This window comes from Mauremys mutica, chromosome 4 (genome assembly GCF_020497125.1).
Source record: "Mauremys mutica isolate MM-2020 ecotype Southern chromosome 4, ASM2049712v1, whole genome shotgun sequence".
Lineage (NCBI taxonomy): Eukaryota > Metazoa > Chordata > Testudines > Geoemydidae > Mauremys > Mauremys mutica.
Genome location: NC_059075.1, coordinates 143,470,328 through 143,724,317, shown reverse-complemented (window position 1 = coordinate 143,724,317; position 253,990 = coordinate 143,470,328). Strand labels below are relative to the sequence as shown.

General features: G+C 49.6%; 7 protein-coding genes and 4 long non-coding RNA genes across 16 annotated transcripts; 6 read left to right on the top strand and 5 right to left on the bottom strand.

Moving 5' to 3' along the window:
• The first annotated feature begins 3,416 nt into the window (after positions 1–3,416).
• LOC123369080 (maestro heat-like repeat-containing protein family member 7) lies at positions 3,417–28,204 on the top strand. Its single transcript, XM_045014446.1, has 13 exons — positions 3,417–3,650; positions 4,659–4,756; positions 8,509–8,604; positions 9,841–9,920; positions 11,317–11,440; positions 12,071–12,157; positions 14,363–14,467; positions 15,628–15,763; positions 19,351–19,451; positions 20,509–20,658; positions 21,282–21,436; positions 21,816–21,960; positions 27,908–28,204. Exons 1-13 carry the CDS (start codon positions 3,515–3,517, stop codon positions 28,202–28,204), a joined length of 1,710 nt encoding a protein of 569 aa, XP_044870381.1. The 5' UTR covers positions 3,417–3,514.
• A 39-nt stretch (positions 28,205–28,243) lies between these two features.
• On the top strand, positions 28,244–38,764 carry LOC123368588 (maestro heat-like repeat-containing protein family member 7). 2 transcript variants are annotated; one of them, XM_045013481.1, is made up of 9 exons: positions 28,244–28,331; positions 29,066–29,180; positions 30,469–30,609; positions 32,393–32,614; positions 34,881–35,036; positions 35,874–35,975; positions 36,246–36,348; positions 36,797–36,856; positions 37,864–38,538. In XM_045013481.1, exons 1-9 carry the CDS (start codon positions 28,258–28,260, stop codon positions 37,980–37,982), a joined length of 1,092 nt encoding a protein of 363 aa, XP_044869416.1. In that variant the 5' UTR covers positions 28,244–28,257; the 3' UTR covers positions 37,983–38,538. The 2 variants fall into 2 exon arrangements, with proteins under 2 accessions (XP_044869416.1, XP_044869418.1); XM_045013483.1 differs by lacking the exon at positions 35,874–35,975 and having other exon boundaries at positions 37,864–38,764.
• LOC123368589 lies at positions 38,304–40,359 on the bottom strand. The gene is made up of 2 exons (XR_006578830.1): positions 39,842–40,359; positions 38,304–39,192 (listed from the first exon to the last, which is right to left on the bottom strand). It is a non-coding gene; the product is annotated as an uncharacterized LOC123368589 (long non-coding RNA).
• Positions 40,360–41,421: 1,062 nt separating this feature from the next.
• LOC123370542 lies at positions 41,422–43,601 on the bottom strand. The gene is made up of 2 exons (XR_006579449.1): positions 43,524–43,601; positions 41,422–42,017 (listed from the first exon to the last, which is right to left on the bottom strand). It is a non-coding gene; the product is annotated as an uncharacterized LOC123370542 (long non-coding RNA).
• A 25,230-nt stretch (positions 43,602–68,831) lies between these two features.
• On the top strand, positions 68,832–100,627 carry RHOC (ras homolog family member C). Of its 2 annotated transcripts, none has more exons than XM_045013570.1 (5): positions 68,832–68,942; positions 95,713–95,870; positions 96,788–96,908; positions 98,928–99,058; positions 99,660–100,627. In XM_045013570.1, exons 2-5 carry the CDS (start codon positions 95,715–95,717, stop codon positions 99,831–99,833), a joined length of 582 nt encoding a protein of 193 aa, XP_044869505.1. In that variant the 5' UTR covers positions 68,832–68,942; positions 95,713–95,714; the 3' UTR covers positions 99,834–100,627. The 2 variants fall into 2 exon arrangements, with proteins under 2 accessions (XP_044869505.1, XP_044869506.1); XM_045013571.1 differs by having other exon boundaries at positions 68,859–68,969.
• A 1,022-nt stretch (positions 100,628–101,649) lies between these two features.
• MOV10 (Mov10 RISC complex RNA helicase) lies at positions 101,650–120,686 on the bottom strand. Its single transcript, XM_045013569.1, has 22 exons — positions 120,303–120,686; positions 117,224–117,320; positions 116,661–116,779; positions 115,973–116,211; positions 115,212–115,452; positions 113,495–113,593; positions 112,963–113,125; positions 112,642–112,796; positions 112,122–112,298; positions 111,853–112,000; positions 111,527–111,688; positions 110,880–110,983; positions 110,299–110,396; positions 109,888–110,007; positions 109,453–109,555; positions 108,926–109,043; positions 108,632–108,823; positions 108,068–108,142; positions 107,449–107,574; positions 105,981–106,069; positions 104,965–105,086; positions 101,650–104,705 (listed from the first exon to the last, which is right to left on the bottom strand). Exons 1-22 carry the CDS (start codon positions 120,434–120,436, stop codon positions 104,641–104,643), a joined length of 2,946 nt encoding a protein of 981 aa, XP_044869504.1. The 5' UTR covers positions 120,437–120,686; the 3' UTR covers positions 101,650–104,640.
• Positions 120,687–127,318: 6,632 nt separating this feature from the next.
• On the bottom strand, positions 127,319–146,567 carry CAPZA1 (capping actin protein of muscle Z-line subunit alpha 1). Its single transcript, XM_045014102.1, has 10 exons — positions 146,454–146,567; positions 137,523–137,586; positions 136,158–136,209; positions 135,078–135,141; positions 133,391–133,597; positions 132,833–132,912; positions 131,355–131,433; positions 130,701–130,772; positions 129,823–129,885; positions 127,319–129,057 (listed from the first exon to the last, which is right to left on the bottom strand). The coding sequence occupies exons 1-10, from the start codon at positions 146,490–146,492 to the stop codon at positions 128,917–128,919; spliced, it is 861 nt and encodes a 286-aa protein (XP_044870037.1). The 5' UTR covers positions 146,493–146,567; the 3' UTR covers positions 127,319–128,916.
• Positions 131,959–135,136, top strand: LOC123368887. Its single transcript, XR_006578924.1, has 4 exons — positions 131,959–132,066; positions 132,112–132,660; positions 133,268–133,377; positions 134,978–135,136. It is a non-coding gene; the product is annotated as an uncharacterized LOC123368887 (long non-coding RNA).
• LOC123368886 lies at positions 143,613–145,921 on the top strand. Its single transcript, XR_006578923.1, has 3 exons — positions 143,613–144,165; positions 144,329–144,465; positions 145,264–145,921. It is a non-coding gene; the product is annotated as an uncharacterized LOC123368886 (long non-coding RNA).
• Positions 146,568–148,157: 1,590 nt separating the features above from the next.
• Positions 148,158–189,817, top strand: ST7L (suppression of tumorigenicity 7 like). 2 transcript variants are annotated; one of them, XM_045014098.1, is made up of 15 exons: positions 148,160–148,396; positions 153,516–153,598; positions 155,585–155,747; positions 156,430–156,484; positions 157,268–157,383; positions 160,572–160,650; positions 161,799–161,953; positions 162,950–163,047; positions 164,112–164,226; positions 165,956–166,028; positions 167,141–167,243; positions 174,790–174,940; positions 176,327–176,419; positions 180,825–180,964; positions 189,404–189,817. In XM_045014098.1, the coding sequence occupies exons 1-15, from the start codon at positions 148,192–148,194 to the stop codon at positions 189,497–189,499; spliced, it is 1,725 nt and encodes a 574-aa protein (XP_044870033.1). In that variant the 5' UTR covers positions 148,160–148,191; the 3' UTR covers positions 189,500–189,817. The 2 variants fall into 2 exon arrangements, 1 of the variants encoding a protein (XP_044870033.1); XR_006578922.1 differs by lacking the exons at positions 174,790–174,940; positions 189,404–189,817 and having other exon boundaries at positions 148,158–148,396.
• A 10,559-nt stretch (positions 189,818–200,376) lies between these two features.
• WNT2B (Wnt family member 2B) lies at positions 200,377–245,081 on the bottom strand. Of its 3 annotated transcripts, none has more exons than XM_045014099.1 (5): positions 244,628–245,081; positions 220,533–220,753; positions 212,493–212,770; positions 209,239–209,503; positions 200,377–201,417 (listed from the first exon to the last, which is right to left on the bottom strand). In XM_045014099.1, exons 1-5 carry the CDS (start codon positions 244,807–244,809, stop codon positions 201,188–201,190), a joined length of 1,176 nt encoding a protein of 391 aa, XP_044870034.1. In that variant the 5' UTR covers positions 244,810–245,081; the 3' UTR covers positions 200,377–201,187. The 3 variants fall into 3 exon arrangements, with proteins under 3 accessions (XP_044870034.1, XP_044870036.1, XP_044870035.1); XM_045014101.1 differs by lacking the exon at positions 244,628–245,081 and adding an exon at positions 233,119–233,133; XM_045014100.1 differs by lacking the exon at positions 244,628–245,081 and adding an exon at positions 222,842–222,983.
• Positions 245,082–253,990: the final 8,909 nt, after the last annotated feature.

The following is a 253,990-nucleotide window of genomic DNA, read 5'->3' as shown; positions in this document are numbered from 1 at the left end:
CGCGGGGCCCTGATCCCGACTGAGCCCTCTGGGCACTACAGAAATACAAAGGTGAGAACAGCAGGGCTGGAGGATTTAACAGGCTCCTAGTGAGGAGGGCTGGTTGGGTTGAGCCCCGCAGTGAGTCCCACAGTAACACAGAGCTGTGCTAGTGATGGAAGATCTATTTCGTACTTCCCTAACCTAGCACAGTTCATAACTTAGCACTGACCAGCTGCAAGGATCCTGTGTTGCTGGGGGCCCTGGTATGGCTGGTGAGTCAGCAGATTCAATGTTCTGGGAAAAGCAAGATCTGATGCAATAGGCAACATTGTTCCATCTGGGCAACCAGCCAGCTCCTGTGACCCCAGAGAGCCATCCCACAGCTCACAACTGAACCAGGGACAAAGGGGGCAGGGAGGTTGGAAGAGAATGTGCCAGCCTGGTGACCCAGGAGACCCCATGGTCATTTCCCAGCTCTGCCAGAGATACTCTGCGTGGCCTCGGACAAGTCCCTTACTCCCTCTGTGCCACAGTTCCCTGTCTGTTCAGTGGGGGGTAGCAGCCAGGCCCTGCCCTGCAGGGGGTGGTTAGATTAAATGCAATCGAGGTTGGGCAGTGCTCTGATGCCACGGGGATGAGGGCCAGGATGGTGCCTAAGACAGACCAAAAGCAAGGGGGAGCTACAGAGCCGTGGGTGAGGAGGGTTTTGGCCTTTGACAATCTGCTCTGGTGCCTGGGCTGTCAGACCCCAGCCAGCCATGGCATTGCCAGACCTCCCTGAGCTATGGTGCTGCTGCGCTCCCTGCTTCTAGGAGTCACTGCCTTCCCGGGCTGAGACCCCCGCAACAATCATCTCCTGGGGGCTGCTGTGGCACTGAGTGGCTAGGCAAGGCCTGAGACTCAGTTGGGCGGGGGGGGGGGGGCTGCTCTTAAAGCATGGGCTGGGAGCTGGAGAGGAGAGAGTTCGGGACCCCCCGTTCTGTCCTGTCACGAGGAGGAGGAGCCGGGATGGAACTGATTCTCCCACTCAGGGATCCATCCGGCAACCTCCTGGCTTCAGCTGCATGGACGCAGGGAGGGGCTCTGGCCTGGGGTCTGCAGGAGCTGGGGCTAGACAAGTCCAGCGGTCCCTTCCAGCCGAACGTCTGTGACTGTGGGGAGTGGAAGGTCCCTCCCATGACCCCGGTGAGGAAGGACAGGCTCTTAAACCCTGCGAGGCCAGAACTAGTCTGGGCTGGGGCATCCCATGGCTGGGGAGTCACACACTGGCTGGCTTGTGACTCGCCTGCCCATTGTGACATGCCCCCTGCTGGCTGGCACAGCCTCATCCCCTCACTGCCAGGCTTGGCTCTGACAGAGCGAGAGCCGGCACGTGCTGCTGAGGACCACTGAGCCAGCCGTTTCAGCTCTGCCACCGGCAGTCAGAAAGTGGGTGGACCATTTAAAACGCAGTCTTCTGCCCACTCCTGACTCCAGGTAGGAGAATCTTCTATTGGCCACCTCTGCTCAGCCACTGCCATGATGGGGCCCAGGTAAGTGTCCAGACAGGGAGGCAGCTGGTGGCCAACTTGGTCCATGTGGCAGTGATGAAAGGCAAATGGGAAGAAGCATGAGAGGTGAGGGAGCTGGAGAGTCTGTGGGAAGCTCCCTCTCTGGTGAAATCACCCACCCCCAGACGGTGCGGGTCCCTCGCAGGCCTGGGGGTGCTGATCCGGGCTTTGTGCGCTATCCGAAGCTCTGATCCTGGCTCATTCCCAGGCAGCTGGGAGCGTGAGTGGTGGAGCTGCCGGCTCTGGGCATCTCCCTTCCCAGCACGAGATTGTCTCTGGGGGAAGCCCACCCCAGGATTTGGCGTTTGTTGGTCTCTTCCACAGAGCGCTGGAGTCTCAGCCGCTCCAGATCAGGGGCAGGGGCCAGCTGTGAATTTGGAGCCTGATCTAGGTTTGGATCTGAATCCGCCAGTGTTGCGGAGCGTTCAGCTGTGGGGAGCTAGTTCCCGCCCGCGCCACATCACAATGTGCCACTCCTGCCTCCCCAATCTCCTCCCTGGCTCTGCACCTCGCCCCCTGCACCTGGCATGTCAATAGTGAGGCTAGGCCTGACCACCTCCATCACCTTTGCTGACCCCATCACTTCCATAGGGAATGGCACTGAGGATGCCAGGGGAACAGGCATTCTCAGGTTGCCAGGAGCCATTGTTCTATTTACCAAGACAGTCCGATGCCAGGACAGTGCCCCTGAGCTCTGGAGAGGGCTAGGGCTGCATTAGGACACCTGCCGTGCAGCTGCTGGAGAGTCAGCAGGAGACATTGAGTAAGGAATGGAGCCCCCCAGAGCAGGGGCCATTTAGGAGACCCATCATGGGGGGAATCAGGCCTGGGATGCTTTCCAGCGGCTGCTGCCACACAGGCCTTGGAGAGATGAGCCGTGAAACCCCCAGAAAGCGTGGCCCCTGGCACACAGCTTTGTAGCACTGGGACCCCATACACATGAGCCGCCATCCAGCAGGGCCTTGGGCCAGCCCTACCCTCTCCCACTGCCCCACTCTGGGAGGCCAGGGAACAGTTCACAACTTTGCAATGACCAGCTGCAGGGGTCCTGGCGGGCCCTGGTATGGTTTTAGCAGCATTTTCAATGTTCGGGAAAAGTGAGATCTGTGCAATAGGCAACGTTGTTCCATCTGGGCACAAGCCAGCTCCTGTGTCCCAGAGAGCTCTCACAGCTCACACTGAACCAGGGACAAAGGGGGCAGGAGGTTGGAAGAGAAGGTGCCAGCCTGGGACCCAGGAGACCCATGGCCATTTCCCAGCTCTGCCAGAGATAGTCTGAGTAGCCTTGGGCAAGTCCCTTATTCCCTCTGTGCCACAGTTCCCTGTCTGTTCAGTGCGGGTAGCAGCCAGGCCCTGCCCTGCAGGGGGTGGTCAGGATAAATGCAATTGAGGTTGGGCACGTTGGAAGAGAAGGTACCAGCCTCTCTGCTGCTCTCCCACCTTCTGCTCCTGCCCTTTCACGGGGGGGTGTGAGCAACTCCTGCTGCTCACGAGCCCGCCCCAGCTGCCCCACCCCCCTGGCCTCGCCCACCTGGGAACTGCCATGGCCCCAATATTCCTGGGGGAAGGGATTAGGGTAATTTCCCTGGGCAGGAAGAATCCTGAGTGGCTGGATCCAGCCTGTCTGCTGTGCAGCTTGTGAACCAGCAGAAGGAGAGGTGGGAGTGACCCAGGGAGGCCGTTTGGCCTGCGGGATGGGGTGCTGGCTGGGCATAAGGAGACCTGGGTTCTAATCCTGCCTGTCCTGCTGGGTGACTTTGAGCACATCCCTTCACTTGTTTCTCTGCTGGCTGCCTTGGCTAGTTAGAGTCTGAGCCCTACAGCCCAGCGATTGTCTGCAGCACCTGGTGCAACAGGGCCCTGATCTCAGCTGGCATCTGTAGGCGCTGGTGGAACAGAAATAATTGGGCTGGCCCTGATGCTGAACGGGGCAGTCACCTCTCGTCACTCACAAGCAATGCCTTGTCCTGGCTTCTTGCAGGATGGCTGAAGAAGCCCCCAAGGACCTCTCAATGCCCATCGGTGCCTGGGTGGAGATGAAACCTGCCCCATGGGAGAGTTGGCAAAAGATCCCACAGCAGAAGCAGGAGCTGTGTGAGCCTCAGCCCTTCCATGCCAGTGAGTGGGTACCTCCTGGGTGGGCGGAGGGGGCTGCAGAAATGGCCGGGGCCATGGCCCTGCATTGCGGTGGGGCTTGGCCCCTCTGGGGGTTGGGTGGCAGGACTAGGGTGTCACTGGGGGGAGAAGACTCCATAGACCTTGTATTGCTCTGAGCTGCCATGAGATGGAGAGACAGGAAAACCCCGGCAGGGAGGAATGGCCCCTCCTGCTGGCAGCAGCTGCAGCCTCTAGAGCTGATTGGGGCATTAGAAACGGCAGCCGAAGCATGGGGTGGAGACTGACTGAATCGCCCACCCTGATCTGTCACGCTGCAGGGTTGGAAGATATTTTCCACCCGTCGAAGGGGCTGCTTGGTGCAGGGTGGGTTGTTAAAGCCTAGGATTGCAGGGCACCGGCCAGAGCATAAGATGCCCCCTGGTGTTGCAGCCCCATCTGCTGGCTCCTTTGTTGCATGTCCCAGCACAGGGCATTTGGGGGGGAGTGTTGACGATGGGAGCCCAGTGCCTGCCCAGGTTACACCCGATGGCTCTGGCTGGCTGTTGTTGGCGGCAGGAGAGGCAGTCAGAACAAGCAGAACGGGCAGGCTCTGGGTACCCATATCTCACACAGACTGGGCAACTGTTCCCTCTCCTACACGAGGACCAGAGCAATTCACTGCCAGTCCCTCTGCCCCCTCCAGCAATGGCCTGGAGAGTTGGGACACCACTCATGGCCTGACATCATCCCTCCTTCCAGATGTGACGCTCTCCAAATCCCCAGACTGAGCCTGCATGCTGGGCGGGGAAGTGGGGTGGCTGTTGGGAACCAGGGCTCTGACTGGATCTTTGCTGGGCTGGGCAGCAAAGAGGTGAGGAATCCAGGAATCGCTGTTCCAGACCCTGCTGTGCATCGGGGCTGCTCCCCTGCTGGGGCGGGAGTGAGGGGTAAGGGTTTTCTCTAAGATCTCTGTCACCCAGCCTGCAGCTTGGCAGACCCAGGTATTACCACCGCTCTGTCTTTGATCAGATTCACCATCCTATTGTAAGGCCTGCTTAAGGAGGCTAGACTGGGAGGAGAAAGAGGCCTGGGAGTACATCGACGCCTTTCTCAAGAGCAATGAACAGGTACTAAGAGCCCTCCTCTGACCTGTCAGCTAGTGCCCTGTCCACATGCACCATCCGCCCTTCTCCGGGAGATGCATGGATTCTAAGGCCAGATGGGACCACTGTGACCTCCTGTATAACACAGGCCAGAGACCAGCCCCCGAATAATTCCTGTTTAAACTAAAGCATCTTAAAAATGTCCTGCCTTGAGTTACAAAAGGTCACCCACCATGCCACTTGCTCAGTTGTTCCAATGGTCTATTACTTTCTCAGTTAAAAACGTAAATTTCCAGTTTGAATTTGTCTACTTTCAATTTCCAGCCCCTTTGAGGTGCCACCTGATGTATCGGGATACCACTGAGCCCGCCTGTTCTGCCAGCCTGGGCCCCCTTTACCTTGTCTTGCTGGGCTTGCGCAGGGCCACCCAGAGGGGGGGTAAAGTGGGGCAATTTGCACCAGGCCCCGGGCCACGCAGAGGCCCCCACGAGAATGCCAGAGGCTCCCTCCACCTGCCCCCATCCCCCGGCGCCTCAGCGCACCGCCTCCAGGAGTGGCCCTGGACAGAACTAAAGCAACGTGGCTTGGGCGGGGCCTGAGCTCCTCCCACTTGCAGCCACGTGGTAAGGGGGTGGGGCCAGAGCGCCTCCTGCTTGAGCTGCATGGTAAGGAGGCATGGCCTGAGCACCTCCTGCTTGAGCCGCATGGTAAGGGGGCATGGCCTGAGCACCTCCTGCTCAGAGCCGCATGGTAAGGGGGCATGGCCTGAGCACCTCCTGCTTGAGCCGCATGGTAAGGGGGCATGGCCTGAGCACCTCCTGCTCAGAGCTGCGTGGTAAGGAGGCATGGTCTGAGCACCTCCTGCTTGAGCCGCATGGTAAGGGGGCATGGCCTGAGCACCTCCTGCTTGAGCCGCATGGTAAGAGGGCGGGGCTGAGCTCCTCCCACTCAGAGCTGCATGGTAAGGAGGCATGGCCTGAGCACCTCCTGCTCAGAACCACATGGTAAGGGGGCGGGGTTGTGAGCTCAGGTCCCGATGGAGCCAGGCTGCTGCAGTGCTGTCCAGGGGCCAGGAAAGCTCCTGGACGCGGCACGCTCTGAGGCTCTGGGAGAGGGGGGAGGTGGGAGTAAGCAGCATGGTAAGCCCCTCTGAGCTGGACACCCTCCTGACAGGCCCCCCAGCCCTGAGCCCAGCTCCCCACCCAGCCCTGGGCAACAGCAGCGCCACCCCCAGGCAGCGCCGGCCCATTGGCACCAACCATCACCATCACCCAGCGACAGCCCATTATGTAATTGCAAATGTATATATACTGTCAAGGTTCCTTCCCCACTCTGAACTTTAGGGTACAGATGTGGGGACCTGCATGAACACCTCTAAGCTTAACTACCAGCTTAGATCTGGTTTTGCTGCCACCACTCCTAAATACTAACTCCCTTCCCTAGATAGTCTTGAGAAACTTCTTCACCAAGTCCCTGGTGAACACTGATCCAACCCCTTGGATCTTAACACAAGGAGAATTTAACCATCCCCCCTCCTTTCCCCCACCAATTCCTGGTGAGTCCAGATCCAATCCCCTTGGATCTTAAAACAAGGAAAAATCAATAAGGTTCTTAAAAAGAAGGCTTTTAATTAAAGAAAGAAAGGTAAAACTCATCTCTGTAAAATCAGGATGGAAAATAACTTTACAGATTCATAGAGCCCAGAGGAACCCCCTCTAGCCTTAGGTTCAAAGTTACAGCAAACAGAGGTAAATCCTCTTAGCAAAAAGGAACATTTACAAGTTGAGAAAGCAAAGTTAAATCTAACACGCCTTGCCTGGCTGTTACTTACAAGTTTGAAATATGAGAGACTTGTTCAGAAAGATTTGGAGAGCATGGATTGATGTCCGGTCCCTCTTAGTCCAAAGAGCGAGCACCACCAAAACAAAGGGCACAAACAAAAGCCTCCTCCCCGCCGCCAAGATTTGAAAGTATCTTGTCTCCTTATTGGTCCTTTGGGTCAGGTGTCAGCCAGGTTACCTGAGCTTCTTAACCCTTTACAGGTAAAAGGATTTTAGTGTCTCTGCCCAGGAGGGATTTTATAGTATTGTACACAGGAGGGCAGTTCCCTTCCCTTTATAGTTATGACACACACATTAAAGCATTGAATGTTTTAAAATCATGTATTTTGTGTATACCTCTACCCCGATATAACACTACCCAATAGAACACGAATTCGGATGTAACGCGGTAAAGCAGTGCTCTGCGGGGGGTGGGGGGGGCTGCGCACTCCAGTGGATCAAAGCAAGTTCGATATAATGCGGTTTCACTTATAATGCGGTAAGACTTTTTGGCTCCACAGGACAGCGTTATATCGAGGTAGAGGTGTATTTTCAAATTATTAAAATTTAATTTTTGAATGTATTTCACTGGTTATTTTTTACATTTCCAAATACATGACACTATAGTATTGCAACTATTTTTTTATGGAAGGGGTCCCTGAAATTGCTTTGCCCCAGCCCCCCGAATCCTCTGGGCGGCCCTGGGCTCGGCTCACAAGCCACTTTCAGCCATACACTCAGGCAGGGCCACGCCCAGCTGCAGAAAGACACAGACCCTGAGATCAGCTCTGGGAAGACTCAGCTGAAGGGGCTTGTCCCAGTACTCTGGTGCCCAGCTCCTTTGGAGTACAGACCCAAAGGTTTTATGAAATTTGCCTCCTCCCTTGATGTGGAGAGAGGCATGCACAACTCTTTGCCCCTCCCCCCAGTTACTAATTGTACAAACTGGGTTATGGGATAAACAAGAAATAAGATTCTTAACTACAAGAGGTAGATTTTAAGTGGTTCTAAGAGATAGCAAACAGAACAAGGCAGATTACCTTAGTAAATAAACACAACATACAAACTAAGCTTTCCACACTAGATAGATAGGATCTACACTAGCAAATTCTCAGGCTGGCAGATTCTTAAGATTCTTTGCTGTGCAGCTTGGATTTCCCAGGTTTTCTTACACAGGTTAGGAATCTCTCTCCAGCCTGAGACCATCACTTCTCATAGTTCAATCTTTGTCCCTCAGGTGTTTCCAGGTGTCTTATTGCAGGGAGCGTGAGGTCCCCCCGATGTCATTGTTCCCCTTTTATTTCCTCTTCCCACCTGCTGGAAAACTCTTTTGCTGCGACCTGGGTCCAACAGTTCCCACTGTGTAGCGTTATCTCAAAGAGGTTTCTATGTTGTTTGTGTGCATTTCCTCAATAAGCCATTGTTTGGCATTTTTACTGTTGTATCTGATAGGCTGTTTTGAACCTCACAACGTGTTTCAGGAACACATACATAGCTGAACTTCATAACTGCACATACAGCGATAGCACATACAATCCAACGAGACATTAATGTCTAGCAGATAAAGACTTTTACAATACCTTACAATATGTACTTTGTACAAAACATATCCTAATGACATGACAGTGGCGACTATTGGGGTGTCAGGGTGTCCCACCCAGATGTTCCTCCCACTCTGTCAAGCCCCTACTAACACTGTCTGGCTGCTTAGCTGCCATGTTGCAGTTCCTCTCTGGACACCTACCCCGTGAGATCTGCTCCCTCTCTGGTCCGGTTTCATACAGAGCTGCCCTGCCCTCCCCAGATAGTCACTCCTGTTGCCAGATGAATGGCCTTCTGCCATTTGGGATATCAAAGCCTGAGCAGCACTGGGGGGAAGCTTTCTGACATCTCTTCCACTAGCAGCTCCTTTCCACGCTAACCTTCCTGTTTGTGTCTAATCTCTGCGGGGCGTAGGACGAGGCCAAGAAACTCAAGTTCTTGGATTCCATCAGCACCCTCAGAAGCCTGCCTGCTTTTATAGACAAAGGCCTGCTAGTGGAGAAGATAAAGGTGAGTAAAACACACACTGGGGCTGTGTTACTTGGCGGGTTTAGTGACTGGCCTGGAGATCTTTGCAGATTTGTCAAACTTCAGCTGCCAATCATTGGATCGAGTCAGACTGAAGAGCCCATTATCCAGTATTTGCTTCCCCTGTAGGTACTTACAGACTGTCATCAAGTCACCCTGTAACTTTCTCTTCGTTAAGCTGAACTGATTGAGCTCCTTGAGTCTCTCACTATCAGGCATGTTTCCCAGTCCTTCAGTCACTCTTGGGGCTGTTCTCTGACCCCCCTCCAATTTATCAACATTCTCCTTGAATTGTGGGCACCGGACCTGGACACAGGATCCCAGCAGCGGTCGCACCAGTGCCAAATGCAGAGGGAAAATAACCTCTCTAACAACTGGAGATTGCCCTGTTTGTACATCCCGGGATGGCATTAGCCCTTTTGGCCCCAACTTCGCACTGGGCGCTCATGGGCAGCTGATTACCATGACTGCCAAGTCTTTTCCAGAGTCACCGCTTCCCAGGTTAGAGCCCCCCATGCTGTGGGTGTGGCCTGCCGTCTTTGTTCCTAAACATATAACTGTATTGAAATGTAGATTGTTCCCTTGCACCCAGCTTCCCAAGTCACCGGGTCGCTCTGTGTACGCCAGTCTCCCTGCCCAGAGCCCCAACACTCCGCAGTCAGTGCCCACTAGGGAACTAGCAACAAATCTGCTCCGTAGATTTGGAAAGTCTTTGCTCTCCAGCGCTGCAGAAAGCTTTCCAGAGCTAACCTCCCTTCCCTGAACGTGGGACAGCGTGGGCTGGTGGGTGGTCCAGTGGGCTGGGCTCAGCACACCGGGGTTCTACTCCCAGTTCTGCAGTAAGACCTTGGGCAAGTCACTTCCCCCTCTGTGCCTCAATTTCCCTCCCATGCCTTGTCTCGTCTAGTTAGCTCGTGAGCTCTCTGGGGCAGGGACTGGCTCTCACTGTGTGTGTGCAGCACCGGGCACAAGGGGGCCTGATCTCAGGTGGAGTCCTTGGGTGCTAATGCTGATGGAGCCTTTGCAGAGCACTGGCACGGGACACTGAGCACAGGCCCTGCACTGCGCTCCCTGGCTGGAGCCCTGCACACCATCAAGCCTGCAGTAGGACGACCTGGCTGCTGAGCCCACGTGTTGCAGGCCCTGAGCTTTGCTCCCCTGTCGGAGCCTTGCAGGAGCTTGGAGCCCAGCTGGCATTTCCCCACATTGTCTCCTCAGGAGCTGATTGATCACGAGTCCGTCGACTCCCTGACCGGCGTGATGCGTCAGCAAGCAATGCTCGCCATCATGAAGCTGAGGTACCCAGCCTGCCCGGCCCAGCCCCAGCCAGTGCTACATGCAGCCAGACATGCCAGCCACTTGGCATGGCCAGTTTTCCAGGGCATTCCCCCCTCTGCTCCTCCCCCATTTTCTGATTCCCCCAGGAAATGTGGCACCAGATGATGGTGCTGGTGCATGTGGACTGGCACCAGTGGGTAGGTGGTGGAGGATCCTTCGGTGCCTGGTGACCTCTCCACGTGGCCTTATGAAGATATGGGGGAGGGGGCGTGGGAGGCAGGACCAGTCCCCTCTGAGGGGAGAGGGGCAGTTAGGTGCTGCTGGAGCGGAGCGATTGGAGTCAGTGCCAGCTGCGTCACACTGGCAGCTCAGCGACTCCCAGTGGCTGAGAGGCTGGGCAGGCTGAGCCCTGGCACTTGGCACTGCCTGTGCCATGGGGGGCTCTCTCTCAGTGCCGCTAGTGCCCTGCTCTGAGCTTCCCAGAAGCCTGCCCATCAGGCGTCTGGAAGGTGATGGATGCTGCGGGCTGGAGCTGGGCTCTCGCTGTTGGCTCAATTCGTTCCCCAGGAATGGGAAGGGGAGGTGGGGCAGGAGCTGAAGCAACTCTCCCCACTGAGCACTGGCTTCCTGACAACGGGGCAGGCGACGGCATTGGCCATGATCGCGTCTCTGCCGGGGTGAGAGGGGGCGGGATTTGCGTCAGCACTGGGCGTAGCTGTTCCTCACTGGCTGCCGCCTGCCACGAGGGGCATGGCTCTGTCCTGCAGGGGCAGCTCAAGTAGTCACCTGGCACCTCATTGCATGTGCTGGGGCCATGCTCTGGCAGTGGGGGTGAAGAGGTTAATGCTGTCTGGGCTGTCCCCACCTTCCTGCCCCCCTGCACACAGCTGTGTGCCCTGTCCAGCAGGCTGAGAGCAATGGGCAGGGGCAGGGCTTAGATCCCTGCTTCGGTTCTGCCCGGCTGCGGGCTGATGCAGCATCTCTCTGCTGGCCCGGACTGTGCAGCCGCAGTGCAGACGGCTGTGGTGGGAGGGTCTCCTGCCCCCAGCGGGGCAGGACTGGCAGGCTCCTCTGCACTGTGGCCGCTGGGTTCAGAGGCGCTTTGGTGCCAGCAGGCTCTAGTCTCCCGTCCATGCCATTTGCAGGATGTTGTTTCTCGGTGAAGCGCAGCGATCTCTGCCCCAGCCGGTGAGTGCTGGTGGGGTCACAGCAGACAGCTGCAGGCTACACTAAGTCCCTGCCTGCTGGTATGAGAGAAGGCAGCACCAACTCCTTCCACCACCCCCTGGCCTGTTCTCATCTGCCACCTGCCAGCTGGAGCCCCCGCAGGTGTTTCCATGTCCTGGGAGCCTGAGGGCAATATTAGCACATCAGTCCCGCCTCAGACCCCAAATCCGCATGTGTCTCTTCTCTTAGCAAAATGAAGCTACCGCTGCTGGTCCTGACACGACCCAGCCTGCTCGCCACCTGCTTCTCCCGCATCTTCTCCCTGCCTCCAGCACACACCATGGAAGAGGTGGAGGCTGCTCTCTGCACCAAAGTAAGCCCCAAACCGGCCATGTTGAGCCGTCCCAAACCGAGTGGGAATCCTGCCACTCGCTCGTGTACTGTCCCCTAGGTTACCTGGCACTGGCATAAGAGTGTAATGATCACAGCTCCCCGACAGGACTTCAGCGCAGGACCTGCAGCATCAAAGCACAGGCCGCAAAGCACAGGCCCAGATAAAGGAGTAACTCCCTCCTAGGGTAGCAGTAGTAGGCATTTATCCTTCACATGCACCGACAATTAGTGGGGAACAGACATTCTCTTCACAAGCACATTCATCCCCCATGCGTGGCTGGGGGCACAGGCCTGAGATCGGCTGCTTCAGGTGCACATAGGCCAGGGGAGCCGAAGCTTGGCTGGAAATTTGCCCTCCAAATGTGGAGTCCTGTCTGACTCTCCCAGTGGGATAGACTGTGTGCAGTGGGCTTTCTGGGGAGAGCAAAGACAGGTGGGGCCCTGTTGCCAGGAGGAGTTTGTAGTAGGTCCCCTGCGGGTACAAGTGAGTGGGTGAGCTGTAATACCAGGGGCTGCTATGACCTGGGGGGGTGTCACACGCCAGGGCATTGGTTCATCACCTGGCTGGGTAACTCCACTTGCTCTGGTTTCTCCTCTGCTCTGCACGCAGACTCTGAAAACCATGGATGAGATGCTGAAGGCCTTGGTGTGCAAGGATCAGGAGCCCAACCTTCTGGCGCTGCAAATCATCTTGAAGGTCTGGAGGCGTGGGGGCAGGAAGGGGACTAGTCCTGTAGCTGGGGTGGGGCTCAGGGACCAAGGCTCTGTTTAATCCCAAGCATGGGACACCCCCGTGCCTTCGGCTCCTCAGAGTACGTTCTCTACAAAGGTTCTTGGGCTGGAGGGCCAAGTGCCCCCACTATATCTGAAAAACGTCTGTATGGGGTGGGGGTAGAGGAGCGCGGGCGGGATCTGCTGTGTTCTCCACTGAGCCCCAATGTGAACCTGGCATTCCTTTGTGTTCACCATGGGCCCCACCAACCTGGCCAGAGCCCGGAGCTAGATTCCCCCAACATTCTAGTTCTGGGGCCACAGGAAGTAGATTCTGTGGGTGGTTTGTGCTCCCAAAAGAGGGAAATGTCCTTGACAGAGATTCGGTCTCCTCGATCCCAGAACCTGGGAAGAGGGAATCACAGAAGTGCAGGGCTGGAAGGGATCTCAAGAGGTCATCTACTCCACCCCCTGCACTGAGGCAGGGCCAAGCATTCCTAGACTGTCCCTGTTGAGTGTTTGTCCAGCCTGTTTTTTAAAACCTCCATGATGGGGAGTCCACCACTTCCCTAGGTCACCTGTCCCAGTGCTTAGCCACCCTTAGACTTTTTCCTAATATTTAACTTAAATCTCCCTTGCTGCAGATTAAGCTCATTACTTCTTGTCCTACCTCCAGGGGACATGGAGAACAATTTGTCACCATCCTCTGTATAACAGCCCTTAACGTATTTGAAGACTGTTACAGGTGCCCCCTCCGTCTTCTCAAGATGAAACATGCCCAATTCCTTCAACCTTTCTTCACAGGTCAGGTTTTCTAAACTGCTGATCATTTTTGTCGCTGTCCTCTGGACTGGTCCCAGTTTGTTCACATCTTTCTTAAAGCATGGTGCCTGCAACTGGACACAGAGCTCCAAGCTAACACAATTCAGAATGGCATTTCCCTTTTTCACAACAGCATCACACTGTTGATTCATATTCAGTGTGAGATCCATGATAAGCCCCAGATCCTTTTCTGCAGTACTGCCCCTCACCGGTTATCCCCCACTTTGTTTTTATGCATTTTTCCTTCCTAAGTGTGTTACGTCACATTTGTTTTGACTGAATTTTATCTTGTTGACTTCAGACCAACTCTCCAATTTAGCAAGCTGATTTTGAATTCTAATCTGTCCTCCAAAGTGCTTGCAACCCCTCCCAGCTTGGTGTCATCCGCAAACTTTACAAGCATCCTCTCTTTTCCGTTAACCAAGTTCTTAATGAAAATATTGATTAGTACTGGACCAGGCACACCCCTGGGGGACCTCACTTGAGACACCCTCCCAGTTTGCCAGCGAGTCAGTGATAACTCCTCTTTGAGTACGATCTTTCCATCAGTTGGGCGCCCACCTTATAGTAATCTCATCTGGATCAGACTGGCTTAGTTTGCTTAGGAGAATGTCTTGTGGGACTGTGTCAAAAGCCTTACTAAACTTCATTTACATCATCATATTCTGCCTGCCTCCATCCACTAGGCAAGTAACCCTGTCAAAGAAGGAAATTAGATTGGTTTGGCATGGTGCTATTTGTTATTACCCTATTATCTCCTCTAGATTCTTACAAACTGTTTAATAACTTGTTCAGTATCTTTCTGGGTACCAAAGTTAGGCTGACAGGTCTATAATTCCTTGGGGCCTCCTTGTTCCCCTTTCTGAAGACAGGTTCTGTGTCTGCCCTTCTCCAGTCCTTTGGGACCTCAGCCCTCCTAAAGGTTCAGCGATTGCTTTGCCTAGCTCCATCTAGGGTGAATATCATGAGGCTCTGCCAACTTGAATACATCTAACTGACCTCAATTGTCTTTTACCTGTTCTCTCCCTAGTCTAGCCTGTATTCCTGCCCCCTTCTTGTTAATATTGTGTTAAGCATCTAGTCGTCATTAACCTTTTTAGTGAAAACTAAAGCAAAAAAGGCATTAAACACCTTGGCTTTGTCTGTGTCATCCATTCTTTGCTCTCCTTCCCTGCTGAGTAGTGGCCCCACACTTTCCTTTGTCTTTCTCTTGCTCCTAATGCATTTATAGAGCTGCTTCTGATTGTCTTTTATGTCCCTTGACAGTTAGAACTCATTTTTGCCTTTGCCTTGCTGATTTTCTCCCTATGTGCTTGGACTATTTTTTGGTACTTCTCCTTAGCAATTTGTCCCAATTTGTTTCTCTCAGGTCCTGCTCCCCTGGACCACATCCAAGGAGGTACATGAGCGGCTGAGGGCAGTGGGAAGGATCAGGTGGCTGATGGAATTCATGGGGTCTCAGTGCAAATTCCAGGTGAGCAGCCTGTGACCCTGGCCACCTCCTAACTACACTGAACAGCCTCACGGTGCAGCACGCCCTGGCATGGAAAATGCAGGCCTAGAATAGTGACTCAGCAAGATCCTCAGTAGGAGTCCAATCTAACGAGCCCTGATGTCGATGGGTCTTTCCTCTGACTCCAGTGGGCTTTGGGTCGAGTTCCATCATTCTGTCTCCAAGGACTCTCCCCGCTGTTCCCCTAGCACCAAAGTCTGCTCTGCAGGGTCAATGCATTTACACAGGATTGCCCTGACAGCAGCCTCCGAACCCAGGTGTCTGTTCACCCCCTTTGTCAGACGCCTGTGGGATGCCTTGGCATCAGCTTCTGCCAGGCTGCCAGATGAACGCCCCTTGCTCTGCATGCTCAGGGCCATTGAGCTGCTCCAGCTGCTCCATCCCCCCTATGGAAGGGCCTCCCCTCCGGCAGCTGGAGGGGGTCGCTCGGATGATGTGCCCCCAGAGGCTGGGGCAGCAGAACAGAATGAGGGAGGTGGGAGGGGACACAGTGAAAGGGATGGGCGGGGCCAAAGGCACCAGAGAACCGGGGAGTGGGAGTGGGGAGGCTGTGCAGACCCCGGGAGAGGAGGGCAAGGGGCTTGGTGCCAGGTGGGGAAGAGCAGGGAGCCAGTGCAGGGGCTGCAGGAGGGGGAGACGAGAGGACAAGGCTGCAGGAGAGAGCCGGCAGGAGAGAGCAGGCAGGTTGGGGGCGGCGCGGAAAGGGAGGGCTCTGGGGAGCTCCAGGATGGAGTGAGAGAGGCAGGAGGCAGAGCAGAGGAGTCCAAGGTGACCCCAAGCTCCTGGACCTGAGGTCAAAGAAGGGAGGGGGATGGCAGAAGGGGCTGGGATTAGGAACTTGCCCTTGAGATGGAGACTGGACGTTAGTTCATTCGTTACCTGGGTGCCCACTCGGGGGTAACGTTTGCTGACTTTGCTGCCCAGATTTCTCCGTCCCTGCTGAGCTTTCCTCAGCCCCTGGTGATGGGCCCCACAGCTCCTCCTGCTCTCATTGTCCCCAGTCTCTCTGCGGTGGCCTCTGCCTCCCCCTGTTCTAACCCATTGCTAGGGCAATGCCAGGGGGACTCGCTGCGCTAGGTCTGCAGGGGCGAGTGACTCCCTTTGCTCCCTCTCTCCGTCAGGAAGTGGAGGAGTTCAGCGTCCTGGGCCAGCTGGTGGGGTGTCTCACTCTGTGCTGTGTGGAGCAGGAGCAGGAGATCTGGCAATCGGCTGTGGAGGGACTTCACCACCTCTTCTCCTTCGTGCAGCAGCTAAAATGTAAGAGCACTGGAGATCCTTGTCCTTCCTAAATACACTGACATGGGGTTTCCAACACGAAAAACATATTTATTGAACACTTCCACCTTTTCTGCAACCTTTTAAACAGTCTCCATCCAGTAATGAGCCTACACCACTGCTACGATTTCTTTTGTTCCTAATACACTTTTTTTAAAGAAACCCTCCTTAGTCCTGCACGCCATGGAGTTTCCCCCGATGTCTTTAGCTTCCTCTATCCATATTCTACTCTTCATAACTCACATAAGAATGGACATACTGAGTCAGACCAATGGTTCATCTAGCCCAATATTGTGTCTTCAGATAGTGGCCAGTGCTTCATGTTTCAGAGGGAATGAACTGAACAGGGAAATTCTGAGTGATCCATCCCCTGACATGCAGTCCCAGCTTCTGGTAGTCAGAGGTTTAGGGACATGCAGAGTATGGGGTTACATGCCCTGATTATCTTGAATCCAATTATACTTTTAGCCTTCACAACATCCCATGGCAACAATTTCCACAGGTTGCCTGTGCATTGTGTGCACAGATACCTTCTTTTGTTTGTTTTTAACTTGCTGCCTATTCATTTTATAAAGTGACCCCTAGTTCTCCTGTTATGTGCAGGAGTAAATAACACTTCCCTAGTCACTTTCTTCATACCAGTCATGATTTTATAGACTTCTATCATATCCCCCCTTAGTCATCTCTTGTCTAAACGAAATAGTCCCAGGTCTCTACTACAGACCTATATTGTTATAACTATATTGCTCAGGGGTGTGAAAAATCCACACCCCTGTCGGCAGGAGCACCTCTCCCACTCACCTAGCCAGCGCCTCTTGGGGAGGTGGATTAAGAGCTTGTTTGCATAGGAGCATCTTCACTTAAACGCTACAGCGCCAGTGCAGCTACGGCGATACAGTGTTTGAAGTGTACCCTTGTCCCCCATCTTTTTTATCTCTTCTCATATGGAAGCTGTTCCATTCCCCTAATCATTTTTGTTGCCCTTCTCTGCACCTTTTACAATTCTGGTATATCTGTTTTGAGATGGGGCGACCAGAACTGCAGGCACTATTCAAGGTTTCGGCGCATCATAGATTTATATAGAACCAGTGATGAGCTGCCAAAATCTTAACAACCGGTTCCCTATAAAAAGTTCTGATTTAAGGGAGGGAAGCAGAGGAGAGTCTGGGGGCCCCTGCAGGGCCTGGGGCAAATTGCCCCACTTGCCCTCCCCCCCGCAGCCCTGGAGCTCGTAGTCTCCCCCGTACCTTACCTTGCCGGCATCTCAAAGCAGCAGGACAACTCAGGAGCTCAGCTGAGCTGCCCAGCTGCTGGCCACGCTGAAGCTCTGCAGGGGGGGAGGGGAAGGGGCCGGAAGGAGACATCCTCGTGGGGCCAGGGGGCCTTGGCAAATTGCCCCACTTGCCGCCCCGGAGCTCGCAGCCCCCCGCCCCCTTACCTTGCTGGCAGCCCAGAGCTCAGCTGAGCTGCACAGCTGCTGGCCATGCTGCGGCTCTGCGGGGTGGGGGAAGCGGGGGAGAGCCCGGGGGAGACATCCTCGTGGGGCTGGGGGACCCTGCAGGGCCTGGGCCAATTGCCCCACTTGTCCCTTCCCTCCCCTCTGGCCAGCCCTGGAGCTTGCAGCAGCCCCCTCTCCCACCCCACTTGCCGGGCTACTCAAAAAGCGGCAGCAGGACGACTCCCGAGCTCCGCTGAGCTGCCCAGCTGGTGCCGGCAGCTGGCCACGCTGCAGCTGGGGGGAAACGGGGGAGGGGCCAGGGGAACCTCAGCCTCCCCAGCTGGGAATCCTGGGAGCAACGGGATGGTCCCGCCCACGGACCGGAGTTCTTTGCCCACCTCCTGGCCCTTTAACAACCGGTTCTCCACGGAGGTCTAATTTTAGCAACCGGTTCTTGGGAACCTGTGGGAAACGGCTCCAGCTCACCACTGTATAGAACCGTTATGATATTTTTCTATTTTATTATCTATCCTTTTCCTAATGGTTCCCAACATTCTGTTTGCTTTTTTAACTGCCGCTGCACGTTGACTGGATGTTTTCAGAGAACTATTTACGATAACTCCAAAATCTCTTTCTTGAGTGGTCATTTAAACCCCATAATTTTGTATGTATAGTTGGGATTATGATTTCCAATGTGCATTACTTTGCATTTATCAATATTAAATTTCATCTGCCATTTTCTTGCCCAGTCCCTCATTTTTTTTAGATCCCTTTGTAGCTCTTCGCAGGCTGCTTTGGATTTAACTATCTTGAGTCATTTTGTATCATCTGCAAATTTTGCCACCTCACTGGTTACCCCTTTTTCTGGATCATTTATGACTATGTTGAACTACACTGGTCTCAACACAGATCCTTGGGGGACCACGTTATTTACCTCTCTCCACTGTGAAAACTGGCCATTTATTCCTCTCCTTTGCTTCCTATCTTTTAACCACTGACTCATGAGAGAACCTCCCCTCTTATCCCATGACAGCTTCCTTTGGTTAAGAGCCTTTGGTGAGGGACCCTGTCAAAGGCTTTCTGAAAGTCCAAGTACACTATATCCATTGGATCACCCTTCTCCACATCCTTGTTGACCCCTTCAAAGAATTCTAGTAGACTGGTGAGGCATGATTTCCCTTTATAAAAGGCATGTTGGCTCTGCCTCAACAAATTGTGTTCACCGACGTGTCTGATAATTCTGTTCTTTCCTATAGTTTCAACAATTTGCCTGGTACTGAAGTCAGGCTTACCAGGGATCACATCTGGAGACTTTTTTAAAATTCACTCTCACATTAGCTATCTCATACAGAGGCCGATTTAAACGCTAGGTTACATACCACAGCACTGCACATAAGTCTGTCTGGATGTCTCGTGATAGCTGCAACCTTTGCACCAGGCAGGCAATTTACCATGCGGTTCTCCCAGTCATCACAAACCCAACTGTTTATATGTCTATTGATTGAATCCCCCATTACTATTTCCTGGCTTCTCTTTGTAAGTGGGATTCCCGCCTCAGGAGGGGTAGCCTCAGTATGAGAGGACATCATGACTTCATCTGGAAGGTGGGTCCCAACTATGGGATCGTCTCCCTCTGCCCCAGCTCGATGTTCTCCTTCCCCGAAACTTTCACCCTCCTCAGCAGCACAGAGGCTGTCAGACTGGGGGTGGGACTACTCTACTGCATCCCTAAAAGTCTCCTCTATGTACCTCACTGTCTCCCTTGGCTCCACCAGTTCAGCCCCTCTGGTCTCCTGGTCTCCGAGGGCCAGTAGCTCCTTGGGCCAAATGCCCACATATGCTACATGCCCACAGGGCTGGTAATCGTACATGCTGCATTCAGTGCAATCAACTGGAGAGCCCCACGCTGCTGCTGCCCTTCTGCCTGGTTTATTTTTACTCTTCCAGGGGGGTTAGTTTGTTTAGTTTGGGGGAGGGATGGGGGAACAGGTTATTGGCCTGAGTTTACAGTATGTTTGTTAGATATACTTGTCTCTCACACACCCTCTCTAAACTTCCTTGCAAAACTCCCGTTTGCTAACCGAAGGTCTGATTTATATTGCCTGTTGTCTGTTTCCCCTCCCTGGGTCAGCCAAAATGCTGGTGAAGAACGATGCAGAGTATCAGCAGGTCCTCAAGGACAGTCAAACTGAGAGAGCCTTCTGGGTCACCAACATCAGCAATATCACATCGGTAACTACAGTCAGTGCTTCCTGGGATTGTTGTGCCCAGAGTTATCAGGAGTCAGAAATTATCACCCTAGGAGTCAGGGGGAAGGGACAGACCCAGGATGTGACTAACCCCATCCAGCTGGGACAGAGACCTGCCTATGGCCCACTCCACCTCATAGAATAATAGACCTCAGGAAATTATCTAGTCCAACCCCTTACTCAAAGCAGGACCAACCCAACTAAATCATCCCAGCCAGGGCTTTGTCAAGCCTGACCTTAAAAACCTCTAAGGATGGAGATTCCACCACCTTCCTAGGTAACCCATTCCAGTGCTTCACCACCCTCCTAGTGAAATAGTGTTTCCTAATATCCAACCTAAACCTCCCCCACTGCAACTTGAGACCATTGCTCCTTGTTCTCTCATCTGCCACCACTGAGAACAGCCGAGCTCCATCCTCTTTGGAACCCCCCTGCAGGTGGTGAAGGCTGCTATCAAGTCATGTGCCCCAGCCCCCGCATCATTTTCATTGCCCTCTGCTGGACTCTCTCTGATTTGTCCACATCCTTTCTCTTGTATGGGGCCCAAAACTGGACGCAATACTCCATGTGTGACCTCACCAGTGCCGAATAGAGGGGAATAATCACTTCCCTCCATCTGCAGGCAATGCTTCTACTAATGCAGCCCAATATACCTGCCTACATGACACACCGCAAGATGCACTGGGGCTCATCCAAACCTGATCCCAGCTTCTTGTCAGGTTTGCTGGGAGCTTCCTCAGAGATTAATGCAATAAAAGGCATCATTGCTTCTGCGCACGAGCACCAGCCCCTGCTGAGCACTAGACAGTGTATCCGTGCTGCGCAGTATTGTGCCCCCGTGCACTGCCACGCTGGCCTCTGCCATGCATGACAGCTTCCGATTGCTGGCTGGGTACTGTGCTGCCCAGGTGCAGTAAGCCAGGCCTGTCCCGGTAGAGTGGGGTTTGCCTGCACTCCTGGCCGGGCCAGTCCTGGCTGCTAGGCCACTGACCGGATCCGCGCTGGGCAGCAAAAGGGGTTTCACTAGCAGTTTGTTTCAGCTGTTTGGGAAGTACTTCGACCCGTCCGAGAGCATGGACTTCCTCCTCGTTGCTCTCAACGGCATGAGAGACTCCAGCGTCCATGACGCAGTGACGGCCGGGAACATGCTGCATACGATCCTGGAGGTTTCCGGCCTAGGCTTGGTGAGGGTAAGAGCTGCAGTGAGAACACCCTGCTGGGGGAGCCCATCCGTGGGAGACTCTGTCTCTGGATGCTAGGCATTATTGGGGGGCAGTTCTCTGGCCTGTGAAATGCAGGGGGTCAGTCTAGGTCAGGGGTCAGCAACCTTTCAGAAGTGGTGTGCCAAGTCTTCCTTTATTCACTCTAATTTAAGGTTTCACGTGTCAGTAATACATTTTAATGTTTGTAGAAAATCTCTTTCTATAAGTCTATATTAAATAACTAAATATTGTTGTAAATAAGTTTTTTTAAATTTTTAAGAAGCTTCATTTAAAATGAAATTAAAATGCAGATCTCCCTGGACCGGTGGCCAGGCCCCGGCAGTGTGAGTGCCACTGAAAATCAGCTCACGTGCCACCTTCAGCACACGTGCCATAGGTTGCCTACCCCTGGTCTAGGTGATCACCATGGCCGCTTGTGGCCTTGCAGTCTATGAATCGATAGGCTGGGAACTGGTGCTGTGTTCTAGGCCTGGGGCTGGTGAAGAGGTTCTGGGAGGGCAGATGGCTCTCAGGTGCAGCAGGTCCTTGGCACGCCAGATCAATAGCTGTGCGAGGAAGCCAAGGCCCCCACCTCCCCATTTTCCTTCCAGGTGTCAGAGGCTGTGAGGAGCATTCATAACCACCTGGACTCCATCAGCGAGCCACTCGCCCGGCAGGAGCTGCTCAGGGCCCTTCTCCTGCTGGGCTCCCAGTTCAGCGAGGAGGTGGTCGGAACCCTGCTGGGCTGCTCACTGTCATGTGACAGGTACGGGGCTGCGGCTACCACCACTTGCACTCTGGGTCCCCCGGACTGGTCCCGCTGCCAGAGACAGGGGAGTGCAGAACCCTCCAGAGATCTCCTGCTCCCTGCAGAGCTGCTGCTTCTCCTGGAGGGTTTTGCAGGCTGGCTTGCCCTGGACACAGGCCAATCTGCAAAACCCTGTACGGCATCCCTCGGCCTCTCCTGTGGCTGACACTCAGACCTGGCCCCATGTAGCCTGCACCAGCCAACGGGGTCCTTGCAGGAGCAGGAGGGCAACAAAGGGCCGGCCGGTGAGGGGAGACCCAGCAGGCGTGCCAGTGCCGAGGGGTGCAGGAGGCTGGCAGGGCTCTGATCAGGTGCCACTGGCTCTCTCCCTTTGCAGTGTTGCTGCGGAGATGTGGAAGATGCTGACATCCCAGCCCAAGAGCACAGAAAAGATCCTTAGGGAGCTGGTCAGCAGGCTGCAGGGGCCAGCTCCGCGACGGCATCAGCTCTCTCAGAGACCGGCCGGTGTCGTCTCCTTGGCCGTAAGTACCAGCCCCTGCAGCAAGGGAAGGAGTGCCGTGTGTCCCCATCATGGCCTGAGGGGGTCTCTCAGTCTCCCACGGGGTATAGTCATTGGGCCAAAGAGAGAGAGAGTGTGACTTTAGCCAGTGCTATATTCGAGCCGGAACACGCCGAAACGCTCTCCTGGTGCTATTCAGCAGCACTCATAGAATCACAGGGTGAGAAGGGATCGCAAAGTCAGCTCATCCAGCCCCCTGCAACAATGCAGGACTTCTTGTTTCTAACCCACCCTGGACAGATGGCTCCAGCCTCCTTCTGAAAACCTCCAGCGAAAGAGTTTCCACAAGCTCCCTAGGCATCTTTCCCATCGTCCTACTCTTCTTACAGTTAGGAAGTTTTTCCTGAGGCTTAATCTATATCTGCTGTGCTGTAGTTTGACCCCATCGCCTCTTGTCCTGCCCTCTGTGGCAAGAGAGAACAACTTTTCTCTATCTTTTTTTATAGCAGCCTTCCAAGTATCTGAAGACCATTATCTAGTCCCCCCTTAATCTCCTCCTTTCCAAACAAAACATAGCCAGTTCCTTCAGCCTTTTTTTCTTATGGCTTGTGTTCCATCCCTCTAATCACCTTTGTCACTCGCCTCTGGATCCTTTCCAGTTTCTCCACATCCTTTCTAGACATTGGTGACCAAAACTGGACACCGTACTCCAGCTGAGGCCTAACCAGCACTGAGTAGAGTGGTACTATCGCCTCCCATGACTTGCATGCTATACCCAGGGGTGGCTCTAGTAATTTCGCCGCCCCAAGCAGGGGCAGAGCACGCCACGGGGGGCGCTCTGGCGGTCGCTGGTCCGCGGCTCCAGTGGACCTGCTGCAGACGTGCCTGCGGAAGGTCCGCTGGTCCCGCGGCTCCAGTGGAGCATCCGCAGCCATGCCTGTGGGAGGTCCACCGGAGCTGCCTGCTGCCCTCCCGGCGACAGGCAGAGCGTCCCCTGCGGCTCTCATTGCCGCCCTAAGCGCGCGCTTGGCACACTGGCGTCTGGAGCCGGCCCTGGCTATACCTCTGTTAATGCAACCTAAAATTGCATTTGCTTTTTTTGCAACAGCATCGCATTGCTGACTCATGCTGAGGTTGTGATCCACCACAGCTCCCAGATCCTTCTCAGCTGGTTATCCTCCATTCTGTATCTGTGCATTTGCTTTTTCTTCTCTAAATGTAGCACCTCACATTTGTCTTTGGTGAATTTCATTTTGTTATCTATAGCCCTGTGACGCTGTAGGGAGAGGGATGGATTGATCTGGAAATGGTGTTTAGTTTTACTGGGACTGTCTGCATGGGGGATGGGAGAGCAGGGGATGACTTTAGGTGAGGGTCAGTACCTGAGGCTGTAACCTGAGCCAGAAAAGGGGGTGGGATGAGTCGATACTGCGTACTAAGGTTATTCCCTGTTTACACTGGTGCCCCAACGCAGCAGCCGCAGCAGTGCAATCCTCTTTATTCCTCTCGAGGAGGTGGAGTACAAGCAGCGCTGTAGCCAGGGAGATACAGCGCTGTATGTGCCTTGCCAGTGTGGACGGGGAGTGAGTTACAGCGCTGTTAGTGGCTTTATTGTGCCGTAACTCTCAAGTGTAGCCAAGGCCTAAATCCACGTTCACACTCAGCCATGCTGCATGAAATCACACGCGTGGAGCTGAGCAGTGGTTTCAGCTCAGCTGGCACTTCTGACCAGTATAATCAAGAAAGTCATGCTAGGCATTGACAATTCCTGTCAGTGACAGACCAGATTGGTTACACAGCTGCCCTACCTCCTTTTCACTTTATCTAAGGCCTTGGCTACACTTGAGAGTTACAGCACAATAAAGCCACCAACAGCGCTGTAACTCACTCCCCGTCCACACTGGCAAGGCACATACAGCGCTGTACCTCCCTGGCTACAGCGCTGCTTGTACTCCACCTCCCCGAGAGGAATAAAGAGTATTGTGCTGCTGCTGCTGCTGCTGCTGCTGCGCTGGGGCACCAGTGTAAACAGGGAATAACCTTAGTACTGTGATGGAGCAAGGCTGGATGGCTACAGGAAAGTATTCAGGAACAGGTATGTTAGCCCCAGGCTAAGCAAATCCCTAGTACCTTGGGAACCAAAATGGCAGTTGCTCCAGGATAATTAAGGCACCTGGGGCCAATTAAGAACTTTCTAGAAGGCACCAGAGAGAGCTACATTGATTGGAGCACCTGCAGCCAATCAGGACAGGCTAATCAGGGCACCTGATATAAAAAGGGGGAGCTCACTCCAGTCAGGGGTGGAGGAGCCAGAGGAAGGAAGTGCGTATGAGGAGCTGGGAGTCAGAGACACAAGGAACTAAGAACTGAGAGGGTGTACTACTGGAGGATTGAGGAAACACCATACAATCAAGCAGCATCAGACACCAGGAGGATCCTATGGTGAGGATAAAGAAGGTGTTTGAAGGAGGCTATGGGGAAGTAGCCCAGGGAGCTGTAGCAGTCAAGCAGCGGTTACAAGTAGCACTATAGAGACTGCTGCAATTCACAGGGCCCTGGGCTGGAACCCGGAGTAGAGGGTGGGACCGGGTTCCCCCCAAGTCTCGCTACTCCTAAACAGACATAGGAGGAGTTGATCCAGACTGTGGGCTTCATCCAAGGGGAAGACCACTGAGGGGAGGAAAATCCGCCAATAAGCGCAGGACCTACTAGGGGAGAGGAGGAACTTTGCCACAACACGCAGTGACTGATCTCCGGAAGCTTCCCATAATCCTTTTAAGTGAAGGTTCCGCTCTTTGTTTTGTTGCAAACTCTGGGCTCCGGGAGCTGCTTATCAAAAAAACAAACACAGCTCCTGTTTGCTGTAAATGAGCAGAGGCAGAGGGCTCCCTTTGGAAGGCCCATAGCTAGTGTTTGCTTGAATAGAGGGGGAGGGAGGAGGGTCCGTTTCGGTGAGCGGCTGCTTATCTGGTCTGTGAAGAAAAAAACAAAGAGGTGCTGTTCACTTTCAGTGAGTCAGAGAGGGCTAGGGGAGGGGGTTGGAACTTGCAAGGCAGCTGCTGAGACAGTGTTGGCTCCAAAAATCCACTCTCTCTCTCCCCCACGCTCCCTGTCACACTCCACGCCCCCCTTTTGAAAAGCACGTTGCAGCCACTTGGAATGCTGGGATAGCTGACCATAATGCACTGCTCCCAATGCCGCTGCAGATGCTGCAAATGTGGCCATGACAGCGCGCTGGCAACTGTCAGTGTGGCCAGACTGCAGCGCTTTCCCTACTCAGCTGTACGAAGACAGCTTTAACTCCCAGTGCTGTACAGCTGCAAGTGTAGCCATACCCTCAGCCACATGACTATGATTGTGAATGGAAATGTAGCAAGGGGCTTATTCCGCATACGTCATCACTCACGTTTAGCAAGCTACATGGCCCTTCATTTTCCATGTGGCATCCTCTCAGCTGTGCCAGAACTTGGCTCAGACATCCTTGTTCTCCCTCTGATTCACAGATACAGAAAATACAATATGGAGAAAGATGCTTTGTGGAAATACTTGTAAAAATTAGATCAATGCATTACAGCAGGCCTTTGCTACTCCAGCCCATTATGCCTTGATGTATTTTGTGTTACTTGTGTAGCCTACTAGCTACATTTAAAATAAACTTTTATTATTTCAGCCTGATACAGTAATGTCTGTAGTGCAGCAGCATGATTTATTTTCTATTTTCATTAGCCTATAGGCTAAAGTAAAAAGAAAACGTGCTATGCATTCATTGGGTTTTTACCACTGTACTGTACACTACTGTCTAGAGTTATATCTTTTACATATTCTATTGTAGACACAGTAATGGCATTTCTATTGTATTCTATTGCATACACAGTAATGGCATTTCAGCACAATGATTTCAACATTTAAAATAAATTGAATAGCTACTATGGGGGGGGGGTGTACAATTAAAAAAAAATCCAATACCTTGTTATTTTGGACAGCTGGCCTGTCTCCAGCCATGCCTGGTTTAGCCCAGGATTACTGTACCAGAAATTCAGTAGACAAATATAATGTGAATTTCTATAATTCATATTGAAGAAAATCAGTATTTTAGTGGCATTCCAGGACCTTCATATTTTCGACTACACCACTGTCTCTAGCCCAGTGGTTAGGGTACCCAACTGGGAGACTTGGGGTCAAAACTCTGCTCCAATGACTATTTAAGTGTTCCCAAGTAGAGATAGATACCAAATTCCCTTTAGGGGTGGGGCTTAGGCCACATCCCTCTCCGCCGCATTTCCTATTGGTTGGTTTAGGCAGCTCCTCACTCTTAGCTTCATAGAGTTCAAGGCCAGAAGGGACCTCTGCGATCATCTAGTCAGATCCCCTGCCTGACACAAGCCAGAGAACTGCCCCCAGATCATTCCTAGAGCAGGTCTTTGAAGAAAAACATCCCATCGTGGTTCAAAAACAGTCAGTGATGGAGAATCTATCACCACCCTGGGTAAATTCTTCCAATGATTAATTACTCTCACTGTGACATTTATGCCTTATTTCCAGTCTGAATGTCTACCTTCAACTTCCAGCCACTGGATCATGTTAGACCTTTCTCTGCAAGACTGAAAAGCCAATTACTAAATATTTGTTTCCCAGGGAGATACCTATAGACTGTAATCAAGTCACCCCTCAACCCTCTCTTTGTTAAGATGAATAGATCGAGCTTCTTGAGTCTCTCACTATATCTCTCACCAGAGGTCCTGATTTTTATAGGGACAGTCCTGATTTTAGGGTCTTTTCCTTATATAGGCTCCTATTACCCCAACCCCTGTCCTGTCTGGTCACCCTATCACTATAAGACATGGTTTCTAATCCTTTAATCATTCTCATGGCTCTTCTCTGAACCCTCTGCAATTCATTAACATTCTTTTTGCATTGGGGCACCGGAACTGGACCCAGGATCCCAGCAGTTGTCACACCAGTGCCAAATACTCCCACTCTAGATTCTTCTGTTTATTTATCCCAGGATCACATGAGCTGATTATCCACCAGGACTCCCAAGTCCTTTACAGAGTCTCTGCTTCCCAGGATAGAGTCCCTCGTCCTGTTCCTAGATGTATTCATTTACAATGAGCCATATTAAAACACATACTGTTTGATTGCTCCCCAGTTTACCAAGTGATTCAGATCGCTCTGTATCAGTGACTTATCCTCTTCATTATTTACCACTCACCCAATTCTTGTGTCATCTGCAAACTTTATCAGTGATGATTTGATGTTTTCTTCCAGATCATTGATGAAAATGTTAAATCACGTAGGGCCAAGACCCGATCCCTGCAAGGACCATCCTGGAAACACACCTGTGCAATGCTGATTCCCAGTTTACAATTACATTTTGAGACCTATCAGCCACTTTATAATCCAATTCAAGTGTGCCACGTTACTTTTGTATCTTCTAGGTTTCCGATCAAACTGGAGTGCAGCGCCAACTCAAGCGCCTTACAGAAGTCTACATACATTATGTCAATACCATTTCCTTTATCTACCAAACTTGTAATCTCATCAAAAAAATGTTGATTTGCATTAAATAAATTATCCTCTTTAATTCTTTATTAATTGAATCTTATACCAGCTGCTCCATTATCTTGCCTGGGATCGATGTCAGGCTGACAGGCCTGAAATTACCCAGGCCATCCCTTTCACCCGCTTTAACAATTGGCCCAGCTGACTCTCTCTCTGGAGCGTATATGGAGCCTGGGCACTTAACCCAGGGCTGTGAGTCCACTGGGCAGCAGGGCACATGAAGCTGGGCATGGCCACGCTGGGCCGAAGTCCCTTGTGTGGTTCTAGCCAAGGTCTCACAGGCTAGGAATTGAACCCAGCATCCCAGGTCTTAGCCCCCAGCCCACCCCACCCCTCTAGGTGCCCTGGGGGAGCGTGGGAAGGACGAAATCCCTGCAGCGATGTCTGTCTCCTGTTCTTATCTGCAGGCCACAAGAGCCCTGTATGTGATCCTGCAGGAGGAGGCCTGCAGGCAGGAGGTGAAGGAGCTCTTCCCTCAGCTCTACGTCGCGCTGCTCTTCCACGTCACCCACACAGTGCAGCACACTGCTTCGCAGGAGAGGGAGCATAACCAGGAGGACACGGCCGAACCCCTCAGCCCCGTCAGGTACCGCCAGCCCGACACCCAGCCTGGGTTCTGCAGCGTCGCCCGCAGGCACGCGGCAGGGCCTGGCCTGGGCTCACTCAGTAACAAGAGGCTCGCTCTGCACACAGGTTCGCGGTGAAGGCCATGGAAGCTTTGCTTCTATGCGCTGGCTACAAGCAGCAGGCCTCCTTCATGATGAGGCATGGCCGCTCGGACCTGCTCATGAGCTCCGACACGCACCACATAGGCGTCTGCCTGCTTGCTCGGTGAGTGCTGCCCAGAACCGATCACAGCAGCAGCTCCCCTCCCTGGCCCAGGACACGGCCACATTGCCTTCCCTGCTGGGTGAGACGCGGCTCCCAACCGCCTGCATGGAACAGGCCGCAGCCTCTGTGCTGTTGGCCAATGGGTCAGTCGGCTACTTCTCCACCCTGCGCTGCCTGGCATAAACCGCTTCCTGCGTGGCTCTGGCAGGCATGGCTGGGCAAAGACAGCCTCCGCCATGTCTTTCCGCAGCGTTGGTGTAGCCCTGTCAGGCCCAGCACATGAGAGAGACAAGGTGGGGGAGGGAATGTCTTTGGTTGGCCCAGTGACTGTGGGTGAGAGAGAAGCTAACACAGAAAGCTCCAGCGCTTGTCTTGGGTGAATCTAAGATATTCTCTCACCCACCCTTCTGTCTCTCATCACCCAATATCTGGGCACGTGAGGAAGACCACCGACCCCACCGACACCCTTCTTTGTCTGCAGTTCTCTTGCAGCCCCAGCACTACGTGCTCAGAGCTGGCCTCATGGAAGGGCTCCCTGTCGAGTGATTAAGGGTTTGGGTCTCTAGCACATAAGCCGCTGGGCATTTTAAGCCAGCAGGAACTAGTCCGTGCCAGCTGCGCGTGACTAGTCACCCGGGATCCCCTGTCCTGTGGCACTGGTCTGGTTAGATTCATAAATGGAGGACCAGTCCTTGCCCACCTTGATGATGTGGTGTTTGTGTTTCCTATGCCAGGGCCATGGTTTGGCTCAATTTCCAGGAGCGAAACTGGATTTTCCACCATCTCATGGCCATCCTCAAGTATCAGGACGATAGGCGGTACGTCCCAGCCATGGCGCTCTTCATTCAGGTGAGCCTCACCAGCGGGTGAGGGTCGTGAGAAGAGCCCCGGCCCAGCGGTGACTGGGGCATGGGGCTGACCTATGGCCAGGGACGGCAGATTTGTAGAAATTTTGGTGGTGCTCAGCAGAACCTGCCCCTCCAAACTCTGCCCCCCTAAACTCTGCCCCCCCACCTGCCTAAGTCTCTGGGAGGGAGTTTGGGTGGGGGAGGGGGCCTGGGGTGCAGGCTCTGGGATGGGTCAGAGGGTGGGAGTGCAGGAGAGGGTGGGGATGCAGGCTCTGGGAGGGAGTTTGGGGACAGGAGGGGGTGTGGAGGGAGGGGGTGCAGGCTCTGGGAAGGAGTTTGGGGGCCAGAGTGGGGTGCGGGAAAGGGGTGGGGAAGCAGGCTCTGGGAGGAGTTGGGAGGGTGCAGCGCTTATCTGGGGCTCCTAGGCAGGGCGGGCCGGGGGCCCTCCATGTGCTGCTACCCCGAGGCACTGCCCCCACAGCTTCCTACTGGCTGCAGGGGCGCGCCCACCCCACCCAGGGGCCACAGGGAGGGGCTGGCAGCCATGGGAGCAAGCAGGCAGGAGGCCGCTCAGCTCTGCTGTGCTGCCAGTGGTGGTGGGGGCCCCAGGCTGTTTTAAATGGCCTGGGAGACGTGGGGGGAAAGGTGGGGCTGAGGCCCATGGTGCCCAGGCACCATGGGCCAATGGAACTTGCCGCTCATGCCTATGGCCAGGAGAGGGGTGGCCCTGAAGGCCCTGGGGGTGGGTGGGTGAGCAGGGGCAGGGAAACCTCCTACAACCCTAGGGGCGGAGTCACTCAGTCAGGGCATTGTTACCTGTCCCAGCTGGTGTCACGGGGCTGGAGCAAGGCCCAGGGTCAGGTGTCTCTTGTTCCCCAAGGCTCAGTTCCATAGAATGGTCCCTTGTGTGACCTCGGCCCTCGAGCCCCCTCTGACATCCGTGTGCCATGCGCAGGCCGGGCAGCCGCCTGCCCATTCATGGCCAGTTCACCTGCCCCCCGCAGACCGGGCGACCCTTTGGAGCACAAGGCTGCAGACCCCCCCCCACACCACTGCTCCGTGTGCAGCTGAGCCTTAGTGAGGGAGCAGGGCAGGCCTTGATCTCAGCTGGAGCCTCGAGGGGCCGTCGCGCTAGCAGCGTTTCAGTGGGGCCCACACGGTGACCAATCGCGATGCCCTGCATGCAGCCCATGCCGGGCCTTGGCCAGTGGAGCTAAGGGCCCCGTGGCAGAGATGAGTCGCGAGAGGCCAGCCCCGTTCTCTAGCTTGATTTGCTGTTGGTGTGTTAGCTCCTCAAGTGCCCTGACCTTGACAACGAGCTGGAAGACGCCATCGTGGAGGAGATGAGCAGGCTGCTGAGAGACCCCAAGACCGTGGTGCGCTGGTTGGCGCTCAAAGGCCTCCTCAATCTGGCCCTTCGCCCAGAGAAGGTGAGAGGGGAGGAGGGCTGGGGGATAAACCCAGAACCGCAGGGAGCTGCTGCAGGGCTGGGGTCATTGAAACCTTCCCAGGGGGTATGACCCTGGCCTGGAGTCAGGAGCCCTGGCTTCTATTCCTGGCTCTGCCACTGACCTGTGGGGTGCCCTTGGGCAAGCCCCTGCCTGGCCTTTGTCTGCTGTTCTGCAGGGCAGGGCCTGGCTCCTGCAGGGTGCGTCTCTAGGTGTGTGGAACATCTGGCACAGCTGGGCCTGATTGTGTCTGGGGTCTCTGTGATCCAAAGAACCCTAGCACTAGAGTAGCAGCAGAGCTGCAAACTCTAGACCCCCAGGGAATGCTGGCGACCCCAGTGATCAGGGACGCTTAGAGCCATTTCACTACAATTAGGAATCATTTTTTCCTACAAATCCCCTTTTAAAGCCTCATAGGTTTTAACTGTTGACGTCACGGCTCTGTCCCGCAGCACTCGCTCCTCTGAAGAGCTCTGGAAGGGCCTTTTGCTGCTAAGATCTCATAACAAGTTTGATACCCACAATATAGTGAAGGCAGAGAAAGCCCTTGGGGCTTAAATACACAGATCTGACAGCCTGGTAAAGAGGAGACAATCTGAAGGCAACTCTCGTTAATGATAATTTACTTCGCCTGAGAATAGGGGGTCTGTCCAGTTTATTAAACCCGGACTATGACTAGATCAGACATGGAGAGGGTGTGACTGTAATTCTCTTTGTTATACACCATTCCCATCATTCCATGCACTTCAGCCTGGTTTTCACTTGCTTGTGGTTCATTTTCCTTTCCGGAACCGGTTAGCCTGTATATGACCTATTTTTTCCCTGATGCCGGTTTAGATTTTGTGGGGCTGTCTTTGAAAGGTTGAAAAACCAAACACAGAAATGACTGAATCTGGCTTTTAGTAACAGCCTAACCCTGGAACTAGTGTGCAAAATCGACTCCCTCCCCTAGGCTGGGCTGTAAGGACCAGGATTCAGGAGAACCCAGGTTCGGTTCCTGGCTCTGCCAGACTCCCTAAGTGACTGTGGGCGAGTCACGTAACCTCTCTGTGCCCGAGTTCCATGTCTGTACAATGGGGATAGAAATCCTGTCTTCGTGTGTCTAGCCTGTAAGCTCCAGGGCAGGGACCGTCTCTTCCTGTGCCTGGAAAGCCCCCAGCACAAGCCCTCATTGCAGACAGGCCCTCGAGGTGCTATTCGAACAATAATACACTTGATTTATTTGGGGTCAACGTGTTGTGTAGAGAACTTTCCACGGATGATATCTGCTAATAAAAACCATCCCCTGAGATCTGGAGTACAAGGAAGCAGCTGCTTATGTTGCAGGTTGCCGGACCCACTGCCCGTGATCTTAGCTGGCTGTGCAAAGGCTTTGAGGCTGTAATATGTCTCTGGAGGCATGGGCGCTGGAAGACTTTTTATAGTGGAGGTGCTGCACCCCCCCACTTACCCGTGTCCACACACCCCTCCACCACTAGAGCGTTGGTCAGGAGCAGGGCCATGGCTCCAGGAGGCGGGGGCGGGGGGTGGATGGGGCAAGGGGACCAAGGCTGGGGCCATAGCTGGGGGTTGGCACAGGGCCGGCAGCTGGGACCCTGTGTGTGGGGCCAGGAGCAGAGCCCTGCGTAAAACCTGGGAGTGCTGCAGCACCCCCAGCACCCCTAGCTCCCGTGCCTCTGTCTGCAGGGGAGGCAGACATTGTTTTGGAAATGGCTTGTTGGGTCACTGGAGGGTGTTTCGTAAAGCAGCTCCTTGTTTCGCACAGGTGGGGAAACTCCAGCATCTGCTGCCAGATGTCCTGGAGCGACTCCAGGAGGTAGACAGAGACCTCACCCACAAGGCCATCGCCGTGCTGAAACACCTCCTCCCCGGCATGGACAGACAGAGCGCTAGCCGCGTTGCTGTGCAAGTGGCTGCGCAACTCCTGCCGTTGTTTGATTATGTAAGGCCTGGCAGCTCACAGGAGATCCCATCAAACTGCAGACATGTGAGTGGGGGCTAGGGGGTGGGCTAGCAGGGCCTGTGCTTTGGTCCTAGCCAGAAAACGGATTGTCATAAATCATGAGCCCATTCCCGCCTTCCTCTCACTCTCCATGAGAGCACATGGCAGAAAGGATGGGAATCCTGGTGTCCCGCAGGCCTACTGACAAGGATGAGGGCAGCCTGGGGACGAGGCTCCCCTTGGGGAAGGACGTGCATTCCTGAGCCTGCATGCAGCGAGGGGGCCTCTGCAGCACAGGGTGCTGCAATGCTCTTGCTGGCTTCCAGGGTGACAAGTGATGGTACCTTGGTGAAAATCTGCCCCTCCTTTCCCTGGCCAGGAATCCTACAGCTGGCCTGTCAGCTCCATAAGGAAATGGCTCTGTCTGTAGGTTCTGCAGCTACCGCCCTTTCCTCTCCCCTTCGTTCTCATGGCAGGGCAGCGTCAAAGGAGGGGAAAGTTCTCCTCAGATCTTTTGTACCCACAAACTAGCCCCCGCCGGCGCATTCACCAGACTGATGTTCAGTCCCACGCTGGGTGGCGAGATCCAGCAAGCGGGCAGGAGAAAGGGGCCCATCCATTACTGGCTTCCAGGGGTAATGCCCCAGTGGGGGCTCCTGGAGGGACTCCCCAGCTCTCATAACGGTAAATCCTACTCTCAGCCCTCCCGAATTCTGCTGGGACCCTGCCGCTCTTTATTTAGTAGTGGCACAGGCCTGGCTAAAGCTGTTCCCAGGGTCTCCTGGATCCCCAGCTGGCCAAAGGGACAGGGCAGCCTGGACCAAGGATGCAGGATCTCGCCCTGGGGCGAGCCCTTTAAACCAAACCCCTCTCAGGCCCGGGGGGAACAGAACAGGTTCTTTATGGGGCAGGGGTTATATCCAAATAGTGTTAATGAACACAACGCCCATTGTTGTCAGAAGTGTGTTGTCAGAGTGCTACCGGTGTGGTGCTCTGCTTTCTCCTTGTTGATATCACTCGGCTGCGTGCGTGTGTTCCCTCTGTGTGCTACCCCAGCTCTGCAGATAGCTGACACAGCAGACCCGACGAGAACCCCCAATAACCACAGAGTCCAGTAAGATGCAAAGCCACGTCGGCTAGGTTTATTGCGACCTCGGACACAATTGCAGTTCCCTGTAGGTTTCTTAGCCTAATTCAGGGCATACTACGAGAAAGTGCCTCTTGGCAATGGACCCGGCTCAGTGGCGGGACTTTCCACTGCCCCCTCGGCCGGACAAAGGCACCGCCCCAGGGATGCATTCTTATACACAGACACAAACAAGTTACACATCACACCTGACGTATGAGGTACAACCCCTCCACGTAGCACGGTACAACCTTTCTACGTATTTAGGTGCCGCCTTCTACCTTGTACATGTTGGTTCGATCAAAACAACTCTATCCATCATTTTACCCTTTTGCCCCTGTCATTGGGATGGGCCAGCCTGTTCTTTGTTATCTGTGTGGAATGTGCAAGTATGTGAATGTTCAGTACCTTTTAGATACGTATCAGCCCTTTCCTTGCCAGCTTCTGTGAGCAGGGCCTGCCTCTGGCTCACAGCTTACCTTTGCTTTATGTTATGTACAGAGCCTGCCCAGCTGTTCTGAGCTGACCCCTCACCCCACCCCAAACCCCTGGAGGCTGGGTGGCTTCCAGTCATGGCTTCCAAGGCCCCCTATCTGGGAGCTCCTGCACATTTACCACCCCTTGGCCCTGGTTAAATTCACCCCAGGCCCCTGAGCATGGCCCAAACAAACACCAATGTAGGAATTTGCCCCCTATGCCTGGCCCCCTTGGCCCAGCTAGAGGGCCGCTGTGGGTCAACACCAGTGTGAGCTGGGCCTGCAAAGCGGGTGGACAAACTACACCCACCCTTCGCTCTTTGAATCTTTCCTCATCGCTCCCTCTCTGCCGCCCCTGTCCTGGCACTGCTCCACCCTGAATGTTTCCCCTTGGCTGACACAGGCGGGTGCTGATGTCAGTGCACCCAGAGCTGGCTGTGAGAGCCCAGGGGCAGTCTCACCCCAGCTTACTGCTCTCCCTGGCCAAGAAGTTACCAGGCCAGCCCCTCAGCTGGTGGAAATCTGCATCTCTATTGCCTTCAATGGCGCTATGCCCATGAGACTCTGGCCCCAGCTGTGGCTGTATGGCTGGGGGTGAGTTACCAATACCCTCTGCAGGGCAGACATCTCTGGCACAGTGTGCGCTTGCCCCGCTGGATGAGAATGACTGTCACAGTGTCTCCTCCCCTCCCTATATCATCTCTTGCAGGTGACCAGCAAGCTCCTGGTGCTCTCCATCACCCTTTTTAAAGACCTGCTGGAGCTTGTAAGGGGGCCCAACCGGAGCGAGATGAAGGAGCATGTGCTCCAGATCCTGGTCCCACTGCTCCTCCTCGTGCATGATGAGCGTCCCAGCATGTCCCAGGTGAGGCCACCAATTGGAGTCTGCGGCTGAGATAGTTACAGAGTGACCATTTGTTTGGGGGGGGCAACATGTGACACCCCCCTTTAAAGGGTCTGGCCGGTAGAGGGCAGGTGCTCAGTGCTGTGACAATCAGGCACTCAAAATCACTTGAATGTTGAGTCCAGTAGTGCCATGACCATGGCACCCCACCCAACTGCTGAGTCTTCTCTGCATCCTCTGAGCTCAACACCCCCCTGCAGCCAGGCTGAGAGATTGGGTGGGGCGAGTGGTTGCCTCACCACTCTTACAGCCACTGGCCTCCGCACACTCCCCTGGCTGTGCTGGTGGGAAGAGCACAACCCTGGCCATATCCCTACCAGGAGCAGGGCTACTCAGCCTCCAGATGGTGCACAGGACCCAATGTGCCCTTAGCCAAGCGGCCCGGACAGCCCGTACTAGCCATGACATGCCCAAGCCCCTCCCCCCCATGCCTCTGCACATGCTAGTGCTCATGGCCCCCATCACTTGGGACACAAATGCCACCAGCACTAATGAATTCACCCCATGAGGTGGGGAACTGAGGCACAGCCTCAAAAATATTGAACCCCCATGGGCATTAGGCACCTAAATCCCTTTGCAGCCCTGGGCCTAAGCAACTTGCCTGAGTTCCTGCAGGGAGAGCTGGGAATTGAGTCAGGTCTCCAGCCATTGCCTTAGCCACACCGCCGCCCTTCCGCGAGCAGCCAGGGCAGTGAAGCGTTCAGCACGCACGGCCTCCCTGGCCTCCGGGTAACTAGGCTAGTGGCTTCCAGCTCCCGTAACTGTGTCCGGCTCGCCCCGGCCCCTCTTGTTTTGCAGGTGTGTTGGGACACCCTCAGCAGTGCCGCCCAATTCCTGAGGTGGCACCAGCTCAGTGGCCTCATCCAGCACAAGGAAACCTGGCGAAGCTGTGACTGCCTGGTGAGGGAGCCCTCGGGCCATTCACTGCACAGCCCTCGCTGGCAGAAGTGGAGGAATCAGTGGATAGGGCACCCCCGATTGCCTGGCTCTGTGCCCACACTGAGCCCCAGCCCTGGGACCACACCTGGCCCTGGGTGTGGTCCCTCTGCGTGATCCTCCCAGCACAGGAAGGAGGGGCAAAAACAGGACGTGCGCTCCACACACCTGGAAGCTGGCCTGTGGGACAGAAAGGCCTTTAATAATCTTGTTCTCCCTTGTTCTGGCTCCTAGGTGACGCGCTACAACGGGAGAGCTGATGACTTCCTGGGCCAGACCATGGCCTTCCTGCAGCACCCACAGACTCCAGTTAGGGAAGCAGCCATCAGGTTCCTAGGTAACCACAGAGCAGAGGGGTCCCTTTAGCAGAGGGGCTGGATCTGGTCCCAGGCTCTCCTCAGTCCCTGCCAGCAGCGAGAAGTGACCCCTGGGCTCCTGATTCCCTAATGAAGGCGAAGGGGTGTCAGAAACCCACAGGAGCAAGCTCACCCCAAACTGCCCTGATTGGCTGATGGGACCCCTCTAAGCCCACTGCTCCTCATGCAGTCCCCATTCTCCGCCCCCACCCCACCATGGGCTCTTGGTAGTGGACCTTCAAGGCGCTGTGCTCTCCTTTGGCAACCAGCCCTGTAGCCATCTCTGGGGACTCGCCCTTTCCCCTGGGGATTCAGGAGCGTGTCCTGGCCAGTGAGGGGCGGGGGAAAGCCGCGGTGCTTGGAGGGTGACAGGCTCTTTAACACCCTCGCTGGGGACACGGGGATGTGATGAGCTGTTTGTGTGTGTAGGGCTCACTGCCCGGCAGCTGGACCAGGGGAGCCAGGACAAGCTGGACGCCATCTGCGACAGTGAGTGGTCCCACTTTGAGTACTGAGCACTAGGGGGATGAATGGCCCAGGGCTGCAGGGTGGGTTCAATCTCCAACGCCAGCAACGTGGTCACAGGCGAGAGCCACAAGGGGATGCAAAATGTAAATCCCCAACCCCCTGATCAGTTGCCCCCTCACCCTGTCATGTCTGCTGGTTGGCATGTGCCCAGGCACTTAGCCCTGACCTCAGAGCTGCGGCCTGGTAGATCCCCAAACTGGGCCTGAGCTGGCTGGCCTTCGCAGATGATTGCCCCCCCACAAACACAGCCAAAGTGGGGTGCTGCCTCCCCCCTTGCACTCACTAGCCCAGTGTTTGTTGCAGTCACCTCCACATGGGACACCTGGGGTCAAGCCACTGCTCCAAATGAGGCTGAAGTGACGTCCGGTCACCTACCTCCCTGCTGCGTGTCCAGACCCTTGGGCAGCACAGGGCAGAGCAGCATCTCCACCACATTTCTTCGGGAAAAGGGAAGGGTGGGTGACATAGCTCAGACTCCTCACTCCCAAAGCAGATTCACAGCTGGGCCTCCCAACTGGAGCTAGAGAATGGCTGAGCTCCCTCCTCGGCATTTCCTGGAGGGCAGCAGGGCACCTGAAGTTAGGCAGCGCCTAACAATGCCCAAGTCCCCTTTGTGACTCTCCCCCTCTCTAGGCCTAACTGCCCATCTGTGCATTGGGGGGGAAGGGGGAGGGTAAATACAGGCAGGGATGAGGATCTCAGATACTGCAGGGATGAGGCAGTCCTAGAAATAGTGAGTGAATGGGGTTCATTGGGACTTCTTGCCTGTGTCTGGAGGCTCCCCCAGCTGTGGAGGGCGGCGGGGATGTTTAGTGAGGGTTGCTGGTTGTTCCCGCTAGTCCCCTGCCTCCTGCCACCTGGCCTGCTGCCTCCTTGTCGTGGGCCGAGAGGTACAGAGCTGGCTTGGCCTGCTGGGGTTCTCCAGAGTGCCATGGCTCTGACCTCCATTTCCTTCCTTTCAATCTTAGACCTCAAAGGCTTGCAGCAGGACAGCATGTCCTCAGTCCAATGCCTGGCTTCTCAGACCATCTTCATCCTGGAGGCCTTCAAGAACCAGCCTCCAGCCTGCTGCGGCCTATGGACATAGCCAGCTCTGTACCTCTCGGCCTATGGACATTGGTCCATAGGATAACAAGAATGTGCACTGCGGAGAGCCAGCTCATTGAAGCTGCCCAGCTGCCCTAGCTCTGGGAACAGCCAGCCTCCCTTCTCTGGGGGCTTGGTGCATCAGAGCCCACCTGGAGCAAGGTGGAACACACGGCTTCTTCCCAATTGGCTGCCTGCCCTGCCCAGCCATGTGAGTAGTTAACTGCTCGATAGCTTTCATCATCATGTACTTTTTGACAGGTTTCCATGCACCGTGTTGCATTTACGTCCTGCCCTCCGTCCCCATTTCCAGTCGTGTACGTTTTTGATGCCGTCGGCCATTTTGAAAATTTATTTTGTATTATTTTTCTGTGTTTGGCTGGGGGAAGGTTGTGTGCTTGTGTTTTGACATATTTAGAGAAAAAGTACGAATGAGTAGAAAGAGAGGCTGTAAAGGGTTTGCAGTCCCCCCCCAGGCCCCACCGTCCGTCCATCTGGGTGGGAGACCACACCCCTTGCTATGATACTTCCGGGGGTACCTTGGTTCAGGGGAAAATTAGCTCAGTGTTAATGGCTCTAGCCTGCAGTCAGGCCAAGTAACGGTAGAGAGTCTGTTTGCCCGGGGCCCTCAATCAGGGCAGGGCGTCAGTCGAGAAGGGGATCTGGCCTACAGTCAGGCAGGCAGAGCAGCAGGAGGTCCATTTGCCTGGCCCTTGATCAGGGTAGGGCAGCAGTCAAGTAGGGGGGCTCTGGCCTACAGTCCGGCAAAGCTGTCGCAGTCTATGGGAGGTTAGCTCTCTGGTGAGAGAGTCAGCACAACCGTCTGGCATCTGGATTCAGGCGGGTGCCAGACCAATTCAGGCCTCCTGACAACCAGGGGGGAGGCTGCCACTCCTGACGTTGAGGTGGTAGGGGCAGAGGAACTCAGGTCCTCCCATTCCACTGCATCCCAGCCCAGGACCCTAACAGCGGTGGAGTTGTCCGCCACTGGGTCAGCGGGGAAAGTCCAGCCGCAACACGCTGGCTGGCTTGTAGTCAATAACACAGCCAAACCTAATTCTGCTTCCCTTGGCTCCATCCGACACACCCATTCCGTGTGTACATGGGTTCCAGGGTTGTTGTTCGCTTCGCTGGGATAGACAGCTAGTGGCAGCACCCCCAGCTCCTCGGAGATCCTGGCGTCTGGCAGCTTTGTCAGCACCTCTGGGTCTCTGTCAGGAGAGCGGTCTCCGTTAGGTCTGGGCTCACGCAACGGGGAAGAGATGTCCTGCTCCTCAGGCAGCCCTCCCCCGACTGAGCTGGAGGACCAGCCTTTTATAGTTCTGCTTCCTGTCCCACCCCTCTGCTTCCAGCGGGGAGGCCATGCAAGTCCCCGTTCTACCCACCAGGGGGGCGTTCACGGATCCCTCCCTGTCTGTCAGGGCAGGAGACTATGCCCTCTCGCTACAGAGGCCTTAAAGAAAAGGAGTTTTAAAAAAAGAAAGATTGCTTAGGCTTAGAGGAAAAAAGGAAAGAAAGGTTATCTTAAATAGAAGAAAGAGGGGAAACTAGAGAAAGCAACAAGAGAGAGGAGTTTGTAAGAACGTGGTAAAAGGTTATTTTTGTTGGGACAAAAAAATTATAAGAGTAAAAAAAATTGAACTCAATTTAAAAAACCAAAGGCTAATTAAATAGAATAGGAAATATAAAGGAAGGTTGAGAAGGTCGGGTGAAAGAACTCACATGGCAGAATAATTAGCGAGAGATTCTGTGTCAGTGACATAGGGCTGTGTAAAGTACAGAAAACAGCAAGAGAGAGAAAGATCCCTTTTTGTTAATAAGCAGAAAACAGAGCTGTGCAAAAGAGAGAAAGATCCTTACCATTTCCCGCCGTTGTTCAGCCATCGTCAACCGAGCAGCACAGCTTCCGCTGCAAACTCTGCTCTCCCATTCTTGCATCAGTAGCAAATTTCTCCATGTTGTTGGTGCTGGGCTCCAGTGAAAGCTACAGAAGGAAACCATTTCCCGCCTTTTATCAGCCATCTTGAACCGAACAGCTCTCCTACGTTTCATGCCATTTTTCCAGGATTACCCATGCAGGCACCATAGCGCGGCAAGTATGTAGCCCACTCAGATCTCTGCTGCAGTCTTGACCATTGTAAATACCTCATGCATTATCCAGCAGTATGTGAAGTTTCTGCAAAAATGGGCGAGGAAGCGACGACAGCGCGATTACTGTACTGATGAGGACATGGACACCTCTGTTCCTAGAAGCACAGCATGCAGCGATTGGGAGATCATGGTGGTGTTGGGCCAGGTTCATGCCGTGGAACGCCAATTTTGGGCCCAGGAAACAAGCACAGACTGGTGGGACCACATAGTTTTGCAGATCTGGGATGATTCCCAGTGGCTGCGAAACTTTCGTATGCGTAGGGCCACTTTCAGGGAACTTTGTGATTTGCTGTCCCCTGCCCTGAAGCACAAAGACAGCAAAATGAGAGCAGCCCTCACAGTTGAGAAGTGCGTGGCCATAGCACTGTGGAAGCTTGCAATGCCCAACAGCTACCAGTCAGTCAGGAATCAGTTTGGAGTGGGCAAATCTACCGTAGGGGCTGCTGTGCTGCAAGTAGCCAATGCAATCATTGACCAGCTGCTATCAAGGGTAGTGACTTTGGAAAATGTGCAGACCATTGTGGATGGCTTTAATGCGCTGGGGTTCCCTAACTGCAGTGGGGCGATAGACAGAACGCATATCCCTATCTTGGCCCCGGCACACCGGGGCGGCCAATATGTAAACTGTAAGGGGTACGTTTCCATGGTGCTGCAAGCACTGGTGGATCACAAAGGACATTTCACTGACATCAAGGTGGGATGGCCGGGAAAGTGCATGACGCTCGCATCTTCAGGAACTCTGGTCTGTTGGAACAGCTGCAGGAAGGGACTTACTTCCCAGACAAGAAAATTACTGTTGGGGATGTGGAAATGCCTATAGTTATCCTGGGGGACCCAGCCTACCCCTTAATGCCATGGCTCATGAAGTCGTACACAGGCACCCTGGACAGTAGTAAGGAGCAGTTCGACTATAGGCTAAGCAAATGCAGGATGGTGGTCGAATGTGCTTTTGGACATTTGAAAGAGCGCTGGCGCAGTTTACTGACTTGGTTAGATCTCAGCACAACCAATACTCCAATTGTAATTGCTGCTTGTTGTGTGCTCCACAATATCTGTGAGAGTAAGGGGGAGACGTTTATGGCGGAATGGGCGGTTGAGGCAACTCGCCTGGTGGCCAATTTCGCACAGCCAGAGAACAAGGCGATTAGAAGAGCGCAGCAGGGTGCGCTGTGCATCAGAGAAGCTTTGAAAGACAGTTTCATGATTGGCCAGGGTACAGTGTGACACTTGTGTTTGTTTATCTTGAAGTTACCCGCCCCCTATATATATGAAAGGAAATAAAGTCACAATTGTTTAAAAACCATTCTTTAGTATTCATTGCACAACACATGGAGAGAAATCAGAAGGTAAATGGGGGGAGGAGGGGTTGGGTTATGGGGGTGGAGAAGAAGGGAAGGAGAAGTCCAGAAACCAAATCAAAAGTTCACATATGCCAACTTTCTGCTGCTTGGGTGAGCCTCTGGGGTTGAGTGTGTGAGTCCCCTTAGCCTCCCCCGTCGTGTTCTTGGGCATCTGGGTGAGGAGGCTATGGAACTTGGGGAGGAGGGAGGGCAGTTATACAGGGGCAGCAGCGGCAATCTGTGATCTTTCTGCCTTTCCTGCATTAGATCCACCATACAGGGCAGCATGTCAGTTTGCTCCCCCATGAGCTCAACCATAGTGTCCTGCCTGCTCTCATCGCGCGCGTCCCTCCTCTCTTCGTGTTCCTGTAATGCATTACGTGACTGCGCAATTGTTTACCACCACGCATTCAGCGGGGCCCTATCAGCGCTGGAGGACTGCATGAGCTCGGCGAATATGTCGTCCCGAGTTCCTTTTTTCTGCCTTCTAATCTGGACCAGCCTCTTGGATGGAGTAGATTGGGGCTGCGTTGAAACATTTGCACCTGCAGGAGGAGAAAAAGGAAGAGTAGTATTTTAAAAGATACATTTCAGAGAACAAAGGACACACTGTTTCTCAGTGAACCAGGCAATTCATAGTACACAGCACATCACACACAGCTGGACAACAGAATTCAGCTTGCAGCCAGCCATGGTAAGCCCTAGGGGCACGCGGGGTTCTGTTTCTTCGGCATTCATTTCAATACTTTCAAACTGCTGGGCCCCCTTTCTCATAGCAAGCAATGCCTGGTAGGTTTGCAGTATAAAAGGAGGTCCTGCAGGCTCTCTGGGATGATTGCTTCACACAACACACACACACACACACACACACACAGACTCGCACCCACTGCGTGGCTCCAATGATGCTCTGAGCAGGGATGAGCCCTTTAAACTAAACGCAAACAGCCCAACGTGGCTGTGTTTTCCCCACCCCCCACCCCACCACCGCAAGGCTCCGATCAGGCTCACTCGCCAGAAGTACCTTCTCCAGGATCATGGAAGTGGGGGTGGGGGCTATTGGCTCCTGCATTAAGAATAGTTCCTGGCTAGGGATGAAAATGGATTCCCCACTTGCCGCCTGTGCACTGTCCTCCTCCTCCTCCTCTTCGTCCTCCAATAACTCATCCTCCTCGCTCCGTTCAACTTCCTCCTTGGAGATATCCACGGACAGTGGTGGGGTAGTGGTGTCGTCACCCCCATAACTGCATGCAGCTCACGGTAGAAGCGGCATGTATGCGGCTGTGACCCACAGCGCCCATTTGCCTCCCTGGCATTTTGGTACGCTTGCCTGAGCTCCCTGATTTTTGTACAACACTGCTCTGTGTCCCTGGAGTAGCCTCTTTCCGTCATGGCCCTGGAGACTTTAGCGTACGTATTTGCGTTCTTTTTTTTTTAACGTAGTTCTGCCATAACAGATTTTTCTCCCCAACATTCAATGAAATCCAGTACCTCCCATTCGGACCATTCTGGAGCTCATCTGCGAATCCGGGACTGCATGGTCTCTTGTGATGGTGCTCTCTGCATGATTGCCTATGATAGTGGACTGTGCTGCTGGTCACCTGTGCTGCTGGTGACCAAACAGGAAATGAAATTCAAAAGTTCCTGGGGCTTTTCCTGCCCACCTGGCTAGTGCATCAGAGTTGAGAGTGTTGTCCACAGCAGTCACAAGGAAACATTCTGGGATACTTCCCGGAAGCCAATAACTTTGAATTGCATCCACACTACTTTTAATCCGGGATTGCGATCTCGATTTAAGCGCTACTCTACTTGCCGAGGTGGAGTACAGAAATTGGATTAAAGAGCCCTTTAAATCGAAGAAACCAGTTTGGTCATGTGGAAGGAATGATTTTTTTTTCTCCAAATTAACTTGGCTAATTCCGAAATAAATGACTAGTGTAGACCAGGCTTGAGAGAGGGAGAGTATAGAAAACAGCAAGAGATCGTTTTTGGTTAGTGAGAGAAGGACAGTATAGAAAGCTGCAGGGAGGGGACACAGGGGAGAGAGAACTTACCCTTGTGGCTGCCTCTGGGAAAAGAGGCTCACAGCCTCCAGCATGGTTATCTCCGCCTCTTGGGATAGCTAGATAGATAGATGTGGTGTATGGAGATAGATAGATAGATAGATAGATAGATGTGGTGTATGGAGATAGATAGATAGATAGATAGATAACCCTATTGGCTTTACGCCCTTTTACATTTTATGTGATTTTTCTCTAATCTCAGCTCCTTGAACTTTTTCATGGTCCAAAGCGAACAACAACCCTGGAACCCATGCACACATGGAATTGGTGTGTAGGAAGGAGCCCAGGGAAGCTGAACTGGGTTCAGATGTGTTATTGACTACAAGCCAGCCAGCGTGTTATGGTTGGACTTTCCCTGCTGACCCAGTGGCGGACCACTCCACCGCTGTTAGGGCCCTGAGCTGGGACGCAGTGGAACGAGAGGGCCTGGGTTCCTCTGCCCCTACCACCCCAATGTCAGGAGTGGCAGCCTCCCCACCTGGTTGTCAGGAGGCCTGAATTGGTCTGGCACCCGCCTGAATCCGGATGCCAGACGGTTGTGCTGACTCTCCCACCAGAGAGCTAACCACCCCTAGACTGTGACAGCTCTGCTGGACTGTAGGCCAGAGCCCCGCTACTTGACTGCTGCCCTACCCTGATCAACGGCCAGGCAAATGAACCTCCTGCTGCTCTGCCTGCCTGACTGTAGGCCAGAGCCCTTTCTTGATTGACGCCCTGCCCTGATTGAGGGCCCCGGGCAAACAGACTCTCTACCGTTACTTGGCCTGACTGCAGGCTAGAGCCATTAACACTGAGCTAATTGTCCCCTGAACCAAGGTACCCCCGGAAGTATCGTAGCAAGGGGCATGGTCAAAGGGGCTGACGGCGCCGGAAATGGGGACGGGGTGTGGAAACCTGCCAAAAACTATATGGTGATGAAAGCTATCAAATGGTTAACTACTCTGTAACGGGCCGGTGTGGCTCCCCTCCTCCCCTGGGAGGGTTGAGCCCCGGACACCGGAAGGGGCGGGGCTAGAGAACAGTGAGCCCGCCCCTCAGAGGGTCAGGCGGCGACCCAGAAGTATAAACGCCGGCCATCCGAGCTCAGTCAGAGCCCAGCCACCGCCGGGAGCAGACCTGCCCGAGGGAGCTCGTGACTGGGAAGCCACTGGGGCCCAGAGCAGTTGCCCGGACTGGCCGGAGCTTCCCTTCGCTCGCTACCGGGAGGACCCGCGGGAGCTTCCCCGTGCCACCTACGACGAGGAGCCACCGGAGACTTCCCCTCTCCGCTGTTGTTACCCCGAGGAACCCCCGGAGCAGCACTGGCCGGACTTCCCCAAGGAACTGCCGGATCTACCCCCGACCTGGGCTGCGAGGAGCCCATGCTGTGGGACTTCCCGGGAGTGGACGCCGCGGACCAGGTAGGGCCAGAGGGGGAAATTGGAAGTGGCCCGGGGGCAGCCGACCCTAGTCAGGCTGCAGATCAACCCATACCCATGTCAGTGTGTTGCGGTGAGGATCCCCACTGACCGTCAGCCGTGGTAGCCGCTGCCTAGGGCCCCGGACCGGGACGCAGTGGAGTGAATGGGCCTGCGTCCCCTCTGCCACCCCACTCATGGGTGGCAGTTTTCCCCCTCACCCCAGTGCTCAGCCCCTGTCCCAAAGGGCCTGAGCCTCCTAGACTGTTTGCTGCTCAGCCCCTGCCCCAAAGGGCCTGGGCCTGCTAGACTGTTTGCTGCTCAGCCCCTGCCCCAAAGGGCCTGAGCCTCCTAGACTGTTTGCTGCCCATTCCCTGCCCCAAAGAGCCTGGGCCTGCTGAACTATTTGTACTGTTGCTCAGCCCCTGCAGCAAAGGGCCTGGGCCTTCTTGAACTCTTTGTGTCGCTGCCCCACCCCTGCACCAGAGGGCCTGGGCTTGCTTGAACTCTTTGTGTTGTGGCCCAGCCCCTGCAACAGAGGGCCTGGGCCTCCCCAAACTGTTTTATATTGTTGCTCAGCCTTGCAACAGAAGGCCTGAGCCCTAATTGACTCGTATATTGTTGCTCAGTGTAACGGGCCGGTGTGGCTCCCCTCCTCCCCTGGGAGGGTTGAGCCCCGGACACCCACGTTTACAGTTGGTACCAGAAGTGAGGAGTCGAACCCTTGCCTCTGTGAGAAGGGGCCGGTAGGTGGGTGGTGATTCACCCCCTTCCTAGCCAGGAACATGGATATGCAATGGCTGTTCCAGCTGCTGGTGGAGAGCCAGGAGCGGCAGCAGGCAGCCCAGCAGCAGCAGCAGCATGCCGCCCAGCTGGAGCAGCAGCAGCAAGGAGATGCCGCCCAGCTCCAGCAACAGCAGCAGCAGCACGCAGCTCAGCTGGAGCAGCAGCAGCAGCTAGTACAGCAGCTGGGGAACCAGCTGCAGCACCTCATGAGCCCCGCACCCCGCCCCGCCGACTGGCCAGCGGGGGAGGGCACTGGGGGGGGGGGGCCACGTTCGGCTGCCCCCCTGCGCCTGACCAAGATGGGCCCGGACGACGACCCCGAGGCCTTCTTGGTCATGTTTGAGCATGTGGCCCTTGTCACGGGGTGGGCCCGAGACCAATGGGCCACTCTTTTGGCCCCGTATTTGACTGGGACGGCCCAAGCGGCCTACTGCGGACTGGCGACAGAAGAGGCCAGAGACTACGACCGAGTAAAAGCTGCGATCCTGGACACTTTGGACGTCAGCCCAGAGACCTTCAGACAGCGGTTCTGGCGCCAGACCTACCCTGCGGGCGCCCGTCCCCGGATGGTGGTCCAGACCTTGAAGTAGGCCTGCCGCCGGTGGCTGCAACCAGAGGTCAGGACAGCGGAGGAGGTCACCGAGCAGGTTGTCTTGGAATAATTTGTCCATACCCTACCGGCCCGGGGAAGGGCCTGGGTACTCCGACACCGGCCGGCGACCCTGGCTGACGCCGTCTCACTGATGGAAGGCTTCCTGGCTGCGGAAGCCTCCATAGGACCCACCTTCCGGCCACCTACCTCCGGGCCCGAATGCCCCATAATGAGAAGAAGGCGACCAACCTGCGCAGCCAGTGAGGTCCAGGCCACGGATCAGAATCCCGGCCGGTGTCCCAGACCCAGTACTCAGACGCGGCTTCCCGGCTAGCAACCCCGGCCTTCAATCAGGGGGCCCCGAGGGCCCGTCGGAGCCCCCCCGAAGTACCCGAGTGGTCCTCCCTCGGAGCGGGTGTCCCGAGCTCAGTCCCTGCTTTGGATGCGGGAAGGCGGGGCACCTACAACGGGACTGCCCCGAAATGGACTGTAGCTTTGGGCAGGTCTACGCAAGGGCCGGCTGGACCCGATTACCACAGGTCCCCAAACTCACGGTCCCGGTGATGGTTGGGGACCAAGCCACGCAGGCTTTGATTGACTCTGGGTGCGGCCAGACGTTGGTGCGCCAGGCTCTGGGACCCCCGGACGACCCCCGTTTGAAGCCGATCCGTCTGCAGTGCATTCATGGAGACGTCCGGCCCTACCCGAGCGCTCGAGCCCGACTAACAGTGGGTGGTATCACCCAACAATTAGTAGTCAGCTTGGCGCCCCACCTGGCGTACCCTGTGATCCTGGGGCGGGACTGGCCCGCCTTCGAGGAGCTCCTCCGGTCAATGCCGGCGTTAGAGGCCGAGCCCCAGGAGGCTCCGACAGAGGCGGAGAAGGACGGTGAGGAGAACGAAGCAGGAGACCAAGAAGCCGGTGGACCACCGGGGGAGGCCCTAGCCGAATCCCGCTTCGACACCGATTTCTGCCGCGACCAACGCGCAGACCCTACTCTTAGCCGGGCCTATGAGCAACTCGCGGCCGTAGACGGGTCCGTGATCGATCCTCATTGGGCCACCCAGTGGCCCCATTTCGAACTACGCCAGGACAGACTCTATCGGGTCGACAGAGACCCCCGCACACGGGAACCGCAAACGCAGTTGCTGGTACCCCGCTGTCACCGGCGAGCCGTGATGAGGTTGGCCCACGATGTACCAGCCACCAGACATCTAGGGCATGAGAAGACCCTGGCCTGAATCCTGGCACGGTTCTTTTGGCCCGGACTCCACCAAGACGTGAAGCGGTATTGTGACTCCTGCCCAGAGTGTCAGCTGGCCGCGCCGCCTCGGGTACCCAAGGTGCCCTTAGTCCCCATGCTGTTGGTTGAGACCCCGTTCGAGCGGGTCGCCATGGACCTGGTGGGCCCACTCCCCAGAAGCGCGGCCAGCTTCCAATACGTCTTAGTCCTCATGGACTACGCCTCCCATTTCCCAGAGGCCATCCCCTTGCGGAGCATCACAGCCCGGACTATTGCTGGGGAGTTGGTAAAGATTTTTGCCCGCGTAGGGTTGCCCAAGGAAATACTAACCGACCAAGGTACTAATTTTACGTCCCGGCTACTCAAACTGGTCTGCAAGCTCCTAGGGGTGAAACAGCTCCACACCTCCATGTACCATCCACAAACCGACGGGCTGGTGGAGCCGTTTAACTGCACCCTCAAGGACATGCTGAAGAAATTTCCCCCGGGGGAGCTGCGCCACTGAGATCAGTTTCTTCCACCCCTGTTGCTGGCTGTCCGGGAGGTCCCCCAGGCATCAACAAAGTTCTCCCCATTTGAATTGTTATATGGACGGAGACCACGGCCCCTCTTGGATTTAATGCGGGAGAACTGGGAACAGTCGGCCTCCCCATCCCAGGGCCTCCTCCGGTACGTCCTCCAGTTGCGGGAGTACCTCACTCAAGCAGGTACCCTGGCATGGGAGAACTTGAGGATAGCCCAAGCGAGACAGGGGCGAAACTACAACCGGGATGCGCAGGCAAGGGAATTTGCTCCCGGGGACCGGGTCCTACTGCTCCTGCCCATAGGTGGCAGGTTTGTGTAATTTTTGGTGGGGCCCAAAATAGTGGTGCCCCCCCCCCGCTCCCGCCCTGTAATGATATAAAATGAAGCTACAACACGTCAGTGCCACAAGATTACAAGGGTCAATTACAAGTGGAAAGTCAGAAGCAGCACTTGCCTACTTCAATATACAGTATTATATTTTGTTGCACCTGTTGTGATGAAGTGGGAATGTTCTTAATATTTTCTCTGAATACTGTGTGGGTGCCTCAGTTTCCCCTGCAAGGTGCCAACTGAAGGTGTTGGGGACAAAGATCAGGTGGCCTCCTTGTCCGGAATCGAGACACAAAGGCCAGAGGAGGGAGTGTCAGTTTGGAGCTGGCTGGAGAAATGGGGAGAGGCCCAGAACTTGGGTCTGGGCTCCACACTCCCCAAGATGGACCTGACTTGAGGGGTCCTGTTTTCTGTATCCACACGGTCTGTTCTAGACTGTGATCCTGTCATCTAATAAACCTTCTGTTTTACTGGCTGGCTGAGAGTCACGTCTGACTGCAGAGTTGGGGTGCAGGGACCTCTGGCTGCCCCAGGACCCCGCCTGGGCGGACTCACTGCGGAAAGCGCATGGTGTGGAAGGGCATGCTGAATGCTCTGAGGTCAGACCCAGGAAGGTGTAAACTTCTTGCCCTGGAGACAGTCTGCTCAGAGAGGAGGCTCCCCCAGAGCTTTGAAGGAGTGGTTCCTCCAGAGCATCCCAGCATCCCCTTCCACACCTGGAAGTCCGCACAGGCACTAACACTCCCTCCTCTGGCCTTTGTCAAGAAGGCTAACAGCATTTTGGGCTGTATAAGTAGGGGCACTGCCAGCAGATCGAGAGACATGATCATTCTCCTCTATTCAACATTGGTGAGGCCTCATCTAGAGTACTATGTCCAGTTTTGGGCCCCACATTGCAAAGAAGGATGTGGAAAAATTGGAAAGTCCAGTGGAGGGCAACAAAAATGATTAGGGGGCTGGAGCACATGACTTCTGAGGAGAGGCTGAGGGAACTGGGATTGTTTAGTCTGCAGAAGAGAAGAATGAGGGGGGATTTGATAGCTGCTTTCAACTACCTGAAAGGGGGTTCCAAAGAGGATGGATCTAGACTGTTCTCAGTGGTAGAAGATGACAGAACAAGGAGCAATGGTCTCAAGTTGCAGTGGGGGAGGTTTAGGTTGGATATTAAGAAAAACTTTTTCACTAGCAGGGTGGTGAAGAACTGGAATGGGTTACCTAGGGAGGTGGTGGAATCTCCTTCCTTAGAGGTTTTTAAGGCCCGGCTTGACAAAGCCCTGGCGGGGATGATTTAGTTGGGGATTGGTCCTGCTTTCAGCAGGGGGTTGGACTAGCTGACCTCCTGAGGTCCCTTCAAACCCTGATATTCTATGATACTCTAAACTGACCACCAAATTTAAGTTGCGTGTTTTTCCCGTCAGGTGAGGACTCTGGGGCAGGGCTGGGGATAAGGAACTTGGGGTGCAGACAAGCTGCTCCAGGGCTAGGGCCAAAGAGGACTCCCCTCCACCCTCCCTGGCAGCAGCAAGCTCCAGGGGAGGGACCCCTTCTGCCCCCCCAGTCACTGCACATGCTCCTAGGGTCCCTCTCAGGTCCAGAAAGCCCACTCGCCTCCCCTATGGTGGGTACCGGGGGGAGGGGAAGTTGCCATCACGTGTGGCCTCCCCTGCTGCCACCCCTCACCATAGCCTCACTGGGGAGGGGGCTGCCCCTTGCCCAGCATGGTGCAGGAGTGGGGACTGCAGGGTGGTAGCTGGGGAGGGGCACAGTATCACAAAATTCACCTAAGCCCCAGCTGCACAGGTCTAGGAAGCTCCCCTCCCCAGTGGTGTAGCCAGGTTCTAACATCAGGGGGAGCGAACACGTAAAAAAAGGTGCCAGCCAACATATCCAATTACTAATCAGGCAGTGCTATAACAAGAGATTATGCTATTACCATTATCCAGTCAGCTCGCACACTACTATTTTGAATTAGTGATAATTCAGAGAGAGAGAAAGAAGAGAGCTGAATTTACAGAACAATTATTAACCAGATTCCTGGTTATCCACCAGCCACTTTGCTCCAGCCCATGGCACAAAGCACCATAAACGCAGTAGAATCTGGCCAAGAGACTATTCACCTCAAATTGGCATCTGCTACACTCCCCCCTCCCCCGCCCCCAGTCCCCACTATTCAGGATGTACTGAGTGAAAAGGTGGCGTTGTGGAAGCATTTAGCAGGCAACTGAGAACTCCTACAGAGCCCTGTGCAGCCCCTGAGATCACTGCTGAGTTCTGAGCACTGGGGCTGCAGCTAGTCAGCAGTGAGATGAGGAGACACAACTGGCACCTTAAAGCACCTTTACCCCCCCCCCTTCCTTCACAAGCTGCACTAAGCACCGTTTCACAGCCCTGGGCGCAGCACTGGGGGGGGGGGAATAACCCAAAGTCACTCCTTTGCCTCCTGGTCCTGCTGATCCCTCAGCCCCTCTGCTGAAGAGAGACCAGGAGAAAAAAACATCCCCCCCCTTCCCTCTCCACCAGCACCAGCTGGGCTTCAGAGCCCCCTTCCCTACCGCGTGGCTGCCTTGCTCTGCACCGGGCTGCCGGGACCAACGGGGCTGCAGCTCCTCAGTCCCCCGCCGCACTGGGGGGGGGGGTCTGCGCTGCCGCCCCTCCCCCTCCCGGCAGAGCCCACCCTGGCTCCGGGAGGGCAGCTGCGAGCTCCTCCTCCTCTCCCCGAGGGAGCCCGGCAACCAGCCCACGCTGCCTGCAGAGCCCAGAGCCAGCTGGCAGCCACACGCAAAACCCGGTCCGGATTCTAAGTCCGGAGCCCAGTGCTGGCTGCCTGGAAAGGTGCTGATTTTGTAAAATGTGCTCAAAGGGGAGCAGCTGCTTCCCCCCTTCCACCCCACTACGCTACTGGGTGGGCGGGGATGCTCCGGGGCTGGGGATGATGGTAGTGGCAGCCAGGGGCCAGTGCCTGCTCCAGGCAGGGCCAGGGGAGAAATCCAGCTCCAGATATTGGTGGAGCACAGCCCACAGCTCTGAATATTCCTGGGGCTGGGGCTCCTCCAGCCCATATAACCCGGCGCCCATCTACAGATGCTGGGGAGTACCACCCTTCCTCCATTACTGATCTCCTTCTCCTTAGCTGGTGCGTGGGCAGGGCAAGCAAAAGCAGCTGGATCCTCTCTGGGGCCCAGCTCTCCATTTACACCAGCTGAGGAGTTAACCCCCTGTCTGATGCAGCCTTGAGGCCTGCTCTTCCCCAGATTCTAATGGCAAGTACTTCAGGAAAGAGGGCACCCATCACGGCTCCTTGGAGGATGTTGTGAGACATCCCTGCTGAGTGGCAGCTGGGGCTGTTGTACCAGCTGCTGTTAAATGAGTGTGACTGGTGCCTGACTCAGGATCTGCAGTAAAATCTCCCCATCTTTCTGGAAAACCACTAAGAGGCTCAGAGCGGATGTCCAGGTTTGTCATGAGTGCTGAATGCACTCCCACAACCCCAGCCCCACCCCAGCAGATGATTTGGAGAGGTCAGCCAGTCCAGGAAGTTCTTGCTATGCTTTTCCTGTGGTACTAATGCCCCTGTCTGCAGAACTGGGAAGTCACCATTAGTAGGGTTACCACCTGGCTGGTATTTTTATGGATTTGCCAGCTGCCAGATAAATAATTTAATCTGTTGGGTTCTTTTTTTTTTTTACAAGGGTCTAAAGATTTGCATGATTATCACAATGCACTAGGATATCTAACGTTAAAAGTTTCTGTCTGCCCACCAACACGCAAATGCACCACGCGGGTGTGAGAGAGGGTTTGAGTCAGGCGAGCGCAAGGAGACGTGCGAGGCATATTAAATAATGGAAGATCAGTGCAGTGGTGCGAGTGATCCTATTACATCACTGGAAAAAAAAAACTTGCATCAGAAACTGCACATTCAGTGACACCTGGTGAAATGAAACATATTACAGAGAAAAACAATGAGGAGTCCTTGTGGCACCTTAGAGACTAAATACATTTATTTGGGAATAAGCTTTCGTGGGCTAGAACCTACTTCATCAGATGCATGGAGTGGAAAATATAGTAAGCACATTATTTAAATAGTGTTATTCAAAGACAGATAAATACAGTATTTATCTGGCACCTGTTTACTGTATTTTCCACTTCATGCATCTGATGAAGTGGGTTTTAGCCCACAAAAGATTATGCCCAAATAAATGTGTTAGTCTCTAAAGTGCCTCAAGGCCTCCTTGTTGTTTTTACTGATACAGATTAACCCGGTTACCCCTCTGAAACGGATTACAGAGTGGCTGGCAAAATGTGCTGATAAAACAAATACCTGATTGGTAACAATCTTATCTATATGTGTTCTCTCTCTAGATACTCTAGTGGCTGTTCAGGGGTGGGGGGTTGTGGCATTGCCTTGTGGTTGGGGTTGCAGTGGGCTTGCCTGGGAGAGGAGGGGGCAGGGCTGGTATTTTTGCATTTGGAGGGTGGTAACCCTCCACTAGGGGCAGGATTTTTCAGCACTGCTCAGCTCAAAGGTTGGCCAGAAAAGGAGGATTCCGCTGGGTGCAAAATTTGGGGGTTTCAAATTTTGTTTTTGTTCTGATGCAGAAGGAAAACGAGACCTTTCAAAGATGTTCCTGATAAAACATGAGAAAGCCGCTGCCCAGAAAAGCCAATAGCCCAGTGGTTAGGGCCCTCACTGAGCACATGGGTCATCCAAGTCAAATCCTTGCTCTGAATCTAGTGCAGAAGGGACTTAGATCTGGGTCCTGACATCAGTGTCCTAACCAACGATCTATTCTCAGGGTGGGTCTCTCTCTGCTTCTGCCCAGAAGTTCCATTGTGGACCTAGAAAAGTTCAAGAAAACTGACAACGCTGCTGTGAAAAGGTTTGGCTTCAACAAACGGACATTTTCCAACACAAAAACATCATGTCAACCAATTCCTGATTCGCTCAACCCAGCTGCCAGATTGTCAGGTTTGCTCCACACTTCGAGTGCTGCACCCTTTGGAAAATTTAGCCTTTGGTTGGATGCCTCAATGGGAGCAAAGCTCTGGTGAAAATCTGGGTTCAGTTGTGAATGGTGAGTGTTTAGATAGCTGGCCCCACATGAGAGACATTAATAGGACAGCTCAAATTAGAACTGGAAAAATATCTGGCAGCTCACAATTGTTTCCTACTGTGCATCTGGATAGCATTGTCTAGTGCAGAGTGCCCGGAGGCATGAATCTTTGATCCCTACTCTCAGTTCTGCCACATGTGAGACTTTGGTCAAATCACTTAGCCTCTATACTTCAGTTTCTCCCGTCTGTAAAGTAGGTATATAAAGACTTCCCTACTTCTTCATGCAATTTGCATCAATTAATGTATGTGAAGGGTCCTGAAGTGTGCTGACAGGGCGGCCACCTCCTAATCACCAGGGCGGCCACCTCCTAAGTAGCGGTGGCCCTACAAACAGCAGTGCCCTGCCTCAGTTTCCCCACTTGGTTCCTCAAATGAACTCCTGAAAGGGACTTTAACAAGTCCCTGACAAAAGCCCTCCTTCGGGACTGGTTTATTAACTTAAAGTTCAAAGTGAAACACAAAATTCTTCCCTCCTCCCTCCACAAAATTCTTAAGCTAGGCACAGCTCTGGCATCTCAGGGTCTTCCCTGCTTTAGCAGGTTATTCCCAGCCCTTTCTAGTTGGGGGAACTCCCCTGGTCTCAGGGTTTTCCCTGCAGGACCCTGTTCCACACACTGCAATTTCCCAGGCTTCCCCTTCACTCCACAGCTTCCTACTGCTTTATAGGGGAATCATCCGCACCCTCCCCCAACCCCCATACCCAGCTGTTTCTAATTAAACCCCATATCTCAGCCCAGATGTGGCAGACAGGGCTAACTGTATGGTTCAGGGTCCGGTGTAGTATCTTAGATTCCCTTGGCTAGCAAACAGAATACTGGGTAACAGCCGCCATCTGAGACACTATCTTACATGTGTGATCATAGGGAGATTGAGTCTGTGTTGCTCCATAGCGCGTTGCCTGGCGCTAAGTATATTTCTCTGGAAATTTAATCTTGTGGTTGTTCCCTTGGAAATCTCCAGCTTGGTTGCACCTTTCCCACTAAATTCTCAGCAGGCAGAGTCCAGAAAACTGCTCATGCCTCCTAAGGGAGTTGGGTTTTTTTTTCTGATTGATTTGTAAGTGGGCAAGGGCTTCCTTTTTTATTGTTTTGTGGAGTATTTGCAAAAAAACCCAAAGAGAACAGGAACTCTCTTGGTTAGTGTTCCATCTGCTACTCATGCCCCTCCTGGGCTGAGAAATGTCTTGGCAACTGCTTGCTGGGCTATCTCTGCCGATGACGACTCAGGTTAGAACGAAAGAGCAGGTGAATTCTAAAACAATCTGGGGCCTGGCTGGAAGAGGGAATTGGGACCCAGGGCCCGATCCAAAGCTCTTAAATCAATGGATAGCTTCTCTGACTTCAGTGGGCTTTGGATCAGGTCCTGAGAGCTTGCTGTGTTGGCATGCCTGGTTCCAATGCTGTCTAGGGTATTGGTGCCATACAGCCCTTCTCAGAGGGCAGTGTGGAGTGAGATTGGTGCCTCCTATCCCATGTCTAATGGGGCCACCGACAAGACGGGCAGTGCTGACCTCAAGTAATGAAAAATAGTAAAGTCTCTTTAAATGTGTGATAGTCGAGCCAACTAAGTTCTGTGCTGTCTCCCCTTTGATCATGTTGTTCCAGACATACAGATCTATCCATCGTGCTGTCCTGTCTTTAAAATGTACCTGCCTGTTCCTTGTTATGTCTATGGAGTGTCCTTGTATCAGGCTGTCCAGGTGCCATCTTGGCACAAGTTCCTCTGTGTGTGTGTGAACGCACCTGCTTCTAACAACCCTCTTCTCGCCAATTTCTGTGAGTGAGGCCTGCCTCTGGCTCACAGCCCAGCTTTTGCTTAGCAATGCCTGGAAGTACTTTGGTTCAGGCTTCAGGCCTCAGACTAGGCCTCTGACACAAGAGTATATATTTCAGGGCCTCCTCTTACTACACCCCCTGGCTACACTGCAGCTGAGAGCAGCCTCCGAGCCTGGGCAGGCAGATTCGTGCTAGCTCCACTCGAGCAAGCACGCTAAAGATAGCAGCGTGACGTTGCCGCTGCAGCTGGGGCTGGCCCCCTGAGTTTGGACCCACGTGTTCAGATGGGCTTGACTCAAGCAGCTCATCTGAGCCATAATGTCCACACTGCTATTGTTAGCTATGCTGGCTGGAGCAGATCTAGCCTGAGTCTGTGTGTCCCGGCTGCCGTGTAGACGTGCCCTCTGAGACTTGCCTCGGGCTTTAATGGGGTCTTCTCACTCTTCCTCAGACCTACCAGGGCTGTGCGTTTTCATCCCACATAGCTCCAGAGCGCCTCTGTGATGAACGTGTGGTCACGACTGCACAGTCAGCCTGGAGCTTTTCCCACTTTGTGTTAGCTAGAACAGACCGGGTAGGTGGTGCCTGGTAAGGTAACCAGAAGTGCAGCTCCGTGTGGCGTGCAGCGGGCACTAGAGGGCAGCAGCGGTGTTTAGTACAACGCCCTCACCAGCACTTCCTCTAAATCTGACTCAGAAGAACTTTCTGAACGAGAGCCCGGGGTCAAAATCAATGGCCTAGAGGAGTCCAGCCTTCAGGCAGGCTCTGATTGACAGCCTGGCTAATGGGCTATTCATTATGATCAGAAGAGTCTTTACAAGGAAAATGTACTCATCTCTCGGGGCACTCCCGAGCCTGCTTTCCCAGCCCAGGCTGTACACTTCAACTGCAGGAATGCGGCCCCTACCGTGTGCTAGCGCCCTGGCTCCCACGCAGTGCTCCGCACCCCCTTGCTGGCAGGCTGCTGAGTGCTGCCTGGTCACCCCATGTTGGCTTCATCTCCTTGGCCCCTCCCCTGGTCTAAAACCATTACAGTTGGGTTTGGGCCGCTTTATAACATGGATTTTAAAGTTTCTTTTTGAGGGGTGGGGGAAGTGGGTTTCAAAACCAGAAATCAATTGAAAATGTCCCCCCAAAAATCATCAAACAATTAGAATTGCATGGGCACCAGAGGGAGCTGAGCTCCATCTGCCTCCTGCCTTGTCTATACACAAACCTGCACTGATTTATTTGAAGCAGTTTGGTTAAATTGTTGCAAACCCTGTGTGGACCCTCTTATTAGGCTTGAGTGGCTTATTTTCTTTTATCTTAAGTCTGTCCCTAATGGATTTAAACTAAACCACAATAAGCCAAGCCTGCTTTAAACTGAAATAATAGAGTCCACACAGCCTTTGCATTGGTTTAATGAAACTGGTTTAAAATCACACCTTTAGGGTATGTCTACACTACGGGATTATTCAGATTTTACAGAAATCGATTTTTGGAAACAGATTATATAAAGTCAAGTGCACGCGGCCACACTAAGCACATTAATTCAGCGGTGTGCATCCATGTACCAAGGCTAGCGTCGACTTCCGGAGCGTTGCACTGTGGGTAGCTATCCCATAATTCCTGCAGTCTCCACCGCCCATTGGAATTCTGGGTTGAGATCCCAATGCCTGATGGGGCCAAAAATGTGTCGTGGGTGGTTATGGGTAAATGTTGTCAGTCAATCCTCCCTCCGTGAAAGCAACGGCAGACAATCATTTCACACCCTTTTCCCTGGATTGCCAGGGCAGACGCCATAGCATGGCAACCATGGAGCCCGTTCAGCCTTTTTTCACTGTCACTGTATGTCTACTGGGTGCTGCTGACAGACGCGGTACTGCAGCGCTACACAGCAGCATCTCCTTGCCTTTTGCAAGTTAGCAAAGATGGTTACCAGCCCTACTGTACCGTCTGCTGCTTTGCAAGTTGGCAATGATGGTTACCAGTCATACTGTACCATCTGCTGCTGTCATGGGTGCTCCTGGCCAGCCTTGGTGAGGTCGGTCGGGGGCGCCTTGACAAAAATGGGAATGACTCCCCAGGTCGTTCTCTTCTTTAAGTTTTGTCTAATGGAGAGTCAGTCCTGCCTAGAAAATCAGGCAAGCCTATTAAAGAACCAGAGAGGCAAATGGCCGCTCTGGGTCAGAGCCCCAGACATCCCACAGAAAAGATGAGCTGCATGCTATTCTAGGGAGTGCCCCTGCAACAACCCAACCCATTGCTTCTCTCCTCCCCCACCCCTCCTGGGCTACCGAGGCAGTTATCCTCCCATTTGTGTGATGAAGTAATAAAGAATGCAGGAATAAGAAACAACATTAACTTTATTGCAAGCAGAGCTCAAAGTGGGGAGAGGAGGGCGGTTGGCTTACAGTGAAGTAGAGTGAACCACCATTCTGCACTTGCTCAGCCTATAGCTGAAAATGGGAATCTATAACAAGCACTAGGATAGAAGCACAGGCAGGACTGAATCTCCATTTGTGCGTGTGCCTTTGGTTGACGCTGGTAAAATACAAAATGTCCCAGGATATATATGTTGGGGGACAGTTCTAAACGGCAGCTTAATTTTTTTATTTGCAGCAAAATGTAGAAGTCTAAGTATCTGATTGTGAGCCCTGGTAGCAAGGGGTAGGCTGGGGTAGGCGCGACTACACGGTGCTGCTGACTGGGAGAGCAGCCTTGAGGCAGAAGCATCCAGGTGGCATGATATTCCAGGCAGGACTGAATATCCATTAGACAAAACTTAAGGAAGAGAATGACCTGGAGTCATTCCCATTTTTGCCCCACGGGACGATGATGACGAATATCAGTCCTACTGTACCGTCTGCTGTCAGCAAGGCAAGGGGATGCTGCTACATAGCGCTGCAGCACCGCGTCTGCCAGCAGCATCCAGTAGACATACGGTGACAGTGAAAAAAGGCAAGAAACCTTTGCTTTTGGGGGGAGGCTGACAAAATATACCCTGAACCACCCGCGACAATGTTTTTAACCCTTCAGGCTTCGGGAGCTCAGCCCAGAATTCAAATGGTTTTCAGAGAGTATGGGAACTGTGGGATAGCTACAGTCGTCAGTCGCCCCTTCCTCCGTGAGCGTCCATTTGATTCTTTGGCTTTCTGGTACGCTTGTCTCAGCTCCTTAAGTTTCACACAGCACTGTGTTGAGCCCCTGTTGTGGCCTCTGTCCATCATGCCCTTGGAGATTTTTTCAAATGTTTTGGCATTTCGTCTTTTGGAACAGAGTTCTGATAGAACAGATTCATCCAGGGCCGCCCAGAGGATTCCAGGGGCCCGGGGTCTTCGGCGGCGGGGGGCCCTTCCATTCCGGGACCCGCCGCCGAAGTGCCCCGAAGACCCGCGGCAGGAGCCCCCCGCCACCAAATTACTGCCGAAGCGGGACCCGCTGCCGAAGTGCAGCCCGGTCTTTGGCGGTAATTCGGCGGCGGGGGGCCCCCCGCCGCGGGTCTTCGGGGCACTTCGGCGGCGGGTCCCGGAACGGAAGGGCCCCCCGCCGCCGAATTACCGCCGAAGACCGGGCTGCACATCGGCGGCGGGTCCCGCTTCGGCGGTAATTCACAGGTACAAAGGCCCACCCAAGGTGCAGAGCAGTGGAAAATCAGGCCTGCTGCCAATGGAAAGGTGCAGCTTCTTGTGGATTGATCTGCAGGGATTCACCTCTCCAAAGCCAGGGCAGGGGCAGATGCTATGCAGAGGAAGTGGGGACAGGCTCTGTTAGCAGCTGGCAGCAGGGTGGAACAGCACGAATTGTGTTGGCCCTGTTCAGACTCTTACAATGAATGAATGCATGGCTAAGGCAGGGCAGGGAAACACCCGCGAGTCAGGACATTCAGAAGTTAAAGGTTCCCAGAGCAATCTTAGTTCAGCTCCAGCACATGTATTGTCTACATTAAAGCACACCCTGAACTGCAGACACTGTCAACAAAACACTCCACCTAGGCAACGCAGTGGGAATGATGCATGGTGGGGGCACCAACCTGGCTTCTGTGTCTAAGGGCTTGGCTACACTTATAAATTTGCAGCGCTGCAGCAGGGTGTGAAAACACACCCTCTCCAGCGCTGCAAATTGCGGTGCTGCAAAGCGCCAGTGTGGTCAAAGCCCCAGCGCTGGGAGCGCGGCTCCCAGCGCTGTCCGTTATTCCCCACAGGGAGGTGGAGTACGGACCTCGCTGGGAGAGCTTTCTCCCAGCGCTGGCGCTTTGACTACACTTAGCGCTTCAAAGCGCTGCCGCGGCAGCGCTTTGAAGTGTAAGTGTAGCCAAAGCCTAATGCAACACTGAGGCCAAACGTTTAACGGATGCTGAGGGCGAAAGGCCTGGCTTGCACCCAGTTGTTGGATTGATATAACTCTTTCAGTAAGGGGGTGATTTTTTGCCAAAATAGTTAGTGGCACAAGACCTTGTGTGGATGCAGTTATTCTAGTATCAAGCTGCCTTATATTGGTATAGTTATTCCCCTTCCTGTACAGGATTAAGGTATACCAACATGAAGCACCTCTGTACCAGCTTAACTGCATCCACACTAGGGGCGTGGTGCCGTGTCAACTCTACAGATATAGTTAAAGCAGTTCAGCTTGTCTGTGTAGAGAAGCCCTTAGCTGAGATTGCTGCAGTGAATGTTGCAGACATTTGGATTTCGTTTTATTTTTACCCCCACTATAAATTGGACTCTCAGTTATTTAACAGAGTTTGAGCAAATCTCACAGCCCACAGCCTGAGATTTCTCATGCTGCCCCATTTGTCTGGGGAGCAGCACCATTCCAGGCAGTCGACTCTCATGAAAATGCAGAAGGATATCCCCCAGTGCTCAAGAAGTTCAGACGATGGAAGTGGAAAGGAAATGTCCTATCGTGTCATATTTCACTCTCTGCTCCCACCCTCGCCCTGCACTGTGCTGGACGCTGGAATTGATTCTGCTCTCTCTGCTTTCCAAAGGGGAGGAGATACCTCCTGGAGATATCTGCTAATTCCTGCCAGACTTTACATGCAACGGCATCCCCCTCAGAACAGGGTGGGGTCAATGACAGCCTGGGCTATTGGATGGCCAGCTGCAGCCTTTGGAAAGTGAGTTGCTGGACTTGAGCACCGTACCCTATGGCCAGGTGTCCACATTACAGCAGCCACCAGTGTGAGGGGCACTAGCTGCCTGGCCTACCCAGCAAAGTTCAAGACAGCTCTTTTCTCACCCAGGGCTGCGAGGCACAGTGCAGGGAGCAGTGTGAGGGAAGCTTGCCCCGCTCTGCCAGGGCTGTCTCAGTTCTGGAGACTAATAGACGCCTCCATTGATCCAGCACTTTTCAGCAGCACCAAGTTCACAGGCAACAGGTACAAGCTGACGTGTGGGTGTTAGCAGCACGTCTGTCCTGGGCTGCCACTGGAGAGCGAGCCAGAAGCATTGTGTACTATCAATGCTGCCTGGCAGATGGGCAGGATTAATGGCTGGCACAAACAACACTGCGTACTAGCAAGTAAACCTTGCCATTGGCATGAGCCTGTGGAAGCCACAGCCTTGGGATCACTGGTAGAGATGATCCCCTCCGAGGAAGAAAACTGCTGGGCACAGGTATCAGTATCAACAGGACAACAGCCCCTCCCCAGCCACGCCATGAAATGTTGTCACTTTGCAATGCATTTGGCAGTGATGTAACGCTGGCCCTCAGAAAATTCTTTGTGGCCTCAGTTCCTTTGTGTAAGCAGCTGCCTCTGCTCCTTCCTGGTCAGGGTGACAGGGTGAACAAAGCATAAATAGCCTAAATAGCAAGATTAGAGTAATCACAAGTGTGACTGTGCAGAAAGAAGCAAACACTTTAATTATGCAGTGACTAATCTGCAGAGTGCAAGACCCACTCAGCTGGTACAATGACATCAGCAGAACATTAAGCTCCATAGATCTCTGGTTGGTGGAAAGAATATGAGTACCTCTGGGAGCAAGGGACAATGGAAAGCAGCAGGGCAGCACATGCTTGATTTCTGCCTCCGGGACCCCATCTTTAGGAAAAAGACATTGTAGAGTGGAGAAGCTTGGGAGCCATCCCAGCCCACCTCCATCCCTCTTTTGTCTTGAAGATGAGATATTGGAGGCACAGACCATGTGTCAGCAGGAGCTGGAGGAGGTGGGAAGGAGAGGGGTTTAAATATTGACTCCCATCGTTCTGAAGACATCCTAGACGGGGAGAAGTGGATTTTCTGTTTGGTGGTATGTGGACATAGCACCTCGATGGGTGCATGGCACTTGGGCACCCAATTCCCAGGATCCACTCAATGGAAACAAGGCTTATGCATGGTGTCATTTTAACTGGAGATGCCAGGGCTTCTCTACCTGTTTGTAGGAGGCCCCAGGTGATCTTGGACCCCAGTTCTGGGAACAGGAGACTTCCTCTTCTCAGCAATGTTTGTACTTCCCAGGTGGCAGGAAGAAGCAGAAGTCACAAGCTGGAAATTATGAGCCATTCCAGGGAATTTGTATAGATCTGGGTGACTGCTGAAATCATCCCAGTTTAGTTCCTTTCCTGTGGCCCTCCTGTGTTCACTTTCTCCCTCTCCTGTATCCAAGTGTTACTTAGGCACATAAACGCTCTCTCTGGCACACAAACGCTCTCATTGTTTGCAGGGGAAAAGGCATGAGATTAGATGCTAGCTGCTGAAGAGAACAGGACACTTGTTTTTCTGGAGCCCAGGTTGGGGGCTGTGTAAAGGAAAGGAAACCCAGGAAGGAGTTGAAGTTAAAACTTCCTCCTTGGTTCCCTCTCTTTATATGGAAATGTTTCCTTTGGAGCCAACTCCAAATCTGAAGCCCAGTAAATTAAGAAAAATTGTCTCTGAAGCCAACCCCCTTTAAAATAGCAAATGTTTTATAGACTGCTGGGTCTGAGCCAGAGTCCGGGGCTGGCTTTCCCTCCTCACTGAGTCACAGCCTGCAGCTGGGACTTTCAAGCAGGATGATGGATACACTTTGCCTTACCCTTCCTTTCTTGACAAATCCCTGTGTGACGGGAAATCATAACTGAGCCCTGGAGTTAGATCCAATGTGCTGGATGCTGATGAAAATGCCTGGAGTGGTGGTGAGAAAAAAGAAATAATGAAAATGTCCCCATGTTGTTTTCCTTTGCTCGCCACGGATGGAAATGATCCGACCAGCTTTGCTCTCAGCAGGCTCTAGTTATCCTCAGCCCTGAAATCTGGTGTCACAAAACCATGGAAGCAGCCACAACTGAGTAAACCCAGAGCTTCGTGTTTGTAGAACGTTTTTACCCACCACGTGCAAAGTAGTTGACAAAGGTGTGTCAGCAGCATCGCCTCCAGTTTACAGATGAAGAAACTGAGGCACAGAGTGATGATTGCACATGGAGCAGAAGGCTGAGGTTGGAACAATGCCCAGTACTCTAGATTCCCAATTCAGTGCCTCGGTCACTGTACCGCCATTACAATGTCCCATTTCCTGTTGTGCTAGAAGAGACCAAAGGGCCAGCCAGTCTCGTAGCCTGACCCCAGCAATGACCAATATAGCTGATCGCTCCTGCAACACTATCCCGTGGTAGCTGCACGCCACCCAGGTGGAGATCAGCTTCTGCCCTGACAATTGATGACCCTAGTGACTGTGAGAGAGAACACTATTCTTAGGGCAGGTCTACACTAAGGGCGGGGGTCGAATTAGGGTACGCAAATTCAGCTATGTGAATAGTGTAGCTGAATTCGAAGTACCCTAATTCGAACAACTCACCCGTCCAGACGCGGCGGGGTCGAACTCCGCGGCTCCCCCGTCGACTCCGCCAACTCCTTTTGCCGAGGTGGAGTACCAGAGTCGACCGCGGCGCTTCCGGAGTTCGAACTATCGCGTCTAGATCAGACGCGATAGTTCGAACTCCGAAAAGTCGAACTCTCCGCGTCGAACCGGCAGGTAAGTGTAGACGTACCCTTATTTGCTTACGGTAAATGTCTAATCCTTGCTTTTAATCAATAAGAATTCTTCCTCTCCCTTGAGACGAAGCCCTTGCTGAAAGATGAAATGATTGCTAAGGAAGATCAGCCAGGTTCAGTCTGCACTGTATCCGCTTTGCGGAGGCTTACATCACCTTCTGCTCCCACTTCTTCCAGTCCCTTATCATTTGATGCAGCACAAAACTCCTACCCTCAGAAATAAATAAATAGCATAAAATCAGCTTTATAGTCGTCTTGCTGCTGTGGATGGCTATAAAGACAGGAAATGCCATAGCCAGCAGAGCCTGACATTGTCTGTTTCCTGATTCCTGCCTTGGGGTTCATATTTATGTTTATAAACGACACTCCTTGCCTGTTGCACAGCTGCAGGAATGCTTGTGTCTCCTGTGGCTAAGGATGGCGGTGTTAGCTTCATATGGGAGGGTTAGGGAGGGGTGTGTGCATGTGTGCACACGAGTGTGTGTGTGTGTGAGGTTCATATGGCTTTGTCTCTGTGTGTTTGCCTTTGTCCCATGAACGAAACGTGACTTGCTCAAGGTTTTCTCATCAAGGAATAAATTTGACAGTTATGGTTTTTGTGTTTCTATTTCACCAAAGCCTTAAATCTCAGGTCAACTGGCTAGTGGCCACAGCAGACTGGCTCCTAGACACAATATATTCTAGCTACTAGCCATACAGAAGGGAGCTCTTAGATGCACAGTGTCAGATAGCCTGGCTACTAGCAGCATGACACAGGCTGGCTAATAGACATGAGACAGACTACTAAGCACAACTGGCTACTAACCATACTACACAGACTGGCTACCGTAAGGCCTTTAGGGCAGGTGGTGTCATTTACTGTTTGTCTAGGACCTAACACAATGGCTGATAGATTAGATAGATGAGGAGGCTAAGGTAATATTTTTACTGGACCACTTCTGTTGGTGAGAGATGAGCTTTTGAGCCACACAGGCTCTGTCTACACTACACAGCTTTTAGCGATATGATTGTGTGGCCACAAAAATCTTCCACCCCTAATGAGTGGAGTTTCACTTGGCTACACTTGAGAGTTACAGCACTGGTGGTGGCTTTACAGCGCTGTAACTTACTCCCCGTCCACACTGGCAAGGCACACACAGCGCTGTATCTCCCTGGCTACAGTGCTGGCTGTACTCCACCTCTACGAGAGGAATAAAGAGAACAGCGCTGCTCTTGCAGCGCTGGGGTGCCAGTGTAAACAGTGATTAATCTTACTACGCTGTAACTGACCTCCGGAACCTTCCCATAATGCTTTTTAAGTAAAGATAACACTCTTTGTTTTGTTGTGATGCCTCTTTGTTTTGTTGTGAACTCGGGGGCTCCCGGAGCTGCTTATCTAAAAAACAAACAAAGCTACTGTTTGCTCGAGCAGAGGCAGACAGTGAATGTCCACAGCTAGTGTTTGCTTGAGGAGAGAAGCAACCCGGAGGGGGGGAAGGAGGGTCCGTTTTGGAGCAGCTGCTTATCTGGTCTGAAGGCTATTTGCATTTAGTGAATGAGAGAGGGGTGGGGGAAGGGGTCAAAACTTTTAAAATGATTGAAGGTTGGTGCTGTGTATCTTCAAGTCCTTAGAACTTGCAAGGCAGGGAGCTGACACTGTGTCAGCTCCAAAAATCCACACTCTCTGTCTCCCACACGCTCCCTGTCACACTCCACCCCACCACCCCTTTTGAAAAGCACGTTGCAGCCACTTGAATGCTGGGATAGCTGCCCATAATGCACCACTCCCAACACCGCTGCAAATGCTGCAAATGAGGCCACACTGCAGCGCTTTCCCTGCACAGCTGTACGAAGACAGCTTTAACTCCCAGCGCTGCTTTGGCGCAGGAAGGGTTAACACCTCTGAAAAGTTTTGTCGTTCAATTGCTAGTGTAGACATTGCCAGGGAGCTCTTCAGGCCTGGAAAAGATACTCCCAGCATCCCAGCTAAATGGGAGGTGGAACAGATTGTTTAGCACCAGTTGTTAGCATATATTGGACCATTCAAGGTAGAATGGCCCATTAACACCTCTGCAGTCCTGGGACAAAAAAAAGGGGTAGTGAGTTACAGATTGTTGTAATAAACAATCAAACCATTGTCTTTATTAAGACCATGATTTTCAGTGTCTAGCAAAGTTATGAATTTAAACTCCCAGCTCCTTTTTGACAGCGTTACACAGGTTTCCTTTGAGGATGAGGGCTGATAGGTCAGACATAGAGTGATCACATTGTGAAAAATGTTCACCCCCAGGGGATAGGCATGGGTGGCAAGTTTGTAGAAATTTTGGTGGTGCCCAGAACCCGCCCCCCAACTCTGCCCCCCCAAACTCCGCCCCCACCTGCCTAAGGCTCTGGGAGGGGACTCGGGGGGGGGGGGAGGTCTGGGTTGCAGGTCCTGGGCTAGGGATTAGAGTGCAGGAGGGATGCAGGGAGCAGGATTTGGGATGGAGTTTGGGTGCTGGGTGCAGGCTCCGGGCTGGGGCAGGGGGTGGGTGTGCAGGAGGGGGTGAAGGGTGCAGGCTTTGGGACGGAGTTTGGGTGCAGGCTCTGGGCTGGGGGTGGGGGCATAGGAAGGGGTGAAGGCCCTGGGAGGCAGTTTGGAGGTGGGAAGGGGTGTGTGGGAAGGGGGAGGAGGTGCACCCTCTGGGAGGGAGTTTGGGGATAGGAGGGTTCTGGCTGGGGTTGGGGGATGAGGGGTTCATGATGCAGGAGGGGGCTCAGGGCTAGGGCAGAGGGATGGGGTCAGGGCTGTGGGGCTGAGGATGAGGGGTTCATGCTGCAGGGGGGGCTCAGGGCTGGGGCTGAGGATTAGGGTGCAGGGGGATGAGGGCTCTGGCTGGGGCTGAGGATTAGGGTGCGGGGGGATGAGGGCTCTGGCTGGGGATGAGGGTTTGGGGCGTTGGAGAGACTCAGGGCTAGGGCAGGGTAAGGGCAGCCTGCCTTGCCATTAGTGCAGTGCAGGCACTAGGACCCTGCGGCAGCAGACAGCAGTTCTGCCGGGAGCCGATCTCCGACAGCACAGAGCAGGCAGGGGAGAGGCGCCGCGCTGCTTTTTGTCAGGCAGGGACACGGCGCGGCGTGGGGGACACGCACGGGGAGGGGTGGCAGGCGGGGGCTGGTACCTGCTCCAGGCAGGGACGCGGGGGGGCGGAGGGGGGAGGTCCGTGGGGGCTGGGGCCTAATCCAGGCAGGGCCGGGGGAAAGACCCAACTCCAAATATTGCTGGAGCAGGGCACCCGGCCCTGAATATTCCTGGAGCCTGGGCACCGCAAATGTATATAACCTGCCGCCTATGGGGATAGGGTGTTTTTGTCTTTTATCATTTTCCTGTGTGAGTTCATTCAAGAGTGTAGTGATTGTCTGGTTTCACCCGCATCGTGCACTAAATGCTCCAGTAACAATTCTGATTGTGAGTCCTGCTCAGCTACTTTGGCACAATTCTTACATACCAGACAATATGCCCATTTGCAGAGGGTGATAAGGTCACCGTGGAATTTCTGTCAGCCTAGAAAACAGGCATTGGCAATCCTGGCTTTGGGAAGTTGCTGCAGCTAATGTTGCCTACTTAGAAAAACCTTTTCCAAGATGGGCGTTGGGCACTGCGAATTGAAACTGGAGAACAGAGCAGCTGTTTGGGGCTGAGGAGTTGTCGCGATTTACACGAGCCACTACCAAACCCACATCCATCCCTGTGTCTTCCTCAGGGCCGGTGCTACCATTAAGGCGAACTAGGCGGTTGCCTAGGGTGCCAAGATTTGGGGGTGCCAAAAAGCGGTGCCCCCAATTTTTTTTTTACAGCAGCTCCTCCCCGAGCACGTGGTCGCTGCTCCACTTCTCCCACCTCCCAGGCTTGCAGCACCAATCAGCTGTTTGGCACCGCAAGCCAGGGAGGGGAGGAGAATTAGAGCGGGGGCAGCGTGCTGGGGCAGGAGGCAGAGCAGAGGTGAGCTGGGGTGGGGAGGTGCCGCGTGGCTCCCCGGGGGCAGGGAAGAGCTGCTGCCGGGGGGGGGAGGGGGGGGAGGGGGGGAGGCCGAGCGCAAGGCCCTGGTCTTCTTGTGTCTAGCCTGCTGCTATACCTTGCCAAAATACCAAGGCTTGAAAGTATTAATGAGGAGGTATGTGTGCCGGGGCGGGTGGGGGGTTAAGGAGAAAGGAACAGAGCTGCATCTTTCCCTCCTATTGAAAAGTGTTGGACCAGATATGCTTTTTGGAAGGCTTTTGATGTTCGGAGGCCTGTTATTAAGACTGGCAATTAAATAATAATTTAGGACATGGGAAAAGTTCACTTTGAAGGGAAGTAGCAGCAAGTGCAGTCCCTGGGAACAGAGGAAATAGCCAGCGAGATGCTAATCCCAACTCTGTCTCATTAAGTGAGCTCCTAGCTCTAATTTCTGAGTACCAAATTACACAGGAGGGGTATTTTTCCTGCTGGTGCAATCCACAGAAAGGGGAAATCCTCTGTCCTCCAGGAGCCGGGCGCAGCCAGAGCCTCTTATTGGAACTCTCCAGATGTGTAAGTGGGACAGGGATCCCAAACCCAGAGCGTTTGCAGAATGAAAACCCAACCCACGGGGTTTTACCAGTCTGGACCAGCGCTCCTCCAGTTCACCTGCCTCCAGTTCAAAGAGTATTTTAATGATTCTCCCCTAATGGTGCAGTCACTAACAGTTGGGTAAAGGGGCAGCAACACACTCCCAGATGAGCAGGGCAGCAGTGCACCACACAATGTGCCAGGCTCTGGGGTTGAAAGTGGGGAGTTAAAGCTTAATTGATAATTCCCCATGCACAGGTTGGTCCCCAGAGATCCCCTAGAGCTGCAGGGGTCTGGGGATGTGTCAGGAGTGAGCACCTGGGTGGGTGGGGGGGTCTTGTTCCTACAGCTGCTGCCCTTTCCTCTACCGCAGTTCCCTTTGCCCTTCCCCTCTGACCCTGTGCCAGATCCCAGTCTCTACCTCCAGCCCCTCTCCCCATTTCCAGGCCCCGCCAACACCCTGTGTCAGCCCACCCCTGCACCTCCTCCCCATCCCCAACCCTCCATATACCCCATGCCATTCCCCTCCGCCCTCCCTGTGCCATCCCCCACCCCCATACACCCTGTGCCACCCCTAGCCCCCATACACCCCATGCCATCCCCTTCCTGTGCCATCCCCCACACCCATACACCCCATGCTATCCACCTCCCTGTATCATCCCCTACCCCCATACACCCTGTGCCATCCCCCCTCCCCCTCCCTGTGCCATCCCCCACTCCCATACACCCTGTGCCATCCCCCCTCCCCATGCCACCCTACCCCCATACACTCTGTGCTATCCTCCCCTCCCTGTGCCATCCCCCACCCCCATACACCCCGTGCCACCCCCCATGCCACCCTACCCCCATACAATCTGTGCCATCCCCTCCCCTGTGCCATCCCCCACCCCCATACACCCTGTGCCATCCCCCCTCCCTATGCCACCCTACCCCCCATACACTCCGTGCCATCCCCCCACACACCCCGTGCCACCCCCAGCCCCGCCCCCGGCTCCCAGCTCCGCCCCCGGGGCGGTGGCGGCCGCAGCAGGCCCGGCGGGGTGGGCGGCCCGGCGCTGTCAGTCCCCGCGCGGCCCCGCCCTGCCCGGCTCAGTCCCGCTCGCCGCGGAGCCCGAGCAGCCGGAGCCAGCGAGACCCGCCGCCGAGGTACCGGGCGGGGTCACCAGGGAGGCAGTGAGTGGGGACTGTGGGGGGCTGGGGTCGGGGGGGGTATCTGGGTAGAGGCGGGGGGGGAGCAGTCAGGGTGGGGGCTGGGGTCGGGGAGTATATGGGTAGCGACTGATGGGGGCTGGGGTCAGAGGGAGGTTATGGGGGGCTGGGGTCAGGATGGGGTATCTGGGTAGAGGCTGGTGGGGGGGCTGGGGTCAGAGGGGGATTATGGGGGGCTGGGGTCAGGGTGGGGTATATGGGTAGAGGCGGTGGGGGGAGTAGTCAGGGTGGGGGCTGGGGGGTATATGGGTAGAAGCTGGTGGGGGGGCTGGGGTCGGGGGGGTATATGGGTAGAAGCTGGTGGGGGGGCTGGGGTGGGGGGGTATATGGGTAGAGGCGGTGGGGGGAGTAGTCAGGAGGGCTGTGTGAGGCCTGTTACAATGGGCATTGGGGTGTGAGGAGGTTGTGGGGACGTGTGTGGGTTGGGGGGCTAGGTGGGGACACTGGGGAGTTGGGGCATGACTTGGTTATGGGGGCTTCAGGGGTGAGATGGGGCCCTAGGGAGTTGGGAGTGGCAGGGCTGCTCTGGGGTGTGTGTGGGTCAGTGGGGTTGGCGGGGGGGTGGCTGTAGTGGGGTTCTAGCAGTGAGGTGTGGGGGAATGGCCTTCTCTCCTCTACCCTCTTTTGGGGGGAGGGGTTCTTTTTACCCCTTTGTCTCCCCTTCTCTTGGGAGTCCACCCCCCTGCCCTGCCGAAAAAGCCCCGCCTGGGTTGAGCTTTGTCTCAGCCCAGCAGCTGATGCAGGGAGGGTGGTTAGGAAACACTTCCGTGGCTGGTTCTTCCCTTCTTTTGGGAGTGTGCTGAGTAACTGGGGATGGGTGGGGGCCTGGGCTGCACTGGGGGGGGGGCAGGGGTGGAGAACAGCCAGCTGAGCTGAGCAAACATCCCAGCTAGCCTTTCCGTGACCATCTCTTACACATGTCCACCCACTTCCTGTGCAAAGGCCACTGCTTGTCTGAGTGTAGAAAGTGTGACTCTCTCCTTTGCCTTGTTACTCAGCGTAGGAGTGAGTGCTCACTGCTTGGTCTCCTGTGTCATTGTCAACTGGAGAACGCCTACAACTGACGCCATAGGAAGTTTGTTTGAACCAAGCTGACTGAAATGGTGGTGGTTCCCCCATGCACCCACTATTTGCCTTTCTGGGGGTGTGTGCATGCTCCTCTGGTCATTTTCATGTTAAAGGAGCAGTTTCCTGGTGCTAACAAACTGCATTTCCGTGTTATCTGAACAGCAACTCTGTGTTCTAAAAAGTGCTCCTGGCTTGCTACTGCGGTGGTTTTTAAACATTGAGATTAGGGGGTGGGGAGGAGGAATAGCTTTGTAGTGTCTTAGGAGTAAGTATGCATTCCAAAACCATGACTGAGCAGCTCTCTCCAGCACTAACAGTCTGGCAGCCAAGTCTTTTCAGCAACCGCCAAACCCCCTAAATCCAGCCTCAGCCTCGAGACAACCCGAGCATAAAACAGTAACTAAAAGTTGTCGAGTCAGTTTATAGTGTGCAATCCTGTGACTGGAAGACATGTTGTGTGCTGAGACCTCAAGCTGATTGAAACTAACTGGGTCATAGATAAAGGAAAATGTCACATTTTAAGCACATTGTGAAAAGGGTTTAAAATTGTGTTAAAACATAGGCAACAAACTATTTAAGGGCTTTACTTGTGCATTCCCATTTATATTCCACTTTCAGTCACATTTTACTTTCATTGTGCCGAGTGTCTTCTGACCTCCAAACAGCCGTAATTTATGGACGGTTTCCCTTCCTGAGCTAGGTGTGAGAGCATAGGGGCCTTAAACTGGAGTCATGTACCTAGTAGAAGATATTTGCTTAGACAGGTTGTATCTAAATGGAAAATGCTCAGAGCTACATGACCCACACCCAACAGGTTATCAGAAGTTTGTGTAAACAAAATATACATTGTAATCTTCTGTTTGTGTTTGTTAGAGCTATGAAATGTAAGGAATGTATTAGACAAATATTGATTGGCCCCAGAGCAATAGCAGCACAACACTACACCAGGTAGAAACACAGTTCCTGAGATTGTGGTATATTGTTGGAAGCTAATAACATGTCACTTATTCTTCAATATAAATGTTGGCAGAATCCCTTGTATTAATAAACATGTAATAAGAAACCTATGCTGCCTTAGAATGAAGATTCACTAGACAGCTTTGTGTGTGTGTGCGCGCGCGCGGAGAGATGGTGTCTCTAGATTCTACAGTGTGGTGGGTTGAACTGCATTTTACATAAAAAAAATTCTTACAAGTGACTCCTCTCCTTGAAAATTGAGATGTTGAGCCTTTGGATGTTGAGCCTTTGTTTCCCTACTTTGAAAAATTTTGTGGAACAGTAAACTTCCAAAAGTAGAGCCACATTCATCTGAATTCAGAGGTGATTTGCAGCAATAACTTCCTAAGGAAGTTAAGATCTTGCAGTGTTTCTCAGAACATGGAATAATCCTCACATCCTGCCCAGCATCCCTCCCAACACACTGTTATAAACAAATCCTTGTGTAGATGCCGTGTGAAATGGCAGCCACTTTAGCCAGCAGGAATCTGATGCACTACTGTGCAAGGCACACAGGGGATACACAAAGCAGGAAAGGTGGCATATAAACCCAAATTCTGTGCTTTCTAAAGGGGTCATGCATCAGATGAAATCAGGGTCAGTAGGCAACTGATTCCTGGATGCTGCTGAATGTTAACTTTTTTACAAGGTGCAATCTGCCATTTGTATAATGAATAGTCTTGTAACTGGCAAGCCCCTTATTAAATAAATCCATACAATAGGTGAAATACTTTGAGGTTATTGCCTTTGGGGAAAGGAATGAGTACGGGTGGTATCCTTTCTTGGATGAGAGGACAAAAATAATGTAGACTCCAGCTGGAATCAAAAAATGGAAGAAAGGCGGCTGTTTTTAGCACCTAGCAGTTTGCTTGTCGGTTGCCACACACTCCTTTAGTTCTAAAAGTTTTTCAGTCTGAGTTCTATTAAACTAAGATCCTGAACTCAAAGCAGTCTGACTGGTTTAGCAACTATAAAAAAGTTAGCTTTTGCACTTCAGTGTTGTGACATATAAAATATCAAAGTTAAAAGCTACAATTCTGAAGAAAGAGTATTGAGCTCAGCATTAGGTAAAGGATATGTTTAATGCATGTGAGATTTATTAATACCTATTGCCACAGGACTTTTCATTCCTGAGCTGAGACTTTATGAATGGGCCTAGCTCATTAGGCATTCTCCCATGCATATAATCTTGAAACTTTTTTAAAAGGGACTTTGGGTTAAAATTATTATAAATTTATGTTTGTTAATGTTTGCATGGTGTTTTGAATATCTGAAGAATTTCATATGTACCATTATTAAACAACAAATTCATAGATTCATAGACTCTAGGACTTGTAGGGACCTCGAGAGGTCATCGAGTCCAGTCCCCTACCCTCATGGCAGGACCAAATACTGTCTAGACCATCCCTGATATAAACAACAAGAGTGCCTAGAGGCCCCATTTAGGATTAAACACTGTTGATTAAACACTGTTGATTAATAAAACACTGTGCTCAGATTTGATGAACTAAGGAATGAAGTGATGGTTCCAACTCTCTGCCTTCTTCCATCTAGCTGCAGTGAGAAATAGGCTGTGTTGTCCCACAGCATGCAGGCATACATGCTTCAGGCACTGTTAGAACTGAAAGAATCTTTAAAATTCAAACTACCTCTCACCATTTATGCTGTTTGCTTTTTCATTTTTCTGAGCTTTGACAATGAAAACAGAGGCGTCAGTTTCACTTCCGTTTATGGTTGGTTTCTAGACAGTTTCACTTTCTCCTTTTCATGCACCATGCTGCAAACATTGCAAAGGAAATGTTTAAATCCAAGCTGTCTTTAATTTCACTAGGAGGGTAGCGATATTTCACTGGGAGGGTGGTGGAATGGGTTACCTAGGGAGGTGGTGGAATCTCCATCCTTAAAGGTTTTTAAGGCCCACCTTGACAAAGCCCTGGCTGGAATGATTTAGTTGGTGTTGGTCCTGCTTTGACCAGGGGATTGGACTAGATGATCTCCTGAGGTCTCTTCCAACCTAATCTATGATTATACACTTACATATGTAATGAAACTATTTCTAGTATGAGGATTTGTAAAATCTTTAAATTTAAACATAAATTTTGAGATTAACCCCCTCTAAGATACAGTCCTTAGTTTATTCTAATAAAATCCTGTAAGTGGCCATGGGAAGCTTGCAGGGGCGGCATAGAGGAGTTCACAGGTCATAAAGAAAGGGTAACTGCTTCTGTCTGACACCCAACAACCCCCCACTGAAAATACTCTAAACTGATATGATTAGATAAAGGAATAAAAACAAGTGCTTCTGGGGAGGGTTGTGGGAGCAGTGTAAGTTTATCTGGGAGTTGGATTGTTCATTTGTGAGGCTCATGCTTGTAGTCACAGGTCTAATTGTGTTAATTGTGAGTAATGATTATTTGCATGAATAAGGGCTGTAGACTTGGGCCCTTTGCTTTAAGTATAGTTACACAGACTGTGCTACCTACAAACTGTATGTATGTGAAATTGTGGTCTCTTGCTTTGCCAAAACATGTCACTTTGATCAGATAACTGAAAGCTGGGATCATTCCAGAAATTATGAAGGCAAAAAATAGTCTCTGGTCTCAGATTCTTTTTCCAAATTTTCATACCGGAGGCATTAGATAGAGTACAGTATGATATCCTGGCTCTTCTAATTTAGAGAGCTCAGTGGACATTGTTTCTCCCGATGGGGTACTTATTAAGCTTGATTGTGGAAATTTGATTTTCTTTTGACAGCCATAACTGGTCAGAGAGATGGGTTCGTTGCTAGGACCATTCTGCTTCCTCTTTGTTGAGAGTTTTATTTCATCTTGTGAAACAAGCAATTCTAAGGAATTATTTCTTTGGGCCTGTTCCTGTGTGTTTTGTGTGTGTACCTTTGCTTTTGCCATCCTGTCTGACCAAACAGTTTGAGTTCCCCCCAAGCTGAGTTGTCTTGTCTCATTCTTGATGTGTTCTGTCATTCCCATAAAGCATGGGCTTTCAGGTTGCAATGATGTGGTGTTTGTTTGTTTCTGATATTTCAGAGGAGTGATCAGTTTTGATTGGGGAGCCTGAGAAGGAGAGTTTCTTCATTTAAATTTCTTGGTGGGTTTCTCAAAGAGCTCTTGCTTATTTCCACTTGTCTGTTTCGGGTTCAGAGGTTGGCAGTTTGGGCATTGACTTTGTGGCTGGCCTGTGGCAAACTCATGTTAGTCCAGTTATGAGTTAATCACACCCCTGGTAGCTCCTGTCCTCTGTACTGCGGGGCTTGTGTGCTTTTGGGCTTTGTGGCATCAATCCTTTGTGCGCACACAACCATGCTTAGATGTGGAGTCAGTTTGTCCTTGGCTGTGCTGGTGAAAGGCATTTCCTTGTGCTCCCTTCTCCTGTTTGATTCTGTTTTCCACCAGTGTTTAAATGCTATGATCTCACTTATTCCATGTCTGTATGAAAAGTTGCATTGGTTTAAAGGAGGGGTGGGGACTTGGGCTTTTTAAAACTATTTAGTTAAAGCCCTGGGTGGATACCCTTACATTGATTTAAAACAGGCTTATATTGACTTGACTTAATTTGGTAATGAATTAACTTAAATTGCTCAAAACAAGCTAAGTCAATTGACTTAAACTAGTGCAATGTATAATGCAGTCAAGGCCTAAGGTGGCTTATGCTTTAATCTGTACAAAGTTTTTCCCTTCTGTTTCTGCACAGTAGTGGCTAGAGAGGAGGGGGACAGGTGAAAATGTTATCTACAGGGTAATCAACAGTGCTAAGAGCCTAGCCAGACAGTCTTCGCTAGACTTTTATAGGGAATCTCTGGCTCTCACTACCACTGGTGCAGTTCTGTCAGTGACAATGGTGAAAGGACTAGTGTAGACATAGACATGGCAACAGCATTTTGATCACACTGCTGAGAGTAGAAGGCACAGTGAAGACACTATTGAATGCCAGCGCACTGGCTATGCTAGCACTCCCCTGAGTGGTGGTGTCCAGCGTAGACAAGGCCAGAGGTTCTGATACCTTGCGACCGAAGGGGTGGCAAAGGATACACTGCTTTCTGTCCCTTGTGGAACAAGGGACAGCTGCTCCCTTCAAGTCCTCTTTTCCTCCTCTCCACTGGTGTAGGACAAGTGTAGACATGCCTTTTTAATGTATTTGGTTGTGGGGTGGAGAACCCCTGCAGGATAAGTGGTTGCGTTGCTGCTTGGATAGTGGTGCTTTTTAAAAAAGCTTATGCCCAAATAAATTTGTTAGTCTCTAAAGTGCCACAAGGACTCCTCGTTGAGTTTACAGATGCTAACAGATATATGCCACTGCCCATGGAAACTAGACACAGGAGACTGTTGTTTAGCAGTATATAGACTTGTTAGTTCCTGTGTAGACTCCTGTGTTATATTGTAGGAAGCAGATTTTTCAGCATTCACTTGACTTTTGCCACCTTTTGTGTTCAAACAACCCCATCTCTCCGTCCCTCACTGACCCCCCCAAACTGATCTCTATGAAATGGCTCTGGAGACATGCTTCACTTTTATTTGAAAAACAAACAAACAAAACAGTGGTGTTGAAGCACTTGTTCTTCATTTCTTAATCAATATCGAGGATGCAGAGAACTTCTAAATGTGCAACTCTTTTTAAATAACCCCTCAAGAAGCCCATGGTGGAACACTCCATAGCCTCCGTGCAAAACTGTCATGGAAATATATGAGTCCCGGTCCAAAATGTACTTGCCTGTCCTTGATGAAGGTGATTGCTAAGGAGACACTGGGGATCTTTACTTGGGTGTATAGAATTTTGCAAGGCTGTTTTCAGAGTGTGGAACCAGGTGGCCGAAGAAACAAGACAGTTTTATATCTACCCAGGGAGTTTCTGATGCTCCTATGAGCCTAGTATCAAGGCCTGATTTAAAAACATAGTTGCACCAGTTTAACTAAAGATGTGATGGTTGAAGTATTGCAGCCTTGTGTGTAGAGACTCATTAAACAGGTTTAAACTGATAAGTGCACCCAGGCAGGGGTAGGTATTGTCTTCCTAAATTGGTTTTAAATCAACTTAAATTGAACTGAAGCTGCTTTCTCTGTGTATGCAAGTGTTGGCTCATGTTGCCTGCTGTGGACCTAAAAGAGACAATCACACAGCAATTGAGAATCATGTAGATTTAAAAAAAAAATCTGCTGCAATCCAGACTAGGACCAATTGGCATAAAAGGAAATGAAATCTGACACCTTGCCCTTCCAGTGGTGCAGCATAAGTGAACAGTCTTCTGAAATCGCAGGGGGCATACTGGATGACTGCATCTCTTATGAGATAGGACTTGTCCATGCATGGAGGTGTTCCTCATTAACTCCATGAGTAGACGTTGTTTTGGAATAATCTGAACAGGACCACGGCACTCTTATTTCAGAGTAAGTTTTCACACATGGAATTAATCGGGTACAACTCCATGTGTAGACAAGCCCATAGGTTCTCTGTCTTGATGAAAGCCTGTTTAGTTATGTAAATTACTGGCCCATGACTTTATTTTAGCCAGGGCTTCTAATCTCAGGGAGTTTATCTAGGTAAACATTTTGAGGCCTGATTACGGATGGAAGAGCATCAAAGTCTTCATGCTTAACCTGTTCAACCATTGCAAAAATGTAGGGATTCAGACACCTCTCTGCTCCTGGAATCATGTGTTGGGAAGAGGGGATTGTAACCTAAGCTGTTGATGTATCTTCTTTACTCTTTTCCATCAGCCTTTATTGCAAGGGATCTTTGCAGGGAAACAAGCTCTTTACCAGCTCAGGAGTCTGGTTGCAGTTGGACTCAAGCAGTCTGTGACCACATAATTATTTCAGACAAAAGCAGCATGTTCTGTTAGTGGTCCCTGTATATGGTGAGCTGTGCTGAAACCAGAAAGGCTTAAAATGGGGAATGTGGCTGGTATTGTGGAGGCAAAGCCATGTGAATTATGACTTTAGCCAGCGCTCCATAGCACCAGCTTGCCTACCACCTCTTCCACCCGTGCTTCAGGAATGACCCTACATGGAACCACGTAGACTAGCGAGTACAGGACTTACACCCCTGGCAGCTGGTACCACGAGGATTTTAAAATAGTAAATATCAGTTCAAGTGGTTTGGAATTGGCTGCCACAGCAAATGGTGATTTGGTGAGGCCAGCTGGAGGGCGCCTAGGTTTTGTCTCCCTTGTGTAATCGTCTGTCTCTGGTTTCCAGATTGCCTCTTTGTGAAGAGTTCAGTTGTGTGCTGCACTACAACAGTTGTTCCCTCTCCTTTCCCAGCTCCCTTGTCTCCATGAGGTACAGTTCAGCTAAAAGGAGCTGGTTTCTTTCTCTTTTTTTGGAGGCGGGATAGAGTTACTGACCAAACTTACCTGAAGGGAACAATAAAAGCAGCACCTGGTCTGGCATATAAGTTTTGCCTGGTCTTGTTCCTTCAATCTCCTGACAAGAACAAGGTTTTTATTGCTGTTAGCCCTACAGAGCTGCCCCTGTTGTAGCAGAATAAACTAAATTGTTATTCAGCCTCTTACATAACTACCATCGAAAGCCTGACTCCAGGCTCCTTCCTGTTGGAGACAACAAACGCACCAACCAGGAGACATGATGGCAATATCAACCCAGTCTCTGAAAATGAAGCTAACAGCCTCATCAGTGTACCTGAGCAAAGAATGCTTCTGTAGGATTGGGCCGTCCAGAGCAGTGTCTCGCTGCCCCCGTCAGTGACCACCCCTTAGAACAGGGGTGGGCAAACTTTTTGGCTGGAGGGCCACATCGGGTTTTCTAAATTGTATGGAGGGCCGGTTGGGGAGGGGGTCATGGCCCGGCCCCCACCTCCTATCTGCCCCCTCCCCCCGGGACTCCAGCCTCATCCAACCCCCCCTGTTCCCTGACAACCCCTCTGGGACCCCTGCCCCATCCACACAACCCCCGCTCCCTGTCCCCTGCCGCCCCATCCAACCCCTCCTCTCATTCCTGATGGCCCCCCAGGGACCCCTGCCCCTTCCAACCACCCCTTCTCCCTGTCCACTGACTGCCCCCGGAACCCCTGACACCCCATCCAAACCCCCCTCTCATTCCTGACTGCCCCCCCGGACCTCTCCCCCCATTCAACTCCCTGTTCCTCCCCCGACCCCTATCCACACCCCCGAACTCCCCTGCCCTCTATCCAACCCTCCCTGCCCCCTTACCGCGCAGCCTGGAGCACCGGTGGCTGGCGGCGCTGGAGCTGGGCCGCGGCACTGGAGCTGGGCCATGCCGCCGCTGCCACTACCACGCAGCACAGAGCACTGGGTCAGGCCGGGCTCTGTAGCTGCGCTGCCCCAGGAGCTCACATCCCTGGCGGCGCCACCCAGAGCATTGCACCGGCGGCAGAGCGAGTGAGCTGAGGCAGTGGGGGAGGGGGAACAGGAGGGGAGGGGCTAGGGGCTAGCCTACTGGGCCAGGAGCGTGGGAGCCGGGCAGGACGGTCCCGCGGGCCATAATTTGCCCACCTCTGCCTTAAAAGAAAGTGAAATGCTCATCCCGAAATAATGCACCTGGTTCCCTTGTGCAGTGCTGAGGCAGCGCTGCTTAGCACTTCTGTAGCAGCTGTGTGTCCATATGTGTCAAACCACATTACAGCGGTAGGTCACCACTAGGTACAAGCAGGGGTTTCCCACTTGCTCAATCAGATGTTTGGCTTGTGCCTGAACTGATGCTTCTGACGTCTCTCTAGCTTAGTCAGTGACTTTGATATAAGCAGTTTAATCCTGTCTCTTTGGGCGTTTATTCTCTACTAATCACTGTGGTATTGGCCTCAGATTTTTCTGTTGCCGGATTTGCTGGGCTTGCAGCTTTCTTGCCAAAAGTAGTAGATTTGGACCCTCTCAACTTGCACCAGTCCCTGCTTTTCTGGACTGTTTGCAATGGCCAATAGCTCCTCAGTGCTGCCCGTTGAAGTGCAAAGGATGTTGGGGCATGTCAGTCCAGTGTGCGTGCTGGCTGTTTGGCACAGATGTGCTTAGGAGGCAGCCCTGAAACTAACATGACAGATCTCTAGTGGGGAAACTCACCCAGACTCTGGTAACTTCATTCTTAAAACAGTGAAGAAAAATGTGTGAATTTAGTTTTTTTTAAATTTAAAAATCCTCCCTAAAGCTCAGTGGCATTAGCCAGCCCGGCAAGATAGTGAAATGGGGAAGTAAATTGGTCTGGGATCCATGCTCGTCTCCTGGAGAAAAGTCAGCTCCTTGCATGCCAGAAACTATTGTAGGGAGTGTTCTAGTCACCGCATGGTCAGTTTAATGCTCAGCACACTAGATGGATAGACCATCTTATCATGACTGTGAATCAGCTACCTGAGTGTTGCATACTGGGAACTTTCTGACACACTAGAAAGGCTTCCACGATACCCAAGGTGGAGATGATGGGGAAAGGTGGATCAAGCACTGACAGGTGAAATGCAAACAAAGGCCATTTCATCTCAAGGAATCATCAAAGCGTTCAGACAGTCGTGTTCCATCTATAGCCAGTCTGTCAGCAGTGTCATTTCAGAAACAGTTTCTTGGGTTGCTTTACTTTGTTTTAGTTCTCCACCCCCCCCCCCGCCCTCTTCTCGAGTGTTTGTCCGTTGGGCTTGAGTAAAGCCGGTTGTGCTGCTCACAGAACTAGCTGAAATGGGATTGGGGCTTGCACAGTGGATATGTCTTTACTGCATAAAAATAGGTATGTTTGTTTTTGGTTTTACAATGCACTTCAGCTATCTGACTGCAAAATTCTAGTGGAGACCAGGCATTCTTTATTATGAGGTAACTAGATGAAGTCAGCCATGGGCGTGGGCATAATGTTCATCTTACCTAGCTAGCTAGCTACCTCACAATAAAAACTACAATGTCTGATGGCCACTAGGATTTTACAGTGGGGTAGCCGAACATGTGTTAGTTATCCCATGGTAAAAATTCATCTTTTTTTGGCAATGAAGACTAAGGCAGTAACTTTCTCTGCAATATTGTTAATTGCTTTGAACGTTACAAGCTAGCTAACCTTTCTTATATGACAAAGAGGTACGTGTGGCTGTATTTCCCATCTGTATGTAATAGGATTTGGGTAAGATGGTAACTAGCCGTGATTCAGGATGTTGCCCCTGCTTGGTGTCTGTGCTATTTTCTTTTAATAGTGCAACTTATTCTTGATTTGAAGATGTGAACCTCCCTACTGTAATCACTTATTCATATACTTGGATTTAAGTTCTATCTCCATAACAGTCATGAGTGCAGGATTATCCTGAACCTGCCAGAATCTGGGGCTTAGTTGGTACATTCGTAGTCAGGATGCAGGTACTTCAGAAATCTGTGCCCATTGAAACGGTCTGAACTTTAGAGTTTGATCATCCACACAACACGTTAGATCAAAGCTTTTATACTTCATTCGCTTGGGGAGGGGCCAGACAGAGAAAAGCTTTAATGGGTCTCTTCATCTCTAAATTCTGATGCTAAGATTCTAATTTTTTTTCCCTTGAAGGGTCAACACATTTCTCTACCATTTTCTCCAGCTCCCACAGTGGCAACTGGATGAAAAATGTATTCTTTTACCAAGTAAATTCCTCATTTCCGATCTGGTAAGAGTTTCAGTCCCGAGTCATTAAACCCAAGGGGGATTTATATTATAATAGCTATGAGAGAATTGTTGCTATTTTTTGCAGCGATGACTTCAGTTTGTTGTAGCTGCTTGGAGCCAGGGCCGGCTCCAGACCCCAGCGCGGCAAGCACGCGCGTGGGGCGGCCCTTTCCCGGGGGGGCGGCAGGCTGGGTCGGCGGACCTGCCGCAGTCATGCCTGCGGGAAGTCCACCGGAGCCCCGAGATGACCGGACCTGCCGCAGGCATGACCGCGGAGGGGGCGCTCCTCCCGCGGCTCCAGTGGACCTCCCGCAGGCATGACTGCGGACGGTTCGCTGGTCCCGCGGCTCGGCTGGACCTCCCGGAGGCATGCCTGCGGCAGCTCAAGCAGAGCCGCCGGACCTGCGAACCGTCCGCAGCTGCGGGAGGTCCAGCCGAGCTGCGCGACCAGCGGACCCTCCGCAGTCATGCCCGCGGGAGGTCCGCTGCTCCCGCGGCTCCGGGGCGCCTCCCGCGCATGACTGCTTGGGGCGGCCAAAAAGGTAGAGCCGCCCCTGCTTGGAGCATAGAACAGTGCTGCTGTGTTCCTAGTCCGCAATCTCTCATCAAACTGGGGGAGATGAGCAATCCTCCAGCACCAGTACTAGCAACAGTGGGAGCATTAGTGTAGATTAGACACCGATGTTCTTACCAACATGTTGGCTATACCTGCCCAGAACAGCATAGAGAAAACTGCACCAGGGAGAGAATGGCCTAAAATTCACTTTGTGGATAGTGACGATGATGAAAGTTGGCACCTGAGTCAGAGTTTGGGCACAACCCTTCAGAACAAAAATAATGTAGGATATAAGAAAGACCTTTCAAAAGCCTACTTAGACATTTCTGACTACTCGCCTCTTTTTGTGGGAGGGGAGGTATCTTCACAACCGAGACCTTTTCTTAAACCTGGCCTCCTTTCTTCTGTAGTTCAGTCCTCTTCGCTTAAATTCTCAGTTTGGAAAAGAGAAGAAGGGAGGGATAATTTGTGAAATGTTGAAATAGGTTGGCGTACCCGAGCCCACTTATCCACTGACACTTTAAAAACCCTTGCACCCCAATCTGGGTGTATGCCGGTTATGCAATATGTATGCATCTTTTCATCCTTGCAAACGATATCTGTAACCCCCCATAACCCAAGCCTGACCCCAGATGTACAGTACCTTCCCTCTCAACCTGTGTGTATTTCATTTCAAACATTTACTTTGATAAGGACAGCAATGTTGTCTTTCTTACTCCCCTCTAATGTTCATGGGAGTTGAATCTGAGATGACTGAGACCCCCATAAAGAAGACTCAGAAATCACCAGTCACAACTTGAAGCCTCTTAAAGGAGTCTGCTTTTCATAAAAAGCTGAATTACCCAGCTTCACACCCCTTTAAAGGATGTCAGGTTGGACACCCAAAATCTGCTAGTTCCTCTTGAAAACATTGGCTGTAGAGACTTCCCATGTCTGATGTTGATGCCCTTTAATCATTCAGATTCTCTGCTGGCAACTGTAAACTAACCTACTGAAATTTTCTCCATGATTTCATCTGTGAACTTCTTGTGATCTAGGGACTGTTATCTCAAACACAAACAAAGCCTTTTGCATTATGCATCTCGTACTCCCCAGGAAGGACATTGTAGTCTTGAGTGACACAAACACTGCCTGAAAAGATAAGCTAATCTCCTTATGAAAAGAATGCAGGCTGGTATTTTATGAATGTTGATGGCAGATCCTAAGGGATGTGTGTCTGTGACTTTAAAGTAAGCCTTCAAAAATAAGTTGGAAAAGAAGATGAATGCACTCAGGGTAAAGCTAAAGGGGGAAATATTGGAAGGCAAAATAAATGTTATTGTAGGTGTCTTCATTTGAATTATGCACTTGGGGAGACCTAAAGAGATGTAGCCTTTGCACAAGTGAATATCTCAAACTTATTTCACCAGAAATATTTAATCAGGTGTTAAGCATGCCTGCCTGTTTGAGTTAAAATAGATTCTAAGCTTTTGACTTGTTATGAGCAAAACTAGAGGGATATGGGTTGGTGGCTTTACAGAGATGAAGATGCATAAAAGCAAACATTGAGTTAGTGTCTGTCAATGGTCAGTGCCATTTTCCATTTGGATGACAGCAAAATATCTGCACTAACTGTGTGTATGATGTTGTTATAAAGAGTTGCAGGAGAAATGGACCCATGACATGTATTTCTTCTAATGGAATTGTAATGGCTGGGTGGGATCTCTATCCAGCTGGTCACAAGGTCTCTGACATTTAGTATCTTGGAATCTCTGCTTGAGGGACTATTTCTGGCTGCTACCCTTCCTTGATAATACTTGTGAGTCTCAACTCTGTGTTCAGGTTATGGGTGGGGTAGAGCAGTTTATTGGGTGGATGAGTCATGGATCTGTCTTGTGACTGCTCAACCTCAGGCAGGTTTCAGGCAGCTGCATGGAGAACATGGGACAGGAGATACTCTAGGTCAGGGAGAGGAAGTAGTGTCTTTCTCTGTAAGATCAAGGCTTCTGTGGTAGCATTTGGGGAGAGAGGAAGAAAGAATGGGACATGGGTGGGGTATGGAGAAGCTGCCTTTTGGCCTGATGACCCCCACGATTTTGGGAGTATCTTGAATTCCTCCACCTCTGAATATTGTAAGGGGCTGTTCATAAATTATGTAACACAGAATCGTGTTATGTAATTTATGGACAGTCTGTAAAGTGCAAGGCAACAATCTGTGAGCTCCTGACTATTCTGCAATGAGCCTGGCCACTTCTAAATACATCTGGTTAGAACACTGTCTTATTTTCAGCAGCATTAATGCTTAGCCAGGGGAGTAGGGAAGTGGCGGGGAAAAGGAGATGGAGTTGTATCATGGCTACAGATGAGCGAAGAAGAATTGATGGGAGGTTTTTGGTTCTTGTTTGGTTTGAACTGAAACTGAATTTTTCAAGTTTTTCTTGCTAAAATGAAAGAAAAAATCATTCGGGTCAAATGCAACATTTTGAATCTTAATTTCAAAACAACATTTTCTAAACAAAATGTCTAATTGAAATGTTTTGAAATGTCTGAATTTTTTAAAGGTGTGGGTTTGGTGCTTTTTTTGTTTGTTTGTTGCCAAAACTATTCATTGAACTTGACCTGATTCACAAATAGTTTTGGTGTCCCAAATAATATATTATTTGCCAAAAAGTCTTTGCCTTGCTCCAGTCATGGCTGGTATTGCTCTTCCGTGTTAGCTGCACACTGCTGGCTGGATTTGCTTCTACTGAATATGCGGATGCTAATATTTAAACTTTATTGTTAAATTTATTAACCTTAATTTGGGATATTGCAGAATATGTACCAGATTGGTTTAAAAAGTCATAAAGTACAAACTGTGTACTTTTGGATAATTTAAGCATTCTACCCAGGTGTATAGAAACCCTTTAACTTGTGTATTAGATAGTTTTAACATCAGCTTTAATAGAAATCCTGCTGGGTTCTGTGCTGGCTAATTTCGCGTTCCTTGCCTTTCTCTTCCTGTCTACTGGGAACATGCCATTTGTCTCCCTGAACTTCTTCCTTTCATCACCCTGCAGACTGGCCCTTCCCAAAAACATCAGGGCTCCCTCACAACCCCTGTCCCCTTCAGTTAAAGGCTTTCAGACACAGAATAACAGAGATAAGGCGGAAAGTGGGATTAGTGGTGGGCAAAGAACTCTTGTGTCCCAAGGCAAATACGGTAAGTGGCCCCAGGTTTACCTTGTCCTGTCTCATGAAGCTATGGCATGATGCCTGCATAGCGGAGCTGCTGCTTGTGGTAGATAAAGATGGACTAACATGTAGGTGACCGTATCCCAGCGGATGCAGGAATGAGTGTCCCCCACAAGCTTTCTGTAGAGATGTGGGCATTAGAGCTTATTGTACTCTTTATCTTTGTCTGTAGCGCCAACATCTTGCATTTTCATGAGTTGAACTTGGGACCCAGATCTATTGACCTTGTCTCTTGACCACACATTGCCCTGAAAGATGCCATCTGCAGGTCTGCCCAGCCTTAGGGTTGGTGTTCTGTAAGTCAGTAATATGCCTGCAGGGACAGAATCCTAAACAAGGAGAGTGTCTGCTGGGCATGAGTATCTTGTGGGGCAGGAATCACAGGTCATATGGGATCCCTGGTGTCTCTGGACCACAAATTAGGAATCTGTTCCCTCTGCTGTTGAAGGGTCACCCCAGTAGTGCAGGCAGGAGGGACTGGCAGCACAGTCAAGGAGCAGGCTGACCTGTAGCTGGGGCAGGGGGGAGGGCCCTCATTGGACTGTTGCATATGGTGCTAAGGGAGGGAGATGCTCCCAGACCAAGGAAGAGGGAGCCAGCCTAGGAGGACTTCCCCTTCAAACTCAAGGCCTAGGGTGACCAGATGTCCCAATTTTATAGGGACAATCCCGATTTTTGGGTCTTTTTTCTTATATAGGCTCCTACTTACCCCCCCACACACACCCACCCCTGTCCCAATTTTTCACATTTGCTGTCTGGTCACCCTACCAGGCCCTTAGAGTAACTCAGAAGCAATGGACCCTTTTTGGAGTTGACTAAGTAATGTTGCAGCCTCAAAACCTGGCAAGTAATCCTGCAAAGCTCTGGGCCCAGAAGTGGTGATGCTGCAGCTTTTAATGATGACTAGTGCTGTGATTTGAAGTGAGCTCAGCATACTGAAGCCTGAGTGGGTGGGGATTTGCCCTTGCAAGTTGCATCATTCAGCTGATAATTGCTTGCAGCTATTTTTAGTTCTTAAGCTTTCCTCATGGAATGTCACCTTGCACCTAATGTCAGCTTGTCGGGGGTTCATGTTAGCCACTGCCAGGTTAATGGCCCAGTGTGGCCACATAGTTTGGATATATGGGTCTAAAGTGTCTGTCTACTCACTGTCTTCCCCAAAAATATAAAATATTGCAACTCCTTTGCAAAATTCCTGATGCCTGATGAGGTTTCCCACTTGCTGTTCTAGCATGGGATGCCCTTAATATTCTAAATATCTCCATCTTAAATCTACCACACCACTTACAAAAAAGCCACTGTTCATGTAGAGCTGCACAAAAGCAAGCTTGTGCCAAAGATTTACTAGCTGAGTAGTGGTGATCCACTCATAAGAGCTATTTCCAGGTTTGGGCTGAAATCCTCTGGGATTCAGTCACCAAACAAAGAAACCCCCAGAATCCTGTGTGTGTGTGTGTGTGTGTGTGTGTGTGTGTGTAGTAAGGATCATGGAGTGCAATTTAAGTGTGTTAGTTGGGGAAACCAGGGCTTGTTGTTGATGTTGGGGAACGTTGTTGGGGTGGAAGGGGATGTCATTTCTGTGTGGAGTGGAAGCCGAGTCTTCATTGTTTTATTCCTGGCACTGCCATTGGACAAATCCATGCAGAATGCTAGATAGGTTCACCTGGGTATATCTCACCCAGTCAGTTGCAGGGGCCTCTGTCATTAGTGCACCTCTATCTCTGTTATCTACCTGTGGCACACAGTAATGCAGTGTCCTGGGGGTTGTCACACTTCAGTCTAATCCAGGTTACTGGGCTCAGTGCAGGGGTAACTGGCGGGGGTTTAGTGGCTTGTGATGTGCAGGAGGTCAGACAGATGATTTGGTTCTCTCTTCTGGCCTTAAACTCCTGATACTTCTCTACTTCCCATGTATGTATTTAAGGGGGATTAATGTAATGCTTAATGTGTTTAAGAGCTTCAGACCTTTTGATGAGAGGCAATGCATATGTGCAAAGGATTGTGGTCAATACAATTGCGGGGACTGTACTAACAATTGTTGACAAAAGGTATCAGGCGACTTGGGTTAAGGTCAGTCAAGTAAAATCTTAGTGTGTTGTGTAAAACTGGCCTCGTACTAAAAAGTTAACCAGTAACTACTGCAGAGTTACCTTCAGTTTTAATATTACTGTACCTCTTCTTTGCTTTTAATTGGATTTAAATTCATTTTAAAGTCCTGAATTTCTCCTGGGTTAGAGCTGTCAGGTCTTGTTAAATTGAGTCCTTCATTCTAATCCTACCCATCTGGTAAATTCCAGGTTAGCTTTTATTACTAGCTCTCTGGCAATCACAGGCATTGTGCGGGAAACCTCCGTATGTTATGCTAGGACTGCGGTGCCTACTGAGCTGTTAAGTTCTGGGGCTACTACAAGACATGGCCTTACCCTGATAAAAGGTCTCCACACTCCCCTTCACACCAGAAATGTTTGTAGACAGATTTTAGTGTGCTGTTCAGGGGCTATGAAAGCTGGACCACTGCTCCTGATTTATAGAGATGACTTGTAAAGTGAATGCAGGGCTGCCGTCTTTGTGAGTGGCGCGGCTTTGGGATAGCCTCCGCCATGGGATTCTTTCCCAGATGCTTTGTAGCAGGAGCTAGAGCAGAACTAAATATGCAGATAAGAAGCACACTCTTCAGCTTGCTTTTGAAATGCAAGTCAGCCTCTGAATTTCATTTCTTAATCCTTTGCTTCCAGCTAATTATGATGCAGCCTTAATCGTGTTTTGCTCCTTTATTTCCTTTAATGTAAGAGCTGGATGCATGTGTAATCATCCTGGGAGCAGACTGGGTTCTCTAACAGTAGCTTTTCATTCTGTTAACCCTCGCATACGAATGTGTTGTTTAAATAAAATACTTGTTACCAGCCAGGGATCCTGACTGTGAGCCAGTCTGCGCATTTGAGGTTTAGTGAGCTCATTTGGGAATGTGAATCCTTCCTAGGTGAGTTTCCTGGGTTAGTGCGACCCTGAATTTTCATATGTTCTGTTCTTGTTCTTCTTGCCCAAGGAACTGAGGGTCCAAAATGAGCAAGAACATTAACTTACTGCAGCAACTGTCTGACTTCTGTTTGCTGTACAGACTAAAAACAGCTGGGCAAACCTGACTTCACTTCCTGTTTTTCCTGCAGTCAGTTTTCTCTCTGGTCAGATATAGATTTTTTTTATTATTATTATTCTTTTAAATAATTGACACTGATGAATGGCTTGTGTGGATACCTTGCTGTGAGTCTTCTAGAATTGCAGGGCCTGATGGCCTGTCTATCCCGAGGATCAGTTGAGACCACTACCATAGACATAGTGCACCGATGTTGCACAAGGCTTGCACAAAGGTAAGCGGAAGTGGGGAAATGACTTTCTGCACCAGTGTAGCTTTGCCAAAGCAAGAATCCCTAGTATGGAGAGCCAGCCACTTTGTCCATCCTGCTGTGCATCATTGTCACAAAATTGCCTGAGATTAAGAAGCTTTATGGGGAGGGAAGGAGATTAGCAATGTTCTCTTCAGTGTGGGTGTCCGTGCCCACTCGGGAGAATGGGGGAACATCTTTGCTTTTTGTCTTTGCATGCTGCTCCTCTTGTCCTGTCCTGGAATTCAGTTTGATAACTTGACAAAAGTTTTGCTATTTGGGCACAATGCAACTGCACGTTCCGGCCCTGCTTGTACAGCTAGGCACTGGGAATGGGACTGTTCCCTACAAACACAGTTAGAGCTCGCACAATGCATTACTCGTTCACAGGGCCCAGTCTGTTTACAAAAGTTTGTCTGGAAAGTTACATTTTTGAAGATCTAAATTAGACTGCCTTAGGCCTTTGAGGGGAGGCCTGGGAGGGCTCTGAGCACTTTCAGCCTGTCATTGTCTGAAGAAGATTGGAGTTTTAGCAATTCCTGTTTTAATCTGTTTTGGCCCAATAACCTGTTAAGTGAGAGACAAATGAGTAGAGATCACACTGAGATGGAGATTTCCACTCATTTTTATCACTGATGACAGGCACGTAAAAGCTGACCTAATCAAAGGTGCTTTGTCCCCAATTCAGATTAAGCAGGTCAGTGTGAGAGCAAAGTCCTCCTGCATTAGTGCTAGAGAGCACAGTACCACTAACTTTTTCCTTTCTCTGCTTAAAAAGCTTCCTACTCCTAGGACTTGTCTACACTAGAAAGTTGCATCTCTTGATCTATACAGGTCTAGTTAAAGTGGTACACCCCCCGAGTGTGTTTGCAGTTATTCTGGTATAGATATTTCCCTTCCTGTGTGAAAATGGGAATAATGGTTTAAGACACCCTGGTGCTGGTATAACTGTATCCACACAACGGGTTAGTGCTGGTATAACTATTTAGGATTTTAAAAAAATCACACCCCTAACAGAAATGGTCTCACAGTGCAAAACCTGTGGAGAGTAGGCCTTGGACTCTTAAGGTATGTCCACACTGGAAACTTCAAAGCGCTGCCACGGGAACGCTCCCATGGCAGCGCTTTGAAGTGTGAGTGTAGTGGCCGTGAGCGCTGGGAGACAGCTCTCCCAGAGCTCCTGGTAATCCACCTCCACGAGGGGATTAGCTCCGAGCACTCGGAGCCTGTCTACACTAGCGCTTTAAAGCGCTCAGACTTGCTGCACCCCGTGAGCCAGCAAGTTAGAGCGCTATAAAATGTAAGTGTAGACAAGCCCTTATTTTTAAAGGGACTGGACAAGTTATTGCTCTTTCTTTTAGGTGATTTGTGTTTAAAGCCAACCCTGCAAAATTCTGGCTGAGCAACCAACTTGTTTGTGTTAGGGCATATCTATACTTGCCATTTAAAGTGGGAAAAGTCCCTTTTTTGCGAAAAAGCCGTGAGAGCGTCTACACTTGCCAATGACTTTTTGCAGTGAAACTCAGAAGTTTCACTGCAAAAAGAAAACCACCTCCACGAGAGGCGTACAGCTCTTACCGGTGATGCTTTTGCAGCGATGTGCAAGTGAAGACACGTTCTTCCTGTTTACACAGCTTTTAGCCTCTGCAAGATACCCCACAGTGCCTAGGTGACTGCTCTGGCCAGCAGCTCAGCTGCTCTGATGCCAGGTAAACAGACATCCACCCATCCTCTGCAAAACCCCGGGAATTTTGAAACTCCCCTTCCTGGTTTCTTGGCAAGTGCTCACTTATCTGGCCAGGTGACAATGGCTGCTCCACGGGATCCCCTGCTTGGCGCAATGCTGAGCTACTGGAGCTGATCAATGTTTGGGGAGAGGCGGGCTTCTGCAGGGACCCCGGATGCCCCATGATCACACCCCCCTCTTCCCAGAAGACCTATTCTCAAAATGCAGAGAGATGCACTGTGGGATAGCTGCCCTCAGTTCACTGCAAATGTGAACACTCTGACTCCTGTGGAAGTAAGTGAGAACACAGACCAGCGTTTTTCTTTCACTGGTTCCCTATCACCATTGAAACTGACAGCGCAAAAACTCTGCAAATGTAGAGAGATGAGAGAAATATTACTACTGTTTCTTCCCATGGCAAGGTGAAAGTCGGGGAAATCTTCATTTGCACCTATGTTGGTAAACTTTTGTGAACATTTTGCTACATGGTCTTAAATTATTCCTGTGAGTTGAAGGAATCTCAGCTTTCCTTTTAACTGGGCCATGAACCTGCATAAAGACAAATCCACATGCCTCTGTCCACGTCATACACTGTACTTCCCCTCCCTGTTTGCTTCCGGGAGAAGGATACAGTCTGAGCACAGCCTGGGAGCCAGGAACCTCAAGTTCTAATCCTGGCTCTGACAAAGATTTCCAGTATAGCTTTAGGTAAGCTACTCTCCGTTCCTGTTAACCTGTCTGTAAAATGAGCCTAAGACCTGGTCTAGACACACGTTCTTGTACTGGTAGAACTATTTCTGTAGCTATACCAGTATGACCCCATGGTGTGGACATAGTTATACTGCCTTATGTTGTTTACTATCTTACAAAGTGTTTACTTACAAAGTGCCTTACATTGTTTACTATCTATTGTGCCATGCCGCTTAAAAGGGGGGTGGGCACGTGTGTTGCTTCACCAAAGCAGGGAAAAATCATCTCTAAAAAGGAAAAATGGCTTGTAGTCTACACCACTGAACAAGGTGCAAAAATATGGAAGCACCTCTTTAAATGGGATTGTCCTTGAGAAACCTCATGCTATCTTACAATTAAAAGGTGCAGGAAATAGTCTGCCTTTACTCTTATTGAGCTGCAGAACACATCTTTGCGAGGGGAGGGAGAAAGAGCCCTATGCAGAGGGCAGGTGTTACTTGGTGAAGTAGAAACGCTGATAGAAAGCCCAGGAATGATGAATTGTCTCCAAGAGGGACTTTGATATTTTGAAAAATTGTCTTATTACCTTGCAGGGAAAAAATCAAATTAAGCTGTGAAGGTGGCGTGCCTGGCTTCATAGAAAAAAACCCCCAAAACCCTGCCTCCTGCAGGATCCGCACAGAAAGCTTGTGACTGTTGTGCTTACAAAATTTGTGTAGGTTAATCCCTTGGGGGCAGCCTTATCTCGGCAGGTATGCAGCAAGTCAGTGTTTGACTTCAGGCGACAGTGCTCAGAATGGTCAGGCTGGTGCGGCTTTGGAAGGCTTTGGCTCTGTCCTTTCCACCCTGTGTAGTGAATTGTAATTAATAAGGGATTAGACAGTGAGCTATCACTGAAGTCCTGACCCAAGCCTTTTATGGGCACAGGGAATTTGATATGTTATGCAGATTATAAAAGAATGGGTCAGACTCTTAGGATCAAAGAATCCTGTAAATCGGAGATGGTAAAGAACTGTTAGATCATAGTACGTTTCCCAGCCAAGGCATGTTCATTCCCTCCAGTATTTTTCTGTTGCTTTGTTCAACCTAGTTTTAAGCTACCTAGTTCTTGTTTCACAGGAGGCATTCAGTGCCTGATCACGAGCCCTCTGTGGCTCAGTTATGATTGCCATATTGTGAGACTCAAGGACATGAAGGCATAATTCCTTTTAAAAAACCCTGTCCCTTTTTTAAGTTGAGCCTGAAAATAGAAGCGCTATTTTATCGAGGGATTTCAGTGCTCTTCGCTGAGTGCAGTTTGGCAGCACTGCCTACTCTCCATACCAGGGCTAACTCAAACAGTGATTGTGTGGCAAAGGATGCGTTGTTATGGACACTGGGTAAAATGATGCCAGATGTGCTCTGAGTGGGGTGCCCTGTGCCAGGAGTGCAGCTGGCACTTACACACACACACAGACCTCTGTTTCCTTTTGTCTGAACACTTTTGCACATGGATCTTAAGTACTGACAAATATGCCAGGCAACAGGCCCAGAAATGCAGTCTCTGCTCCAAAGGCCTTACAGCCAAAGAACAAACCCAAGGGCTGTGTAACTTGGAGGGGATCGAGTTGTTTTTTTTCCATGGGTGGGTGTTGTGAAAGAATCCTGGAGGGATTTGAATGAAGAGGGTAGTGGCTGGTGAAATGGGTTTGTAAGGCCTTTTCCATGCACAAGGAAGCACAAAATGACAGAAACAGCCAGAGTGGGAGCAGTTTACATCCTAGTCTGGAAAGGCCCCAGAGATATTCAGGCGTGATGACAGCACAGTAACATGTTTGAAAAGTCTTAGTCTAGACACGGCTCCAGCCTTTAAAGTGGGCTAGATTGATTGAGCTAAAGCGTAGGTTCCTTGCTAGCATCGCAGTTGTTGTCCACAAATGGCCTGAAAGCAGCCCTGCGTAAGTAACACTCCTTTCACACTCTGCCGGTTTTCTACATCCTGCAGACTGTGAATACGGTGCAGGAAACACATCAACCGAGGCTGGGTGTCCTCTGAAAACTCTGCTCTAGGAGCTTATTAGACCCCTAAATGTGTCTGTATCTGGAGATTCTCAGCTAATTCTGGGAATATCAGCTGGTTTTTGTGTGAATTAACTCCTTCCCCCACCCTCCAGCAGCTTGTACAGCTGATTGGTGGGCATTCCTCAAGTGTAGATGCTTATTCGTGTTGCGTCCTGAGTTATTACATCATGGCACTGCAGGCTTATTTTGTGGTAACTGAAATAATTACTGCTTAGTGTAAGGATGGGGCTGTGATGTGGTGAGATTTATGTGATTAGCTAATCACGCATTTATTTTGAAAGGCAGCCCATTCATGTGTTCCAAGCAAGTTTTTAGTGGGAGGTGAGAAACACAATCTCATAGTGGAAGGCAATTAATTACCTTAATCGTTACTTTGTTTTTTCGTTGGGGGGGGGAGAATAATTTGCTCATCATATTAAAATGGATTCAGCTTGTTGAACCCTTTCTGCCACTATGCAACAGATAATAGGCGTTTTGTGTGACAAGTTCTCATGAGTGCAAAAAGATGCAAAACAGACAGGGTCTCTGAGTGATAGTGACTTGACATGACATGCATACACAGATGCCACAATATGAGCAGAACATACTGTTTCTACTCACTTCAGACCCTTTGGGTAGGTAACAAGGCACCAGGTCAAACCTCTATCCTCGAAATGTACAAAGGGTATGTCTACCCTTAAACTGCTGTAGCAGCACTTGTGTAATGTGCACCGGAGACGCTGGGGTTCTCCCATCTGCGTAGTCAGTCTGCCTTCCCGAGAGGCGGTAGCTAGGTCGGCAGAAGAATTCTGCTATTGATTTACACCGGGGGGTGAGGTCAGCGTACCTACACTTGGATTTTTCACACCGCTGAGAGAGGTAGCGATGTCAATGCAAGTTCTCGGTATAAACCAGCCCTTAGGTCTGAGACTGTGAGCTCTTGTGCGCAGGGATCTTGTTTTTTAATATGGTGGCACAGGATCTACTGCAATGGGGCCTGATCTTGAGTGGTATCTCTAGACAGACTGGAGTGAGAGATTGCCCTGGAATGTGCTTTGGATATTTCTGAATATCAAGGGTACTAGAGCAAGTGTTTTCAGCTTCCCGGGTTATTGCCGTTACAAGGGTAGGCACGAACAGTGTATAAATTCTTACGTAGCCTTATGTAACTGTGAAGCTTGTGGAAGGAACCGGAGCTGGGGATGGTGCTCATTGTCATTATACAAATCCAGATAAGGGTGTGCAAAATTGAGCCACAGACTGGGGCAGCTGGTGAAAATAGATGGCCTGGTGCAGTTTTGCTTTTCAAGGCAAACAGCAGTCACGCTTATGGGGTCTACCAATTGGAACCTCCTCTCCCTTGGAACTCCAGGAGGGGTTTCCTAGCCCCTGCAAGCCTCTCCTCTCCAGCTAATGCAAGGGTTGCTGTCTAGGCAGAGAGCAAAGTCACCTCCCAGGAACGTTGCACAGTATTTCCCTTCAGAATAGTGGTATTAGGGGCCCAGCTCTGCACTGTTGACTTGCTCTCTCGAGTAGCAGCAGCCACCTGTACATCTCTAACAGACTTCTCCAAGGTGCTCTGCTTTCCACCTAACTTTAATAATCCACCTGCTTTCATTGCCACTTGTGCCCATTACTGCTCAGGGCCCCGTGTCCAGTTCTTTGTGGGCCGCCATCGCAGGGGCAGAGCTGTCCCCCTTGCTAGCAAGCTGGGTAGACTCAACAAGAATTGAATGGAGATAAAGAATGAATTACCCAGTCACCTTTGGAAAACAGGAAGGGGGGAGGTGTGCTCCAGGCCAGCAAGGTGTGGTGTGGGGGGAGCTTTCAGTCTCACTGTCCAGGTTATTCCTATGCAAAGAAAAAGAGAGTTTGTCTCTTGAATTGTCGCTTTGGCACTTTTCTCATGCATTACTTTCACTCAGAGCTTATCTACACTTGAAATGCTACAGTGCGCGGGTAATACACCCCCTGAAGAGGTTCATGCCACTGTTAACTCAGCTTAACTTCACACCCCAAGCATGGGAGTTTTCACACCCCTGGGTTACCTAACTTTTAGTGTAGACCAGGTCTCAGTAGAGGACAATAAAACTGGAACTTTATCTCTGCCTCTTGCTTAGCTCTTCCTTGTCTCGAGTGGCTGTCTCTGGATTGCTAATTCTGGGTTTAAAGGTGAGGCTGGAAAACTGTTCCAGGAATAAAACCTCCCTTTATCACCCAGCGCTGACCTGTTTCCTCTGCCTGCACTGCTGATGTAGTCACTTGCCATTTCTTTGGCGCTCTGTTTGCTGCTGGGTAGGCACTGAACCTAATTTTAAGAGTTGGAATTCTTGGAGTCCTCAGTATTGAGCAGGAACCAGCTGTTTTGTATTGGAAGAGATATCGGAGACTCCATCTAAACTGGTCCAGTCCTGACCATGCCTCATGTTCCCTGCCTCTTGTGCACGGAGGAAATCTTTGTTCACGAATGGGGAGGCAGGTAGTTTACTGAGCAGTACCCAGCAGGTTCACTTACAGGAATTCAGAGCGATGCTGATGTTGATTTCAGTGGAGTTATACCAGCAGGGACTTAACCAATCGTATTCAGCTTTTGCTTTCTTACCCTGTAGAGCTCACGTTTGCTGCACCCTCCTGGCAAATGGAAGCAGTTCATAACTTCACTCTTTTACTTGAAGGTCTTTTAAATCAAGGCTAGTTTTAAAGGCTGGTCGGGTTTTATCTCTTTACTTCACTAATCCCTTTCTCTAATTATATTACTGACATTGCGAAAAGAGGCAGAAAGATTGTGTGCGCCGGAGTGTAGCCAGGAAGTTGCATTTTAAAAACCAGTACACTGTCTGCTCTTTTTTATTGACTGTTCAGATTTATAGAATGACCCAGACTCTGGGCTCTTTCATGTGAATTTCTATAAAATCCACGATGTACCCAGAATTCAAAATGGGACACTAGCAATAAGCTGCTTTGCCTAGCCTGATAATTTGTACCCTGAACATTTGAGACCCACCACTCTAACCCCTACTGATGCTCAGAAGGATCCAAACCACGTTTAAAAAGCAGCGACGTGGATACATGCAATGCTGGGAATGCTCAGGCTCGTGACAGGTGTCCTGTACAGTGCATTAACTTGCCTACCAGAATTTGGCTAGGCCCCTGGGCTCACTTCTGACTGGCAGTGACGTGTGCCATAAGGACTTCTGCAAGTGGTGGGGCAAAGTAACCTCTTACGTGTCATCGGGGAGAAGGGATCTGCAGTGCACCCTCCTCCCCCAAACCAGCCCCAACACTGAGTTCTGGCATTGATGTGGAGCCCAAGCCTTGGTGCTGCACTTATGGGCCTGTGGACGCTTGGCCCGTAAGAGGGCAGCACAAAATGAGCAAGATATGCAGTAGCATTGGCCTTCCTGTGGGCCGTGGCTCACCCGCAGCCTTGCTCTTGTCTCTGCAGCAATGGCAGCCATCAGAAAGAAGCTGGTGATTGTGGGAGATGGCGCCTGCGGGAAGACCTGCCTGCTGATCGTGTTCAGCAAGGACCAGTTCCCTGAGGTCTACGTGCCGACAGTCTTTGAGAACTACATCGCTGATATCGAAGTAGATGGAAAGCAGGTAACTTTCCTGGGGGGGGGCTCAGGCCACCTGCGCTTGTCTAGTGCCTGTACTCCCAAGCCATGGACAATCTCCGCATGAGGGACCGTGCGCTCTGCAGATCCGCTCACGTCCCCTCTGGAATGTTTGTTGTGTGCGCTCTTCCCCTCTATCCCCCGCTTCCTGCCAAGCCGTCTGTCGCGACTGAACTCCTCTCCCTGTCCTGATGCTTCGGCCATGGCAGCCTGGCTCCTCAATGGCGTTGTTGTTGAGACTATTCGAGGTCTTGGCTATTGACCATTTTTCTCCAGTACCTCCGAGAGGAGGAAAGGCCTTTCAGCGGGGGGAGGAAGAGAGACGCAAAGGCCGACAGGCTGCTTCCAGCAATGCTCTCCTCTGCTGTGAATTGCAACCCAGCATGCAGTGGCAAGCTCAGCAGGGTGCCTGTCCCTCTCAGGGATCGCTGGAGCCCCTGACCTGTAAGCAGAAGACTCAGTGACGCGCTCCCTGATTAGGAGAATCCTCCAAAGGAGACCATGCTCCCCACCTGCCCTAACCCAGACACCTGTAGCATCCCAGTCGGGCTGGCTATGGAGAAGCATTGCTTCCTTTGGAGTCGACTTGGCTTTCCAGGCTGTTTCGCAGCTGGTGATATAGCGCAGTGGGGTTCTTGAAGGTATTGCTGTACAGCAGCCCATAAAATATCCCGCATAGCTACACTATCAATTACTGGGCCCAGGGACATGGATTAGGGAAGGGGCATTGCCTGGTCACCTTTAAATCTACCAGAATTAGCAAAGCAACTTAATTGTCTTAACCGAGAAAAATGAATTGCTTCCCTGCCGGAGGGAATTGCCAACGTTACAGCATGAGGCAGTTTGGGAGGGTAGGGGGTCGTCTGTTACGCTGCTGACTTCTTTAAATCTCTCTCTCTCTAGGTGGAACTGGCCCTTTGGGACACGGCGGGGCAGGAAGACTATGACAGGCTGCGGCCCCTCAGCTACCCGGACACGGACGTTATCCTCATGTGCTTTTCCATCGACAGCCCAGACAGTCTAGGTAGGATCACTGGGGCCAGGGTGACACGCGTGGGGTTTAGGAGCTAGAGTGAATTTCACCCTTATGCACAAGGCAACTTGATAGGTGGGTGGGCCTTGTGCTGCTGGCCCTCTGCACAGGGGTGAAGTTCACTCTAAACAGGACTTTTAACGTGTTCTTCCAAAACCGTTAAGCACAGGCTTGGATTGAGAGCTCCCTGCTTGCAGTCTACAGAGATGAGTCTGGCCAAAAGCCTAGAATAGCCTTGAGAGGAACAGAAAAGCTCTTGTTAGCAAACAAACTGAGCACTCAATAGACTTAGATTGTCACAGCATCACTCCTGCCTGGCTTCTGTAAGTCAACTCCTTCCTCGTGCACTTCTCCAACAACCTCCTCAGCTGTGAAGTAAATAGAGCCCTGTCAGAATAGCTCCATGCCCTTTCTGCGTTCATTCCCTCTGCAGCTCCTGAATGCAAACCCGAGTGGGTAGAGAGGAGTTTTACACCCGACAACGTAGGTGTTGACGGATTCGGGTATTGTCTGGCAACGTCAGGGCAAATTCCAGCGGATACTCTGCCCTGGCTTTTGGGGATAGGGCCTGGTGGCCAAAGTGCTTTAGCCATTCTTGACAACGGTTGGGGCTCCTGAAGAGAGCAGTGTGTCGGAGCTAGCACTAGTTGCTTGCCAGGTCTTGATGTCAGTCTGGTCTCCCCTGTAGCCAAAGGGCGTATCATGCGCTCTCTGTCCTGCTCTGGGCATCAGCAAAAACCTACCCTGCTCTTACACATAGTGCGTTTGCTTACACTGCCAGAAAGTCAGCAACTGGTGTCACTGCATCATTGCTGAATCAGGGCTGTTCATGAGCGTGGATAAGGCCCAAATCTTCATGCTGCCGTCTCAGTGAGCTGATGTGCTCGGCAGGTTTAGGCGGAGGCTTTGAGAGAAGATAGTTATGAGGATGTTCCCCAGAGTGCTGTCTGCTTGGTACAGAGTCTCATCGGCTGCTTGGGGGGGAGGATGCCAGTGGGAGGAGGAATTTGCTGCCTTGGTGCCATTGGTCCCCTCCTCCATGCTCATGAGTGAACAATTGTCTGTCACAGCTGTGATTTACAGCTCTTGCTAAACCACCCAGTGTGGCTTTCAGGCCCGTGCATGTTCGTACCACATCCTCCTCAAGTGCCCTTCAGTACTGTCTGTCAGGGAGAAAGGGACGACAATGCTCTTTTTCACAAGGAAATGGTGGCTAATTGCAAATGATGCTGCCCCTCTACCAGCTGGAATCAACACCCTCGGCAATCAGACCTCATGGGTGTTTGTTCCCTTCCCCCAGCTCCTTGGTATGTTCTCACTCTTTGGCCTGGTCTACACTGGGGTGGGGGTGGGGGGTCGAACTAAGGTACGCGACTTCAGCTACGTGAATAGCGTAGCTGAAGTCGAACTACCTTAGTTCGACTGACTTACCCGTCCTGACGCCGTGGGATCGAAGTCCGCGGCTCCCCCGTCGACTCCGCCACCGCCGTTTGCGGTGGTGGAGTTCCGGAGTCGACGGGAGCGCGTCCGGAGTTCGAACTATCGCGTCTAGATTAGACGCGATAGTTCGAACTCCGAGAAGTCGAACTCTCCGCGTCGACCCGGCGGGTAAGTATGGACCTACACTTTGAAGGCCCTTCTGTTTGCCATGTTTGTAGGGGTGTCATCAGCAATGCTGCTGGGGTTTGGGGGGAGATTTTCCTTCATGCTTTTTTCAGTGGTGTGAAAAGCAGTGTCCACTTGAAGCCGTGGAGGAGTGTAGGACCCAGCCTCTCTGCCAATAGCACAGCGGTCAGGGCATGCAAATAAGGCTCTCCCTGTATCTCTGTCCTGTGCAGCTCAGCAGTATACAATTTCTCCAGGAAAGAACCTAAAACATTTGCCTCTTTTAATATCCGGGGAACATCGTAGGAAGGCAGCAGTGGTAGCCTGGCCTGCAAGGGGGCTGCTGTGTATTAAAAAACCCTGTCAGCTCAGTGCAAAGTCCTTAACCGTGCTTGGCTTTCCCAGAGAACATTCCTGAGAAGTGGACTCCGGAAGTGAAACACTTCTGCCCCAACGTGCCTATCATCCTGGTCGGAAACAAGAAGGACCTACGGAATGATGAGCACACCCGGAGGGAGCTAGCAAAGATGAAGCAGGTAAGGGGGCTACTTCACCTCTAGCTGCTATGCCAGCATCCCTTAAAGGAAAGCAACACATCTGTGCAGACACGTGTGCTCTTCCTGCTGTGCTGCGTATCCCCATGGCAACCGCAGTGCATGTGGGGCCAGGCATGTTCTGTGGGGATAAGTCAGGTCTGCAGCTACTTGTAACTTCCTCTTGCAGAGTGCCCTGGAGCCTCTCCTGCATTCAGGTGGTTGCCCATTGAGAGCAGCTTCCTCTGCATGAGGCAATGGAGATCCCTGCTACACAGTAACAGGGCAGTCCCTCGGCTCAGCCCAGACTGACCTGCTGATGCCTTTTCCTGCTGTGCAATTACTCCAGCAGAGGTTTACTGACGGCTGCTGCTGCCTCCAGTTCCTGTTAATGTTCCAGCAGAATCCCGGTCCCTGAGAGATGCAGGCTACTAAAGCATTTCCAGAGACAATCCTGGCTTCTCTTCTGAAGAGCGAGGCACTCAGATAGTAGTCATGGTTGTATCAGTACCTAGAGATGCTGAGCCTCCCCGACTGCACGTCTGGCCAGCTGCACTGGTGCTTAACTCAGCATTCTAAAAGCTTTTTCTTTAATGACTTTTAGGAGCCAGTGAAGCCAGAGGAAGGGAGGGACATGGCTAACAGAATCAACGCCTTTGGATACCTCGAGTGCTCTGCCAAGACGAAGGATGGCGTGCGGGAAGTCTTCGAGATGGCCACTCGGGCCGGCTTACAAGTCAGGAAAAACAAGAAGCGTAAAGGCTGCCCACTCCTGTAAAGCGGCAGTGCCCGTGAAGAACGTGACTGCCATCTGTACTGTATCTGTCTTTTCCTGCACCCCCCACGTGTGTGAGCGGGGTACGGGATGGGAAGAGCGCTGTTAGGTCTGATGTCTAGAGAATATAATGTGGCCTGCACCCTGCTGCCCAAAACCCACTACCTGAAGCACATATGGGGAAGTGTCTAGTGGTGCTTCTCTGTGCCATGTGTGGACTGTCCTCCTAAGCTGGTCCTGGGCTCTGAAGGGCCAAATGGCTTTGGACCATCTTTGGCAGACACTTCTGTTTTGTATACACCATACAGTGCATTTGAGTAGCTCTCGGTGTTGTTACTTCAGTCCCATTTTATACTAATCCCTGATGCTCTGTACAGATTCTCTGCAATATTTAATCTCTACTTTCATACTGTTCGATTAGACTCTCTGCAAAACAAGGAAGCTCTGACACAGTCTGCCTGTGGGTGTGTGTTCCTGTCCTGGCATCCTGGTTGTGTTTCCTTGAACTCTTGCTTTTGTCTCCAAGCCAAGATGTTCAGCTGCTCCAGCTCCAGGGGGGGTTGGATTCTCCCTCTGGTTAAGGTGTCCAGCACACCCACCAGCATTTTGCACACACATTCACCAAGGCAGTCTCGGTTCTGTCTGTAACTCAGGGCCTTGCCCTATTCCACCAGTGCTTTGCAAGGAGCTGTGCTCTGCTACTGTCAGAAATGCCCTCTGCTGCGCTTTCACCTTGGACCTGCACTGTGGTAGTGTCGTCTTATCCTCTTTCAATAAAGTAAGGCCTTGTAAAAGAACCCTTGGCTGGCTCTTTTTCTTACACACTGATGTTTGCCTTGACTTTTGAGTCCACCTGTAAATTAAAATGCACAGCTGGGAGAATAAATGCAAATTGGTATTTTAATAACTGTAACTTAGCGCCTGTGCACCATTATTCTGCCCCATGCATGCAGACCTCTCGGGTCTCCTCTTCGCTAGCTTCCTGGGGAGGTCCTTCATTTATCCTCCTGCCATGCAGCTGGGTTGAGGGGCAAGAGCTGGGAGTTGCCAGTCAGGACGTCTTGGTTCTTGTGGACAAAATTCCATGGTTTTGTCCATAACTTGCTGTGTGGCCCTTAGGCACTACGCCTCCTACACTTGCTTCACAGGATGGTGTGAAGCTTCATTAACACACTGAGCGCCTTGCAAAAGGCCTGGAGGGGGGCAAAGGCTGCCTGTTGCATCTTTCAGTTTCTTTCAAGCCCTGCTTGACTGACCGAGCAGGTTCCCCACCTCTGCCCTGTTGGGACAAGGAGAGGATGCCCAGCCATAACTAAGATGGGAGTGACACTTTCAGGGAGGGGCATGGGAGGATTATACATCCCCTGCCAGCACTTGGGGTTGAGCACTTTGGGAACGTTAAGGAAACTGAGCAGCTGAGCTGCTTTGGGGAGGTGAGTTCCACAATGATGAAATGCAAAAGGAAATGTCGAGTGGTTTGGTCAGAGTCCTTCTGTGAATGCTGTTCCAAGCTGGGCCATAGGAAATGAGGTGGCTCAACTTTCTTCCCTAAGGAGGGGGGGGTGTGTGTGGGTGTGTTCTGCACAGCTAACAGCAGTTCTCTTCTGCAAAACCTCATGCTGATTCTCTGCTGGGAACTCCCCTCAGTACTCCAGGGGTTTCTGCAGTGGGATTTCACCCAATGCTCACATGAGACATCTCTTCCCTTTTCTGCATTGGAACAAATGAAACACTTGGAAACTTTCTACAAAACCAAACCCGACTTTTGGACTGATAAAAACACTTTGATGAAGTCAAAACATTTTCTTATGATTTTGACTTGGTTTAAAAAAGTGATTTATTAAAAAATGAGCAGTTACATTTTGATGTCAGTTGGGACATTTTGGCACCATCACAACACTTCATTCTGACATTTTCTAAATACAATTTCACCAGCAGCTGCATTCCCGCAGCCAGTTTTGTTTTTGTAAAATGGCATTTTCTGATTGAAACCCGCTCTTGGAGTGTTCTGTACACTCTAGAAATGCCACTTTGCTCCCCCTCCTCGGTGTCAGGGAACTAATGCACAGGCTGTGCAAACAGCCCTGGAGCATCCTGATGCTGTCGCCTGCTTTCATCATGAGCCTGAATGGGTGGAAGAGGTCAGGTTTAGAGTAGGGGATCTTTGACGGGATTTTCGGGCAGCAGAGGGAGGAGAGAGGACAAACTCCTGATCAGAGAGAAGGGGGATGTTTGAAATGAAATACCACATGGCATCGTGCCCAAAAAACGGCTTGGGGAACAGTACAGCCCTTTCTGGTGCCCTGTCCTGTTTGTGGCCAGCAGGAGTGGAGATACACTAGGCATTTGTATTGCTTTCTAAGGCAAACCTGATTGATACCTTTGTGTGTCTGCTGCACTGGTGAATGCGGTCAGTGCTGGGTTACTCTCAAATAGCCTCCCCTGCCCATCTGGGGGCTAATTATTTGTGAACTGTCTGAGATGACCCTGACTGCCCATCCCCCTCTGGTTTGGGTGCCTGTTCCTACAGAGCAGCACTTGACAGGGTCTTAGCAGCACGTTTCTAGCCTTTGGTGAGCCAAGGAAAGACCATGTGCTCCATAACTGCTGCTCTCAACATAAACCTCCCATGAGCCAAAGCCTCTTACCAGCAAGGGTCTCCCCACACGGCTGAACTGGAGCTGTGAGAGCAGCGGTGACCAGACTGGAGCCAATTGCAGCAGACTGCAGTGGGGCTCGCTGCCAGTGGGACCCAAGGTGGGCTGGTATGGGCCATGCTGAAGTCCCTACTGTTGGTACCCTGCTAGCTCAGCTATGGCTACACGTGCTGCAGTTACACCCGACTGCAGCGTAGACAGGCCCTTCCCCTTTTAGGCGCCTTCTCCTTTTACAAGTCACTGGCCACATGGCACTAGCCATGAGTGACTGAATCGGAGGGCTAATGAGCCTTGATGCTTGACACCCGGTGCTGCAGTCAGCATGCTTGTCCTCTAACAAGTGGGACTGCTCCAGTTGCAGACAGGGAACTGCTGTGACCAGCCCATCATTACACACAAGCTGCTGGAAAACCAGTGCCCCTTCCCCTTACCACCACTTCAATTCCTTCTTCCTAACACGCCCCCAAGACAAAGGCTTTGGGTTCCAGCTGAGCCCCAGAAGAGCGTTGTAGCCAGGCTGTCTGGGAATCCCCGACCAGGCTCTGAACTCCCTCACACGAATAGCTCCAGCCGACGGACGGGACGGTATGTGTGTTCGGCCGAGAGCCAGGGCCTGGGCTAGAGAAAAGCCAGGGCCCAGCCCTGCGTAAGGAAAACACTTCCCCTTCCCGCTTTGTGTCTGCCTGGCAGGCAATCCACCAGCAAGGGAAGAGGCTGGGCTCAGCTGGTGGTGCCTCATGCAGCAGCCCGAGCTACCCCTGCACCAGCTGCTCCCATAATTCACTGGCTGAGTTATGGGGCTGTGAATGGCGCAAAGAGCAGCGGGCTCAGCCCCAGACAGAGCGCGAACTGCAGCTGAGCGGGAGGGAGGCGGAGAGATTCTCAGGCTGAGACAATGCCGGGAAGGGAACGTTGAACACACCCCGGTGACATGACTCCTGCTTACCTTAACTCTGCCCCTGCCATGAGCCCAGGTTTATCTCCTAAGCCTCTTTAGAGATTCGTGTGTGGCTCCAGGAAGGGGGAACATGCTTGCCCCTCCCCCAGCTTGGTATTATCCCTCCCCTGTAAACAATGCCCAGAGCTGCCCCCTGCCTTGGCTTCTGCCAGCAGCATTGTGCTCCGCATGCAAATCCGGCTCCCCCGGCCCCTGGGAGCAGTGCCCAGCCGCCCAGGGACAGCCGAGGCAGCTTTAGAGCTGTACAGACAAGCACCAGTGTTTTCCTCTCACCCTGTGTTTTGGAGCACCATGGAACAGCTCGCCTGCAGGGCGGTGCATGGGGCCTGCTGGCCAGGGAGCTACAGCCCAGCTGGTCCCCATGTGCTAACCAGCAGTTACTCAGCATCACAGCAACACCTGAGCGGGGCTGCAGCCAGCCACTCAGCAGCAGCTCCAGGCTCTGCAGCTGGGCTCTGGAAATGGCTCCAGCTCGGAGGAGAGCATTCGGTGGACCAGTAGCTGGGAATTTTATAACAATGATTTTATTTTCAAAAGCAGGTTTCCACGTGTGGAAAACGTGATCCAAGGTGGAGGTTGCGGCCCCGTCTCAGCGTCGCTGTGAGGGCTGGTTTCTGCAGTGCCGGTTCGGGCCAGTCAGGTTTGCACGCAGTGGGAATTTTTTTTTTTGAGTCTTTTCCCAAAAATTGGATGTAAAATCGTTGTTTAAACCATTGTGTGGCAATGCTGGCAAACAGGCAGGGCTTCCTGCTGCGGCTCCCCTTCCCTACAACGGGCAGAGAGGGGACGGGGAGAGAGGGTGCAAACCCCTCACACGGCCAGGCAGAGCAGTTTCCGTGTCAAGCTGCCCTTGTGCTTCCAAGAGTTACACAATCACACTGGCTCAGATTAGCGAGCAGGCCCCAGAGCTGGGACAGATCCTACAGAGAGGCGCCTACATAGACCAGACTAGGGCAGAGGTGACGGGGCTGGGTCCATGTGAGAGGTGGGCGTTGGGATAGTGGATAGAGTCGGGGCTACACCCCCAGTTCAGTCCCTGCACCGTTCCCCTCCGCTGCCCCGCCCTGGTGCGCTTGGAAAGCCCCTGGCAGCGAGCGAGGTGGCTGAGGGGACCAGACAGAGAGCGGTTGCTGAGTGTGGGAGGAAACGCCCTGCTGGTGCTGACATGGCAGTAGGATGAGCTGCAGGCGCTGCCTCAGTGCTCGTGTCTCCACGCTGGCTCCACTTGCTGCTGGATGTGGCTCTCCCCGAGCTGGTTCCCTGCAGAGAGACGCCGGCTGGCTGTGAGAGAGGGACCGGGGCAGGCTGGGGGTGGGGAGCAGGGCAGCGTCTGCATAGGGCACAGGAGGGGGAGAGCAGAGCCCCCCTCAGCTCCCGCCTTTCTCTGGAAGGAGGTCAGGGCTGGTGGCAGGGGCAGGAGTCTGCAGTCACCCCGAGAGATCCCCAAATGGTGCGGCAGCGGCATGGACACTCTCCCAAGGCTGCCCACAGGCTGGGTGCAAGCTGGTGCCGCTCTTACCTGCTGACTGCGTGCTCAAGCGAAGGGAGCTAAGCTCCTCCACAAGGGAATCCTCTTCCGTGCTCTCTTCAGCGTAGGGGCACCCCGTGTACCCCCCCTTCGCTATACAGTACCTGAGAAACCTGCAGGAACAACCAAAGGTGCCCATTAACCCTGGGCATGGCCCTCCCCCCCCAGCGCAGGGAGAGAGCGTGGGGCGGGGACTGCCTCGGAGCGGCCTGCTGGGCAGCTTGCAAACCTGTGTGAGAAATGCCAATGGCCCGATCCGCCCGCTCCTGAGAGCACCCGGCCGGAGCCAGCAGGCCCTCCCCAGAGCAAGCCTGGGCCCAGCGTGTGTCAGCTCACAGCGAGGGAGAATGCAGGGCCTGACCTGTCTCTGTGCTGCAGGTGGCGACCACTGCAATTCTGCTGCATCTTGCATTTCCACAGGTGCTGTTGTCCCAAAGTTCTGCCGCCACCTCTGGGGTGCAGCACTGCAGTGCCAGAGCCGTGCAGGGCAACGCTACCCTTTCTGTCCTAACGACAGGGGGCAGAAGGGTGACACCTTGGCTGGGATTTCACCAGGCCCCAGCACTCATCCCTAGCTTACAGAAAGTGCCCTGGGCTCTTTAACGACCACAAGTGGCAAGGGGCTTGGAACAGGGTTTAAATGTCTCATTCAAAAGATGGTACCACCCCCACCCACCCCCAGCCTGCTGCTGGGTCACTGGCTCCGGCCTGATCCCAAGAGAAGTGTGTCGCCCTGTCCAGATCTACCACCCTTCCCAGCCCAGTGCAGGCCCTAGTCTCTGCTTGTGAACTCAGAGCGGCTCCCACCGCCAGGGGCCTGGTTGCAGGCTGGCGTCCGAGCAGCCACCCAAAGGCCCCTGGCCTGGTATGGCAGGTGCCGTGCTAACCCCTGCGAACGGGGCGCTGCGTTGCAGGCCAGAGGAGGGGTCCACTTGCTTTGGGGGACCCCACTGGGCCCTGGGAGGAGGCAGAGGAAGGGAAGGAGGAGGCTGCAGGACGCAACTTACGTGTTCCAGTGAGGATCCTTGCTGAGCACGACCGGGTTGCCCACGATTATTAACAGAGCCTTGGCTCTGGTGATGGCCACATTGAACCTCTAAACAGAGAGAGCTGGATGAGGCCGCTCGCCCTGCAGGAAACAGCTCCCTCGCCCCGCAGGATGGGCAGGAGAGCCAGCCCAGCCTGCCCCGCCCCACAGCTCTAGTGCTGGTCCCCAGCCCCAGCACTTTCTGGCTCAGTGGGCTAATGGGGAGGGGTGGGGCAGTGTCCGGACTAGGATCTGTGATTCCCAGGGGTGCAGCTCCACGGCTGGCCGGCCTCGCGTGGGTTTCACTGTGGCCGTCTAGACTAGCTCTGAGCAGGGCTAGCTGATAGTCCGAGCCTCGTCTACCCCACTGGCACTGCCCCTGCAGGGAACGCTGTGTCCTGAGACGGGCCTGGCCCGCGTGCAGCTCGTCATGGGCTTTGCTTCCCGCTTGGCCAGACAACTGCACACCACCGTGTCAGGGGCAAAAGGGCTCTCCGCACGTGCCCAGCCTCCCCGCCTCCTGCCCAGACAGGAAGGGGTTAAAGGGCCTTCCTTTCCACAGGACTCCCCCCCCCCCCCACCCAGGAAGGGATGTGGGGAAGGGCTCTGCTGGGATCAGTGCTCGTCACAGCTGCTGAGGCTCAGGTGTGAGGGAGGGTTTGGAGTGAGTGAGTCTGATGAGCACAGGCTGCCTCAGTTGGCGCAAGTGCTCCAGGCTCTGCTGGATGTTCAGGCCCTTGGCCAAGCAGCTGCAGCTGCCCCAAGGTGAGCACAGAGCCTGGCGGGCTGGGAGGATTCCTGGCTCCCCGGTGCAGCGAGCTGGTTTGTCTGTGCGGGAGGCCAGGCCTGCAGGGCTGACCTGGGTGCTAGGCAGCCTGGCCCTGCAGGAGCTGGCTCGGCCCCGGGCTTTGGAAGCAGGGCGGGGAATGCCCGAGCCGTGGGGTTCTAGTGCCCCCGACCGCCGCACGGGAGCTGGGGAACGGGCCCCACTGCGAGCGCAGCCTCACTTCCCTCCTGTCGTGGGGCAAGGGCAGGGGTGTCTCCTGGGTGCTGCCCCCAGGGCAGGCTCTGCGCGCTGGGGGAAGGGCTGTGTGACTGGGGCCTTGGAGGGAGCGGGGGGCTTTGAGGTTACGGGGCTTGGATTTGCTACCTGAGGTCATGCAGCCGCTCACTAGCAGAGCCTGGAATGGGACCCAGAGTCCTGGCCCTGCTCTGCCCACTAGCCCACGCTTCCCGTCCCGGCTGCAAAGCAGCTCATAGCTCATTTTCTACCATGACTCAGCTGTGGCCTGTGAAACCGGGGGGAGCGGTGAGGGGGTGGGCAGTGAGGGAGATGAGGTGGGGATGGCTGGCAGTTCTGCACCCCGGCTGAGAGCCCACGACTGCCCTCAGGGCGCCAGTCTCCTCGGGGCTGGGAGGGGAAAGGGTGGGAGTGGGGGGGTTCCTACCTTGGGGTTCTTGAGGAAGCCCAGTTTGAAATCTTCATCCATGCTGAGGTACTCGGTGCAGCTGCGCACGGTGGAGATGAGGAGCACACGCCGCTCCTGGCCCTGGAACTCCTCTATGGAGCCCACCTAGCAGGGAGCAGAGGGCAGGGATCTCCATTCCCCGTCGGCAGCCTCCCTCACACCCCTCCGCCTCCCCCAGAGCCGGTCGCACGCCCAGCTGTGCAGGGACCCTGCGGGGCAGAGCGTCCCCCCAACCCCCTCTCCTGCTTTTGTGACTCTGGCCGATGCGGGAGCTGGACGGAGCCTGTCTCGCCCCAGCGCTCTGGCTGCAGGGCTCACAAAGGAGATGCAGAGCCCCTCTTCTCCCCAGGGGACACAGGCCACAGCTGCCCTCTCCGCATGGCCGGACCACTCTGCCCTCCAAGCCCAAGGGATGGGGGGCCCCAGGCTGGCATGGTGTCTCCTGGCGGAGAGCTGCCCCCCAGCCCAGCGCCAAGCGAGTCCTACTGCTGAGCCGGGACAGTCTGGCCCCAGGCTGGGTGTGGCTGTCGGCGTAGCTGCCGGGCCGTAGCCGTTACTCCAGGTGCGGCCAGAGGGATGGGGGGTGGGAGGGACTTACCTTCAGCTCCTTGATGTCTGGGAGGTTCATCAGGTCTCGGTCCTTTCTGGTGATGGCTTGTCTGATCTTCTCTACCTGGGGAGGGATGAGGGAGGAGTGGATGTGACTCCCACCACCCTCAGGAGCTCCTGGCTCCCAGCCCCGTGCTCGTTCCTCTCACAGCCCGTAGGCGCTTGCGATGGCCGCCGTGTCCTGCCCTAACCCTCCTGTTCGGTCTCCCCCATCTCAATGAGCTAATGCCCTTGACCCCTCAGCCAAGTGCCAGGCAGGCTCCTGCTCTGGGTCATTCCCATGTGACTGGCCAGAGAATACCGCTGGGGTTCCCCGGCCCCATCTGACAGGTCCCTCCGTCTGGGGCAATTCCCCAGGGCTCCTGGCCCCTGCCCCAAGGGGGCTCCCCCACACGGGGCACTGCGCACTCTGTCCAGATACTCAGCAGAGTGGGGCTTGATGGGGTGCAGCAGGGAGACAGTGTGTGGGGCTGAGGAGCCTGGGATGGGGAGCTCTCTGCAGGGTTCATGGTGCGTGGGGGAAGGCAGCCCTGGGGGCCGGGCTGCATCTCACCTGCTTCCTGTAGGGGGAGATGATACCGATCTCCTTGGGGGAGATCCTGGAGCGGCCTCGCTTGCCCTGACTCTGCAGCAGTTTCTTGAGGTAGGTGACCAGGGCTTCGATCTCCAACGCGTTGAAGAACGAGGGGCTGTTACCCTCTCGCTGGCCCTCCCCGGACACTCCGTGGAAGATGATCGGGAAGCCCTGGAGGGAGAGCACCATGGTCAGGGCTGCAGCTAGCCCCATGGCGCTGCCCCGCCCGGGATGGGGGCTAGGCTGAGCGCCTGCTCCCCGCCCCGCCCTCACCTGCGTAGGCAGCTCCTCCCAGGTGCAGTAGGAATAGCTGATGAGGTGGTCGGCGCACTCCTGCAGCTCCCCGTCGTAGAACTGCTGGTTGGGGATCTCGAGGAGGGCGGCGTGGGACCTGGGGAAGGAGCAGCGACAGCATTTCCAGGGGTGCTCGGTTGCTCCTCAGACTCACCCGCGCTGCAGCAGCCTGGCTTCCCTGAGGCCCCCTCCCACCTCAGCAGCAGCAGCAGGAAGGGCCCCAGAGACCTCTGCCCTGGCATAGAGCCGTCATGGCCAGGCTTCCAGGCAGGGAGGGCAGAACCCAGGAATCCGGGTTGCTCCGTCCAATGCCTCTTGCCCTGAGGTGACTATTAAATGAGCCCCACGCCAGGCAGGTGAGTATCAGACAGATGGACAGAAACGAGCATCCCAGGCTGAGCCAGCAGAACGGGGGCTGGAAGCCTTTGCCGCTGGCAGCCCAGCTCCAACAGCCCCCACGGCTCCCGCATGCCACAGCGACAGGCCCAGTGGGGCAGATACGGCACCTGTAGTTCCGCAGTAACTTGGTGACGAACTGCGGGTTGTAGCTCTCAGCTCCCTTTTGGTACAGGGAGTTGTGCAGCATAAGCCTCTCCAGCAGCGAGACCTCTGCAAGAGAGAGCGATGCCCCGGTTACCAGCGATCCCCCCCGGCCTGAGATCTTGCCCCCTATGAGCAGCCCGACGGGGTCAGGCCTTTCACAGCCTGGCCTGGGCCTCTCTGAGCATGAGGCAGGAGGAGACTTTCACCCGCCTATCAGGGAGCGAGCCTCTCCCTGCTCTCCAGGGGTGCCCAGGGTGACTAACATGCTATTGTGGTGGCTGTGCAAAGCTAGGTGACCCCAGAGCCCAGACGAGGGGGGCAGAGAGCTGGGAGACAAATCAGCGTGTCTGAGAACTCCCCACTCTCCACCTGGTGCCTTTGCCCTCTGTTCCACTCACCTAGCCCGTGATCGATGGCCAGTGGGGACCTCAGGACCGGACCCAGCTGCTTGGGGTCTCCCGCCAACACCAGCTGCCCCCCGTTGGTGTTGGTCTCCCGGTCCATCGTTGTCAGAATTCCTGGGGCAGAGAGACGGCTCAGGCGGCTGGCCGGGGTAGGAGATCCCTGCCAGGGCGGGGTAGGAGATCCCTGCCACGGCAGGTCACTGACTGATCCCTGCCGAAGAGCCCCATCACGGCTGTATCTGCTCTTACAGCGCAGAGAAGGGGCTGCATCCAGGGCCCGGACTCCGCTGGCCATCTCTCTGAGCAGGAGTGAGACAGCCGGGTCCGAGGCCCCGGGCGTGCGGGGCAGGGTGGATGAGGTGATACCTGGGGGTGCAGTGCTCCCACCCCCAGACTCCTACTCACCTGCGATGGCAACCAGGCACTCCGGCTCCACCGCGTGGCCGCTCTCGTCGACGAAGACATGGGAGAAATGGCCGTCAGGGAAGCGGGCCGTTACCAGCCTGCGGGGGAGAGGGAGAGGCAGGGAACAAGCCTGTACAATGCTGGCTCCCTGCCCTGCCACCTGCATAGCCAGAGGCCTTCTGCAGGACCTGCCCATGCCGCTGGCCCCATCCTGAGCAGGGCAATGCCCCCTCCCCTCCCCGAGCAGGGGCTGCCATGCCTAGGGCTGGGCAGGGGGAGAACTCCTCCCCCGGAGTCTGAGGGGCTGGCCCTCCGCTTTTACAAATGGAAACACCAGAAAGTGCCCAATACACTCAGCCCGATGATGTGCCCCCCTCCGGACAGCCCCCGCCCACACCTCTCTGTTACGCCCCATCCCCCGGTAAACCCTGCCCAAAGAATTCCCTTCTCTTCCCCCAGCACAGCCACGTGCCCCCCAATCACATCCCTACTGTGCTCCCCCAGCACAGCCGCATTCATCAGAAGTGATTCGCCCCCCCCCCAGCCCCACCCTGGTGCGGTTTGCCCCGGGCCCCTCCTACCGTCCTGCTGTCACCAGGGTGGTGATGATGACCCGGTAGTGCCGCAGCTTCTCCTTGCTTGGGTACACGTGGCACTGCTGGGCGTCGTCCCAGTTACAGCAGGGCTACGAACACCAAGAGCATTTAGACAAGGTCTGGGATCGGAGCCGTTTCTCCCCTGGGGGAAGTTGAGGGCAGACACCTCTCTCTCCATAAAGCCCTGAGACAACTGGCAATGGCACATGCGTCTTGGCGGGTGACCTGAGGGTCCTGCAGGGAGGGCAGGAACGCCCATGGACCGTGCAGCCTGGGGAGGTGACTATAGCCACTGGAACATGGAAGTCCCTTCCCATAAGGAAATGAGAGTTTTGAAAAAAAAACCACCTTTGTCCTAAATTGGCATTTTTCAGCTTGAGAGAGGTCTGCCTGGGACGCTGTCGTCAATTTCCCTCTGCGCCTATCTGCAGAAAGTGAAACTGACAGGAGCCTTCCAGGCAGGCTGTCCTATTTTTCCCAATGGGAAACTGATTTCCACCCCAATTTCAATTTTCCTATGGAAAATTTGAAGTGTGCTTAAGGGCATCTGCCCTCATAAAATCCTTCAGACAGGAAATTCCTGCCCGGCTCTACGGGCAATGCCTCTTGGGGTACCAGGGGTGCACATGTACCTTGATCTCCTCCGGCACCTGGCGATAGTCCCTGCTGATGGCGTTGATCCTATAGATGCTGCCCTTGTCCAGATGTTTCAGCAGGCGCTGGCAGAGCAGGTCCGAGGCGCTGTTGGACGGTGCACAGGCCAAGACATGGGAGTCCTTGATGCACGTGACCACCTGAGCGGGAGAGGAAGAGCGTAGCATCCCAGGCAGGAGGAAATGGATGCAGAGGGGAGAGACGGGCTGTGGGCCAGCTGCCCAGACCTGGGTGCCAGTGCTCGGCCCTCTGGCAATTGGACCAGGTGATTGCTCTGGACTGGGATGCCGGGGGACCCCCTCACCTGTTTGATGGCCTCCACCACAGTGACGGTCTTGCCGGTCCCTGGCGGCCCGAAAATGATGTATGGTGCTGGCCTGGACATCCCTGTCACGATCTGCTGCACAGCATCGTACTGCTCCTGGTTGGTCTCCAGGCTCCGGTCAAACAGCCTGAGGGGAAATGGAGCCGGGAAGGTGCTGAGGGGAAGGCAGGCCCTGCTGCGTGTGACCACCCTGCTCCCCACACAGCCAGCCCCCTCAGAGTGCCTCTCCTCTGAAGCCAGGCACTCACCTGAGCCGGCCTCCCTCGTGGAGGAGGGACTCTCTGTACGAGAAGGATGGGAAGAGGATGTCACCCAAGTTCCTCTTCTTGGCCAGCTCCACGGCCCGGTGCTGCACCTGCAGCGGCAGCCGGTTGAAGGTAAAGGTCACGTCGAACTTCAGGTTATTCACGAAGCTCGCCAGCAGGCTGAAAAAGGGCAAACAGGGCTGGACAGAGCGCTGGGTACCCTTCCCCGGGCACCATCCTGCCCAGTCCCACTCTTCCCCCTACTCTGCGTGGTTCCCACCTCCAGCCCTGCTCGGCCTGGCAATCCTGCACCCCACAGCACAGCGAGGTGCTGCACTCCCCCAGGCAGTCACCCATCAGCGCTAACAGGAGCTGCTTGGCTTGCATCAGGCAGCTGGCTTGGATCTGGCACGAGCCCCTCCAGTCTTGTTCCACACAGACCCCTCGGTGCCACCAGTCAGGACTCAGCTTTCCCCTCCCTGGGCACTGGCCCAAGCCCCCCAGGGACCCGGGTGCGACGCACTTGGGGGAGAAGCCCAGCTTGACCCTCTCGAGCTCCACGGCGTGCACGTAGCCCTTGTACTGGATGAGCTGGGGCAAGTCGCGCTGCTCACTCCGGGTGACAAACAGGTGATCGCCCTTCAGCACGGACGGGCGGTTCTCTGCCACGCCAGGGGCCTAGGGGACAGAGCAGAGAAGGGGCAGTTCAGTGGGGAGCGTGTCTGGCTGTGCTCCCCTGGCAGCCAACCGTCCCACGGGCCCCACCCTCCCTGCTGGCAGCCCAGACATGAGAGAAGGGGGCACGCTGCAGGGACAGGCACGGCCATCAGGCCTTGGCTCTCACCTCCAGGATGAGCAGCCTCTTGTTCTGAGTGTCCTTCACCATCGGGACGTCCCGCATATCATAGCGCCGGATGTCCACCTCCATCTGGAGCTCCTCCAGGTGCAGCAGCAGCCGGAACTTCTCCTGGTAGTTCTCAAACTGAAGCTCGGCCGCCAGGGACTTCCTGCAGGGCCAGTGCCAGCCAGAGGTTATCCTGACCTCGCCGGGCACCGCGGGGCTGGGCTAGCCGGCACAAGAGACGAGGCAGCAAGCTCCAGGCGCCCTGCGGTGTGTCTGAGCCTCAGAGGCAAGGGGCGGGCTGAGCAGTGGCCAGTCAAGGCTGTCGTGTGTCCCTGAGGCTTAGTGTCTGGGAGGAGAAACCCCTGCCGGGCCCCAGCACCAGGAACCCTGAGGCCCTGCTTTCTGGGCAGCTCAGCTAAGGGCTTTTGGCTAAGGGGGGCTGGGCCCCATGGCTGCGTGGGAGAAGGCGCCCTTCCTTGGGAGGTCAATGAGGCCACCAGTGCAGTGAACTCCCCCCCCACCCAGCACTCACCGCAGCCTGCTGCGTTCGGCGTGCACCATGTCCTGCAGGTCCTCCGGGTAGTTGTAGCGGCCCAGCGGGATCAGCTGCTCAAGCTCGAGGTGCTGGGAACTAGGCAGACGAGACGCAGGGTTTCTGCAGGGCTCTGCGGGAGTAAGAGCTCCTTGCCCTGCCCAGCCGGTGGGACGGACTCCAGCATGGGGGCTCAGGCAGAGGGACACTGGGTCTCAGGACCTGGGCAGCTGGGGTCTCCAGCCAGCTGCCCCCTCCCCCCGAACATGGAGAGGTGGCTGGGTCACCTCCCCGGGGTGGAACTACCAGGAACTAAAGGGCTCGTTCTTCTAGCACAGAAAGGCGGAACAAGAACCGATGGCTGGAAGCTGATGCCAAGCAAATTCCAACTGGAAACAAAGCACCAGTGGGTAACACAGCCAGTGATCAGCCACTGGACATGGTGAATTCTCCAGCTCTTGACTGGAAGATGCTTTAACCAAACACAAGTTACTGGGCTCAGCCTGGGGCAGAGGCAGGCCTGTGCTATCCAGGGGCTCAGACTAGATGAGCCAACGGTCCCTCTGGCTCTATGAAAGCCCAGTAGGTGCTTTCGCCCCGGCTAGGGAACAGGGTTGGATCCCAGCTGCACAAACAATCATAGGACTGGAAGGGACCTTGAGAGGTCATCTAGTCCGGTCCCCTGCACTCACGGCAGGACTAAGTATTACCTAGACCATCCCTGACTAACCTGCTCTTAAAAATCTCCAGTGACGGTGATTCCACAACCTCCCTAGGCAATTTATTCCAGGGCTTAACCACCCCGACAGTTAAGAAGTTTTTCCTAATGTCCAACCTAAACCTCCCTTGCTGCAATTTAAGCCCATTGCTTCTTGTCCTCTCCTCAGAGGTTAAGAAAAACAATTTTTCTCCCTCCTTGTAACAACCTTTTATGTACTTGAAAACGGTTATCATGTCCCCTCTCACTCTTCTCTTCTCCAGACTAAACAAACCCAATTTTTTCAATCTTCCCTCACAGATCATGTTTTCTAAACCTTTAATCATTTGTGTTGCTTTTCTCTGGCCTTTTTTCCAATTTGTCCACCTCTTTCCTGAAATGTGGCACCCAGAACTGGACACAATACTCCAGTTGAGGCCTAATCAGCGCAGAGTAGAGCAGAAGAATTACTTCTCCTGTCTTGCTTACAACACTCCTGCTAATGCAAAAAAAGTGAAGATCTTTCTGGGATGTAACAGTCTTACACTGTTGCCTCACATTTAGCTTGTGATCCACTATGACCCCCAGATCCCTTTTTGCCATACTCCTTCCTAGGCAGCCATTTCCCATTTTGTATGTGTGCAACTGATTGTTCCTTCCTAAGAGGAGTACTTTGCATTTGTCCTTATTGAATTTCATCCGATTTACTTCAGACCATTTCTCCAGTTCGTCCAGATCATTTTGAATGTTAAACATATCCTCCAAAGAACTTGCAACTCCTCCCAGCTTGGTATTGTCCGCAAACTTTATAAGTGTACTCTCTATGCCATTATCTAAATAATCGATGAAGATATTGAACAGAACCGGACCCAGAACCGATCCCTGCGGGACCCCACTCGTTATGCCCTTCCAGCATGACTGTGAACCACTGATAACTACTCTCTGGGAATGGTTTTCCAACCAGTTTTGCAACTGTATCCATCCCTTCAGCCAGCTCAGCCCAACTCTCCCCCTGCATACCTGTCGGGAGGGACGCCATCCTCTGTGGTGACTGTGACTGTCTTCCTCAGCTTGGTCTGGTAAGACCTGTATGGTGCAGTGGGCCCCAGCTCCTCAGCCAGCCGGCTGTTAGCTATGGCTGACACGAACCGCCCAATGCTGAAGGGCCCGTCCTGCTCCTTGGTGAACTCGAACAGCATGGTGACGGAGAAGTAACCATAGTGCTGAGTCAGGCACCGCGCCTCGATCAAGTAAGAGTCTCCTGCAGTCAAAGGGGATGTGTGAACAGGGAGCTCCCCCTTCCGGGATCCCCACATGCTTCCTCCGCCCTCCCAGGGGGCCCTCGGCATTTCACCCCATGGCAAGATTCTGCCAAGTCTCTGGCACTAACTCAGACGCCCAGGAAGGCGCCTGTCCATGAGTGTATGTGGGGGTGGATGGGAGAATAGCTGCTGTGTTCGCTGGCAGGGCAGAATGCAATCAGGGCCTGCAGTTCCTCCTTCTGTACCCCTATGCTCCACCCTCACCCACATACCCAGATGACTTGGCAACTACACCTGCTGTGATTGCTTCCCCAAAGCTGTGTGCACCAGATGGGGGAGCCAGGACAGTGCAGAGAAAGGGGTACAGAGGGTGGACCACACACTGCCCACTATTGTGATGCAGCCACCTCTGGGCTTGAATGTGGCAGCTGTTTCTCAGACATACAGCTTTGCTGAAGGTCAGTGTGGGACCAGATGTCAAGGAGAACCCTGCTCCTGGGGGAAGCTGGAGCCTCTTACCTGGCTGCAACACCCGGGGCTGCTGTCTGGTCACCTTGCTCTCATCGTGGAAGGTGATCTCGCGCTGCTTCCGAAGCGCCCTGTACCCTAGCAGCGTCACTTCCTCTGTGCCATTGTTCTGAACCCAAATGCTGGCTGTTGCGGGCTCGTTGGGCGTGACGGGGAAGCGGATGCGCCCCTTCCCCCGGTCGTGCTCGGAGAGAATCTTCACCCCGTGTTTCCCACCGATGAACTCCGCTCTGAGGGCAGAGGGTGCGGGTTGGATGTGCGCGTACAGTCCCAGCTGGCCAGTGTCTCTGCCGGCCAGGGCTGCCCTAGGAGCCGTTTCCCCCTTGTTACAACAGAGAATCTGGGCAGGAGTCCCTCAGGGTCCCCACCCTGCCGGGGCTCTGGGGCCGGGCCAATGTCCTCCAGGCAAAGACTCCTGTCGATTTCAGAGGCATTTGGCTCAGGCCCGCACAGCAGGCCGAGCACTGGCAGAGCAGGCGCTCCTTGGTCAGCCCTCCTGCTTCCTTCCTGCCCACCCAGCTGCCCCATCCCCCTGGGAGGGGAGCCCAGGAATAGCCTGTGAGCGGCCAATATTTAGCCTGCTCTGGGCTGCCCCTGCCCGGGAGCTCGTCGTCCCCTTGGTCTGTGCTGCTATTACAGCGGGGGGGGCTCCAGGCTGCACTCCGCTGGGCTTCGGTACCTCTCCTTGGCACGTCCTCTGGGGGGAGGCTGATCGGTGCCCTCCTGCTGGTTGTCTGTGCGGGGCTCCTCTGGCCTGGGTTTCCAGTACTGATCTCTAAACTTCACTTTCTTTTTCACCTGGGGAAGGAGAGCGGGTGGGTGGGAGCAGGCAGGGGAGCAGGGGCTTCTAGCCCCTGAGAAGCTGGGGCAGGGAGCAGGGGGGACTCACAAAGCCCGTGGGCTCAGTTGGGCCAGCCCCACTGGAGCACCCCCCCGGACCAGCTGATGGCGGTGGGCTCGGCAGCTCGCACCCCCATATTCACCTTGCAGCCAGGCCCGGCTCAGGGTGGGACGAAGTAGGGGACCACGGGCTGATCTGGAATAGAGTGCGTCTGGGACCCACCTTCGCAGCAGCGAGAGCTGTAGGTGCAGCGGCCTACCCAGGGACAGAGAGCACCACTGCTTGATCCCCTTCAAGCCAGTCCAGCCCTGGAACAATCCTACCCGTAGCGAGGGAGACACGGGCCCCAGGGATGTTGGAAACAGACCTTGGCAGCCAGGGGCTGCGTGGGCAGCACCTACCTTCCCGAAGCACACAAAGTCTCCCCGCACCTCGGCCCGGCCGCTCTGGCTCAGTGTGAACAGGACGGAGGAGAAGTTGGGCGTCTTCGTATCATTCCTGCAGAAATGACACAGCGGGAGAGTCTGTGACTGCGGGATGCCCAGAGCCTGGGTGCAGGGCTTGGGGCGCATCTCCAGGGAGTGGGATAGCTCAGTGGTTTGAGCATTGGCCTGCTAAAGCCAGGGTTGTGAGTTCAATCCTTGAGGAGGCCACTTAGGGTTCTGGGGCAAAAATTGGTCCTGCTAGTGAAGGCAGGGGGCTGGACTCAATGACCTTTCAAGGTCCCTTCCAGTTCTAGGAGATTGGTATATCTCCAATTATTACCTTTATTACTGAGCTGACAGGACGCAGCGGGGAGAGGAGCAGGGGGCAGGGCCATGCCAGTGTTTGGGGCTAGGGGCACTCCCCCTGCTCTTCTGTTAGGAGAGCGATGGGCTAGGGAGAGCCCTGGCTCTGTACCACTGCCACCCGGGAAGCAGCAGGGCGGTGCTCTGCTCCGGGGAGAGGGGCCCCGGCTGCAGCGAGTGTGTGTGGTGTGGGGTCTCTTGATCGTCTCCAACCAAATCCTGTGCCGGGCTCAGTGCACGGGCAACTCACCAGGAGCCCCAGGGCCTTGCTCGAATGCAGCATGGGCACCCCGAGCTCTGCCATTCCCTTGCGCTGGCATCTTCCCTGGGGGGCAACCGTCCCGAGCAATTGCAACCCAGGCTGGGCTCACAGTGCCGGGGGTCAGAGGTAGCTGCCAATCCAGTCCCCCCGCTCCTCCCCAGCGCAGGTCTAGCCTGGGAGCAGGGCTGGGCTCTTCCCTGCTCATGCAGCGATGGGCTGGCCAATGAAGCCAGCTGCACACAAGGGACTCCAGTAGGAAACAAGCCCAGGGCTGGGGGTCAGGGCTGGTGCTCCGGGACTGCGGTAGCCTCAGTGTGCTGTGGCCGGGTGAGCCCGGCAGGACGTGGGGCAGGATGTTAGAGCAAAGCCTGGGGGGTCTCTCACCAGCAATGACACCGATTCACTGTGTGACCGTGGGCAAAGGGCGGAATCCCTGCCCGGGGGACGGGGTCAGGCCGGATCAGCCAACGTGCACTAGGTGCATTTGCACAGGGGGGATCTCAGGGGGTCTCTGACCAGTGGGCGGGACACGTGTACACCTGCGTGTGTGCACACACCTTCCAGCCAGGATGGAGGCGGGGGCTGCAGGCGTAGGGCCCTGCCCACACGTTGTGGAGAGAGCCAATGGGCTGGAGCAGGGAGCTGGGCCAGCCCGGTTGGACAGGATCCCCTGTGGAGTGAACTCAGTCTCAACAGACCAACCCACCCCCACACCCAACCCCCAGGGGCAGGATCCCCGTCCCCAGAGTGGGGAGGTGAGGGCCCCCCATTGCCATAGTGCGCAGGCCGGGGCGGGGGATCAGGAGGCTGCTGGCCTGGCAGTTTTGCTCAGTGTTTGCAAAGTCAGGTCTGAAGGGCTGGAGCAAAGGCTGCCGGCCGGTATACGAGGGCCACGGAGACGCCCTGCTGCCCTGGGTGTGCTGGGGATGGTGCCTGAGGAGGGGGCAGGGGAGTGTTTGCCCAGGACAGCAACCACATTTCAACCCGCTCCTGCCTGAGCACCCTGGGGCCTGCCTCTGCCTGGCCTTGGTATGCACCAGACTTTGCTGCCCTGCCGCAGACACTCCTCTGCCCCAGACAGTGCAAGGCTGTCGCTGCACAACAGCCATGAGCTCTCCTGAGCCTGCTGCCCGCCCACGCTGCCCTGACGTCGGAGGCATCCCTTTGTCACTGCAAATGCTAGTGCTAGGCCCACGCTCACCCCAAAGCCCTGGGGGCTAGGAAGTGTTTGTGTGTCTGCCCCACCCCGTCCCGTTCCAAGGCCCATCTCTACTGCTGCGATGGGTCCAATCCGGTGCTGAATCCGAATGGAGCCAGCCCCCAGCGCTGCGTGTCTAGCCTGCTGGCTGCTGGCAGAGGAGAGCTGGCAGGGGCTCCTTTCATTCCCAGCCAAGGCTCAAGGACAGGGCCGTCCCACAGCGCTTAGCCCCAGGACCCGGAGTCCTAGATCCAAGGCCAGATGGGTGAGCATCTGTTCTGGCCCCTGTAGAACACCGGCCAAGGAACGGCTCTGAGTTCATTCCTTCTGGAACAGAGCCCATCTCTCAGGAAAACGTCCTCTCCCGGCTCCCCAAGTGCTCAGGATGGCATTTCATTTGGGGGTATGTATTTTTAGCTGCCTTCTGACTGTTTGGCAGACTGGTCCCTGCCAATGATTAACTGGGGCTGTCAGTGCCCAGGGCCAGTGCTGGCAGGGGAATGCTTCAAAGCAGGGTCCCCTCTTGGCCAGCCCTGTGAAAGGGGAAGCTGGCGGGTCAGCTGTGCCGCCCTGGGCCAGAGCCTCACCTGTGCCAATGGCTGAAGCTGTGCCGAAGCCAGCAGCACTCTGCTGATCTACTCCAGGTGAGGATATGGGAAACCCAGCCTGGAAGCCTGGCTCTCCAGGCCAACGCCGCTTCCTGCCACCCAGCCAGGATGGAGGCGCTGACCGCTCTGGCCTGACTTGGCGAGTGATTTGGGTCCGGGTCTGCGCCAGCACCCCAGCTGCACCCCATCAGCCAGGGGAGCGGCGGGCTGCCCTGGATTTGATCTTAACAGAATGGCAAGCCCCAGCGGGGTGAGGAAGGAATCCACCTACCATCTGGGTGAGTTTCCTTTCTGGTCTGGGGCGACACAGACTCTCGTTTCCCTGCTTGGGAGTTTGATGGCTTCCCGACAGCTACAGCCCTGAAGTTCAATTTCCTCCCGCTGCCCTGTGGGCCCCCATCCCATCCTGGCCATGCTCCATACATACAGAGGGGCTTGCAGCTGTCCCCAGCCCCTGTGCACGGGGTGCCAAGCAGAAATCGGGGCTTGCAGCTCCTCCCAGCCTCAGGTAATGTGGCAGAGGAAAGGCGCTCGGCTTAGCAACAGGCCTGGGCAATGGGGCGCTCTTGGGGCGAGGGATCAGCCGTCTGCACCCCGCTCCCTCCCTGCGGGGCTGCCTGTTACCTGGTCCTGAACTCCGTGTTGTAGATGGTCCTCAGTGCCTCCCGGCTGCTCACAGCTTCTCTGCCTGTGTCTTTTAGGAACTGCAGAAACTGATTCCCAAACTCCCTCCTCTCACAAAAGGTGAACGTGGGCATCTCCTCTGGCTCCGCTGCAGGCCCCCAGACCTTCTCCTGTCCTGTGCTGTGGGGCTGCCTGGCTCAGCAGCTCGGGGCCAGTGCCTCTGCTTGTGAAACCGGCCAGCAAAGTGCTTAGCAAAGAGGGAAGATGATAGCAAGCTCTCAGCAGGCGGAAACGAAAGTGAAAGAGGCTGCGTGCATCCTGGAGCCAGGCCCCTGCCTGGCCTGGGGGTGGGAACAGCACTGGGTCAGACCCGGCCTTCTCCCCCACGTCCTGGCAGCCAGCCCCTCTAGCAGCAGCAGCAAAGGGCGGGGGAGGGTTCAGGAGCCTCCTCTTCAAGGCAGATCCCAGCCTGGGGCCAGGGTGAGAGCAGGGGCTTGGCAGGGCTCAGCCCAGAGCCCAGGCTGGGGCGATGTTCTCTGCAGGGACTCACCCCGGCCCCAGTGCCTGGGTCACCCCTTTGTTCTCCGGCTGCCCGGGGGCCGAGGGCTGCGTGCAGGCCAGGGGCTTCTTTCAGATCCATGTTAGCCAGGTTACTGTGTTTATTCTGGAAAAGGCAGGTCAAAGCAACGGGCCTGCCCTTGGAGCGGCGGGTGATGGGCCTTGGTTCCTGGGGGAGTTCATGCCACAGTCTCTGGCAGACCCCCAGGGAAGTTTCTGTCCCCCCCCCCATGAGCTTTTCCCTTGCTGTTGAGGGCTCTGCTGTGCCAGAGGGGGGGATTTTCAACCAGGGCCTTCGTCCCAGAGCTTTCGGCTCTTTTAGCTACGCAGGGCGCAGGCCGCGGAGCTCCTTGCCGATTAGGACAAAGGTCTGGGCCCTAGCTTGGGAATTGTGTGGGAGTCAGAGCAGAGAGCAGGGCCGATGTGCGCAAGGCAGCTGGTGTTGCTGGGGGGATGGGCAGCAGTGCTCTGTGCTAGTGGAGTCTGAAGGCTTTGGGCCTGGGAATGTTGCACTGTGCAGTCCCGCCCAGAGGTGATGTGGCCTCAGTTGTGCTGTTTTAAAGCAGGGGGTGGGGGTAATGGGGAAGCTGAGTTCTCCTCCCAGCTCTGCTGCTGGCTGCGCCCTGGGCGACTTTGGGTGGGTTACTTCCCCCTTCTTTGGCTCCGCTCTCCCCTCACCTGAGCCACCTTTGCAAAATGCTTGAATGCTGAGGATGGTTCCCCTGGTATCTCAGGGAGAAAGCTCCTCTTTGGTGGCCACGGGATGCCAGGGCATATGGCTGCTAGTCACTCTGGCACAGTGTATTTGGGACCCGGCTAGCTTTCCTTTTCATAAATTATAGTCTGGAGATGCTGCTGTCTGGAGACATAGTCCCCGAAGGATGCTAGGGGACAGGCTGCTTTGACTCCGCAGAACTAGCGCCGTCTGTCATGTTAGTGCTAAGAATATCTGCATGGATCTTGCTGGCCATGAGTCAGTCCAAGAATGTTTGTAAATCTATTTCTATAACGTACCCAGTTTAACTAAACCAGTGCTTGATCCTGTGCACCTAAGTGTATCCCGAGCTGCTGTATTCCACTTTCCATCAGTGGCTCTCAGAACACTTCATGGAGGAGGGCAGTGCCATTATCCCTATTTTACAAATGGGGAAACTGAGGCACAAGGTGGGGACGTGACTAGCCCCAGGTGTCCCAGCAGGTGAGTGGTAGAGCCAGGATCAGAGCCCGGGTCTCCTGGCTTTCAGGCCAGTCTTCTAGCCATTAGACCACACTGCCTCCCCAAGGGTCCATTATGCACCTTTGTAATCACAGGTTCTGCTAGACACACTGGGCACTTGATACAGATTTGAAGTTTAAGCAGTTGGGCCTGGACCTTGCAAATACTTATTCAGGTGTTGACCTTAATGCATGTGAGTCATTCCATTCCATTCCTCATAGGGTGACCAGAGAGCAAGTATGAAAAATCGGGGCGGAGTGTGGTGGGTAATAGGCACGTATATAAGAAAAATCCCCAAATATCGGGACTGTTCCTATAAAATCGGGACATCTGGTCACCCTAATTCCGCATGAGTGTGTGCAGGATCAGAGCACAAAGGCTACACGCCACCCTGCTACCCCAGCGATTTCACTGCAATAGCTTTGGCTTGACAGGGCAGAACTTGGCCTGTGTTTGCCGTTCTGGGGCTCTCCGCAGAGCGAGCCCTAACTTTTGAGCGTCCCCCCATTGGTACTGTGCTCGTCTTACAGCTCTGCAGTTTTCACTCCCCAGCACAGAATGATCAGTGCCTTTTAAAAATGAAAACCCTCTACCACAGCCTGGTGCACCCTAATCAACAGGCTGGTGACTCAGTCACTGGATGTGAGTAAACTAGCTGATGGCTCCCTCCCTCAGAGAAACGAAAGTTAACCTGGCTCAGGAGAAGGGCGGGGAAAGAGGCAGCAGGGAAGAGACCAGCCAGCAAATCCCTTTGTGCCTAGGGAGAGGGCAGGGGCAGCAGGTTTGTAGAAATTTTGGTGGTGCCCAGAATGCCCAGAGCCTGCCCCCCCCACCTGCCTAAGGCCCTGGGAGGGGGTTTGGGTGGGGGGAGGTCTGGGGTGCAGGTCCTGGGCTGGGGCAGGGGATTGGGGTGCAGGAGGGGTGCAGGCTCTGGGAGGGAGTTTGGGTGGGGCAGAGGTTCTGGGGTTCAGGCTCTGGTCTGGAGCAGGGGGTGAGGGGTGCAGACTCTGGGATGGGATGGGTGGTGGTGGTAAGAGGGAGGAAGTGCAGGCTCTAGGAGTGAGTTTGGGGACAGGAGAGGGTGTTTGGGAAGGGGTGGGGTGCAGGCTCTGGGATGGAGTTTGGGTGCAGGCTGGGGGTCAGGGGTGCATGCTCTGGGAGGGAGTTTGGAGGCAGGAGGGTGCATGCTCTGGGAGGGAGTGTGGGGGCAGGAGGGGGTGCAGGTTCTGGGAGTTTGGGTGCAGGCTCTGGGAGGGGGCGTGACACTTACCTGGGGCTCCTAGGCAAGGTGGGTCAGGGGTCTTCACGCACTGCCCCCCCCCAGCACTGCCTTTGCAGCTTCCCATTGGCCACAGGGGCGCTTGGGGTGGGAGCAGCAGGGAGACCCTGCCCCAGGCCGGCAGCCAGGTGGAGCGAGCAGGCAGCAGCTGCTCCGCTCTGGGCCGGTGGTGGTGGTGGGTGAGGGTCCCGGGCCCTTTTAAGTTGCACGGGGGGAGAGACCCGGCTTCAGACAGTGCTGGAGCCAGGCTGGGCCAGGGATATTCCTGCTGCCAGGCACAGAGAACTCCCTGCCTATGGGAGAGGGGTGTGTAAAGAATGGGCCATTCTTCAGGGTGAAGTTATTACCTTGCTATTTTCTTCTGTGGAGTATTCTGGGAAAGGCAGCCAGGTTAGGGAGGCCAGAGGAGAGATTGATGGAGCCCACTGCGTACACCAGGGAAGGCTGGCCTTGTGGAGAAGGCATTTTTTCTGGGAGCTAACTCTGTCACTTGTTCACAGTGATATCTTGGGCGAGTCCCTTTGCCTTTCAGTGCCTCAGTTTCCTATTTGTACACCAGGGACATTGTACTTCCCTGCCCCAGAGGGAGTCAGGGGTGTGGATAAGGCTCAGATGTTACTGGAAGATGGTAAAATAGTCAGGTTTCTAGGCAAACTATTGTAGGTCCCCATGCAGTGGGTGTAATGCCATTTATTCCTTTGCAGGAGTCACTGGAGGAACAGTCTTTAGGGGAGCATTGTAAACTCCCAGTAAGTGGGAGAGGGCTGGTGGGCTCATGGGTCAGCCAAGGGGGTGATTTAGAGAGGCTCTGTTGCTGAAGGTTTGTTATAGACTCATAGATGACGTGTCTCTCCACAAACTGGCTTGTGTGTAATTGACTCGCTCTTGTAGGTGTGGTTTTGGGTTTAACTCAGGTTATGACTTGATTAGCACTAGGCTTTCCCCTCCCCCGCTGCCTCTGAGATTTCCCACTGGTGCAGCTCCCCCAGCAGTGGCAATGGTAAGACAGGGGTCCAGGTGGTTCCTAGCGCTGCCGCTGAAAGCTGGTCTGAGAAATTTTCTCACAACACGAGTCGGCTGTAACAGAACCTCACTGTACAGGAAGCAGGACTAACTTCTGAGGACAGCCCCAGAATGACCCAATCCAGGTTACTGTCATCAAAGTGCACAGCCCTGGCCTTCACCCACTCGATTAGAAAGGGAATACGTGGGCGGGGGTTTCTGGGACCCTCAGAGCAATGCAAGGAAGGAATGCTGAGTGTGAATGGGTTCATGGAGAACACTTTGTAGTTCAGCACCTTCCACCCAACGATCTCAAATGCTTTGCTAACATTGTGACAACAGAGATGCCGACCATTTATGCAAACATCTTTACCTTTGTCCTCCCGTCCGCATATGGTTTGCTCAATTACTGCATATTGTCTCCGTCTAAGGCGCTGTCTATTTTACAAGTGGCACCAGTTTAACTAACAATGGATTTTGAATTGATTTAGGACTTTTGTCTACCTAAGGAGCTGTTCCTGACTAACTCCATGTGTGGATACCTTTATTCTGGAACAAAAGTGCTTTTTGTTCCTGTTTAGCTTAACCCACTTATGCTTTCAAAGACTGTCCACACATGGAATTCTTCAGGAACAGCTATTGCACTTTAAATTCACACCCTACCTTACGCCTCATTAACTTTCAAGCGTAGACAAGCCTGTAGTTAAACTAGTGCAAACCTCCTCTACGAGGCTTTTACATCAATTTAAATATGGGTTATAATGAGTTAGAACAAGCAGATTCCTTACAATCCTTAATTAAATCAATTACACCAGTTTTTCTATTTTTTTTAAATCAATTTTAGTTAAGCTGGTAACACTGACAAGGCCCTAGATTGTGAGCTCACTAGTACAGGGAGTCTCTGTTGCTTATTTGAACAGGGCATTGTCCAGTGAGGTTTTGATCAGGTCCTTAGATGCTACTGCAATAAGATGATTGAGCATCAATATGCCCCTCTGAGATAGTTGGTAAGCTTCCCATTGTTTGTTTTAAAAATTGGGGAAATGGGGGCAGAACAAGGAAACAATTTACCCAACGTCACACAGGAGAGCAGTGGCAGAGCTAGGAACAACCCAGAACTCTTGCTCACAGCTCTGAGCACGCTCAAGTTACTGACAATCACATTTTGTTAGAGATGACAAGGTGAGTGAGGTAATAATATATTTTATTGTGGTGGTGCCCAACTTTATTACAAAGGTGGGCCACAGAAACCTAAGCACAACCTTATGTGGGTCAAACAGATTATCTATCAGGGGCTGACAGCCCAAGCCCTGCTGTGGGTCTTATGAAATGGTCTGGTGGGCCCTGTACGGCCCACAGGCTAGAGGTTGGGCACCCCCTATTTTATTGGACCAACTTTGCTTGATGAAAGAGACAAGCTTTCACAGCATCCTACTGTATATTTTGTTGGCATACATTCTTAAAGTGCAATACATTAAGGCTTATACTGAAAAGGGAAAGAGGATTAGAAAATACTGTGCACATATAGCCGGATTTGAGTTAGTGGCACAATTTTAACCTTTTGGAATTCCCTGACACAAATGTTTGATCTTGAAACTGTTACGTTAATGCTGGTGGATATCTTCACATGTAGTCTGACGGTTATTTAAAAGGGAAAATCTGGAGGTAACCGACTTACACAATTCACTTGCAATGGATATGCCAACAGACCTTAAAACAACCAATTATTGTGCAGATATGCACAATGTTTATTATTCCTATTTGTACCATAATGTATCTGACAGAACCCTGATTGCTCCCAGGAGTTAGCTGCAGCCGTAATACACTAGCACATGAGTTATTGAGAGTTTGGTGGATACCATAGAACATATCAAGGCACTACAGGGACAGACTGTACAAGCCCCATGTGCAATATTGGAATAGGTGAGGTTGTTTTGCAGTCCTCACAGGCACATGAATATTGTAGCTTTCAGTTCAGGACTCCAATTCTAATATGGTTTATATGAGATGCTGGAAAAATTGCTGGTAGCCTAGTGTATAGTAATGCTCTCACTGTTGCTACCCTAAACTACTCATATCAGGATATGCATCATTACAGCAAGATGCAGAGCTGAGTTCCTGTAGCAGTTAACTGTATTTTGATTAGGCACAAATATCAGCTCATAAAGGACAGACACGAGTAGCCCTAGAACAAAGACTGGTGTATTTCTACCGGAATAGATGACACACAGGATGCGTGAGGGATGAATGCCTGGATATTCCGAATGGCAAATACAAATATATTTTATTCTGACAAAACTTCTCACAAAGAATGGGACACTGACACTCTTATTTTGTGGTACTGCTGAGCAAAACTGATGTTTAATGCACAACCTGCCACTTTTTCTTTGCATTTTTAAAAATAGGAAGACCCCAGCCAGTTTAAAAAAGACCTTGGGAAAGGCGTAAGGACCACGAAGTGTAAACGAAGCAGAGTGAACTAGCTGGACAGATTTCATTTAGCAGTGCATCCACGGTCTGGCTTCTTAGGCCATGTCTACACTAGCTAGCGTACCGATTGAGCTGTGCCACTGTAAGATCACTTGTGTAGTCGCTCTATGCCGATGGGAGTGAGCTCTCCTGTCGACATAATTAAACTACCTCAAACAAGTGTCTCCAGCCAACGTAGTGTTATCCACACAGGCGCTTCTGTCGGGGTAACTTATGTTGCCCAGGGTGCGGTTTTATTCATACCCATGAGTGACATCGTTTATACTGATAAAAGTGCTAGTGTAGACATGGCCTTAGAGAGAGAAAATGTACTTCTCTCTTTCAGGGGAAGCTGCTTCTCAATCACTCAGCTGTTTTCTGTTCTATGAAAAATGGAATAATTTAGAACAAGTTTTCAAAAGCAGATATTAATCCCAGCGTTCCAAGCATAACAAGAAACTGGCCCCAACAGAAAGAGACAAAGATTGTGAGTGATTTTTCTCTCACTTGGGTGCAAATCTTTTATTTATCATTTAATACACCATCCATTCATACACCTGTGGTACAAACTCTAGGAACCTGCCACAAAGCATTAAAGCACAACATACCTACTATTCCTTAGACATTTGCATTTTTAACTCTAATATTTAATCTCCAACCAGACAAAATGTCTCAGCAGTCACAATACTAACAAATTTTAACAATAGTGGGGGAAAAAAAGAGAGAACTAACTGGATTAGCTGTTCTGTAAAAATGCAGATGTCTATTAACCACACTTCCAGGGAAAAGAAAAGCCAAAAAAAAAAAAAGGTTCACTTAGAGGGAACATGGAATCTTTGGGTTTAAAAAAATTACTTACACAGAAAATCTGGCCTTCTTGAGATTTCTGTAAGGGATCATGTAAACTCATTTCAGATATTAAAATCTAAGCCTATAGGCCCATTGCTATGTGGAGATCAACAGCAGGCATATATGGGAGATGCGTCTTCTCTGGCATTTGTTACAGTTTGCAGCACAGCAGCTTGAGCTGTTACCAGATCTGACAAACTTACTGAAGTATCTGGAGGGCTGTATAAGGGTGCAGGGAAAATACTCCCAACACCACCTGCCTGTATTTATAGAAGGGCTTTCAGGGCTAGGAAATTTTCCAGCCAGTAATTACAGTGACTCCCAAACAGAGCTATATCATCGAACCATGAATGTGGTTTAATTCAAATGACCTACCAGTAAATGCAGTAACAGGAAGTTTGCATGGCAGTGTGGAGGAAAAAAATTGCTGGCCCTAATGCTAGGCTTTCATTTGCTTGATCTAGGCCAAAACCTGAGCGAAGCCAAGTGTTGTGCTCCCTGAAAGCAGCGGTCAGGGGTTAAGACAAAAAGGGAGGGGCCAGAGGGAAGGCGGTGGAAAGCCCTTGAAACAAGAACAATTTGCAATATGAGTCTGCTGTTTTTAAAAATGCAATAACTGCTTGTATGAAGCAATTCAATCACCTATAGGTGTGAAGCAATTATAAATTAAACTCCTGCCCTCCCCCATTGTGTAACTGTACCCGGTAGACCATTGTGTAATTGCACACCTTAAAAGGCAAGATTGTAACAAAAGACTGGAAAATACCGAGGAGACCCTAACTCAATTACATCCATACAAGGCAAGGTCGCAAAAGGGTGCTGGAAAGTACCGAAAAGACCCTAACTCTTGCCCTGTATTGATTTTGCAATGTATTCCAAATAAGGTAATTATTACTCAAGTATGTGTAATTTGTTAGTGGTTTCAAGCTTTAAAAGCTCCTGTATGGGCTTTGCTTCGGGGGAGCAGTTCCAATAGCCGCTGCCCCCAGTGTGTTGGTGTGTAATCAATAAACGGGCCTCAGGCTGAGTCTGAGACTGTGAGTGAATTTTTCCACAACAGTAGGGGAACACAAAACACAAAGACAATGCTATTTGTTCAATAGTTCTCCTTGGGGCAAGAAAACTTGTTAGCTTTGAAAGCCCTAGCAAAATGCCACACTGGTTTGGAAACCACCTACTTGGCATACAACCACATTTAGTTTTTTGTACGCTACCATTTCATCAATCTCATCAGTTCTGCCTTAAGCATTTTGCATTTCTTTTCCAATCTTGTAGCTGAGGATTTTGTTCCAGTCAATCTTGGTGCGAGTGACGGGCAGCTGCCGACGCAAGGCTTTGAACGTGGTGTCGGACATAGTCTGATAGTTTTCACTGATTGCCGTCTGCAAAAACAACCACATTGAAAGTGTTTTTCTAAGCAGAACTACTACAGCAGGAGGATGGATGCTTTCAAAAAGCATTACTCCGTATTAAAGCCAGGCATGCTGCATACCAACTAACTGATAAAGCAAACTTAGCAGGGGAGTGTGCATATGTTGAGAAAGGGTCTCTTGCCTTCTCCTCCTTCTCAAGTGAATTTATTTGCAAAAGGCCTTCTGGAAAGGCCCCTTCTTACACACAGAACCAGCATTGCATGGGGAGCTGTAGCAGACCTTTCCTTAGCAAAGGCTCTTAGTCACAGGGAGGTGGAGAGGAGAGTTCAGGCTCCCTGACTCACCTGCTCCCTGGCCTTTCTGCTGAGTTTGCCAACAGCTGTACGCAGTGTGATCTTCTCAGGAATTGGAATCAGTGACTTTGCACCTTCCAGGACCCACTCCAGTTTCTTGTTAATATCCTTTAAAGGGACTTGCCATACTGCTGACTTTATTTCATTTGTTTTTAAACACTTAGATAGCCCCATAACTGTGCCTGGTGGCTTACAGATAAACTACTGTCCCTGCTCCAAAGAATTTACAATCGAAATCAGATAAATTGACTATGAAACTAGAAAAAGAAGGCAGAGAAGAAAGGACAAGGGGCAGAACAAAACTAGAGCATTAATCTTTCATGTTCTGATTGTTTGTAAATAGAGGGAAGTATCTTTTAAAATATTCATGAAAATAAACAAGCCTAATGGAATCACAGGGATCCCTGCTAAATTATCTTACCTGATACTCATTTTCCGCATGTTCTATGATTTTAATAAATTCCTTGGCTGTTTGGACATCATTCTACAGAGTCAGAGGAACAAAATTTACTTTCAGGTTCAATCAAAAGGCTGAATATAAAAATCTATTAAATGGGTTTCCTTCTAGAATGAAATTCTGTAACTACTTAGCTCATCAGCGATTAGGGAAAGACAAAGCTGACAGTTTCAGGCCTACATCGGGCCAGTACCCATTAGCAACTGTGCTGCTGCTCAGCAGGGAACAGAGGTAAGAGAAGCTGACATTAAACACACTATCCAGTGCAAAGTGAAAGACAGGGCTGCCCTCTAGTGAGCAAAAGAGAACTGGGTGTTCTTGATACAGAACAGACTTGTGAACAGACACCACTGCCTCCCTTTTCCTTCCGGCCTAATTGTCATTACAAGACTGTTACCTTCTCTTCAGCACCGGGGTGAGGACACCCAAGCACTTGTTGCAACTACATTTGCCTGGCCTTGGTGCTGAAGGATCAAGATTTTTCAGAAACATGCTGCTGTATTTTGGTTCAAATTCTCCCTTTTCCTCCCACAGAGAAGAGAAGGCGACTAGTTTCCTCCATGGCATATGTGACCCCTACTCTAAATGTGAAGAGCATACAACTAACACCCTGCAGCGTGCCTCTCACTACAGTCTTTAGTTTACAAGCAGTGTAAGAAGCTGGGTTTCCCACAGGCCACTGCATGTGTTGCTGCTGCATTGACTTGTCAGCCTATAATTTGATCAAAAGCCTTTACAGTAAGTGACACAAGAGTGGAGTCATATTTGAGAGCAAAGCTGCCCTTGGGGACATAAACCAACACAGAAGAGCTGCTGAAATGTTGTAAATTCTCCATACTCACTGAAACCGTTAGAGAGTCTTGGATGTCTTTATGGCTAACTAGCTGCACGTTGCCATCTTCATAGTAATGAACCTGCACAAAGAAAGAATAAGCCCAGTTTATAATTAACATTATATTGTGGTAATACCTAGAGGCCCCAACCGAGCCAGACCTCCATTATGCTAGGCACTGTCCACAGACACGGTCACAATGTTGTGACAGTTTTCTCAGCCTGCAATAGAAACTAATTAAGGCTGGCTGGATTTTCCAAGGGGTTTTATTCTCAGCCAGGACCTTTCAATATTACGCTAATATAGTAAACACTCATTACAGCTTGGATGAGAGCAGGCAATAAAGGGTTCACAGGACAGCTTGTAGGCTCACTCCTGGTTAGCAGGGACCAGTAGTGAAGTGCAGAGCTTGGATGCACATGGTAGTACAATCCACTAACACTAAACAATCAGGACAGATTTTAGCTATTATAACTTTCTTTATAACTTACATTCCTTTAGTATTTTAAACAGCCGATGCACAAGTCAGCAGTCATGAAGTGTCCTAGTTTAAAATGACATCTTTGTGGACCTCTAAGGATTTCTTTTCTGAGTCAAACCCATAAGAACTCCTTGAGAAGCAGCGATGCAACCGATGTGATTGTTGCTGAGCAGTGTAACTAACCTGGATCTTCAGCACTGCAACCACCTGAGCCGCAGGGGGCGTGATGGTAAATTTCCACTCTGATCTCCAACGGCCATTCCTAAAAAGAACCAAAGCACAAACTGACTGGGAAAGAGCCCAATGTGCGGCCTCTGCTCGTCTTCCAGCACCCTGTGACCACATTCAAAGGCCTCACCTGGCACCTCACTCCATTGGTGCAGAGCAGTTCAATGCATCAGTACAGCTTGGGCTCCGAAACAATGAGGGCTACAGCTCCGTGGCTTCACTAGTGCCTCTTTCCCTGGCTGGTTCATGGAGCAGCACAGGGGCCTCCCTCGGAGCAATTTCATCCAGCTTGCCATCAGGCAGGCCAGAAGCAGAAGCTATCGGGAAGTGGGCAAGGCCGGCAGCAGAGGACCTGTTCTGGATCAGCCTACTGCTTGGGAGCAGGCACGGAAAGGAAGAACTCATGCTCAAAGGGCTAGAAAAGGCAGGAGCACTGTAGGAGCAGGATTTTATAATTGTACTATGAGAATTAATGTATGATTTGAATTCATCCTGCCAGCCACCCTTTTTGAAAAGCAGAAAGGACTGACCCTCTGGGTCTATGGGATTCTGTTTCCCATATGCATTACAAATTGGGCCCTTTTAGTTCTTTGTTTTAAGGCTTAGTTAGTAAGAGACAGGATCCTGTATTGTGTCTTATGTTAAGTAGATTTGAGGAACATTGAAGGTCTGGGCCTCAATGTGAATTGTTTTGGTTATAAAATTTAGCAAGGTTTAATTTACAATGTATTTTTTGCTTGATATAAAAAACTGCTGTTTGTATCCTCAAAGGTCTCTGTAAAAGACTGTTTGTGTGAATGAGGAATGCATGCATCAGGAAAAGATAAGGTGTGAAGGCCACTGTTAACCAGATGGTCAAGAAAGGAGGAGTGAAGACACTTATAGAGACTTATTGACGCCAGAGAACCATCAACGCGCATCCATGATTGAGGAAGGGCAGATTGATGACCCTGAGGTGGAGGCTGGCACCCCTAAAGACAACTGATTAAATCAAATCCGGGACAGGATGACCCTCTCGGAGGTGTTTTGGAATGTTAACATCAAAAGAGAACACCAATTAAGGAGTAACCGGTCATAAACTGACACAGCAAAATCCATAGATTTCAACAGAGAAAAAGGACTTTAAAAACAGGGTGCTTTGCCATGGGGCTTTGGGTTCGTCTTGCCACCACTCCAGGAGCATCGGATCACGACCGACTGAGCCCGGCTCCCCTCTGCAACCAATCTGGCTGGCCACTAGATTGATCCAGACTCTGGACTGGTAATTATAAACATCAACTGGCAGGACTGTGTGCATGGTGTGTGTGTGTGACGGAAAAGCATATGCTAATTGCTGTATTCTCAATAAATGTGGTGTGTTGCCTTCTCTCCTATAAAAGATCTCATGTGCTTTGTTTAAGCATAACAGCACGAACACTTGAAAATATTCTTACCAGAAGTTTTTGGGCTGAAACTGGTGGCTCTCAATACAGGCAATAATTGTCTGCTGTCCATCTATAGTCTTGCCGTAAACCTGAATTCATAAAGAAATGAAAAATAAGCATCACAGTGCCAAGTTCTTGCTGCGTGTATTCCACCAGCTTTGTGTTCCTAATCCTGGGAACACTAGATGGAGCTTCAATATCCTGCTATACCACAGCGTTGAGCGAGAGCAGACAGTGCACATATACCATTAGCTACCTTGTCTATGCACACACACATTACTTCCCTTTCCTGGTCAGCTTAGCACTGGAGAGGGCTGCAAGGTGCATTCATGCAAATTTACCCACAGGTGATTGAGGTAATTAAGGGAAACATTTTGCCACTGGTTTACACATGATATGACTGTGCACACAAAATCTCTGCACCCTCTTGTCTTTGCTGTACAGGAATAAGGACCTACAAGACAGACACTCACGAAGATGCGAGCCCAAAATACAGTACAAAGTCTCCCTATGGGACTAACAGACATGGGGCAAAGAACCATCAATGAAATAAGGTAGGTACTTAACAGTACAAAAGCCACTGGGATAGTGATCTTTCACATATGCTCTCAGCGCACTGTCACAGGCATCTCTCCATGGCTTTAGAGCTGCTTCTGTGTCCTCAGGATGGGGATCACTCGCTTCTTTCCTTAAATGATCAAACTTAAAGGAAAGTTTGTTCCTTGGGTCCAAAAATCTGCCATTGCCCAGGTCGCCGTGTTCTGTAATTAAGACCTGAAAAATAAAGCGAAAGATTGAAGCGCTTCCTTATGCTGATTTAAATGTCACTTTGCTCTTCTGGGGCTCTTGAGTGCAAGTTTGCTAGATTTCACCACAAGGCGCTATTTGTTTCAGATGAAACCTTATGATCTGAAGTGCCCTCTCCTTTGCAAGGACATTAATGTTTCTATGGTTCACTTAATGATTTGGGGTTTGCTGTGAGGTCCTTGGACAAACTTTCCCTCTCAGCATGGTTATGTTGTAGCTATCCAGCCCAAAGATGGCTGCATTCAGTGATGCTGTGTATACAAAGCTTACAATGTTTTTTGGGATCCTTTGTACGAAATACAAACATCAATTATTCTGCTTCTGTAAACTATAATAGGATACCTCAAACCCCATTTCTTTCTCCTTCCTAGAGGGAAGGGTGGGTGTACCTCAGGGTTCCATCATTTTCCTCTCTCTTCTTCCTTCCATAAGCCTCTATGTTGCAGCAACTCCTCCTCTGATCAAGGAGGAAGAGTAGATGTGGCTACTTCACTATGTATCAGGTTTAGGCTGGGGTGAATGGTCTTGAACAGCACAACAGGGCATTCCCTGTCCCACCAGGAGATCAGTCATCTCAGGAGCCAGACCAAGCAGAAGAGCCAAACCTCCTTCTCACAGGTTATATAGCTTCTGTCAAATCTGCTTCTATCGGCAGCCTAGTACTGCTATAGTTCCCATGCCTGCACCACGGGAACCCTCTGGCACAAGGGGACACTGGGATGCAGTTCCTGTATCAGCATTGAGCTCAGAAACAAGAGGCAGCCAAGCCTGCTTTCAGTCTCCAACAGGGATCACTTTCTTCCTCCGAAAAACGGAAATTAATTATACCCGTTGTGAAACTTAAGTCTGTAACTATCAAGAGGCAAAAAAATCCCCAGACCATCTTTTGGAGGGAAACGGGAAGTTCTTTAGTTTGTGGTTTTATACAGGAGAAGGGAATGCAGAAAGGCTGAAATGATATAATGGGAGAGCCAATATATTTGGAATAATTGGATAAGGAGGGGGTTGGTATAGATGGATATGGAAAAAGAACATATGCTATGTTTTAAGAGCCTGATACTGAAACCAATGGGAGCTGGGAGTATGCAGCATCCGAGAGCTGCTAAACAGCCCTAAAAGAAAAGCATTCTTTGCTCACTCTGCCTCAGGCAAGACTTCCACTGGCTTTAGCAGGGAGTTGTGCCCAAGGAAGAAGTATGGAATTAGCCCCATTTGGTTAGTAACAGAGAGCATGGTCACAAGGAAACATTCAGTCTGAGGCTTTTCTGTAAGGAGAGAAGTTTGCTAAGTACTGAGTGCAAAGAAAAATGTCAGGTGATCAGAAGATCATATTTTCAACCTAACCAGAACTTCCCATCCCGATCGTTATGGAAGGACATTGTAATACCTGCCGTGATGGATACCAATCTGAAAACCTGCAAAGACAGACAGCAAAACTTTGTCTTACCTGATCATCATACCCCTCGATCTTCACGGGAGTGAACTGATCCATGTTATATTGGGCAAATGCACTGTTAATAATTGAAAAGAAAAAAGGTAAGCTTTAACTGTGCAATCTTTATTATTTATATTTCACTGAGGGATTAATGAATACAAATCCCAGTACAGAGAAAATGTCCATGTTTAATACTTTCATAGACAGTGCTCTTGGGGATATTTTTTGGTGTGATATCGAAGGTATGAATTGACCTGGGGTAAATGACTGGTTTCCTGTGATGGGAGCAATATGAATATTTTGAGACCTTTGGTATAGCGCAACCAACTATCACTAAGTCCAGGTTTACACTACAAACGCCCATCGGTGTAACCACGTCGCTCAGAGGTGTGAAAAATCCACACCCTGAGCAACGTAGTTATACCAACCTAGCCCCCGGTGTAGACAGCGCTAGGTTGACAGGAGAGCTTCTCCCATCAACACAGCTACCACGTCTTCACTAAAGCGCTACAGCGACACAGCTGCAGCACTGTACCTGTAGCAAGCCCTCCGTCCAGCTTGCCTGGGGGACAAGATAGACTGGCGTGCCCAAGGGGACTGTCTGTGACTCCGTGGTATGACTGTTTTTGTGCTTCAGGAGTTCACACTTGTTACTGGGTTGGTGGAAGCTAATTATAGAACATACAACTAGCTGGGGTCTTATCTCTGCTTCTTGACATCTGCCCGCCCTGAGGATGGCATTCACCATCATGAGCCACTCCAGACGGCATGACAGGTACCAGTCCTCTGATGATTTGAACAAAGATGAATCATTCCTTAGGATGCTAAAAGGTTACAATATATATATATATATGTTGGCTCTCCTCATGTGTTTAGATTCTATTATAACAAAGGTAGTTCTGCTTAGACTTTTGGGAGGTGACCCTCCACCTTTCCATGTGCTTTGGTTGGGAGAGGGAAATTACTGTACATCACCCCCTCCACCAACACTACAATTGATCGCAGTTCACATTGTTATGTCATTAGACTGAAAAAACACATGCTCACACACTTCCTTAAAATGTTCTGAAACCTGTTTTAAACAATACTTACTGTGCTGCCCCTTCCCTGAGAAGATTGTCATTGTTAAGCAGTAACCGGACATCTAGAGAAAAGAAAGTTCAGACAGAGTATCAAATGTCTGTCTTTGCACCCTAAAACTGAAATGGAAGCAGAGGCTCAACAAACATTACAGTGGCTGTAAATCATTTTACTAAACACTGTGTGGTTGTATAATGGAACTAAATTCTTCCCTCCTTGCTGTCTGTGTGATGGTTCTGATTAAAGGCTAGTAAAGCATAACCATGCTAGGCAGAGGGGCTATATCACTATAGTGGATCGAGCACTGGACTGGAACTCAGGAGACCTGAATTCTACTCCTGGCTCTTCTATTGGCCTGCTGTGAGACCTTGGGCAAACCATGCCTCAGTTTCCCCATCTGTAAAATGGGGATAATGATGCTTTATAAAGTTCTTTGAGATCTACTGATGAAACTCTACATAAGATTATTATTAGTAGTAGCAGAATAAGAATTAATCATTTTCCATTTTCCATTATACTCTCCATTTTCATACATTCACAGCTTTCTGAAACATGTACCTTTGGGGCTGTAATTTTCTTTCTTGGTCACTGTTCAAAACAACTTTTTTTTTTTCATTATTAAGTTAAAGAACTTCTTTAGCCACTTTTGAGTTATGGTAGAATGACAGTAAACCAAAAACTCTTCTGGCTCTAACAAAATTCCAGTCACACCATTGTTGAACAGTGAAAATGGCTCCTGTGGTGTTTTCTGATGATGGAGTCCAAAATATATGACATAAATGGAAAGCTAGTTACTATTATGTCTCCATAACATAAACTTCAGAGTACCTGATGATATCCATTTACAATTAGATTTTACATTTGTCTGGTAAAAGCCAGTTTAGAACATTTACTATTCATCACAATACCATCAAGTCGATGCTGTACCAAAGCAGCAAGGTGAAATGGCATCCAGACAAAGGATTTTGCATTGATATAAATGGCTTCAAACAGTTCAGATCAAGCCTGAAAGGTACTAAGGAAACAATAGAACAACACCCATGTGAGAAGCACACATAAACAAAGATCACAAAAAGATTTACATTAACCTAAGATCCTAGGCCATGACTCCAAAAATGGCTGATTTGGGTGCCTCAATTTTGAGGCGTTTAAGTTGGGACACTTTAACAGGGTCTGATTGTGCTGAGTATCCAGCCTCTTGTAAGATGTCATAAGGCCGTATTTAAAATCATTAGCCACTTCTGAAAAATCTTGGCCTTAAAAAGTATAGCCCCTCTGCCAATCATATTTTGTGAGGTACCTTAAATATTTTCTTTCTGATAATAGCTGAAACCTGGAAAATCCTATGAGCTATTTAATTTTCTGTTATTTACTCACCATTAAACACTTCATTAAATTCTCCTGGTGGTGCATGAGTGATGAATTTTGCAGCTATACGCACCTGCAGTAAAGCAGAATAGTTATTAGACTAAATTCCATAAACAGTGCAAGTCTTTTGTTTAGGTACCAACAAACTGCAACATATTTACACCAGCATAGCTCACTAGCAGAACGGAGTGTTACAGTTATAGATAGTGCTACTATTTATGGACAGATTTAGGCACAAATTTTCAAAAGCGTCCTTTAGTTAAGCTCCACAATCTGATTTTTATTTTTTAATAATTTGGATGGATAATATTGATGTTTATGTTTAAGTATTTTTAAAATTTTTATCAGTGTAAATTTTCACAGTTGCACAAAATTATGGGTTTTATGCATTCATTTTGATGGTCATAAATTTAGATTTTCACAATTTTAGGAAATTATGTGGGGGTCAGGCAATTATTATTTAGTGACAGATGTTGAAAGTCAAAAAGTTAAAGCTTTCTAACAGTTAAAATACAAACTGTCACTATCATATGCCAAAATACACAGTAAAGACCCTTAAATCAAACTCTAACGTTCCCAAATAGCATTTTTCTTACTTTGCCCATCTGTAAATTTTGATGATCAATGGAAATAGTGTGTGTGTGTGGGTGGGTGTGTGCGTGAAATGAAATTGAGGGTTACTGACATTTACAGATAAAAATCTAATCCTTCTAAGCCTAACATTAGTTTTGTGTGCTTCCAGTTCTGGGGACCCAACTTGAGACTTTGGGCCCGATTTTTCAGAGTATCTGAGCACCCACAACTCTAACTGAAGTCAACAGAAGCTGCAGCTGCTCAACACCTCTGACAAATCAATCTCTAGGACTCCCAAGATGGTCACCCAAAATTTGTGAACACTTGAAAACGTGGACTTTGCTTTGTAAACACCCTTTTTGATCACAAACATCACCTTAGACACCAAACTGCTCAGCCTGCACAAGTGCACACAAAATTAGCCAACATTCTCCCTTTTAAAAAAATCTAAGAATCTTCTTGTGACCTAACAAAACACCACTGAGTTCCACGGCTTGGAATTGCCTGGAGGTCCATATGTCAATTACGTACAGAGTGAGTTACCATTGTCCTGAGAGGGGTGGAGGGGTCTGCTACTAGATGACAGCCTACTGGATAACTGTGTAGCTAAGAGGTGTAATATACATGGAGAGAGCAGAGGGTTGCCTGTGATGTAATTGCATTGCTGCTGATGACTGGTAGGAGGAGATGCCACTGACCACCAGGAAACAAGCAGCATGTGATAGCTGAGAGAGGAGATGCCTTCCAAGAAGGAAGACAAATACCCTCTCCCCACCAAGTACCATGGGACTAGAAATTTGCATAAAGATGTAATCCTGCCTACTTTAAACACAATTAGTTATGCTTTACAGGCTTCAAAGGGAAAGTAATTGAAGTTATAAGAACTCATGGAAGAAAGTGTAAAGATACAAAGTGAGAAAGCAGGGAGCGATGGAAACCTACAAAGTGCAAAAGTGGACAGTGATGGAAAGTTACAAAATGAAATTGAGATGTCAGCAGAGGGAGACCCTTCCTCAGAAACAAGCCTCCATATTTCAACCAGTGATTTCTCTTGCATCTGCTGTTGTGCGATTCTAGTGAATCACACCACCCTGAGCTGGGGGCACACCTCCTGCCAACACTGCCTGGCTTTGTGATGGATGTCCTCCAGAGCAAACAAGTGTCTATAATGTAGAAAAAAATGGGAAGAGCTCACAGAGGTCAAAGTTATTCTCAAGCTAGCTACTGAAACATTATTTCCTGAGCACGTTGTAAAGAGACTCGGCCTGATTAAGCAGATCAGTGATACAACCCATGGCCTTAAGGCTTTTCACAAACACTGGAAGGATCAGAGAGTTAGTCAGCAGTGAGGCTGGGCACTTATCTCTAAGTTTTTGACCTGTTTAGCTACTGTGTCAGTCTGATCAGGACCCTCTTGTTCTTGCAATCTAGAGAGCAGGAGCCACAGTCTAGAAAAAAGTAGCCACAGTTAAACCTTTTTACTGGAGCTAAAGCATCTCAAAATACTTACGGTAAATAAAAGCAGCCACAAAACCTTTGGGAATACAAAGTAGCAAACCCTAAGCCAACATTATTTCTGCTGCATGCACTGAATACCTCTTCAAAACTCAGGATATTGAGTATGTATACTACTTTGATTACACAGGTACGTCTCTATCTTTCATCCACACAATATGACCTGTGCAAGAAGACCATAGAGTGAATATGATCAGGAAACTTTTAGACCTAAGACCTCCTATTTGGAAACAAGGGAGAAAATTTCTATTTAAGCTCATCTAAGCCTATCAATTAGTTGCTAAGTTTGCACAGAGTTGACTAGGGATTCATTATTGGACACCATGGTTTATCATTATCAGGGATCCTAGCAATCCGTTTGCCATGGAAAAATGTGGATTTTGCATTTTTACAATGAATCTTGAGTTTTTACATTTTGTGAAAAAATAAAAACGTATACAGTAAACCCCCGTTTATCCGGGCCTCCATAATCCAGCTCTCCGTATTAACCGAACCACCAGCTGCCCAACGCTGATAACTCTTGCGGTCAGCCCGTGGTGGCTGGGGCATGGGTGGTCAGTCCCTGGGCACCTGGTAGTTCGGTTAATATAGAAAGGCAGATAATGGAGGCTCGGATAAATGGGGTTCTACTGTACATCACTAAAACATTGATACCTATACATATTGTGGCTAGGGAACTAGTTCAGTGTTTCATTTTAACCATGGAAAAACATGGATTTTTGTGAGGTTTTTTTAATCGGATATTTTTTTTTTTTTCAGTCATGGAAAGCTAAGATCCCTGATCATTAGTAATGCCATGTTACACTCTCTTCTGGAATTACTGTTCATTTGGAGTCTCTGGTTAAGGAAAAAATTGAAAACAATTCCACACAGAATGTGGAACCATTTCTGGCATATGTCAATAAAGGGACTTGGTGCCATTCTGTGACACATAGTTAATTCATTTGTCTAGAAATGTGTACTTCACTGATCGTTGTACTGTGGGCCTATCATTAAAATTCACAATGTAGTGAAAAAATGAAGGCATCTGGAATCAGAAGCACTATGATAAAGATCTGAGCAGGCTGATGTCAGAAGAAAGTAATACCTGAGATTTCCTGAACTCTGAAGTAGGAAAGGAAAATCAAAACCACCAGTGAGTTCTAAAATGTATTGAATGCTAGTGTGTTGTATCATTTGAATTCACGAGGCTTTGGTACTAAGGCAAATTTGTTTCAGTCTAAACAACAGATTCCCTAATTCCAAGCTAGGCTTTATGGTTTGCACAGTACCTGAGGGAATGTAATGTTACTGGACAGGACTCTGGAGGCAAATAGACTCAGCCACACAATTACACTGCTCCCTTTGAGGCTTATATATAAAACATACCATTTTTTTCCACTTAGTTTTACAGTTATTCCTAGCTTTTGATTATGGCAAAAGCTGGCTAAGGCTTTCTTGCTGGATAAGGCATTACATTCATTGTCTTCAGCTGATACAGCAAGAATTGTTTTAAATTTGTCCTGTAAAGGACATTCTGAACAACAAACCAGAGTAGTACAAATATCAAATTAATCATTCAATTAATGAATCTGCAGGAGCAGAGTTGAGAGGCCAACCCCCTTTAAAAACATTTTTCTGGCGTCTAGCTTGTAATTCCACATCCTTCAAAGGGATTTAAAACACTTCACTGACAGGGGAGGCATTGTCATGCTTTCTGGGTGCTTTCCCATCCTACCAGCATCACCTCCATCTTAGCTGGACTGAGCCTGAGCAAGGTGCCAGTGTCACAGATACTTGAAAAGCAAAAACTATTTATACTTATTTATTTTAAAAATTATGATGTTTTTAATGCCCAAAATATTTACATTAGTTTGAGTGCAACTGACAAAAGAATAAAAAGGCATAAACACGGGTATGAAGTGGGATGGAACGTTTGCCCACCTTAACAGTCTAGGGGCATGTCTTTACTAGCAACGTTAAAATGCTGCCGCGGCCATGCTTTAACGTGGCCGTGTAGTTGCGGCACCAGCTTATAAAAACCCACCTCCACGAGAGGCGTAGCTCCTAGCACTGGTGCACTGTCTATACTGGTGATTTACAGCACTGAAACTTGCTGCACTCAGGGGGGTATTTTTTCACACCCCTGAGCAAGAAAGTTGCAGCGCTGTAAAGTGCCAGTGTAGACAAACCCTTAGTTTCTTTCTGCTTTTTGCTGAAACATGCCAGACATTTAGAATTGCTAAAATGTGGTTTTTTCTATTGTTTAATAAAATCCCACTAGCTAAATAACTCTCATTCTAGTTAGAGTATCTAATATCCATATAACTTCTGAAAATGTGTAACAGAAAGCGTTAGACTATCCTCAACTGTGATCAGGATTACTGGATAGTAACTAATATAGACATTGCTGTTCCCCAGTTTGCCCTGTAGACTTTACTGTGAGCCCTACCCTACATGGCTGATGTGTGTGCTTTTCTTAGAAAGTACAAGCATAAGCATAAACATAAGGTATGTCACTCTGGAAATGTTAAAGCATTACTACAACTGCTGTACTCAGAGGACACACACAACTTCATCTAACTGATGCCAAGATCCATTTAAATTGGAAGGATCAAAGCAGGGGATATAGTCCCCCTACTCCACTTCCCCAACTGGACACAGTCACTCTTCCAACTGAGCTCCTAAAATGGCAGCTGGATAAAAGGCCATTAAAAATAATTACACAGTGCCTATATTTATGCAACATCTTGGTAATTAGATAAATGATGTGGCTGGTCATTAATGCAGCTGCACAACTGCATTATACTTGGGGCCCTGATAAAGTAGGACCTTATTATAGTTAGGAAGACATAACCACCTCTCTTTTGGTATTATATCCCACTATAGACCCAAATTCTGCCCTGCACCTATAGTAATTTGCTTCCTAAAAGATTAAGTCCAGGACTCAAACCCTGAATAAACCACAACTCCTACGTACACTTCAATCCATAAGTAACTTCTCCCACTTTAGTAGGATTGGTGAAGTTAAATAGACAAGACAGTGATTGACAAATCTACATTTAGGACAAGTGCCATTAAAACAGCAGCCATGAGCAAAACACACACTGCAAAGACATGTAATCATTTTTATAAAGTGTAACTTTATCCTCTCCCTCCCCTCCCTTTGATCTGGAGCAATTAAAAAACAGGGAAGAAATCATTACTCTACACAACTGAAAACAGCAATGTCTACCCACGAAATGGAAGAAGCAGACTTTGTATGTGGTAAAGAATTTAATCCTCTATATCAAGCTTCCGCATTGTTGTCACTTTGGAGTCTCTTCGCCTTTGGGTGTCAGCACACTGATAGCATGTTCATCTGCAGAAGTATGAAACTAACACTATTTCTGCAAAACTGACCTACTTCCTGGCTCATCATTACCATTTCAGGTATCTCTGCAGAGTGCTAGCAGAAACTAACTTCCTCTTTCTAAAATGGGGAAAGCATCAAGTAGTGAAGTCACTTGACCACTATTTTTTTTTAAATGGAAGCAGAAAAAGAGGGTGACAGTACAAAGAATTCATAAAAAGCCAGAGCAATATACATTCAAAAAGTCTTGAATATGCAGCATACACTTCAATTATCCAACATTTACCTGTGACTATGAGGGACAACGAATAGATACTTATAGATGTGACAAACTAGATTAGTTCATTTTGCTTGGTCTCTCAGTGATGTGCACTGATTTTTTTTAAAGTCAGAGCAGTTAAAGCTAAGCATTTAAAAAGAGAAAGTATATGCAAGACAAACAACGCCCTAGATTTGTCAGCAAAATGATTGCAAGGTTGTCAATTGGTTAGAACAGAAGACTATGAGCTCTGACTTCTATTCCCAGCCCTGCCAATGTCAATGATGCCACAGGCAACTCATTTAATCTCTGTCCCAATTGGGGAAACGCCTACTGAAAGGGGTAAAAGATGGCTTAATTTATTTTGTTAAAATCTTCAGCTGAAATTCAATAATGAACTATAAAGTATAAATAGCTGAAAATGGTATAGAATTTACTCAAAAGAAGGAAATATACAATCTTATGGTTAGAATTTATACTATACAACATTGAGCAAACTACCCTAACTAAAGGACTATGAGTCCTGTGGCTACAGGGCAACTCTTTGTCGCTTTTTACAGATCCAGACTAACACAGTTACCCCTCTGATAAAGGACTATGGGTTATTCTGATGTAAGTCTCTCTCAATTTCTCTTGTTGAAGCTGTCCCATTTTGTATATCTAATTAAACATTCATTAACCCACAGACAGAATGAGTGACTCTATAAATCGGTAGGTAGGACACTCACCTGATAAGTGGGAAATCCTGGTTCAAATCCTCTCTCATCAGGCAGAGGCAGGATAACTGAACCAGGGTTTCCCCATCCCACCTGAAAACCCTAACCACTGGGCTAAAGGTATTAAAGGAGGTGATCACTCCTCCATTCATTTTGTGTAGAATTCAGCATGCTCTGAGGTTGCTTAGAGGGCCCAATCTAGTGAGCACAATAGACAGGGCAACACCTGACTCAGTTTTTGATCACACTGGGGCTTAGGTATGAGACAGTGGTGCAAGTGCCCAAAGGCTGAAACATAAGCATCTTAAAAACTTTTACAACAAAAATTTAAGTGCCTACAGGGTTAGGCAGCAGCTGAGTGGGGGCTCTGTGAAACACAGTAGAGCCTAATATTTTTTTATTTTTATTATTTTTTTTGTAGATAGGGGCCTCTATGTTCCTTTGCCTGGTTTGTTCCTTTCTTTTGTTGCAAAGGGTCACTAACCTCATTGATTTAGGAAGAGGCCTGGACTAAAGAAAGCTACAGAAACAGAAGACCAGAATCACCACAAACACCAGGTATCACTTATTGGGTGTTTAGCTTAAAAACTGCTGTTTGCAAATAGAGAAAACTGTTAGAAATTAGCCTTTGAATTGTTCAGAAGCATATTTTATCCCATACTACTAAGTAGACTAACATAGTACTTGCACTCAAAGTCATGAGAAGATAAATAATGCAAAGTACCAAAATATCAGAATTTAAAATACCAGTGTTTAGCTAAGTAAAGTAGGTCTCCATTTTTAGTATCAACATTCAGCAGGTAATTCTAGCTTCCAAGTGAAAGGAAAGCCAGGGTAGTACATAATAAGGATCTGCTTCATAGATTCATTTATGAGCTGAACCTGGTCAGAAAATTTCAAAAGAATATTGGAGGGTGGTGGTGGAGAGGAAATGAAGAAAAGTTTTAAAAAAAATTAACCTTCCCAATAGCAGTTTAAAACACTGAAAACAATTTGTTTTGAGTTTTATGAAGAGATCTGGTGATCTCATTCCATCTTTCTTGTATCTACTCTTTGTGCCACCTCTTGCATATGACACCAAAGTTTAATCAACGAGAACTCCTATTGCTAGCAGAAGCAGATTAAGGAACTGACACACCCTGACTGACCAGATCTGGAAAGAAAACTGAGAACAAGACAGCGTTTTTATACACTGTAGTAGCAAGTAGGCCATGTTCCGTCTGCCTACACAGTGTGCTGGCAAATTCATGTTCCTGAACATGTCCCAGACTACAGCCATATACTCCCAGGTTATGCAGCTAAATTATGGTTGTAATTTCTTACGTGTTCTGAATTTTCATTGTGTTCTTTTCATAGGGGGCTATCAGAAGAGGATTTAGAAAAATGTCAACTAAAGATGATAAAGGCAAAATGAAAACTTTAGACTAGTTAAGATTGACAATATAGATGTAGTCAGTGTATTTGCTTTGTAGGAGAGGCCCTGTCTGCTCTGTTGACACTAAATAGTCCAATGACTTTTCCTAAGAGATGAGGCTTGTCACAAGTCTTCTTCCAACTTGTGTGCTAGCTGACTTCCAACCTGAGGTTGGTTCATTCAGTGGTGGTGCAGGAGTTGAGACTTACTAGAAAAGGACAAGACAACAATAAGAAAATGGACATTTTACAGTTTTTTCCACAGTCACTGAAAAAGATACTTGAAAGAGCATTTACACAAAAACCTTAGAAGGAAACAATCATCACAAGGAACTGACTGCTCCTCTCCTGGCTCTCTACTAGTGACTGTCTAAGGTCTTCCTCCGAATGGCAACTGGAAACAGTCCAGATGAACTGTGCTATTCCCATAGCAAGCAGCAATTCCTATCCCATGTCTGTGAAGTAATAAAATGTGGAGAGAGACACCACCATCCCTCCCCCCACTATTAGACACACTAAAAGGGGAAGGAGGCACTACCACCCCCCCCCTGTGTGCCATCTCCTCTGAAATGAGCAAAGGGGGAGGGGGAATTCTAACAGGAAGGGGATATAGTTATGGGGAGGGGAGTGCACATGCCAGACTGAGTCAAAATTAGCATAAGAGGTTTTCTCCCTCTCATGGAGCTGTGACTATCTTCCTTTTTGGAGGAAAGATGATACAATAGGGGGCTCTCTTCCCTATGGGGTAACAGTTCACATAGGTCCTTGCCCCTCCTCTATGGAGCACCAGGGAGATATATTGTGTGTGTGTTTAGGGGTCTGTGCCCTCTCTTTGGGAGGGCAGCAGAAGGGGGTATTGGAGGGGTGTCTCGTCCCTAGCTAGAGAGGGATGTGGGGGCATTAGAGAGGGTCTCTCCAGGCGGGATGAGGGAGTAGGGGAATAGTGTCAGGGGGTCTCTTCCCTGGACGTGGGGGGTAGTGGGAGAAGTTTCTCCTTCTATAAGGGCAGGGGGCTGCTTGGGGGGTCTCCCCCTGCCGTAGCGCGGGGCCGAGGTCCTGTCCGCCTAGGGGATGGGGACAGCGGGGGGGCGCTACACCGTAAGCTCAGGGGAGGCAAGAAACCCTGCCCCTACCTTCTCCTCGTCCGACACCCGATCCTCGAAGTCGGCCATTTTGCGTGCTTTGGCTGGGCCCCGCCCCGCCGGCCACCCCGTGCAAAGCACGCCGGGAACTGACAGCGGGGGATGGGGTGGGGCGACCGCCTATCCGGAAGTGCCTGGCCGGAAGTGCTTCCGGCGCCATCTTGATTGTGGGCAATCGTGGGCCCCGGTAGTTCTCATTGACGCTGATAGGTGCCATCTCGGTCTTGGGCAGTGGCTCAGCCCCGCCCTCTACCCCTGGTGCAGTGACCTCGGTGCGTGGCGCGTCCGCACTGTTGGGCGCGGCGGCTCTTAAAGCCCCAGCTCCTGGAGGCAGGGGAAGGGCATTAGGGGAGGTTCTGCCCGCCTGACTGCAAAGGGGAAGGTGGGAACGTGACTGAATCACTGAATGCGTTGCCAGCCACGGGAAAGCAAATGAAAAGGCACCACAACTGCTTCCTAATCTCACGATTTTTGTTTGCTTGGGGTTGGCATGTACTGCGTGGAGAGGCCCCACGCACGCCAGAGGGGTGCTGACACTGGCACAGCCAAGCCTCATCCCCGGGCAGTAGGGGAATGCGGTCCCTAAGTATTGGGTAACCCTCAAATCTCACATCCGAAGAAGTGAGCTTTAGCTCACGAAAGCTCATGCTAAAATAAATTTGTTAGTCTTTAAGGTGCCACAAGTACTCGTGTTTTTTCCCCCTCAAATCTCTAGTCTGGGACATGCACCCCAAAATCCCCAGAGCAGGGTATGCACCCCCAGTACTGTGTGTACCCCCTAAATGGTTAGTGAGGGCTGTGTGCCTCAAATCTCCAGAGCAGGGCATGCACCCCCAGTACTGTGTGTACCCCGAAATGGTTAGTGAGGGCTGTGCGCCTCAAATCCCCAGAGCAGGGCATGCACCCCCAGTACTGTGTGTACCCCCAAATGGTTAGTGAGGGCTGTGTGCCTCAAATCTCCAGAGCAGGGTATGCATCCCCAGTACTGTGTGTACCCCCAAATGGTTAGTGAGGGCTGTGTGCCTCAAATCTCCAGAGCAGGGTATGCATCCCCAGTACTGTGTGTACCCCCAAATGGTTAGTGAGGGCTGTGTGCCTCAAATCTCCAGAGCAGGGTATGCATCCCCAGTACTGTGTGTACCCCCAAATGGTTAGTGAGGGCTGTGTGCCTCAAATCTCCAGAGCAGGGTATGCATCCCCAGTACTGTGTGTACCCCCAAATGGTTAGTGAGGGCTGTGTGCCTCAAATCTCCAGAGCAGGGTATGCATCCCCAGTACTGTGTGTACCCCCAAATGGTTAGTGTGGACGGTGTGCCTCAAATCTCCAGAGCAGGGCATGCACCCCCAGTACTGTGTGTACCCCCAAATGGTTAGTGTGGACGGTGTGCCTCAAATCTCCAGAGCAGGGCATGCACCCCCAGTACTGTGTGTACCCCCAAATGGTTAGTGTGGACGGTGTGCCTCAAATCTCCAGAGCAGGGCATGCACCCCCCAGTGCTGTGCATCCGAAATGAGCGTAGGACACGCACCCCCAATCCCAGAGCAGGGCATGCACCCCCCAGTACTGTGTGCACCCAAGTCCCCAGGACGTGCTAGGCAGCCGAACCCCCCCGCAGGCGTGGCGCGCGGATCCCCCAGCGCGCAGGGCGCGCGCAGCCTAGTCCGTTTGCGGCGGGGACGCCCCCGCGCGCGCGGCCGAGTGTGGCTCTCCGGCCCAGGCGGCGCGGCCATGGCGGACAGCGGCAGCGGGGAGGCGGCTCCGGCCGCGCAGCCTCAGGGCTCGCCCGGCGCCCCCGGGTGGTGGGAGCGGCTGAGGCGGCGGGGGGCCGGGCTGGCCGCCGTGCCCTGGGCTCGGGCGCTGGGGCTGCTGGCGGCGCTCGGGCTCCTCTACTGGCTGCGGGTCCCGCTCCGGCTCCGGGACAACCTGGCGGCCGGTGAGAGGCGAGGCGGGGCGGGGGTTCCCCGGGGCTGGGGGTGTGGGTGTGTGAGGGGGCTGGGCTGGGGGGGCACGTTGGGGGGAGGGGCGAGGGTTCCCCCGGGCGGGTCTGAGGGAATACGGGGGGGGGGCGAAGGTTCCCCCGGGCTGGGGGATGGGCTCCCTGGGGTGGGGTGGGGTGGGGGGTAGGCAGGAGGGTCTATTACCCGCAGCCAGGTACTTGCTTTTGGTTTCTGACCCCTTTGCCCAATTTCCCATGGGCCCAGCGGAGGTTTCTGATGCGTCACCAGTCATGAGAAATGTCATTAATTCCAAACAAAAGCACTGTAAGTTTTAAAGTCGTGTCAGCCCCAGATTCCTCTTGGCTTGCTCCTTCTGAGCCTGACAGCTGAGGCTCCCTGATAGTTGCCATGGTTTTACAGTCACATTGATGATTTTTTACCCCCCCCCTTGATATGTGAAAGATCCTCCCCTCCCCCCCAAAAAGTAGTGACACTGACTGTAGCATTTACAAAACTGTCAAATGCACATGGTAAACAAATAGGGTGGGTGGGGAAGAAATATTCTTTTCTTCTAATCTTGTCAAAATCTAGAAATAATTGGGATTTGTTCTTTGTTTTGTTGGTGCTCATTATAAATAAACCGGCTACAGCAGACTGTCAAGTGCAGCCCAGAAAAATGGATCAGGAAGATACCCTTGCTTTTCTGGATAGTCCTATCACTAAAGCACAGGATAGACAGTCAGTTCTTCAGGGTTTTAGGCCTGGTTGTTAATTACATGTGGGCACTACTGGAAATAAAAACATTGCTAGTTTCATGTGCTCTGTATGTTGGGTTGGGCATGATACTTGCGAGGACACCAACCCTTCTGTTTAAAAATGTCTTACCCCTTATTAAGGCCCTACCAAATTCACCCTCCATTTTGGTCAATTTCACAGTCATAGGATTTTTAAAATTGTAAATTTCATGATTTCAGCCATTTAATTCTGAAGTTTCACAGTGTTGTAATTGTAGGGGTCCTTACCCAAAAAGGAGTTGGGGGGGAGGTCACAAGGTTATTGTAGGGAGGGTTGTGCCACCCTTACTTCTGCACTGCTGCTGGCAAGATGCTGCCTTCAGAGCTGGGCGCCCGGCCAACAGCCACTGCTCTTCGGCCACCCAGCTCTGAAGGCAGCGCTGCCACCTGCAGCAGTGCAGAAGTAAGGGTGGCAATACCACAACCTCCCTAAAATAACTTTGCAACCCCCCCGAAGCTCCCTTTTGTGTCAGGACCCTCAGTTTGAGAAACGCTGGTCTACCCCATGAAATCTGTATAGTGTAGGGTAAAAGCACATAAAAGACCAGATTTCACGGACTGTGACTCAGAATCACAGAATATCAGGGTTCAAAGGGACCTCAGGAGGTCATCTAGTCCAACTAGGGTGACCAGACAGCAAGTGTGAAAAATCGGGATGGGGGTGGGGGGTAATAGCCTATATAAGAAAAAGACACCAAAATCGTGACTGTCCCTATAAAATCGGGACATCGGGTCACCCTAAGTCCAATCCCCTGCTCAAACTGCTCAAAAAAAAAATTGTTTCAAGTAACATTTATCATGCCCAGAATTGAAAGAGTCTAGAAGAAACAATGCTTTTCCTCTTGTTTTCTAGTGTGTTTACTTTGTGCATTTGGCAGCTTTTTGTGTACAGTTTTCTTTGTGTGGATCTTTCATACATCAGAATGGAAGATTTTTTTTTTAAGTTGTAATATGTGACTATAAAATGACAATTTTTAGGGAGACTCAGGGAGGTGGAGGAATTGTAACTGCTTTCATGCTTTTTTTTTCCCCTTCACATGAAAGCATTTCAAGTTGATGTCCAAACTGCGTGAAATTGACCCAATCTGAGTTTCATTTCAGCCCATAGGGTTCTGGACAGCATCTTACAGAGGATGCTGCAATTAGCAGTGGAGATAAGGGAGAAAGCTCTCCTGTCTTCCAGGAGCCAGGGGAAAATGGGAAAAGGCTTCACTCTTCAGGTTTATTAGTTAATTGTTAGCCAGAGGCTGATACCAAAGATGGAAGCTCCTGAGCGTATGAGCACTTGGAAAGAAGCTCCGCATGCTCTCCCGCTGCTGGAATGGGGTTGGTGCCCTAACGCCTCTTGTTGGGTGTCCTACAAGCCTCATCTTTTTGTATTAGCTCCTTCCTAGACAATTGGTGTCTTATAAACATTTCAAGTGCTGTATAACACTTGTAAAATACTTGGACATTCTTGGCTGGATTGAAGCTATCTATTTACAAGATATTAATTATTACTGTCACCCTTAATTTTGGGAACGAACTCAGCAAGCCTTGGCCTTTCCCTAATGAGCCCCTTAATAAATTTCACAAGGCACAATTGGGACCCTTCCTAAGGAACAGATATTCATTTGATGCAGTCACTCACACTTTTGTTAATATCTGCAGTCTCATAACATTAATTGTTATGAATTATAGCTTTCTGGTACTGACTTCCAATTTCTGCCCTGCCTAACAAAAATGCCCAATTTCAGTTTCCAAAATTGTCCTCAGTGTGGTTTGTTCTTGGTTGAACTTGCGGTTGAGTTGTGTTCAGTGCTGTTTCAACTGCAGTTGTTGCATAAATCCTTTAACAGTGGGTAACGTTTGTTAGTGTAGACAAGGTTTTTGTGTCCCTCCACTGCAGACTGCTTCCTGGCTCTTTTTTGTGGCTATCAGACAAGACACATTTACCTTAACATAGATTTTGAAAATGTTCTAATACTTTGTACAATGCTTATGTAAAGAGCAGTTCAAGAAATGAAAGTGAATATCTCCCACTGCCATGGTTTCCTCTTGGCTTGGGGAGAGTTGGGTTGATGGTTTAATTGGCATGTTTATTTCTTATGAACTATATCAATTAGAAGGATTTTACTGGGCCTTAGGTAATCATAGGCTATGGAATACTTGGTAGCATCTCAAGATCAGTGCTTTGAAATTCACTTAACAAATCCTAGAGATATTCAGGAATTAAAATTTCCTCTGCAGTTTGTCAATATTGTATGTTTTGTTTGATGCAACTGGAAATGTCCCCTATGGCCCTGGTTTTGAGTTATTTGGGAGATGGTGGATCACCATTTGGTAACAAAAATGTTCTTGTATTGGAATGGTGGCTGGTGACTGTTAAGCCATGTTCTTTGGTTTTGCCACAGTCAGTTTGAAGGTACTGGTTACCTTATATCCATCATTTCAGCTCAGTTTGGAATGTCACCTGTGGTTGGGCATCCTCTGGAATAACTCAACACTACACCCCAGCTGGTCCCACAAAGGGGTTCTTTAGTCTGCTTTATTGCATGTGGGCGAGAAGACTAGATGAAAATTGATATTTTTCTTGAGTCTGTAAGATTCTCTGAGCTGTGGGAGTTTAACAGAATTTTTGTCTAGTGTTCAAAGTGATCCTTTTGTCATGTTTCTGAGAACAAGATCTAGAAATAGGTAAAGATTTGGTGAAACTGCAGTGGTCACAAGTACTGTATCATTTAAAAATTGAAGCGACACTAGACCATGACATTTATTGCTGAACTACATAGGCTACAGACTTGCTGTCATCAGATGTTTCTTTCTTCCATCTCTCCTTTACTGAGGGTCAGTGGCTGATTAAATAGGTTTATGCTGTGAAGGTGGGGGGGCCTGCTCCTTAAAATTAACTCTTCCAGAGAAGTCTGCAATAGATGATTGCCTCAGTTTTCTTTAGCCTACAGCTAGGTAGTCAGTACATTTAGTGTCTCTCTCCACAGGTGTAAAAGATGGATTATTTGTGCAAAAAAAGTTTTGACATTATGTGCTCTGATTCTGGCTTGTGACTTTCCAGTGAAAGTTAAATATGTTCTTGCCTCTTCTCCCCCCATCCCTTTAAATACACTGATGATCGTATTGCTGCTTTTCTGTCTGTTGATCTATTTAAAAATCCAGCAAATGAATTCTTCTCTCCCTAGGAGCATGTTTACTTAGGAATTAGCATTTCAACATTTTGGTGTGAAGTTGAATTCAGGATTTTATTATAGTTAGAGAAATTACACTATGTTACTTAATAGCATCCTCATCTAAAAGAACATTCATTTTCTGCTTGCAACCCTTGCTGTGATTCCAACATGATGCTTGTCACTCTTCCTGCATGTGTACTAGTTTCTTTTCAAAGGTAAAACTGGATGTTTCTTGTGTCTGTTTTTCCAGTTAGCTGTTGGCCACTGTTTAAATTAGATTTTCAGGTTTTATCAGAAGTCCATTTTCAACCTGCAGTATTAAACTTAGCATATCGTTAGCCTGCAGAGATATTGGGCATTGGAAACAGAGGCTATCTCTGTTATGTAATACTCCAGTTGGTGGTGCTATATGATTCTAATTTTCTCTGTTACTGCTTCCCTGCAGTAGATTAGTAGAACAATCCAGACCAAACATGCCGTTCTTACCTGGAAATGTGAGATTCACTCAGAATGGTAACATTGAGGAGGTTTATTCTGTTCTGTAAATAGCAGGGAGTGGAAGTCTGTGTAAATCTACACCGTACGATGTATTTGAACATAATAACTTTTGATGCACTCTTTGTTTTGCTGTGCCTTTTTTAATATCTGGGAAATAGCAGCACCTATTTATTGTTAATTTATTATTGATTTTGTGTGGCTAAGGTAGTTTAGGATAGAACATATGTGCCTTTTTAAAACAGAACTTCTGATCAGTTTACTTGCTAAGACTTAATAGAAACTTGTATCAAAATAATATAGCTCACTTTTAAATTAAAATAAAGCATATGGACTGTCAAAATTACTCATTCAATAACCATGCAACTGTTAAGATCCTTTGGTGAGGTGAGAGTATTACAATTTTGATGTCTTTTAAAAGGATTTGTATAGAATTATTCTGATTGCAAAGACTAGCCGTGTTTGATACGGTAACTTCTTTTAAATCTCATCTTTCTGCTTGCTGTACTCTTCCATCTGTGAAATTACCAAGGCCCTTGCAAAACCTAAGCAATGTTGTTGTGTGTAGTGTGCTATATATGGTTGTTTATGTTGCTTTCAAACATATTGTTTGGAATTTTCTAGTTCTGCCTATTGACTGTGCTGTTCTTCCCTCTTAACAGTGACTGTGTTCTTAAGCACTTTGACTCCAAAATTCTACGTTGCACTTACAGGGACTTCATCTCTTATATCTGGACTGATATTTGTAAGTAGATTCCTCTTCTCACTAGAGCTTTTGCATGTCTCTTATTAAAGTGAGGATGCAAGAAACCCTCCTGTTCTCTGACCAGTCTCTAGGTGGTGTCCTTATACTGTAAAAGAAACTAAGACTCCTCAATAGTTTCCGATACACAGGACTCTATCCATTGTTACCTGAAGAGGGTATAGGTATGATTCCCACAACAACCTTAACTCTGAATTTCCTGAATCCTGTGCTAATTGAATCTCAGCCTTCAATATTGCATATAATTTCCTGTGTTTTAAAGAGGAAAAATTCAGTCCCTTTCCCAATGGATAGTTTGCATCACAAAGCCACTGCCACAACTGGCATTCTCTCATTGGCAGTCTCAGCAGCCAGACCATGAAGACTGACCACCTCTCTCACCGTTGGAAGCGGTCCCTTCAAGTCATGGGTGAGGTACTGGTGGTGTGCGCAGAGAAGGCTTGCACTGCTGCGACATTGCACGTGTTCTTTGGACAAATTGACTGCCTTGGAGGGTGAAAGCTGTTCTGGATGTTTCACCAGCACTAAGTTCACTAAAAAATTACATCTAAAGAGAGGCTGGTAGGAGAGACGGTTTGGTCTAAAAAAGAAATTATTCTTGCTGAACTCTGATAGGTCATTAGCCATCTGAGATTTCAGGCCCTGATCCTGAAGTCAGATCTGTATGGGCAGATCTGGTTGCAGGATAAGGGCCTTTTGGAACATTCTTTCACTGTCAGATATCACACACAGTTACCAGAATATGCTGAAGCTGTGTTTAGCAGACATTTTGTGTGGCTAAAGTTAAAAGAAAAATCTTTTTTTATGTGAAGGAAGCAATTTGTTTACCATAGCTGCAGGAAAAATGCAGTTTGTGAGTACTGAATGGGGGATTTGGGAAGAGCTGTTTAAGAAGGAAATGGATGATGTTGTTTGACCTAGTCATTTTACATAATTAAGATACAGAAAAATCCCCGCTTTAAAGAAAAAAGTGGATTTTTTGTTGACATTTAAAATGGATGAGTTATTGCAACTTTTCACAATAGGAATGCCGTGTATTTGAATGTGACTTATCTCTTCATGCTGATGGAAATACCCAGATGAATTGGTCTAGGGTGGTCCTCTACAGCAACTCCTGGAAATCATGATATATAAATGCCTCATAAGGCCTACAGGAGGAAAGAAGAAAAAAATAACACTCTTGCAGGGGCGGCTCCAGGCACCAGCGCTCCAAGTGCGTGCCTAGGGCAGCAAGCCACGGGGGGAGCTCTGCCGGTCGCTGCGAGGGCGGCAGGCAGGCTGCCTTCAGTGGCATGCCTGCAGAGGGTCCACTGGTCCCGCGGCTTCGGCGGACCTCCCGCCAAATCTGCCAAATCTGCGGGACCGGGGACCTCCTGCAGGCAAGCCGCCGAAGGCAGCCTTCCTGCCGTGCTTGGGGCGACAAAATACCTAGAGCCGCCCCTGCACTCTTGACCTTAAACATCTCATAAATGAACTAAATGACTTCCCTCCCTGGACTCTCCCATGCTATTAACAAAGCATATTGCAGGTGATACAAAATGGGCAAAAAAGGTGAATTTGGAAGAGTGAAACCCAAAGCTAGGCCCAGTCATGTAGTCCTTACTTCCAGGGGTAAGTCCCCTTGACTATGTGCTAAAGTAAGGGCTGCAGGATTCAGACACCTTATTTGTTAAAATTGCTTCAGAAGTTAGCATACTTTTGTGGATGCTAATCCATTATTTGGCTAAAATCTGATAAATTTCTTAATGTTTTTTCTTCCCACATTGTGTGGGGAGAGCCATGTCTCTCTTGTTTAGTGGAAGGAGATATAAAAATTAACAATATTTTATATAGATAAATAGTGTCTATAATCAGTTGCAAAGGGATGTCCACATGGCTCACATTTTTGTTTCATGTCTCTTGTGAATACTGGTAAGTTGTTGTCTAGTGAAACATTTGGGTGCAATTTTTCTCTTGTTCCCATTGCAGATATTCGAATGGTGGTACTTCCAAAAATATGGCACTTCTTTCATTGAGCAGGTGTCTGTGAGCCATTTGAGGCCACTCATTGGAGGAGTAGAGAATAGTCCTCCGGTGCCAGGTTTTTCAGCCAGCAACGGAGAAAACGAGACAAACAGGCAGAGTTTGTCAGGTAATTGCTTCTAACTTTTGGCTTTGCAGAGACATGTTAAGTGTCTCGCCTAAACCCAGAAAGATTTGTTCAGACTAGTTGGATTTCTGTCTTAGAATGATCTTGGCTTCCCGCTAGGGCCTATAGTAACAATCAGAGAAAGATGTTCTCTCGTTTGGGACCATCAGTACGAGATAGTTGCAGAAGTAAAGCAAAATGATGGAAATCAGTGAAGTAAAATCCAGTATTGCTTTGTGAATATCATTGCATTTGTTAGAACTGCTGAAAGAAAGAACCTATGTATTGCTTAGTATGTTACATAATTATTAGAAATAAGAGTTTAAGTCAAGAGATTAATGCACAGTTTGAATGCAAAAAATAGACTGAAACACACCACTGAATTGTCCCAGTAATACCAGGCTTTTGCAGACACCAACATTTTACAGTTTGCAGGCTCCAAAATTATACAATTTGAGCATTGCTCTGGTTATTCTCGTGCAATGTTTAACCCTTCTTCCAAGTGCTTTTGTATGACAGGAATGCTGGAAAACTCTGGCTTTGCACAAGTCATGTCCAGCAGGAAGTGATCAGGGAATGAATTGAAGTTATGTGGATTTTACAGAAAGTGCTGTAGCTGTTTAAAGACAAGGGATTAGTTTTGGAACTTTATTCAAACTTGAAGTAGTGCTCTTTCATTTTGCAGAGTGCAAAGTATGGAGAAACCCTCTTAATCTTTTCAGAGGAGCAGAATATAGCAGGTATTAATTTCATTTTATTTTCAGTGTAACAAGCAGCTGTGGAAATGAATTTAGAACCTGCACACACCTTTTAACTTGTTGCCAGAGCTCTCATCCTTGCTCTTCTTGGAAATAATAGTGAGATCCAAAGAGCATCATGGGTAATTGTTGGGATTTATACCAGTCCTACCCTTAAAAAAATATCCGTCCAGAGCTCTAGGCACTTTCATCCCATATTAGAAATACAAATATTCGTACAAACAAAGTAAACTCTGTAGCTTCCCCAAAGCAAAGAAACATCCGTTCCAGTGCTCATCACAACCCTCTTTCTCCAAAATTCTAAAATATCTGCAAACTCGAAAAGATCTGAGCTTTGCAGCATGCCCTGAAAGCTGATAGATTTGGGCTATTTCATTCCAAAGCTTGAGGAATGAGTTCTGAAGTAGAGTCTGTCATATAGAACGCCCTAGTGGAACCACACTCTCCCTTTATAGAATGGTGGTTTCAGCTCGAGCATTATCGTTGTCCGGAACTGTGACCCTGTTGCAAAGGGATAAAAGCATTTCTCAAACAGGCAGTTGCCAAGCCATTTTGGCTTTTAGGTTCAAAAATCATGCATTGCCTTATGGCCAGGAAGCCCTCTGGCAACCTGTACAGAACACTGATGTTGCAATCTAATGATTAGAAAATGCACATAACAAATGACCCTTCAGTGCTAACCTCAGTTTCTGAAGACATCAGATATCCCACTGTACCAGCTGTTATCAACACATGTTTTGAGACTATTCTTGTCTTTTGCTAAAGGTACACATGGGTGACTGGGAAGGAACCGCTTACATACTACGACATGAATTTGTCTGCTCAGGATCATCAGACTTTTTTCACGTGTGACACAGACTCTCTTCAGCCTTCAGATACAGGTACTAGCTATTTCTGCATGAAAACAAGGGTGTATGTGTGAAAGATGGAACAGTTGGACTATCTAAAGAATATTGGAAATATTCACCCTAAGGTGATCCCAACTACTGAGTGGAAACCTATAAAGTAATAACTGCATAATACTGCAGTTTAGGGAGTACAAAATATATGTTTAGTGATAGATACACTTCTGAGTTCTATAGGAAGTGCAGTCTAGAGGTTTAAAGCGATTCCTAAACTCTGCCATTAACTCACTTTGTAACTCTGAGCAAGCTACTTCTTGTCTTGTGGCTCAGTTCACCCATCTGTAAAATGGGAATAATGCTAATGTAACTTACAGGAGTATGATGAGGCTTCATGTTTGCCTAAACACTCAGATCCTTGGATGAAAGACACACTGAACACAGTGTGTTGTGTATATGAAATAGTAAATTGTGAAAATGTTCCTGCTTTTGCAAAAGATGCTGTAGACTCTACGACGTGCTTAGTATCATAGTTTGGTCTCCTGAAAAATGGTCCCCTTAGCAGTATTCTGCCCTCAGAACTGCGGTTGGTCATTAGTTCAATACTGACTCAGAAAGAAGAGCGCCAACCCTGCTTCCTGCATCACTTAGATCAGTGGTTCTCAAACTTTTTTTCACAGACTACTTGAAAATTGCTGAGTGTCTTGGTGGACCACTTAATGATCTTTCCAAATGTTGTTTGTACCATTAGCTAACTACTGTAAAGCACTTTGGATAAAAGCACTATATTAAAAAAACCTTCATAATAATTAACATTTTTTTGTTGTTCTACAAATAAAAGCACGCAACTCATATTTTAATATCAGTAACCTTACCTTTCTAATGCAATGGATGTGTCCTCTCCCCCCTACCATGGCAGCCCCTGAACTGGGGCTGGGAAGTAGGGAGGTCTCTCCCCCGCCACAGCAGCCACAGAGCTGAGGCTGGGAAGGAGGGCTGTCTCTCCCCGGCAGCCGCAGCCCTGGAGCTGGGGAAAGTCACCTCTTTCTCTGGCCGCCACAGCCCTGCACACCCCAAATTCCCCCCACCTCCTCTTCTCACTCCCCCTCCCACCTACCTCCTATTCCCCCCAAGGCCACCACCTCACCTTACATTTGCGTCTTCGCCAGGGTCCTGGCAGGCGTGGCTCCACTAATTAGGTGGGTGGCCCTTCCTTCTCTCTTCTTCATTCTGCCCAGTTGTGCACCTTAGCAAGAAGTATCTGTGGGCCACCTGAATGGAGCTCACTGACCACTGTTTGAGAACCTCTGACCTAGATATTCCTTGGAGTTCTCCCATTGAACAGGCTGTGTCCAACCCTGCTTAGCTTGAGATCTGATGAGTTTTCAGCTCAAGATGGTTTGACATCCAGAATACAAGACTAAACCTCTTGCCATATAATAGATCTATGGTTGCAACTTTGTTGGTATTTTAGTACAGATTACAGAATTACATTTGTTAAGGGATATGGTGAGAGACTCTTGTTTTTGTTTACTCCGTTGTTTGTAATACATTTCAGAAGTTAGAAAACAGCATCTTTCCTTGTTTGTCTTCAATCAGTTTCTTATTAAACTACCCCACAGGACTTTCCCTTTGATTACGTTTACATCTTCATGGAGGTAAACAGTGCTGCACAGTTTGGTGAAAAGAGAGATCTTGTGCTGTCTCTGCTTGCTGTGAGGTTCGCGGTGCATATAGAAAACCAAATATTTTAGGATGATGCATAAACTAGCTGTTACAGGGTTGTTGTTTTTTCTAATTATATATTTTTAAAACCTGGACTGTGTTCTCTAAAGAAGTTCACAGTTGGGGCCATAACTAATGAACAGGCATGTCTCTTTAAGTGTGTTGTAATGTTACAACATTTTTGTACAGTTAGTATGCCCTACCTGGCTATTGTCAGATGAGGTGCTAACTCTTATCAATTTGTCAAGTTCAGGAAGTGTTAGCTGTCAGCTAGCTGGTGACATGTTTGATATGAGGAATGTATTTTTGTTGCACAAATGGAGTATATTGTCTCGTCTTTTAAGCCAAGACTAATATTTTGTTTCCAAAGGAAAACTCAAATATTTTCCACATTATTCTTACTGGACAGTTGCAGTTTTTGTTCCAAAAGAAACATGTATAGATTCTCCAGTTTTTCTTATCAAACTTGAGCGAGGCCAGATATTCAGTTCCATGAACCAACAGTTTTGGAGTCTTTTCAGAAATGTTGTTGGGTGTGAAGACTCTAATTCTGCCTAGGAAATGGTAGTGGTAAGAACATTGCCCTTCTTTTGGTTAAAGTGGGCTCTTAAATTTGGATTCCATTTTTTCATAATGGGGGCTGATATTGTCCAGAGATGTGCTGTGTTGAACTGGTTCTCTTCCCACTCCTCCTCTTGCTGTAATTCTTTTGCAGAAAATTATAATTCAGACAAACCTCCTAGATTCAAACATAGTTTAGATAAAGAGCATGTTCTGATCTATGTGTATTTTTAGCTGCTTCGTAGCACCTTTCAACAAGATGATAAACAGTAACAGTATATTTTGAATTGGCTGTAACATGTTATGCCACTCGAATTTGCTCTTGCTGTCTAACCCAAACTTTAAAAGGAATTGCTTAACCATTTATAATCTGTTAAATAACAGCTTTGAGAAGGCACTTAAGGATTTAACACAACAAAACTGCACTAGAACAACAATAATTTTTTTTATCATGTCTTTCCTTAAAATAAAAGTATTGTCAATAAACAAAAATTAGGATTTCATGCAGGTCTATGCCAGGGCCACTGTCAATGCACGCAAAAAACAGTGTGCACCAATTGAGTAATTGTACACCAGTCTGTATGTGCACAGGAACTATGTGATTTGCATATCAAGTGAGGTTTTAAATGAACAATGAATAATCTCCTTACAGATATTCCTATTTTAAGTGGAATTTGTAATCTAATCAGATATGTCACAAGTGCCATCAGTTGGTGGTGGAAGAAACTTTCCTCAGGGTTTAAATCTCCTTTTGCTGCATGCATCTGAGGGAAGGATAAAGTCAAGCTCAGAGTACAAATGATTGTTGGTCAAGTGGAGCTGATGTATAAATTACCTAAGTGTTACTTCTTAAAAAGCTCTAGTTTTTGTGGATGGTTAACTATATATTTCATACATAAGCATTTCTATTCATTATCTGTTTTAAAACATTTTTCCCACAGTTATGCAGAAGGCATGGAGAGAGAGAAACCCTCAAGCCCGTATCAAAGCAGCATATCAAGCTTTAGAATTAAATAATGAGTAAGTTTGAAATTAACATAAACATAAATGTAAGTTCTGGCACAAAAAAACAAAGTGCTTTACCCAGGACACAGTGTCACTTTTTGTTTGAATTTAGAATTAGCAAGAAAGAATGGCTTCAAATAGTGTGAGGGTTTTCCTGTATGCATCAATTAGAAATAAACATGTGGCTATCAGAGTACATTGCATCACTTAGCTCTGGTTTAATTAAAAGATAGCTTTTGGCCTGCCTATCTTTTAATTTTAAAAAGAGAACATTATTTTGATTGTGCCATTTCTGTCAGTGGGTCAGCAGAAATAACATACACAAGAAGAAAAACCTTTTTTAGGTGAAACAAAGTAAATCTCCATATGGAGTCTTGTTATGCAATGCCATTACTGACCCCCAATAATACTGTATGCAGTGGTGTTGTTGTAATCAGACTTATAGATTTCATGGCCACAAGGGACCATTTTCATCATTGTCACACTACCTTTTCATTGTTTTTGATCAAATAATTTTCCTTGCTGCAACCAACTTATTTTTCCATTTGGAACATTTGCCTTATGTTCTTAAAACTGTAAAGCAGGGGTTGGCAACCTTTCAAAAGTGCTGTGCCGAGTCTTCATTTATTCACTCTAATTTAAGGTTTCGCGTGCCATTAATACATTTTAACATTTTTAGAAGGTCTCTTTCTAGAAGTCTATAATATATAACTAAACTATTGTTGTATGTAAAGTTAATAAGGTTTCAAAATGTTTAAGAAGCTTCATTTAAAATTAAATTAAAATGCAGACCCCCCCCGGACCGTTGGCCAGGACCCAGGCAGTCTGAGTGCCACTGAAATTCAGCTCGCGTGCTGCCTTCGGCACCTGTGCCGTAGGTTGCCTACCCCTGCTGTAAAGGCTTCTGTTGTCCTAGCTCTTGTCGCTTGACTGTAGTCCAGTGAATTCTCCTAGGTACCATATATTTCACAGGGTATTTGATAAGGATTCTTGCATGCTTAATTTTTATTCATTAGTAATGGGTTTTCATAAACTTTCAAGTACTACATACAAGACAAAACCCATAGATACTTTTGATGCCATTACTTTCTTGTGCAAAAAATCCTTACAACTGACTTCCATCTGAGTAGTTTGTGGCTTTCTTTTTTTTGTTTTCATTACAGTTGTGCCACTGCATATGTTCTCCTAGCTGAGGAAGAAGCAACAACTATTATAGATGCTGAGAAGTATTTTAAGCAGGCACTAAAAGCAGGCGAAACAGTTTACAGAAAATCTCAGCACTGCCATCCCCAAAACTCTCAACATGAAGCACAGCTTAGTAAGCACCTTTGCACTGAATAGTTACAGATTTTTCTGCTTGAGCACAAAAGCAAAATGAAAGAAATGTGATTGTTTTTAGGGTAGCCATTGAAACACCAAACCCTGATAAGGAGCATCACTGTTAGTACTTATTCTGTAATTCCACTTTAGCATAATATGCTGTATGAATTTTATATGGTCTGCATATGAGTAAATCTATAAAAAAGCAGATAGAGCTTGTAGTCATCACAGTAGCATATGTCACTCTGCCTTGGTGGGCCTGTGCATACACGTGGCAGTGTATCTTAATGTCTTGATATGATACCCTACTGTGGTGGTGGGGAATAATAGAAGGATTAGTAAGTGTTAATGGTGCAGTTCACCATTGGTCACTGGTTTTATCCCACTCAAAAGTTCTTGCCATATGATGACTGGGAACAGGGGCGACTCCAGACCCCAGCACGCCAAGCACGTGCTTGGGGCGGCATGCCGCGGGGGGCACTCTGACGGTCGCCGGGAGGGCGGCAGGCGGCTCCGGTGGACCTCTCGCAGGTGTGCCTGCGGAGGGTCCGCTGGTCCCGTGCGGCTTCAGTGGAGCCGCGGGACCAGCGGACCCTCCGCAGGCACGCCTGCGGGAGGTCCACCGGAGCCGTGGGACCGGCGACCGGCAGAGCGCCTCCTGCGGCATGCCGCCCTGCTTGGGGCGGCGAAATGTCTAGAGCCGCCCCTGACTGGGAACCTAGTTTAAATGAATTGCTGGGTTTGGTCTTTTTCTTGGTGGACCACTGACAGAATTTTGTTTGGGAAGGTATAGGTGATTATTCCATACTCTTACTTCTCTCTGCTGCTGGTTAGGGAAAGGGTGTTTTGCATTCTTTCTTGGGGAATAATGTCATCTCATGCTATTTTAGGCACTCTATTAGAGAGATGTCCACAACACATCCCGCAACCCTTTTTTATTACTCCCTTTCTACAACTAAACATATGGAAATTAATTTTTATTTTTTTTACTCAGGAAGAGACACCAATGTATTGGTTTACGTGAAAAGGAGACTAGCCATGTGTGCAAGAAAACTTGGAAGAATAAAAGAAGCAGTAAAAATGATGAGAGATGTAAGTCATTTTAAATAAAATGTAAACAACTTGTATAATTTGGACAATAGAGTTATTAGCTTAAAACCACCGTGGAGGCGATGGAACAATTAGGTTGTGAATGAGTTTCATAGTGATATACGAATGTTTTCAACAAAATATTAGTTTTTGATATATCAAGTATATATGTACATAATATGGCTAATGTGTTTAGTTTTACCTTCCATTTCCCCTTATGTTTGGCTTGATGATTAACTTGTTAAAGTAGCTATACTCTGTGCTTCGTACTATGGCACTTTATTTCTTTCACTTGCCCAAGGTGGATGCAACATTATTTTTACACAGGCATATATTATAGATCAAACCAACCACTTTGTGCAGCTAGCCAAGTCATAGGAGCACATTGTATGAACACCTGGGAAACAAGTGTACTGAGCAGATGAATGTAGAGAAAATTGTGGTGGTCTCTTTGGTGGTGGGGGGCAGAGAGAGGTGGGAAGAAGTAAAGGACGAAAAGGAACATCAGCCATTATATTAAGTTCTTGAAACCATTGCATTGAATATTTATGTACTCTATTTTATCTGAATGCCTTGCTGAATTTATTGAACAATGCGATTAGATTTATCATCTGGTTTAGTTTAGCAGCTCAGAGCTAATAATTTATTAAGGATGTAAAACAGTGACCTAAACAACACTGGAAAATGAATACAATTCTGATATTGTATTTTGGAGCAGTTTATGGATACTTGCTTTGATTAACAGATTGAATATAAGTAAGTGTGTCTATTGCATTGGCAGGAAGAATTACATTGGGTTATTTATCAACTTTTTTTCCCCTGGATTTCCACAGAAAAACTGGTTGAGGGCCTGATTTCTTTGGGCTTTTGTGACCTTGCATAATTTGAAGCATGAATACCAGACAAATCTTATTTGGCTAAATTAGATGATTGTTGGTCTTATATTTTGGGTTATTGTGCCCAAACTACCATTTTAATAAATAAAGGCAAAGGGTTTTCTGTGTTTTCAAATGCCGCTTATGGTAAGTGTGAATAAAATGGAGTTATTTCTCTTTTCTGATATGCAGTTAATGAAAGAGTTTCCACTTCTTAGTATGTTGAATATTCACGAAAACCTTCTGGAGGCGCTGCTGGAATTACAGGCGTATGCTGATGTCCAGGCAGTTTTAGCAAAGTATGATGGTGAGTGACATTTGTCATGAAGCATAAAAACATTCATGTTTGCCATTCTATATGTTAACACAGAGCATGTGACAGACATTATTCAAACCTCAGCTTTAATCTGTGAACAAATATAACTGCTCTGTGTAGTGGGGGCAAAACGAGCTCTAGGAGCACTCTTTTTGTACCTCTCTGAGTTCCTTCATTGCTAACGGATTTTTTCAGCCCTTCACAGTCAATACGCTGCCCCCCTCACCAGAGTAGTCAATGCGAGTGAGCAGAAAAGCGGCAGTCTTCCCTACTGCCTGGCCGGCGTCTTTCATACCACTCTTGGATCCTGTTTGCCAGAGAGATCAGGACTCAAGCATTTGATCCCTTATGTTGCAGAATTACTAGTTCTCCAGGCTGACCTGCTTCCAGTGTGCCATATGCTTAGATATTCTTCTGTGGAAGAGCCTAGCTATTTTGTTTGTGTCCCTAGAGTTATAACACACGTGTTCCCCAAAGCAGTTTTTCTTCTGGTAGGGGATCAGAATGTTACACCCAAGTCACTGTCAGAACTGTCCCTTAAATCAACTTCAGAGAGGAGGCCTATAGAAGCAATGTTTCTGGCAATCTTCCTCGCACCCAGGAGTCAGTGTGTTCCGTAATGCCTCTATTCACTATTGCTTCAGGGAATAAGTGGCATGAGATTCTTGCCAAATGTGTGGCCAGTGTGCTGATATTACTCAACCCATGCTGTGCTGTGTGGGTATTTGTCATTAACACGGAAAAAAACATTTACATGGTCATGGATTTTTTTCGTATTGACTTCAGAAAGTTTGACACTTATTTAATTTAGGGGGCACTGATTCCTTCTAAACATCTGGAACAGTTAGGATGAGCTTCAGAGGGCTGTAGGCTCAGAGAAACTTGCAAGAAATCCTTCCCATATGGTACTTGCCAGATGCTTGGCTGGCTTGTTACATGATGGACAAGCCTGAGAGAGGTTTTAAAAAACAGGAGGCGTTCAACTGGTACACATAGACTAGTATTCAGGAATTTATTTAGAAACAGAATCTTTTATCTATTTTTAAAATAACCTTCTACTGTAGAATTTTAACTCTCCTAGAGGCAGTCAGGTCAAATTTGGAACCAAATTTACGCTTTGTATAAATTTAGGTTTTACAGAAACTAAAACCAAAATAGTTATTTTTCCATAGAACTAAAAATAATTAAATGGTAAGATATTTTAGTTAAATTCCCCTGTAGTGTGTGTAATTCAGTGTTGAAAGGTGCTAATGTGTGAGAACTTGAAAATGAAATTTACTAGAAACTGACTAGTATATTTTAAAGTTAAGAAATGCAAAAAGTAAGTTGAAGGTTAAAAATTATTTATTTTAATACTGAGAGTGGTGTTTAACACAGCTGAAGGTGCTTTCTAAAAGTGTTTAACTCGCTAATGTACCTCTGTATGAATTCAGTTTTACAGCATCATATTTGATAACTGTGCTCAGAAATGAGTGGTGGGGAACAATTCCTGACCCTGCAACTGGGACTGTAAAACCAGGGGATTTTTCTGAAAGAGGATTTTGGGGACTGGTGCAAGGCAGTTAAGGAATTGAAAGTTTCTAGTCATAACTGAAATGTTCCAGATGTTGAATTTACTGTATGGGCCATCCCAAATGCAAATCATTCAGCTCAGAGGAGACAGATTTAAAATGTTTGTCTTACTTTAGAATCATAAAGTTAACTATTTATTGTACCGTAGATATCAGTCTTCCAAAATCAGCAGCAATATGTTACACAGCAGCACTGTTGAAGGCCAGAGCTGTTTCAGACAGGTAAGTGAACACAGAAACTTTTAAAATCAGTGTATTAAGCTAATCTTGGATTCTGGTGTAAAAAGATAGATCAATTATTAAAAACAAACAAAACCCTAAATCCCATATGTAGCATTCACATCTCTGAAGACAGATTCATTCTTTATTCATGAGCAAACGTTCAGCTTCTCTCTACTACTATTATTTTCCTGATTTCTTTAAAGTATAAATTACAGGGGTTGGCAACCTTTCAGAAGTGGTGTGCCGAGTCTTCATTTATTCACTCTAATTTAAGGTTTTGCGTGCCAGTAGTACATTTGAATGTTTTTAGAAGGTTTCTTTCTATAAGTATATAATATATAACTAAACTATTGTTGTATGTAAAGTAAATAAGGTTTTAAAAATGTTTAAGAGGCTTCATTTAAAACTAAATTAAAATGCAGAGCCCCCGGACCGGTGGCCAGGACCTGGGCAGTGTGAGTGCTACTGAAAATCATCTTGCTTGCTGCCTTCGGCACGCGTGCCATAGGTTGCCTACCCCTGAATTACATCCACAACTAGTCCATCCAAATATCTGATATCTTAGCTCTTCTGGATTTTAGATGGTTCACTCTTCCTGAGATGGAGAAGGGTGTGTGGGGAAGATGGATGCTTGACCATACATGGAGATTGTCTGGTGCTTCCCCTTCTCTGGTTGGTTGCTGACTGCATCCTCTGCTAATTTTAGCTTTGCCTCTTAGTGAACATCATCATAAAATCCTATAACACTAATTGAATGCTCAGCTTTAAGTCCAGTTTCCATCTGAAAACTCCAGATGGAAAAGTTTCTAGTATCTTAGTAGTCACTTCAGCTTCTTGTGTTTGCTATGCTCCAGAGAAAATCCTTCCATAGTGCTACTTGGTTTCCAAAAGCTTAAGATGCCTTTGGTACATAAATAAGTATGGTAGTCAAGATACCTGAGTTAGTTACCTGTGGTGGTTAGCTGCATAAAGAGCAAAGCAGGGCTGAGCCAAAAGGTGTTTTCTCATTCTCAAGAATCAGTCTTTCCCACAGTTTATGATGAGCTTCGATCTTAAAGTATCATTCTTATTTGGATTTTCTTTAGTAAATTCAGTTCAGGTTTTCTATGCAGGTTCTCTCCAGAAACAGCCTCCAGAAGAGGGCTCAGCACAGCAGAAATTAATGCTGTGGAAGCAATTCACAGAGCTGTGGAATTTAACCCTCATGTCCCAAAGGTAAGAACTGACTTTTTTTCTCCTTATGGGATCAGTTTAGCTTACTATCTGAAATATAGTCACCATTTGCAGTGGTCTTGGAGTCTTGCTACCCCTGTGAATCATGTGACTACTTCTCTGTGGTTGAAGTAGGCTGAGGATAGCTCATGTAGAACCTGAAACTACACCTCTGCCTCAATATAACGCGACCTGATATAACACGAATTTGGATATAACGCAGTAAAGCAGTGCTCCGGGGCGGCGGCGGCGCTGCACACTCTGGTGGATCAAAGCAAGTTCGATATAACACGGTTTCACCTATAACGCGGTAAGATTTTTTGGCTCCCGAGGACTGCGTTATATCGAGGTTGAGGTGTATTTGGAAATCCTGGGTGAATCGTAGCATGGATAGAAATAATAGCATCCACCACTAATGATTGCTATAGTTAAGGTTGCAAATCAGCTTCCTTTGTATCTTCTTGTTCTTGCACACTTGTAACTTTACTCCATCTCGCACATAGTCTATAAGAAGGAGGTTGTGCTTTGGGCAGTTCATAAAATGGTTGTAAAATAGAAGGTAAGAACATTTGAAAATACACTGTAGCACATGTTCAGTGGAAAACTTAAATTGGCATTTCTAAACATGGATTCAGTAGTCATGTGGCAGCAGCTGTTTGACTGCATGGTGACATGCCCATACAACTGAGCTGATTTAAACATACAAAGTGTATTTAAAAGTAATTGTCACTCTTCTGCTGCTGCTATCATCCTGAGAACCTATGGTCTAAAGGAATTAGCATAGGGCTGGAATGCTTGAGTTCTCAGGACAAATTTTTTGGTGGCCTCAGAGTGCGGCCACCAACTCTTGCTGGTGGCCGCTCTCACACTTTTTCCTAAAATACTTAATTAGTGTTAGGAAAACCAAATAAATATGCACATATAAACGTCCAAATCACTGTAATTTATTTATTGCTAGCTAGTAAGTCAGTTGTGAAAAGTGATATTAACAAACATACAAGGATCACTTTTCACAGGAGACTTGATCAGCCCTGGCAAGCCTGGGGGCAAATTAAGCCCTGGATGGAGGGTCGGGGGAAGCAGTGGGGGCCAGTGGGGCTGGGGGAGGCAGTGGGGGGCTGGAGCCTGAAGCCATGTGTTTAGAGCCCGAAGCCCCGTGGCGAGAGGATGGGGCCCAGGGAAAGAGCTCAAAGCTATGTGGATGGAGCCTGGGGCCTGCTGCTGCGCACCCAGAACCTGGGGCTGGAACCTGAAGCCCTGTGGCCAGAGCTGCTGCCCCACCACCCCAGGACTGAAGCCCAAAGCCTGAGCCTCACCACCCCTGAGAAGGTGGGGAACTCACTGGCTCCCTGCTCCTCCAGCGTTGTGCCCCAGGTAACTCCAGAGGGAGGCAGTGCCCAATCCGTACTGATGGCTCCAGCAACCAACACAAAGGCAGTGCATCCAGGAGCAACAGGGAGGGGAAAGGTGCATTACTCTCCTCCCCACCCCCCAAATCACAGCCCAGGAGACTGTGGCCACATTTGAAAAATGCTAGACTTCCTGATTTGTAGTCCAGCTTCTGCTGCTAACTTAGTATTTAGCACTTTCCAAACATTTAATTAAGTCTCTTAGCACATCAGTAGAGTAGGTAACAATATAATTGTCCCACTTCACAGATGGGGAAATAGGCACAAAGAGTGGAAATGACTTTCCTAAAGTTTTGTGTTAGAACTAGGATTAGAAACCACATGTCCTGATTGTTGTGCCTGTGCATAATCTGCCACTATCACACTTCTCAAACAAGGCACCTAACTTCTGTCAGTTTCCCCATCTGTAAAATGGGCACAATACTGATACTTGTCTAATGGGTAGGACCTTTGCCAGTATTCAACTTCTTGTTGGGGAAATTACAACCACTGACGTTAAGGGTGACCAGAAGCAGATATAGATGGAAGCTGTTCAGTTTGACGATTTTATGATAACTGCATCTTTGATGGAATACCCCCATTTAACCCAAGTTGAGTTGGGACTGTAATTATTATATGTTGCTGCAAACGGTTCTTTAATTAGAAATTTATGTGGGCATAAGTAGCAAAATTGCATGCTCTTAATAGTAGCTTCTCTGACAATTTCAAACAATGAACCTATTAGATGAAATTTCCTGTGTTTTAACTATAAGTAAACATTTTTTCTAAACATCTGAAATTTTGGAGTTTGAAACTGCAGCTAAAGACTGGACATTTAAAAGATCAAATAATTAACAATAGGGAACAGATGATTCCCAAAAGGATGGGTGAGTCATTATTTTAGTCCCTAGTTAATTTCTGTACCAATCTCTCTGAGAAATTTCTCCCACTTGTGATTAAACAAGTACTTGGAACAATATTCCCAAATTCCCCTCCAAGGCAAACCGCACAATATATCTAGTTTAGCACAGAGTGCCTACTCCTGTTGGAGCAGTAATTGCATACTAGAAGAAATCCTGCTGCTGCCACAAAGCTTAAGGGCCCAGAAGCCATGACACAACTTCTGGGAGAAAATGGTGAATTAGCTGCATTTTCATGCTGTCCTGGCTAGTAACGGCTCTGTGATCTAGTGATTACAGGACTAGAAGTCAGGATGGTACTGAGGTCTCATGTGACCGAAGATAGTAATTTGCTGGGCTATCTCGGGCAAGCTACTTCACCACCTTACACACCACTCGTTCAACCTGCAAACTTGGGGCAAAGGCAGAAGATTACTCTTCTGAACCTTTTGGCAACCGTCTACTTACCAGAGGACTTTCCAGGCTTATTTTCGTAAACATCTCCTGTGACTAGCAACTTTTCTATGTAGTAAAGCTGTCTTTTTAACTGTACTTGATAACATTGGCAAGAGTTAGCGTTATCTTTAAAGAACATAGCAGCAAAATGGCTACGGATAGAATTGTTTTATCAGGGATTCTTTGCCATTTCCCTCTGTGATTTTAAAGGGCCTGGCTATCTGTAGCATGCATTTTATTAAAGAGGGAAACTTAATGTGGTGGATTAATCTCCCTTAGCTGCAAATTTGCTTTTAAATATTTCATTAGCACTGATTGCCTATACAGGGCTTTGATTCATCTGAATAGATAATAGTTTGAATAATTCTGTGCTTAACTGCTATACATAAACATATGTAAGCTGCTACATCCTTGTGGTTACATAGGAAGTTCTTTTTAAAATCAGCAGCATATTTAAAATATTTATGCCTAGATGAGAAATCACTTATTTGGTTATCACTTGCAGACTGTGGCAGCATTAGCTTCGTTACTGTGAGAATGTCTGAAGCTGAAAAACAAGGGTTTCAGAACACACTTTTCATTCAGCTGCAGCCTTTAGCAGATCCGAATGAAATATAAAACTGAACAAATGGGCTAAATGTAACCATACCTGCAGCAGATGTCCTCGCTGTTTCACCAGGATTGTCACAATATGCTGTGATAACTGCATCCCCATGAACTGTTAAAACTGGCTTACAGCACGTGTCCCGTTCCCTGCCTGTCTAACCTCACTGCGCACTCTTTCCTGCTAAGACAAGGCCTATGTCTGCATGCTCCCCTTATCAGGGAAATTTTCTTGAGAACTGTGGTAATTCCAACCCATTATTGGTATTAGGCCATTTAATATTTATATTACAGCAGTACTTGGAGACCCAGACCAGATCTCTGTGCAAGGTGCTATACAAACCACAGTCACGGGTCCTGTCCCAAAAAGCTTACAGTCTGTGGTAAAATTTCCTGTCCTCCTCAGGACAGTCTGCTTGTGTGCTGCTGAAGACACTGTCAGGCAAGGGTAATGGCTAATTAAAATGTGTAGTCTTCAAAATCCCTGAAGCTGGACAGGCCTCTCCAAGGAGCAACTACTTATTTTATTTTTCTAGATTATTGGCAAGAGAGCCTTTAAAACCCTGATAATTGTATGAGATCTGAAATCTCTAATTCAAAACCACACACACACACACACACACACACTCACTCACTCACTCACTCACTCACTCACTCACTCACGTGCTGCAGTTCATGTCTGCTAATACCTGAAGTGGCCGGATATTAGACTCCCCAAGCAGGACATGTAACTAAAATCTAGAGCAGCGCTGGACTTTTTTGCCTAGGGAAAATTCCTTTTCAAAAAATTGACAACTTTTAATGGAAATATCAGTTTTGACAAAATCTTTGGGAAGAGGGAGCAAGAGACATCCCCTGCCAGAACGTCCCACAGCCTGATGGTTAGGGCACTCACCTGGGATATAGGAGACTCTGCTCCAAACCAGGCAGAGTAGGGGCTTGAACCCATCTCCCCCACATACCAGGCAAGTGCTCTCACCACTGGGATACTGGCTATTCCAGGGTGTGTCTCTTTCTTTCTCTCCTATATATTTTTTTCATGAAAAATTTCAAATGATCTAGATTTTTGTTCCAATGCACAGTGAAAATGTTGAAACCTCAGAATTTTTTGTGAAACAGAATTCTTGTTTTCCGGCTAACCTTACTGAACTCTCAGCAACCCCTTTACTAGCACTGTTGATACAGGCAAGTTGTAGTCTTGAAAGTGGAAAGATGGCTTAGCACTAATTCTCCTCAACTAATCATGGAGTCCAAATGAATCTAGCCATGAAGGTCTGAATTTATCTATCCACAGTGTTCTGTCTGCCTGTCCAGTTTAATAGAATGTGCATGGAGAAAGCTAATTGCTGAGAGAAATTGCTGCTTGTTCGCATGATTGATCAAGAGTGTAGCAAGTTCATTTCAGGCAGTCTCAGACAGATTTTTCTTCAGACTGTGCCTTTAGGGGAAGAAGATTATAACACATTGTCATTACCTAAAAATGCTTTTATTTTGTGTATCCTTCAGTTCCTTCAGAACCCTTATGTTCTTTGAAAGAGTTATATTAAACTACTTAATCAGTCTTTATGTGAGATGCATTCACTAGTTTTGTAGACAATCAAATAAATTAGTATCATGTTTCATTAACCGTATCTTCTCCTCTGATTATATGCCAATTCAGACTTTTATTATTTGTATTACAGTAGCACCTAAGAGCCCCAGCTGAGATTGGGAGCCCATTGTTTGTGCCCTGAAGAGTTTACAGTCTAAACAGACAAAAGGCGGGAGGGGAAATGGTCACAGAGGGGTGAAGTGCCTTGCCCAAGGTCACACAGAAGTCCAGTGCCAAAGCTGGGAATAGAATCAGGTCTTCTGAGTCTCAGTCCATTGTCCTATCTCCTGACCAAAAATGTACATACATAAGGTAGAAGTTCATCTTTCTTTGCATTTAATGAAAGTGGTTGGTTTGGGGGAATAACATCATGCTGTATTACACAGCATTCAAGATTAACTCTAAGAAAGGAGAAGGGAAGTGAACAACAGGCGTTTTCTTTTCCTTTCATTGCAGTGATACTTCTTTGAGATGGATCTTATTCTGAAAGGGTGTGGGGGGGGTCATCTTAGCATATTATTTTGTTTCCCCTTTTAGAGGTGAGGCACTGAGTCAGAGCTATAAATCCAGATCCCTGTCGTATATTATAATAGGAATGAAATACAGGCACTGAGATGTAACCAGGAGATGATTAGGAAGGGGTGTCTCAATATTGCAAACATAAGTTTGCTTTGAATTGGGTAAACTAGTGGCTTTTGGAAATAGACATTTTCAGCATTAGTACCTGGTTTGCTTTTTATTACCTAAAACTAAATGGTTAAATAGGGACTATAAGAAGTTAAGTTTGAAAATTTGCAACTGCATTTTTTATTTGGACAGCACCGTAAATGTGAATGGCATAACACACACAAGGCAAAATACATAATCCCTGCCCTCTAGAGCTGACAAACATGTTGAGGCACTAATAATTACATCAAGGCTTCACCATTGCTGCTACATTTTCCTTCCCTTACTGTTTAAGCACTTAATTCAACTGCCAGCTAGTCACTGCAGAGAGCATGAGGAGTCATGTCAAAGGTCAGATATTTGAGACCATTTTCCCACAGCAGCCCTGTGCGAGTGATCCTTTACCGTGTTAAAAAAAAAAAAATAGAAGGGATTAAAAAGGATTAGCAAGAATATTACCCTCCAGAGTGCAGGCCCAAGGCACTGAGAGAAGAACCCAGCCAGGCAGTAAATGTGCTTTATTTGGCCAGAGCACAACCTCTGCTACATTCCTTCAAGAATCTGAATGGGAAAAGTTAAGTCCCCAAACTGGATTAGTAAATAATCTCATAGTTTGTGGCATCTGCTGAAATAAATCGGTGAGTTGACTGCATTCTTATACTTTGGGAGGGAGTTAAAGGAATTACCAGCTACACTGATCAAAGATGAGGATTAACTTTGGCCATTATTGAGTGGGACACTGTATACTACGAAAGGACAACTCATAAGCATATACTAGAAAATTGGTAGAATCATTTTAAACTTGTAAAACTATTTAACATTTCTTAAAAATGAAGTTGAGAATTAAAACAAATTGGCTTATCTTCCTCTGCTGCATTTTAAAAAATAAAAATAAACTGAACATCCTGTAAGGTTTTAGAAAAATGTAAAATGTTTGTTTAGAAATTCTGCAATTTTCATAGTGCATATGCTAAGTTTTATGCTTGCCGCCTCCCGTTCTGAGCATCTAAAATTAGGAGTTCACTGCCTGGAAACAAGTCAGTGTGTTCTGCCTGTGTATGGGTGCACCATCACTTCTGCCTTCTCCCATCACCTTGTAACTGCAGCTATAGTTGTGCCAGCACAACCCAGCTGTGAATTAAGGATGGGATTTTCAAAAAAGTGCTCAGCATTGGTTTAACTGAGCTCCCATTGAAGTCAGTGGAATCAGAGTTAGATCCATGCTTGGTGCTTCTGAAAATACTGTTCTAAACTTTGCAATCAAGGATATAGCTGGTAGCCTGGCAGTTAGCATCAGTTTCTAATTTGCACCTGACACTTGGGAACTAACAGATATTAAACCCTTTAGATTGAAAGTTTTCAGAGGCAAAGGTCTCAAGGTGCGAATCAACCTAGACTTGCAGCAAGCACTTCAGTGTCATATCATTAGCATTGCTTTACAAGGAGCTCTTAACAGAGTTAAAGGATGACTTCTGGGATACCTTGCATGAAACACTTGTGCTTAATCAGTCCACTTTCCTTTGGCCTTCATGGAGCACGACCTGATGCAGCATAAAATGTGTGTATATGTGTGTGCGTTTCCCCAGATAAATTATCTTGTGTGTTATGATCCAGGAACTACACTCCAGCCATAGAAGTGTTTTATATCTCCACAGTGAAGTAAAATGCAGATCCATTTTGATAGCATATATACTTTTTAACATTCTGAGGGTAACATTCTGCTGAGTTTAGCAGCCCAAGCTTCCAATTTTTCCATGTAAATAAGATCTGGCAAGAATTTATCAGGACTGGGCCCTAAATTGCAGTATGTCCTTAATGCATGAAAGACCTCCATATGCTATGCTCTGATAATTTTGAAAAATTCAGAGAAATCCTTTGGCAGTAACAAGGATTTGGGCATGGCCCCATAACTAAGCATGCTTTCTCTTTCCATTTTCTACTTCTAGTACTTACTAGAAATGAAAAGCTTAATTCTACCTCCAGAGCATATTCTGAAACGAGGGGACAGTGAGGCAGTAGCATATGCTTTCTTCCATCTTCAGCACTGGAAGCGGATAGAAGGGGCCCTTAACCTGCTGCACTGTACATGGGAGGGCAGTAAGTATCTTTTTTTCCCAGTGCAGCTAGCTAATCTTTTTATTCAAATCATTCATAATAGGCCTACTTTAACCAGTGTCTGAACTTCCTTAAGGCAGCCTTGTTCAGTTCAGTTTCAAAGGGAACTCAGTGCTGCTGTTTGGCTTTTTGCTGGAGATGCTTAATTGATGCCACATTACAGGAAGGCAAAGGGATTTACCCAGGGGGATGTAGATAACTACAATCAATAGATACAACTATTTGTATTCATCAGCAGGGCTCCAACGATAGCGGTTCACTGCCATATACAGAACTAACACTTTTTGTGGCCTCCACCAACTTGTTTCCTCCCCCCACAAAAGCTCCCCAGTGTGTCTGTGTCACTGGGCAATGGGAGCCAGTGCCACCAAGCAGCCAGGGTATAAAAAGCCCCACTGAGGCTGCAGACACTCTTACCTAGAGAGGGACCTAGGGCTGAGAACAGCCAGCCCCTGACCTGGGATGGGGTTGAGGGGGAGTAGGTCCTGAACAGTCACCTAGGAAGAGGTCTGTGTTTGCTTAGCAGCTAGCCGGCAACTGCTCCTGTGCTTCTGCTGGCTGAATCCAGAAGCCAGGAGTGACCCTGGCAGGTCAGGATGAGGAGCAACAGCAGCCCCAACAAGAGCAGAGCAGAAGAGACCAATCCACCCCAGATCAAGACCAAGCTGGATTTGTTAATTGCTTGTTTTTCTTTCACTGTTTGATTAAAATGTGTTTATCTTAATATCTGTTAAGTCTCTGTTTGGAGCTAGACCCTACTGGAGACTGAAGTATCCTCTTTCTTCTCCCCAGAACTGGGGTACAGCACAAGCAGCAGCAGTGCAACTTGGCACACACACACCTGCCATCATGCCTTAACATGCAGTTGGCCACCTTATTGGCATTGTCAGCAAGGAGAAATGGAATATTCCTTGGAGATGAGCTCCCTTCTTACTCCTGGAGGGGCTTGCTCCACCATGGAAACACCTTGGTAGGAGAGTACAAGGGGCATGCGCTGCTGCTTATACTGGAACAGATCTGTAGAATAATAGGGCTCTTCCGTCTCAAATGTTGCTGTCAATCTTCTCTCTCATCTGTATTTGTACAGCACCCAGCACAATGGGGCCCCAATCCTAATGGTAAGAATTTATACTGTGGTAGGACCCCATCCAGACTGGGGCCTTTGAGTGTCAGCATGGTATGAATTCTTACTAGAGATATGACACCTTTCACCAAATTCACTTCTAAAAGGAAATACAAAATGCAGCTATTTCCAGTCTATTTTTAAATTTGCTTTCTTCGTGACTGAGATGTTCTTTGTGGTGGAATTTAGAGGGGTTGATTTGTACATAGGTCTAGCATAAGTCTAACTGACTGTCTTGTCCTCAGCATTTAGAATGATCCCGTATCCGTTAGAGAAAGGCCATCTTTTCTATCCTTATCCCAGTTGCACAGAGACAGCAGACAGAGAGCTCTTGCCAAGTAAGTGGTTATTTCGTTTCTAATTAATAACTAGAATAAAATATATGTAATAAAATTTCAGTTTGTACAGTACTGTATTGCTGTGTATTTACTCTCTTGTGTCCTTAGCTCATGAACTGCTTGTGACATGGAGGGCTGGTCTACATTGTGGGGGGGTGTCGGAGAAAAACGTAGTTCTCGCTTTTTGTTTGGGTGCAGCAAAATCAAATACTTTATTATTTCTTCAGTAATTACAATGGAGGGAGAGAGTGCCATAGGACACAGGGTCACCCCAGTCCCGGACAGGTCTCTCAACTGGTAAACAATTACATCAAGCCTTTATACCTTTGTTACAGGCAATTTCTAGCAATCATGGAGACAGTAAAGAGAAAACAATTGCATTTGTTTATACATAAATCTTTCTGCTATCTTATTTATCTCACTACTAAGAAAAGCAAGCCTGCATTATTGCAAGGTCGTAATAACTTTCACACAGTTCACTCTCTCTTACATTATCTTGCTTCTACAAATCTCACGTCATTAGGGTCACAGTTAGCCTAACTCATGCTAACTAACTAACATTCATTAAGATCTCTTCAAATCCTTGTTAATTATTAATTGGCTTCCACAGGGGGGATATCGATCTAAGATACACAACTTCAGCTACAAGAATAGCATAGCTGAAGTCGACATATCTTAGATTGAATTAAAATTACTTACTTCACATCCTCATGGCACTGGATCGACGGCCACGGTTCCCCCATTGATTTTCTTTCCGCCACTTGCACTGCTGGAGTTCAGCAGTTGATGGGAGAGTGATCAGGGATCAATTTATCGTGTCTATACTACACGCGATGAATCGATCCCCGATAGATAGATCTCTACCCGCCGATCCGGCGGGTAGTGTAGATGTACCCGGATTCTGCTGTTTGTCTGGTGTATTTGGCCAGATGGAATGCACTGTGCAAATGCAACCGCAGTATAAGTTGTAACCTTGCATCCGAAAGGATCCCAAGGCACTTCACAAATGCATGTGTGTGGGGGGGGGGGCGGGGGGGGGGAGGGGATAGAAATATATAATATTACATACTTGCCCACTGAAATGCAGCCATCTTTTGGATGAAATAAACTGTGTAACTGAATAGCAGCACTGCCCAACAGTTCAGTGGGGAGAGTGAGAAATGCCATACCAATTGCAACACCAAAGGGAATTTAAGCAGATGGACTATAACAACTCTTGGCATCCTTACCAAATTCCAGTTTAGTGTACACCTAGACTGAGTGCACGGGATCCTTAATGACCACTGGCTATCAGAAATTAAGTTTTCAATCTCACTTGGATGGAGTTCCCACCAACGGCAAAGCGCACCTCTCTGCTGTCACCTTAGATCAGGACCAAATTCTAGCAGAGGGTGCCACCAAGAGGTACTGAGTTGCCAGTGAGTGTTACCCTATGTCATGAGGATTTTGTAATAACATCATGTCTGGCGGAAAGAGACTTCCATACCTGGGGCTTCCACATTCTGTTTCTCAACTTAGAGGGCAAGAAAACTTGGCTAGTCCTCTGTGATCACTACTACTACTACTACTCCTCCTTCTCCTCCTCCTCCTTTCTTTAAATAATGGGTTCCCTAACTGTTGTAGTGGAGCTGCTTCCTTCATCATTATCTGCAAGTAGCAGGTAGATAGATAATCATTCCAGACTCTTGCATTAGAGTACCCAGCAGAACCTTTATATTTATTATCCTTGGTTAACCTGTACTTTGAGAGAATACTTTATTGTTCCATAATTGGATTTGATTGATTGTACATTCCATGGAATATTTATGATCATACATTGCTATACATTAGCAATGAGACCTAAGATTTGACACTGAGGAATGAGTCTTCTCCCCTACTTCGTTATCCAGGTATTAGCCCACATATATTCTGTCTGTAAAGCAACGTGAAAATAAACCACTCACTCTGTCGCTCATTCACTTAGATGATAATGGGGCTCTTGTTTCATCTTACCTGCTGGTGGGATTCTAAATGTGGGCTTCTAGATCTCTGGAAATCTCAGCTTCATGGAATTGCAGGGGCTACTGCTAAAGTGTCAGAGGGATACAGCTGCAGAAGAGCAAACTTACACATGTGTGTTTCTGTTACAAAAAGTGAAAAGTTAAATTTAAAATGTGTAATTGAAGTCTGCCCCCAGACTGCTTTAAATTATTCATTTCTCACTTATGCAGGATATTGCACAAGGAATTCCTTGGTTAGTGACTAACCCTAAGCTGTAGGCTTTCCAGCATAATTAAACACCAGCACATGCATGTATTTCAACACAATCATTCACGCATTCCTGCTACATTTTAAATATAAGGCTATTCATAAAATAAAGCCATCTTAACATTTTTTATTGTGCAACTTTCTCAAGAAGTCTTGGAATTTAAAAAAAATCAATTCTTTTAATATATTTAAAATAGAAAGTAAACCAAATTGAGGCTTAAATTGATAAACTTCAAACAGAAAGCTAATTGTCCTAATTGGTAAGGATGAACAGAGAGAGAGCTCTGACCATGCAGAAATCTGTTTCACTCTCTTTACATACTTTGGGCCTGATCCTGCATTCCTTGTGCAGTGGTAGTTCTGGGAGCATAAGGAATTTTGTATATTTTTGTTTGTTGCTCTCCCCAGTTTTTCCTGCCTTTCCTACTCTTGAGTTCTGGTTGCTTGCTAGTTTTCTACTATTTGCTCCTCTCTCTAGTTCCTTTTAAAAAAGCACCCCCTTCCAACCCGTATATGTCCTTAATACATGGTTACACACCATTCTGTGAGCTGACCATGTCCCAGTTAGGTTTTTATGAGGGTGGCTGATGGAAGATGGAGTGTACTGCATGTCAGCCTTCGTCATGGGCAGGCCACTGCTTTGTTTGCTCAGTAGAAGAACAGTATGGGTACCCTACTAGTCTGCTGAGTAGCAGGGATGACTAGATGTAAAGGAGGTGAAATGAGAGAGAATCCTGAGGGGAGCACCCTTAAGCATGTTTGATTAGGACTTACTTTCTTTTCCTTTGGCGTCTGGCCTCACAGAAAGCCTTAGCATTCCACACCATTGTACTTCAGAATCTCAGCTTTCATTCAGCATTTTTTTTCTAGCCTCCATGGGTTACAAAGGAAAGGTTGCATTGCATATCGGGTCACATTTGCAGTTATCACTTCCTGAATTTGAAGGCAACCTGAAACCTGGTGACATCTTGATTTAACTCTGTCTTCTTTAAATTTCCTTCTGCAGCCTACTGAAAGCTGAAAACGTGCACAGCCCAAAAGTGAATAACAATAAAAAAAATAAAAAAAGAGAACACTGGCTATTGCACTGACTATACCTATTGTCCATATTTAATTAAATCAAAAGTTACTTTTTGCTGGGTCTGCTCCAGAATTAAATCTAGTTTACTGAAGAATACACAGGACGTTCCATACTTAATTGCATGTACAGACCCTGCCTGTTCCTTTTATTTAAAAACATTGCAAAATTGTTGGATAAAAAAATCTGGAATTGTCACAGTCCCTAAATGGTGACTACTTTCAATGTCTTGAGCTGTCGAAGCTCCATATTCCACTCCCAAGAGCTGTCTAGTGAAATTATTTTGATTTCTTTGCCCTAAAGTGTAACTAATGGTTGTGTACAAAATTTGTAACCCAGTCTTGATGCTGCTTTCTTTGAGATCTGCTTTGTCAATTGCTCTGAAATTTACTGTAGTCTGCCAGCATGCAGTCTTTGGGAAATTTTAAGACTCTGACCATGTATATTATCTGATCGCTTTCAGAGTTATTTTACTTTTTAGACATGGGAACTCTTACGATAGAAAAACATTACATAAAAATTAGGAAAAAATAGGATGCTTGCTTTTTAAAACATTGGCATACACTAAAATAACAGGAGTTAGCATTTGTAACTGTTACCAATTCCTTGATTATTTAAATTGGGCCAAGTGTTTTCATTGGAACCTTTGTCTTGATGACATCTTGTGAATTTTATGTTACTTTCTTCTCTTCTGTCGCAACAGTTGATTCAAAAAATTAACCCTGCAATGTTCTTAAAAATAAAGGAGGGAATAAAAGTGGGGGGGGAAGGATTGCTTTAGTGACACCAATAAATAACTGAAGAGCAAAAAACATGTAGAATATGAGAAAATATATCAGGACTAAGCCACTTAAATCTGCTTTGAGCAAATGTCAGGGATTTAGTCTTGTGTTGCACTTAAGCTTTGGGGCCACGTAGATGTCCTTTGGAACTATAAATCTGAAGGTAAAACACTGACTGCTCTGCAATAATACTCGTTGACATCTTTGTATAATGTAAACTGGTGTGTAATTATGACCTCTTGTAAAACAATCAATGAATATTAAAATGTCAAATAACTTTTCAATATTTCCCTTTCAGCGTTTCACGATGTCTCCGTTTACCCACAGAAGGAGCTTCCTTTCTTCATCCACTTCACGGCAGGGTTGTGTTCCTTTTCGGCAATGCTTGCCGTTCTCACACACCAATTCCCTGAACTCATGGTCATTTTTGCTAAAGCTGTAAGTATTGTCTCCAGTCCAGGACTTGCTTAGAGTGTTTGTGAGATATTCAGAAGCTGAGGGCCCTGCCTGTGCAGATGTTTTGAGATGCAGTTAAAATGCGTTGTCATGTGCTTCTGAAGTTCCTTGTTATGCAACTATTAAACTTGATTCTTCACTTGGACTCAGAGTTCCTCATTTTGTAAAGAGTAATATTTTTATATGATAAAGCTGGTTTCTGCATATCAATCTTAGTAGATAATCAGTCCTGATTACCAACTTAGGAACAACCCAGCCCTCTCTTTCTCCCTTGGCCGGAAGGGCTGTGGAAAAGAATTTGGTTTGTGGATTAGACTTATGTGTCACAGACATAGCTTCTGATGTTTAGTTTAAATTGAATTATTGGAAGCAAAAGCTTCTGAATTTTGAGTTAAGGGCTCTTCAGTAGCTAATAGTTTAAAACCAAAGCCATGGGAACGTTTAGATTGTAAGCTCTGTGAGGCAAGGTCTCTGTTTATAGCTGCATCTTGTACCATGCCGAGGGCATTGTCTGTGCTTAACAGATAAAATTTTGCACACACCCTCTCAGCCTATTTAACCTCCTCCTCCTACCCCATTGCTGCTTGATGCTGCTTTTCATTCTGCAAAATGCTGGATAGTGACCATCCAAAGATGCTTCAGTAGTGACATTAAGTGCTGAAAAACATCTCCAAAACACTTTCATTGCATCAGATAAAGTTGGAAAGCAAATAAGTGAATCCCCAGAAAACCTGCTAATAAAATAGCCCTTTTTTTTCACATGCATCTCACTTCTCTCTTGTGCCTCTTCCCTCTTCTTTGCCTTTAAAGATCTGGGAGGCAAAACTGCACATGAAAGGTGTTAATTATGTTACTTAGTGTGCTTCTGGAAAGTGCTCAGATACTATGGTGATGAGCATGGTATAAAACCTATTTATAATAGAGGGAGAGTGGTCTAGTTAGGGTGACCAGACAGCAAAGTGTGAAAAATCGGGACAGGGAGTGGGAGGTAATAGGAGCCTATACAAGAAAAAGCCCCAAATATCAGGACTGTCCCTATAAAATCGGGACATCTGGTCACCCTAGGTCTAGTGGACAGGGCAGTGGCCTGGGACTCAGGAGACCTGGCTTCTGTTCCAGCTCTTCTACTGATCATCTGGGTGATTGTGGGCAAGTCCCTTTATCTCACTGTGCCTCTGTTTTCTCTGCTGCTGCTTTTTGTCAGTTTAGACTGGAAGGTCTTCAGGGTGGGGCTGTGTCTTCCGATGTGTTTGAACCCTGCTCAGTGTGGAGGCCCCCCAGTTTCAGTTGGGACCTGTACATGCACTACGAGCAGGCAGTATTAAAGTCACTCGGTAGTTAGTGGAGCTGGTCTCCCTGGAGCGCCTCTTCATCAATTGCATTGTGTTAAGCCGCTGCTACTGTGAGCCTGGGAGGCAGAGTCTACATCCAGCCAGAGCAGAGTTGTCTTCTTGCTCAGAGAGAGTTCTTTTTAAATGTGCAACAGACAGTGCAAGGGGATTTTACAGAAATACCCAATGGAGTATTACACTGTGCTATGACTTTCCTGATGGCCATGCAGGGGAGGGCTGGGAAACACCCCATAGCACTGTGCACCTTTTGGCTAATGTGGAAGGGTCACTGCTAGGCTCCATGAGGAGCTGCACAGAAGATTCCAGGGACAGGGTGGAGTGAAATGGGAGTACCCTACATAGATAACTTCCATACAGGCTTCCACTAGCCCCTCATGGAGAAATGAGCCATGAGCTGGGATTTGCATTTGTATGGTGCCCGCAGCAACCACTTGGATAGTTTGAAAAGAGCCTGTAAGGTATGTATGGTAAGTGTGGGGGGGAGAGGGGGCTGGAGAACAAAACCAATGTTCTCAGAGTCCTTTGAGACCAATGGAAAAGCTTCTTGGGCATGCACAGCGATGTCTAAATGCAGCAGTTTCATTTCCATAGTGGGAATGGCATACAGCATTTTCTAAGATGTTGGAGTGCAAAAGGCACCTTATACGTTCAGAGCTTCTTTTGTTAAACTCTTGTGACTTAAAACACGCAAATTGATTTTTCAAATTGTGTTAAGCAAAAACAATCGGAACTTTGCACATTGTTCAGTTAGGACCTTTCATACTAAATTTAAGGCAGAGATTTTTTTAAACGGCTGAGTTGTTAATGCATGAAATTAGGAGGGTTCTAATGGAAATTGCAGTGGAACAATTCTCCTATATAGAGCAGTGCAATTGCTGTCATAAAGCTAATGGTAAGTTCCTGAGCCAGGTATCCCAGTACATTCAAACGTTAGTAAGTCAGCTACTACAATAAATTGACTTCTTCTTTCCTGCTAAGCTCTGTTTGTTTTGTTACCTCATTTCCTTCCCTTACCCTGTTTGTCTCATCCACTTGTTGCATCTCATCTGACACTTACATTGTAAGCTCTTTGCAACAGGGACTGTTGTCTTTGCTTCTTGACTGCAATAAGTGTACTGCAGTGGGGCCCTGACCATTGATTGATTGGGTTTCCTAGGTGTTATATCATAGAAATCAATGAGATAAAGCCTAAAAATTGGTTCCTATGTAGTACTCTTTCTGTTGATTTAAAAATTATTTTAACACTTTTTCTGTGAACTTTGTTACTACGTGGTCTGAGTGCTAAGATACTGTGATGATACGTGGATAGATGTTAACCAAAGCTATGTAAACTTGGCACTTACACAGTTGTTGTCTTTTAACATGATGTTCATATTGCAGTGTAGTGCAAAACTTTTGGCTTGCATTGGTGAAAGTGAAGTTCTAAACCAGGGGTAGGCAACCCATGGCATGCGTGCCAAAGGCGGCACACAAGCTGATTTTCAGTGGTACTCGCACTGACTGGGTCCTGGCCACCGGTCGGGGGGGCTCTGCATTTTAATTTAATTTTAAATGAAGCTTCCTAAACTTTTTAAAAACCTTATTTACTTTACATACAACAATAGTTTAGTTATATATAATAGATTTATAGAAAGAGACCTTCTAAAAACATTTAAATATATTACTGGCATGTGAAATCTTAAATTAGAGTAAATAAATGAAGTCTCGGCACAGCACTTCTGAAAGGTTGCCGACCCCTATTCTAAACCCTTTCGCAGGAAGAGGCACTGGTCATGAGTCACCTTGTCCTGCTTTGTAAGGAACTAATTTGTGAAAAATGCTTTTTGAAGTTGGGTAAAACCAATAGTCAACTTGGACAAAGAAATTGAATGATTAAAACATACTGTTGTATTCACTTGTTCTCTTATTGGGGCAGTGGAGCATTTCAGCCCCAGGGAAACTTCCCCACCAAGCACTGCATTGAGGATAGATTTTATTTTCATAAAATTTTACAGTGTGAGCTGCAAAAAATAAATTGGAAACTCTGAAAAGTGAGAGTGAAAAGGCAGATTGGAAGCCAGAGCAAAAGAGTCTCAGAATGGGACTGACAAGGATGGAGAGGTGAAGTACTTGTTTGCTTCCAAGCCAGCTGTTAATTAATTGCCATTTGCATTTTAGAAACTAAAGCAATCGGATACAAGACATTCTGGTTCCAGTTACTAGGTGGGAAGTTTAATGAACCTTACAATATGGTTAACTCATTCTGATTCAAGGAAGCACCATGTTCTGCTAGTATGAGCTGCAGGATGGAAGTTGGATGTAGGCTTTGATCCTGATTTACTGTGCTCAGTCCCCTTACTTTTGAAATGGGGATTTTTGCCTATCTTCTGTAAAGTGCTGTGAGGCACTTAGAAATGTGTTACATAGAGAGAGAGTATCTTGCATGTCTCATGGAGAACTGATTCTTCCCACCCACACCTTTTGTTTCTCTTCATGGTTTCTCTCCCCTGCCAGCCCCATATAAGGTTGCACATAGTGGTAACCTTCCTTCTGGCTCTCAAAAATTGGTTATGCGCTCTAGAAAAGAAGGAAAGCTACAGAGTTATACAAGCTGCTTGCCACCCTGCTTATCCCTCAAATAAAAATAATCAGAAAACCAAAACCACATTGCAATATGTTTGCCCTCATGTCTTTCATGTGGTAGCCTGGAGCACTAACCACAGAGCCACTGACAACACATTCAGACATTATTCTGGAACTAAAAAAAACCTTGAATAACTTGAGAATGAGAGCGTGTTAGGCTTCCTGCTGTTGAGCAGGTCAGGTAATGAGACAGATGGAACAAAAATGCTAACTTATTTTAAAGTGCAAGGTTCTCATGAAATCCTTGTTTTGCTGACATTTCTGCTCGGTGGTGTCCAAGCCATGCAGGTCTGAGAGAGGGGCCCCATTTCCACACTGTTCTGTTAATCTTTATGTGGGAAAATGTAGTTGGACATGCCAATGACAAATTTCTCTGCTGCTCGTAATTGGCTGGCTTCATGGCAACCAGGGTCTAACTATTTGCTTGATTAATTCTTTAAGGACTGCATTAGCAAAGTTGTATGATTTCCAAAGAGATACAAGGTCAAATGTTATACTAACAAAGACTCGCTCGGGGAAGTTCTCTCGGCCGAGTTTCTTCAACCAAAAAAATATAATTTGTGTGCGTTACGTTCGCTTTGCATAACAGGCAATTTGCATGTCAAGTGGAATGCTGGTGAATGTGGGCAAAAGCACTAGCCTGGCTTGTTCATTGGGCAGTGCTTTAAATTGCACTTATTTTCCACGGGAAGGGATGGTTTTCTAGTCCCTGTTCAATTGAAAAGATGGATGAGAAGTGTGCATGCCTCTGTGCCTCTCCCAGCAGGATCCCAACGGATAACCTCCACAGAAATACAGAAATGGTTGTACTGACTTGCATTATCCCTGGATGTGTTCTTTTCCCTGACTGGGTGCAATAATAGTTCTGAAAGTGCCATTCAGAACAGGTGCTTCATATTGACTCCAACTAGTTATCCATATCCAGTATGTAGAAAGGCTTCCTTTTGAGGTAGAATGCCTAGTGGTTAGAGAGTAGCAGCCGTGTTAGTCTGTATCCACAAAAAGAACAGGAGTACTTGTGGCACCTTAGAGACTAACACATTTATTTGAGCATAAGCTTTTGTGGGCGTAAGTGTGTCACTATACTGTGAATATTACATGTCTTATTTTTATACCTTCTTAAAGGTATAAAGGCCTTAAATTTATCCCTTTGAAATGGAAAAATCCTAATTCCAGGTAAATCATAATACTTTTATGCATTTGTTTTTATTACATAGTTCAGGATTTTTTCTATAATGGAAATTTTGAATGGTTTGATCATAATGAAGTGTGATGCCAAGGATGGATTTATAGGAAATCCAAGACACACAAGTGCGCACTTGGTGGGTGCGGTAGAATGATATTTGTAATACCTGGATTTTTCACTATTAAACTCTAGGTGAATGTAAACCCTAATGTCGTTTCTTATATCGTAATTCATTGAGTAGATTATTTTAATCAAACCATTGTTTTCAGCTGTTTGACTCTGTATTGTTAATTATATGCTTCAGAAAAGCCCAAATGTTAATACTTTTTAAAATTGAGTTGAGTAGTCCTGGTTTACATATTTTCACAGTTTAGTGCTTGAATTTAGTGTCTTGCCAACATGCTCAGGATCTAACTGATCGCCATATTTGGGGCTGGGAAGGAATTTTCCCTGAGGTCAGATTGGCAGAGACTCTGGAGGGCTTTCACCTTCTTCTGCAGCATGAGGCATGGGTCACATGCTGCTATGAATGAAAGTAAAATGGTGGATTCTCTGTAACTTGAAGCCTTTACATTGCAATTGAAGACTTCAGTAAGTCAGCCAGAGCCTAAGGGCCTATTTCAGAAGCAGGGTTCTATGGCCTGCAGTCTGCAGGAGCTCAGACTAGATGATTATCATGATTCCTTCTGGCTTTAAAGTCTGAGTCTATGACAATTGGGCCTTCAAAAGTATGAATGCACTTGTAGAAGCAAAGTTTCCCAACTCTTTAATGTGTGCAGTCTTACATATACTTAGGCTTGGAATGGGATAAGATTTTTGTCAGTAAACATCAGTACACATCGATTTAATCGTACACACACAAACCAACAAAAAATATTTCTATCAATCAACATTTCAAGATAGGCAATGTAAGAAAAATGCTGCTTGAAAACTTCTGAGTTTGATTTAAGGGTATTTATTCGGTATATTTGGACATGATGTTGATAATTTGTGTTTTAATGGTTATAAACCTTTAACCTTTTGAATCTGTGTCTGCTGTCATTAAATAATTGTCTGACCTCCCATAATTTCCTGCAACTGTGAAATTGTAAATAGACAAAAACAGTGTTTTAAAATAAACATCAGTATTCTCCATTGAAATGATAAAAAAATTGAAATTGAATTCTGCCAAGCCAACACATACTCCAGAGTTCTACAATAGCTATCATCAATCTGTATCAGATAGTGATTTTATTCAAGGTAAATGATTTTGGTTTCAAGGTAAAGCATCTTATCTGGATGTCTGTCATTTTAATTAATCCCACTTTGTAAATCATATTAACTGTACTCCAGGATATCCTGCTTGAATTTGCCCTTATTAGTTTCTCATACGTGTTTAGCAATATAGCAGTAATGTCCAGAGTCTCCAGACAGAACACAGCCCCACTATGCTGAGTATGGCACAAACCCATTGTAAGGCAGCCCCTGCCTTGCAGATCTTGTAATAAAATAATTGCTCAATAATGTAAGAAAGAAAAAGACTTCCCCAAAACAAAGAAAGGGTCTTTGGGGATTTGTTTTAAATATATCACCTAGCCAGTCTCTGATGGGATTAGGAAGAAACTTTCTCTGTGGACAGGTTATTCCAGAGCTGCCTACTGGAGGGTTAATTGCTGCTGTCTCCGAAGCAGCTGGTACTTCCGCTGTTGGAAACAGGACACTGGACCATTGCTCTGATCCAGTGTGGCATGGCCTATGTTTTTGTGACAATCTGCTTTACTCTATGAACAAGTCCCCTACCATTTTCTGAAGGCTCATTAAGTGAAATTGGAGAATTAACTTTTTACCCAGCTGCTGAACTTTTCATATTTATAAACACTTGAGGCTTTTGCTTATCTAAGAGAAAATGTGCATAGTTTGGAGATGTGCAGTTCCCTGCCAATATGTAATGATAATAGTTCTACACTTCATATAAAAAAATCCTAATGTTTCCTGTCGCAAGCTGTGTGTGTCAATGCCAAGGACAAAGGTTTCTTGCCTTGCTAATCTATATCTTAATTCATGGCTTTAATGTGAAGGTGCTGCATTAAAGGGGGAAAAAAGTCTTGGTGGTTTATAAAATATGAACTATATCTGTGAGCACTGTCTGTTTGTTAGATTGTATTTATACTATTGAATCAATGGTCTAAGCATTTCTTGCCTGGAAAACTAAGGAAATGTGCCGCATTCCTCCTCGATCAACATCAAGGGGGTAGAACTTAATGAAGCAGCAGGAAGATTCTGAGCAAAGAGAAACTCCATCCTAACTCATCCTGTTGTGCCTAGGTGTTGTGGCTCTTTTGGGGTGCACGTTCCCCCAGAGTTCTGGCATCCAGATGATAGGCAACCTATGGCACAGGTGCCGAAGGCAGCACGCGAGCTGATTTTCAATGGCACTCACACTGCCTGGGTCCTGGCTATCGGTCCGGGGGGCTCTGCATTTTAATTTAATTTTAAATAAAGCTTCTTAAACATTTTGAAACCTTATTAACTTTACATACAACCATAGTTTAGTTCTATATTATAGACTTCTAGAAAGAGACCTTCTAAATATGTTAAAATGTATGACTGGCACGCAACACCTTAAATTAGAGTGAATAAATGAAGACTCAGCACAGCACTTCTGAAAGGTTGCCGACCCCTGATCTAAGCACCGTGGGGTGAGTTAAATTGAGTTTCAGCTCCTCCTCTGAGTTCTCTTGATTTTTGTAGATTTGTCAGACCCTCCAATATAGGATATATTTTTTTAAGTGATAGTTACTCTTGGATGAGTTTATATGCACACATGCTGTACAGTGTTATCACATTCCTTGTTGGGGCTATACTGTGGCTATGAGTGTCATACAAGTGAACATTAAGGTGCAATTAGAGCAAAGGACTGGAGGCTGGGATCTGCTGGGTTTTATCCCCAGCTCTGTCATTGTCCCATCAACTTCAGACAAGTCACTTAACCTCTGCCTCAGTTTGCCCGTCTCGAAAATGGGAATAAGACCTGTATCACAGAAGTGTTGAGGTTTAATGTTTTGTGACATGCACTGAGATTCTGAGATAAGTGTCTGTAAGTGTAAAGCAGTATTAGTATTAAATTTCTACTTCATAGTGGCAGTACAGCAGCAAGGATAATGTAGCCTGGGTTTGATCTGAAGAAAGATGTGGGATTTCTCCATTCATACTCCAGTGATGCAAGATATCTCACTGCTTTTTTAACTCAAGCACAAACTTTTTCTGTTTTGTTTCTTCTAGTTCTTTGGGATGCTTCTTTCACCCTTCAGTTTCATTATGGAAAAGATTAAGCGCTTCATGCCATCCAGTCTCTGGCATCAGCTGACCCAAATTTGACAGGAATGTGTTTTGCACAGTAATGAGTCCCGATGTTCTCAGGAACTTTATCACCAGCTCTCCTTGGGCAATGGAGCACTTACCTGGCAGCTAGAGCAGCGAAAGGAAGATAAGCTGCATTACTTAAACTGTTTTCTATTTTGTTAATGGTGCTTAAAGTAACCAAATTCCTTGTTTGGCCTTAGGATCTGTAATCATTTAAGAAAACATTTTTGTTGAACAATAACTTGTTTGCTCCCTGAACCAGATGTACAAGTCGAGGCTACTACTTTCTCTGTACTAAACTTCAGAACACAATAAATCAGGTAGATGTTTTCAGTGTTGGCATTTCATCCTGAACTGCAAATAGTGATCCTTCACTAGCCAACCTCCCTGGTTTAAGTATTCCTAAAGGACTGAGTACAGTTCCGCACTCTCTTTATTAGAAGGCCACTTTTGTAAGTAGCTGAATTTCTTGACCGTTTAAGTGGCAGTTTAAGACAGGTTACACTAGACAGTAAGCAGCATGAGCAGTCTGCTTATGTCATACCCCATAGGCTTACGTTGCACAAGGAAACTAAGTGCAAACTTAGAAAAAGCTTCTGGATTCAGTATTCAGATCGTTCTAGGTTAAATGCTAAACCTTCTGCCTTTGTTTTTGTTTTCAAAGTGAAAGGATTTAAGAATTGCCTTTTAAAGTCCCACCAAGATGCTTGAGGCACCTGAATATGAGTCATTTTGTGAGGCAGGGACTCCTAAAGGTAGGTCCAAGACACATATTAGCATCCACTGATTCGGAGGTATGAAAACTGAAAGTTGGTGCACTCCTGAGAGGGATAGCACACTTACATAGATGTCCATTGGTCAGTAATGTAAAGAATCTCCCAAAGGAGGTAGATGGCAGCAGCGTGGCTTGGGACAATTGAAATGAGACATCCAAGGGGCAAATTGCCTGTTTTGTGCTTACAGCGCTTGGGTTTCTGTTACTCCTTATTGAGGAAACAAAACCACACTCACCTTGGCCTCTTGAAGTATGGCAGTCGTAAAAATGTAACAGACGTAAATGTAAAGGTGTTTGCTTTTGGGTGGGGGAGGTGTCTATTCATAAATATCAGTGTTTATCTGCATTCACTTCTGGAGTCCCAGGAAGGCTGTACATGGCTGCTATCCTCACATTTCAACCATTTCACAGAGGTCTCAGGAGTGCGGCAACTCGCAATGCTTTTCACTGCACTCTGGGCACATAAATCAGATTGTGGTGGCCAATAGAGTCCTCTCACACCCTCTTTCTTGTTACTGCCAGCCAAATGCGGAACGACTAACTTCTGTGCCCCTAATGGAAGAAGTTGCTGGGTGCTGCATGTCCTCATATTACTGTTTGGCAACACAAATCAAGATCAGACACTTTTCTTTAAGCACGTCTGTGTTCATGGTGCTCGATGCAGTCAAGGCTCCTGAGGAGATTCTAACTGGTGCAAATAAAGTCCATGTTTAACCAAACCTTTGATCCTATGGAAGCAGCCCCACCCACCAGCCGCTCAGTCCAGTCTCAGGTCCCAGCCAAGGAACAGGTGGGCAAGGTCAGAGTCTGAAATCTGATCCCACACAGTGGCAATGCAGTCTCAATAAGCGACATAAGGAATTTGCCCCGTAATTCCCTCTTGATGCAGGAGAATGAGCATGGATTAGCCAACTCCTTCCTTAATTTGTCATTGAAGGACTGTGAAGCAGCCGGTCATTAGCACGTCCATCCTATTGTGGCTGAGAGAAAGACAACCCCTTAGGTAGAAGCCATGGCACAGCATTTTTATCTCTCACTGTACATTTGCATTAATGGGGCCTTTGCTGTAGGCAGTAGGTTAAATACTTGATTTGATTTAGGAGGAGTCAAGAGGGGAGATCTACAGAAAGATACTGACAAAGTTTTGGAGTTCTCCACCTACCGGTAGGTAATTTTCTCAACTTTTCCTTCCAGTTGAATATAAGCCAGTGGGGCTATTTCTCACTGTGGAATCATTGCAGTGATTAATAGACATGTTGTGCTCCTGTAATTTCACTTCATGGCCCACAGGGGCCCAGGAGGTAACCAACCTAATGCTTTTTAAAGTTGAACATTTTCCAGCCTTTGTGTGGGGTTATAAATGAAGCACTGCCTCCCATGTATCATCCCAAGAGCTGCTTTCTCTCACTGTCCTCCCCTGACATAACAGTAACAGAAAGGGGATGGGCTTGTGCCGAAAGTAGTGCTAGCAACTTTCTCTGTCATGAAAATCTGCTTGCCTTCCAACGCGCGGTCAGTGATTCTTAATGAGGGAGCCGCTCTGTTTCATTTCTTAGGGGAACCATGCATGCCCTACATAGCATTCCTTGGCCATTTGTGAGCAGTGTCCCAGCACCTGATCCATACATAGCAATGCCATTTCCCTGTATCCCCCAGTGATGTGCACAGGTACCTCTATAGAAGTGGGTAATGATGGCTGCTCAGGGGAGATAGAACAATCCACTATTGTTACCATATGTTCCATTTAAGAATATTTAAGCAAAGTGCAACACAATAACCTCGAACACACCTAGCTCCTCACAGCAACACACACCCCATCATTTACCGCCGGCACAAACCCACACAGCAACACAACTAGCACGCACAACAGCCACAAACATCATTCAAGCCTAGCAGTCTGCTGAGTCAGTGAGAAGTGATGGAAACAGCTGCAAGCAGGGCGGAGAGCTCTCTGTTTCGAATATCGCTAGGTTTGTTGTTCACCGGGTTTTGCAGTCCATTGTCCTCCAGTTCTTAAGTTCTCGGCCATTTTTGGCTTTTTACATGTGACTTTATGAATCACCAACATAGACTTTGGCCTGCTAGCTTATCTATAACTTTGTCATGACTGAGATTTCAACAGAACCTACAGGAGGTAAGGTCCCAAATTCCCCTGGAAGTCAGTGGGCTAGGATACCAATTCCCTTAGGCCTGGGTAACACACACTGCTAAGGAGCATAGTAGTATCCCTGTGTGTTGTACCCTTTTTTATGCTCTTAAACTGAGGCCTGGATAAATGAATGATTCAGAGAAAGAAACCTGTTTCTGCTAGAAATTCTCTCTATATCTTAGTCCCCTTTGCACAGGTCTGAGCATTTCCTGCTTCTGCAACATCTGTCAAATAAATCCTGTAATTAAAACGATTTCCACTCGCTGGCCTGCTGCGACTGATGTGGCATTTTGCGGGGTGCAATGTGTTTCGGTGTAGCAGGGTCTGTGTGAGACAACATCACCACTTCCCTCATGCTTATAAACCAAAGAGGGAAGGCCCTGGGTGCACTGGGATTCCTGGTGATTTATTTACAGCGCTGCAAACCTTTTGTATAGGGGAGAAGGGACAGGTGCATGTGCTGCTTGACTTCATTGTTATCCATCAGCGTGTGTGTAGTGACACTGCTAACCAAGGCCATTGTGGCAATCATAGTGCAAATGTCATGTCGGCACGATGAAAGCTGTGTCCTGGCCATGGCAGTTGAGTGGAAGAGGTTTCCGGGGCAGTTTTGCTGCAGCCTAATTCCCACTTATTGCATCCAATGTATTTATTCCCCACCCCCTCAGTTTGGAATTGTTGTGAAGGTGCCAAGGCTCGTAGATCCCTGACTCTCAGCAAGGCAGGGTTCAGGGGTCACAGGCAAAACCATTAATAACAAGGTGCAAACGGCTGGTTTATATGGAACGTGAAGCTTTTTACTTATTTCATTTTTGCACTTTGGGGGCTCTGTCTGGTTGCTTACGGAGCACTTGGTGTCTGGTACCTATTTTGGCTGAGAGCAGGCAATTGGGTTCCTACAGGGCTTCAGAGGAATGCAGCAAATTGCTCTCTGGTGTTGTAATTCTGCAGCAGTAGCTGGAGCTTATTTGTCTTCCAGTTATTAAATACATGCTCATTTTGAAGTCCTTTTTCTTTCTGGGAAGCAATGGGTGAAAACCTCCAGAAATACAAACTGGAGAGGGGTCAGTGGGTGGGGAGCGGTGCAGGGGCCTGCCTCTCTGCTTCAGCGGGATCCCAGGTCTCTAGTACCAGCAGACTGAAGAGGTTAAAACATGAGCTAGTTCCCCAGAAGGAGGTGGATGCTCTTATCAGATTCTTACAGGCATAAATTAACTGAGCCTATCATTTCTGGGCTGGGGGAGAGGAGTAGCACTCCCCAGTTTGCTAGGATCTGGTGCTGGGGTGTGGGAGCCAAGTTGAATAACTCCCAGGATTTCAGGATAGGAATGGCTGCAGAGACAGGGGCTTCCTCTCCCGAGGGAGCAGAGGACAGTGCATCTGCTGACGGTGCAGAGAGAGACGGGGGTGAGGAAGAGGTGCAGTATAAAATCCTGCCCAGCAGCCTATGAGCAGTGCCAGCTTTCCATGTATGTTGCACCTCAAAAGAATTAACTGGCATTTCATCTGCCTTTGGACAGCTGGCGTCCACTGTTCTTTATCCAGGTTGCAGTGTAGGGTGAGTGGCCTTCCTGCCCATTGGACAAAATCCCCTCTGTACCCTCCACTCTGGGGTTATATAGACAATGGCAGCAGAAACCCACTCCCACCTTGAATCCTCTACAGTCTCACTCCACCCGGCCTCCTGCCACTGATTCACTCTGTTTCCCTGTCCCCTTTTCGCCCCTCTGGCCACCAACCTCCCTCCCTCCCCTGTCAGGGCATCATGTGCACTGCTGCCTGTGGCTTTGCAGCTGGGCGTTGCTGTCTCTAGTGCTGCCCGTCTCTTCTGAGCTTTGCCTCTCCCTCGGAGGCACTTGCCCTTCAGTCTGGCCTTTAAATCTAAGGAACCCTGTCTGAGCCAGTGCACTGAGGGTGCTGTGTAACATACTGTCTCTACCATCATTCATTGTATCAATGGACTGTTTCCATGGGGTTAATGCCCCTCTCTGTAGGGGGTCTCTTCTCTTTCCTCTTTGGCTCCTTGTTTGTTTAGTGAATTCCTGGCCCTAGCCCTGGAGCTTTGTCCAGGGATGTGTTCCTCTGCTCTTGATAGCCTCTGAATTATGCAACCACAGCGTGGGCTCAGAAACACCCGGCTGTCTAGATTTTCCCTCTAATCCCGCTGCAGGCTATCATCAGTCATACCACGGGCTCTGTGACTAGTGCGTTCTCTTGTCCTGAGTCATCAGCTGAGATTCCAGGGCCGTAATCCGGCCCTTCCCCCTCCTCCATTGCTCTCTGGGGCAGCCGCCCGTGTCTCATGATCAGTAATAATGGACTTGGAGGCTGTAACAAAACAGTCCTCCCACGTGGGTCACGACAGGTTATGCAACTAATGTCCTAAGAAATCTGACCCTGGGGCTTGGCGCTGTGGGGGAGCATGGCGGCTTGGCTAGCACATGTGCGTACCCCCTCTCAAGGTGACAGCTAGTGGCTGCTGGCATGTGTATGTCAGCAGAGCTCCTTGTGTCCATGCACACACACAGGAGACAGCATGGGCTGTTGGCTAAGTGTACAAGTTGTTGATGGGTCCCTGGAAGCAAGGAGGCACTTTCAGGGCTGGGACACATTGGAGCAGACCCCTGGCTCTCCTTAAGTGCCTGTTTCTGACTTTAACCATGTCTTGTAACTAGCACCATGTTGTCCCTGAAAAGCAGGTCATTGTGTAGTCAGGGCCCCGTGCCGGCTCTCGCTCATGCACGGCTTCTGAGGAGGAAAATCCTGTACTCAATTTACGTCCATTTGGAAGTGTCAGATCCAACCGGTGCTTCATTTGTAATGAAAGCGGTGCCCAGGCTCAAGCAATTTTTTTACATTCAGAACTGATGCAGCAAGCCCAGCGGTGCCGGGGCTGTGACCTGCCAGGCCCAGAGGTGTTAGGACCCAGTCCTGGCAAGCCCCAGCACAAATTACGCACTGCATCCTACCTCTTACCCAGCCCCACTATGCGTCCTGTCCAAGATCTCAGCTTCACAGCCATCCGTTCAGAAACCCATAAAGCAATTAATTCTGCTCCTTGTCTTTTGGTTCAGACAGGCCTTCGTGAATTTCAGGATGATTAGCGCATGATCTTCCATGGAGGGCTTTCCATACACTTAGCACAGATCACTTAAGAGAGGTTAGTGAGTGGAATTGAGTATCCCCTGACAAGACTCCAGCCTTTGCAAGCTCTTACAGATAGAAAACATCTGCTTTCTAAGGAGGCTTGCGGTGAATGGAGGGGGAGTTTGTTGGTCCCGTTTGTATCGGAGCACAAGGGAGGTCTGAATTTCATTAGACCTGCAAACGGAAAGTCTCCACATTAAGCATGAGAAGGTAGTTCCATGTAACCAACTTATTTCTAATTGCTAGATATTTAATTACTAATTCTTTGCTGCTAGAACAAGGGGCAAACATTAGCTGTCTCACAGTTGGTCTCAGATGGGTGGAGAGGCAAAGGGAGTTCTCCAAGGCTGCAGAGCCAGCAGTGAGCCCTCTGCTAACTCCACTAGGCCACTGTCCTTGTCTGTGCTACTTTGGACACGTTTCAGTGTTGCTGATACAAGCTCCTTTGTTAATGCCGGCAACCCACTCAGACCCAGGGAAGTGTCAGGCATCACTGCCTGCCCTGTGCCTTATCCCATGCATGGCTGGAAAAAAAGAACACATTTCTACATTGCTAGGTGTGAGATGTGCATGCAGTCCTGCTTGGACTCCCTCTGAGGCCATGAGCAAGCCACGCAAGGGCCAGTTTTCAAAGGTGTTGAACACCTGCCGCTCCCACTGGCTTCAGCTGGGGTTGTGCTGCCTCAGCATTTCTGAAGATAGGGCCCTTAACTCATCTGCTTTGGTCTTGCTGTCTGTAAGACGGGGATAATCCTGCGCAGTGCTGTACGGGTTGATGAATGTCTGTCACATGCTAAGGATCCCCTTTGTAGGGAGAAGATAACTTTAATATTTCCTGCCTTATGTGCAAGTCACACAGACCCAACCTCCGTAATCTCCCTGATGTATTCCAGCACTGGTTCACACACCTGCCTGCTCAGTTTCTCTCTCCCCCAGTGAGCACCTCCCACAGAACCAGCACAGCTCATCTGAAATTATCTGGAACTTGTTATTGCCTTATTGGGAGTGTGTTAAAGCTCAGACTGACTTTTCCCAGTCCCTCAGAGGTCACACTCCTGCCGTGTTTAAACAGATGTAAGCACCGACAGAGGAGTGACACATCCCCTATCTGCCCCTTGTGCACACAAGTCACTCCCTAATTTTGCATAAAAATCCACCTCCCCCATCTCATGTCTAACATGCTTTGTAAGCTTATTGGAGCCAGAATTGAGACTTTTGTCTGTAATGTCCTATAGAAATAATGATTATTTTGCCTCTGGCTTCTTATTCCCCTTCATCTATCTCCAGTAATGCCCCTAGGAGAAGCACACATTGGTAGTGGTGGATTGTTTCATTTGCATTTATTTGGACTCTAGTGATTTTTCCTTCCTCTTCTACGGCGTGCCTAAAAAAACTAAACAAAAAGGCAGGGTGGTCTTGTGATGCACTGGAGTGGGACTCAGGAGATCTGGCTTCAGTTCCTAACTCTGACACAGACACCTCTCTGTGACCCTGGGCAAGTCACTTAGTCGCTGTATGCCTCAGTTCCTCACCTGTGAAGTGTGGAGAATATTTCCTTTTTCTCATCCTTGGTCTACGTGGTTTATTTAGGATTAGACATTCTTTGGGGCAGAGACTGTCTCACACTAGATATGTGCAGCTTTCAGCGCAATGGGGCCTCTAGCTGCTTCTTTAATAATTGCTAACAGGCGTCCTTAATCCACTGCCCTGTGTCATTCTAATGCCCCATCATGCAGGGGTGGGGAAGGCCACAATTACCAGCCCCTTCAGCTGCTGTCACACCGTGAAACGACGCTTTCCCAAGGTTAACCTTGTAGAGTTGGTGTGGTTTGCAGCTAGGAACGGAAAGCCAATAAACCCCAGTGGCTGAGGCAGCCTGCCAGCATTGGTGGATGGTGCTCAAGACTTTTTTCTCCGTTGCTTTAAAATATTGAACACCCACGTTCAGGGAGAAGGAATATCCCAAGGCTTTAATGGCAGTGAATGGTGAAGGTGCAGCACATGTCCCATCATTCATCAGGTGGGTCTGTAAACCTGCAACATCGTATTTCTACCAGAGGAGCATTCCTGAAAGGTCTGCAGGGAGAGAGAAACGTTTCTTCAGCTCTGAGGGCACTGGGGTCCTTTCTGGCCCATTCAGTGGGCATTACCCCGGGGGAGGGGAGGCAGATTTCTTGCAAAGATTCTTTTTTTCTTTTTTAGTTTGTCTTAAATTGATGGCAGGCGGGGCCGTTATGAAGATAAACGAGGGGAGCTCTTCCTGGTAGATTGGGCCTTGGACTGGTGAACGCATCTGCTATAGCAGGTTTGAAATGCCCTGGGTGGAGTACAAACCCTTCTTCTCCCTTTCACCTGCAGGAATTCCACCAACACCCTTTGGAGAGGAAACAAAATGGCTGTGAAAATTGCATAATGTTGGAAACCCAGAAGGGTTTGGAGAGCCCAAGGGGAGGCACCAAAACCTCTGAGATGAACAAACCTGACCTTGAGCCAAAGCCTTGCATCAGCAGAGAGAGGCTGGGAGCTGCTGGTGGGCCCTCTAACACCTAATATGAGCACCATTCAAAAGAGAAACCGCCTCTGCTCCCTCTCCACTGGCTGCGAGGCCCAGAGTTCAGTAAAAAGGCGATCCGGGGACAATGGCTCTGCCGAAGTGAATGCCTCTGCTCCAGTGCACAGTTTGTACGTTGTTGTGTGCCCCTGAATCTGCTGCTGCTGTGCGCCTGTCAGGTAGGGAACTGCTTCTGAAATGGCTTGTTAACTGGGATGAAACGCGTGAGTGAAGATCGCAAAACGAAGGTGTTCAGGCACCTCTGCCTGGCTTTTGGGAGAGGCAGGTTTAAAATCTGGACTTGATAAAGCAAGGGTGAGAGAAGACTTTGTCCTGTCTGTCTACAGGACACATCAGTGCCTGGAGGCACCAGCCTTGTGGGCAGTGGAAACCCAGCGCACACGGTGAAAGCAATTTCATCCATCACAGGAGTTCAGCAGGGGCTGGTAATGCGCTGCAGATACAGCCTGGATGTACTGTCTCATAGTGCTGATGAAACGCCCCCTCTCGTCCGTGTTCACACACAAACCCATCCAGTGCTGCACTGGCCCTGCTCTGGGCCTCTAGGCTGGCCGAGGGGCGAGTCCTTTGCCACTGCATTTCATGCCAGACTAGTTAAAGTTTCAGCTCATTACCTTGTCTATATGAAAAGGATTCAGCAAGAGCCAGATGCGGCGCCCCTTCCACAGCTGGGCAGCCCACACCAACCTGCCACGCGGAGGAAGGGATTCACAGCTCGGCTCACCAGCAAACGGTTTAGATTCCTGGGACGCATCTAGGTAAGCTGGTTCCCCCACTACTTCAGCCTAGTAACGCCCAAGGCAAAGGGGTAAAATTACAGTCCAGAGCAGGAGCTTCATTCCGAACAGTGAAACGGCACAGGCATGATTTAAAAGTAATCAAAATATCCCTTTGCTTTAATCCCTCCCTGCCCCCCTTCTGCTGGCTGCATCTCTAATTGCCTAGTGCTAGAGGAGGCTAATCAGAGAGTTTTCCCAGCTCTCTTAGGCGTGGTGGAAATACCAAGGGGTACAGAAAGCAGGAAGGACCCCCCCCCATTTTTTTTTCAGCTGAAAAAAATGTAAATGTTGAACTGTCCATTGCCATGGAACCCAGGGAGCCATGCTTCCAGGGAAGTTGGATATCATTCCAGTTGCTTTAGGTTGCAAACTTGCATGAAAATGTACAGGTTCAGGCACACCGTTTACTCACCTGCCCTTCAGCAGGATGATTGATCATGGAAAACCCAGTGACACTTTACTCAGCCATCAAACAAGCATGACTCGCCCTGGGCAAATAGGGAAGCAAACTTGGAGAGCAGAGTTTAGAGGCATCCTTAACAATTTGATTCAGTATCATGGCATTTCATATATTGCCTTTAAAGCACTTGTACAAAATGACACAAAAACTAACTCTGTATGTATCCCAGTAAATACACTACGGTAAACCCACCAGGCGGGAGGGGAATGTGCATCGGACACACTAAATTACAGTTAACTCCTAAGGCACAATACTGTCCAGGCAAGAGTGCATACTCTTGAGAGTTGGACACCACAAATGATGGGCCAGTCTAGACACACAAATTGCATTGGGGGTTAGCTAAATCTTTAGGTTTCTGAACCAGTTTAGTTACACCGGTGCAACCTGCTTGTTAGGAAAGTCTTAAACCAGCTCCGAGTGGCTAACAAATCAGTGTAAAGCCCCTTACACCAAATGAAGAGTCTGCACTCCAAGGCTGTGCCGATTGAACTATCCTCATTCAGAAACGTAGGTAGCTGGTGCAATTTCTGTGTGTAGACCAGGCCTAATTTAGGGCTTGCGGTGGTGGGGGGCAAGGGGTGGTGAGTGTGGGGTGGCAACAAGTCTTTTTTTCTATCAACTTCAATCTTGATCAATAATAAAGTTTTAGCAACTCAGCGAAGATCTGGAACTAACCTAGCGCTTGGTCTAGCAGTGTGCAGTCAGGTGGCTTACACAGAGAACTGCCTGCCTATGAGGCAGCCAGCGGTAGAGACAGGAGGCTCCACCTGAACTATTGTTCTGTTCTATTCTGGTGGGACATGTCTGGCATGCTGACCATCTTCATGGAAAGCCAAGAATGATCATTTCAGGGGGTTGTGGTGGAAATCTCACCGGGAGACTGCACCATCTGCCAGTCTACAGGCTTTAAGCAGAGTGGGAAGCAGGTTGGCTTCTGTATTGGAGACTGTGAAGAGAAGCTCTCGCTCCCAGTCCCACGTGTAGTAAGCACAAAGCAAAGAGCGTTGGTTTCTGATATAGGTTTATAATGAATTTCATCTTAAAATAATAAAAAGCAGTATACACAACATACAAATGAGTTTTACAAAGAGCCACTGTTATATTAGTTTACTTTACCAGTCTCTTCACAGATTCTTCGCTCTCTTTCCCTCTCTCTCTCTATGGATTTTTTTTTTTCCTTTTTGGGTGACAATTTTGGGTGACAATTTGCAACTCCGCCTGTCTTCATTGAGGAGTGGAAGAAAAGTCCACTTACAAAGAGTTGCTCTGGTCACCTCCTGTCTATAGTGCAGCTGTGCATTAACGTTCTGGGTCTGTTTGAGACCATCGAGCTTCCTTAGGGCTTTGCAACATCCTTCCTTGGGCCTCGCTAAAAACAAAGCAAAGAGAGAGCTTTCTGCAAGGATTTCATAGTTTGCTCTAGGTTGGTGACGGTTGTTTGGGGTTTTTTTTGGTTTTCCTGCTGAAATTTAATTTATAGCAACAAAATTCTTTAGGGACATGCAGGGATCAGTCACTCACATTCCAATGATCGGTCTCAAGTTCGTAAGCAGCTGCACTGACCTTTTGCAAGACGACAATGGGCAGAGGAAGCTTCACAGTTTAAGCAATGACTGCAGACTTCTTCTAGGGAAGGGGGTAGATTTGCTGAGCGGTTGGAAAGGTCCACGGTATCTCCTGGGAAATGTAGTCCTGTCATTAGTGCTTTGCAGAATTAATTAAATAAAAGCCATGCAGCTGAACTACAGCTCCCGGAATGCCATGGCCCATGGGGCACGGGTCGTGCGTGAGTTTGTTTTTCCCTCTTTGGTTCCTGTCTCCTCAGGTTTGGTCTAACCACTCGGCCCGCTTCGGTGCTTTACACGTGTGCACGTCAACAGTGTCCTCGCACTCCTTGCAGCGCACGGCGCAGCACCAGTGGAACTTGCACTCACACTTGGTGATACGCGTGACCCGGGTGGTGTCATAGCCCCGGCCACAGCACATGACCTCGCAGCCGTCGGTCCCACGGGACAGCTTATTGCACACACGACCCGCCGTCCCCAGGGAACCTGTGGAAGGAAGCAAGGGTTCATTACACTGTCCCTCTCAATCTCGCCGTGAACGAAAATGCATCATTATGACATAAGAACGGCAGTACTGGGTCAGACCCAAGGTCCATCTAGCCCAGTATCCTGTCCTCCAACAGTGGCCAATGCCAGGTGCCCCAGAGGGAGTGACCAGAACAGGGAATCACCAAGTGATCCATCGCCTGTCGCCCATTCCCAGCTTCTGGCAAACAGAGGCTAGGGACACCATCCCTGTCCATTCTGGCTAATAGCCATTGATGGACCTGTCCTCCATGAACTTATCTCGTTCTTTTTATCTAGTTCCCCTGATATAGTTTTTGGAGGGATGTCCCAGGCATTGCTATCAGGGGCTCTCTGCAACCAACTACTGGCTATCTAGACTGTAAGGTCTTTGGGCCAGGGCCTGCTTGTTTTGTTCTCTGTACAGCACCTCACATGATGCGACCGGGTCAGAATTGTGGGGCCACTAGGCCCTACTGCAATATACGTTGGAGAGACTGAGTTTAAACACATGCTGTTTTAGCAGTGCATGAACTCCTAATTTACTGTCTTTACATGGTAGGTTCTTGGGTGCAAGGATTGTACTGTGCCTTGTGGGTCAACAGCAGTAAGTTTATAGATCTATGGACCAATTGTCTTTCTGTCTTAGCATTCAGCTCCCTCGCCCAGAGAGGACGTGAATCCTTACACAACAGCCCTGGGTCTTTCTATGAAATGCAGAGCACAATTTTCTGTATGAATTTTCAACCAGGCCACATCTTTGAACCATTATTTCATTTGTGTCCTGTGGCTCAGAACTCCCAGGGCAGATGGGTTCAGAAATAGAGCCGCTTTGCCCCGAGCTGCTCTGAGAGCTGGCCCACATGGTGGAGCCTGGTCATACAAAGTGACCTGCCTTGAAGTCCCTGATCCCGTGATAGCCCCATAAATAAAAGCACAAGCATGGCATCTACTGGCTAGTGCTCAGGAGTCATTGGGGCCCAATTCCCCGTGGTCCTGCACCTCAGGCTGATGATTAGACCGGTGCAACATGGGTGGGAACCACTGCCACGTTGGCACGGTAGCATTCCACACTCACTCAACTGGCGTAAATGACTGCACCAGGCGCAGGGACATGGGGAATTGGCTCCCATAGATGAGGGCCTCTGCATGCGTGGACATAAATGGTATCAGCTAAGCCCCCTAAACAGCAGCAGGGAAATACCCAGTAATGCATGCGTGAAACAACCCAGGGAGAGCTGAGGGGTGGCTCAGGCCCCAGACCGCACCTGCATGCTCTTCCCTAGGTCAGTACAGTTCCTGGAATTCTTGGGCTCTGGTTTTCCTAGCACAAACCCCATCACATTCTCATTTTGGGGGCACTGTTGTGTGCAAGTGCCCGTGTCCATGGAGAGCCTTTCCTCTCCTGCGGGTTTCTGGTGGAGGCTGTGTGTGTGTGTGTGGGGGGGGGGGGTGTCTGGGCCCTGAGGTCACATCTTCTAGTGTCAGACGAGTTCAGACCTGCCCCGGCTGAGGTCAGGTCTCTGAGGGGAAAGAGGCCCCAGTTTGGTCTCTAGCAGCCGCTCTGAGCCGTCTAGCCATAGCCGAGAGACCGAGCTGCTGAGGGACAGGGACCTTCAGCCTTGCTGAGCATGCCTTATTCAGACAGGCCTTTGGTTTCTGGGTAATTGGGGGCAATGCACCGAGTAAACCCTTTCTTCTTCTGGCCTCTCCCTTGGATCCAATTCAGGTGTTGTCTAGACACAAACTGGCCCCCTTTCACCTCTCTCTGACACGTGAACCGGTTTAGAAATGGCTGATCTTGCCTTTGCCTAAGCCAGCTCAAGCCAGAATGGTTGAAGCCACTTCTGCCCTGGCAGGAGCTCGTGTCAGTTTAACGAACCTGATGGAAGTGTGTCTCTACACCAGCCCTGTGCTCCTGGTTTCAGCAGCGAATTCTCGCCAGGTGTCTAAACATTGGGCACTGCTGAATCCCCTCTGGAGCTGCAGGCTGTGCCCATCCTAGCATCAGGGTCTGCGCTGCTGTTCAGCTTCACAGCACGACAGGCCAGACTCAGCCGGCTGACTTTGAGGACTCTGTACTGCTCATGCCAGGCCTAGGGAAGCAGGCAACGCCGGGAGGGTGGTGGTGGTAGAGCGGCTCTAACTCGTGCTCGGTGATTTCTGGTATCCAGCAAAGGCGGTGACGCAGACTTGTCTGTTCTGCTGGAATCCTCCTGCCTGTGTGCCTTGCCCGCTGGTGTGAGGGAGGAGCAGAGAGAGTCTGCGGGCAAAGGCATATAAAATAGCAGGCCCAGGGTTTAGAGAACTCCTGGGCTCTCAGCTCTGCCACAGCACTCGTTCTGCTGCCGCCTCCCCACCAGTACAGCGGGAAAGGACCAGGCCCCCGGGTCCTGCAGGGGTTCGTGTGTTTAATGCTCTTTGGGTTCCTAGGGAGGAAGAGGCTACAGAGGGTGGAATCTGATGAACTGCCCATGTGCACAGGCTCCCCTGGGCCTGAGCCGGGAGCGGCACACGCTTTCCAGGCTGCCGCTCCTGAGACAGCAGGCTGGGCATGGTGCCGCCCCACGGAGGGGACACGCTGGGGGGATGGATGTGACTTTCTCCTCAGTGCTATTCCCCAGTTCTTGAATCATTTCTGTCCCTGCTACCTTAGCCCCTCCTGCTGCCCTGGGGCCCGTCCTCGCACTTCTACCTGTGCGCGCTGTATGCACAACCAGGGCTGGCCCTGGGCTCGTGCTCTCTGCTGCTCCTTTGGAAAGCGCTGCACGCCCGGGGTGATTTCCAAGCTGCCTCTCCTAGCCCAGAGCCTTCCGGCTGCACTGGCCCATCAGCCAGACGGGCTGGGAAGCCCGACCCTCACGGCAGCTCCTAGTGTGTGAGAGGTGGAGATTTGGAAGCAACCTCCTAAAATGGCTGAAACTCTCCTATTAAACATCCCCTCAGCTTTGCTGATCTTCCTTTCCCACCCCACCCCACCCTCTGTCCATGCACTAATCCGTTCTCTAGGCCAGGTACAGGCCACAGATATCCTCCCCCCCCACCCCCCCGTCTTCGCTGTTTGGCTCTGCATTCCTTGGGGTTGCTCTCTCCCTGTGCCTGGCCCCGTCTCCCCTGGGGTGAGTTACTCTGAGTTGGATGGAGCACGGAGCCAGCACTCCCTTGAGGCAGGTATGCAGAGAGCTCTCCCCACTAGCGTGTGTCAAATTCCCTTCCCTTGGGGTTTAATTATCCTGTATGACGGCTGGAGAGGCCAAGTACTAGGAGCAAAGGTTTATACACAGCAGGAAGCTACTGGACCTGGGACCTGTACCAAGACATTGGCAGACAGCTGGGCTGGCAGACAGCTGGGCAGGAGACAGCTGGCTTGAGTGTCCAGTTAAGTGGCCCTGGCCAACCCCTAGTTAGAAGTGGAAATGTCTCACTCCAGTTGTGAGGCCCTCTGCAGGGCTAACCGCCTTTGCAAAGCTGGTGCAGCTGCCAGTGAACTGGCACGGCTGCTCTTACCCCACACAGCCTGGAAGTCCAGGCTTCTCTGGTCGTGCAAAAAAGGAAAAAAAAAAAAAGAAAAAAAAAAGGACTGTGTCCTGCTGCTGCTCTGAAAACCCCATGTAAAGGTTTGTTCATTGCAGAGAGCAATGGTTCAGGTAGGTAAGGGGACTTTGAGTGACTGAAGATCACTTTGGAAGACTCTGCTCAGCTTTGCCCTGGTGCAAATGAATGGGGTTACTCTGGATTAACACAAGTGTAAGGGGCAGTCAGACAGGCTGACTCCCAGCATCTGAAATGGAGATAAAGTTTAGCTAGGACTAGTTTAAACTTGCAGATTTAAACTAGTGTAAATGGTGAATTCTCTGTAACTTGAAATCTTTAAACCATGATTTGAGGACTTCAGTAACTCAGCCAGAGGTTAGGGGATATTTCAGGAGTGGGGGAGGTTCTGTGGCCTGCAATGTGCAGGAGGTCAGACTAGATGATCATGATGGTCCCTTCTGACCTTAAAGTCTATGAGTCTAGTGGTGGATGAAGCATGGTCTAGTGGGAAGAGCGAAGAACTGAGACAGGACTCCTGGGTTTCCAGTTCTGTCCTCTGTGAGACCTTGGGCAAGTTCTGGGTGAAGTTCACTTCTCTGCTTCGATTCCCACTTCAGTACACAGGGTAATACTTACTAAAGGGGGTTGAAATTTTGTCAAAAAGAATGGTTAGTTTTCATTTCAAACTTTTATTTTTGACATATTTTCATGTTTTCATTGGGGGGAGATAACCAAACTTTTGGGTGTTAAAGTGAAAATGTGTTAGATTTGGGGTTTTCATTTTTTTTTATCAAAACCCTCTCCCTTTGCGGGAGAAGAGGGAATTCTTTCCGGACCAGCTCTCGTCACTTCCTGCTATGCAGGTTGATGTTTGTACAGTGCAAAGTGCTGTGTGAGTCTCTGATGGAAGGTGCTAGTGTAACCCACACACTGTCTGGGTGGGGTGTTCTGTCCCATCCAGTGGAACCAAGACCACTTAGAGAGAGAGAAAATGAGTCTGCTCTACAGCCTTAGCCAACAGCCAATTGGCTTTTAGCTCATGTGATACAGGTTCATGCACTAAGCTCCAGAGATCCCAGGTTCAATCCTGCCCGATGACGACTGGGGGTCTGTTGGTGTTACACTAGTGCCATGTGTGGGTTTAGTACTCAGTTTTTGGGACACATTTTAAACACTCCCCCCCGCCCGAAAAGCAAGACTGAAAATTCGACTCATTTGCGTCTATTTTCTGACTGACTTCACAGTTCACGGCCTGGCCAGGATGTCAGGGCATGGCTACGCTGTAGCTGGGGGTGAGCCTTGCAGCCCAGCTTGGCAGATTGCGCAGCATTTTGGAGCCTGTGGCAGGAGCCTCCTGCCCCAGCTCCACAGACTTGGGCTAGCACTGTAAAGACAGCTGTGTAGACAGCCGCGGCTCGGCCTGGAGCTGGGACTCTGACACCTAGGGATGGGGGCGAGCTGGAGAGCCTGAGCACCAGCCTGGGCCATAACATCCACACTGCTATTTTTAGCAAGCTAGCTCGAGCGCTTGTGCGTGTCTGTCATCCGGGCTGGGAGTCTTGCTCCCCGCTGAGTGTAGATGCACCAGCCGAGTCCAGCCGCAGGGCCCTGCAGTGCCTGGCTGCAATCGCAATGGAATCCCAGTTGTGTGATTAATAAACCATGTGGCTATTTGGTTTTAATTTGCTACGTTGTTAGTGCTTATCAGAACTAGTTGGAAAACGAGTAGTTGTGAAACGGTGTTGAATTCTTTTGCTGTTTTTTAGAATTTTTTTCACAAATTAAAAATTCAGACCAACTGCTCAAAACCCCTCCAAATGGTGAAAAAAATTGTTCAAGAAATATTAATTTTTTTCCCTACTGACAAATTTTTACTATTAACCTGTCAGAAGTGTGTGTGTGTGTGTGTGTGTAAGTCAGGTCTGAGTATGCCCTGGGCCTGGCTTGATGATTCTTTTGTTCATCTTTGTGAGTTTAACTGTACAGGCGTGTCTGAAGTGGCCCCGACTGGCTCTGGAGGTTACACAAGGGGTGACAAAGTTTGTGGTTGGTTTATTGGTTGATTGTTTGGAGCACGTCTTTGCATCAGGAGGAGGGTGCATGGTATTTACTGAAACCACCGTGCTGCTCCATGGGGTTGCCTGGTGCCAAAGGCAGCAACGAACTGGTTGTGAGCTACTTCTGCCCTGTCAGTTCATCCAATTTGCCGCTGACGTACGCGCCCTCTGCTGGCTTGATTGCAACACGGCGGCAGCTACGGCTAGGCTCCCTCCACCTGGGGCAGAGGCCAGCCACGGGGTGAATGATGGGGTGGCTGAGGTGGAAGGGCACGGGTGGGACTAGAAGGTAGAAATACCTCTGTGCTGCTGATGCATAGAATAAATGTGGGGCGAGTGGCTCGTTTAAGTGTAGAAACCGTGTGTTCATTGCTATTTTCCTCCCTCACAGATTGCCTGGGTACCGCGGCTGCACTGCTGGGTCCAGGGAGCTGTGCCTGTTGCCAGGGAAACCGATGGCAGTGCAGGGCTGTTTGACCTGGTGGACAGAACCGTCACACGGAAGACCGGTCCAGAAGCTGAATAGCAGCAACTTGGGCTTCTCTGCACGTCACCCCAAGCCCATGCATTGTAGCTGCAGTGACAGCTTGTGCATGCCCTGCGTGGCTGCGTGCTGGAGCAGTGTGTCCAAGAAAGGCCTAGGGTTCAGAGAGGAGTTTCCAGTCACATACACCCAGAACTGGGGCAGGTGAAATTCTGGAGAAGCCCCTGCAATGCAAATCTCTGTCCCAGCAGAACTTCTGCCCCTTGCTCACTTCTAGTGCTGGCTGCTGCTCAGGGAACATGCTGATAACTTGGAGGGCAGGTGTGGGCGGCAGCGGCTGCCTGGTAATACTGGGGGATGATTCCCTGATATTCCTGGGCCCTCAATGCACCTTCTTTCCTACCGTTTGAGCATATGGGGTCAGAGTGTAACCAAATCAAACCCACGCTGCTTAGAGCTGGGCCCTGTGCTGTGGAGGGCCCTGGTGGTGGGAGGGTGGCAGAACTTGGGGAGGTTTGACAGGAGTTTCCCGAGGCCAGTAAGGCGAACTCCAGTGGGCTGGCTCCCCCTCTGGCTGTTGGGACTCCGAGCTGATTAGTATATTAGGCTGAAAGCCCCAGAGGAGAAGTAGCCACCAGCCCCTCGCTCAGTGCTGAGTGACAAACAGCAATAAGCAGGCTTACAAATGTCTGGGGTGTTCCCAGCTGGGCTGCCTGCGTGGGGCTCTTCTGACTCCTTCCCAGCAGCAGCCTGACAACTGCCATTCACCATTTTTTCACACCTGGACGTTTGTGCACGTGGATGGCTACAGGATTCACATCAGACTGAGCCTCCCCTGCCCTGTTGGCTGAGTCACCTCTGATTTCCCAGGCGTACAGCACAGAGCCAGCCCCCTTCATGTCCTTCCTGCTACCTACTGCAGCTCCCATAATCCCTTGCTTCTCAGACGGCCCACGTGGCAGCTGTCTGCAAGTTGCACTTTCACAGTCACAGACTTTGCTGGTTGGGAAGATGCTGTTTGGCTTTTTTATTTTAATTTTTTTCTTATCATGGGAAATTCCACAGTAAACCCCCTCAGGGGCTGTTTTGCAACTCTCACTGGTTTTGTGGGGCCTTTGAGGGCGGAGAGAAGAGAATAAATATGGCTCTGAAACTTGGACCCTTCCCACAAAGCAATGGAACAGCAGAGAACGCACAGCGTATGCTGGAGGTTACCCTACATTCTGCCTTGCTGGTGCAGCCCCGGCCCCAGCCGCAGGAGTTCAAACCTCGCTCTCTGCTAGGCAGCTCTCTACATGTGCAAGCTAAATGCCAAGCAGTAACTGCAGTGTGGCAGTAGGCGTGTCGGTCCCAGGGTATGAGTGAGACAGGGTGAGGGAGATAATATCTTTTATTGGACCAGCTTCTGCTGGGGAGTCAGTTCTGGGCTAAAGAAGAGCTCTCTGTAGCTCAAAAGTTTGTCTCTCTCAGAACAGAAGTTGGTCCAATAAAAGACAACACCGCACCCACCTGGTCTCTCTAAGTGGTAACCAGGTGAGGCCTGCGCTGCCTAAATTCGACAACTGGGCTGAGTGAACAGTCCAAAGGGTGGGTTGCTCTTTAATATGGGTTGTGGGAGGCCTCCTGTGGGTTAGTGGGAGGCTGCAGGCCTGACAAAGGGGTAGGAGATGTTTTGCTAGTTTACCCGCCACAGCAGCCATGCAGACAGCTGTTGGGGCAGGTTCTTACCTGCCGACTTGTCCATCACACAGTAATCAGGAGAGTTCTCAAAGTACACCAGGTCTGTTTTGGTGGGTTTCCTGAAGTTCTTGTTGGCCACGGTGAAGCCGGTGCCATCCTGGTTCATTGTCACCTGGATGGCCCCATTGTATTTCTTCCTAAGGTAATCCCCAGTTTTCCGAAAATCTGACATTGCCAACCAACAAGTCCTTAGGGTGCAGGAGCCGCTGACTCCATGGCATTTGCACTCCAGCTTCAGGAATCGCTTTACAGCCTATAAGAGAAAAGAGGCCATGAGGAAAAGGCAGGGCCAAGCCAGCCCATTGCACTCACGTTGGTCAGATCCCAGCCATGGACGCTCAGTCTCCTGGAGTTGCTCACTGTTTCTTGCCCACGTGGGATGGTGATAGCTAATGGGAAGAGGCAGGGAGTTCTGTGAGCCGCCTTCTCAGAAGAGCCAAAGGGAGGTTTTGGAAAATCATAAAAGACTGGCTTTTGTGAAGCCCCCTGATCACCCCAGGGAGCTGAGCAGCAGGGATTGAAGGCAGAAGGCCTCTGCCATGCCACAAACTTCCCTCCCCTTGCAACAGCTCTGACACCAAAAGGCCACCGGCATGATTTATGCACAGGACACATCTCAGGCTATGTCTACACAGTGCAGTTTTCAGCGACACAGCTGTGTCACTACAGCTGTGCCGCTAAAAGGTGCACAGTGTAGCTGCTGTTTGTGGTGACAAAAACCTTCCACCCCCAACAAGCGGTGTTAGTGTGTTTGCACCGGCACTTGTCGTCGGCAAAACTTTTGTCTTTCGGGTGTGTGGGTTTTTTTAACGCCTCTGAACGACAAAAGTTTTGTCATTCACTTGCCAGTGTAGACAAAGCTTCAGTTGAAAGCAGGTCTGTGTTACTGCTAGTTGTCTTGCCCTGTCACCGTTTATCCTGGAGTGGGTGTGGGAGGAGCAATAAGACTGATTGAGAGAAGGGAGCTTTCAGCATCAGGCCATTTATAAAACTGAGCTCATGGGCCGGAGACAGGTCAGGGGTTAGCTCTCTCCAGAAGGGGACACAGACACTGGCCCGACTTCAGTGCTAATGGGGTGTGAGGGATGTTCACCACTTTTACAAGACTATGATCAATTTTGTACAAAGTATACCTCGCGAGGTATCATTGAAACGCTGTAATCTGCTGAACATTATCATCCTGGTAAAATGTGTGTATCAACCGTGTATGTAAAGTTACAAGTTTCTACTGTATAACAGTGCTGTAACATGTTCCAAAGTTAGATAGGCAGACCTAAACCAGTTCTTCAACGACACTGGCACACCCAGACAGGTATCAACACAGTAACCTGGGTTATCACTTAGTTAAGTGACCATTCTCCAGCAATGGGAAGATGTGAAAGAGAAATCTACATTTCATCACAGGGACTGTTCAACCCTCACATCCACAAGACGCTACGTGTCACCTGCAACCAGCTGGGGGTAATCCTCAGAGGGGAGAGTGGTGTAAGAATGAGAGACAGCGGCCTCAAATCACCTCTTGCTCCCCCATCACTACTAATGGCAGCTGCAATGCTCGAAAGGCAAAGAAAGCATCATTGAACTGGGAGAGCAGTGGTCCTGGCTGGCTTTTCAGCCAGTACAGACTGCTGTAAATGTATGGCAAGACAAAACCTTTTGCTTCTCAGTTCACTTAGCTTGTTAAGTTAGGTATTAGCTGGTGTTTTACTCTTATTTCTTTTGTAACCAATCCTGACTTTGATACATCACCACTTGTAATCACTTGCAATCTATCTTTCTGTAGTTAATAAACTTATTTTAGTGTTTAATCTTAACCAGTGTGTTTGGATTAAAGTGTGTAGGAAACTCCCTTTGGGATCACAGGGTTGGTGCATATCATGTTCCATTGATGAAATGACGGACTCTCTATGAGCTTGCATTGTTCAGCAGTGTGCTGAGCAGTACAAGATGCACATTTCTGGGGGACAAGGCTGGGACCAGGAATCTGCCGGTGGTCTTCTGCCATGTCATTCATGAGTGGCCAGCTCGTAGCACTCAGTAGTGTGCAGCTGGGAGCAAGTGACATGCTGGTGGCTGTGTGTAAACTGGCCAAGAGGGGCTGCTCACCAGTAAAGCAGTGTGACAGGCACCCCAGGGTGGAGAACTGAGGAGATACAGCTATTCATCAGTCCTGGGGAATGTCACATGGGGATCTGCCTTCCTTGAGGCCAGTGGGACTGCAGGGAAGGCTGCAGGCCCTGGTGGCCCACAGGATCCATCTGCTCCCCAGAGTCTGCAGGAAGCTGGCAGGTGACCCGGCGCTAGCTGTTCCTCCATGTTCCCAGCTGCTCGTGCAGGAGCCTGGGCTCTTTGCTGCAGAGAAGAGCTTGGAAGCAAGCAGCTCAGGAATGGGGGGTGGGGAGGTCACTGCCAGTCTGGTTGCCTCTGAGAGAGTCCCAGTCAAATGGGGAATCACCGCAAACACAGGGGCCCTGTTGCGCCCTGGAGGCTGGATGTGCTGTTCCCAGCCCCCTTACCCTCCCCCCCAGAAGCTAGCACTGCTGGGCTGCAAACAGCGAGGGTGGGGAGTCCAGGCAGGTGAGGGCATTCCCACTGGTGGGGGAGGGTGTGGGCTGGATCGTGGTTTCCCCCCCCACACACACACACACTGGAGAGTTAGTGCCTCTGGCTGGGAATCAGCCAGCAGCTATCTCACCCCGGAGCGCCCGGCTGGGGAAGAGATGCCACAGCGAGGCAGGGAAGCTGCTTTCCTGCCTGGCACAGCGGCTGCTCAGTTCCTGTGCCCAGGGCTGGCTCCAGGCATCAGCCCAGCAAGCAGGTGCTTGGGGCGGCCACGGGGAAGGGGCGGCACGTCGGGCTCTTTGACGGCAATTCGGCGGCGGGTCCCTCACTCCGTCTCGGAGCGAAGGACCTGCCGCCGAGTTGCTGCTGAAGACTGAAGCAGCTGCAGTAGAGCTCCCGCAGATTGCGGCTTTTTTCTTTTTTTTTTTCTGCTTGGGGTGGCAAAAACTCTGGAGTCGGCCCTGTCTGTGTCCCATGCTGTCCCTAGGTGCTCGGCCCCATGGGGGTGTGAACAGCTGTGCCCACAGCTTGGCAACAGCCCTGGCTGCTGGGCACCAGGCTGGGTGCGGAGGGGCCCCACAGGGTAGGAATCCAGACTGCAAGCTGGCCCAGGATGGTGGCCTCGGCCGGCTGCGCTGGCCGGGCTCTGGCGCTGGCCGGGCCTGGACCCTGGTACTCACCGTCCTCCCGCAGCGGTTGTTGTGCAGGTTCATCAGCGCCCGGGCGTCCTTCACCTTCTTCTCCTTGGCGTCCACAAAGGCCTTGGCGAACTTGATCCCGTAGTGGATGTTGTCGCTGCAGCCGCCCCAGTCGAACTCTCCTCGCTCATCCTTGGAGCGGCCGCGCTTCAGGGGGTCGCAGCTGCAGGCTTTCAGCTCCCCTTGGCTGCAGGCCCGAGTGATGGCGTAGACGACCCCGGCCGAGGAGATGGCGTAGACAAAGGCTGCCTCTCTGCTGCCTGCCGGGGAAAGCGAGGGACGGGCCTGAGGGTGTGCACTGGGCCCGGGCAGAGGCAGCCCCATGAGAGCAGGAAACCTCAGAGACATCCCCAGGTGTAAAGCATGGCTGTGCTTGGCTGCCCCAAGGCTCCTCCCCGCAGTACCTGCCTCCTCATTCGGCTCCCCGCCCCCGCTCCATGCACTGAGCCCACGGGCATCAAAGCGGCCAAGGCCACAGGCTGGGAAAAGGCAGGGCCCCAACTGAACCCGGATAAACAGACCCACAGGGCCGGGGGCCAGCAGTTCCTCCCAGCTCCGCCCGTCTGCTCATCCCACAGCCAGGTGGGCACTGCTCGGCCTCCATCTTCCTACCGCACGAGGCAGCCTAGCGCAGAGGCAGCTGGCTGGCGCTGCTCATGCCTGCCCTGTCTGCCTTACGGCCATGCTCCAGCGCTAGGGCCTGGAACTGACCTGGCGCTAGCCCAGCATTGGACTGCTAGGGTCACAGCTGGCTTGCGAGCCCGAACAGCGTGAGTGGGGCACCTCACGCGGGGGCTGGCTGGCTGGCGGCGCTTGCGCTTCATCCCCCATCACGCTGCCCAGCAAGAGCAATGCACGACATGAGCCGGGGGGCAGGGTCACGCAGAGCCCGGGAGTTGCCAACGAGGGGGTGATGACTGCACTGGGAGGGAGGAACTGGCAGCCTGGCAGCGCTGGCCTTTATCGCCCGACCTTCACGTCTCCCTCAAATGCCCTAATGCGTCCACCCACGCTCCTGACAAACAGCTGCGCAGCCGCCAGGTTAGCCCCCTGGGGTTAACAATTTAGGTTAGATGTATTCCTGGAGGTTTCATCACATGACATAATCTTTAATTAAAGATTCATCTCTAATTCCTGGAGTGTCCAAGACAATCCTGGAGGGTGGGCAACCCTATAGCCCCCTCCCTGCTCGCTCTGCTGGGATGCTGCCCACCCCCTGCCTGGCTGGGATCTTGGCGGCTTGGTAATTAGGGCAGTTTACCTGGGCCCCTGCCACTCCTTTTATTTGTGGGCTCCACCTGTTGTCTTGTGTCACGCTTCCTGAAAGCCCTGTGGGGCAGGGCCTGTCTTTTAGCACCCGGCACAAAGACCCCCCACTATCGTACTGGGCCCTGTAGCAGCTACTGAAAAACAAACAACCCCCGTGTGTTACCCCTCCGAGGGACTCTGCGCGCTGGCTAACGTGCTGGGGTAGCTGAGCCTCGGGCCGCTGTGCTCTGCAGGCCCCAAGACCTGTCCTGTGGCCTGACTGAAAAACTCCAGCGGATCATTCTGCCCCCGCTCGTTCATTTTGTAACCACGTTAAAAAGCAACCAGGGGACGTGGGCCCAAAGGACAGGCTGTTAACGGGGTGTGTGGGTATGAACTAGTCCGGGAAGCAATGCAGCGGTGCTGCACGGTGGGCTTGGGGCGGGCGGTGCTCAGCATTGCTAAGCGTAATGGATCTTACTTTTTCCTCTGCTGGAAGAGATGGGAGAGGCCCCCCGGGGGCTCTCCAGCAGCCTTGCTGGTCAGTACTCAGCACTCGCACCAGCCTGGTCAGAGCTCCTTTGCTGGACAGTTCCTCACAGACCCTGAGCACTACAGGCTCTGAGAGAGGGAGCTCCCGGGGATGACAATGAGTGGTGGGCGGCTCTGATGAGCATAGAGCTTGGGGTCCTGTTCGGAATGTGCTTGAACTAGAGCTGCCATCTGGTGAGGTCAGAGTCTAAGGTCCCTGGAAGGAACAAAGCCGGGCTTGGGAAGCATGAGCTCGAAGCCCCCGAGAGGGATGCCATGGCCAGCGCGACGGAGGAGAGACCCAAGGGCGTTAGGGTGCTGAGAGGGGAACTGCCCTGGAGGCGGCAGACTGAAAGCACAAGGGCTGGGCCCTACTGGGAAGGGACAAAGGGACAAAGGCCAGAGCAGATGATGGAAGGCGTGGAGTGTATAATGGCAACATGGGATGGAAGATTGAGGTTTAGCTAGAAAAGACACCAACTGTTGTGCCTTTCAGGGTAATTCCCTGGGCATGCCGGGTGTGCCTGCCCTGGCTATGCCGGGTGTGCCTGCCCTGGCTGGAGACCGTGGCGGTCTGTAGGACATTGGTTGTACATATATTCAAATCTCTAGCTGAGTTCCCAGCTCCTCACACCTCCCTCTGCCCCGCCATTCCTTCTCCTCCCATTGCTGCAGCCAGAGCAGAGGAGCCCTTCCCTCTCGGGCAGTGACAGCAGCCAGCTTTTGATCTCCCCCTCCTGTGCTGGGAAGCGCTTACAATCCCAGCCTGCCGGAGCTGCGAATGGCCAGGCTGCAGGACGCCCCAAGCAGCACAGGAGGCCACCTGGTATTTTATGGTTCTGGTTTGAGTTCGCAGCTGGTTTTATAAGTTGTAAAAGCAGCTGAAAATCAAAACCATGCAGCGGTTCACCGAGGAGGGACCCTTTCAAACACAGCCTCAAAGAACAGAGTTCTCTGGGTACCTGGCCAGGGCTGGGGGACAGGAAGCAAAGCCAAGAGCTCTCTGGTTGGCAATGTGTAGCAGCCAGGAAGAGGACTGGCGTCCTAGGCAGGACTCCTGCTCTGCGGATGGTGATCAGAGGTGCCCGGGAAAGGGTGAATGCCCCGTGCACGGTGACCTGGCACGGAGGGTGTGTGCCCAGCCCAGGGTCACACATAGAGCTTCAGCCACCACGTCGGCTCCCTGCTCCTGCACACCTGCTGCCTCTGCTTATGCAGCCTGGGGGGTCCCCGGGGCTGCCAGGGCAGGAACTGCTGCTCGCTGTTTGCTGGCTCGGGGGTAGAGGTGGGACATCCCAGAGGGTGGGCGACTCCTCTTCCCACCAGGCTGTCGTGTGCCAGGCCCCAAGGGAGGCACTGGAGCTATGGAGGATGCCCCTGGACTCAGCGTAGGCAGTTCCAAGCGTCACAGGCTTTGCAGTCTGAACGTCTGGGTGGGCAGGGATGAAGGTGAGAGGTCTCTGGCCTCTATCATATTTGGGGAGCAGGAGCTTAAAGCCACTGGTTGCCTCTGATTGTGGGGAGCCCATAACTCCAACAGGTTTAACCCCAGCCTCTGCCTTTGGCTCTGCAGGGACAGGGAGGCTCTGAACCAGCAGCAAGTGTGCCTCAGGCAGGGGCTGGGGCAGGGGCAGGGGCAGGGGCAGTTCCCCGGACTCATGTCTCCTGCAGGCTACAGCCAACAGTGCTCCCCTTCTGCCTCCTCCCACTCAGAGAGCTTCCCTCCAGTAACCCGCACTGGGATCTTTCTGGGTCTAGCTAACTCCTTCCTCCTTGCCTCCTAGCCAGTCCCTGATGTGCAGCGAGGGTGCCACTGCCTCTGCCTCCTATCCAGGGGTGCTCAGACACTCTCCAGATGAGTTATCTGAGGTGAAGGAAAGCACCTTCCCAGCTGATCTTGGCCTCCAGCCCCTGTGGCTGAATGTGACCCAGTGTATTGAGGGGGAGGGCAGGTGGGCAGGCAGGGTGGGACAGGACAGGATCATCTATCTTGTTGCTAGATCATTCTGGTTCCAGCCTCATTCACAACTGATCACACATGAATTAGAAACACTCCATCCAGAGAGCACTGGGTGTCAGAACCCTTTGTGAAGGGGTGAAAGTTTTGCAGAACCAGGAGTGAGGAAAAGAGAGCTGATCGGCTGGATGGGGTGTCAATCACCCAGAGAAACAGGGGCAGGACTTCTCTTCCCCGCAAAGGGTTCTGGGTGAGGTAGCCCTCTATAAAACTGGCAACTGGAAGCCAGTTCTTCATGGCTGCTGGAGGAAGAGTCACCTAGAGGAGCCTGGCTCTGTTTGATTGACATTATTAAAGGTATTCATGGCTGTTAGTGGCCTTTATTTAAAATAAGTCTTGGTATTGTTTGTTTAAACTTTTCTGAGCTGGGTCTTGTTGCTCTGTTGGGCAGTTTTGTGGCTCCACTGAGCCACACCCCTCTCCCTCTTCCTTCTTGCTCTTCCTTCCTCAGAGTAGCTGAGTGCCAACCTGCCCTTCTGCCTAGCAAACACTTCCCTCTGCTCCCAGGAGATGCCTGCATCTGTCTGGTGCAAAGTGTATCCAACAGGCTGGGAATTCTTACCCTAAAAGAAATGAGCCTTTTGGGGTCCCCTGGACTTGAACTGCTAATGGGGGGTGGGAAGCATTGTGGACAGGGCCGGGTCCAGACCCCAGCGTGCCAAGTGCGCGCTTGGGGCTGCATGCCGCAGGGGGCGCTCTGCCTGTTGCCGGGAGGGCGGCAGGCGGCTCTGGTGGACCTCCTGCAGGCGTGCCTGCGGAGGGCCCGCTGGTCCTGCAGGAGCAGTGGACCCTCCACAGGCACGTCTGTGGGACGTCCACCGGAGCTGCGCGACCGGCAGAGCGCCCCCCGCAGCGTGCTGCCCTGCTTGGGGCGGTGAAATTACTAAAGCCGCCCCTGATTGTGGACACTCTAACTTTGGTTATTGTCATTTCCATGGATGTAGGAGCTACAATATCCGATTAGTCCAGCGTGGACTCTATGGCATGCAGGATGCAAACTGTTGCCCACTGTTTGAGCTCATGGGGGTTCCTAACTCTTGTAACTTCATCACGTCTCATGGGATTTGGTGCTTTTTCTTAAAGCACCAACTCCTGGAGTCATAGTACTATATGAGAATCGGAATTGTTTTTTTTAAAGGGAAGTTTCTAGTGTGCCTGGTAGCAGAGACTAGCCTGAAAACCTGGCCTCTATAGGCTCACAGACCAGGTGGCAAACAGGCCTCAGCACTCACTATTTGGGGACCAGAGCCCTGATTTGTGAAAGCTCAGAGTTGGCAGTGCTACCGGCAGCCAGGGAGTGGAGACCAGAAGCGCTAGGTCAGATGAATGATCTGTATAGTCAGTATCCTTCCTCCCTGGCTCACTCTCCAGAGCAGAGCAATGGCCCCACTAGGCTGCTTTAGTGCTGTGAGATATTGGTCTGTCTAGTTCAGCAGCTAATGCTGGAGGCTTCAGAGAAGGATGCAGTCCCCCTGCTGCACCCATGGCTATTACCTTCTGATTTATGGTACAATGCACCCTTTGTCCCCCCCCTTGTCCCTACATTGGGGAAGGGGGAGTCACTTCAGTGCCAGGCCTATGGCCCACTCCTCTGGAACCCACAGCTGTGGTTGTCCTGGGGTCTAATTGCTCTCCGTCTTGGCTTCCCTGTCACGCAGGGAGACAGCAAGTTCCCATGTGAGCAGCTGACTCCTGGCCAGCCTTGCTCTCCAAATATTTATATATCCCATTACTGTTTACATACAAGCCTGTTCTTCAGAGGTGTCTCCTTCCCCCACCCACTCCTGTCCCAGAGCAGCGACAGGCTCCTGATACCACTTGATTAGCTTAGAGAATAGTCACAATTCGAAGGAAGTAACCCAGCCTACCGCACATGGTAGCCTACCCACAGAAAAACAAGGGAAACGAAGAGGTTCCTAAGTGATTCTTGAGTGCTGGCACAATAGGCACTGCCGGCTTTACCAGTGAACCTAGCTGATGGATAGAGGGGGCAAGGGAGTTGGGGCTGGCCCCTCTGCACTGCTGACTGTGGGGCTGCAGGGGAGGATATTGTCTGGGAAGGCCCTGGGGCTCTGCTTTTTGGAGGACTCTAGCCTCTGGGTGTAGCTGAGGTCTGGGAGTGAGTGTAATGTACCCCCAGGGGTGCGTGTTCGGGGGACAGACAGCTGGCTCAGTAGCAATGGACACGGTGTCTGCCAGACTCCAGAAGGGGGTTAATGTGCCTTCACCTTGTCGGAATTGCTCTTCAGCTGGGCACTGCACCATGAGGTACAATCCTTACCACGCTGCCCTGAAAGTGCCTGCTGGAATACCGGGCCTGGCATGTCGGGTGCTGGGCTCTTTTGACTGTCTGGCCATAAGCGTCCCCTTGGCACCAGAGTCCGTGTGCTCAGTCTCCAATGCCATGGGACTTGCCTAAGGTCCCCCTGGGAGTTGATGGTAGAGCCAGAATGAACCCAGCTGCCCTGAATCCTGGTGCAATGCCTCAAGCACACAGCCATTCTCCTTCCCAGGGTGGGTGCTGCACTGCTTGGGATTTGTTCCTGGGTACATGGGAAGAATCCTGCCCTGGCTGCTACTGAAACCTAGCACAGCATGCTTAGAGACACAACTGTCCCCTGGATGGGTGTGAGCCACAGCGCCCATCAAGTCAGCTGACCAAGGGCATTGGGCATCTGGCTTCCTGCTGATGGGCAGAAGCTTGCTGAGTTCACATCAGGTCTGGCAGGGTCAGTGGCTGGAGCAGGGCTAGGAAGATGAGTCCTGCGGTGGTGGTGGTGTCCAGCAGGACAAGCTGCAGGGCTCTGGGGTGCTCAGAGTCCTGTGCAAGTGAGATGGGAACTGGCTGCTCCTTTTAAAACAGGAGATGGGGGGCCACAGGCTGCAGGGGTGACTCTGGGAGGGAAGGGGCTTGAGACTGTCAGACAGGGGATGTGACACCCCGGGCACTGGGTGCCTTGACTTTCAATGAGGTTAAGTTGTGAGGGAAGGAGCCAGGGATCCCCCTATGTGCTTGCAAAGTAACGCTTTCCTTTGTCAGCCAACCTTTCTCCTCTTCCCTGCCTGTTACGCCTTTGGAGCCTGAGCCACCAGTGTGCTATGGTGGTCCCATTACATCACTCTGGTACAAGAAACGGGCTGTGAAGCCAGCAGATCTGGCCATTGGGACACCCCTTGGCACAGGGGGATTCCCTGGATGGCACAGGGATGACCAGTGGCTATATAGCCCCTTCCCCATTAGTGCCCCTAGTTTATGGGGCATCAGGGCTGTGGCTGGTGAAAAGAGGGTTTTTCTGCATTTGGTGATTCTTAGCTGCTGGACTGGTCCCTTTGGGCCATAGGGAGCTGAGTCTATATTAGAGCTGCCCTGAGGCTGCTCTGACTTATGCTGGAGATCAGCTCTGAAACACAGATAACTGCAAAGGGGTGTCTAAAGTGACCCAGCCTCTCTGTACCTGCTATGAATGGACTGTGGTGGAAATGCCAGTCGGCCCCTTGGCTTCCTGGGTTGCTGCATCATTGCTTTTTCCCAGTGTGCCATGCAGCCTGCCTGTGGCCTCTCTAGGATTACACCCTCCCCCCCGCTTTGGATGGGGAGAAACCCAATGGTCAAATGGCTAGGAGCATCAATGTCAGATCCTCTAGCAAACCTTTCCCCTCCCTGTGGGTTCTCAACTTCCAGCCTTGCCTTCAGATACTCGGTGACTCAGATATGAAAGCACTTAAATGCAGAGCTCCTCCTAAATCGAGGGAGGGACTAGCTAGTTTTCTTTTCCTTCCAGTGCATTACACAAGGCCTTTATAGATAATATTCTTCTCTGCAAATACGCCTTTCCTCTGTCAAACAGAAAATGTCCACCCTTTCCTGTATTTAGGGCTATGCCCAGGTTTCTCTCTGCCACTGTAGGCACAGTAGAGCCGGTCTTTCCATCCAAATTCAGTTTTGGTGGAAAAACCCAATCTGGTTCTTGATGGAAAACATTTGAAAACTGTTTTTGGTTTTAAAAAAAAATGCTCTTCAGTTTCATATTTGGGTCAAAACCCCCAGAGAAATTGTAGAGGGGAAACCTCTATTTAAGAGTTCTTCAAAATTTCCTACAAAAAATAACTGGCCTTTTTCAATCAACTCTCCAAATTCTCCTCCCTTTAGACACATGCATCCAGGCTGGAGTTGAGCACCGATTTACCCTGGGCTGGGTGGGAAAGGCAAAGCTGACAGGGCTTACTGCGTAGCATGACTCTCCCGAAGACGGTGTGGTCTCTATCCAGCGTGCTGCAGTTCCAGCGGTGGTGCCGGAACTGGTGTTGGCATTCCCGGATCCACTCTTTGGCGCCCTCCCCGACGGACTGCATGATATCTGGGTACCTCTGGCAGAGTTGCCGTTGCTTGTTGACTAATCCAGGGATGTTATCGCAGATCACCCTGGCCCCCAGTGCCCCGATGTACCTGTGGAAAGAGAAGATACACTGTGAAAAATCAGCACAGTGCAGGCCCTTTGTGCCCAGGGAGTGGGGTCCCATGGGTTAGAGCAGTGGGGACTGGGAGTCAGGACTCCTGGGTTCCATTCTAAGCTTTGGGAGGGGAATGAGGTCTGGTGTGTTTAAAAACCAGGAATCTGGACTCTTGCTTTAGCTCTGGCCCTGGGAGAGGGATCTACTGGCAACGGGGTGGGGCAGGACTGGCAGTCAGGTCTTCTGGGTTCTGTTCCTTGCACTGCCATTCACTCTGTATGATCTTGCTCACACCATGGTAAGCCTGGTGTGCCCCATTCCTCTCCCTCTTGTGCTGTGTCTTGCATTATGCCACTGGGCAGGCAACCTGCTGCTTCAGCCTCCCCATCCTTCCTCTCCTCCCTGCATGCCAGAAGCCATTCTGGGAGGGACCGTTCTGCCTCCTACTGGTGACGCTGATCTAGTTGCTTGACTTATGACAACTGCTTTGGGAGAACATTGGCTGGGGGCTAACCCTGGTTTTCCCCATGAGCAGGATGGCATGACGTCATCATGACAAAGGGATGGTGGGTGGAATATGCTTCTGCAGGAAGGTGTGGGTGGGGTGTGAGCGCACAGGGGGTGATTCCCCCCCATTTCACACCTCTGCTGCACACTTGCCACTCTTCCTACCTGGCTGCTTATTAAAGGTCTAATTTTTGCCCTTTAAGAATGATGCACTTGATGCAGAAGGGATTCAATCTTTATTTCCAGTGGTGTGAGCTTAGCCCCGCTGTCTGATGCCAGGATGGGGAAAACAGCCTACGAGGATCTGTGTCTATTGCTGGCTAGCAGACCCTTCTCCTTCGGAGGCAGTACTCCACTCATTGTACTTCACGGGGAGACCTGGAGCGCTCTGCTTGGATTTGAATCAGATTCCCAGTGCTGTGATTAAACCAGACTGGCAGGGTGTAGGGGATGTTGCAGTGCTGAGCCATCAGGGACTGTGTGTCTAACAAAATAACCCTGAGCTGCACCAAGCCCAGAATGAGAGGAGGGGAGCTGTGTGCTCGGCCTGAACTATTGCTGTAGGAAGCAAAGAAACCCCTGGAGCAGGTTCCCCTTCTGAGATGCTGCAGTCAGGTGCAAGGGAGACAGTAGCTTTCAAAAGTGACATTTGTCTGCTAAAGCCTGGTGAACTTTCAGCTCAGGGGATAAGTTACTGCAGTGGCAGCTGATGGAACAGGCTGATATGCAAAACCCTCTAGCCCTGCCTGTCCCTCCTGCCGCATGAATCCAGCTCTGCTGGCAGCAGCAGGATTTGATCACAAAGCTCTTTCCAGCTCAGAGCAGTGGGGCGAGCGTATGAACCAGCATGGCCAGGACTTGGTGATTACCATTAGTTCATTTCTACTCTGCAGCCCCTTGAAGCCTAATCGAGGAGCAGGCACTAGGTGCAGTACAGACAAGCTAGAAAGGTGACAGTCCCTGCCCCAGAGATCCTGACCCACAGGCCTGACTGGAAGCAACAGCTGGATGAAACAGACATGCAGCACAGCGGTAGGCTGGGAAGCAGACACGTCAGAGCAAACAGCATTGGGAGGTCTCAGCTGGCCATGTGGAATAGGGTAGAAGCCCTGCAGCGTATTTTGGGGGTAACAGCGACCCTGGGCTCTAGAGATGCCCAGTTTTTGCCCTGTTCTTTTTGTGACCCATTAAGGGGGTGGGGGGATCTGCCCTCAATATTCAGACAGTCTCTCCCCCTTTTTTCCTGCCTATGGAAGCACATCCCAGAAATCAGCAGGGCAGCTCAGCCCCCTACTGCCAGTCAATAGATCAAGATCAGTGGGTAAGGACCCAAAAAAAGCATTAAAATTGCTTTGCCTGCTCAGACGCAAGTCCATCTAGACCAGTCTCCTCTGCCTGGGGCCAGTACCAGCTGCCTCAGAGGAAGGGGAAAGAATTCTGCACTAGCAGTGATGAGATAACCTGCCCCTGGGGAATGTCTCTTCCCCTCACCCCTCAATTAGCTAGAGGCTGACTCCTGGCCCAAAGCAGGAGTGTGTTTATCCCTTCCAAAACACTTAGGTTTTTAAACCCTTACTGCTGCGAGTCTGGATGGTCTCCATCCACTGACATGCCAGGCTTGTCTGTAGTGGCATGGTGTGCCCTGGGTCTCCTGTGCCAGTATGCTCAACTCCCCCGTCAGAACCAGACTTCTCTGCTGACTCTAAAGCAACAGACAATGGAGTTGGGTGTAGAATTTTCCAAATCCATCCAAAAGCTCTGCCTAGGTCCCTTGTTTACTCCAGCCAGAAAGCAACTGATCCTTTGTGCTCGGGAATGGGCTTTGCCACATACCACTGAGCTGCATTGCTGGCTGGAAGAGGAGAGCTTGGGGTGAGAGTCAGATTTTTTTCAAGCCCTTAGACTGGAAATAAGACCCTCCCTTCAATAATAATAAAAGCAATAATGCGGGTAATATTTTACTGTCTCTGGCTGTGCTCTATATCCGTCTGAGATAGCTGGCAGCCCCAGGAAAGCCCTGTAATTGCAGAGAGGGAGGAAAGGCTTCCCCACCCACCACCACCTTTTTAAAATATTTTGTTTAAATGCTGGCAGAAGCACAAGGTCATCTCAGGCTGGAGCTGTGGATAAAACACTTGGCTCCCCATGGCTTCGCAAGCCAGGGCTGTGCTGGCTGAGGCACATGATTCTCACAAGCCTGCTCATCAACCTTTCATCAGGCGGCAGCAGCAGTGCTGGGGAGGTGGGGGAAGCCATGAGAGCCAACAGCAGCTCAAGTGATAGCTACCAGGGGATGGAGGCCAGTTACCGTCCCCTTGTGCTCTGCTCTAAAGGGAGGATGGGGTGTCACGGCTGCATGGGGGTGCATGCTGGGTTCAGTCCAGCCTGCTCTGGGAGTGTCCCACCAAGTGCAGGGGCACATAGAGGAAGTGGGTCCCCCCCCCCACCACCACCTTTACTCAGCAGGAGAGGCCCTGCTGGAAACTCAGAGCTGAGTGGTGTGCTCTGCTCAGGTGCCTATCTGCAGGCTGGCCTGTTGCTGCTGATAGACCTTTATGGCTTAAAGATTGTGTGTGTGCTGCTGGCATAGGCCAGAGCCCAGTGGCAAGAAGCCATTGCATGGATGTGCAGCAGCATATGGCGGCTGGCTGGCTCCCCAAAGCCAGGGCAGAGCTCTCTGCTCCCTAAGCCCCTCGTTCCCCAATACGTCAAAGGAAACTGAGGCTCCTCCCCAAAGCAGGGAAATGAGGCAGGAGGAAGATGGTGAGTCTGGCTCACCACAGCACCTACTGTGGGTGGGCGGGGGAGGACAATGCTGAGCCTGGCTTGGCTCTCGGTTCAGTTAGGAGAGCTGCTGCCTAGGGGCTAAGAGAAATGCTGTTTGACCCTGGGCTGCTCTGATGGCTAGGAGGGTTCTGCTAAGGGGCTGAACCGCTGTCTTGTAACGGAGAGGGTCTTTCCGCCTCTGGGTTGCAGCGGGGGGTTGCTCTGTTGGGTGATGTGATCAGTGTGGGCTGCTGGGGGTTCTGAGATGAGTAATACATGTGCCCCCAAGAGAGATGGGGAAGGATGGAGAGGTCAGGCCTGGGGTCACCATCTTAGCCTCTGGCACCAGTGACCATGGCTGAGGCCAGGGCTGGAGCTTCAGGAGGCAGACTGGGGGGTTGGGTGCAGCAATCTGAGAACAGATGCTCAGTCTCCAGGGGCCTGGGAAGAGGTGCCCGGAGAGGGAGGCATTACTAAGCAAGGCCTGAGAACCTGGCCAAAGCATTAAGGGCTCTGGAAAACACCCCAGGGCCCGGTCTCTCCCCACTCGCACCAGTCTAAGCTGACAATGTCCCCAGAGTGATGCAGGTTGAAGCGGGTGTAAGCAAGAGGCGAATGGGGGCTGCTGGCTTGACAAAGACGACACCATGAGCTGACAAAGGAGATGCTTTCATAGCAGGAAGCCATATCACTAATGGCGTCTGCCTAACTTATCCCCACAGGAAGCTTTGGTCACGTAGAATCCTCTGAACAAGATAAACACCAGGCACTCCCTTTCTCATGCTGTGAGCTAATTTCTGTTCTCCTCAGCTCTGCTGCCAAATAGCCAGATCACAGCAGATATTATTGGAAGGAGAAAGTGGGATGAGAGAACAGAGTAGGGTCACTGATTCCTTCATTTTTCCATGATGCACCTTGCCAGCATATCTGGCTCCCAGAGCTCCCTTTCCATGCTGTGTGCAAGAGAGCTATTTGCAGCTGTCTGCAGTCTGGAAGAAAGGCAATGGTCTGATTTTTCTTTAGCATTAGTGACTTGATTCTTTGCTGTCCTGCACCTCATGGTCACTTACACCTGTGCGAAGCAGGTGTACAATGCTACACAAGGAAGAGGTTGGGTTTGGTTGGGTTTTTTGATGCACCTAATTTGCCCAGGTGCCAGTGACTACACATGGTGCCAGGGCAATGGAGAATCAAGCCCTGTATTGCAATGGCACCATGTGAAATTCTGTGATTTTTTTTTTTGTTGAAGCTTTTGGTTTTGGTCCATTTCAGATGGAAATTCTTCAAAATTTCCCAGAAAACAAAATTGCTGGGGTGTCTGGGGTGGTGGTGATTGGTTTTGGGCTGATAAAAATCAAAATGTTTGTTCCACTCATAACTCCATTATTAAAAAATGGAACCAAGTCATTTTGAAACAGAAAACTGAAGCCTTCCTTTCTGAGACAGTGGAGATGGGACACTGATCTTACCAAAATGCTTTGTTCTGTTTGTAAATGAGAATTTAGTCACTCCTTTCCCTGCCGTGTTTTGCTAAATCTGTTTCTGATGGACCCTTTGGCCCCCAGTGAGCCATCAGCCAACTTGATGTGCAGTTGCCTGTGGACAGCCATGGAATTGGGGGGTGGAATGGCCCCAGCAAGTGGAGATGGCCCAGGCAGGCTGTTCTGGCGTGAGCCCCTTTGAATGGGGAAGGGAGGTGAGGAGGAGCAGGGAGACATGGCGAAGGGAAGACCGGTGGGTGTGGAGGAGAGATGTCGTCCAAGTGACTGGAGCAGTGTCGGAGGCAATGGGGAGAGGCACATAGGGTGAGCTGATGTGAGGGGTGATAAGGTCCCACAGCCAGGCATGAGGCTGAGCAGTTCCTAGCCTCCATGGAAAGAGCCAGGGGGCCGGTGACAAGCCATGGAAGGAAGCAGATGCCAGGGAAGGGAGGCTATTTTAAGCTGCTGAATATTGGAGAAGGAGAGTTGAGAAGGGCATGCAGGAGGCCTGTCTGCAAAATGGGCATAAGGATAGCTCTATAGTGACTGGGGGGCAGGCAGTGAGGTAGTGTTTGGAGCGGGGGGAGAATAAGGTAAGTCTTAGTATGGTTATTCCTGCCGGTGTCTCTTCTATCCCCAGGGACCATGGAAAGAGCACACTATACCCAGACTTGCAGGCAGACTTGGGATGCTGCTCTTTTCCATGAGTCTTGCTAAATAAGAGACATTCTTTGCGTAATGTTAAGTCTGTGGCTCCTGTGAACGCATGTCGTTTGACATGCTCAAAGTCTCATGTCCCCCTCTAGTGGCTGGTCGCATGGAGGATAAGAGCCTGACTGCTGCCAGCTAAAGGAGTTATTTGATTAGCTCAAGTAGAGGTCAGGGTTGATGATCTGTGTGTGCAACACCTGGCGATGACACATCGCTACTTTGTCCTCAGTGCGACTCTTTACAAATAGCACACAGGAGACCCATTAGAGCAGCAGCCGAACCTCCCACTTCTACAGAGAGCTCAGATCCCACAGCTGCCAGGAGATGGCTGTGAGCCTCAAGGAGGATCATGGGAGATGCCAGGCTAATGTTGATTCCTACTCTCAGAGCTTCCACCTTCTGTTTGTTACTCTTCCCTTCAGGAGCATTTAGATAACACACTTTGAGAGCATTGGCAATCTGAGTGCTGACTATAGAGTTGAGGTTGCTCTACACACAGGCAAGTGGCTTTGAGAGCCAGAGATGTCAAGGAGGTAAAGTGGTTCTGACCTCCTGCTACTATTTTCCCCCCCAAGGGTAAATTTGTCTTACAAGCAAATCCAAATATGCAGTTGATGTGGGCTCTTTCTCAGTTGCTTCTGAGTGCAGGCTCCTCCAGTGCAGAGGGAGAACAGAAGAGAACTGTCACATGTTGGCTTCCAGTTGTTTTTCTTGTTCTAAGAATCTGCTGACTTCTATCCTTATAAACAAGGAGAACCCTAAATTGCTTCTAAGATAAACACACAAACTGGAGGCAGACGCATCTGTTTACTCAACAGTATAAGTTTCCTTTTAACTCCCTACCAGTGGGTGTTCCTGTGTAGCGCACTCTCTAGTTCTTGAAAAATTCCCATGGGGGGCTCATGTTCTCAGAAGGCCGATGGCACTGGGTTGGGTCACCCAAGAGATTTGAAACCTGTGTCACATCCCTGCTCGCCTACTGCTCCGGCTATGAAATAAGGTCCACAGGGCTGTGGGCTTTCCTACCCTCATCACTTCTCCTGAGGTTCTACATTCAATTCCCCCATGGATTAAGGGAGGAAAGACCTGTGTATTGCATGCAGGAATGGCTCTTGCACAGTGGATAAAGGCTGTGCCTGTGTCAATGCCATGGAGTCTACATAGCCATGTCTAGACCCGCATATGTAGTGTAGATTCAGCCTACACAGATGAAAAGTTTTCTGGGAGATGCATCTCCTTGAATAAAGTTAGCTACAATGATGGAAGCATTCTTCTGTCAGCCTAACTGTCTACACTGGGGGTTAGGTCAACATAGCTATGTCAGTGTGGTGTAGATTTTCACACCTCTGTAGTTGTGTCAACCTAACTCTTAAGTGTAGACCGAGCCTCTGTCACTCGTCTGCTGGGACCACAGTCCCTGGTTCCTGTTCCACCTCCATGCCATAAGGGGATTTTGTTCTTCAATAATCTCTTGCAGACTTTCAGCATGCACATAAGTTTTTAAAATTCCCTCTGCCTTGCTTCTGCCCCCCAGCTCTGTAACAAGCAGCACCCTGAAAGGGCTAGGGTGACACCAAGTGGCAGAGAAATTGGCTTATGATTTCCTTCTCCAGCAAGATGCATTCCTGTTGCATACCTCCACAATCTGCCATGGCCAGTCCCCAGGCTGACTGGAATGTTCTGGGAGCTGTGGCTGTGACTTGGGAGAAGGTTTGACACCCATCTTCCTACTTATTGGCCAGGCAGTTGTTTTCTCACTACTTCCTGCTGTTTCTCCTGTCCCATTTTCATTGTAGTTCATGAACTGAGCTTTGCTCCAGGACAGACCTTGGCCCTGTGATCCTCTGATGCAGGGAACAAATGGGAACAAATTTGCCATGCCACCTGGGTTGCTGCAGTGATAGTTGTGGTTTTGGGGGTGCTGGGGAGGTCAGTACAGACAGCACACTTGTATACAGGATTTAGAACAGGTTATAAGCTGTCTCCAACCCTGACCATGCACTTTGAGCTCCCAGTGCATACACACCCAAAGGACTTGGCAAACACGTCATCAGCTCTTCTACCAGCTCTGTGGCTCCATCCTGCCCCTTCTCTTTTGCATCTCAGGCTGCAGGCAGCACTCAGGGCTGTGCTGCACGTGAGACTACCAAGCCCCAGTCGAGGGAACAGCTAACACTTTTATAGACCAGGCTCAGGTAAACGTCCTGTTTAAATGCCACAACTTCTCTGGCCTGAATTAGAAATGAATCATTCTGTTCTCCGTGTTCTTTTGTAACAGGGACCTGGGCAGCCCTTGCTTCTCATTCTGCAAAGGCCAGCAGCAGTGAGCCCTATGCTGTCCTCAGCTGTACCAGGCACATCCCAGCCACCCTCTGCAGAGGCAGCACACGATCTCTGCATCTCTGGGTTGAAGTGGGACTTAAGGTGCCTAGGCCATGGGGAACCTGCTGTATACAAGGGATCGGGTTCAAGCAGACCCAGCACACTGAGGCCTCAAGCAAATGTACCAAATATTCCAAAGAACCGGGAATATTTTCTGAGAAATGCATTTAATTTTTGCTACATTCATGGATTTGAAAAGCCTGCGCCCATTAACTTGTCTCAGATATCTAGCAATGGGTATGTGGCCAGGAGGGTTATGAGACCATGGTAAAGAATCGTCAGAAAAACCTTTTCATTCTAACACAGAATAAGGAACTTGGTAGCAATTGGGAGAATTGATGGCCCTTCCTCTTTCCCCGCCTCCTCCGGCAATGGCTTTGTGCTATAGGCTTACAGGGAATGTGCTGGTAAGTTAGCAGAGTCTGCCTGCCTGCTGGGGTTAAAAGGAACCATTCTACAGAACACTGACAATTTAAGAATCTTCATGCCCCTTCTCCCTCCACTGCTCACTTTCACCTAAGGGAGTGAACTGCTTCTGCATCATGCAGCCTGATTTATAGCCCTGCTTACATGGACAGACAACAAGCCTTCAGATGGTCAATTGGGTTTGACCCTAGTTGCTCCCATTAGATCCGCAGGTCCTACTGCTCCCTAGGAAAGCACCTCCATTATCTGTGTCTGTCTAAAGCCTCCCTGGGAGGAAAGCAGGTGCTACTGCACTAGTGTGTTTATAGCACCAGTGTGCAGCCTTGGAGGAGTCCAGCTCTGGTGTGGTGATGAGGGGATCTGCTTGGGGGATGGAGGTACAGACTCAGGTCTGCAAGGCAGGGGCTCCTGCCTGGGTTCCATAGGGGATGGGGGCCCACTCAAAAGGTCGGGAAAGGGGAGAGCTGCCAAGGGAGAAGGGGGAATTCAGCTTATTCTCAGCTTAGACATAACCCAGAGGACGTCCCAGCTTTTGCTGTTGAAAAATCAAATCTGCTCCCAAAATACCACTCTTAGCACTAGGGCCACGCTGAAAGCTGCTCGTAGCAATGGCTGGCAGACTCTGTGCCTGCCGCAGCTCAAGCCTGGGAGCACAGGGCTGGTTGCAAGTGAAACCATCTCCAACAAAAAGGAACTCAATTTAATTGTTAATTTGTGTGTGTGGTGTAAAAAAACAAACCCGAAAACCTAAATTGGGCCACAATGGTCCAGGTAAAGAAGGTAAATTCTCTCTTCCCCAATGGCCAATTCAGTCTAGTCTGGGAGGACTTCTAAATTCCTCACTAATGCTGAGCTCTTGTATAGCAGCATCCGTGAGCAGTGCTTTCAACCATCTCTGCTTGGTTAGGAAACTCCACCCCATCCTGGAAGAAGCTGAACTGGCCTCAGTTATTCCGGCCTTTTGTTATCTCTTGGCTGGATTACAGCAATGGTGTACATGGGCATGAGGCCTTTGGCATATAGGAAGCTCCAATTAGTACAGAACGTGGTCTTGTCTCCTCAGCAACACAAACTTCTATGTATCAGAGGGGTAGCCGTGTTAGTCTGGATCTGTAAAAGCAGCAAAGAGTCCTGTGGCACCTTATAGACTAACAGACGTATTGCAGCATGAGCTTTCGTGGGTGAATACCCACTTTGTCAGATGCATGTACATGCATCCGACGAAGTGGGTATTCACCCACAAAAGCTCATGCTCCAATACGTCTGTTAGTCTATAAGGTGCCACAGGACAAACTTCCATGAGCACATCACACCTATCCTCTGCTCTCTGCCCTGCCTTCAGATGGAATACTGGATCAAGTTCAAGGTTTGGTCTTTATCTTCAAAATGCTCCATGGCCTGGGCCCAGGAGATAGAAAAGACTATCTGAAGCTCTGGGACAAAGCCCATGGTCATTGACAACACTCCTCTGGGACCATGGAACTCGCAACAAGGGAAAAACTGGTCACTGTGAAACACAACTTCTTGTGGTCTGGTCCCAGGCTGGGGAATAAAACTCCTCCAGGAGCTCAGGGCTATCGCAGACCTCAGCACTCCAAGTGTATTGGTGCATTTTTCACCTTCCCTTCGCTAACAAACAGCAACAGATGTGTGGATATAAATAAGACACCTCCTACCAGAGCAAGACACTCCACCGCACATGCTTCTCCCCTTGGAGAGAACAATGGGACAGATGTTAGGCACCGGGTGTAATGCACTGCTGGAAGGTGCTTAGGTGCTCTGGTGATGAGTATAAAATCCTGACTGAACAGCCCTGCACGGGCTCCGTCCATCACTGCCCATCAGCAAAGCAGAGTGTCTCACTGTCTGAAAATAATTAAGTTTGTCCCTTGACACATCAAGGGGAAACTTCTGCTTTTCTGGTACTCTGGTGGAAATGCTTGGGCCCTTTATGGCAATTGTAAAGGGCTTTAACGAAATCAAAACGGTCATGTTTCTGGGACAGGCTGCTAGTTTTAAAGTAAAAATGTTTCCTCTTCCTAGTGTGGTGTGGGGATTGAATCACTGCTAGAATACCAACATGACACTAGCTGCTCCTCCGGAATATCGGAGATTCTCCTTCTCTAACACAAGCCATGTGCTCTGAGCATGCAGGGAAACTGTCCAGGCCTCCCTGCTACTGACCTCGCAACAGTCAAGGTCATTGTTCAGGGCTCTGGTAGTGATCTGATGGGAGCTGAGAGCTAGAATAATAGGAACCTCTCTGACTGGCTTTAGGATATACACAGCCTAATGCTCAATAGCACAGGTTTCCACTGGGGTGGGGGTGGGGAAGTGCATTTTTTTGTGTCAAATTGAAACATTTTGTGGGAGTGTGTTGATGTCTTTGATTTTAGATGGGAGAAAGCTGAAAGGAATCATTTTGGCTCTAACTTTATTTTGCTAATGTCTGTTTTATAGAGACTTGTATGATAAATATTCATTTAATATTATGAATGCATTTTACATAACACTTTGACGTTACTGAAGTGAAACCTGTTTATCTCAAATGTTTCAACATTTTTCATTATTTCCAAATCACCATATTTTTGCAATTTGTTTCACAACAAATGTCAAAATTTTGAAGGGTCAGGATTTGCCCTGGGAAGGTAATTCCATTTTCCAACCAGCATTATTGCATTCAGGGTTGCATCAGTTCAATAAAAGGTGCTGTTTTGGAACTGATTTAACTTGGTTTAAATTACTTAAATATGATAAACAAGATTTTAATCAAATTAAGGGTGTCCACATGGATTTGCACTGGTAAAACTAAGCTGGCTTTTAAACTCCTCTGCACCTCTGACTATAGGCAAGGGGGCCTTAGACCCACAGACACACAGGGTGCACTGGCTGCCGGCTCTGGCCTGGACAGAGCCAAGGCAGGAGGGTGTTAGCTCTAGTTCTCTGTAGTGTATGGAGAGGTTGTGACTGCAAACTGATGCCAGGATAATATTTGCTCTTACTGCAGCTTCTGTCATCCCCAAGGCTCCTAAGGCATCTTGCAGACTATCCACTACCACCCAAATGGAACACAGCTCAGGGCATGCAGTGTGCACCGCAGGGCAGAGTGAGGAGGGGATATTCTGACCAAGGAAAGCAGAGTAAATCCTAACGCCTAAAATATCTGTTGGCTGATCCAAAGCCTGCTGAAGTCTGTAGGAGACTTTCGATTGACTCCTTTGGAGCAGGCTCTTAGGGCAAACTGGGCTTTACAACTTGCTCTGAAAGCTCCAACACAGAACGATGGAGTGGGTGGTGCCTTCACACAAGTACCTGGCACTCAACTTTCCTATCCTCCCTTAAGACAGTTTGGAAGCTCTGGATTCCCTCGTACCCCTTCAGTATAGTCACCACTTAGTCACAAGCAGCGGCTTTGGCAGCTGCAGATAGACTGGATCAAGCAAAGAAATGCTGGCAGCCTTGTCCTGTGGCTCCCTGCAGGGCAGTGTTCACAGGCTCAGAGCTTAACAAGGCTTTCTTAAGTGGCCAATCCATTGTTCTTGGCCCATGCATCAGACACTCTTTTTCCCCCCCCCCCCGCCATTCAATATCCTCCTCTGGCTGCTGGATGCCTGTAATATTTCACGCTCCCACCTATTATTACTCAGGCTAGTAGGCCCAGCATCATTTGGAAGAAATGCTAAGCATGTAATCCCTCTGCAGCTAAGCAAGTGGTGCCATCAGAACCTCTTCAATTGAGTTATAACCTCAAACATGACTTGTGAGCACAGGATGTCTGTCTTAGCTGCTGGGCAAATGGATCAGTGCTGGATTCTTTAAAGGTTTAATTCTGATCTCTGGCACATGGGCGGCTGCCAGCTGTAGATGGGGCAATGTACAAGGGCGTGTTCTAGGATTCTATTCTGGAAGGGACAGCACAGTGCTGTCTCTGGCAAGGAGTAACTGCAGGAGCGGGGAAGCTTTGCCCTGCTGTGATCTCTTCTGTGGAGGGAAGAGAGTGGGGTCTCAGGCCCTCAGCACATCACACAGACAGTGAAGTAGGCCACAAAAATCCATAAGTGACAGGTTGATCCTGACAGCTGTGTACCTAGCTTCCAGATTTTGTTCTCATTCTCTGCCTCTTCGCCAAGACTGGCAGTGTTATGATGGTTTTTGTGAGGGGGGCATTCTGCCCCCTGAGGAGGGAGTGCAAGCACCCACAGTACCCACTGGAGTGAAGGGCTCTGGACCCCCCTTAGAGGGCACCCTGTACCTTGCAGAATCAGGCCATAAGAAGTGGTCTAGGGCCATGAACTCACTTCATATAGCAGACCCCCAAGCTGCCACTGGGCATCACTTCAGGGGGTGCTGGCCTGGGCTGGAAGCGATTTGCTGGTGTGGAGGGGAAACCTCTGCATCTCCTCTAACTTTTCCAGCCCCGTCCCCCATGGAATCCCCCTCAGTTCTCAGTCGCATTGATACCCAGTGCTCCCACGTGTGCCCCAGTTAGATGAACCTGCAGCAGGGTTCTGAGGTTCTGCATCCACTTAGTTTAAACATGAGCAAGATGCTGAGCACAGTGGCATTTGCATTAGCTAGTTTAATATTCCATTTATTTCACACTGTCCCTGTGGTTTCCATTTTCAGTGTGCCACAGACTCTTGCTACTTATCAAGAGAATCATAGACTTGGAGGGCCAATCCTCCTGTGCACTAAACCCACGGCCTAGGATGGTGCTCTCCGCTCCAGGAAGTGGGTGCCGGTGACTCATTAGGTGAGGCTCTTCTCATTGAATCGTTATTGAACCAGTGCATCGGTGTGGTGCTAGAGGACACTGGGAGACGGAAGAGGTCTGTTAGGTGAGATGTAAAATGGAGATCCCGGTCACTTTTGGCTGCTAAAGAGCCCATGCAAAAGCATGGGGCAAAAGAAGGGGGCAAATTCCCTTTTTGCAAAAGCAGGGGGTAAATTCCTAACAGGATGTCTGTTCCCTGAGCTGGTTTCACATGGATACTGTGTTCTCTTCCTTTCCTGGCCCTGGCTACTGTGGGTACAGAATTCCTAGCTGACCACAACACACTTTAGGATTCATTCATGGAGCCCTAGGCCAGAAGGGACTAGTATGATCAGCTGTCTGACCTCAAGGTGCTATATATGTGCAAGATATTACTTTGTTGTTATAAATCCTTAATATTTTATTAAGCTGTACTGGGAGTGGAGCCATCCTGGCCTGTTAAAATTGTTAACACCTTGGAATGATTAACAGCCCTAATTTCCTTAGAGCCACTGCTCTGTATATTGAAAATGCTGGTCTCACTGCACAGCATTATGCTATTAAATCTCCCAACCCCATTTAATTTGTGTGGTTTTTTCCATTCTTTGCTCTCTGGTCACTTTTTAATTTTTTTTTACATTTTCCCCAGCCCTGTGGCTGATTCCTGATCAAACCTCCCACTCCATGACCTCACAGCCTAATGTCTGTGGTATCAAAATGTGGTTACTACAGAGAGAATTGTTTCATAAACAAGTGGCTAGAAACTACTGATATCCTCTGGATCTGAAGACTCAAAGAGCCTGCCCCCAAGAACTGGCCAATGGCATAGTGACACCCCATATAGGTTATGGGGGAGTATTGCTGTGGTACCTGGAACCCCAAATGAGCTTGGGGCTCTGTGCTTGGTGCTGTACAAACCCATAGTAAGAGATAATGTCATCCCCAAAGAGGCACAGAGATCAGATGGGCACAGAGGCAAAGGGACTTGTCACAGCAGGTCAATGGCTAAGCTAGAAAATAGAAGCCAGGTCTCCTGAGTGTTGGGCCAATGAATAGTCTTGTACTGAAGAGAAGACACAAAGGTGGTCTTAAAAAGCAGAAGGGAATGGAAACCTAGCTCAGTCCAGGCTGGAAGGTGAAGTATCACTCCCCCATTTGATAGGAAGCGAATACCCAGAGGAACCTGATTTTTTTTTCTGAGGTGCTGAGCACCCGCATCAAGCTCATACAATGAACCAATGCTAGAAGCCAGGGCTTGCGAGTTCCTAGCCATTACGGTGTTTACACTGCTCAAGAGCTCAGATTAAGGGCCTTTGGTAGCTCTGAGAGGATGGTCTGTGGTTCCAGCACTGGGCTGGGACTTAAATCTGGGTTGGATTCCTGGCTCTGCCACAGCCTCCTTGTGTGACCTTGGACAAATCACTTAGTCTCTCTGCCTCAGTTCCCCATCTGCAAAATGAGGATATTAGTTCTCCCATCCTCTGTCTTGTGTATTTGGATTGTGTAAACTTCAGGGCAGAGACCTTTTCCTGTGTCCGGACAGAGCCTAGCACAACAGAGTCCTGATCTCAGTTAGGGCCTTGAAGCACTGCTGCAGTGACTATTAATAATGGTTAGTAGATTTGTAAGAGCAACAGATGAGTTCCCTCTGCACCCTCCATTTTCTTCAGTGAAATACCATCTAGGTAAGTTCCTCTGAAGAATGAACCAAGAAATACAATTAGACCAGATTATTGTGTGCAATGACTGAAAGAACCCATCTGTTGCAATAGGTTCCTACCAACACACACTGGAAGGACTCCACAGGCCAGAGTTCATTTTTAGCTGGGTTTGACTTAAAAACCACCAACAACAAAAACCCAACACGTATTTTTGAAAGAGGCGACTGTTGGATAGCTAGCATTAGAGCATTTCAGCATAAATCTGATGGTTTGTGACCCCCAATTGCTACCATTCAGCAGCAGTGTGTACACACTTCCTTTTATCCGGAGAGTCCATTTCCTGGGAACCTGCCCATCGCATCCTCCTTCCCCTACTCAGCCATGTGGAATGAGTGGGTAGAAAGGAATGGCTCCGTACTTTGCAGCAGGTGTTGTGGAAGAGAGAAGTAAACTACAGCACTCTCTGCCCAAGGCAGAGCTATGTAGAGAGCTGCTGTGCCAGCTGTCATCTTGGCAGATGCACTGGGGATTGAACCAGGTACCTCCAAGCTAAAAGCATAAATGCTACCGTGTGGGCCAAAGCTGTTTGGGTGGGGCTGTGACAGATCCTTTGCCAATCAGCATAGAGGGAACCCTGGAATACACCCTTGCTAGAGGGCTACATTGACTGTAAGAGTCAGTTTTAAGGTTGACTTTATGCAGATGACTTGTTTCTACTGAATGTCTGACTTGACCTCCTGTCTTGGGTACTGCCAGTCTGCCCCAGTAATGATCTTTGGGATGCATCTTCATGGGGATTTAAACACAATCCCAATGCGAATACGATCGGGGTTAGCACAGGATCTCCCTTACTGTGTCTGTGGTTTTAAAGGAACCCAAGTGGCCCCAAGTATCCCATGAGCTTCTGAGCCAGGGAATGAGCTTGCTTGTTTTATCTCTAAGGAGTTTGATGCCTCACATCTGTTCTGGTGCCAGACGAAATTAAATATTTGTAGTTTCCAAGGATTGTGGTTAGCATGAAACAAGTTAGCTAAGGAGGATTGTGTGGCTCTGAGTTTATAGGGGGCTGGGGCATGTGTGTGAGGGTTGGGTGTCTGAGAGAGAAGGGGGCACATGTTGTGTACATTCTTCTTTAACCAAACCTTTATTTTAAAATGACTTTCCACACTCCAGTAACCAAGCTCTCAACAGCGAGTAAACTCTACTAAGTTACTTGCACCACATTTGTTTATTGCATAGTTTATATTGACAAGCAACATTTGTTTAATCTGCCCCAAATCTTTCGAAAGAAATTTGAGGCCCATTGTGGGGCCTGATCTTCTCCTTCATACAATAGTCCTAGTATCGTGTGTAGGATTAAGCACTGGAGTAAGGCTTTGCGAAGTGGGCTGTATCCCAGAGCAGAGACTGGGGACAACCAGGCTTCCCCAGGCCTGGAGTCATTTTGTATATGACCAGTGTGAGCTCATGTGCAAATGTGACTTAGATTTTTTCCTCTGTGCTCCTTTTTCAATTTCAGTGATCCGCTGGCATTGTGTTGCTAAGTAACACTTTATCGTTTGGAGGCTTTCTACATAGGTGCTGTGATATATACGTGACTTTCATTCTTCTTGCTGTTGCTAGTTAACACAATATACTGTGATGCTTGAACTGCACTGAGTAACACAAACCCAGATGCGATGGCACCACAAACTTTCACAGCTCTTTTAGAACTCCGAGTGAGCCCATGTCATAATTTGAACTTGAGCTTCTGTGGTAGTGTAAATAACAAATATTCAGAGCTACAGGCTTTAAACAAACACATTGTTTTCAACTAGCAAAGTCTGCCAATTCCTGGAGCTTTGGTGAAGCAATGTGGGCCTGCCTGATGTCAATGAAAAAATCCGGAATTTGCTGTTTAGGTGAAGCATTTGGTTGATATTTCCTTTCCACGCACTGTTAGCTGAACTGACCCAGTTCTTTCAATTAAACTCCTTTAAAAGTTGACTGGGAAAATGAGATGCATTTCCTCTAAGGCACAAGTTTATTGTGGGTCAATCCCTAAAGGGATTTGGCAATAATAAAAATAACGAATGATGCACCACCAGGAGTATTTACTGTAATAGCAATGGCACAAAAGATGTGCTTGCCAACCTATCTAGATCACAAGGAAGATAGTATTCAAAGAAAAGCTGTCCAGAACACCTTCCATGAAGAGTCATTTCATCTAAATATGCTGAAATATTTCAAGGAGATACAATGGTTTCAACAAAGTTTTCATCAGGAATGTCTGAGGTCCAGGGCTCACTGGTCATATCTGACCAGAGACATGAATTGTGAACACCTGAGCTTTTCAGACCCAAACCAGCCCCTTTTCACATAACTGTGTTGCAAAAACATCTGAAAAGTTTTGTTTGTATTCCAGTGTGGAACAAAAACTAATGTCGAAACCTCAATGTTGTGCAACAGAATTCTTTCCCCAGCCAGCGTGGAGTTAGTGCCAATATCCACGCAGGGTTTTATCACCTGAAAGCCATTTCCGGTTCCGCAAAACCCCATCCCTAGAGCTACGTTCTGCCAGAACAAAAACTGCCAGCCAAGAGGGGCATCTTGAGAGCATGGGAGATGGCTTTCATAAGAGCTAGATGCAGATTCCCCAGAACACATGCTCCTAAATCTAATGAAGTATTTACTCCTATCAGCTGGAAAGAGGGAGAGACCTTGAATTGTAGACCGTGAGAGATGATCAGATACCATGGTGATGGGGGGTGGGGGGGGGTTGTGCCTGTAAGAAGCTGGATAGACAGAACTTAGCTGTTACCTGTTACTAAGATGAAAGGTCCACACCTGCTATCTCCTGGGAATCCCTGAGAATTCCCAGTTTCTCAGTGACAACAATAAATGTCCACCTTTTAAAATATTTTTAATGTAATTTAGTGGTGGTAGAAGGTGCTGAATTGTTAGAACAGGAGCCAGGAGATCTCTAGTCCCAGAACTGGGACTGTCAGGAGAGCAGCAGGCCAGTAACACTAATATCTAACAGACTGTAAGCTCTTGGGAGCAGGTAAGGTATTTTCTCACTTTCTGTAAAGTGCTATATAAATACCAACTATGGCCACACCTTGTTCTGATTGAAAATGTTGGGATATTTTCTCTTCTCCCATCCCCCCCTTCAGTGTAGCAAGAGGGGAGGGAGGGAAGGGAGTCTGGGCACAAAGGCTAGACCTGAATCTAAATCCATAGCTTCCAAGGGTGCAGCATTCAGGGCTCTACCCACTATGGGTATCCCTTCACTGCAGAGTTTACCTAGGTCTGGGCACCTGGATGTGGGTTCCTGAGTTACCCATGGCTGCCTGAGAGCATCCAATGACAATGCTGTGCTCGGATCAGACCTGTGTAGCCATGCAGGTGCTAGGATTTCTGGGGCCTCATCCCAGGGGTCAGCCCAAGTCTGGAAGCCGGTCTGAATCTGAGTTTGACTGAAGCTCAGAAGGTTTGGATCAGGGACTCCCTCCAGGGAAGAATAATTCCCTCCACTGCAGGGATCTGGGTGAAATTCTGACCTGTGCTATGCAGGTGATCAGACTAATGGTCCATTTGGCCCTTACTATCTATGGATCTATAAGCAGAAGTACAAGTCCTTGCTGCAGAATGGCCTGTAATTCAGCTCAGGGGGAGTTAGCTTTGTTCATCCAGAACAGGTCGTACTCCTGCCATGTTCTCACTAGACACTGTCAGACATCTGCTGTCTCCAAATGATTTGGAGTTACTGTATAAGATTTATCAGCTCCCCGGCACTGATCACATCTCACTCCCTGTTCCCCATACCCTTGTGATCAAAATGTCAGTTACATTTACAGTGTGAGAGGAGGAGGGGTAGAAATCCCCTGACCAAACATTTTCTAACCAGCAGAGTGGAGACAGGATTATATTGTGAGAGCAGGAATGGTAGAGTGAGCTCTGACTGGCTTGATCTGCATCTTCTGGTATGTTTGCACAGAATCTAGAAATCTTACTAAAATGTAAAGATTTGAGCTGGTCAAACATATCCATCAAATGTTTTAAAACAGAAAATGGCCTTTCTTAAATGAAAACTTCTATAGAAAATATTGGTTCCCTTTGAAATGTCAGTGTTCATCATAAACCTAAGAAACAAATGGGTCATTTTATTTCTCCCTGTTTCTTTGCCTTTTTTCCTCCTCTGACAGTTGCAAAAAGGAAAAAGTAGGGGAGGCAGCTGGAGGAAAAACTTAAAGTAAATGGTTTTTGGTTGGAAAAGTGGAAGAAAAGTTGCAGGATTTTTTTTGGAGGGGGGCAGGAGGAAATGTGGCAACAAGTCTTTCAAAACTTCCTGAGAAAAATAAATGGCCTTTTCCTACCAGCTAAGTTAATAAGATAGGAAGCACTTCAGCTGGGACTAGCCAGTACTCATGACTGCTTACTCCAAATGCTGTTAGCTGGCCCATAGAGGGCTCTCTTCCAGCCCCTTCCCCCAAATTCACCGTCCTTTAACCAGCCTTCCCTTCTCCCTCCTCCTTGGTAAGGAGCTGAAATACTCCAGCTCCTCTCCTAGTCCCCGAGGCTTTTCCTTCCTCAGCTCCTCATGTATCAGTAACCTCACATTCTGAGGGGATGTTATTCCGTTCTCGCCTGCCCAAGCTGGGGACAGACACCATAGGTAGCTAGCTGTGGCCCCAGGCCAGTGCCTGATCAACCTGATACTCGTGGCCAGTGATGCACGTTTGCTGCCCCAGTCATTTCAGTTCCACACAGGCTGAATGTGCCGTACAAATCTACCTCTGGGTATTGCTGGGAACAGCATTATTGTTCATTTATTTGTATTACACTAGCGGCCAGAGCCCCATTGTATTTGGCGCTATAGTTCACAAATTCCACTTGTCTGTCACCACTTCTTCTTCTTTACTAAACTCTGGGCTATGAGCTGAATGCGCACCATCCTTACCCTCTTACCCGTTGCTGAAGCAGTCCAGCGGCCGTCAGGGTACCACTACGGAAGTGGTCTCTGAGATTATGCCAATGAGACTGCAATTGTCATCACCTCGACCACCTTCCTGGCTGGAGGGCACCTGCCACCCAAGAAGCTACTGAGGCAGAGTATGAATTAAGCAGGGTGAGAAGACAAGTTCCTCTTCACTGTCAGGTTTGGTTCTTTCACGCCCACTTTCTGGCTTTGCTACCAACGGGCAACTAAATCCAGGTTGGGTTAGGGCCCTTTGCAGGATGGACTGCCCTGACAGCTTCCCTGAACCTGAGAAGCAGCAGCCAGTGATGCAGTCTTAGTATCACTGTAATGTTAGAGTCACTAGTGCCTTCTGGAAAAACCTCACATTCTCCATTTCCCTGCTCACTCTCCCCCACTTCTTATTTCCGAGGGAACTAACAAGGAATGAGACTAGTACTAGAAGGCTGAATCCCAGTGGTCTGGGATGGGATGTTAGATGGGGTGGGATCTGAGTTACTACAGAGAATTCTTTCCTGGGTGCTGGCTGGTGAGTCTTGCCCACATGCTCAGGGTTTAACTGATTGCCATATTTGGGGTCGGGAAGGAATTTTCCTCCAGGGCAGTTTGACAGCGGCCCTGGAGGTTTTTCACCTTCCTCTGCAGCATGGGGCATGGGTCACTTGCTGGAGGATTCTCTGCAGCTTGAGGTCTTCAAACCACAATTTGAGGACTTCAATAACTGACATAGGTTAGGAGTTTGTTATAGAAGTGGATGGGTAAGATTCTGTGGCCTGCATTGTGCAGGAGGTCAGACTAGATGATCATAATGGTCCCTTCTGACCTTAAAGTCTGAGCCTATGAATGGCTCCTGTTACATTGTCCCTGCAAGAGTTCTCTCTGACATCATACTTGAGTTGTCATGGAGATGATTATGACAGGCTTACCTATTTCAATAAGGAATCATCAGGAGCAAGTGAACTATGAAAGAGCAAGGCTCCTGTGTTAGTTTATTTTCTTGGATATTTGAATTATCCCAGAGCCATTCCGGCAATATGACTTATGAATAGCAGTGTGTAAATGTGTGGCATTCCATTTGTCTCATGGTATAAAATCTAACCCCTAGTGAAGTGACTGACAGCTCATTAAGAGCAGGATTAAAGCTGCAATCTTCAAAGGACCCTTTGAAAATTGGTGGGTGCCTAAATCCCTTGGGTTCCTTTGAAAAGCCCAGCCCAAGAATGTAGTGGATTAAATTGCTCTTCCAATTTCTTTGACAGGGGCATCTTTTTTGCTGCTTAAATGGATTATTTTTTGTCTGAGCTAAGAGGTTTTGCAAACAGTGCGTGTTGGCCAAAAATACTTTCAAATGCTTTGGGGGCTCTGGGGCAGGGAGGGGACTTTATGGTTGAAATGCAATTTTTAGAGGGTTTCATCTCACGTTAGAGAATCTGCAGATGCTGAAGCACTGGGTCGTGAGGGGTCATTACAAACCCCTAAAATATACCTGGGGCCAGATTTTCAAGAGATCTCCTCCCAGCCCCCACCGGAGAGAACAATAAGGAATTTCCCCACCTTTCTCCACGGGAGCAGAGGATCTGCAGTACGAAAAGCCGCGATGCCATGTTCTCTTCACTTTGCTACATGAGCAAATGCCTTTTTTTAAAATCCGTTTCTTTTTGGCAACTCAAAAACGCACGGCAAGCCCTCACTAACACGCTCTGATTCTTAATACGAGCCACCTGTCAGACCCAAGGCTAGGTCCGTTGCATTCACAATCTTTCAAACCTTTTTGGCCGTATTTCTTGGAGCCGGGATTAGCAAAACCTGAGACAGCTCATTGAACTTTGCTGGCTAATGGCGTGATCCTAGAGGAGCTGAACAAGTCCTGGCTCTCACTGATTTCACAACCGCTCCCGATCAGGTCCTAATACCGTTATCCTAAGCAAGGGGCTTCAATCCCCGATTTTTAAGGAAATTGATGAGATGAAGAACAGACCTTCCCTGGAGTTCAACCAAGGTTGGTAGCAGCAAAACCTGACAAGAGCTCCACAAAGGGGGCTTCTGAAGGGAAAACTCGGTTTGATCTGCTTCTGGCTAGGCTCTTCCTTGAAGCTGAACTTGAAAGGCGGTGTTTTGAATAGCAGAGAGATACTGAAGCCCTATAGATCTGTATCCGAGGCAGAGAGTTTTAATCTTCCCTAAGGTGATCAGAAAGCTCCACTCCTTACAGCCCACAGGTGAGCATTCTCCAAAGGACACTAGCTTTGGTGACTCGCCTCTTTCTATTGTATTGCCCGCTGCAGAATTCAGCAATGACCTACTCTCCTGTACCCAGGTTGAGTATTTGGCTGTGGAAGTCAGACCCCTCCCCAAATTGTTTTTCTATTTCTGTCCGCGGTTTGGATGCGTAGCAAAACCAAAGCAAACATTTAATTAACTGCCTTCTTTTCTTAACGTGTGGCACCATAAAGGAGGAAAAGCGTAAGCCCCCTTTCCCTGATCTGCACTGGATGCAGCCAGTGAACATCTGTCACAGGACAGGAGAAATCAGGGAGGGTTTTGTGGGTGTGGGGGGGGGGGGAATTGGGGAATCTACAATGTATCTGAGGAGAGAACTGAGGCTTTGCACCCTCATGTCTGTATTGATTAAAACCCTGCCCAGCGCACGCCAGTGTTTGAGGGGGAGTTTCTCGCAGAGCTCTGGAGGTTGAAACAGGGCCATGAACGCAGGCTCATTGCTAGCCTGGGTAACGAAGCGTTGGCATGGCTGGACGGGGCGCTGTCATTTTGGTGCGGGGAGCTTCTCGTCGGGAAACAGGACCTGTTTTCATGCGTCAATCCTCCCCCCAGCTCCGGGCCTGATCCTGCGGTTTTTACTCAGCCAAATGTCCGCCGGACTCCTTGCCTGAGTATAATCCGGCGGGTTTCTCGGTATCTTTGCTGAGTTTGAGTTGTTCTGAGAGGTCGGAGTCGGTTATTTTGTTCAATTCGTTTGGGTTCTATCCGGATAACAAGACGGTGGGTGAGATGATTTCCTAGCACGTCAGCACCGAGCGAATCTTTACAAGCGCCCTGTTCTCGGGCTGAACCTGCCGTTTACACGGGGCTGAACTATGTTCTTGCCCCCGCTTCCCTTTAAATCGAGCTTAGTAAGTGCCTGAATGGGCAGCGGGGCGCTTATGGCGGGGCTGACCATTTTTACACGTCGGAAGTTAATTCCAAGAGTCGTATTTGAAATAACGGGGTTTGTGCTACCAGGCTCTCAAGCTAACTAACGAGCGGCAGCATTGACCCGGCGCCTCGTTAGTTCCAGCGGCCTGTCGGCCTTAGTCATTCAAGGAGCTTTTTGTTTAATTCCAAAGTATGAAAAACAAAAACACCCTTAAATTACAACTCGCGTGTGAGTAGGAGGCTAAAGCCCTGTTTATTCCACAGCTGCATTAACAATGACAAGCGTAAACTTTTGCTTTCGCCATGAGACGGGATCCCAACAAACTGGCAAACCCAGCAGTCAGCCTGCGGTCTCCTCCCCCCCACCCCCAGAAGAGGGGGGCTTTCAACAGGGCAGTTTTGCTAGGAGAAGGGGGGGCAGGGTCCCTGCGAACCCTGAACCCAGCGCCTCTGCTGAGAGCACTGGGGCTGGGAGCAGTCGGGGCGAGGGGAAGGGGCGCAGGGCACCAGCCCCCCGCGCCGGGATCGCGGGGGTCCTAGGGCCGAGCAGCTCTGGCTTCACGGAGTGCCACGCTGCCTGCAGCGGGCTTGAAGCCCCCGGGAGCTCCCGTCCCTCGCAGGGATCCGGCCGGGCGGGGTCGGGACCCCCCCCACCCCCCAGCAGGCCGCTCGCTCTGGGGTTAGCGGCGGGGGAGCGTTGGCCCAAGGGAAAGCGCCCCCGGCTAGTGACAAACCCGGCTGGAGGGGGGCAGGGGGGCAGTAACTTCTCCCAGCTCGGCCAGCCCCGGCCCTGTCCTCCCTCGGCCGTTCCCACCTTCGCTGCGCCCGGCGCGGAGCTCCGCGGAACCCCCCCCCCTCCAACGCGGAAAGCCCGGGGACCAGCCGGCCCGCGCCCGAAGGCAGCAGCTGGCGGGAGCCCGTTCGCACCTTCGGCTCCCGGGGCTGCGTCCCTGTCCGGTCAGGGGGGCGAACCGGAGCGCTCCCCAGCCCGCCTGCTGCAGCGGCAGCAGGGCCCGGCCCCGAGGGGTGGCGGGCTCCAGCTCCCCCAAGCCCCCCCCCCATCACTTACCACCACGAGGAGTCCACTCCGGGCGTGAGCGTCAGCAGCACCAGCACCACCGCGAAGCAGAGCCGGGAGCTGGCATTCGTGCCCGCCGCGAGGGCCGCGGTCCGCGGGAGCTGGCTGCAGCCGGGGGCCCGGGGGGCCAAGGGGATCCTAGCAGCGCCTGCCCCGCGGCTTAAGCTCAGCATCGCTTCCCCAGGGCGGCTCTCGGGACGGAGAAAGAACAGGGGCAAGTTTTATCCCGCTTCCCTCGGGGCGCGGGACGGGGCCGGCCCCCCTCACTCCTCCCGGGGCAGCCAGGCTCCGCCTCGTCCGTGGGGCCGAGCGCGGCTTGGCAGGTCCCGCTCGCCGCGGCTGCGTGGGCAGCGGGAGGCAGCCGAGGGCAGGAGACCTGCTCCATGCGCCCGGGCGCACCGGCGGGCTTGGGGACGCGCCGCCCGCGGGCGGGCACCTCCCGCAGGGCTAAGCCCCCAGCGCGGGCCGGGGCAGCTCGCTGCCGAGCAGGGAAGGGGCCGCTTCCACGGAGCTCCTGGCGCGGGGGCTGCGGACACACTGGCGCTGCGGGCGTGGGGGACAGCCTAGAAATATTGACAGCGCCTGTGCGCTCCGGGCGCTCATTGGGCAGAGTCAGCGGCGCGGGGACACGGCTGGGCTGGAGCCGGCCCTGCGCTCCCCTCTCCCCAGGGGCGCCTTGGCCACCCCCTGCAGGCTGCGGCTCCCGGGCCCCCAGGCACCAGCCCGCCTGCTGCCCGGCGAGCGGCCGGCTCCGGGGTAGCCCCAGGCGGGGGGGGAGGATTTCCTTGGGAGGGAACCCCCAGCCCTTCCTGGGGCCGTCCCGGGGCACGGTGCGCGCCCTGCCCCGGGCAGTGCGCCGAGGGGGCACCGGCGGGATTGTTTGTTCATGAGGGACCCTGACTTCCAACAAGCCACCACTTCCCGGAGCGGGGTTACCGCTGAAAGCTCAGCCCCGGCGGAGCAGCCTTTCCTCGGGCCAGTGACCCCCCCTGCGGGCCATGGGGTCCCCACCCCACCGGCGGGACAGGACTTCCAGCCACTCACTCGCCTTCCTGCTCGTTTGGCCTCCCGCCGCCGACACGCTGAGCCCCGCACGCCTAGAAAGACGGGTTTATTTTAATGCTTCCCTGTGGAGACGGTCAGATACGGGTGACTGTGATTTCCCCCGGGCTCAGGTATAGACAAACCCCCGCTACCGGGCCGATCTGGAGGGCGAAAGAAACCAGAGCAGAGCAGCTGGGGGATGGTTCTGCGAACTCCCCCGCGTGTGCTGATTCACTAACCAGCACTGCCCAGATTCCCAACAGTGACGAGTGATTTGGGGAGCTCAGTCTGTGAGACTGACAATTAGGCTCCTATAAGGCGTCTCACCCTCACCCCCAAATCACTTGCATCTTGCAGATCTCGGTCCACGTCCCAAAGCGTTTATTCCAACCTGTAGCAAAAGCAGTTACAAATGCTGGCTTCTCTACAGGCGGATCTCAGGTGGCTTCCTGTCTGTCCTGTTTTTGTACCAATCCTGGCTCTGCTCAGAGCCGGAGAGGAGCGGTGTGTACGCAGGTAGCTCCAGTTGTTGCTTTCATGTGGACAGGGAGAGCGAGGGAGACGCTGAGCATTTTGGCTGGGGAAAAAAAAAGATCCCATTAGCCTTTGGCTTTTTAGGATTTCCTTTCAAGTTCTCAGAGAAGAATGTCTATGGGAGAGGGACAGTCCGCTCTGAGGCCTTGGCCATTGGGATGGTTGTAGCAACCCTGGTGTTTGATTTCTCAGAATGGTTTCAGGCAAAAATTCTGGGGTTCAGTGTATCTTTATAATCTCCTCTGATAACTTGTTTCCTGACTCCCAGCTATAGAGTAATAAAAATGCTTCACACTCTGTTCCAGTGCCTTTCATCTTCAAAGCAGCTCTTTGCAAACATTAACCAATTAATCCTTGCAGGGAGTTAAGCATCTGGCCCCAATCCTGTAAACACCGAAGGGCCTGCCTTAAATCCCATTGACTTCACTGGAACTGCTCACAGGCTTAAAGTTAAGCATGTGCATAAGTGTTGGCAGGGTCAGGGTCTTAGCTGACAAGCTTTATTGTTTTAAGCAGGGCTGCTCATTGTAGCAGAAATAGCCAGTTGCTGTGGGCAGAGTGACCCCTTTATGATAGGAGAAATCCTCCCTAACCTTGCTGAGGAGAAGATGATGTCCTGAAGCATGAGATTTAGTTGCCCTTTTTAGGCTGTAAAACGAGGAGTTCACCCCAGGCCAGGGGGTTTCTATGCTGCATAGACGTGTTTTACAATTTCAGATTCTCTCCCACCCCTGCGTGGTTAAATTGCTGCTTTGGACAAAACACTATTAAATGGATGTATTTGAGGAGGCAACATAATCTAATGGCTAGATCACTGGACCGGGACTCTTGAAACATGGGCTGTCTTCATGGCTCTGACCCTGATGTGCTGTATGACCTTGGGCAAGTCACTTCCCATCTCTCCTGAAGTGTGTGCGTAAGCTCTTGAGGGCACTGCTGTCCATCTGGGAAGCACCCAGCGGCAAGGAACCTTGCACAGGCTACAGTAATGCAAATAATTGACCTGACTGTTAAGACACTGAGAGAGGCAGTGAATAGAACTTTCATGTTAAAATACTTCCTATTGCCTTAAGTTGCATGCCCCCTGAGTGGTAGCTCAGTCAGAAATATTAACCGGGTGTCTAATATCTCTTAATGCAGGTGGTGCACACCCACTGAAATCACTGGGACCGTTGCCCAGTGTGTATTGCTACAGCAGGGTTCGGACAGCCTTCCTCTGAAGTGCCTTGTGCTGCCACTTTTCCAGACAGGATGCTGGCCTCCCTGGGCCAGGGCTCTGTAGGAACATAGTCTGGCCAGCCGTGTGTTCCTACGATGGGTTCAGGCGCAGCAGGGCTGCTCTATGCCCCGGGGGCTCCGATATCCCTGCAGTGGCTATGAGGCAGAAGCAGGCCAACAGAAATCAGGAGCTGAGGGGAGCACAGACTGTTCTTGTGCTCACCGTATGCTGAAATCCACCATGATTGCAGCACTTATCACTGACTAATGCTTAAGGTAACTTAAACACTTGTATTGCCAGCAGACATTTGGCTTTGAGCTCAGGTCCTGATCCCTCAAGTCCCTTACTCACCTGAGTAATCCCCTAGAAGACTGTAGAACTGCTCATCGGAGTAAGGGCCTGAGCCTGCAGAATTTGTCTTTTCACTGTGGCTAATGCATCCATGTAGGTGCCTGGGATCTGTTATGGTAGTTGGGCTCACCCAGCAGGTGTCACTGCAGGGTGAGAACTGTGGAGAGGAATCACTGGGTAGGAAAACGATGAAGAGAGAAAATAGTCCTCTGCACATTTGTGTGAACTGCCTGCCTGAGCTGAGAGCTTGGGGGTCTGACTCATGATTTTTGAACACTTTGGGGTTGATCTCCTCTGCTTTCCTGTGCAGGGATCAGGATCCAGGCAATTTGGCTTCCTTTTTTTAATAGAAAGAATTTCAAGGAGAGTCCCCATGGTTTGCAGTTCCTCCAGCATCACCTCCTTTCAGAGCTGCCTGACCCCACTCCACCTTGTAACATAAGCATAGAGGGAGAATCCCCCCAACTGGAATAGACAGGCTGGTGGGGATGAGCCGCCAGGTGCTATGCATGGTCTCAGGGCTCTGTGATAAAGTTAACCCAACCCTCAAACTTATTTGTCTTGTTTTTCATTCCTATTAAATATCTTGGATATAAACTCCTGAGGGAGAGGGAATAAGCGGGTCTGAAGGTGAGCGGTTTGGAAGTCAGACCTCTCGGACAGCAACCAAATGGGGGAAGACTATAATGTAAGCTGAGCGGTACCATTTGATGGTTTCAGTATCGCCATCCCGAGTATTAAAATATGATGAGTCAGGCCCCTGGATTCAGGGAAATTTAAAGACTGACGAATGCTGTGTTCTCTTGATCCGCCTGCTGGGGTTCTGAGCTGTCAGGATTCACATTTCTCAAGCTTTCCTCTTGCACCAGGAGAAACTTACTTTCCATTTGAACTGAAAGCTGAGATCGCCCTATAATAACAGGACCAGAGGCCTTAAGGAAAGCACCAAATATCCCGAGACCTATGATCAAGTTGTGATAGTTGGCAAGACTTCATGAAGATGTGTACTGTTTCTTTAAATCTACAGCAGGCATCCAGGCAGGGATTGGGGGCTGGAGGAGGTACTGGAAGTAGAGACAGACAGAAGGCTTTAGGGATAACACTGGTTTCGTTATTCCAATAAAGTTCCTTGTTCAGTGTTAGAAGAAAACAGCTCTTTCTGTGACTCCTTGGCACTGTCACACGACAGCACCCAAAATCTGACATCCCAGAGACCATATACCACCAGGACTGAGATAACATCCTAGCCTGTTGGAGTCAGTGGCAGAACTCCCTTTAACTGCAGTCGGGGCCAGGATTTCACCCTTGCCATTTAGTGCAAGGAGAACAGGCAGCCCAGTTCCTGCTAAAAGCCTCTTCAGAAGACTGTCTTTTTTTCTAAGCACAGGGCAGGTGGCTGTTGGGGGCTCAGCCAGAGCCCCCCCCCCAAAGCAGGGCAAGGAAGTTGGAGAAATGCCACTTTCTGAGGTTCAATGGGCAGCCTGCAGAACTGCTCATCTTGCTGCTCCGTGCTTGGGAGCACAAGAGTAGTAACCTAACCCTTCACTGGGAACCCTTCACTCTCTCAACTCTGATAAGACCCTGTTTGTCCCTGGACCTCTCTGCCTTGTTGTCCCTCCATCTCCCCAACCACCAAATCTCACGTCGCAACCTCCCTCTGCTCAATACAGTTGTGCATTTGCCATCATGGCCTCAGTCAGACTTGCTTCTGTTGGCCCCAAAACACTGTGACATGGTGTTGGCTTAATTGACCGTGGAGCTATGACACCACACCAGATGAGGATCTGCCCCTCTGCCTCACACTGGTTCAAAACCACGCACCATATCACAATAAAACCATTGTCCAGCAACTCACAAAGACTGATCTTACCTTGAAGAGCTGGCTCTTTCTCGTGGACCCTAGCTGGCTTGTCCTTCCCTGGTGTTGGATGCCAGCAGGTGTCTGGACTAGCATGGAGCAGGTTTCCTCTGAGGGCTTTTCAGGCACTTTCAGTGGTGCCTATTTGCTTTCATGGGACTGCAAACCTCAGTATCTGCTGGAGTCCTGGGATCTTTTGCCGACTTAGCTTTGCCAAAGTCTCCAGCCAGACCCACCCCCTTGCGTTCTCTGCCCTTTCCTTCGTACTACAATTGTTAGATTAAATAATGACTTCACTGGCCTAAGAGAAACTGAGACCAGAAACAGATGCCAGTTTTTAATCCAATTAGACTTCTCAAAAGTACAGTGACAGAAAGCAAGTGCCAGCAGGATTTGGTCCTTTTGTCTGCGACCCAACTGAAATATTGCATTACATCTTATTTATAAAGCTATCCCGCTGGGGGACAAAGATTGAAATATCTATATATAGACTATTGTTGGAGCCTGTGGATTTGTTTAGAAGCCTCATCATACTGTATAGTGTGCTATGATCTCACAGCTGCTTCTGCCACCAGCGAACAGTGAGGGCTGCTAGCAGAACACACTGTATTCCATTCTCTTCAGCCTAATACAATAGCCCGGGGCACATTCTCTAGTTGGTAATATTTCCCACGGGGGGGCATGTTTCTGCTTTAGGCTGTTGCCATGAAGTGTAACTTTCTTCAGTGCTGGAACTTGGGTATTGAATTTTCATTCATGGCTCTGAATTTGTATTTATTTGTTACTGGAAGGGTTATACCAGCCAAGATGCAGCCCCTCCCAAGTCTTGTGCTTTCCCATCAATAATTGGTGGGAAATACTTACTAACCATTCCTATTTCATGATGCTTTCCCACTGTAAACAGACCGAGAGTCTCACCAATTATGAAATCAAAAAATGAACCTGTCCCAAATTGGGATGAAAGGTCAAAATCTTGAAATTTTTTGTGAACTAAAATATATATATAAAAAAACCCAACAAACAGTTTGGGTCAATTAGAATGTTGCATTTTGATTTTGAAACATTTTATTTTGATTGTGACCATTTAAAAATATTAAAAATACTGTAAACTGTAACTTCTGTTTTGAAACAATGTTGTTTTGAACCAGAAAATGAGATTTTTTTTACATGTTGAAAAATGTTTTGACTAGTTTTTGAAACTTTTTTCAAAATTTATTTTTAAAGTCATTGAAACGGACCCATACCAGGGAAAACTTTTGATTTTGATGAATTGGCATTTTCTAATGAAAAAACCATAGATTCCAAGGCCAGAAGGGATCATTGTGACCATTTAGTCTGATCTCCTGTAACACAGGCCAAAGACCTCCCCCAAAATAATTCCTACAGTATATGCTTTAAATCCAGTCTTGCTTTAAATTATTGTCAGTGATGGCAAATCCATCATGACCCTTTGAAAATTGTTCCAATAGTTCCCATCAACTATTTCTCCTTTCTTCCTCTTGCTTCATCCCACTTCCAACCCCCCGCATCCCACACAGGGCTTTGTATGTCCCCCAGAAGAGAGAGGAGTCAGATGCTCCAAGGCAGGGGTAGGCAACCTATGGCACATGTGCCGAAGGCAGCACACGAGCTGATTTTCAGTGGCATTCACACTGCCCAGTTCCTGGCCATCGGTCCGGGGGACTCTGCATTTTAATTGAATTTTAAATGAAGTTTCTTAAACATTTTAAAAACATTATTTACTTTACATGCAACAATAGTTCAGTTATATATTACAGACTTATAGAAAGAGACCTTCTAAAAATGTTAAAATGTATTACTGGCACGCAAAACCTTAAATCAGAGTGAATAAATGAAGACTCGGCACACCACTTCTGAAAGCTTGCTGACCCCTGCTCTAAGGGCATGTCTACACTAGAAGTCGTGCCACTGCAGCTACGCCATGGTAGTGCAGATGCTTACTACAGCAATGGCAGGTGTTTTCCATCCCTGTAGTAAATTTACCCCCTTGAGAGGTGGCAACTGGATTGATGAAGTCTTCCATTGACTTAGCTGCATCTACCGCAGGGGGATGTCACACAGGGCATGGAAGTTTTTACAGCCCCGTGGAATGTAGCTAGGTGGACCTAAGCTGTAGATGTAGACCAGGCCTAAGAAGGCCACAAGGGCCTGCGCTATTGCCAATCTATCGTATGTGGAAGGAGCCCAGATACTATGGTGATAGGTGTCTGTACCCCACCCTAGGATGGATGAAGAGCTGGAAGCTATGTTCTTTAGATGATGGGGGTAGTAGTGCTGTCACAATGGACACCTAGGGCTCTGGTCTTTGTTCTTTTTCAGAAAAGGAAGAGAGGAAATGACAAGTATCATACTTTAAAGCACATTCATTTCCAGTTGATAAGAATACAAATGGGCAACCCCATCACTTGGGTCTACGGATGGGACCTCCACTGGGCAAATTTAGAACCTGCCCGAAAATTGCTCAGGATTGGAATGATCCAGGTTCTGGATTTGCAATGGAGTGACTGGCTGAGGCTCTGGGTGGACAGTGGAGATAAGAGCACTTTTAGAGTGAGGAGGGGACATTTTTTGTGCTTTGACTTTCATTTGGCTCAGATAAAAACAGCTTTGTGTGTGTGTGTGTGTGTGTGTGATTTAATTTAGTCCTTGAGAAAGAACTGGAGCTGCACCCACAAGGCCAGATTTCACAGTGCACAGCACCCATGGCATAGTCAGTTTCAGATTTTTCAAGAGCTCAGCATCCAAATTGCACCCAACATGCTGAAATCTTCTGGAAACATAGCTCCTTATTTTGGTGACTGATGGAAATGGAGTTCTCTTGAAAATCTGTCCATAGGTTCTGATCTACAGTACAGGGAAAGACTCCTGTTGACTTCACGGGGGGTTGAATCAGGCTTGTATTTATTAGACTGTATTTAAGAATAACTCTCAGCAGGGCCGCCCAGAGGATTCAGGGGGCCTGGGGCAAAGCAGGGGAGCTGTGGCGCTTGTACTCACCTGCCGGCGGTCCGAGTCTTTGGCGGCATTTCGGCGGCGGGGGGCCCTTCAGTTGCTCCGTGTCTTCAGCAGCACTGAAGGGTCCCCTGCCGCCGAAATGCCTCTGAAGACCCGGACCACTGCCAGGCCAGGGCTCGCGGGGCCCCTGCGGGGCCTGGGGCAAATTGCCCCACTTGTCCCCCCCCTCTGGGCGGCCCTGACTCTCAGTGGGGTTTAAGTGGCTCAAAGGTGGCTGAAGATTTCACAAGGAGAGGGAGCCCGAGTCTTGCTCTACAAACTGCTGCATGCCAGGGCCTGCTTGGCTCTGGCCGGAAGAGTGTGTATTTGATCTTTCATTCAAATTAGCAGCGTGCACAGAATGTGTGTGTGTTTTATACACATGAGCTGCTGTGCGTAAATAAACAAGGCTCTGCTTTCAAAGGCTTTCATGGTTCATTAACTTCAAAGGAACAAACTATTTTCTTAACAGGTCAGTCACTCTGGAAACTCTCATTCCCTTGGTGCTGAAGGTGGCTATTGGCTCTCGCCGGGTCTTGGCACTGGCTTGGTGCGGCTGCTGTTGTGTCTGTTAGTAGTAACCCTTTGCTTTGTCAGCATGCCTCTGATCCAGGGGTGCAGTGTGCGTGGGCACACACACATGGTTGGCGTTATTTTTTTTTTGAGGTTTGTAAAAGGAGGAAAAGAGCATCAGAAAATTTTAAAAAAAGTTTGTAGACATTCATTGTTTTCTGATGCTAGGTGGCATCCAGCCTGCAAAGGAGCGTGCCGTAGAGCAGACCTGTTTGGAGGGCTGGTTTGTGATGTCTCGGACTTCTTAGTAGTGTTGGTGGGAAACAGTTTTCCCAACCTGTGAAAACTTTGGAGATTTCAAAAATGATTCCCATCCTGAGTTGTGACAAAAAGTCCATCTCAAATTTCAAGAAAACAAATATATATAAAATGTTTTGTCAATTTAAAAATGTTTCCATTTTTTAACTATAGTTAGTTTAAATTCTAAATAAAGTTGTTCTGAACTGAAAAACTGGCATTTTTTTTTATTTTGAAAAGTTTCAGAATGTTTCATTTAGATAACTTGCAAAAAAATTTCAATGTTTTTAGTTGTGAAATTCATCAGAACTGATCCTCTCTCGCAAAAAGTTTTAGTCTTGATAAATTGGCATTTTCCAATGAAATTTTTTGTCAGAAAATTCCTGACCAGCTCTACTTTTTGGTGGCAATAGAGAGAGGGGTAGGGCTTGCGGATAAGGCACTGCCTGGGACCCAAAAGATCTGGGCTCTGTCCCTGGCTCTTACAGACTTCCTGGGCATGTCACTTAAACTCTCTAGGCCT

What these genes read in the sequence shown, in the direction of transcription:
- LOC123368588 (XM_045013481.1), top strand. Translation starts at nt 28,258, where the DNA reads ATGATGAGGCATGGCCGCTCGGACCTGCTCATGAGCTCCGACACGCAC. An exon ending in CCATGGCGCTCTTCATTCAG is followed by an intron (nt 29,181 to 30,468) that starts GTGAGCCTCACC and finishes TTGGTGTGTTAG; the next exon opens with CTCCTCAAGTGCCCTGACCT. An exon ending in AGCGTCCCAGCATGTCCCAG is followed by an intron (nt 35,037 to 35,873) that starts GTGAGGCCACCA and finishes CTTGTTTTGCAG; the next exon opens with GTGTGTTGGGACACCCTCAG.
- RHOC (XM_045013570.1), top strand. Translation starts at nt 95,715, where the DNA reads ATGGCAGCCATCAGAAAGAAGCTGGTGATTGTGGGAGATGGCGCCTGC. An exon ending in TCGAAGTAGATGGAAAGCAG is followed by an intron (nt 95,871 to 96,787) that starts GTAACTTTCCTG and finishes CTCTCTCTCTAG; the next exon opens with GTGGAACTGGCCCTTTGGGA. An exon ending in CGACAGCCCAGACAGTCTAG is followed by an intron (nt 96,909 to 98,927) that starts GTAGGATCACTG and finishes TGGCTTTCCCAG; the next exon opens with AGAACATTCCTGAGAAGTGG.
- ST7L (XM_045014098.1), top strand. Translation starts at nt 148,192, where the DNA reads ATGGCGGACAGCGGCAGCGGGGAGGCGGCTCCGGCCGCGCAGCCTCAG. An exon ending in GCACTGTACATGGGAGGGCA is followed by an intron (nt 174,941 to 176,326) that starts GTAAGTATCTTT and finishes TCTTGTCCTCAG; the next exon opens with CATTTAGAATGATCCCGTAT. An exon ending in AGACAGAGAGCTCTTGCCAA is followed by an intron (nt 176,420 to 180,824) that starts GTAAGTGGTTAT and finishes TTTCCCTTTCAG; the next exon opens with CGTTTCACGATGTCTCCGTT.
- CAPZA1 (XM_045014102.1), bottom strand. Translation starts at nt 146,492, where the DNA reads ATGGCCGACTTCGAGGATCGGGTGTCGGACGAGGAGAAG. An exon ending in ATTTAATGAAGTGTTTAATG is followed by an intron (nt 136,210 to 137,522) that starts GTGAGTAAATAA and finishes TCTTTTCTCTAG; the next exon opens with ATGTCCGGTTACTGCTTAAC. An exon ending in CTCAGGGAAGGGGCAGCACA is followed by an intron (nt 135,142 to 136,157) that starts GTAAGTATTGTT and finishes AATTATTAACAG; the next exon opens with TGCATTTGCCCAATATAACA.
- WNT2B (XM_045014099.1), bottom strand. Translation starts at nt 244,809, where the DNA reads ATGCTGAGCTTAAGCCGCGGGGCAGGCGCTGCTAGGATCCCCTTGGCC. An exon ending in GGAGTGGACTCCTCGTGGTG is followed by an intron (nt 220,754 to 244,627) that starts GTAAGTGATGGG and finishes CTCTTTCCACAG; the next exon opens with GTACATCGGGGCACTGGGGG. An exon ending in TGTGATGGACAAGTCGGCAG is followed by an intron (nt 201,418 to 209,238) that starts GTAAGAACCTGC and finishes TTCCTTCCACAG; the next exon opens with GTTCCCTGGGGACGGCGGGT.
- MOV10 (XM_045013569.1), bottom strand. Translation starts at nt 120,436, where the DNA reads ATGCCCACGTTCACCTTTTGTGAGAGGAGGGAGTTTGGGAATCAGTTT. An exon ending in GCCGAACGCAGCAGGCTGCG is followed by an intron (nt 113,126 to 113,494) that starts GTGAGTGCTGGG and finishes CTGGCCCTGCAG; the next exon opens with GAAGTCCCTGGCGGCCGAGC. An exon ending in GGGAGGAGCTGCCTACGCAG is followed by an intron (nt 108,824 to 108,925) that starts GTGAGGGCGGGG and finishes CTCTCCCTCCAG; the next exon opens with GGCTTCCCGATCATCTTCCA.
- LOC123369080 (XM_045014446.1), top strand. Translation starts at nt 3,515, where the DNA reads ATGGCTGAAGAAGCCCCCAAGGACCTCTCAATGCCCATCGGTGCCTGG. An exon ending in CCGGCCTAGGCTTGGTGAGG is followed by an intron (nt 20,659 to 21,281) that starts GTAAGAGCTGCA and finishes TTTTCCTTCCAG; the next exon opens with GTGTCAGAGGCTGTGAGGAG. An exon ending in TGCTCACTGTCATGTGACAG is followed by an intron (nt 21,437 to 21,815) that starts GTACGGGGCTGC and finishes CTCCCTTTGCAG; the next exon opens with TGTTGCTGCGGAGATGTGGA.